The 288,358-nt window shown below is 38.3% G+C and overlaps 7 protein-coding genes and 2 long non-coding RNA genes across 15 annotated transcripts; 3 read left to right on the plus strand and 6 right to left on the minus strand.

Annotated features, from left to right (window-relative positions):
- The first annotated feature begins 35,328 nt into the window (after positions 1-35,328).
- Positions 35,329-98,564, plus strand: LOC127426269 (leucine-rich repeats and immunoglobulin-like domains protein 1). The gene is made up of 18 exons (XM_051672956.1): positions 35,329-36,469; positions 53,289-53,360; positions 56,204-56,278; positions 67,275-67,412; positions 67,546-67,689; positions 70,804-70,947; positions 71,255-71,398; positions 74,966-75,109; positions 80,196-80,276; positions 85,444-85,515; positions 85,909-85,980; positions 86,115-86,278; positions 86,548-86,868; positions 88,208-88,489; positions 90,295-90,726; positions 90,840-90,971; positions 91,381-91,656; positions 92,495-98,564. Exons 1-18 carry the CDS (start codon positions 36,225-36,227, stop codon positions 92,683-92,685), a joined length of 3,129 nt encoding a protein of 1,042 aa, XP_051528916.1. The 5' UTR covers positions 35,329-36,224; the 3' UTR covers positions 92,686-98,564.
- Positions 43,110-71,390, minus strand: LOC127426295 (uncharacterized). Its single transcript, XR_007894763.1, has 3 exons — positions 71,259-71,390; positions 70,846-70,945; positions 43,110-43,343 (listed from the first exon to the last, which is right to left on the minus strand). It is a non-coding gene; the product is annotated as an uncharacterized LOC127426295 (long non-coding RNA).
- A 3,357-nt stretch (positions 98,565-101,921) lies between the features above and the next one.
- slc25a26 (solute carrier family 25 member 26) lies at positions 101,922-166,268 on the minus strand. Its single transcript, XM_051672994.1, has 10 exons — positions 166,094-166,268; positions 164,816-164,972; positions 164,422-164,531; positions 155,305-155,409; positions 155,037-155,084; positions 129,124-129,168; positions 119,079-119,148; positions 115,062-115,126; positions 107,687-107,760; positions 101,922-102,409 (listed from the first exon to the last, which is right to left on the minus strand). The coding sequence occupies exons 1-10, from the start codon at positions 166,124-166,126 to the stop codon at positions 102,313-102,315; spliced, it is 804 nt and encodes a 267-aa protein (XP_051528954.1). The 5' UTR covers positions 166,127-166,268; the 3' UTR covers positions 101,922-102,312.
- Positions 166,269-169,253: 2,985 nt separating this feature from the next.
- On the plus strand, positions 169,254-187,985 carry LOC127426289 (ras-related protein rab7). Of its 2 annotated transcripts, none has more exons than XM_051673003.1 (7): positions 169,254-169,317; positions 169,442-169,537; positions 180,602-180,664; positions 182,747-182,873; positions 184,720-184,938; positions 186,424-186,552; positions 186,689-187,985. In XM_051673003.1, the coding sequence occupies exons 3-7, from the start codon at positions 180,612-180,614 to the stop codon at positions 186,782-186,784; spliced, it is 624 nt and encodes a 207-aa protein (XP_051528963.1). In that variant the 5' UTR covers positions 169,254-169,317; positions 169,442-169,537; positions 180,602-180,611; the 3' UTR covers positions 186,785-187,985. The 2 variants fall into 2 exon arrangements, with proteins under 2 accessions (XP_051528963.1, XP_051528964.1); XM_051673004.1 differs by having other exon boundaries at positions 169,301-169,344.
- On the minus strand, positions 187,872-193,408 carry hmces (5-hydroxymethylcytosine binding, ES cell specific). Of its 3 annotated transcripts, none has more exons than XM_051672990.1 (7): positions 193,308-193,408; positions 192,686-192,923; positions 192,450-192,593; positions 190,792-190,971; positions 190,526-190,680; positions 190,217-190,409; positions 187,872-188,626 (listed from the first exon to the last, which is right to left on the minus strand). In XM_051672990.1, the coding sequence occupies exons 2-7, from the start codon at positions 192,872-192,874 to the stop codon at positions 188,423-188,425; spliced, it is 1,065 nt and encodes a 354-aa protein (XP_051528950.1). In that variant the 5' UTR covers positions 192,875-192,923; positions 193,308-193,408; the 3' UTR covers positions 187,872-188,422. The 3 variants fall into 3 exon arrangements, with proteins under 3 accessions (XP_051528950.1, XP_051528951.1, XP_051528952.1); XM_051672991.1 differs by having other exon boundaries at positions 192,686-192,894; positions 193,308-193,395; XM_051672992.1 differs by having other exon boundaries at positions 192,686-192,890; positions 193,308-193,389.
- A 1,229-nt stretch (positions 193,409-194,637) lies between these two features.
- Positions 194,638-199,616, minus strand: LOC127426281 (transcriptional adapter 3-like). The gene is made up of 9 exons (XM_051672987.1): positions 199,336-199,616; positions 198,547-198,780; positions 198,204-198,454; positions 196,837-196,942; positions 196,537-196,669; positions 195,724-195,827; positions 195,498-195,598; positions 195,040-195,231; positions 194,638-194,833 (listed from the first exon to the last, which is right to left on the minus strand). The coding sequence occupies exons 2-9, from the start codon at positions 198,754-198,756 to the stop codon at positions 194,641-194,643; spliced, it is 1,290 nt and encodes a 429-aa protein (XP_051528947.1). The 5' UTR covers positions 198,757-198,780; positions 199,336-199,616; the 3' UTR covers positions 194,638-194,640.
- Positions 199,617-199,750: 134 nt separating this feature from the next.
- On the plus strand, positions 199,751-210,743 carry LOC127425857 (actin-related protein 2/3 complex subunit 4-like; the record flags this gene model as incomplete). Its single annotated transcript, XM_051672150.1, has 7 exons — positions 199,751-199,808; positions 200,025-200,125; positions 200,702-200,820; positions 200,933-201,044; positions 201,128-201,223; positions 209,036-209,206; positions 210,118-210,743. Coding segments are annotated over 7 exons (663 nt in total), but the record flags the coding sequence as incomplete, so codon positions are not given.
- Positions 210,744-217,202: 6,459 nt separating this feature from the next.
- On the minus strand, positions 217,203-229,782 carry LOC127426296 (uncharacterized). Its single transcript, XR_007894764.1, has 3 exons — positions 229,673-229,782; positions 226,984-227,148; positions 217,203-217,351 (listed from the first exon to the last, which is right to left on the minus strand). It is a non-coding gene; the product is annotated as an uncharacterized LOC127426296 (long non-coding RNA).
- A 1,670-nt stretch (positions 229,783-231,452) lies between these two features.
- Positions 231,453-284,756, minus strand: si:ch211-247n2.1 (calcium-activated potassium channel subunit beta-2). 4 transcript variants are annotated; one of them, XM_051672996.1, is made up of 6 exons: positions 284,599-284,756; positions 260,226-260,339; positions 258,835-259,005; positions 249,283-249,478; positions 233,393-233,673; positions 231,453-233,290 (listed from the first exon to the last, which is right to left on the minus strand). In XM_051672996.1, exons 2-6 carry the CDS (start codon positions 260,273-260,275, stop codon positions 233,206-233,208), a joined length of 783 nt encoding a protein of 260 aa, XP_051528956.1. In that variant the 5' UTR covers positions 260,276-260,339; positions 284,599-284,756; the 3' UTR covers positions 231,453-233,205. The 4 variants fall into 4 exon arrangements, with proteins under 4 accessions (XP_051528956.1, XP_051528957.1, XP_051528959.1 ...); XM_051672997.1 differs by lacking the exon at positions 284,599-284,756 and adding an exon at positions 277,076-277,090; XM_051672998.1 differs by lacking the exon at positions 231,453-233,290 and having other exon boundaries at positions 233,389-233,673.
- Positions 284,757-288,358: the final 3,602 nt, after the last annotated feature.

Consider the following 288,358-nt stretch of genomic DNA (forward strand, 5'->3'; position numbering starts at 1 on the left):
AATTACATTAAATTACATGGTATTAGGCTATGGAGTTATAAACAGTATATGACATTCATACACATTTTGTGCAGTCAAATCTCTGTCACCCCCTCCTGCCACCCACCACACACAACACACAACACTATACACACACACACTCCAACTCCCTATCCCCATACTGTATCGTATAATGTGCACTCAAATTCACACTCTCTTATTTTATCCCCTTTCTCATAGTACTTTAACCTCAGAATATTTCATCCTGAGGTAGCTAAGCTAAAGCTAACACTCCCAATTCACTCTCACTCACACTTTAACTCTTTATCTTTAACATTTTCTAGCAACCTAATATTTGAGGGCAAGATGGCCCATTTGTCCCATTCTGAGGAGGCCATCTTAACCCAAGGGTTAAATTTTTGTTTCCTCAAATCTAAGTTAATTATTCTGCCCTTAAGTCCCCCGTGAACAAATATGCATACAAACTTTTCATATTTTGTCATCTTACCCCATCTTACCCTAACTTTAATAAATTATATACAGTAAGGTTCTTATGCTAGCATGTCCAAAAAACAACAACTTATAGTAATACCATGGTTCTTTTTGTATAGTAAGCATTAGAGGGATTTGATCTTTCCATTCCTCCACTAGTCTTTTAACAATTGCTTCTTTGTATAGGTAAAATCTGCTTGCTTAAGGAAAAATAGCTCTAGATGTATTTGCTGGAAAAAATGGTTCTACACACTGTGAAAGCAAAAGAGGGGTCCCATAACTATGAAACATAAGGGACGGCAGAGTCCTGCCAAAAGCATACAAACATTTTGATTCATTCCCTTTTATTTGGACAGTGTCCTTTATCCCCGACAAATACTACAGCACTTTGGAGACAGCTATGTAACCTTAAAGTTTCCCTTCCCTGTTAAAGCAATTTTCTGAGTGAAACTTTGCAAGACTTGTGGCCTTCTACACTGGCTTTCTACTTAAAAGAAGAAGAAGAAGAAGAATGCAGAGGCCAAAACAAACAACCTCCCATGACAGTAGGAAAGATAGCTTAGCAAGCATAAAGGCTAATGGCCTCAAGCTGACTTTCCTCTGGGGGACGCATCTATGATCCCCCTCCAGCCCTGTCACATTCTTAACACTTAAACACAAGAGGGCTGTGAACAGTTTCTCTGATCTGGAAACAGAGTTAAAAATACAGACTTAATGCCAGCAAAGCTGTTTCATAGTGCAAAAAAACAAAAAACCTTTATGATAAATTTGGTTCCAAACAACTAGTAGAGCACCAACATGGGTCACATTTATTAAAGCCCATAGTATCTTCACTGAAACCTTGGCATATCTATCATCAAGCTTTGTGCCCATGACTGAATAAAGTGACTTGAGTGTATTCAGGACAAATCTAGAACAGGATTCATTACTTTCATACTGAATTTTCATGAGATGCAACTGTCTGTCAAACACATAGTGAGCTACACATAACACATAAGAAACACATAAGCTACACATACTGTAAGTATTTTCTCAGGCACTTATTGAGTCTAAATAGATGCACAACTTACATCATTTCAGTAGTACACCTAAATGACAGTAGTCATATCATACTGTTCATACTGTTGTGTTGTACTTGCTATAGTTTACTTCCTTGTTGTTTTTTCATCAAATAGCAATGTCAAAGTTCGGACCCGTCAAAGTTCCTGTTCTCCCTATGGCCAGTCCACATCTGAATATAGTACTCATTTCTCTTGCAATAAACAAATAAATATTTATCCTGTGATAATAAACTTGTATAGATATGAAATAATCACAAAAATATAATTTATGCAAGTGCAAAAAAAATAAAAAATCAACATTATTACATACAGTACCTCGGGTCTCTAATGACCCTATACACTTTTGGGACTTAAGCCATTATAAAAAATATATATATATTTTTATAATTTTTTCTACATTATTTATAAGAGAAAGTTTGAGGAACACTAAAGATGTGTGGGCACAACTCCAAAAATTGAATGAAGGTCCTTGGTCACAACAGACATGAGGTATGCTTTTAAGGGTTAATATGCAGAGACAAAAATAAGTAAGCTATTGGTACATAGTTTGATTACTCTGAGAGTGTAAACACTGGTGGAATCAAACATTGCAATGTTTGTTTGAGCATCTCGACCCTTCATAACAGAAATTCATTACAAATTTGGTGACACTAGTGATGTAAAAATTACACATTTAATTTTGTGCTATTTTCACAATAATGGTTTAGGTTTGATAGTCAAATAATTTACTAAAAATATATAGAGGCAAGTGTTAAATAGGCTACGCATGTTAGAATTCATATTACAAGCTATGTTGATAGTACAGAAGTATTTTTGCAACTTATTATGCTAATTTAGCAAAAACTTTATGTTTGATGTTACAGTAATAGTGCACAAAACTAACAATTTAACTGCCATGTCAGAACATAAAAGGGTTAGGGACCCCTAACCCTAAACCTAGATACCAAAATACAATACTATAAACAAAAAAATAAGTCCTACAAACTTTGCATCAAGGTTATAAATAATGTTTCCAGCTCGTTAACAAACTTTTGATGAAGACTGTCATTTTGTATGTTGATGAAAAGGAACAGCAACACAAATGGGGCTTTTCCACTGCACGGTACGGCTCGACTCGACTCAACTCTGCTCGCTTTTTGGGGGTTTTCCACTGTGGATAGTACCTGGTACCTGGTAATTTTTTTAGTACCACCTCGGTCAAGGTTCTAAGTGGCCAAGCCAATACTAAATGTGACGTCAAAACCCTGCAGATCACTGATTGGTCAGAGAGAATCGTCACTACCAGCGTCACTGGATTTGCCACACAGGACATCAACCCGCTAGTTTTAAAGTTAGCAACAGCGATAGCAATATCATTTGTTCACGTGACTTTCGAATTGTAAAAAGAAATGGCTGTGCGCAAAACCACGCCGTGGTCAATAAAGGAGGTGCAGACGTTCCTCGTTAGCGACGAGTGAAACGACGCGAAACGAAAAAGTCTTTCAGGAAGTGTCTCAGCTGTTGGCCGCACACGGCTACCACCAGACTTACCAACAGTGTAGGGAAAAGTTAAAAAAAACTTAAAAGTGACTACAGAACCATCAAGGACCACAACAGCCGGTGTGGTTCAAACAGAAGAAAGTGGCAGTGGTTTGACCAAATGGACGCTATCTATGGCAATAGACCAGCGAGCAATGGGAGGGAGAGTGCCCTGGACTCGGCGTTGTTGGAGTCCACGATGGAGGATGGCAAGTTTTGTTACGTTAACTCTATATTCTGCTTGAAAGCTTCACTTTATTTAGTTGACCAGCTACTGGAAAGCTTGCTTCTAAAACAACCAGGCAAAATCACCATGCAACAACTGCTTTATGCAGCACAGTGTGCTAGTAGCTAACAGCTAGCGGTCGTATTATTGTTTATTGTCAGTAATGTTTGTGTCGCGTTTAAGATGATGTCACGGCAGTAGAGGTGGTGCAACTATGACAATCAGCCTATAATTCCACCCACGTTGAGGCGGCTCTAAACTGCAGTGGAAAAGAAAGCTCAGAAAAGTAAAGCGAGCAGAGTCGAATCGAGTCAAACCGTAACGTGCAGTGGAAAAGTGCCAAAAGTGACTGGCGTCCTGGACAGATGACTGGCACTGAATACTCTGTTCTTGCTGTTGTAACAAAGGTAGAAGTTAGAGAGGGGGGAAGGGTCCCTCATTCATTAAAGGCAGAGAGAGAAAGATGCATAGAGAGAGACAGAAGGAGGGTATGAGGGAGAGAAAGAGCGATCAAATGATATTTGGCTTTGGGCATTAGGAAGTATCATATGTGACACCTCCATGTGAGAAGGTTACACCAGATCAGCGTAGGGCCTATGTATAATACTCTCACAGGACACATGAATAGCTGACTAGTGGACTTTACCGTAGTCCTCTCCTCCATCTCTCTTCTGACTCTCTCTTGTACACACAAGCACAGTCATTAAATCTATCAATACAGAGTCCTTTAAGTGTTTAGGATGCTAATCAAAGGGTCCACCCAAACAAAGCTTCCTAGACACCAATTCATTCAATATATGGGTCTGGGGCTTGGAAGATCTAGTCTTATTGTCCATTTATGCACTGAATATGACAGACAGACAGACAGACAGACAGACAGACAGATAGACAGGTGGATAGATAGATAGATAGATAGATAGATAGATAGATAGATAGATAGATAGATAGATAGAATGTTTTTAATAGTGGTTCAGTGGTGTACCTATTTTTTTATTATTCTTAAGTTTAGATCCTGTCACAAATACACACACTTAGTCTTATTCTGTATTACACATGCACTGGACAGCTTGATTGACAATTTTATTTTGAATAATTCATCTGAGCATGTGAAGGTCAGACTATGATCTGGCTTGTGCCACCCAAGACTTAGAGCAGAGGTGACACGGTCATCAAATATTTATTTACCCTGTGTACTCCCAATACACTCTCAAAATACACACACACACACACACACACACACACACACACACACACACATACACACACATAAACACACACACACACACACACACACACACACACACACTAACCCACCACCGTGCCCCGCAAACACTTTCTGACCACCCAAGATTTGCAGGAACTAGCCAATAAATTCTTTAAACCTTAGACCTAAATGACTTAAACTATGGTTCAAAGTTGCCCTATATTGTACTAATTTAGGACAGAAACCTAGCATGGATATTAGAATTAGGGAAACAGATAAGCTTTTCTTAGGTCTGTAGAGAATGTACCAAAACTTTTAACAGTTTCACATTTTTGTGTGCATACTAATGCTTGGTATGTGCAATATGAGCTTGTGTCATCTTGCTGCATCATGTCTTTTCTGGCTTTCAGTTGCACATTACTCATACACATAGGTGCAGAGGGTGTGGACACAGTGTGGGCGGCAAACGCCTCAGATAAGCTAGCTTAAGGAGAGAATATTTAGCAACTTTAGTGGAGCATATTTAGCAGCTTTAGCTTTAGTTAAGTATATCCCTTACAAAAATGTAACACGGTAATCATAGCTTTTGACAAATTATTATAGCTGCCTCAGTTATTGTTACTACAACAAAACTGGTCTGGTTAGTTGATATAAGGCAGTGATTCCCAACCAGGGAAGAATTGAATTTTGCTTTGTTGTACCTATTACAGTTTTTCTCAATTGTTTTGGCTCAATTCTCGAATGAGAATTATTATTTTTTTTTAAACAATAAGTTCAAATCTCTGAACAGTTAGTTTCTTGTTCACACCAGATTTGAATTTCTTATTCATTTAAGCAAATTGCACGTGTTTTGGCACATGTGTGAAAAAAAAGAGTAAGTACAATTGTCTACAATTTGCACTATAACTAAATGCACATGGCTTGCTGATCAAAACTGATGAGTTGAATCTCAATAAAATTGTCATACTCTTCACAACTTAAAATGCTAAATCTCTGGCCAGACCAACAAGAACAACAGGATGTCCACCAAGAAGATGGGATCTTGAAGTGTTACGTACTGTGAGGAGGTAACATTTTTTGTTTTTTACAGAACTACCGTGGGTTTTTCCATTGTTGCATTTTTTTGCATGTTTGTTATTTTGTGGCAATTTTCTGTTCACTATATATGACTTTACATGTAAGAAATGTGTAAAAATGGACATGCAAATTTGAATTGTCTGTTTACATGTAACACATTGCTACAAAAATAAATTTACTGTATACATACAAATGTGCATATTCTTTTTCTGTATACTACAGTATTGTACAGTATTGACCTTTCCCAGTAAACTTTTACCTGCTGTTGAAATCGGTATCTAAAATGCTCAGTGTGATACACAATAGCATTCAGCTAGACAAAACTGACATTCTTGTATAGTACATTAAGCAGTCAGTGTCAACAAAAAAGTAGAACAAAAATTAAATTTGTATATAACAAACATTTCCAGAGTTGACTGCCATGGTAAAAAAAATATCTAAACATTTTGACCAGTACGGCTCACACGATGACAAAAAAACTTTTCATTTTGGTGGCAGTGGCCAATTTACTGACACAATAACTAGGTTTTGAAGCATGAATTAAATGTTTTGGGTGAGTTACTACATTTTGCAGACATGCAATAGAGTTATGATGTCCCATAAAACAGTTGTGACAATTGCACTTACAGTATAGAGAATGTTAAGACTGTTTCAAAAAATGAGCCAAAGCGATTGTGAAAAACTGTAAACAAAATATATGACTTAAAATAAAAATAATAGGGATTATGGATGGATAAAAGATTGGTTTTCCAATGTATCCGATCTTCATTTAAATGATCCCGATATTGATTCGTAAAATCCTATGATCAATCTTTTAATCTATGCAAAATTCAGCACAGAGATCCTTTTTCTGCATATTGAGAGTTTCTCTTGTTTTGTTTAATGTGTGTTCAAAGACGAGATCCACACAGTCCATTCTGAAATACTCTTTTAGTACACTTTCTGTTCTTTACAGTCAGTTGTCGATCAAAAACTACAACAAAAAGAATCATTTATTTTAAAAAGAAACATGTCACTCCACTCTCATTAATAGGCGCCCAACCAAAACACTTTTTAGATGCTCACTAAACTGCTGGTATATACACTGTTGAGCAAAACATTTTGACCACTGACAGGTAAAGTGAATAACGTTGATCATCTCCTAACAAGGCCACATGTCAAGGTCTGGGTAGATAAGATGGTAAGCGAACAATCAGTTCTCATAGTCAACGTGTTGAATGCAGGAGAAATGGGCAGGAGTAAAGACCTGAGTGACTTTGACAAGGGCCAAATTGTTATGGCCAGATGACTGGCTCTGAGCATCTCTGAAACAGCAAGGCTTGTGGGGTGCTCCTGGTCAGCAGTAGTGAGTTCCTACCGACACTGGTCTGAGGAGGGACAAACCACAAACTGGGTTTTGGAAGCCCAAGGCTCATCAATGCGTGAGGGCAACGAAGGCTTTCCTGTCTGGTCCGAACCAACATAAGGTCTACTGTGGCACAAGTCACAGAAAACGTTATTGATGGTTACAAGAGGAATGTGTCACAAAAAACAGTGCATCGCACCCTGCTGTGTAACTGCAGACCGGTCAGAGTGCCCATGATGACCCCTGTCCACCGTCAAAAGTGCCTACAATGCAACTGGACCTTGGAGCAGTGGAAGAAGGTCACCTGTCCGATGAGTCCCGTTTTTTTTACATCACTTGGACAGCCATGTACGTGTACGTTGTTTACTTGGGGAAGTGATAACGCCAGGATGCACTGTGGGAAGATGACAAGCCGGTGGAGGGAGTGTGATGCTCTGGGTAATTTTCTGCTGGGAAACCCTAGGTCCGGCCATTCATGTGGATGTCACTTTGATACGTGCCACCTACCTAAACATTGTTGCAGTCCAGGTACACCCTTTCATGGCAATAGAATGAATCTTTCAGCAGGATAATGCACCCTGCCACACTGCACATGTTGTTCGGGAATGGTTTGAGGAACATGATGAAGAGTTCAAGGTGTTGCCCTGGCCTCCAAATTCCCAAGATCTCAATCCAATTGAGCATCTAAGGGATGTGCTGGACTAACAAGTCTGATCCGAGGCAGCTCCACCATGCAACTTACAGGACTTGAAGGATCTGCTGCTAATGTCTTTGTGCCATATTACACAGGACACCTTCAGGGGTCTTGTAGAGTCCATGCCTTGGCTGGTCGGCACTGAATTTGGCGGCACGTGGAGGACCAACAGCATATTAGGCAGATTGTTTTAGCTCATCGGTGTACAGTATTGTTTAATCTCTTGTTCTAAATATTAATGTAAATTCTTGTTAATAGGACAAATTATGCATGTACATGATAATTATGTTACGATATACAGTATATATGAAATTGAAATTGCACATAATATATATTTTAGAGTTGTCAAAATTAAAGTGTTTATATATATATATATATATATATATATATATATATATATATATATATATATATATATGATAGATAGATAGATAGATAGATAGATAGATAGATAGAAATGTACTGTATTTATATATACAGTATATTGTTGATTGATGGAATACATGGAATCTGTTGCATGGAATCTAAAATTATGAAAAACCAATAACAAAATACAATTTGTAAAATGTCTTTTCATAATGTACAAATTAGAAAAATTCTTTCTTATGTTCTTTTATATGAAATTGCCATTGGTACATATCTTTGGTTTAGTGTCGATGAAGGGGTTGAGCCTTACTGATGGTGTTGTGGGGTACTTACAGAAAAAATGTTGGGAAACACTTATATGAGGCACCGACTGAATGAATGAATAAATCTGAAAAGTTTCTTAAATTTCTTTGAATGAGATCTTATATTTATTATGTTTTTACAGTTGTAAAATCATGATGATTGTTTCGTAACATTTTATATAGCATTATTTCTTTTAGCAAGAAAAATCCAAACCTTTTTCTTTTTTATGACAATAAGTATACAAGAATACATTTGAAATTACTATTTGAAAATGTATTTTTTACATCTTTATTGTGGTAAACAGTTACTGTATATTGTCTTTTCCTTCACTGTAGATAATGTATAATAAGATAGCCCTGTATTTACCCCCATTTCAAATAACAGAGCACAGATTTTCTTTTTCTGCAGCATTTATCTAAGGAAAAATGCTTAACTGCATGTGTTTGGACCCTTATGTCAAAAAGTGGAGTTTTGATTACATTGACTTGTTTATAGTGTGTGTGTGTGTGTGTGTGTGTGTGTGTGTGTGTGTGTGTGAAGAGAGAGAGAGAGAGAGAGAGAGAGAGAGAGAGAGAGAATGGCTGTTAGAGGGAGTTCAAGTGTGTATTTTAGCGTCTTCGTTAAGGGGAACAGGGAGAGAGAAAAATGTACAATAAGCTTTTGATGTGTCTGCCATGTTTATTTGCTTAACACTGAGATTTGGGGCCTTACTAATCTATGTTTACAAACACAAACAAGCACTCATGGCCAGGAATAAACACAGAGGACACTGATCGTTATGGCTGTGCATGTGTGTTTGTGCGTGTGCGTGTGTGTGTAAGCTGCACTCTTCAGAGGGCAGTAAGTATGGGGCTCTCTGATGAGCAGCACATGTTTGATTGCGCCGTGCACCTTGAGTCCGGATGTGTTTACCCTTCCAGAGATCGTTGGATAGCAGTGAGGAAGTGGGGCCTGGGTCACAAAGAAAATAGAGAGAGAGATGAATCTGAGCCATATGTGCTCCCTAAAACACTTGAACCCATAAATGTTTCATGATATCATTCATGTATTCAAAATGTACAGGGTTTTATTACAGAAGCCAGACTAAACATTATGTTATGCATAAACATACTGTAAATTATATCATGAACTTTGGACTGCACTACACTTTCATTTTTTAGATTAAAAAAATTTAATCAAAACAGAGTGCATGTTTTCTGTGATAAAATATGAATTAAAAAATTTAAAAATGTTGGTTTTCAAGCTATACTTTGGGGACAAAATTGTGGGGGAGATCCCCCAAAGTCCTAGTGTTGGCTAAATCTCTCAAAACATCATTTTGGGGACATCATAACCTAATATTTATAAATAAAAAATATATATAAATGATTATAAAAGATAAAAATTATAATTCATAAATAAAATAAATAATACAAATCAATGATATAAAATAATGATAATAATAATTTACAATTTAAAGTTAAACATTTAAAATCTAAAAATTCAGAAGTTTTTTTAGCGACAGGGTTAGGATTTGGGATAGGGTTAGTTTGTAGTAATTATAATTATATTTAGGTTACAAAATATATAAATCAATGGTATGTCCCCATTTAGATAGATACGTAAGCATGTGAGTGTTTGTGTATGTGTTTGTGTCTGTCTATGTACTCATGTCCCTGCATGTGTGTGGGTGTGCCTGCTGAAGACTGTCACACAGGTGTGTGCTGGATATTTGCTCCTGACTGATGCGTTATTGAATTCAAGAGTCTTAAACCTCCATATCTCCAGGGAGCAACTGACAGCTGAGGTCAAAGGTCAACTGCAGCTTCAATGACGGGCGATAAGTTTAACAGGTGAAGGTGGAAAGGAGTGATACTTCTGAAAGCATATCAAACGCAAAAAAAGCACACACAAAAAACAAAGGGGCGAAAAACAAAGAATAGATGTATAGAGATGTTTGACATTCCATCGAAACAACGTGGTCAATCAACACACGCATTTCACAACAACTAAAGTTGATGTATCACTTTTGTCACAAAAAAACAAACAGGTACCCACATACATATGTGGCATTCAGTTGCGTTTGTCCATTCAGTGAGGCAAAGACTTAACATCTGTCATCCTTTCTTTTCTTTGTTTTTTGTTTTTCTGTCAAAGTATTCCTGTCAGGTGCATGGAACAGCACACCTGCAGTCAGTGAGAATTGTTTTGTAATAATTTATTTCTGCTCTCCAAGATCTCAGTACTTTCTGGAAACTTTCGAGTAATATTTAATTGTAACCTGGGCTGGCAACAAGGTAAACGAAGAGACGATGATGAAGTGCGATGATCCCAAGTGCAGTTTATTTACAGTGCTTTCAAATGTTAAACAAAACATAAACTTGACAACACTATAGGGCCAAATGTTTGTGGACACCCCCTTCTAATTAATGAATTTGGTTACTCCATTAAATCCAGTAAAGAAAAATCTTAATGTTTCTTTATGTAATGGCTTGGGCTTTGTGTGCTTCCATATCTGTGGCAACTGTTTGGGGATAGCCCTTTTCTGTTCCAGCATGACAATGCCCCTGTGAACAAAGTGAGGTCCATAAAGAAATGGTTTACTGTGTCTGGCGGGGAAGAAATTGACTAGCCTGCACAAAGCCTAGACCTGAACCCCACTGATCACTTTTGGGGTGAACTGGAACAGCAACTGTAAGTCAGGCCCCATCGACCAACATCAGTTCCTGACCTCACTGATAGCCTTGTGTCTGAATGAGAGCAAATCCCTGCAGCCATGTTACTACATACAGTATATTGGAAAGCCTTCCCAAAAGAGTGGAAGCTGTTATTACAGAAAAGGGGGAAATTGATGCCTAAGTATTTGAAATCAAATGTACATCAAGCACATATGGTGTCTACAAACTTTTGGCCATATAATGTAAATGAAACTTGACTTGACTACCAAACGAAGTCACATTAACAATACTCGACAATGGACAATGGCAAACATGAGGGTTAAATACTTGGACAAGGGAGAACACATGACAATGAAAACCAATGAACACTTAGAACTCTAAACAAGAAACAAGGCTGCTAACAACCTAATGAAACAATGAACCAATGAGGGCAAGACACAAGAACATGGGAAATACATGACAAGATCACATGATAAGGAAACAGGAACTAACATGACATGGAACAAAAACACATACAACCATGACATATCCACCCCCCCCCCGCCCCAAAGGGGCGGCTCCTGACCGTGGCGACTTGACGTGGATACGTGGGAGGACATGGAAACATGGTGAAACAAGGTGTGGGGCGTAGTTTGGTGAAAACATGCCGTGGAGCATGAGACCAGGGCGGAGCCCATGGGGGTGGAGCCATGAGAGCCTTGAGGGGCAGAGCCATGGAATGCAGAGCCGTGAGAGGCTCGAGGGTTGAAACCATGGAGAACTGGATACCCGGAGAGTAGCTGAAGACTCGAAGGGCCAGGGTGGAGCCGGAGGCAGGGAGGACCATGGCGGCGCCAGAGGCTCGGAGGAGCAAGGCGGAGCTGGGGGGATCGGAAGACTGAAGTGGAGCCGGTGGGGCTGATGACAAAGGTGGAGCCGTAGGGATGAAGGTTTTTTGTTTTGGATGTTGTCTGCCTTATTGTCTACTATGACAAACATGTTTGGACATTGGTTCTGCAATAGCACACTGAAAACCAGACTTTAAATACCTCAATGCCGACCCACTGTTTTCAAACATGCCAGCGGAGCCCTTTGTCTGGGCAGCCCGGCCGGAAAAGGGGTAGGAGAGCCGGCGTTCTCATCAGACTAAGACGTCATGCAAATCAACCTCCACTACCCAGTATTCTACTGGCAAATGTTTAGTCTCTGGACAACAAGCTCTGTGAACTGAGAGTGCGGATCTCTTTCCAACAACAGACGAGGGACTGCTGCATTATCTGCCTTACAGAAACTTGGATGTCTGCAGAGATTCCAGAGTCAGCCATCAAACCCGCTCTCTGTGCACCGAGCGGACAGAGTGAAAGACCTCTCAGGTAAAAGCAGAGGAGGTGGTGTATGTTTTATGATCAACAAATCCTGGTGTGATCAGAGGAACGTACATTCTATCAAGTCTTTCTGCTCTCCTGAGGTCACGTGACGCCATGCAGGGAGCAGACGTGTGAGCAACGAGCTCTGCGCACTTTGCTAATTTTTAATTATTTTTATGTGATAACCTGGTGAAATTCGATACAGTAGGTTACACATTTGCTCTTTGAGGTAAAATATGGCAAAGAAGTCAAAATCCTCAGGCTCTGGAGACATTAAAAGACACTTACATGCTCAGGATGAAATCACCGTCAGGCCTACAGACCGGGGACTCAATTTGGTTGGTGCGACGAGAGAGGAGATCCAGCGTCAACTGTCCAACATGTCGGTGATGCTGACGAGGATTCTTGCTGACTTGGAGGATCTCGCTGTTATACGTCGATCGATTATGGCGATGGAAACAAAATTCTCTGAGTTAGTCACAAGAGTGACGGATGTTGAGAGACGAATCGATTGTCTTGAGTCATCGGAGAGGGAATTACCTGCTAATCCACCCATGACCAACGTTGATTTGGAATGTGTTCTTGGAAAAATTGAAGATCTTGAGAATAGAAATCGCAGGAATAACGTCCGAATTGTTGGAATTCCTGAGCATGAGGAGGGCAGAGATATGGAGTGTAAGAAACTCTTGCATCAAAGAAATATCGTTTTTGCACTGATGTTTCCAGCCAGATTGAGAATAGAGACGAAGGATGGTCCCAAAGTATTCACGTGTCCGAAACAAGCACTGTCTTTTATACAATCTATGAGTGAGTAAACCATTGGGGTTTTTCTCATTTAAGTGGATTGACTCACTGTTCATTGACTCTACTGTTGGAGGAAGTTGGGCATCATTTTTGTTTCTTTTTGCATTGACTCCGCCTGGCGGCTGGAGTCTGTTTGGTGGAAAAACACTTTTCCTTAAAGAATCTTTTGCATTGACAGAAGATCGCTTCTGCACTGAAGTTCCAGGCCAGATTGAGATTAGACACTATGGATGACCGCAAAATGTTTACATGCCCACACAAATGTCTTTTTTACAGTTGGTGGTCTGAGTAAGTCATGGTGTATTCTTTTCATGTGTCTTCTGAGTGAACTTGACTCTTGATCACCCGAGGAACCGGGATTCCTGTTTTGCTGCTGTTTATGATGGTTCTGCCTAGCGGCTGGAGTTTGCTTTGTGGAGTAACACTGCTTTGGGACAGTTTTGTGGATGAATCTGCATGTTCTTTGTTCTTATGCCTCCTGTTGGCTGGGGTTTGATTTGCGGAGTTTTTAATAAATCGCCCTCAGAACGATCCAGTGCTGGTCGGACCAGTCAGATTCTATGCTACAAGACTGTTTCGAACATGCGGACTGGGAGATGTTCTGGTCTGCCTCTGATGACGACATCGAGGTCTACACTGATACCGTACCGGGTTTCATCAGGAAGTGCATAGGTGACGTAGTACCGACCAAAACTATACGGATTTACCCAAACCAAAAACCGTGGATTAATAGCGATGATCGTGCGGCACTTAATGCACGGACCTCCGCTTTTAATTCCGGGAATGCAGAGGAGCATAAACAAGCCAGTTATGCACTCCACAAAACTATCAGAGCAGCAAAACACCAGTACAGGGACAAGATTGAAGGACAGTTCAACACCACCGACTCTAGAAGCATGTGGCAGGGAATTACTATCATCACAGACTTCAAAGGGAATAAAAACTCCACGCGTGAACACCGCTGCCTCTCTCCCAGATGAGCTTAATACTTAATACTCTCTTAATACTTTACGCTCGTTTCGAGGGAAATAACACCGCTCTCGCAGAGAGAGCTCTCGCGGCCGAAGCTACAGAGGTTAGTTCACTCTCCATCTCTGTAGCGGATGTAAACCGATCCTTCCGACGGGTGAATATCCGTAAAGCCGCGGATCTAGATGGCATTCCAGGCCGCGTCATCAGAGTATGCACAAACCAACTGGCTGGTGTTTTTTGGACATTTTCAACCTTTCCCTCTCCTTGTCTGTGGACTCCACAGCTTTAAAACATCCACCATTGTGCCTGTACCAAAGCAATCCAAAATCACTTGCTTAAATGACTGACGTCCTGTTGCTCTGACCCCCCAACACATATGTGAGAATGCTATTTGTAGACAACAGCTCAGCATTCAACACCATAGTGCCCACCAAGCTTGATGTGAAACTCTGGGCTCTGGGCTTAAACAGCTCGCTGTACAGCTGGATCCTGGACTTCCTGTCAAGCAGATGCCAGGTGGTTAGAATGGGCAGCAACATCTCCTCATCACTGACCCTCAACACTGGAGCCCCACAGGGCTGTGTTCTGAGCCCACTCCTGTATTCCCTGTACACACATGACTGTGTGGCAACACACAGCTCCAATGCCATCATTAAGTTTGCTGATGATACGACGGTGGTAGGTCTGATCACTGACAATGATGAAACGCTGGTGTCAGGAGCATAACCTCTCCTTCAGTGTCAGTAAGACCAAGCAGCTTGTGGTGGACTTCAGGAGAAAAGACCACATCACAGTGTCCACATCACAGAGGAACTCACAAGGTCCGTCCACACTGAGGCCGTTGTGAAGAAGGCTCACCAGCGCCTCTTCTTCCCGAGACGGCTGAGGAAGTTTGGAATGAACCACCACATCCTCACACGGTTCTACAGCAGCACTGTAGAGAGCATTCTGACTGGCTGCGTCACTGCCCGATACGGCAACAGCACTGTCCTCAACCACAAAACCCTGCAAAGGGTGGTGCGAACGGCCAGACACATCATCGGAGGTGAGCTTCCCTCCCTTCAGGACATGTATACCAGGCGGTGTGTGAAAAAAGCTCGGAGGATCATCAGAGACTCCAGCCACCCGAGCCATGGGCTGCTTTCACTGCTACCATCAGGCAGGCGGTATCGCAGCATCAGGACCCGCACCAGCCGACTTCATGCTTCTTCCCCCAAGCAATCAGACTTTTGAACTCTTGATCTCTCATGATCAATATACATCAGCACTGCACTTTATTAATCTTATTATCTCACACTGGACTGTCATAAATTATATTCTCTCTTAACAACACACTGGCAACTGACTATCAAACAACAGCCTGAATGTCAATACTGCACAATACAACCTACTGTATATTTTATATATATTATTTTTACTGTATACTGTGTATTCTATATTGTGTGTATGTGTATTCTATATTGTGTTTATTGTATAATGTACATTGTATATTATTATTTGTATATTGTTTTGTGTGTAATAATGTGTATATTAGATATGTAAATTGTGTTGTGTTAATCTGATGTTTATTGTAAATTGGTGTATGTCTCATCACAGTCATGACTGCTATGTTGCTCAGAACTGCACCCAAGACTTTCACCCACTGTTGCACTTGTGTATATGGTTGAGTGACAATAAAGTGATTTGAGATTTGATTTGAGATTTGACCAGTCCCCCAGTCCCTGCAACTGAAAAACACCTCCACGTCATGATGCTACCACCACCATGCTTCACCATCGGGATGGTATTGCACAGGTGATGAGCAGTGCCTGGTTTCCTCTAGATATGACACTTGGAATTGAGGCCAAACAGTTAAATCTTCATTTCATCAGACCAGAGAATCTTGTTTCTCACAGTCTGAGAGTCCTTTTAGGGCTTTCGTTTGTCTTGCACTGAGGACAGGCTTCCATCTGGCCACTCTGCCATAAAGCTCAGATCGGTGGAGTGTTGCAGTGATGGTTGTCCTTCTGCAAGTTTCTCCCATCTCCACATATGATCTCTGGAGCTCAACCAGAGTGATCATCAGGTTCTTGTTCACCTCTCTTACCAAGGCCCTTCTCCCCAGATTGCTCAGTTTGGCCAGGTGGCCAGCTCTAAGAGGAGTCCTGGTTGTTCCAAACTTCTTCCATTTAAGAATTATGGAGACCACTGCGCTCTTGGGAACCTTCAATGCAGCCTCTGAGCTCTGCAGGCAGTTCCTTTGACCTCATGGCTTGATTTTTGCTCTGACGTGCAATTTCAGCTGAGACCTTATATAGACAGGTGTGTGCCTTTCCAAATCATGTCCAATTGATTGAAATTGCCACAAAGTGTAGAAACATCTCATCCAGAGAAATGGGATGCACTTGAGCTAAATTTCAAGTGTCAAGGGTCTGAATACTTATGTCAATGTGATATTTCAGTTTTCTTTTTAATAAATTTGCAAAGTTATAAAAAATCGGGTTTTTCCTTTGTCATTATGGGGTATGGAGTGTAGATTGATGTGAAAAAATAATAATTTAAAGCTACACTATATAACTTCTGGCCCTTAAGCGGTTGAAGCATAAGACTGCAGGTTACTTGCGGAGGAACATTGTTTTGGTAATTATGTGAGTTGTGCTTCAACTCTGCTCTTCTGCGCGGATGAATCTGAAGGTTTAAGGAGTAACCGTGGTTACAGGTGATCATCTTATCAGAGCGAATGTCACTAAGCACAACAAAACTCGCCCCCTCCCCTCAAACATTAATAATGAAAGGAAGAAAGAGGCGAATATCCGAAAATATGTCTTATGAGCAGGTAAGAAGCATATCTTCCGCTGTTGATTTAACTTTTTGAAAACAATTGTTTTAAAATAAATAGCATTACAATAGTTAGGCAACGATGACATAAGACATAACGATTACTAGTCATATCAGATAAAATCAAATGGCGAAAACTGTTTATAAATTATCAAGCAGGCAAATAGACCAAGGTAGTAACTGGTTTAGAGATTGGCATTGTTACCAGAATAAAAGTTAAATTTCCTCGAAAAACTTCCTCGAAAATAAAATTGCAAGCACTGCAGTATCACAATCCATAATAAAATGCCCCATTAGAGTGGCTAATGCTGTCTAACGAACTACCGCGCTAAGATATTGGCTATCGGCCCAATAAAATATCTTACCTGCTGTCCGGCAAGAAAAACTCCATCTCTGGGTTGGTTTTAAATCCTTTAAGATCTTGGAGTTGTCGCCACCTCTGAAAAGCCAATCCGATGTTGTTTTGTGTTTTATTATGTGCTCTGTCGCTTTCCCTTTTTGCTTGCAGACTCTTCTCGATTTGAGGTTTCGTTATTTTGAAAACGGTGATTCCCCAGAGGGTTTCCATTTTGAATGATCCATGGTCGTGTCGCTCATTTGTTGTGGCTACAAATTTTCAGTTTCAAACTACTACCACACATATCAGCGAACATACACACGCTGTAGTAGCTGGATCTAATTTTTCTTGTATTTACGGACATGCATGGACGAATGGCAGAAGTATACATTTTCCTGCCAAATTCATCCCGATAGCTCTAAAATATAAATAATTATTATAGGCTTACCGTAGTGAATCGGGGTATGGCAAAAACATGGTTTAGAAGATGGATTGTTGGTGTACTTGGTGTACATGGTGTACTTAATGTTGTTAATTTCTAACAAAAAAATCTTACATAGTGTAGCTTTAAAGCTTTAAGCATAAGGCTGCAACATAACAAAATATGAAAAAATAAATAAATAAAGGGGTCTGAATACTTTCTGAATGCACTGTACATCCAGAAACAACTTCCCAGTGTTATCATAGGAAAGGTAATTTGATCATAGAAGGTGAATGTCTGTGATTTGTATGAAACCGTTTTAAATGAGGACACATGGATGAAAGTTTTTCCGTCTTTGCTTGCAGGTGTCTGCTCTTTTCTTGCCTCGGTGAGCATTAGAGATAATTGCCTTTAAATGCTGCAGTTTGAAAATAAGTAAGCAGTAATGTATAATAATGGCTGATTTCCCATCTGTGTGAGTATTTGTGTTCATCTGCACAGCAGGTACAAGTAGTAAGTAAAACCACTTTTTCACAATGCCAATGCCCATATGGTAGTATTTATTTAAAGTATTTGTAAGTATTTAAAGGAGTAGTTCACACAAAAATTAAAATGCTGTCATTATTTACTCACCCTCATGTCATTCCAAACCTGTATGCTATTATTTTTTTAATTGAACACAAAAGGCGATTATTTACAGAATGTTAGAGTTGTTGTTTTCCATACAATGGAAGTTCATTAAGACCATGTGTTTCAAGCTTAAAAAAGGACACAAAAGTACCATTGAAGTAGTCCATGTGACTTGTGCACTATAACTTTTGAATTTGAAGCCATATAATAAATTTGTATAAAGAACAAACAGAATTTAAGTCATTATTCTGCTCCAACTCTCCTGCCACATTGATATATTTAGGTATACTGTGATTTTGATTTGATTAAGGGTAAGTTATCATTAAGAATTTGTATATATTATGTAGACATATCCTGATATCAATTCTGGTATTGGAATTGGGTCAGATACCGTGCTCATGTACTTAAAAATGCTCCGATACCAAAAACCAATACCATCTGATGTACGAATGTCATTGTGTAAAACATTCAGGGAACAAATTATCCTAGTCCTAGTGAGATTGTTTAGCTGCAAAAGCTGCAATTTAATGAGACAGTGTTGTGCCAATGCGCATTATTTTTTTCCCCAAACCACTTAAGCGCAAACCACACCCCACAGTCATGACTAAACCCTCAGGAAAGTTTTCAATGGTCATCTCAATCACGCAGTCACCTGTGAATTTTTCAGACTCCGAAAAGATGGTGAATGGATCCAATGCTGACCAATGGTAAGATAAGCTTGCTGGTAGTCATGACTGTGGGTCGTGGCTTTCTCTTAAGTGTTTTGGGGGGGAAAATCACGCTGCCGGTGCCGGCAGCAATTACCTTTTATAGCTCCTCCTTGGCTCATACACAGAAAACACCATCGTGAGCATTTTACGCTATGTTTGTAGCAGATGACAGAGCGAAATTCACTTTGTAGTGTGAGGCACATACAGTCTACATATTTATTTAATTAAATAGCAGCCTTTTGTTGTTTAATAATCACTTTGAGTCACGTAGCGACCAGCTTTTCCAGATTGACCATCATAACAACACAGAAACACTTCAAAATAAAATGCAATAAACCACGTTACTTTATCGGCGTAAAGGCCATAAACGGCTTATGAATAGCCCGATCGACATGGGTAGATTTTTGCCAATTACACCGATTCCGCGTACCATGTAAACACCTTACCCGGTGTTCTTGCCAGCTCATCCAATGTCCGCACATGTTGAGCGCATGCCTCTTCACGGTTTGATGTCAAAGTAGAGAATAACACGATTATTTAAAATCTCATGTAAACAAATAAGCTGATTTTAGAGAGTAATCGGCATATTGGTGTGCATGTAAACGGGCTCATTCACACAAGAGAACTGAAGTAAAAACCACTTATGGATAAAATGGATTGCACAGGTAAGGAGCTTGCAACATTCAAAAACTCCCTCGACACATATCTGGCATACTGTTTTACTGGCTTTGAGATAGACTTCGACAATAAGCAAGCATGCTCGAGTCAGCATGTCTCCAATTACAAAGTTATGGAGTACACAAGCATCTCTAGCCAACAGTGACCCTGGACATTTCACATGAAAATTCACCACATGAAATAAGTATGCAAAATACATTGAAACACTACTTAAATATTTAAAGATGAAGTTAGTTTATTAAAAGCTAATGTCCTGTAACTGGTCATGAAATGTTACAGGTTTGTATCGTGATTTACAATGCAAAGATCAGCAGTACTCTAGAAAGAAAAATAGTTCCATAAATGCTTTGTATTTGATCAGTTTTTGGAATTGAGACCTTTGAATGGAATGTACCAGTTCAATAAGCGTAGCAAGAGAACCTGGCTCTCACCTTCCTGTGCCATCCTCCTACAGCTGACAAAAGATCTACTAATCTTCTCCATTATAGAGGCATTTCCTGGGAAAAGAGAGAGGAAGGACTGCCGTTATGCAACACATACACAGTACCCTTGTACAAATTTTTATACTGAGTGTGCATGTTCAAAAACAAAGGCCAAATATTTCAGTTGTCACCTCTCATTTTTCAGTGTGTTTAATATTGGTATCTTTTGTTTGTGCTGGATTGGGCCACTGATTTGATTTATTGGTGGCATTGTAAAGATTGCTGTGGACAAAACGTCTGGGCAGTGAGGTTGATTATTTCGTAGTATGTGCCAAGTCCTCTCAAAATGCTGAATTTTGTGAAATTCGAAACTCTTTTCCATGTCAAATTTCATGCACAACAGTCTCTAGAGTTTTCTCAGAATGGTGCCAAAAACATCCAGTGAGCGGCAGTTCTGCGGACAAAAACACCTTGTTGATGAGAGAGGTCAACGGAGAATGGGCAGACTGGTTTGAGCTGACAGAAAGGCTATGGTAACTCAGATAATTACTCTGTACAATTGTAGTGAGCAGAATAGCACCTCAGAATGCACAACATGTCAAACCTTGAGGCGGATGGGCTACAATAGCAGAAGATCACATCCGGCACTTTATTAGGACCATAGTGTTCCTCATAAAGTTCTCAGTGAGTGTATGTATTCAGAGCCCAAGTCAAATATGGCTTGTAAATAATATCAAAACTTACTGGTTCTTGACCCATGATGTCATGGCATTTGGTCACTTATGTGTTTTGGGCTCTGTATACATGAGCTTATCAATAATTTGAGAGTGAATAACGACTGTTCATCATGCAAAGTAATCGGATGCCTTCAGAAGACTTGTAATATGACACACAAGTCGTTGATGACTACATCAAGCAGCAATGCTAAATCATATTGCAAAGCAAAGATGATATTGATGACTTCAACATTAGTAATGATGATGATGATGATTATGACAGTGATGAAGGTAGTGTCTTGACTGCTCCTCTGAGCAGCTGTTGGGAGTTAGACATGCAGAACTGTGATGCATCTCCACTGTCACGGTCCTGTAACTCTTAAACCACCTTCAAACACCCTGAACAAATCCACCACCCCACCCTGACAAAATCCAATGCAGTCTCCAGCTAACACATCACACTTGTGCTTCACACCCCTAGTTGAGTTATTGGTCTGTATGTTTCCGCTCTCTTGGAAGTAAGCACAAGGTCCATTATTCACCAAATTTCTTTTTTGACAGCATGCCATTGTAAATCTGCAGCTATAGCACAGGTTTGGCTTCAGTGAATACATAATGTTGGAATCATTTTCAGTAAAGATCCTGGCATTTACTTTAAAGTGCATGTAGGACAAGTCGTTATTTTTTGATTACTGTTTCCTGTGTGACAGAACTTTCCATTGCTCATATATAGTCTAACGTTTGTCTAAAACATTTGGCTAATTTGGGAAAAAGATTTATGTCCTTTGAAACAATTCCAGGATTTGTATATTATAACTTTCATGCTATTTTACATTTCCTATGCTCGAAATTCTAAGTGTTTATTTATTTTGTATTTATTTTTTTCAGTAAAATGGCTGCAGGCAAAGTAAACATTTTGTAGCAGACATCCCTGGCTTCTATCAGTTACTTTACTTTTTTCAGTATTTACAGTAGTAATATAAGCAATAATTATATATATTATATATATATATATATATATATATATATATATATATATATATATATAAATGCAATATTAGAATAGAGTATATATATATATATATATATATATATATATATATATATATATATATATAACTAGATTTTAAATTTTCTGGAGAAAATGTGAGCGGAGCTTGCCTGTGCCCATTTGCCTCCTCACAGCTAGGGTGTTTTGGGTAGTTGCCAGGGCATTGCTATGCAGTTGTCAAGGTGTTCTGAGTGTTTCTCCACATGTTGCTAGGGTGTTCTTGGTGGTTGCTAAGGCATTGTCAGGTGGTTACTTGCTTGTCCAAGTCAAAATAGCTCACCCCGACTCTGTGATATTCTGGTCCCTATTATTCAGGTCCCTCCTTCAATGTAAGTCAATAGAATTTTGTTGCCCATCCAATCGCAATCTATTAAAGGAATAGTTCACCCATAAATGAAAATGTTTCCATCATTTACTTATCATCATGCCATCCCAGATGTGACTTTCTTTCTTCTGCTGAACACAAATGAAAATGTTTAGAAGAATATTTCAGCGCTGTAAGTCCATACAATGCAAGTGAATGGTGACCAAATTTTTAAAGCTCCAAAACTCACATAAAGGCAGTGTAAAAGTAATCCATTAGACTCCAGTGATTTAATCCATATATTCAGAAGTGATATGATAAGTGTGGGTGAGAAACAGATCAATATTTGAAGTCCTTTTTTAACATATACTCTCCTCCCTGCCCAGTAGGTGGCTATATGCACGAAGATTGTGAATCGCCAAAAACAGAAGAAGAATGTGAAAGTGAACAGTAAAATGGAGACTGATAGTAAAAAAGGACTTAAATATTGATCTGTTTCTCCAACACACCTATCATATTGCTTCTGAAGATATGGATTCACTGGAGTCTTATGGATTACTTTTGTGCTGCCTTTATGTGCTTTTTAGAGCTTCAAAGTTCAGGCCACCATTCACTTGCAATGTAAGGACCTACAGAGCTGAGGTATTCTTCTTAAAATCTTCATTTGTGTTCAGCAGAAGAAAGAAAGTCCTACACATCTGGGATGGCATGAGGGTGAGTAAATGATTGGGAGAATTCTCATTTTAGGGTGAACTATTACTTTATGAAGAAAAGAAAAAAATGCATTTGAGGTATCATTCCTGTCCATAGTACAAAAGGTCCGTGACTAGTTACGCACTTAAGTTTAATACTTGGGTTAGATGTTTGTTTAGAACCCTAACACTAAGTATAAACAATTGTTAGTGATGCTTGCCTAAGCAAACGCCACTAATAGAGCTGTACAGCCATGACGTCAATTTGTAGGCGAACCCAAAAGGCTAATTCGCCATGGGTTCCTTCTGAAATTTCCTATGGGTTTTTATAATGAGGTTTTTCCATTTCTGAGTAAAATGTTGATTAAAAAACAATACTTAAAGATATACTTGGACATTTTGTTCTACAACATAAATTACATACAGTCATACCTCAATTGAGAATTTTGAAGTCGGCGTGTTTTAAAAAAATTTATGTTGCTAACAAGTCGCTATATGAAGACTACAGCTACCATAAGCAATGAGTGTACGTGCCGTTGTGGTCCTTCTCTAGCAACCTTGCAATATAAAACAAGGCAGCTTCAAAACTCACGTTTGAGGTATGACAGGGTGTAATGTGTGTTCTAGAACAAAACAAGTTCCTTCAAGTAATGTTTACTACAGACCTTATTTTACTCATAAATCCAAAACTGCCAACTGGGGATTTTAGTAAATTAGTAGCCTACATAATTTTTTTCTTTGACACTCTCTCCCTAATTCTCCTAATTCTCTCTATGTCTTTTTATCTGTTTTAGTCTGTCATGAATGAATGAACATGGCTCAGTTTTCCCCCTGACTAAACGAGGGGCAATTTGCCTTGTGGTTTTGTAGAGTTAACTTTAGCATATTTTGTCTGAGCTAAAATCCACAAGAGCTTTTATTTGGCTGAGTAAATCAGATGCTTCACATAAGCATACTTTGGCAGTCTGTTTATATACAGACACACCAGCTCATGTAACACTAAATTAGAAAATGTGAAAACCCAAAACTGACTCTCTTGACTCTCCTGGCAAGTGTGCAGGCCTATGGAGATATTCTGAGGAAAAAATAATTTTCTTCTTCCATGTTCTTTGTATTGCAGGCAAAACAAATTAAATTAAACCATGTAGCGGTCTTGTAAAGCATGCAGTTCCAAGTAACCTCAATTATTTGGAAAGATAAGTATTCCCCAGCCAAAATGGTTATTTCTATTTAGGTTATACAAAGGGATTCTGGATTGAACTGTTCGGCCTAATTGGGGGTTTGGAGATAATGGCTCTTTTCAGAGTGCTGTCAGCCAAAGGAATGGAGGTTTCTGGAAAGTCCTCTGGGCAGTTCCCTGCATTGAGTATTCAGTGTGAGGCCTTGGCCTGTCTCAAGTGCTCACAGCTGGACGCTCGAGAAGACTGGAGAACTGAAGCCATGTCAGAGGACTGAATAGGCCTCACTGTATAGGCCTCTGTCCTTATTTACTTGCCGAGTTAGAACCCTTTGTGTTTGAGCTCAAATTGAGATGCATATCTGGGAATGGCTGGATGAAGAAAAACTAAAGCCATTCATCCCATTCTTGGAAACTGATTATTCCTTGTTTTACATAATAATTAGCTTGATTGTTTTGCCATATTTCACATCCAGTCAATTTCTTTCATTAAAATTAAATAGGCAGCAGAGTAATTTCTTAAGAGATATTTGTCCAAAGTGAGAAACATTGGAACATATATACAACCTTATTTGGTCTTTGACCTAATTATAAATGTATATGAATTCTCACAACAAAGCTGCCTGACATACCCACATGTATTTCTCACCAATTTTCAGCAAATATTTTACCAGTCTGTGAAATATCACACACCGCTGTGGGCCACAAGTGTTCATAAGGTGGCAACCATTATCCTATTTTATATAACAGGGCCCTCAGGTTAGACGGCCATAAGCTGTGCAGCTGCAGCTATCGATGGCAAATTCACCTCTGTTGAGAGTGTTTTACCAGAGCGGCGATGTCATTGGGGTAACAGGTCTCAGATCAGAGTGGTGAAAAAAGGGAGGGTGAAACTCGTGTCTTGTCAGAGGTGGGTGATTATTAGGTGAAGGGGTCAAGCCAGGGGTGTAGCAGTCATTTTAAAAGTGCGTGTGTGTGTGTGTGTGTGTGTGTGTGTGTGTGTGTGTGTGTGTGTGTGTGTGTGTCATAAGAACACAGCAGATATATCTTATATCTTACAGTTTGTCAACTGCACACCAAAATAGAGATAAAAACAGGAGCTGATATTAAAAATAGCTTTACATATTTAACACAGATCTAGTGATCTGCTTAAATTGGCAAAACGAACTTATCAAACAATTACCTCACAAACATAATGTAAAAAGCATAACTTAATGAAGACTCAGGTGCTGATATAAACTCCACTTACAATGTGTGCTTAAAAGAAGGATTGTCCGTTTTTTTCTGCAGTGCATTTCACATAATGCTGCCAATCATGAACGATATGGTGATAAATAACTCTTGTTTGTTTGTCATTTAGATCAACATCAATGCCAATAAAAAAAAACATGGATAAATGAGCATTGTTGAAAGCAACTTTGTAGAAATGAATGGAGCTGCAATGATTAGACCGTCTGACAGACGGCCTATTACGTAAGTGTTGTTTCGGCTCATGAAACTCACCTGTGATTGGCTTGATGGTCGCTCTGTCAGCCCAAAGTAACAAAACGCAAAGAATACTGTAGACAAATCCACCATTTAGACTTGGTATGGGCTTAGTTGGAAAAGTGTGGGGGACCGAATCACCTATTTTAATGAGTACGGGGGGTCCCCTCTGGCTGCTATGCCCTTGGGTCAAGCAGTAAGTGGGGCAGTGTTCTTTGGGAAACATCTTTTTGAAGAGCGGTGGGGGGGGTTCACTAAGAATGAATTGCGCTTATTTTTAAGTGTTTACATTGTTTTAGCACGAGAATCACTAAAGGAATTATAGAAATCAGGAAACTGTGCAAACTCAAAATCTGCGCTGAATGCATTTTGCATGTTCTGTGTGCTAGGGTGCAGAGGATGCAGCAGACTACCACATTCTGGCATACTCTGCTGGGACTGTACAGCATCGATCTACCACTGTGATCAAGGCACCTGAATCAACTCTTTTAAAATGCAGAACATGCTCTTGACTACACCATGCATACTCAGTTATAACGCTCTTCTCCATCATTTAATTATCATTTGAGTTTAGGCTGCCATGATCAATAGAAAATGTACACAAACATCTCTTTTCAATGAAATTCTGATCACTGCCTATTTTCCACAGGTGGTAATTGTTAATTATGATGTTAATTGTACGGGTTAGCGCTTTAGAGTTTATAGTTTTGTAAATAAAAAAACTAATTAATTAAGCACAATCTAAGTGCTATAAATTATAGCACAATTATGTGCTTAATTGATATAGAAAGGAGGCAAGTTTGTGCTACAAAGAATGATAACAGGTGCATCCCAAATCACATACTTCTGCACTATTCTAAGCCATTTTGTAGTGTAAGTAGTGTGAGCACTATGTTCACACTGCAAATGCAACAAAAAGAAGAGTACTACGAGTACCCAGATGTACTTTTCCAACCAAAAAAACAAAATGTGGAATGTTGGACACTTCATGCACTCAGCGGTCCCAGCTTGGTCTATGTAGCGGAAGGGCTAAAGATACCTGGCCATGATGCTAGCCTGTCAAAACAGTTGTAAAAATGGTGAATGTGGCAGCTAGCGAAACGTCTGTAAAGACAGCACCTTTCAAATGTGAGTTGAATGCTATCACCCCATGGTGTGTGAAAATGTGCATTATTTGAGACATAAATGTTGGACAGAGATTAGCTAACACGCTAAAGCTAACGGTAACATATCGCATGCGATTAAAACATCACTTCCGTCAGTTGAAAAACAGCGAATGCTTCCGTGTAATAAAAAAAAAACTTTAGTGTTCCATTTGAGACAATAGTACGCTTTGAAAATGTATACACAATTTGGCTGACTGCATAGTGTATTCTAGTGTAGGCGCACAGTGCATAGTGTGTCATTTGGGGCACAGCTTGTGACTTAAAGGTGCACTCAGTAACTTTTGTCTTTGTGTCATCTTGTACTTACACTGACACCTAGCGGCTTGGATGCAGCATCATTTAAAATAAATAGTTTTCAGTTTCAGATGCCACTGTAAAAATTTTGTATTCACAGTCAGCCATGATTCATTTAATCAATTAGTGAAAGTGTCAAATAACAGGACGGTTACTGACATTAAGTGAGTAGTATTCAGCTGGTCATGTGATTCTAACATGACAGCCCCCATGTGCGAACCCTCTCCATGTAGAATAAAACAGCTTGGTTACAATAAAACAAGGTTATTGATATGGCTGGATTTTAATGTGAGTGGTCATGATTTCCTACATATATTGCAAAATTACAGTTCATGTGTTTAGGCGTTAAACCTTTATAACGAGGGAAAAATTACTGAGTGCATCTTTAACTTCATAGTATTCATACTTATAGTGCAGTGCTGTTTTAGTGCTGATTACATCTTTTTAAACTGGATTGCTGATGGTTTAGTGATTAAGTTGCAGGTTTTAGTGAATTTGCCCCTGAATTTCTTCATAGATTAAAGTTACAAGAAAAGGTTACAAGAACCACGTATAACAAATTTAATTTCTTCACATACATGTAGCATCTTGACAGTTCTGCTTGGATGAGGGACAAAAACTAAGTGCTCAGACTTGAACATATGCTTTGTGCGACTTGATTGATTGCTAAATAAATATGTAGAATCATGTTGGACTTACACGCCAGGGCTATGCGTTTTCTTTAGCAATGTTCTCCTTAGTGTAACTGGGGGACATTTAGCTTTATATTTAAAAAAAAAAAAAGAAAAAGTACATTTCTGTAAAACTGAACAAGATTTATGCACACTCCCTCTCCTTCAAAAAATGAAAGAGAAAACTCACTGTTTGCTTTCACAAAGTTGTACTAAGTTTTGACAAATGCTTTCCTATTGATATTTGGCTTGGGCTTGCAGATTTCAACTACAAAGTCACCCCTCTCTTTGAACTGCGCAAATAATGGACTTTTGAAACGGGTTCATTACACCATGCTAATTTCTATTATGAGCGATTAAACACAGCTCCCCCCTCCTCCCCATCATAGCCGTGGCCAGGAGCAGAGCACCCTGTAGGGGTTCTGGTTCATTTGGGCTCCACTCCCACCCCTCCCTCCGGTGCAACTATTTAGCCGACCTGGCCCAATCTATTCAGCGCAGCTCTATTCAGGTCTGGGAAAGAAAGGGAGCCAGAGAGAGATGGAAAGGAGAAAGAAAAGTTTCACAGCTGCAGCTGGCTAAACGCAGGGTTTGTGATTGCTAAGCATTTGGAGCTGCAGTCCTCTATAGGGCTTTGGCCCTTATGTCTCTTCTCTCCTTTTCTCTTCCTTCTTTCTCTCACCTTCCCTCTTTTATTGTACTTAATAAAGGAAGAAAAAGGAGGAGGAAGAGGAAGAAAACAAGAAACATGGTGTTCTAGGTCATTTGAATAGAGTTATGTTCCTGGTAGGGCTTTCTTAAGGCTAATTTGTGCTTAGTGGGTGAACTGGCTACTTTTAGTTCACCTAAAAATTCTGACAAAATGCACGTTTTTGTTCTGCTAAGGTGTTAAATTTCTCCTATTTGCGCACATCGCTGAAATTCTCAAAAAAAAAACTAGACAAAGAACATTGATGATTAGTTAAAATGTAGGGGTGGATTGTAGTAAGCTAGGTTACTTAGGTTATCTTAAAACCTAAGTATCTTAAAGGAACAGTTCACCCAAAAATGATAAGTCTTTCATCATTTATTCACCCTCTTGCCATCTCAAACTCGTATGACATCCTTTCTGCTGTGGAATACAAATAAAGGTTATATTTTAAAGAGTATCTCAGTTGTTTTTTGTCCATAGAATTTAGGTTAATGGGGTCCAAAATTTTCAAGCTCCAAAAAGGACATAAAGGCAGCTGCTTCATGTTCTGTCAGAATTATCCTACTTCCCTCTTCTGAAGTGGTAACTATGAGTACATCGCGTTCAAGTGCTTTGTTGTCAGAAAGAACAGAAAACATGAACGACGCAAGGTTCAGTCATACATATTTCTTGAGTAACTTTTTATTTTGACAGCAGAATACATATTACTGTGTTAGCTTTCTGCCAATAATGGCACTTTGGTCAAATACAAGCTGTTTTCATGGTGTAAAAATGTACAACATGCATCAAATGGTTGCTGATAGACATAAATGAATATGACCGAAATGGCAAGCACTAAAAATTAGCTGTATTTAGAAAAAAACCTGTCATTCTTTACAGAAACCGTACTCTCCTCCACCATGTTTAAAGTTTACGACTCACCCCATCTTGGAAACTCGGTTATCAAAACTATCTCCACGTTTCCCAGTCGTAATTACAACTTGAGGGGTCGTTCATGTGCCACTTGCAAGTGGGAAACTTGTATTTACTATAATTCCGATAGCATATGAAGGCAGTACTCAATGTACTCAATACAACGCAAGTTGTTTAATCCATGTCTTCTGAAGCGATACAGTCTCTTTCAATGAGAAACAAAGCAAAAGTTCTGTCCTTTTTAAAGGGATAGTTCAACCAAGAATGAAAATTCTCTCATCATTTACTCACTCTCATGCCATCCCAGATGTGTATGAGTTTCTTTCTTCAGCAGAACACAAACAAAGATTTTTAGAAGTATATCTCAGCTCTGTAGGTCCTTACAATGCAAGTGAACGGTGAGCAGACCATTGTAGCTCCAAAAATCACGTAAAGGAAACATAAAAGTAATCCATATGACTCCAGTGGTTAAATATCTTCATATCTCTGTATCTTCAGCAGCGATATGATAGGTGTGGGTGAGAAACAGATCAAAATTTAAGTCCTTTTTTTACTGTAAATCTCCACTTTTACTTTTACATCTGAATCAGTAAATGATGAGAGAATTTTCATTTTTGGGCGAACTAAACTTTTAACCAAAAATCCTCACTTCCTTCCAGCTCTGTGCACGTTCATGACAGAAGCTCGTTCACACGTCCTTGCACTTGATGTATACACGCCCGCATGTTCATGTAAGAACTTATCATGTGAACATGGGAGCGTGCATGCGTTAAGCACAAGGATGCATGAAAAAGCTTTTTAAAAAAGTCATACAAGTTTGAGATGACATGAGGGTGAATAAATGATGAGAGAATTATCATTTCTAGGTGAACTATTCCTTTAATGTTACTTAACTCTACTGGTCAGCCAGAGGGTTTACAGCCTTCCATGATGTCCCCCTAACAAACTAATTTTAAAATGACACCACGCATTATATAAACACAGGCTTTGTTCACCAATGGTTCAAGAGAAATAAGTTTGGCTTAAATTGGTTTGGAAAACATTAAGCTTTAATTAAACTTTTTTATTTAAACAGTATCTCAGGTAGCACCTCATGAAGTTGATTGAGAGAATGCCCAGTGTGCAAAGCTGTAAAATAGGCAAAGGGTAATTCCCATACTTCTATCTGTGTTTATCTTTTTTCATTGTTTTTATGACTTTACTCATATTCTAAAAGGTGGAAAATAGTAATAATGCCTTTTTGTTTTTTGATCAATATTCTTAGCCCAAAATATCCATCTTTCCATAGTACTAGTACCTAGGCAACATTTCTATCCCCAGTGGGCCACTTTATCTGTTTTATCTCTAAAGAGGCTCTCTTAGCCTAAGTAAATCAGACTGCCCATGTGCACCATAACCCCCCCCCCCAACCCGCAAAGATGTAATGACCACTTCCCCACAGCTCATCAGCCACTTAAGATAATGTAATGACATTGATAAATTACCAATAAATCTGTCTCCCAAGCATGTGCCATGTGCTCATTTGTGGTGGATGGGAATGAGGATCGGGTAACTTTATTAATAAATTGAATTTCCCTGGCCGGGCTTCCATGTTCAATGGCCTCCATTGAAGAAGTAATTTAATATACGTACTGGACTTTCTGTAGATTCAATGCCTTGATAACACTGTGTAAACACAGTGTAAAGTTTTGAAATTACAGTGAAAAGATTTGTAAAACTTTGGTCATCAATGCAGATGTGTCATGTTAGGACTGATCAACAATCTTTCTTCTCATATGCTGCATGCAATTTATTTCAGCCCTAGTTTCTCCCAAAATAGCTGAACTATTAACCAACTGTGCATTTAGGAGGAGGAAAATGTCATTAATGAATTAAATAAATGATTGAATTGTTCAAATATACATTGAACTATTCAATAATTTAATTAAATTAGAGAGAGAATTTTTTTTTTACTTTATTACATCATGTGTACAAATTACATAATTACACCTCTGATTTGAGATTACAGTTTTGTAATACTGAATATCCATCATCACTCTAGATTTCACCCATGTTGCACCCTGCCCATATTCAGAGAAAAAGCTGAACCTAAAAAAAACAACAAAAAAAAGAATGTTGCTAAACAAAAGGTGCATCACCTTAATACAGAAGTCACCTTTCACACGATGCATTCCTGACCTGCACCACACAAAAAACCTGTTCCAGACCTTTGCTTCTTTTATCACCTATTCTGTTGTCCCTATTAAAACACTTCTGCTCAAGTAAACATGAGATTAACTGCATTTGTGCAAGGTTTGTGTTCTCCACCCTGTCAGCAGATGGGAGGCAGTATCTACACATCACGTCTGAATTTGTGTGCTGACATATAAACACTAGGCAGATGTTACCCAGGTAAATACTTATAGAAGCAAGCTGTTAACACAAGTCTGTAGTAACAACGCATGCTTTCTACGAGAATGACTTCAAGCTATAGGCAACGTGCAACTCTCAAGAGCAGGTCGAGGAGGAGACATCTTTCAACACGTTCCGTTTTGGCTGGTACGCGTTGAGCACTGGGAAATAAAAGGAACTTGGCATAAGTGGGCGAGATTCACTCACTTGATTAAACAAACAACAGTGAGAAATGTAAATGTTAGTGTATACACACAATAAAAAAATCTCTGCCTTCTTGTTTGGACACCTGCAGAGTGGTTGTGCAAAGTTCTGCCCAATTCATGCCACTGGGCTTGAGTTAAAGACAGTTTTCCATAGCCAGAAATTCTAGAAAACAGCAGCCATTGTGAGGATGTTAATCAACCATAATTGTCTAGAAATGTACAGCTAAATAAAGCCTCAATTAAAGAAATCTACATTTGTCCCAATGCATATGAAACCTTTCTTCATGTCTAATCTGAAATTCAGACAGCGCTCCATGACTGCGTTTTCTCCTTGGGGTTCTTGCTTTTTTGAAGATTGCATGAGATGTGCAAATGTCTCTCCTTTCTTTTTAACCTAGGCATTTCCTCGCTAGTGCACACCCATTACCCATCCAGAGATAGCACAATGTGCTGGCCTCGTTTCACGCCTCTCCGTTTTATTGTTGAAGAATAGCTTGAGCAGATGGGCTCATTATCTTTGAAGATTCCTGCACGGCCTGCGTGATAAATTGGCATAGGACTGCAACACAGACACACAAAACACAACGCACGCAGATGGAACGGCATCCCTTCCAACTTTGAATTATCTACCATTTCAAAACTCAGGCCCACTTGCCTTCACTTTCTCTCTCTCTCTCTCTTTCTCTCTCTCTCTCTCTCTTAAGTTCTCTCTCTTTCTAAGAGGCACCAAATGTCTTTATGTCTTGCGCTGCCTGTCCAAAACCATGCATGAGTGTCTTTAATCGTTTTCCAGCTGTGGAAGAGCACTGGATGAAAAGTGAGTGAGAGAGAAAGAGAGAAAAAAGAAAGAGAGAGCAAGAAAGTAAAGTAAGGGTCTCTCATTTGATACGCACATTAGTTTATTGGCACACTTTCTTGTCACTACAGCTGATCTAAAAGTCAGTGTTCGCTAAATTGCGCAAGTGTTGAATTAAGTGGTATGTGTGAAAGGGTTTAGTTGTTTTTGCCATTTGATTCTAATCAAATTTAAATATCAAAGTTATTGCTGTAATTTTTTTATTAATATTGTAGCATTGCAGTATTGTTGTTTTTTAAGTGTACTTGTGCTGCTTATAGACCTTATTCATGGTAGTGCCATCTTTGATTTATAATGGGAATGATAACGAGGCTGTGAGGGATAGACTTAACATCTCTTCAGTAGTTTTTTGTTTACTGAATGTTCTTGGAAGGATGTTTTTTCAATGTTTTGTCCGCAGAATTATCCAAAAACACTTCAAACTGCAGCTCATTGAAGAAACTGTATGTCTATCCCACACAGCCCCGTTATCATTCCCATCAAAAATCAAAGATGGTGCTGCTGTGAATAAGGTCTATACCCTTCAAAGCACTAACCTGTGTCTCTTTATGGTCTCTTGACTCTTGGTGTGTCACAAGTTTTTTGTAAATCAAATGATTTACTAGTGGCACACTGACAAATAAATCATATGTGAAAACATGTTAATGTCTTTCTCAGACTAGAAGGCCAAAATACCTGAACCAAATGCCATTTTGGTTAAAGAGGACGAAAATACAGGATAACATATTGAAATGGATATTTTCAAGCAGTGTGGCTTAAAAATGTTTTTCACACATTGTTTTTGTTTGTTTCACAGTTATTGTTGTGCTATTCTTAAAGGGATAGTTCACCCAAAAATGAAAATTCTCTCATCATTTACTCACCCTCATGCCATTCAAGATGTGTATGTTTTTCTTTCATCTGTTAGACACAAATGAAGATTTTTAGAAGAATATCTCAGTTTTGTAGGTCCATACAATCCAAGTGAATGGTGGGCAGAACTTTGAAGGTCCAAAAAGTACATAAAGGCAGCATAAAAGTAATCCATACGATCCATATGTTCAAAAACGAGATGATAAGTGTGGGTGAGAAACAGATCAAAATTTAAATTTGACTATGAATCTCCACTTTCACTTTCACTTCCACATTCTTCTTTTGTTTTTGGAGATTTGCATTCTTCATGCATGTCGCACACCTACAGGGCAGGGAGGAGAATTTATAGTAAAAAAAGTTTCTCTCCCACACCTATCATATCACTTCTGAATATATGGTTTTAACTACTGGAGTCTTATGGATTACTTTTATGCTGCCATTATGTGCTTTTTGGACCTTTAAAATTCTGGCCGCCATTCACTTGTATTGTACCTACAGAGCTGAGATATTTTTCTAAAAATATTCATTTTTGTTCAGCAGTCAGGGACGTAGCAAAGATTTCTGTGCCCCCTGACTGTATATTGCTCTGGGCCCTTTACCTATTAAAAAATAAAGTTTTGAATTTGTTGTGAGCCCTCTGGACCTTTGGGCCCCTAGAATCATTACCACCTTTCTCCCCACTAGCTACGGCCCTGTCAGCAGTAGAAAGAAATTCATGTACATCTGGGATGGTATGAGGGTAAGTAAATGATGAGAGAATTTTCATTTTTGGGTAACTGTTTGATGACATAGCCTAAGCATCCTTTAATGAAATTCTACACAAAATTGTAGCTTTAAACCGTATGTAACGAATACTTTGTTTAATTACACAGTTTGAAAAATGGCATATTAAGGATTAATATAATTTTATATATTTTTTTAATTTTATATATATATATATATATATATATATATATATATATATATATATATATATATATATATATATATACATATACATACAGGGTTGGGAGGGTTACTTTTGAAATGTATTCCACTACAGATTACAGAATACATGCTGTAAAATGTAATTTGTAACATATTTCGTTAGTTTACTCAAGGTCAGTAACGTATTCTAAATACTTTGGATTACTTCTTCAGCACTGGTAGATTTTTTCACTTGTTTTGACTATAAAAACTCTACCAGTACAGTAAGACAAAATACATATGTTAAAAATATATTCTCTGAAAAACCTAAATATCTTTCACAGTGTTGTTTCTAAAACAAGATTTATCAAATTGATCTTGCTTTAAGGATTTTTAGATATTTTTACAGGAAAACAATACAAAAATTATTATCCAGAGTATGATTTTTGCCCTAATGTCAAAGGTCTTACTAGAAAAAAAGAAATTATGATCTAACGTGAATTTTCTTGATAAAAAAATTCTTGTTAAAAAAATTCACACATTTCTGTTTGATTTTTATCAAAGCTGGCCCGACAACATAAATAAATAAAACGCAAAAATGTCAATTGCTTATTTCCCTCTCCGTCCGCTTGACATTGTACAGTTTTCTCTCGTGATCGTATTCAAATATTCGGCACGGAACAGTATCCCTTTAAGATACGATGAGAGTGAAAGCAGGCGGTGCCGTTTCGCACTCTGGGTGGGAAAGATGGGCGGGGCCTACGCGAAGTGACTGACAGCCAAAATCGTGGCGCCCGAGCGCTCCGAAAGAGCCAGTTAGATCCAGAGTTGGGCTGTCCATCATTCTCAGAGAACCAATCAGGAAGCTCAATGTGAGAATCTTTATCACTTCTCGTGTATCCAACGTGGGGCAAAAGACCTTTAGCTTAAAAGAAAAGTAAAGGCTGGGAGGGGGAAAACAATCGTTGGAAACGATCAGGAGTGCGAGGTGAATTTGTGAATTATCGGATCGCGGGAGTTTTTATGGACCGTGCACGAGATCAGGATAAAAAGCTTCCCAGTTTCTTCAACCTCGCGCAGGACTGCAGGAGAGAGTGAACGAGAGCCGCAAAGTTCACAATACTCGGATGGGTCACTGGAACAGTTTCGCCTTCGTGTTGTTTCAAAAGTGTTTTTTGTTATTGACTTTAATGAGCTGAATGAAGTCTGAATTCACTGTTCGGAAACTTTATATCTTTACATCTGTAAAGAAGCGAGAGGATCAAAGCTTTTAAAGAGTGCGTTTTTTCCCCGAGGAAAAGTTTGTTGTAAGCGCCGATGGTCCCAGAGTTTATTTCAACGCGTTCATATGGAGTTAATGGACATGGTTTACTGTGTTTTTCCTTTTCATAGCAATGAAACACTCGGGAGAAAAACATTCCAAGAACTTGACGAGTTAAACAACTCAAACTATATGTGATCTAGTGGACCTCTCTTGCCAAAACAAAGCGCACATCTATCTCCCATGCAGACCCCTTTTTCAACCTTTTAAGGACAACTGCTCGCAACTTGCTTTTAGTTTTGGCTTCTGGACAAGTTTCTTGTATTGCCTTGTCGTGATTCACCTTTGATTTACTTACGTGGGACAGCAAGGGAGATACAATTTTACTGTGGACCGTTTTCAAGTCCAGGACTCATGTATTGCCTCCAAACAACGCAATATAATTTAATATTACCGTTGTGTAAACAAACAACTTATGAATGTGAATTACTCGTACTCTGAGAAACTTAATAACCCCATTCTGTCCGTTTGTGGATGAGAGATCAGTCGTTAAGCGCTGAGACAACTGGATACAAAATGGCGGCGTGGCCGGGACAGATGGGATCACTTTCATATTATGTGTTTTATTGGGTTTTGACGCTGGAACTGTTAATCAATTATGGCTTGAGCTCGGACGCACCGTGCCCTCACAACTGTACGTGTACGCTAGACACGACCGACTGCAGTCACTTGAACATGACTGATTTCCCTCAAGACTTGCCTAAGAGGACTGTGCATTTGTAAGTAAACTAAACAGCCCTGTCCAAACTGCTTATCTCGAGTAGAAAACAACTTAATCTTCGTTAACCTACTAACAGCGCTGTTTTGAGTTCATTTAACACCACCAACCTAAGTTGTCCTGGAAAGAAAGTGACTCGAAGTCACAGAATACCAAATGACATGTGTCAAGTTTCATGCCTCGTTACATACTCCATTCTCTCACTTATTTAAAATGAATTTTGAGTGCTGGCAGAGCTATTTCTTATAGAAAATGTGTTATCATATTAACGGTTAAATATTGGCTTAGTTTATGGCCTGCTTGGTTATAACATTTTTGATACTGTCATAAGTTTGGAAATTCTGACAGAGGTTTGGGAAGCCTGCTGGAAAAGAGTCAATGTAATCAAGCAACAATCATAAATGCACAATTTTATAAATACTCGAAGGTCATTTGGCTCTTAAGATGAGCTAATATATATTTTTGGAGTCTTTTCTGGTAACGCTTTACAGTAAGGTTCCATTCGTCAACATTAGTTAATGCATTAGGTTTCATGAACTAACAATAATAATAACTAATAATAAAAATGCAGTTGTTCATTGTTAGTTCATAGTGCATGAAATAATGTTAACATGTACAACTTTTGATTTTAAAAATGTATTACTAGATGTTGAAATTAACATTAACCAAGATTAATAAATGCTGTAAAAGTGTTGTTCATTGTTAGTTAATTGTTAGTTAATTGTTAGTTCATGTTAGTTAATGTTGTTAACTAATGGAACCCTTTTGTAAAATGTTAACTCTTTTCTTTCCAGTTTACTAAGACAGATAGGCCTTAGTATAACGTTTATAACTCTTCAAATAAGTACCTGTTCATAGTTGTGTTTAGAGAGTTCATATTATGTTACTGAGGTAACATAGACTTGAAACCGTTTTTGAGAAGTATTATTTTAGTGGCTTATATCTCTTGACGTGTCCCATTCGGATATACTGAAACATAAGAACATTTCCTAAACTCTCAAATGTTTGGAAGGATTAACATTAAGTAAAAAAAAAAAAAAAAAAAAAAACATTCCATGTGAATAATCAATTTTTTTAGGATGGTCTTTATAGACTAAAAATTAAAATGCTGGATTCACATGCATTTTTAAAAGATGTTATTTACATCATAGGGTGCCAATTGCTTTAACCAAAATGATAGATCCTGTTAGCCTTATAAAAAGGAGAACAGTGGCAGTTGTTATTTTATTCTTAGCTTAAATTGCGTGAACTTCCAGATATATTTCAACACCAACCCGCAATGAATATTCTGCGAAATATGAATCTTAAAAAATGAAAATATAATTATTTATTTTTTTAATCATTGTTAAAAAAAATTCTAAACTATTCAACACTTCTGAAAGTTTCTACTTAACCTTTGTTGCTCGTTCGGTTTTAGTGTAATGTATCTCTACAGTCTAGGCACAGTCACTAAGGTGCTATCTGCGTGTATGATCACAATAATATAATTTTCAAAGTAAACAATTTTACTGCCCAGTATTATCTATAACACCTTTACTGTGTTTCATCTCTGCTGAAGATACTGTCTTGTCTGTAGATTTCACAAAGGCAGCTCACTTGCTATTCTTGTTGTAGCGAGGTTAAAAGATGATTATCGTAAACAAGTTTCAACACGGAAGCATTAACTGAAGTCATGAGTTATCTATTTTGCGTTTTATATTATCCAATGTGTCAGATTCTAGTTTAAGATGTGGTGAGTTAGTTACTTCATTGGGCCCAACTTTAAAAATATGTTGGTGTATCAAACAAATGCAACCACATATAACTTTTTGAAGATGAGAACATTCTTGGTTGCAGCAGATGGGAGTTTTGTTTTGCTGGTAAATAATCATCCTTTGTCCGATAGGACTGTGCAACATTCATTAAACATGATATCAGGCTGTAGACGGGAAAGATTATGTAGGTAGCTTTGTTGATGTTCCACATTAAGGACTGTCTAACCTACTGCTAAGTAATTTGACCTGGTCTGGCTGAGTGCTTTAGTTTGTGGCCCATAGATATTTTTGTAGAATGCATGATGTGTGTTTAGATTTTGGATCTGACTGTACCTGGAGGTATATTCTGAAAGTCATGTTCCATGAAATGGAGGCGATTCATATACATTTTTACAGCTTTACTGTTGTTTTGGCACACCATGTACCATAGGACTACAGGGTACGGGGACATTTTTGTCAGATTAATCCATTTATTCTCACAATTTATTAATAAGTGCCAATGAATAATTAATTTACTCCCCTTGCTAAACAACTGATAAATTGGTAAAGCTATATTTGAAGTGTCTTTTCTTGTTTCAAACCAGTAGCACAGGTGGAAAATAGTTTTGACAAAACAACAGTATTTTGTTGGTAGGCCACAACCTAACAAGTGGTGGTATACATTTCCTCATGACTTGCCTTGTATCCGGTCATTAAAGGAATAGTTCACCCAAAAATGAAAATTCTCTCATCATTTACTCACCCTCATGCCATCCCAGATGTGTATGACTTTCTTCTGCTGAACACAAATGAAGATTTTTAGAAAAATATCTAGATCTAAATATCTGTAGGTCCATAATGGTGACCAAAATGATGAAGCTCAAAAAAGCACATAAAGGCAGCATAAAAGTAATCCATATCACTCCAGTGGTTTAATCTATGTCTTAAGAAGTGATCCAGTTGATTTTGGATGAGAACAGACCAAAATATATCTCCTATTTCACTATATATCTTGTCATCTGCAGTCTCCTTGGTGATCATGATTTCAAGCTCGATTACACTTCCTAGCACCATCTTCTGCTTTGTGCATGCTTCAAGCACTAGGAAGTGTAATCAAGCTTGAAATCATGATCGTGCCTAGAGACTGCAATGACTAGATGTACAGCGAAAACGGAGTTACATTTTGGTCTGTTCTTACCCAAAATCGATTGGATCGATTCAGAATACATGGATTAAACCTCTGGAGTCTTATGGATTACTTTTATCCTGCCTTTATGTGCTTTTTGTAGCTTCAGAGTTTTGGTTTACCATTCACTTGCATTATATGGACCAACAGAGCTGAGAAATTCTTCAAAAAATCTTCATTTGTGTTCTGCAGAAGAAAGAAAGTCATACACATGTGGGATGTCATGAGGGTGAGTAGGCCTAAATGATAAGAGAATTGTCATTTTTGCTGAATCATTCATTTAAAGTGTAACTTTTTTAATAATATTTATATCTAGATACAAATTGACAATAATTTGTGTGTTAAATATACTTGTTACATCCTTTTTCATCTCTGAAATCTTAAACTTACCCTATTCATGAGCCGTGCTTTTTGTATACCTCTTTGGTAATTTGTATGGACTCAAGGTGCTTATGCTTATGATATGCAGACTTAAGTTCTTCAGGAGTCACAAAAGAACTGCACTTCAGTGTTTTCATGAACTGAAAGGCATCAGTTCCGTGATCTTATTTTTCCTTTATTGTATGCTTTTGTCTTGACCGATCCTACAGAAGCTGAATTTTAAGGTTAAAGGACATAGATAGTTTTTGTGGTGCCTATCTGCAATATATCAATCAAAAGCAGAAAAAAGCTTTGTTAGGAAAAACCCTGTGGACACGGACTGGGTATAAAGTCTTAAAGTCTTAATACCTTCCAGTTGTCCAAATACTTTCTCTGCTGTGCCTGTATTTTTTTTCCTCTTTTTTTTTTTTTTTTTTTTTTTAATGAGTCCCCCGTGGCTCGCAGAGACCTTGATGGCGATGATAGGAAACAGCAAGGTGTTGGCAATGCCAGCTTGCATATGGCCGTGTGTGGATTTAGGTTTACTCCAAGATATGGGCCTTAAGACTCCATTAAGATAAAGAGAAATGGAGGGGGTTGTAGATTGTGGCTGATAGGGTTATACAAGGAGAGAATGTGTCAGGGTTAACCTGAGAGTGGAGGAGGCTGCTAAATTAATTGATGAACATTATGAATAATCTTGTTGGCTTTGCTGTTGCAGGACATAGTCATCTGAGTTCCCCACCTGCGAATTACACAAATTAAAGCTGGCTGAAAAGTCGTCTGAATTCCTTTTGAATTAAATCAATTATTTCCATAAAAAGATTTTTCCTGCACTTGATCTGTCTGGACTAATGAAAACAACCAAAAAAAATTGAGTAACTTTGGTTTTCATTATGGTAATTTATCAAACATCCATGCTTATCCTTGAGTCCTCACTGTCACCAGTAAATTAGATAAGTTTAATGTTAAATAGTTGTTTGATTTTGACTTTTCATTTAGTGTACTATGAAGTGTATTTTTGAGAGGGCACTTTTAATGAGGATGGAGGGAACAGTTTGGCTCACAAAAATTAGACATGTGATAGCCCTTTTCCACCGAAATTGCGATGGTTCTCGTGCCGAGCCTGTGCTCTGCTGGTTCACGTCCGGGGCAATCTGGAGCCTATCGTAAACTGGCCGTGCTTTTCCACTGACCTGAGAGCCGAACGGTGACATAACGGGTTACTGTCTACATGGTAGTTTCACGTGACTATCTCAAACATAAACAAACATGGCGCGTCACAGTGTGTTTGTATACAGGATATATTTAAACATACGGATTAATGCAATCCATCATTATTACATTGCTCAACAAGATTGTCAGAGACGACATCTACGCTAAAGATGACAGGTAACGTAATTACATTATATTGTATGAACTGTGGCTTAACTTAAGTTCTGTAAACTGTTACAGTGGAATCATTATTAACATTGGTGTAGCAGATGGTTGTATTTGCATTTTTGCCATAGCATATAATATTATTGTTTGAGAATCCCACCGTTTTACTTAACAGATAGTCGTGATCTTCCAAACTTATTGAGTAGCTGGTCAAGAATCCCCCCCCAGAATAAAACAATGCACAAAATAGATGACAACAGTGTAAGAAAAGCTAACAATTTGGAAAATTTAACAACTTGCTGAGATCAGCTGCAGAGGACACTGGCGATTCACTGTTTATCATGAACGTTACAGGCTGAAATCGATAACCTGGTTAGTTGGCAGGCTGGTTGGTGTCCGAGTTAGCTACTGTTGTTGTTTGGGAAAACTTTACCATGGTTACGAAACATTATCCCGCCCTCCGTCCCCTGACGTAATCGGTTCCTGCATAGAGACCAGCAAGCTTTTAGGACTGATGCAGAACCAGGTTTTCGGCCCCGGAACGGCCTTATCTGCGGTGGAAAATCGCGGAACAATTCAAGAATTCGCACCGGCCCAGGAACCCGCACCCGAACCATGTCGGTGGGAAAGGGCTATGAGTTGTCCTTCTCAAAAGTAAACTGTGGGTTCCCGACCCTTTGGTGGCCTTCTAGCTTGTTTGAAAGCTGAGAGGTTAGTGACTGGTATGTATGTGCACTGCAGCCTGGGTTGCCACATGTGTGAGTGTGGTTTTGGTCCCCTCTTAAGGGTTGGTAAACAGCCCACCAGATTTTTGTTGTTTTTTTATGTGAGCATCTGTGTTAAGACATAGGGGGTTTCTCTTTTTTACAGTCTCTGTCACCTGTTGTGGAGTTGCTGAGTAAACCTGAATGTTAAGAATGCAGTACGTCTTTGCATTAACTATAAGACCTAGTTTAATTTTTGTCAAGGTCCACAGCTTTTCAATCAGGAATCTTCTAGATCTTGATAATCTACCTCTCCAACTCATTGTTTTTTGTTTTTACATGTGGAAACAGTAGGACCTTTTGAAATCCATTTTTTTTTTTTTTCAAATTCCATTTTATTTTTGCCCAAATTTAATTTTTTCTGAATTCCATGTTTTAAAGTTTGATTAATACTTTGATGCTTTTTGATGATATAAAAAAAATAAAAAATATTCAGTACAACAGCACTCTTGCTTGTGAGATATTGCTTAAATATAATGTAATTATTATTGATATAATTATGTATTATTATTATTTGTTTTTATTATTAGCACAATGCAATTATTAAATTTTACTATACTGTAGTAATATATATGTGTTGCAATTTCTTCAATTTCACGCATCTAGTTAAAGGGATAGTTCACCTAAAAATGAAAATGCTATCCCAGATGTGTATGACTTTCTCTCTTCTGCTGAACTTAAATGAAGATTTTTAGATTTTCAGCTGTAATGCAAGTGAATGGGTACCTTTTTTTTTATGCTTTAAAGTAATCCATATGACTCAAGTGGTTAAATCCATGTCTTCAGAAGCAATATGATAGGTGTGTGTGAGAAACAGATAAATATTTAAGTCCTTTTATACTATAAATTCTACTCCATGCCCAGTGGTGATATGCATAAAGAATGTGAAAGTGGAGATTAATAGTGAAAAAGGACTTAAATATTGATCTGTTTTTCACTCACACTTATCAGAATCAGAATGAGCTTTATTGCCAAGTATGCTTACACATACAAGGAATTTGTCTTGGTGACAACAACAAGACAGATAATAAAAAATAGAATAAAAAGCAAATAGAAAATATAAGTATAGAAATGCATAATAAGACTATATATATATATATATATATATATATATATATATATGTACAAATACAAATCTGTGATATACTGATAGTGCAAGGGAATGTAATGGCAGAAGAGGTAGGATATGTTGGATAAATATAAATAAATTAAGCTGTGTATTGCACATAATTATTGCTCAATGGGGCAGTTCATGTGCCTGAAGGTTCTGGCGCTCTGTAGCGCCGGCCAGAAGGCAACAGTTCAAAAAGGTAGTGGGCTGGGTGAGTGGGGTCCAGCCCTTTTACTTGCTCTGGAAGTGTACAGTTCTTGAAGGGAGGGCAGGGGGGCAACCAATAATCCGCTCAGCAGTCTGAACTGTCCTTTGTAGTCTTCTGATGTCCGATTTCGTAGCTGAAACAAAGCAGACAGTTATAGAAGTGAAGAGGACAGACTCGATGACTGCTGAGTAGAACTGCATCAGCAGCGCCTGTGGCAGGATGAGCTTCCTCAACTGGCGAAGGAAGTACAAATATCTATTATTATATCGCTTCTGAAGATATGGATTAAACCACTGAAGTCGAATGGATTATTTTTATTCCACCTTTGTGCTTTTGGAGCTTCACAATGTTGGTACCCATTCACTTGCATTGTGAGGACCTACAGAGCTGAAATATTCTTCTAAAAATCTTTGTGTTCAACAGATGAAAAAGTCATACACATCTTGGATGGCATGAGGGTGAGTTAATGATAAGAGAATTTCCATTTTGGGGTGAACTGTCTCTTTAAAGAGCTTTTATTTTGGCAGAAAACCAAATGTTTCATTTTGTATATTTTTGACGTCAGCTTCTCACCTCCGGATATATTTTCATAATGTACCAATAGTTAGAAGCCCTGTACAATTAACAGGATTAGCTGGGAGAGAATTTCTTTCGTATGTAAGCAAAATGGACATTATAACTGAAATATACCCATTGAATCAACATCCATTTGAAATCTGAATCAAAATAAAATCGAGAGCTTGTGAATCAGAATCGAATTGGGAAATCTGTATCAATAACCAGCCCAACTGGATTGTTTTGGCCCTAAAACAGTCACCATCATGCCATAAGCAGTCAAACTTATTTGTTGGGTGGTTCTTTTCATTATCTGAGCAGTATCCTTTATTAATCCATTTGCTGTAGACCTGGAAGACCTTGCATTCAAAACAACGGCTACAAAAACAAAAATCACAATCTAGCTGTGAAACGTTTGACAGAAAACGCATGACATACGTAAAACCTCAACTGGTTTGCTCCAGGTGTGCACGGTAGCCTGGAGCAGAGTTTGCTTGCGTTATCGGGTTGTGAGGAAAAGGAGTGGCTCACCGTGTTTAGCTTGGCCTGCATGTTACAGAGGTTAACGGCTTCTTCCGTTAGCACTGCTCTGGAGTACAGGGACACTTTTTTGTGTGTTTTTTTTTTTTTTTTTTTTGTTTTATTTTTTTTTGGAGGAATTTGTTGATTTATCCTCTAGCTGATATTCAGGCTTGTTTTAGTATTTTTTTTTTAAACCATTAATACAGTCTTCCTTTAGCAAATGTGAGTGGGTTTGCATTAAGTGATAGGCCTTAATAGAATTTAAAATCAAGAAACTAGTGGTATAGGGTTTTTAACAAAGAGATGACAAAGGAAATGTCTTTAAAAATGCTGGTGTAATTATAATTTGGACTAGCTTAGATAAATATAAAAGTTGTTATTATGTCTCGGTTAGGGTAATGGCAGCCACAGCAGAACCAGAATTTAAATTCCAACAGGATCAAACAAATATTCCAGATTCTGTTTCTGTTGAGACACATTTGAGCACCTCCTTCTCTCCCTTCCTTTGTTTAAGTGTCTACAAAGTGATGGATGACTCATCTGTGAATTCTGTACATCTGGTAAGAGTTTGGAGATCTGGAAAAGACATAAAAAAACGAGTGAAAGAAAGGGGAGGGGTGAGAGAATTGGAGAGGAACAGGCCTTATAGAGCCCCCCCCCCCCCACACACACACTTGGTGTTGAATTGCGACCAAAATCGCAATTCAACATTCTTACAATTCTAACTCCACACTGCATATAGTTCCCGGTAATTTGATGATTTGATACCTCTATCTGCAGGTGTATAGGTAAACGCATGTAAATTATTGTGTTTATCAGGCTTATTGATGTATTAATATCTATTTGGCAAATAACAGAAAGGTTACCTCCCCATTGTGTCAGTTTCAAACTCTACAAGCAGTCTTGTCAATAGATAATTTCATCTGAGTTATATCAGCCATTGGTCACCCTTCTCTCTATAGGCATCAGCCATTGAAAAATCTATTTGGTCGACCACTCATATAGGATGAATTAAGGTGAATTGAGCCACTTTTTTTAGAATATAATGCTGCAGTCTTATAGCATTGAATCCCATAACCCCGTTTATTCACTCTACTGGAATTTATGCAGTGATGTTGGTGATGCATTCCCAAAAAAATTAAATTTCTGACATACTTTATGCTCCATGTGATGAATATAAGACTGAAGCTAACCACTGACATTTCCGGCTAAACTAGTGGTGCAATTATTCCAGAGTTTTTCTTTCTGCTAAGATAATAAACTGTATAAAGGGCCGGACTAATGATCACTTGCTCTGTTTGCTTTGAAGTTTTCTGGAACAGTCCATCAAGAGTTGGTCTGTAACTGTACAGGACGTATTTATACTCCTCTGTCTAAACTCTGCTCAGAGGCAGGGTTCTCATTAAACAATAAAAAATTATCATTTGGAACAAATGTGTATGTAATCAAGTCTACTCTGTGTGAGTGCGCTGGACTCTTGGCTGGCGTCTTCATGGCTTTGGTTCTGGTTCAGCCCATAGAGAAGAGACCTTTTGATGGTTGGTTCCTGAGCTTGTTTGGGCCCGATTTCAGTCTTTGACTTTAAAATGTCTCATTTGTCTTGGATTCGTTCTAGTTCTTCAATTTTCATTCGTCTGTTGGCTTTTTTGTATTATTTTTTTCCTCACCTTCCTGTTGATCTTTATCTCATTGTGATCTTAACTCTATATCCGCTCCCTCTTTCTGTGCTTTGTTTGGACTATCTGCAAAAAGCTCCTGGCTTTACTATCAATTGTGTTGCCAGGCTGTAAATGGTCTTTATGGCAGAAAACCGAAAGAGAGAGTGAACCACAAGCTTTGCGGCTTTTGCGAAGCAAGTATTTGTCCGTCTAGACTCTCGCTCTTTTCCTTGCTCAGAGCTGTGACAGGAGAGTTATTCTTTGACTAGTTTATGGCCCACTAAAACAGTGTACATTAAAGATGCTTTGTCTTCCAGCTGCATCATAAAGCTCTATCATTGACATCATTTCACACTTCCAAAGACCGAAGTTCACACTCCGTTTATCAGTGATAAAGATAGCTCGATAAAGGTCGTCTCTTCGCCACTCTATTCAGGCTGTTGATCTTGAGAGAAAAACGGACAATGAGCCTTTTGCTGTTATTTAAGAATACAATTCTAACATTGATATTATTTTGTACACCTACTGTTAGCCAGCATATTTGAGCACTGTTTGGTGTCAGCAAATCAAATTCTCCTGGCTATTTACACTCATAACTGGAATTAAATGAACAAAATTAAACCTAATATCTGGAAAAGGATTATCATTCTGGCGTGAAAACAAAAGCCTCCCAGTTCAGTATATTATTGGCTATTGTGTTTATATTACTAAATTTTTCCAGTTTCTCTCATTGGTCATTTCCTAAATGACTTTGACCCCTGTTAGGTGTGACTGTTCTCTCACCACTGTTTTCCTGACATAGGAAACTGTTAGCCGTTTGTCTTGAGGTTTAATTGAAAAGAGAAAAAAAAAAGAACATCAGTGCCTATTAGAGTGCGAGTTCAATTTACTAGCCTGTACTAGTGCTGTTAGGTTTGAAGTCATTATTGTCTACATGGCTATAAAATGGTTGAATAGAATGTAGACTGTGTTTATGTCTGTATGCTGGTAAGCATGTAAGTGACACAAGGTTTGGGTAAAAATTTTCAGAGCTGATCTGTGAACAGTTGTCTGATTGCACTAGATCAGTGTGGGTATTTAGTGGGTGATTGAATAATTAGCTACTGCAGATAGAATTGATTAAATTTAAGGTCAGAGGATGACTGGAAAAACATGTTGTGCTCATTTCTCCTTAAAAAGAATTTAAAGTGCACTGACTAGATGTCTCATAGCGATCCAAGTGTGTGTTTCTGGTTTGCTTTAAGGGTCCATTTGGCCACTAGGACTCTCTTAGGAGGGGGGATGTGTTTGTTTAGTTCAACAGACCATTGGGTTGATGGTTTGAACCATAGTGTGCCTTAAACCAAATAGATGAAGGCCAGGTAGAGGTGATGAGGAACTTTTGTCTCATTAAACATTGCCATTTTCTAGGTGGAAATTTATTTTCTTTATTTTTTTTTTATCCAGCACTCATTATGCAGCATATATTAGGGGTGGGTAAAAATATAGATTTTACGATGCGTCGCGATCTTCATTTGAACGATCTCAATCTCGATTCTTAAAACCCAAGATCGATCTTTATCTCTATACGTAACCCTCTACTACAATGAGAGAAAATCACTCCCATTTGCAACAAAATTTTGCGTTATGCGACTTAAATGTATATATTTGACAACTGGCTGTTAAATGTTAACATTTCAAAGTAAAAGTTGTTCTTGCTGTCCAAAGACGAGATCCACGTGACCCATTTGTCATTGAATAATGTCTCCTTTAATATCCTTTCTTGTTCTCTACAGTCAGTTGTTGATAAAAACAAAAACAAAAAACATTTAATTCTAATAATGCGCAGATGAAATAAAGCCAGCACATCTACAGGCGCTTTTACAAAGATGCTGGTTTTGTTAACAAACAGTACCGGTTTCAGCACGTGTTCAACAAATCAATGTAAATACTTGTAAAAAGAACAAATTATGTAATTAAACAAGTAACAAAAAATAATATATGAAATATAATGTCTTTTATATATTGATTGAATTCATGGATTTGTTCATTTTTAAAAAGCCAAAATGTGACCAAAATGATGAAATACCAATAAAATATAATTAGTCAAATTAATATTTTCATAATGAACCTTGTTAGAAGGTCCCTTGTATAATTAACATGATTAGCTGGGAGAGAATTTATTTCATATGTGAACAAAAGGGACATTATAACAGAAATATACCCATATGAATCGATATCGAATCAAATTAGAATCAAATTGAATCGAGAGCTTGTGAATCGGAATCTAATTGGGAAATCTGTATCAATACCAAGCCCTAGTCTAGTCTAGAAGCACACTAAGCTGATACAGGCTTCCCCTACATGAAACATTTAAACCTACTAAGAGCTACCATTAAACTTCCTCCAAATCCTTAACTTAAATCAACCTCACTGGAAAATAGGAGCGTTAGTTATGCCTGTTGTGCGGTTACAACGGCCATGTGATTTATGTCCCAAAGGTCAGCCTAGAGGCGTGAAAGTTAGTGTTATCTGATAAAATAAAGTGGCTGAAACAAAGTGGAGTGACTGAGGATAAAACTCTGTGATTGTTTGGAGTGACTGAGGATAAAACTTTGTGATTGTATAAATGCTATAATTTCCTTTCTGGCTGGTTAGGAAAAATTCAGTTCTGAATTCAAACATAAGTCTGGAGGCAATACTGTCTAATGATACTGGATGAACCATGTGTCTGATTGGTTGTATAGCAGTTTAACATTTAAGTTGTGCAAATAAACCCCTCTTTCCATTAGCCCCACCCACTAACGGCTGACAGAGCTTTTGGCAAACACATTACATCTTAGTCTAGTCAATTGTGGAATAGCTTATCAGTAAAGACTATAAACCCTCAGACTATATACCTAAAATGTCTTTACAATTAACTATACATTGATTGCATTGTATTTTAACAAACTCCTAAGTATTAAATGTCTATGAGTAACTCGTCCCACATCAATTGTGCTGCAGATATGAACGATACCTAAAATTGTGCTACTTGTTGAGGAGGGGTGTAGTTTTATTTTCTATTCAATTGAATTGAACCGAAAATTTCATTGAACTGAAAAAAAAAATGGTTTAAGATTAAGATTTTCACCTGTTGGGTGATCCCATAAATTTAAATTGAAGGAGGAACCAGAGCATCCTAGAGACTTGGCGATGGACTTTTATTTCAGTCTCTAATTTCCATGTAGAAGTGTATGAATTACAAAATAATCAAATCATTATATAGGTATGTTACGTCATTGATTTTGTGGCAGATTTTCACATAATCAATGAGTCTCACAAACCTTTATTCTGAATTTGTGACTTTCGATAAATTATCTCATTTGAAGCCCATACGTTTCTGCACTGGAAAATTAGTTTAACATCAATCAGTAATCAATGTATGACAAGACGTTCTTTTGTGTTGAGCAAGAAGAGAGAGTTTGGAGACGGCTAAAGCAGATTAGTGACTGGTGTCCTACACAGCAAAAATTATTTTTTAGGCTGTATTCATGCCCCCTGGCGAGGCTCGTTTAAAGAAAGCCTGCTATTTTTCACTTTGTTACAGTATAATTGGGTAATTGCCTTATGTTACAGGACTGCAATTTTGCAGTGTTCACCCCTGTCAGACAATTGCCTTCAGGGTAGCTCACCCTGTGTTATTATCTCCTCACACAAATACGCACACACGGGCAGAGCCATTGAAATGTTGCAAAATTGTTCCTGTTTAAACCAAATAAAGCGATATTGCTATGCTAATTTATGTAACTTAACCGCCGCCACTAAATAATGACAAAATGTGCTACATAGGTTATGCATATTTAAATGAAAATAAGAGTCATTAATGAGATTTTATTTAGGCTACATTTACAAGTATATACTTTATTGTATGTCACAGCTATGAACATGAATTGCTACTTGCTAATGCTAGTCAGAAGTAGGTGGTATGTATTCTAGAGAGCATTTTATTGGAAAATATTAGTGAGTGCAGTATGAGTCATTAATATTTTTGATTATTTCCGTAATAGAGAGATTGTCAATTTTAAAATCGCATATCTGCTATACGTGAACTTCAACTGTTAGGAGTACACTAGCATACAGCTAACAAAGCTAATAGGAATTTTGTCTCCAATTTTGTTTCAAGGGGTCTGTAAATGGTATACACGGTACATTGTTTCAAAGGTATAACTGAATGTTCACTATAGCCCAGGCCTGTTTTATCTCAGGTCTGCATACCTGTGGCTTCACTATATGAGGCTGACAGCTCTGGGTGAGAAATGGACAGATTATATACTGTAAGGCAATAGGGCTGAAACGATTAGTCAACTTAAAATTGTCTACAAAAATTTTCGTTGTCGAATAGTCGTTTGATCTCATTTAACGTAACATGAGATCACATTAAACTCTAATGATGATATGTGTCACTGTGCATTTCTTATTGTGAAGAAAATTGGCAATACGCAGCTTTATTAATACAAGAGAGTTTGTTTTTTGTGAGTTAAAGATGGATTGAAGTGAACAGAAAGGTGAGAGAGTGTAGTCTTCGCCCCATTATACACTGCAACAAAATACGTTTTTGAATTGTTTTTTGGCTTGTTTTCCAAGTAAATATCTAAAACTCCTTTAAAACAACGTACATTTTCTTTAGGAGCTATACTGCAGAAGAAAAAACTGTTATCTGAGAATGTTGAATATAAAATTAAAAATACAAATATTTACAAATATCTAAAAATACTTTAAAAAAGATTCATTCATCTGAAAAGCAGCATATAGATATTTAGACTTGCTTTTGGAGAATATATCTTGATTCTAAGTATATTTTGACTTTACTGCACTCACAGAAGTATAACCAAGTGAAAAAATACACTTATATACAAAATACACTTATATTTAAGATACATTCTCTTTAAGAATGTTATTTTAGTAGGCATGTTTAATACAACCTTTTATGTCGGGGCACAAGCTGAATAATCGGTTGAGAGCTAATGATTAATCATTGCAATAATCGCTGAATAGTCGAATAATCGGTTGATTAATCGATTATCAAAATAATCGTTAGTTGCAGCCTTATTTGGCAAGTCCGCCCCTTTACAACCACACACATCTGTCAAGATCAGCTCAGCAGACAAAAAGAGAACAATCCAATTTTATTGCCTCTATAAGCATGATGAGTGGCTTACACTACAACGTTGAACAAGATGGGTGTGTCTCTGTAAAAATTAATCAACGGTGCCAATGAAGCTGTTAGTCAGGTAGTTGAACATAATCCCACAGTCAATAGATGTTTGTGTTTGAGGGCAAAACAGCATTCTAAATGGATCTAACTAGTGAACCCTTTCTATTACACTTTTCATTGACCTGAAACTGGCAGTTATTCATTGAATGAGTATTCAAGATTGCCCCGTAGACAAGTATTCCCGGTTGCTTTATAGACAAATGCATAACTGTCAGTGCATTTGTTTGTTTTTAGGGATGAGTCGAAACTATTTTTTGTGTTAATTGATAGCATTCCACAATTGATGCTGTCAATAGGACTTACTGAAGCTTTTATATTTCACTGGTAATACTCCATTGAAAAAAATCACAAGGTGGGTTAACAAGGTGGCAACATTCACATTTGAACCGTTGCTGTCACAAAGAAAACCTAGAAAATGTAATCGCTGCTAAACATTAGGAGATGAAGGTAAAAACAACAACCGTGGACATGCAAGTCAAGAGCACTTGTGTGAGGAGGTCTGGAGATGCCTGTGTTTGTATAACTCAAATTTGAAGGAATATAAAGACATATTTATTGGTCTAAACTCCTGAAGAGAAATAGTCCGGTGACTCATAGCAGTTGTAGTAGGCAAACTGTGTATGCGCACAGTTATATGGAGTGTAATTTGACAGGCTCGCGTTCAACTGTACGCAGACGCTGAGCATGCACATCAAAATGGAAGTATTCCTAGGGCTTTAACCCCTGCTTGTACTCGACACGTTGAGCTCTGGTGCTTATGTGGGAAATGCAAGTTTGAATCTGACCTGCATCATGACCCCCATTCTGCATCTCTATCAATAAAATATGGAGCCCCCTCACAATAGTTTGCATTCCCTCACAATAAGTTTTGCAAGAAAACCCATGGTTAGTTTCACTATAGTAACACTGTGGGTAATTTGTGGTACATGTACCATGGTTTAAAAAAATATGGTCACTACGGTCATGGTTACTGCAGATTTACCATAGTGAAACAGAAAAGTTATGATTTTTATTACTATGGTTTTGGTTTTCTTGTATTAAAAATATGGTTTATTATAGCTATGGTTACTGTAGTAAATTTTGTGGTTGCTATGGTTTTACTGCAAATGCCATAGTTCAACTATAGTTACTGTAGTAAAACCATAGTTCATTTTCATATGGGATGGACTTATTGCGTGGACCTCAACTTTTCAGAAGTAACGCAAAACTTATTGCGAGGGAATGCAAAACTATTTCAGAAAATAACTTCCTACCATGTCCTCTAAGGACTCTGTAATAAAAAGCCAGAAAATACCAATTAAAAAAAGGTTTTAAAGTACTGCCACTGTCAGTAGTCCTCCAAAATATCAAATATTGATTCAGTTGAGGAGTCCCTTTGTAACCAAGTTAGTCAGACTATAAAGAGTGCAGAAAAGTTCGACCCATCCGAAAGGAAAATCTTTAGCATGCAGTAGCCTAGGAGTAGAGTAAGAAACTACAGAGCTGACAGGAGCTTATAGATCACAGTGCCATCAATCTTAGATATTTCATCAAGGAGAGCAGAAGGCCAACGCTTTGCCAAGCCCAATCTGAAGCCCTTGGATGAGTGTTTGCCTCAACCTTGCTGAAATGAAGATGACGTACTGCTTAAGGAGGCTGTTAATGTCACTGATTTATGGGTCATAAGTCGATACGACATGTTTCAGTGATGGACCAGACTGATAGTTAGTGCATTGCCTGGTGTGTTGATGAAAGCTGGTGCTGGCACAGTAGTTAGAGTGCGGAGAGAGGATTTAGGGTACTTGTTTGTCACTCGTTTTCACATCACCACTTTGTACCGAAAGAGTAGAGTCATGTTTACTGTTATTAGCGCTTAAGTATTTTAGTAGTTATTTTTTGTGTCGTTATTATATCAGATATAACAGTGCATTTTGCAGTTTGTATGTGATGTCTTACTGCGAATTAAACATAATAGTTTGCTTGAGAGAAATGTGAAGATTTTCACGTCACCACTTTTGACCTAAGGAACAGAGTCATGTAGACCCTGTTATGAGCGCCTGACTAAAGTGTTTTAATAAATTTCCCTCTCTCCCTCCCCCCATCCTCTTCCCTATCTCTGTTCATTCAGAAACCTGAGCCACAACAAGCTGGCGGCAGTCGATACGGACATCCTCTCCAATCTGCCCAACCTGAGAGAAGTGTGAGTAGAACAGTCCCATGTCCCCATCGCATCTCAAGCACTCAGACACTCATTTTCCAAACCTCCTGTAGATCTGTCCAACATCAGCTGTAAATCGGTTCCCATTTAATTAAATCAATTAGCAGGCTAGCAACTTTTCCATTACTGTAACCGAATGTTCTAGGATGTTGTCGGACTTCACAAACTTTATAACCAGCACTTTATTTCCCACCTAAAAAGAGTTAATATTAAGTTATAGATTCAGCTTTCCTCAATCTAAAACTTTAAGCGTATTCTATATAAGATGGATCTGAGTTCAGCATAATTTTATTTATTTTTTTGTAAAAAATTTGTGTAGGTCTGGTGAATGTTAAGGGCAAAACATAAACCACTAGTAATCCTTGCAAGAAAATATTCCCACATGGAAAGCCCTTGGCAATTGAGAGGCAATTGAATGAAGTACATTAAATGGTGTAATGATGTTAATTACAACCATTACCCACAATCGGGCATAAATCATTTTAAAGTGTGCTGTCAGTTATTAGATATTTAAGTACTTTTGTTGGTTGGTATTGTCCTGAAAGTGGCAGAGATTGGGAATAAAGAGGATTGCTATTATAAGCGCCTTCCATCATCACCCGACACCAGCAACTAACCTGCGCTGTAAATATTTAATACATCGAGGGACTTTGTCTGGCCCTCATCCAGACGGGCCTACTTTCTTTTTTCTCTCTCTATCAGTCTCTCTCACTCATTCTCCTTTAATTTGTGTTGCGGCCTCTGTCAGTAGGACCTTTACAACTGCTTTTATTTATTGTAATTTTTTTAAAGGCACCAAAATATCATTATATACATGTATTGTTATTAAATATTTATTTACTAATATATATATATATATATATATATATATATATATATATATATATATATATATATAAAAACTAAATATGCAGTATATTTTGCTATAAATATATATATTTATGTTTAATACTTAATATATTTCTTTTATTTATGAATACATTTGGAACAAAATATATGAAAGGAATATTCCAGGTTCAGTACAATCGACAGCATTTATGGCATAATGTTGATAAAAAAAAAAGAAAAAAAAAGTGATGTCCTTTTTTTTTTTTTTTTTTTTTTTTTTTTTATAAACAAAAGGCAAATATAGTAAGGCAATGGAAGTGAATGGGGCCAGTCCATAAACATTCAAATACACACTGTTTCAAAAGTATAGCCACAAGATATAAACATTATACATGTTATAGAGGTCTACACGGGCCTTAAAATGAAACCCCAACCCGACCCATACAAGAGACCATGTGGTACAGTCAGATTTAAGCCCGAACCCGAGATCGCTTACCCTCTTTATAATTTCTTCTCCTAGCAAGTACTGTTGCAGTAGGCTGTATTTGATGTAAGCATCATAGCCAACATATGTAACAGTAAACATACACAGCTTTAACAAGGCACGGCAGCCCCTCAGTACACTAGAGCAGAAGAGAAAAAACTTTGCATTACCATTTATCAAGCACTCAAACTTTACTGTGCAGAACAACCTGCAATCTGAATTCAGAACATTTAAACACCTACACTAAAAACAATCTAGATGCAACGAATTAAACCGAATGCGGATGTCTCGACATGTGTTTTTTTTTTTTTACTTGACACAGTGTCTAAAAATGTGCCGGTCCTGCACGAGATGCTGAAGAAACAGCGAGACGCGGTGCAACAGTCAAAGACGTTCGTCCAGCACGTGTTTACATGCTGTAGGAAAACAATGAAAAAAACAGAGCAGATGCACACAAAAACATATTTGAACGGCCCCTATCTCATCCGTTTGTGGGTGTCTGTGAGTGAGATTGCGTGCGTGAAACAAGTTTAGTAGGCCTGTTTACTTTATCATTCGTTACAAACCCGACCCAAACCCGAAGTCTTACTTGAAAAATCAGCCCAAAACCCGGCAGGTTTAAAACAAATAATGTTTCAATATTTTGGCTATAATTTTAAAACAGTGATTTTAACGTTTATGGATTGGCCCCATTCACTTGCATTGTAACCACCTTAATCCCTGAGTATACTTCCATTTTGACATGAACGCTCTGCGTACAGTCAAAAGCAAGCCTGTCAAAGTATACTCCATAGAACTGTGCGCGCATTCACAGGCGGTTGGCGCCTGCGCGTTACGACTGCTATGAGACACCGGACTTTCTCTTCATGAGTTTAGAGCCATAAATATGTCTTTATATTCCTTCAGACTCCAGTTAAACAAATGCAGGTATCTCCAGACCTCCTCAAACACACGCTCTTGACTTGCACATCCACTTTTATTGTTTTTACCTTCATCTCCTGATGTTTAGTGCCGATTACATCTTCTATTGCTTCTTCGTGACAGCAACGGCTTAAAATGTAAGTGTAGCCACCTCGTGGACCCACTAATTAGTGCAAGCAACTCCAGGCGCACGCGCATTATGCTCGTTCAAAGATGTGCTTAGAAAAATTGTGCTACGTGCGTTTAGTGCTCACGCACTCTGCTGATGATGAAATTTGCGTCTTGCATTACAGAGTTTTTTTGCTTTTTAAATGGAGGAATGAGACAAATAATTTTGTGTTAATCAACAACATGCCACAAATGCTGTCGATTGAGCTTAACTTGTTTTGAACCCAGAAGTAGTTTATTTATTCATGCCTTTTACTGTGTCCTGTTACCATGGTAAAAATCGGTGAATTAGTCAAGATTAGGAAGGCATTATCAGTATGTATTTTATATTTTCCTCCCTAAATTATATCTAATCAAAGACATTTTTTTGTAAATGTGATAAGCCATATGTAACCTGGACTTTGTCTTCTGTTTTAATTGTTAGGAGGCTTGACCACAATGAGATGACATCCATCCCTTCATTTGGAGACGCCGCGGCAACAATCGTTACACTCTTATTGTAAGTGTCTTCTGCTCAAGCAGCATTTTTTATGCACATGACATTCATGGCTTTTTGTTTGTAGTCAGTGTAGACAGTCATGCTGTCTTTCTAAGAAACAATTCAATTGTTAAAAAAAAAAAAAAAAAGACTTCTTTAAATAAACAAGTAGAGCCTTTCCATTTATTACGTCTATTTTGTACGCATTTATCAGATACCACAATGAATTTTGTGAATTGGAGGTCTTACTGCAAATAAAACATGATTAATAGCTTATATAGCAATACTTTGTATATCACAGTACTTAAAAATAACTTGATCAAGTATCATGATTCATTATAATGGGATCCCTGATAATTCCTACCACTAGAAGATGGTGTTCTATGGTGCTGGCTGTGGTTGGGAAATTCAGACTGGTGGGATTGCTTTTGTCAGCATTGCTCTGGAGAATTACTGCCTTATTTGGGGAAATCACATGTGTGTGTGTGTTTGTGTTTTGGCAGTAAGACTGAATCCTCCCTCTGCATCCAGGTACACATTTGTTATCCAGGGTCCTCTAGATGTCACCTAGAGTTTGAGTTAACAAGTATGTTCAGATTGAACATAAGTCATGTTCAATCTTAGCAGGTGTGTAGATCTATCAATACCCTGATAGAGAACACAGGTTTGCCTGTATCTTCTTTACACCCTCTGATATCCCCAGCAGTAATCTGCCTTCTGCATGGATCAGGTTTCCATCTGTAATATATCTCTCCACTTTCAAAAGTGTTGTTCATTTGAGCAGTAAAGCGATCAGTGTCTTTATTGTGGGCAGTGCCACTGTCATAGTGTGACCTCATTGATTTGCAGTTAATCATCACTATCTCCCAGAATCTGTAAAGAATATTCATGTGCTGATGACTGGTCAGTTGATTTAAAGGGATAGCTCACCCAAAAATGGAAAATCTGTCATCATTTACCAACTCCCATGTTGTGACCTCTGTGTGACTTTCTTCACCATTTACTTTCATTGCATCTTTTCTCCATTCAAATTGATCATACATGGAACATGACTGATGACTGAGTTTAACATTACACAACATAACATTCTGCTAAACACCTCCTTTTTCACCTCCACAAAAAAAGAAAGTCATAAAGGTTTGTAAAAACTTGAAGGTGAGAAAATTATGAGAAAATTTCAATTTTTGTCTGAACTATCTATCTATCTTGTTCCCTACTAGCATTTTATACTGACTGCTGTTACATTGCCGAACTGCGCTTGAGGACATTGGAGGATGTTGGGTAGGTTGGCATGGGGTTGTTCGAATGGGGAATGTAGGTCCGAAGAGAAGGGTGCTTCTTTTTTTGGCTTTGGTTTGAGGCCTGTTGCTATGAAGTGCCTTTGCATATCGGGAAGGGCTCATCTTTTTTTTGAGCTGCACAGCTGAATGCAGTAGAACGCCCAGCTGTAGCTGTCAATCAAGCAGTTAACTGTAGAAAAAAAAAAAAATGGGGGAGGGATCTGTCAGAAGGGGTTGAGGACGATATCGTTGGCTACATATTCAGGTGAAAAAGAGATGGAGAGGGGTAGGAAAGGGCAGGAACAGAAAGAGTGAGAGTTCTCGGTTTCCCCGCTCCTCCTCGTGGCTCTTGTTCCCAAAGCTGCTCCGCTCACTGAATTTCACCCCTCTGAGCTTACCAGCTGGAATTCTGTCGGACAGCAGCCCCCTGTGATAGAGCCACAGAGCCAGCACTAAAATACTGCAGCGTCTGTCACCAACACCAAACTCCTCAATGCCCCATTTCATCTGAGAGGGACAGGGTTAGCCACGAGAATTCAGTACAGCATTTAAACAGTAGCTCTCTCTTTCCCTCTCTATCTCTCTAAGTGTTTAAACAGTGTAGTAGCCATTCTACTGATTTTAATCTTCCTTTGACTGTTGGCAGAACTAACTTAGCTATACAATGTGCTGTGAGATAGGGCTGCTCGATTATGGCAAAATATTTATTTTGGTAAATATTGAGATCATGAATATTTAACATGATTACTCATTGACTTGGGAAACATCATGCATTGATTGAACTTAAAAAAAAAAAATAAAAATAAAAAATTGTCTTTTTAACAGTGGATTTCCTTGAACTTGAAATGTAAACTGCACTGGGTACGGGAGGAGGCTTTTGTCATATGATAATTATTTTATGTTACGTATGGTAGTAAATAAAGAAAAGCCTCCATCGCCATCATTTACAGCAAGGGTGCTCACCTTTCTATGGAATGAGATCTACTTTTTCATCATGTTATTGCAGCAAGATCTACCATGTACAATAAAGGCTATACATTATCACAATACCAAAATTTCAGTATTCTGTAGTGAAATTTGACGATTCTCAATAACATCTTCAAACCACAACAAATAATAACACTTACTAATATGTTAATTATGGAAGAATGGTTTCAAGTTCTTAAGTAATTATTCAAGATTAGTAAAGAGTCAGTTATAAAATAACAATAAAAAAAGCAATGAATAAAAATAGATTAAAAATAATAGAACAAAAAATACAAATTAATAAAATTCAGTGCTTTTTTTAACAGCTTTAAATGTTTATAACAGCAGTAGGATATCAATTATTCAAGTAAGCATTCAGAATGAAATGCAACATAAAACTACTACTGGCCTTCACTGTATGATTATAATACATTAATACTTTTTAAACTAAATTTACTCAGTCAAGAGCAGTGAGTGTTTTTCTCGTTTTCTTGTTATGGTGGTTTGATTATTATAATGACACACTAGACAGCAGCAGGTCTGTTAGCTTACATTTATACTTACAAGTCTGACATTTGAATACAAATCCACTTTTTTCTCTGCTGTTTACGTTCACTTTAGACATCACTCTCTGTGTTTACATGAATACCTCACCAAGACGGTCATTTTGGCATAATTTTGAAATGTATTTGACCATTCAGGTGCGTATTAGCATAAGCATTTTCGGAACACGCGCATGTTCAGCACACACACATTGCCACCTGTCGATCAAATAGGGCGCAGCTGTTAGTAGATCGCTAGCGAATTATAAAATTACATGTTCTGGATTACTTTCAACAGCAGAATAAGAATATGAACTTTCTAATAAGTGACACAGGCCTGAACCACACAGAGAAATGCCAGTTTCGGAGTTTATATTCATAACTCGCTTCCTTATTTGAACTTTAATAAAGGATGCTTTAAAGATATAATACCGGGGTGTTTCATTGCGAAACGGAATGCGGCACAATAATTGGTTTATCTCGATTATCTTGATTTCATAACCACTGGAAGCCAAAATCGTAATTGAAAATAACATTTGATTTATCGCTCAGCCCTATTATGAGACATGGTGTCACTTTAGCTGCTAAGGCAATTCAAATGTGCCATATAATACAAATGGACATGGAAATATGATATTTTGCTAGTAATTTGAGGTGTGTGGGAGGGCTAGGCAATTGTATCTTGACCCCTCCCCCATTTTTAACATTAAACTGCTGGATTGACAGTGGTAAAAAATAAAACATTAAGAGCATGCTATGGATTAACCTGTGTCAGCCCTCATCCCCAAATGAAAATGTATAACAAGGACCCCTACATTTGATCCAAGGTAAATTAAAGCTAATAGCATTCATTTATTTACGTATTGATTCAGGTCTTAATAAAGATGATAGTTAATAAAGAGTTCAATGCATCATAGTGAGTGAGTTATGAAACTTTATAAGTAGGGATGTGCTGAACGACTAATTTCACTGACGTTTACACAGAAATTTTGAAGTCGACTAGTCTAAAGAGAAATCAACCTTCAGAAAACAGTCATAAAAATTAGTTTATGTGACCCATTTAAGATACTTAATCTATTCTGAAACTAAATTCCAATGAAAAGGGGCATTTATCTGCGACATGCTCGCCTTGCATTATGATTATTGTAGTTTAAATATAGAACATGACACGCATTTACTGAATCAACGTTAGCGAATATTTAACAGGCATATTTATTGAAAACAATTGAATGAATAGTGCAGGACCAATAGAGCAACCCAGCCTGTTCTAAATGGAATTCACCAAGTAAAAGTTACTTAACATAATAAAACCGTATTATTGAACATTGATGAAAATAATTAAAAAGGTAGACTAAGCCAAATCTAAAAAGAAAAAATACGCTGAAAAGTTGTGTGTATTTCACGATGTACAGTCGTGCATTAGCCATTGATCTAATATGGCAGCTGTTAACCAATAACAGTTACGATGTAAAAAAAATATTATAAGCAGTTCTGTTCACTTACACTATTGTTATCAGGTGTGTAATCGCCACCAAATGATGTTTTTCTCTTCAAGTAACTGTCGTTAGTAATCGTTTGTCTTGATTCTGATTCACAGTCTCCACAGTTTTCATTTCTTTTACAAAAAACATCAGATAAATATGCTTTACAATGTCACTCTTCATTCCATCCCACGTAAGAATATTATCAATTTGTTTCTTAAAATATTTTCCCAAAAACCGTGCTGTTCATGGCAATCTCCTATTCATTCCTATGAGAAGTTCTGTAAAGCTTGTCAGAGTGAGCAACGGTAACCAAGGGGGCGGAGCTTAGCGAAGGGTCAGTTGCAGGCTAATATATCTTTTTTTACTTGATCTTAGCACAGCATATTTTGCACTGCCTATGATCTGTTACACTTCCTGTGAGTTCTTTTAAATGTACTAATTAGAGTTTCACATTATGAGTAGTATACAATTCTTCATTTGAACACAAGAACAGTTTATAGAAAGGAGTTGTGTTTGACTTGTGTTAAGACTCAAGTTGTTTAATCCTAGATGCTTTGCCTTACCTATTGCGCACTAAAAATTTATTTAAAGGCAGAATATTTTAAACTATAGTAATATAGTATAGTCACTGTCTTAAGGAAACTTAATAGCCAAATAAAAAGTGCATTAAATTATCACAGTATTCATAATGTATAAATATATCATGAATATAAAACATATTTCCCAGCTCTAGTGTGTGGTGACACTCAACGGTCTCTCTCTCTTCGCTCTCTGAATACCCCACCCAAACCTGCTCCCATTTCATCTCCTTACTTTTGGAGTTCATCAAGCAGATAAGACAATCAGTGCTGCCAAAGCAACTAATCTGCTAATCCTTTGAGCGGTGCTGTTTTAGTTGGATTAATTGTCAGAGACCTTCAACTTCCACACTTTCTCTCACCACAACAACAGACTCCAACGCTGATCCAGAAAATTTAGCAGACACAGGCCTAGAATGGCCAGCATATGCGAGTGGGCCGCTTCTCTCATTAACGTCAGCATGTTTTTTTTTTGCCTGGCGAAGGTCACCAGCTGCTGACCTGCTCCTCAGTGGAGTCTCAGTGCTCTGCTAGTCACAGGAACATCCTGTAGGGTGGTTAGCACAGCACTCATCCTTATCCATACCCTCTGTCTGTTTATTCAGGTTGGACAGTGGGGGTACTCCCTCCTTTTCTTGTTCTTGTTCCTTCCGTCTTGCTCACTCGCTCATCCTTTCTTCCGTCTTTCCATTCCACTTTCTTTCTCACAATTCCCACCCAGAATTCCAGTTAAACGGTCAAGCCAGGGAGCATCTGCATGTGGACTGGGTCTCATCTTCACTGGGAAAGGCCTCGTTGGTCTCTCAGGCTCCCACAGAGCACCTGCCAGCAGACAACCAGAGCAGAAATCCCCTCTCGGTCTCAGTGGACCATGTGTTTACTGTGAGATTTATGCAGAATTGGGGATAAGAATATGGAGGCTTTGTTGTTCCAGTGCTGACTCGTCTTTACTGTATGGGCCTGTCCATCTGTGCTTTGAAGGGGTTCCAGCTAGCATTGATCATAGCGCAGGTGCTGGGGAGTTTAGCATGACTAGCCAACCTAAATTTCAGATACAACTAAAGACATCCATGGAACTTTCTATGATTACCTTTTATAGAGAATATTGAAGTAACACTTACGATGTCTAAAGGCCAGGGTATACTTTGTTTTTCTGTTTGCCATTCCATCTAGTGCACAGTCGAGTGCTCTGCCTTTCAAAAGTGTACTACTTTGACCGCAAGCCCATACGGACATGTGACACATGAGCACTATGACTATTTTGTGGTACAGTTTTTGCACATTCAATGGCAAGCATATATGCAAAAACGCGCAAAGACGCGTTGCCTAGAATAAACTAGGCTGCGTGCGTACAGTCCACGGGTAACTTGCTAAAGTCGAAATTTGCGTGTCGCGCACTGTGCGAGAGACATACCAGCACATGGAAAACTGAAGTATACTTTGGCCTTAAGAGCACTGGTGCTTAAAGAATGTTCCATAATTACTTAATTTGGCCTCCATATAGATTGCACTTTATTAGGAACACCTGTACACCTACTTATTCATGGGATAATCTAATCATCCAGTCGTGTGGCAGCAGTGCATACAGTCATGCATATAAGTGTTAGGAGCTTCAGTTAATGTTCACATCAACCATCAGAATGGGGGAAAATGTGATCTTAGTGATTCGACCGTGGCATGATTGTTGTTGCCAGACAGACTGGTTTGAGTATTTCTGTAACTGCTGATCTCCTGGGATTTTCACGCACAACAGTCTCTAGAGTTTACTTAGAATGGTGCCAAAAACATACAGTGAGCGACAGTTCTGCAGATGGAAACGCCTCATTGATTAGAGAGGCCAACGGAGAATGGCCAGACTGGTTCGAGATGACAGAAAAGGTACGGTAACTCTGATAACCACTCTGTACAATTTTAGTGAGCAGAATAGCATCTCAGAATGCACAACATGTCAAATTGTAATTAGCAGCAAGATTTCATCATATGCAACCCCATTTCTCTATGGCCACTTACTAACTTTTTATTTAGTATCATGTTTTTGAGTGAGGGAGATTTTTTTTTTTTGTACTGTCCTGTTCTCCAGTGTGGAGATGGCTTTCTTTGAATCTACCCCAAAACAAATTCCAGATGTAGAGAGCCTTGACCTTGCCATTCCTTCTGTGGCCGGCAAAAACGAGTGAGTCAGCTGCTTTCTCATGCCTCTACTCTGAAGAGAAATAGAAGCAAAGAATAAAGGGGGAAAGACCGAAATCTAAAGCCCCCATGAGAGCAAAAATGTGAAATATCAGTTCTCAGTTCAGAACTGTCCACACCAAGTCCGATATTACACCGTACAGTATAACATGTTCACACATTTTCGCACCAAATCTATTGAAACCAAAAATATTGAAAGCAGAATTGACAAAAAGCAGGGAAACTGAAATTGTTTGGCATTTGAACTATTATAAAAAAATATATAAAAATATCTGTCCTCCATGAAAAACAAAACTTTGGATAATCTCCGTATGAAATTGCATTTTTCGTGCCGAAAAGTCAGTGCTTCAAATGTAGAATTTCGACAAATCTTAATTTAAAGCAGGACCAAACAATCCTATTGCCCCTGTCTGCAAAAAGTGTTCTAACATTGAAATATTACATACTTGTAATGCCAGGCTAGATGTAAATCCATTAATGTAGGTAGATTATCCACTGCATTTAAGGCATGGCCAGAAAGAATAATAGGTTTAGTCAGTAGTTAATCTCTTCTGTAGCACCCAGAGCTATATGTACAGCAACAGATATACACTGGTTTAGAAAAATATTTCATCTGACTGATATTTGTCACCATAGCTGAGTTTTTGGTTGGGATTCCATGCCATATTTGTGTGTGAGTCTGCATGCGTGTGTTGACAGATCAGTTTACTGTATGAAGTAGGGTTCATACAAGGTGCTTGAAGTACTTGAATTTGACTTTTTCAAATTTAAGACCTGGAAAACCCTTGAAAATAGCCATTTTTACCAAGAGGTGCTTAAAACGTTCTTGAATTACAGAAAATCGTAAAATACGTTGCTTAAATCATTTAATAAATGAAATGTTTTATTTTCAGAAAAACACAACGACAGACCACTAGACCACTGCTGAAGCAGGCAGCACATAGACGGCGCTGTCACATGGCACCTGTTACTTTTGGCAGCGCTGTTCAGAATGGGCCAATCACAATCAATTGTAACTGGAGGATTTAAATAAAATATTGGCAGATTTAACAAGTATGAATTCTTGCGACTATCAGTTTTAATTAAAAATTACTGTCCAGATTGAAAAATTATATGAGTTGTAAAACGTTCTGAGATTTGAATGCAGATCAATGGAGGATTCAGTTTTGTGAGCCGTCTAGCGGCCCCTTTGTGTCTCACTAAATAGGTTATTTCTGACAACATTTGGGTCAATATCAAAATATGTTGACAAACCTGTCCTTAGAATTTTTTTTTTATAAAATAAAAGGTATAATTCTATAACTAACCTTTAATGATATGAAATGGCGTGACTCTGTTTTGAAATTGTCAGTTGCCTGAAAAAAATCCTTATATTTATTTTGTACTTATTTTTAATAAAAACATTAGTGCAAGGCCGAACAAGTGTGCAAAAAAGCAAAACAAAATTATTATTAATAATTTAAATGAATGTTTGTCACTTAATTTCATGGCATTGGTGTTATCGATGATAAAACCTTTTTTAAAGTTTTAAAATGTTTTGTGGAAAATAATTTTTAAGGTCCAAGTTCAGAGGCTGCTTAAATATGCATATAGTGATTTTTCCCAGCATGTTAAAAAGTTAATTTACATTTTAACTAATATTTTCACACACAAATATTTGGTGTTGTACCCCATTGAACCCTCAAAATGTGTTGTAACCCATTTAACCCTGATTAGTGTTAACTTGCTTTGTTCGTGAAACTAAATAAAATAATAAAAGAAAGAACAACAGCTAAGTTGTCCTTTATGAACAAAAATTTATGTCAACATTTTACAAAATGTTTACCCTCAGCAAAAACTGAATGGAAAATTTCAATATTTTGTAAGTTGGAAAGTCAACATTTTTGGAGAATGACCCATTTGCAGTTTCGGTCAGTTCCTCACATAAATCTGTTGTGTGACTTTAGAAAACATGGAACATAGCACATGAGTAATATGGATTACTGTTTACGGACCCAGTTATTCACTTTTGTTGAAAAGCAAAGTACGTTTTAAGGGAGCACACTACAACTGCACATCAGTTTCATCTTGAATGAACCAAGAATTGTTACTGTGAGAATGTGTAGTTAAAGATGCACATTGAGATATGTTGTACTTGTAGTAGGTGGTTTTATAAGAAATAAATTAACTGAATGAATAAAATATTTGTATTTAAAATGAACAAATAAAAAAAACATTATGACATCTCGAGCACAGTCCTTGAAAACACATACAAATGTGCTTGAAAAGTCCTTGAAAGTCCTTGAATTTAACTTTGAAGCATCTGTACGAGCCCTGATGAAGCCGCCGTCACTTGGCACTTCTGAGGGTGTATGTGGAAGCAAGTCTCCATTGGGCTTCAAAGGCCTATTGACACATTCTCTCCGAAAGGGTCTCATGTGGTTAGAAAAGCCAGCCACCTATCAGCACGGATATCTGGGTCAGCATATGGTTTTGCATATTTACACTGTCTGTATGCTAATAAAAAGAATAAACACTTGGATAGTGCGACTTAAGAATTGTAAGTCTAGAGTAATCAAGGACAGATCTATGGTCTTAATCTTTGTCAGCATGTTGGATTTGTTTTACCTGATCTGTATAGACAATAGATCAGTACACTGCCTGGCCAAAAAAAAAAAAAAAGTTGCATACTCTAATATTTCGTTGGACCACCTTTAGCTTTGATTATGGCGCGCATTCATCATGGTATTGTTTCGACAACCTTATGCAACATCACAACATTTATTTGCACCCAGAGTTGCATTAATTTTTGGCCGAGATCTTGTATTGATGACGGGAGAGTCAAACCACTCCGTAAAGTCTTCTCCAGCACATCCCAAAGACTTTCAATGGGGTTAAGGTCAGGACTCTGTGGTGACCAATTCATGTGTGAAAATGATTCCTCATGCTCCCTGAACCACTCTTTCACTATTTGAGTCTGATGAATCTTGGCATTCTCGTCCTGAAATATGCCCGTGTTGTCAGGGAAGAAATAAATCCATTGATGGGATAACCTGGTCATTCAGTACATTCAGGAAGTCAGCTGACTTCATTTTATTGCTGCATAACATTGCTGAGCCTAGACCTGACCAATTGAAGCAACCCCAGATCATAACACTACCTCCTTGTACAGTGGGCACTATGCATGATGGGTACATCGCTTCATGCTCTTCCCTTCTTATCCTGATGTGCCTATCGCTTTGGATTAGGGTAAATCTGGACTCATCAGACCACATGACCTTTTTCCATTGCTCCACAGTCCAATCTTTATGCTCCCCAGCAAATTGAAGTAGTTTTTTTCCGATTAGCCTAACTAACAAGTGGCTTTCTTGTGGCCACACAGCTGTAGTCCCAATCCTGTAAGTTCTCGACGCATTGTGCGTATGGAAATGCTCTTACTTTCACTATTAAACATAGCTGTGGGTTCTGCTGTTGATTTTTTACAATGTGACTTTAAGCTTTTTAGTGATCTCCGATCACGATCATTCAAGATTTTTTTCCAACCACATTTCTTCCGCGAAGCTGACGGTACACCACTATCCTTCCAGGTTTTAATGATGCGTTGGACAGTTCTTAACCCAATTCCAGTGATATCAGCAATCTCCTTCAAAAGTTCTCTTTGCTTGATGCAGCAATAATTTGCCTCTTCTGAAACACAGTATCATCTTTTCCACGACCACAGGATACATCTCCCGACATGGTTGTTTAAGAAATGAGAAGCTACACACTGCATCAGTTAGAGTTAAAAGAATTGTTGCTAGCTGAAACATATTAATCACTGCAATAATGATCCAATCATAGGCTCTTAAGGATCTGCTTATTTAAATACAAACAGCAACTTTTTATTTTGGCCAGGTAGTGTATGTTCGGTATGTAATCTGTCTAGAGACAGTCATGGGAGGTTTTTACAGCTGTGTATAATGTTAGTTATAATAAATGTGGCTCTTTTTTCCATCTAGGCACCATAATAAAATCCGGAGGGTGGAGGGGAGCCTGTTGCAGAATTTTTCCGCTCTGAAGACTCTAGATCTGAGTAATAATGACATCACGGAGCTGAGAGAGCAATGCTTCCCTCTGGGGTTACCAATCAAAGACCTGTAAGAAACGCACTCATTCTCTCTCTCTCTCAGATAGATATATCTGTGAGCATATGTCACATCTGGTGTGTTTTAATTAAGCGTGTATTCTTTTATAATCTGAGGTTTGATCTGTGATATTTCTTTTCGGCAGGTACCTGAGCAGTAATAAGATTGTTCACCTGGAATTTGGGGCTTTTATGAACCTTGCCGGGAGCCTGCAGGTCCTCCGACTGAGCCGGAACAGACTAACCCACCTTCCTGTCAAAGGCCTAGAGTTGCCTAAGTTAACCCAACTGTAAGTGCACTGTATACCATACATATACCAGAGTTTCCGCTAAGAAATTTTGGTGCCGGCCAGCGTGTCCGGGAATGATAGTTTGCCTGACAAATTGTAAAAAATCCTGTCATCTCATTTTGCTGTTTATTTTGTGCTGTTTTTAACACAATGGACTATGCATAATAATGCAATATGATAATGACAATCAAGACAAATGAACGATAAACGTTTGTTCATTATAGCTGCTTTTCCATAAAAATAAATAAATAAAAAAAACTGACTGTCATGGAATTAGAGTCCATTTCAAAAACGCTTTCAAGAGGGTGCAAAGCAAAAAAAAAGAGAGCTTTTAGTTTACATAAAAATATTAAAATAACAAATAGTTAGGTTATATCATATAATTTCTCACCTTGGCTAATATACTTCTTTTTTTATTATGACTATTTCCTCCAATTTTTCAAAGCAGCACAAAAGCGTTATGCTTCCAAAGTTTAGTCAAACGTGTCCAGTGTTTCTCTACAATTTGAGATTCACATAATCCCATGATGTCCTTCTCCTGCAGAAGACAGCAACGCAAGGTTGTTTTAATGCGATTCTGAAGTGAGAGACGCGGGAATAACGCAGGCTGCTTTTGCCAATGTGTGGGATACAATGCGGTGCACTCGCAGATTAGGAATTCGCAAGCTTCGGGAAAGTTAAAACCTCTGTAATCACTTGGATGCCATCACACTGTACACTTGTGGCTTCCTGTAAATATTTTCAGTGGGCATTTGAGTCCAACAATGTTTGAATTTGTCGGACATTTGGATATTTTAATGGTCAAAAACCGGTAAATACTGGCTAACGGAAACCCTGACATATACATTGAGACAATGCTCATCTTCAGTCAAGATCTTTTGAAGTCTAAATCATTTGAGTGAATTGATTTGTTTGGGCGGTTCATGTAAATGAACCGGCTCAAATAAGCGATTAATTTTAATCATTTGAAATAACAGATTGACAATTCTTTTATGTTCCTGTGCAGAAGGGAAATGTTCATTTCTGCTCTTTTTGTATAAATTAGCACATTTTTTAGTTTTCCAGATAAATACTGCTCTGATTGCAGAGTTAAATAATGTCATATGATAGTTAGGCCTACATACTTAAAAGGATATTGCCCCTTTAAATAGACTGTATGGTAGATAACCACTATTTTAAAAGACTAGCTGCATCTGACTACATCAAAAGAGAGTGCTTTGTTCTTCAGCTGTACCGAATCTCTGTGTGCATGAGGCAATATAAGCTTATATTAAGCCTCACACACACACGTGCACACACACCTGGAGCATATTTCAACAGCCACAAAGCCACAGCTATGCTGCTGAGAAGAGAGTTAGTTATGACATTGAAGAGAGATCAGAGCAGTTCTCTGTGGTGTTGCTAAAGCATTATATTCAGCCATGTGTTTGACCTGATTGGTCAGTTGATGTTGATTGATTGACATGCAGTCTGTTCATAGTCTAGTATACAGTCTAAAGCCCCATTCACACATACAGCAATTTTATTGCTGGAGGTAGTGATACTGTTGGTCAGTAGTAGATGTTACCGCTGCTAGATGTTCTGATGTTATTGGTAGACTGCTTAACTTGCCATAGATTTTGAAAATCTGAATACAAATGAGATGTATTGCTGGTAAAAAATAAGATGTGATTCTAATTTATCAAGGGATCAGTTTCCTTCCTTGCTTCACATTCTGCATAAATGTTAGGGAATAAATTGCAGAAGTGCTCAATGCATCATATCATAAACAAGATGAATGATTATCAATGCATGATTCAAACACTGGTTCTCACACTTTTGTTTTAAACATTTTATATTATATTCTTGCATGTGGACCAAAACAAATCATATTTGACCTGCTCCATCATTTCGAGTCGAATTGACCCAGAATCTCATTTTGAGATTTATGCACTACAGTAAAATGGAAGGCCTAATGATATAATTTGGGATGGCTATCATAAAACCTTAGCTGTTTCTCAATGCAAAGAATGCAGAGAATGGACTTAAGTTCTAATGAAGACCAGTCTTGCCAAGTCACCTTGAAAGAACGAACTCGGAAGGACAGGAGGACATAGAATGCATTTTTTATTTTTTATTTATCAAGTTTTGAGATGTGCTGCCATCTTGCTGTTGCGCAGCTGACTGTCACAGCACATTTGAAGCCAGTGAGAGAACTACTGGCATTATCACACACCAGTGACCGCATTATTATTATCACACCAGTGAGGTTTTGCAGGACTAGTGATACATTAAAAGAAAATGTCTGTTAACATTAGTTTCCTCCATGTGATTATTATTGTTTAAAATGATGCCCAACAAAACCACAAATGTTGACAGAGTATGACGCCGTCGAATTTCACGAGCTTACAGCGGGAAACTCTTGAGGGAAACACAACAATAAATATCCTTCGCCTGCCACCGTAGTACTGGGTTCTTGTCCACAAGTCACCATCCGATGCATCCTCGATATTCGGCCTGATCAAGAACACATTCAAGTAATTTTATGCATTCTCATTACTTGCGTTCTTGAGTATTGGAATTGAACTTCGGCAGTGGATGATGACGTTGAGCGAGTCCACGAGAACGCAAGATCACAGAAGAATGCAAATTGAGAAACAGCTCTTGTTTTTGGGAAAACAGCCACTAAAGATTCCAAACCATTTTCAGGCATTATTTGTCAGAATTGGAAGAATTACTCAAGAAAACATTAAATTATTAATGTATGAGATCACATATAGAACATTGAAATTGTTCACATTAATGTTTACTTCATCTTGCCAACACTCATCTAGAATATCTTCGAGGAGATAAAACACATGAGCTCCATTGTCTTCACTACCATTAGTAGTCGCCACATCACTTTGCAGTTCATTTGCATAAATTTAAACTTCTCAACTTTGTCGAGTGGGTGGACATGCCCTCATTTCGCTGGATGTCTGCAACCGTCATTAATAAAATGACATCCAGTTGCTGTGAGTGTGAACAGGGCTTGAGACTACATCCCTTCATTACTATGAACCATGAAACCTTTGGTAATTTATACTTTTCACTCTTTTTTTGAACACATTTTAATTCCATTTATGTGTGTTAAAGGGAGCTGAGCAGGAACAGGTTGCGGTTGATCGAGGGACTCACCTTCCAGGGTTTGAGCAGTTTAGAGGTTCTCAAGCTCCAGAGAAACAACATTAGCAAGCTGACGGATGGAGCGTTCTGGGGTCTGGCACGAATGAGGGTCCTGTGAGTCCAAATTTTCACATATTACTATAATAAAGGGTTTACACTACTTCTATTAAAGGATATAGCATTTACAAAAGCCACATAATTATGTATTAATGACATGCATGTTTCGCAGTAGACTATTTATAGTACCGGTATGTATATGTTTTTAACTGACAGTTCTTACCATAGTGACTTGCAATAAAGTGTCCATGCAATATACATTGCATCATGCTCAACACATTTGTTTGACACTTAACATAAATGTATCATACAGTAATCATAATATAATGCTGTAAACACAATTAACTTTTTTTCTTATTTATAGTCACCTGGACTTTAACAGTCTGCGGGAGGTGAACAGCGGCTCTCTGTACGGTCTGGAGTCACTCCTGCAGCTCTACCTCTCGAACAACTCCATCTCCAACTTCAACCCTGAGGGCTGGGGCTTCTGTGAGAGACTCAGAGAACTGTAAGATTACATCTCCTCCTTTCTTTCCAGTTCTCTCTGTGTAACTTCTTGTAAAACTGTCAAATTAAGCAATAAGCCACTCAAGGTTGTGTTTTACAGTGATTTTACCACAGCTATGGGGGGTTCTTAAGCAAAGTTTTCTAAAGCAACATCAATATATGATAAAGACAGCAATGTTCAATAAATAAAGTTATTAAAAATGATAATCAGAAAAAACTATTCTTTCAACAAGTAATATAGTTCTTTAGTCTAACTGTATGCTGTTAAAACGATGTTGCATCTTGGCGGATTAATATAGTATTTAACTGATGTCCAGCCACATTTGCGCATATACCACTATTCTACAGTGGGTTTGAACACTGCTTATCCAATCAGAATTGAGAGTTGGAACTGACTGTTTTACAACACGATCTTTAATTACCTTCATTTTGGAAAGTGACTGCTTGGTACAGACAGAAAAAGATGAGTATGTTTATTTTTATATTTTGGTGGGAAACATTGCATACTGTGTGCAGAGGTCTCCATATATGTCACCAAGATGTCTATTCACTGTGTTTATTTTATCTGGCATTTACTCATCTGCAATATGTCTTTAAAACATTTCCTATCTGATGTTAGAACAATGTTCAGCAGATGTTTTTGCAACATTTATAATCTATCGTATTGGACATTTTAAGATGTTTATCAGATGTTTGTACACAAATAGAATGCATAAAATAGAATGCAATACTTTCCATATGACGCACTTTTTCACAGATGCCTCGTGATGTATGTGTGCTACCTGGGAATATACACTCATCGGCCACTTTATTAGGTACACCTGTACATCTGTAACTGCTGATCTCCTGGGATTTTCACACACAACAGTCTCTCGAGTGTGAAGAGTATGGTGGGAAAAACAAAAAGCATCCAGCGAGCGGCAGTTCTGTGGGCAAAAACGGCTTGTTAATGACAGAGGTCAGAGGAGAATGGCCAGACTGGTCCAAGCTGACAGGAAGGTGTCAGTAACCCAAATAACCACAAGTTACAGCAGTTCCATGCAGAAAAGCATTTCTGAACATGCAACACGTTGAACATTGAGGCAGATGGGCTACAGCAGCAGAAGACCCCTCTTGGTACCACTACTGTCAGCTAAGAACTGTAAACTGAGGCTGCAGTGGGCACAGGCTCACCAAAATTGGACAGTAGATGATTGGAAAAACATCACCTGGTCTGACCAATCTGGATTTCTGCTGAGGTACACAAATGGTAGGCCCACTGCAGCCTCAGTTGTTCTTGGGTGACAGAAGTGGAACCCAACGTGGTCCCATCCGCCAAGGTTTGACATGTTGTGCATTCTGAGATGCTATTCTGCTCACTACAATTGTACAGAGGGGTTATCTGAGTTACCGTAGCCTTTCTGTCAGCTCGAACCAGTCTGGCCATTCTCCGTTGACCTCTCTCATCAACAAGACATTTTCGTCCACAGAACTGCTGCTCACTGGTTGTTGTTTTTTTGCGCCATTTGCTATACACTCTAGAGACTGTTGCACGTGAAAATCCCAGGAGATCAGCAGTTATAGAAATACTCAAACCAGCCCGTCTGGCACCAACAGTCATGCCACGGTCTAAATCACTGAGATCAAATTTTTTCCCCATTCTGATGGTTGATGTGAAAATTAACTGAAGCTCCTGACCCATATCTGCATGGTTTATACATTACACTGCTGCCACACGATTGGCTGATTTGACACGTGGTAAAGAAACCATCGCACACAATTATTACATTGAGAACAAGTTTCATCTGCAGTATGTCCTGCTATCGCCCACCGTACTAAACACACAACACTCCTCGTCTTCTTGTAGATAAGCCCTGTTTATTCCTATTTATGCACTGGATTGCCAGCACTTATGAGCTCGATCCCATTTTTACTCGCCTCTTAGGATGCTAAATACAAAAATATGTTTCCACCAACATTATGCAGAGATCTCCACCTGAGTGAACTTATCTCTGTGAATGTGTATACACAGGTCAGTCCTATCAAGCGTGTCATATACTCCTTGTGCGATATCTTCCTGTAGCTAAAACTCTCGTCAGTCGTGGGGTAACAAGGCATTATCGGTAGGGGTTGTTGACCGTTTTATTTGCTAATGGTCAGCTGTGATTTTGCCCATATGTTTATGACATGGCTGTTACTGCATTGCGGATTAATTGATGGGGCATCAGCATGCTATTATGCAAACGGCTGATTATGGCAATCTTTCTGCATTTTTTTTTTTTTTTTTTTTTTGTCTCCCTCAATATTAGCACTGCGTTGTAAAGTTTGAATTATTTACATTTTCATTTAATTAAATGAATTAATAGAACTAAGGTTTTGTAACATGTTTTCTGGAACCAGATTCATAATCTATATTACTGCATCTATAATCTGCTGCATCTATACTTCTTAGCGCAAGGACACAATGGCCATATAGTTTTCAACCCTTCCCATCCTCATGTCATCTAGAGATTTATTTTTTTTCACAATCCATTCTATTCCCGATGGATAAAATCAAGTCCCACCCCAACATATGATATACAGTTGAAGTCAGAAGTTTACATACACCTTAACCTAATACATTTAAACTCAGTTTTTCACAGTTCCTGATATTTCATTCTTGTCTTAGGTCAGTAAGGATCACTACTTTATTTTAAGTATGTGAAAGGTCGTAGAGAGAATGATTTATTTCAGCTTTTATTTCTTTCATCACACTCCATGGGTCAGAAATTTACATACACTTTGTTAGTATTTGGTAGCATTGCCTTTAAATTGTTTAACTTGTGTCAAACATTTTGGGTAGCCTTCCACAAGCTTCTCACAATAAATTCTCCATCCTGAGCGGTATGATGGCTGCGTGGTCCCATGGTGTTTATACTTGCGTACTATTGTTTGTACAGATGAACGTAGTGCCTTCAGGCATTTGAAAATTGCTTCCAAGGATGAACTAGACTTGTGGAGGTCCACAATTTTTTTTCTGAGATCTTGGCTGATTTCTTTTGATTTTCCCATGATGTCAAGTAAAGAGGCACCGAGTTTGAAGGTAGGCCTTAAAGTACATCCACAGGTACACCTCCAATTGACTTCAATTAGCCTATCAGAAGTTAATTGGCTAATTGCCTAAAGGCTTGACATCATTTTCTGGAATTTTCTAAGCTGCTTAAAGGCACAGTTAACTTAGTGTATGTAAACTTCTGACTCACTGGAATTGTCATATAGTCAATTAAAAGTGAAACAATCTGTCTGTAAACAATTGTTGGAAAAATTACTTGTCATGCACAAAGAAGATGTCTTAAACGACTTGCCAAAACTATAGTTTGCTAATATGAAATCTGTGGAGTGGTTAAAAAATGAGTTTTAATTACTTCAACCTAAGTGTATGTAAACTTCTGACTTCAGCTGTACATCACAATACAAAAGATGGGTTATGAACACTGTTTCCTGTTAACTTTAAAGAGAGGACCAGTGTAAAAAGTTTACATTAAATTCAAAATGAAATATTAAAATAAAAAATTTGAATGCAATTCTTGTTTTTGTTTTTTCTCTTCAGGAACCTGTCTTACAATAACCTGACGAAGCTGACCGAGGGCAGTTTTACCAAGCTGGTGAATCTGATCTCTCTGCGATTGGGACACAATTCCATCAGTCACATCACAGATGGCGCCTTCAAAGGCCTTAATTCCCTACGCACGCTGTAAGTTGTGGTTCCCTATAACAAAGCTTCTAGGATCCAGATTAGGTCTTGTTATGCATGTTAAAAACATTTGATGATGTTGGAGTGGTGGCAACGTGGTGAGCACATGGACTTCTGACATGTGTTGCTGTGGTGCTCATGCAGGTGAAGCAGGTTTGAGTCTGGCCTGCCCTGATCCCATTCCCCCATTTTCTGCCCAAATAATTCCTGTCACTCTCTGCTATATCTGTCCAATAAAGAGGTATGTCCTGATACCATTTTTTGCTTTTTGGTACTCGCTGATACCGATTCTGCTACCTGTTTTTTGTTTTAGATTTTTGTAATGTTGCAGTTTTTAAATATATTACTGAGACTAATGATTTGTGGACAGCATGTTTATTGTTTCAGTAGCTGTTACTCAGAAGTCATCAAGAAAGTAATTTTTAGCTGTCTCAACAGGGTTCCTGCAGATCCTTAAGTCTTAAAATGTCTTAAAATCAGTTTTCTGAAATGTAAGGTCATAAAAAGTCTTAAATATCTTAAATGATACAACAAAAGTCTTAATTATCATTTAAACAGGTCTTAAATTTGGGAGCGGAAAGACAGGAATCGTGATATGACCTAATCTGATTATCAAACTTCAAAAGAATATGATTTAATTAAATAAATGCATGCACTGCGTTCTTCAAAGTGAAAACGTGGCACTGTTGTATTTTGTCCAAGCATGCGGGGGCTTGTCAGTGTTTCCAGCTGATCATAATAATCAACATTTGATGATATAGCGTTGATGAAATATGACAGTGTTTACTTTTAATTGTTTATATTGTAATACATTGTAAATTATTGTAGGAGTGCACATTTTATTTCCCTTATCTGTTTGAATGAGCAGCTGGAAGCAGTGAAGCGCATACATTTCAAAATAAGAGTCCCTGGTGTATTGCAGCCTTTAAAGTTAAAAGTTCTGTGCTGTGAATCTTTTTTTTTTTTTTTGTTAAAAACTGCATCAGGAATTTAATTCAATTTGGACTCTTGTGGCCTCTGTCTGGCCCTCCCCTTCACAGGAAGACTAAGGACATTTAACATGGGCTGCCAATTTTTAAAACTATTGGCAGATTAATTGCCTTTCAACACATTATCATATCAGCAAAATCCAATATTGGTCGACCTCTAATTTGTATTTATTTATATAATATTACATAAAGCAATTTTTATGTGATATACTGTATATGTGGAAAACATATCTTGCATACAGTAGATCCTATCCTGTTTTACTGATATGCAATGTTAAGGCCATGTTGAATGTGTGGCCCTGCCTGTTTGAGTCTGTGATACATGATTTATTTTTAGATTGTTTGGGTTTGTTTTGGTATGGGGATATGGTATTTTATTTGTTCGGGTCTTGGAAAATGTCTTAAGTCTTAGATTTGATTTTCAGAACTCTGCAGCAACCTTGCAACATTATCAAAAATCACAAACCAATTTCAAAAAAAGGATATAAAAATAATCACTATAAACAAAACCAAGAGAGCTGACCAGCTAACTTTATTGGTTACAGCAACTGTTACACAAAAGACATTATAAAAAAAAAAGCAAGTAATTTTAGCTCACATTTAAAAAAAAAATTGGTCAGCTGTCAGAAAAAAACAAAACAAAATAATAACCAATATGTAAAGGTTGTCTATCAATAAGGATTATTTTGCAAATGTAAGGGTAAAGTTCTTTATAAGAACAGAAGTAACTGCATGAAATGTTTTTTTTTTTTTTTTTTCACAAATTCTGTTCTCCATTTAATTCTTCTGAATTTCATAACTGTTTAATTCAATTTAATCATCAAAAGGGCATCTAATTAAATAAATTAATTGCAACTGTAATCAAATGAAAATAAAATAAATAATATTTTCAGCATTACAATGCATTATTTTTATCATATAAAGTAATTTTATACAGATCCTCACAGCACAGGCCAAAACACTACACTGGAATTATTTTAGTCAAATAAAGTGCTTCACAACAGAGCATCACAGAAGTGAGATGTTGCTTAAATATATATATTTATTTATTATTAGTATTAGTAGTAGTAGTATTACAGTGAATATTACATAACTATACAGTAGTAAAATATTTCAGTCGTATTTGTTGGAGCCTTTATTGTGGCAGACAACCGAAACTGAAACTCTTTCAGTTTGTATGTTTTTGATGACAGAAAAGCAGATCGCTAGTTAACCCAATGTGATAATTAAATTGCAAAAGGCTGTGATTTAATTACATAAATATGTAGTCTGTATGTGCTCCATGCTTCAAGGTGAATGCATGTTCTGCTCTCTGTCATCTACTACACAACGTGCACGCATGATGCTCATATTGAGGTGTTTTCTGTGAATGAGCAGCCGGCTTCATACATTCACTTTGAAGCACGCAGCACATGCAGACTAAATATTTATTTAATTAACAAGCAGCCTTTGCCGTTTTATAATCACTTTAGGACATATTTTCATTTGTGTGCAATGAAATTCGAATTTGCAATGACATTCATATGTCAAATGGTATCAGTGTTTGGAATCAGAGCTTTTTTATGAGTACGTCAGCACAGTATCCGACCTGATTCCGATACCGGTATCAGGACATCCCTATAAAGAGGCAAAAGTCCAAAAGAATTCATAAAGGAATACAGCTTGGAGTTGGAATTCAGAAAGCACAACTGGAGCTTCTCAATTAAAACTGTTGTGTGGAAGAAGCCAGGGATTGATTTAGTGGCATTGGTGAAGTCGCCATTAGGTCTAGTGAGAATGCATTTCTTTCCTTTTTGTTTTTGCCTCATTGTTTGCTTGTTGGTTCCCACCAAAGTTGGATGCACATGTGCTCCCTGCTCAAGGCTTCTTAGAAGAGGCAGCCTCTTCATTTTCTCCCAAAGCACACAGTGAAATGCATTATGGGAGACCAACTCTCCAATCTGACTTTTATAGACACACACACAAAGTCTGAACCGCTACTTCTTGCCCCCCTCCTTCAGTTTCTCAAAAAGAGAGAAGAATTCTGCCTTGACTTTCTTAGATGAAGGCTTTTACACAGTAGGGTGACAAGCCAAGGCACAACACGGCCCTCAGTGCTGCTGGCAGTGGGCAGAGTGTGGGGGGAAGGGTCCTGTGAAGTGAAATTGTGAAGGCCCCTGTTTTGTGCCCCCCCCCAATCCCATGATTTCCTTTATGCCTTCTTTCCCCCTCTCTCTCTACTTTCCTTGTTCTCTCGCTCTCCTCTGAGCCAGTTCTAATCTAATCATGGCCTTAGTGCCTTGCTGGGGCTCCTGTTGAAAAGAAGCAGGGAAGGTTTTAATTGGTGCATGCTTCTGGCCGGGTGAGGGGAGCCCTGGTCGGGTGTGAAAGACCAGAACCGGACCATCTTTGAGCCGAGGGAGTGGGGGTCATGCTTTGGGGCCTCTGGGCTACTGTCATTAACAAGCCAGGGCTCATTCACAAGCAGCCAGCCAGAAAGAATAGGAAATTGGCAGCTAGGGCCAGGCATAGAGGAAAAGTAACAGAAAGAGCCATGGTGGGGTGGTGGGCCGAAAGGGAACTGGCAAGCTCCCTCCACCCTCTCACCTCAAAAGACTCTTTTTCCACGGGAACAATCTTTCTAATGGTGTCATACAAAGTGACCCCTTACAAAAAAGCTCTTTGCTTGTACAGTGGTATAGTGATGTTATCAGATGGTAATACCACGGTACTTTGATATATAATTTTATTAAATTACCTTATTCATATATCTACCATGTTATTTACATTGGTACTCCAAGGTATACAGTGGTATATAGATGTTACAGTACATAATGAAAAAAAAAAACATAGTGACATGTCATAAAGATACGCCTGTTTGATTATTTAGGTAGTCAATGTGTTGTTGAAATATGTAAAAAAAAAAAAAATAAAAAAAAAATAAAAAAAAATGAAGATTCAAACGCGAGAGCAAGCCAGTTTTCTTTAGAGACTCAAAGTGTCACGCCGGGTTCACGCATCCTCCGTGAGCGAGGCATGAGCGGGGTGGTCACGTTGGACGTTCACATTGGCTGCGTCTCTTCTGCAAGAAACAGCAGTGCCCCTGCGCAGAAAATAAGTTATCTATGGGGTCCTATGCCACATTTTTTTCTTTAATAAGGTCATAATAAGCTGAGGTTATTGCTGCTTCAAGGACAACAGTGGGTAGTCATGTGCACTTCATCTTTATCAGCACACTTGGTTGTGATTGGTTACTGTTGTGTCTATACTGTACACCTATAAACACAGAATGGCAAAATGTCTGGCAGTTTATTAATTATTTCCTTTAAGTCATTTTATTCAGTTTACTTTCATGCAGACATATAAATTGTAGTGTACTATAGGTTCGGTTTGAATCATTTTGATATGCTTTTGTGTCTTTAATAAATAATCTCCTGATTATTTTAATGTTGTACTGCACCCAGAGCCATTGAGCTTAGCATGAGCCGCACGGCAAATATAGGCTCAACGCCGAAACTATCTGCTCACTGCTGCTTCTGGGATGCGTCACCTCGCAACTCGCGCTTGCAGTGTAAACAGTGTCATCTGTTAATATGGGCACCGAAACAGAAACACGCCACTCACGCCTCGCTCACGGAGGATGTGTGAACCTGGCGTCAGAAAGTAAAAAAGTTTGAACCGTGTAGGCAAGCCACAAGAACTGTTCGGGCTTGTCTGTGCTTTGTCTGCAGTTGCATTATGGGATGTGCCCATGTACCCTTACCTGCCAGCACATTTGGTTCGGTGATGGATTCAAACGGCTGTCAGAGTGAGTGCGTGTGCATCTGTATGAAGGGCTTTTGTTTGTGCAAGTCGCTTTCAGTTGTCATGCATTATTCATGCATTAGCCTGTGCGTTGCTACGCTCCTTCAAGTCACAATTCACAAAGGAAAGAATGTGCTTGACTGGCAAAGAGAGAGAGAGTGAGTGTGAAGGCAAGAAAGAAAAATTGTTGTCGAAATAATCAGGTGCTGAGGGCAGCTTCTACCACTGCCGAATGTCTGCCAACGGTTCATGGACAAGCAATTCTTCATGCTTTCTGTCTTTCTTTCTTAATCTCTTTCTTTTTCTCTCTGCAGGGAGCTGGACCATAATGACATCTCTGGCACTATAGAGGACACCAATGGGGCCTTGACTGGGCTTGAAAACCTTAACAAGCTGTGAGTATCAGCCCTCTTTCTTCTATCTCTAACACCAGCTCCAACTCTTTACCTCAATTTTGGGCCTTCTTACTCTTACATTGATGTGGGATTGGTCTGAGCCTTTGGTCTCTAAGGATGTGCTAAGCTCATGCATGTTTCGCCTGCCATGGACCTTGACATGAATGAAAACGTTCAGAGACAGTACAAGGTCAGAAACATACTTTACGCAAGTACGTGAATTTGGAAGCGAGTGTTTGGCCAGCACATTGCAAACGCATGGTCCGTTTGAACATGCTTAACATGCATTCTTGCATTTCTGTGGTGGGAACAATCCTCAGTACTTAAGGGGGTGATAGAGTTATGTTGAAAACATCTGCCCAGTTTTGTTACCAAGATGGCTGCAGAGTAAACTGGCTTGCAGAACTTTCATGATCAACACCAAGACACATGGTGCAACACGTTGAAAATGACCGTATGTCAGCTTCCTTTTCATTTTCATCAAATTAAATATTGCATCTAATCTGACTAAAGCCAGGTTCACACTGTACGATTTTGGCCAAACTTTTGAGGCCTGAGTCAAATTTTGGGAATCTTAAAAGATTCATCTCGTCATAAGGCAAAATCTGCAGTCTTTGATCGCTTAGTATAACATATTCACCAACGGCCAATGCGTTAAATCTTTGTCACCGCCAAAGTTCTGGCAGTGTCTCAAATTTTGTGTTGCAGTCGTGCAGTGTGCCTGCTCCTACGACAGCCCGATAAAACACCCAGTAAGCGCTGTAAATTGGAACGATTGGGACCAAAGTCTTGGCTACGACAGTCTGACAATGTTGCACAGTGTGCCATGGATTTTACCCAAGATCTCACTTGGATAATATCATACAGTCTGACAAGAAACATTCGTAAAGGATCGTAAAAATTGTACAGTGTGCACCAGGCTTAAGGTCCATTGTTCTTCTATCAGGTCACACTTATCCTCATAACATACAAATTTGAGTTCATATACCCCATTTTCATGTGTGGATTTGGGACAAAGCATGCCTTAGGTGGAGGCAAAGGTGAATTGAATATGAGCACTGGGGCAAACTTTATTGGCCGATATACAGGTGCATCTCAATAAATTAGAATGTCGTGGAAAAGTTCATTTATTTCAGTAATTCAACTCAAATTGTGAAACTCGTGTATTAAATAAATTCAGTGCACACAGACTGAAGTAGTTTAAGTCTTTGGTTCTTTTAATTGTGATGATTTTGGCTCACATTTAACAAAAACCCACCAATTCACTATCTCAACAAATTAGAATGTGGTGACATGCCAATCAGCTAATCAACTCAAAACACCTGCAAAGGTTTCCTGAGCCTTCAATATGGTCTCTCAGTTTGGTTCACTAGGCTACACAATCATGGGGAAGACTGTTGATGTCACAGTTGTCCAGAAGACAATAATTGACACCCTTCACAAGGAGGGTAAGCCTCAAACATTCATTGCCAAAGAAGCTGGCTGTTCACAGAGTGCTGTATCCAAGCATGTTAACAGAAAGTTGAGTGGAAGGAAAAAGTGTGGAAGAAAAAGACGCACAACCAACCGAGAGAACCGCAGCCTTATGAGGATTGTCAAGCAAAATCGATTCAAGAATTTGGGTGAACTTCACAAGGAATGGACTGAGGCTGGAGTCAAGGCATCAAGAGCCTCCACACACACACGTGTCAAGGAATTTGGCTACAGTTGTCGTATTCCTCTTGTTAAGCCACTCCTGAACCACAGACAACGTCAGAGGCATCTTACCTGGGCTAAGGAGAAGAAGAACTGGACTGTTGCCCAGTGGTCCAAAGTCCTCTTTTCAAATGAGAGCAAGTTTTGTATTTCATTTAGAAACCAAGGTCCTAGAGTCTGGAGGAAGGGTGGAGAAGCTCAAAGCCCAAGTTGCTTGAAGTCCAGTGTTAAGTTTCCACAGTCTGTGATGATTTGGGGTGCAATGTCATCTGCTGGTGTTGGTCCATTGTGTTTTTTGAAAACCAAAGTCACTGCACCCATTTACCAAGAAGTTTTGGAGCACTTCATGCTTCCTTCTGCTGACCAGCTTTTTAAAGATGCTGATTTCATTTTCCAGCAGGATTTGGCACCTGCCCACACTGCCAAAAGCACCAAAAGTTGGTTAAATGACCATGGTGTTGGTGTGCTTGACTGGCCAGCAAACTCACCAGACCTGAACCCCATAGAGAATCTATGGGGTATTGTCAAGAGGAAAATGAGAAACAAGAGACCAAAAAATGCAGATGAGCTGAAGGCCACTGTCAAAGAAACCTGGGCTTCCATACCACCTCAGCAGTGCCACAAACTGATCACCTCCATGCCACGCCGAATTGAGGCAGTAATTAAAGCAAAAGGAGCCCCTACCAAGTATTGAGTACATATACAGTAAATGAACATACTTTCCAGAAGGCCAACAATTCACTAAAAAAAATTTTTTATTGGTCTTATGATGAATTCTAATTTGTTGAGATAGTGAATTGGTGGGTTTTTGTTAAATGTGAGCCAAAATCATCACAATTAAAAGAACCAAAGACTTAAACTACTTCAGTCTGTGTGCACTGAATTTATTTAATACGAGTTTCACAATTTTAGTTGAATTACTGAAATAAATGAACTTTTCCACGACATTCTAATTTATTGAGATGCACCTGTATATGAGCTCTATTCTTTGGCTTTAGTGATAGAATCATTGAAAGCGTAAAATGGGAGGGGGGCAGAGGAGGGGGTGCGTTCACACACATCAAACGCCTCGCCCTGTGCCTTTTGTTACGGGAGCAGAGGTTCGTAAATCTGCGGAAGCCGCCTGTTGATGCACAACCCTGGCCAAATCCTACCAGCCACCCTGCCAAAAAACATATTCACCCATCATGGGAATATGTGAGAGAGAATGAGAGACTGATGCACTCAACCTCAAAGTGTTTTCTGCCGTTTTGTTACCACAGGACATGGATTGTGGTCATTCCGATAGTTATGAACAGAAGAGTGTCCATGTCTCTTTTTGATTGATAATGATTTGCTTGCATTTTAAAGGGGTAGCTCGCCCATTATGATGACAGAATTTTCATTTTTTGGGTGAACTATTCCTTTAAGCCCATATTCCGTGGATGCATGTCCACAGATTTAGTTATTTTAATGGAACTGCAGTTTTGTCGGCATCGTCCGCCAGAGACTGGGCATTTTGAATTATGAGGTTGGCATGATAGCACAGGGCCCTAGACTGCTTGGAGGGTCCAGAAATGGTGGGGGACCAGAGGAGATGAGTGGAGGTGATGTCTTAGTCTTGCAGGAGATGACAGATGCTGTCGCACACACACAGACTATAAGACTGCTGACAGACACAGTAGTGGTTGGGCTTTGTGCGTTGGAGACTGACTAGGGTGATTCACACAGTGTGGATTCCTATAAGCACATATTGAATAAACTCACCGCTAGGCGCCATGATCAATATGATTATTTATACTTACATTCTGTATAATTTAACACAGCCTCCATCCAGTTAGTCCTGACAAGCACCACATCTTCCATGCATATGTAAGGAGTTTCATAAAAATATGCCTGAGATTCAACAAGGACATAGTTAATGTGCAAAAGAACGTAAGACACAAATGTTCCAAATTTTTATTCTTCTAATGCATTGCATACAGCCCATTTACACAACCAAATATTTATGATTGGGTTGTCTTCATTTGTATTGACGTTGCTTGACAGGGAATGGAAAATATAATAGGATGCTGGCAGCGCAATAACCGGAGAAGACTCAGAATAAACTGCACTTGACCAAACCCATTCACACTTTGCACGTGCAATTTCGCCAACACACTAATGCCTTAGCGCACATACTTGCATGAAAATACCAAGACTTCATGGCCATGCCCACTGACTTCATGCTTATATCGCATAGCACTGCACTTAAGACATAGCAGTCTTAGAATAGTTCCCAGGGTGTTTGTCAGTCAGCTCCCTAGTTCAGTAGTCAGGGCACTTGCCAGGAAGTTGGCCATTCTAGGGCTGTCCTATTTGCAAAATCATTTCAATGTTGACATCTTTTGACATCTTTACTATAGACAGGAAGTGCATTATCTTGAGCTTGTTTTGGTCCAACATGATTAAGGGTGGAAGTTGTGTCATCTGGGAGGGGGTTTTATCCCCATAGGAGCCTGTTACCTTTTTGCCTTTGCCATAGCGTGCGTGCGTGTGGCTGCTTTTGAAGAACGAGCAGGATTAGCTCCTGCAAGGGGGCAAACAGCTCATTCTGATTTGAATCACTACCTTGACAAGGCCACTTTTATTACTTTACAAGCTGTGTTGTCCACCAACCACTGAAGCTCCTTTTCATGTGACCTCAGGCTTGGGCTCCACCCTGTCATCGCTATTAAATTTAAAAAAAGATAAAAGTAAACTTTGAAGAGCTGCGCTGGGCCCTGATTCCTCACCGCCTCCTAATCTCTACACAGTTCGGATTTCCAATTCCACAATCCCTCCTTATCAGATTCAACTGAACTAATTATAATAATTATAAACTTTTATTTTGTATTGCGTCTTTAAAAGTGGCTTCTCAAAGCGCTTTACATAAGTAAGAACAACCCAAAAACAACAACAATACACATAACCATAGAATAAAAATACACACATATACAATAAAAGTGAATCAAACACTACGTAAACATAAACTGAAAGCCAACTTAAAAAAATGGGTTTTTAGGCAAGATTTGAAAATACCAAGAGACTTTGACACACAAATGTCAACTGGAAATAAATTCCACAGCCTAGAAGCGTAATTTGAGAATGCCCTATCACCCATTGAGCGCATGCGTGTTTGAGGGACTACTAAAAGGTCATGCTCAGTCGAACGAAGGTTATGCTTTGGAGTATAATTAATTAGAAGGTCTGAAAGATAATTGGGAGCTAGACCATGAAGTGCATTATATGTAAGCGTGAGAACTTTAAAGTCGACCCGATACTTAACAGGGAGCCAGTGCAAGGACTCCAAGACTGGGGTAATATGTTCACCTGTTTTAGTCCGAGTTAAAATCCTGGCTGCCGAGTAATTGTGTGCTCTCTCTCTCTCTCTCATTCTCATCCCTTTTCCTTTTCCTCACCCTCTCTCTCTTTTTCCCTTATTTATCGCACCCTGGACATCTGGCAATGGCAGTTCTCTGTTTGGAAACAAGATCAAGTCGGTGTCCAAGAAAGCCTTCTCGGGCCTGGAGGCTCTCGAGCACCTGTGAGTATCCCACAATGCCATTTGGCCCCTACAGTGGCTGCCAAAAGTAAATGCTTAAGAGGGCTGCTAGCAATTTAATAGCGTCTTTGTAAAAGGAGAGGACGGGTAGTTTGCAAGGCCAGCTGCTCTTGTCTCGTTAGAGCCAGCTTTAACTTGCACAGGAACACTGTTATGAAGCATATGGTCAGTTTCATAGAATAAATTGAATTTTTAAGCACTTCTGCAGACTCTGTAACTCCATGTCCGATACATTTGGGTGTTTCCACCTTGTTCAAAGTTATCTCGTATAAAAATAGGCAAAGGCCCAGTATTGCATGCAACTGCAACAGCTGTGTGAACATTCCCATGTCCTCTTTCGGTCATGCCTGAGGGTCCTGTTTAATCTCTCAACAGGAACTTGGGGGAAAATGCCATCCGCTCCATCCAACCTGAGGCATTCAACAAGATGAAGAACCTGCGCTACCTGTGAGTCACTTTAAATACTTTCATTCTCACCACTCATCCAGTTATATTGTTTCTCAATAACAATATTCTACACTTTAAGTGCCTTCTATAACTCTAATTTGGTTTACTGATCTTTTTCTCTCAATCTTTTCCAGTCATATTCAGAGTGATAGTTTTCTGTGCGACTGTCAGCTGCACTGGTTTCCAGAGTGGCTGGTGATCCGAGGGCTGAAGCTGGGCGTTCAGGCCACATGTGCACACCCAGAGAGCTTAAAGGGCACCAGCATCTACCAGGCTCCACCGCAGAGCTTTGTTTGTGGTAAGCATTGTTCTGTGCTACTTTCATAGACTACGGCAGTTTGCCTATGGTCAAATGTTCTTTAAATTAATAAAGAATACCAATTTTAATAATAGGTTTTACAACTTTTTATTGCTACATTTATTAGTTCAGGTATTTTATACAAGTGGATAGAGAACAAGACACTTAAGAACTGTTAGTGTCTATATGCGTATGTGCACAATTTGTTATTTTGCAGTAATGACCAGCTGACTACATTAAAATGCATGGATGTGTCTGCTTCTATTCAGATGACCTTCCAAAACCTCAGATCACTGTCAACCCTGTGACCACAGCGGCAGTATTAGGAAAAGATGTCCGTCTCACCTGCACGGCCGCCAGCAGCAGTAGCTCGCCCATGACCTTCACCTGGCGTAAGGACCAGGAGACCCTGCGCCAAGCTGAGGTGGAAAACTTCACCCATGTTCGGGCCAGTGATGGAGGGGTGATGGAGTACACCACCATCCTCCACCTCCGGCATGTCACTTTTAACCACGAGGGCCGCTACCAGTGCATCATCAGTAATCACTTTGGCTCCTCCTACTCTAATAAGGCCCGCGTCACTGTGAATGGTACGTTTTACTCTTGCATCTTAAAGGTAGGGTTTAATAAAAAAAATTCTCATTTCAAAACATTCTCACTCAAAATTATAGAAATTTCTTTCCTCCATGGTACACAGGAGGAGATAGCTTCATCACACAAGTACAATGACCGAAAACAGAGTGTTAGCCTCAGTCACCATTCACCATTTAAAAGATGCAATGAAAGTGAACGAATGGTGAAAGTGAGGAAGGCTTTGAACATTCTGCTTAACTTCTCCTTGTTCAGACAGTGGGGTTGGGATGTTCGGGTTTCCCCTCAAATCCCAATTTAACCCGTTTTTAACTATACAGTATGTTATACTTTTAAGCCATCTTTACAATACAAAGGTGGCACAGAAGCTGCATCTTAAGTAGCATTTAGATGTATTTACACAAACTGTTTAATGCTGCTCATAGGTGGCATAAATGCATTTACAATGTTATCAGATTAATGTTTTAAATATAAAATTATGAATACACAGAATTTTGAGCAGACACAGAGCAGCCTTATCTCTGCTGTGTAAAGACACCTTAAGAATTCTTTAAATTAGTGTTATGATAAATGATGTTTCAGTCTTAATTTCCATTTTTTTTTAATGTTGGGTAGAAGATATGTGTTCCTTTGCAGTTGAAAATGCAAAATCACACCAGTAAAAAATGGCCATCATCCAATATTTAAAAATTCTCTAGAGCAGGATTAGAATGACTTAAGTTACATGATAAATACAGGTTTAAACACATTAGATTATGTTTTAGAACTAAATGTATGTGCTGAAATGTACATAATTCCAGTTGAACCATTGTGTAACTCTACCTCTCATTAACATCACATTTAAAGATATAGCAGATGATTTTATCCATTTAAGATGTATATTTCATTAGCCTGTGCATTACCCTGGAAACCAAACCCATACCATTTGTGTTGCTAGTGTTATGCTCTACCAGTTGAGGTCAACTGGTACCACCAGTTTTATCGACCAGCTTTGAAACAGAATGAAATTAACATTGATTTTTTGTTTTGCTTGCTTCTGCTTTGCATTGCCCACCAAAGTGTTTTTTGCTACTGCAATTATGAAAAAATGTTTTAGCTCCATATCTGTGTTACAGTACACTCTAATTACATGCCTTGTCAGTTTGAGCAACAGATGCGAATTGATTGTCCTCTGGCATTTTTGGTTTCATGGCTTGATTTGGAGAGGCATTTCCTATCGCCAATTGAGTTAGTCACAGCTATGAATGCTAGGCTTGTTTGGTGCTGATGTAGCAACATGATGGGAATAAACCTTGCTACGACTAATTTCCCTTTCTTGCTCTCTGTTTATGGTCACAGTGCTGCCTTCATTCGTGAAGACCCCACGTGACATCACGATCCGTACCGGCACAAAGGCTCGGTTGGAGTGTGCTGCAGAAGGACATCCGACCCCCCAGGTGGCGTGGCAGAAAGATGGCGGTACGGATTTTCCTGCTGCTCGAGAGCGCCGCATGCGTGTGATGCCTGATGATGATGTCTTCTTCATCATGGACGTGAAGCCCGAGGATATGGGCGTGTACAGCTGCACGGCAAAAAACACGGCAGGCATGATCTCGGCTAACGTCACTCTCACGGTGCTAGGTAAGGGAGTGTCTCTCAAGATGCACCAAATAGGATTTTCATAATGTCTTCTTTCCAAACATTTTTCATATATGCTTTCAATTGTATGTGGGAATTGATGCATAACATATATCAATGTTTTTTTAAAACAACATCACGATATTAGGTTCAACTTTATATAATTGTTTAAGGGAAAGTGCATATTTTAGGTGCTATGACTGGTCATTATTTCGTTTATGTTTCCCCACCATTTTAACTGTACTACTTTGTTTTAAATGGACCTACAGTGTGACAAATTAATTTTCAAAGGACAAATATACTCCATTTAGTTTCTCAATTAACAGGAGGTTATGAAAACCACATGCATACTAATTAAGAAAGAATAAGCCAAATGCTGTTTAAAATAGTTTTAGAGTCACTCAGTCACTCTGCAGGACATGCCAGCTTTCCAAAAGTAATTCATGTCAACTGCCTATTTACATCCATGAAAGGTATGAATGCAATATAATTTAAGTAGGCTTCCCTGATATTGAGTTCATATTTGGTCTTGTTTATAAAGCTGTAGGAATTTTGCTAACCCCTTCTGCGTAAGAATGTTTTTTTTTTTCTTCCCCTCATCTAAAGCAGCTGGCTTTATATACTGGGTTAAAGGTGAAAGGCCATGAAGGAGGTCACAAGGGTTAGGAGGAGGGCAGGGGGCTCACACAGTGGTATTTTTTGAATATTTCTTAGCTCTGCTCTCAACCTAGTAATTGCATGGCAAAAATAGAGCCATTAGACTATGTGTAATTATTTTAATGCATACATTGTGTGGAATAGTAGGTCTAAGCCAGACTGACGAGGGTTTTTTGAGTAATCTTCCATGACTTGTAAAATCTAGTATTGTGTGGCTGTGTATGCTGTATCTTCTTTCTGATTGCTGCATTTTGCGGTCAGTTGTGTAAGGGAAAATATACAGTCAGCCGGTTGTTATTGCAAAATAAACCCCGACTTAAGACACCGACGCGAAGCACCTTGAAGGGGTTTATTTTGCGATAACAACTGGCTGACTGTACATTATCCCACTTATTACACGGCTACTAGCCAAATAAAGAAATAAATGGACATGAACTATTAATTTGCATTGGAATCATGTTGTTTAAATTATCTGTTTAAATTACATGTGAGAAGAAAGAAATCACTGAACAGCTAAATTCCAGCTATTCCGTTGGTGTTTATTTTGCAAATGTCAAATTAAATGTTATTTAAATAAAAATTTAAATAAATGGACATGGAACATTGATAAGAGTTTAAATTGATTAGCTTACTTGTAGATGTTGCAGTGTGATACGAGAAGTAGGAAAGATGACTCACAAACCTGGAAGACCTGTCTGACATGTCTTAATCCCTGGATGTAATTTTGTAACTCAGAAACATCAGACCGTTAGATGGTGATATTGACCAATCAGAATCAAGTATTCCACAGACCTGTGTAATAATTTTGTATAATGATCACTAAATTGTATATTTGACTTTTGTCCCTGGCAACCAGTTTTCTACATAGCTGTAGTAGTTTCATCACTCTCGTATTACTTTGTGGTATCTATTTTCTCACGTAAATGCAACTTAAATCATGTCCATGTCCATCCCTTGCCTATTATAGGATGTGAACCTGCAACCTTGTGGTAATAAGCTCAGATCTTTAACTACTAGACTACAATAATCATTGCATTAAGCAATAGGGTTAATCCTTCTGAAGCTTGGTTTGTGTCTTGTTAAATGGTGCAAACGGTGTAACCTTGTGGTAACAAGCTCAGATATTTAACTACTAGACTATCTTCTTGCAGAGACCCCTCACTTGGCACAGGAAATGGAGGATCGGAGTGCGGTGGTGGGCGAAACTGTTGCGCTGCAGTGCAAGGCTTTAGGCAGCCCGCCTCCTCGCATCACCTGGCTAAAGGGGGAGGAGCCTCTTCAACCCAGTGACCGTCACTACTTCACCCCTGGAAACCAGCTCTTGGTGATCAGTAGCACCATCTTAGAAGATGCCGGACACTACACCTGTGTCATGTCCAACACACTCGGCACGGAACGCGCTCAATGCCAACTGAATGTTTATCAACGCTTTGAAGAGTGCGCACCATTTTCAAGTCCCAGCACCGTTACTGTGGGAATCATTGTTATCGCCGTGGTGACCAGCATTGTGGTGACATCGCTGGTGTGGGTGTGTATTATCTACCAGACTAGGAAGAAGAGTGAGGATTGCAGTGTAAACACAGGTGCGTAGTTTCACTCATTATATTTGTTTAGGGCTTGGCATGTTTTGCAGGACTATGTATTTTATTTTTTTACATGGCAAGGCTTTATAACCTTTAGGTCTTGCCTCTTACAGATGAGACCATTGTCCCTCCTGATGTCCCAAGTTACCTGTCCTCTCAGGGCACTTTATCAGAGAGACAGGATGTGTGTATACGAGTGGAGTCCAATGGTGGATCTCAACCCAACGGACGCATAGATAACAATGGTGCATAAACACTACATTCGCTTAAAACCAGGCCCAGAAAGAATTTTAAGATTTTCTGTGCATTTTTTTTTTTTAAGGAAGTCTGTAGAATAAATTTAAACATGGTAAAAGATGTAAAGATAAGAGCACTACACTTTAACTGATATTTGAAATCTGATTAATCAGATTAGCCAAACTAACAAACATGCAGCATTAGAAATGATTCACATTGCAATTCTGTGGCCACAGATTTTGTGGGCCTGCTTATAGCTAAAAACAGAAAATACATTTTTAATTGTCACTTTAAGGTTGCACTTTAAATACATTGCAAATATTATTTGCCACAAAGTTCAACAAATTCAAATCAACATAATTATTTTATATGATCTTTGCAAAAGACATCATAGATTAACATTTGCCTTTAACTTAGGTTACGATGGTCCAGTCCTGTGCACGGACTGTTTGGAAAATGGCACCAGCTACTTCACACACTGTAACTACCTCCCTCAGGGGATAGCGCCCCCTTTAGGTCTAGAATACCAGAAGACACACCAACTGTCAACCTTCACTAGCCAAACCATTGGCGAACCACACTGCAATGGCACACCCAACGGGGTCAGTAAAGACAGCCAAACTCCCATCTTTCCAACCAACCATGACAGGGTGACGATATCACCCTCATCACACAAGTACAATGACCGAAAAGGTGAGAACGAGGAAGGAAACAGATAATTAATCCTTCACTGACACTTTTTGAATTTCTTGGCTGTGCCATAGCTATAGTCCTAGAAGAGTCGGCCTTGTCTCATAAATCAAGAGAACTCCTCTATTTCCACCGTCACTTGGTGAAAACATGCACGTTAATCTGTCCTACTAGTGCTGTGGATTGATTTACATTGGGTTAGTGATTTTCACTTTAACATTTTAAGTAATATAGTGATAAGGTTCCTCAGATTTAGGTAGGGATTTGCAAAAAAGCTGAAGTATATAACTTTTTCTGTGTTAAAATACTTTCTCCTATCCAGCTTAATATGCAGAGACAACTGTAAGTACATTAGGGTTAGGTTAAAGTTAGGGTTAGATTAGGGTTAGAATTCATAGGTTAATTTTCTCGAAAACTAAGCACTTTGTCTTTGAAAATTCCTTTGTTTGTTTTGAGCAACCCACTTAGACCCTCCCCGACAACATTACTTAACCAATGGCATTGGGTGCGGGACTATCTCTTTGTTTGACCAGTGGCAGATGGGGGGGGGGGTCGTATTCAGAAAGCTGTTTTGAAAATTCCGTTTGGTGGTGCTACTGGTGCAGAAATTACATACTTCAGCTTTAAGGATTATAACTAGGCTGGTTTCGGGTTCACCTGACTCCAATTGGATGTGTTTCGTAGGGGGGTGTTTACATAAGATGCGTTCTTGTGTCAACCTCTTTAATCATTAGTTGGTTATTGGACAACTAGTCAAGCATTGTGACCCATTCTTCATTTCAGGACGGCAGTGACCCCACTTCCTTGACATTTCTAATCTCTCTCACTTCCTCTCACTCAGAATTGTTGGTGAACAGGACATGCACACTTCCCTCTCTTGAAGAGGACTACCATCGTCCAGTAAAGCTCCCGTCTGGTGTGGACTGTGACATTGGGTCCGAGCTTACACAGACTCTATTAGCCAATGGACACAAGTATATGCTCGATCCCATCCTGAGCGATAATGCATCCTTTAGGCGGCTCAGTGACTAACACCGCACCAACCCTCTTTTTATAATCCTTTTTGCACTGAGAACTGCTACCTCACACTGAGGGGCACAGACAAAGCTGGCCCCATCTATCTGACTGCAGAATAGGGGTGTCCGGAGTTTGAAGGGCGAAGCTTGAGTGGGATGATGGCGTCTCATCTGAGCGTTAAAAGCTGTATATAGATATAAATCCTCCTGAGGGAGGCTTCATTCACACTTCAGAAATGTGACTTGCATTTGGCGCATGCAAACGTATGACAGTGCTATAACGTTGGACTTTGAGCTGTACATAAGAGTTTTCATATATAAATATATATATAAATGTATGTATTCTATAACTTCTACAAAAGAGTGTTTAAATCTATTCGGTGCATGGTCAGATCAGAGTGGTTATATTTTATTTTACTTTCTCGCATTGTTTTTTTTACAGATCTCTCCTGCTTTTCACAGTTCTAATAAGCAGTGCCTTATTACAAGATCAAAGAATCCACAAGTCTGTTTTTTGCAGGGCAGAAGTTGAGAGATGCCTGTATATTTTCCCTTTTCACAAATGAAATGTTTGTCATGCACTTGAAGTTTCGATAAACTTGATGATTATAACTGGCAGCGTTAAAGGAATGTTCCAGGTTAAATGTCTGTGACATGCTGTCATGTACGTGTACAAAAATACATTTACAGTGTAAGTTTATGGGGCCACTGTTGTATGCTTTCCATTGACTTTCATTGTAAGTGACTAACTGTCAATGCATTTTTTTGTTTTTGTATCAAATTATTTTTTTATTTGTCAACACTCACTTGTATTTAACCTAGAATATTCCTTTAAATCAGAATTAATTTTTTTTTTCTTGTCTGTGAAGGAAGAGCTTTGCATTGAATTTTTCTGGTCTCTTACTGTACAAATAGACATATATAGGCGTAAGTCAAAATATAAGATCTTTGATACGAATCCTACAAGACACAAACAAGTTATTTGAACTGGTCTAAATGTTTACCAGTATGTAAACTAGGGATGTGCAGCGAAGCCATTATCTGTATCAGTATTTGTTCATATTACAGAATTATCTGTCTCTGTATTCGGATGGAACTGGGTGTGGGTGGGACTTAAACCGGAAGTGCATTAAAACTAAATCAAGCGCCCATTTTTAAATGTTACTCTTACGTTTATAGTTTCTATTAATAAAATATGCTTTGTGTATGCCTTTTCATAATAACAGCCTAATTATTATTATTACTATTATTATTATACAGTTATTATTTAATTAAATTATAATTTTTTTTCTTACCAGATGAAGCTGAATTTGTTGGCCACATCAATATAGCCTACAAACAGGTGAAAGTCCCGTAAGTCTAGGAATTTTTACGATAGGACTCCATTATTCATTTAAATAATAATAATAATAATGTTAAATTTATACAGTGCCTTTTCAAAACTCCAGAACACTTAACCTTCTCAAATTTAGCACAGTTTAAAAAAGAACAAGAAGAAAATATAGCTGCAAGCAGCGATGACAGACCCAAGCACCATGGGTCCATTTTCAATCGGGGCTTTCGGAAAACAATGCAAGGTGGGCACATGCATTAGGCATTTGACATTATTCTAAACAATTTTGAAGCAATTTGGATAAATATAAGAGGACTATTTTAAAGTCTGTTTATAACTATTTTAAACACTTCCTGCTACCAGGTGGTGGTGCTATGACCATGAACCAAATTAGTCACGTCCATGTGATTAGCCCCCAAGAGTAAACATGCATATCAATTTTGATCTAAATCCCACATTGCACACAGAAGATATGAGACACTTCCTGTTTCCCATTTTTAGCCATTAATTTAATGTCTCGCCATGGTAACAACATCCGATATATCAAACATCTGTTCGCAATTTAGCATTTTCAATGTCTTGGCATAATGTTGTCAAAAAGTGGTGACAGTCTCATGAATCCTCTAGGAGGAGTATTTAAAGTTCAGAGACCGCAATATTCAGAAAATCCAAAATGGTCGACTTCCTGCTGGGCAGAGCTAATGACTGTGAGTATGAAAGTTGTTCGGCTTAATGATAACTATATATGTACCAATTTTGGTGACTGTAGGTGAAAATGGGGGTGCTACAGAGAGTTTTCATGCATGTTAAGTACCCCAAAAGTACCGAAAACCTTGAAAGAATAATTATAGCTGCAAGCAGCGATGACGGGCCCAAGCACCATGGGTCTGTTTCCACCCAGTGACTTTTGGGAAAACAATGCAAGGTGAACACATGCATTTGTCTCTTAACAGTATTTTAAACCATTTTGAAATGATTTGGGTAAATGTAAGATGACTATTTCAAAATCTGTTTTAAATGCAACACTCCCTGCTGCCAGTTGGTGGTGCTATCACTGTGACCCACAATAGACACATCCCTGTGATCAGCTCCCATTTATCAAACATGCAGCCCAGTTTTGTTCTAAATCACACAATGCATGCAGAAGATATGAGAAACTTCCTGTTTCCCTATTTTTGCCATTAATTTAATGCCTCACCATGGCAACACCATTCAGTATATCAAAAATCCATTTACAACTTAGCATCTTCAATGTCTTGGCATAATGTTGCCAACATTTGGTGCCAGTCACATTAATCCCCTAGGAGGAGTATTTAAAAGTTCAGGGACTGCATTTAAAAAAAAAATCCAAATTCAATCCAAAATGGCCAACTTCCTGTTGGGCGGAGCTATTGACTCATTTTGAAAGTTGTCCGGCTTGATGAGAACAATATATGTACCAAGTTTGGTGACTGTAGGTGAAACTGACCCCACCATTTTAGTCAAAAGGTGGCACTACAGAGCCCCCCAGGCACACCCATGTGTTAACTTTTGCCCAGGCCTAATGGCCAACAACTCCGATGTATGTGCCGAATGTCATGAAAAGTTAAGCATGCTAAGTGCCTCAAAACACCCAAATATATGAAGAAAGGAATAATAATATTGAATGTGTTGCCATGGTAACACTATTTGAGATATCAAAAATCGCTTAACAATTTTACATCTGCAGTGTCATGACATTATTCAGGTAAAAACAAGAGGGCTATTTCAAAGCCTGTTATAAGTGATATACTTACTGCCACCAGTTGGTGGTGCTACGACTGTGACAAACAATAGCCACATCCATGTGATCAGCCCCCAAGACCAAACATACAGGTCAATTTTGATCTAAATCACACGCATAAGATATGAGACATTTCCTGTTTCCCAATTTTAGACATTAATTTATTGCGTCGCCATGGCAACAACATTCGATACATCAAACATCTGTTCAAATCATCTTCAATGTCTTGGCATAATGTTGCCTAAGTTTGGTGCCAGTCACATAAATACCCTAGGAGGAGTATTCAAAACTTCAGGGCCTGCAAAAAAAAAAATAAATAAATAAATGCACATTCAATCCAAAATGGCGGACTTCCTGTTGGGCGGAGTTAATGACGGAAATTTTGGAAGTTGTCCAGCCTGATGAGAACAATATATGTAGCAAGTTTGGTGACTGTAGAAGAAACTGACCCCACCACTTTTGTCAAAAGGTGGCGCTACAGAGCTCCCCAGCCCACGCCCATGTGTTAACATTTGCCCAAGCCTAATGGCTGACAACTCTTATGTGTGTGCAAAATATCCTGAAAATTCAAGCATGCCAAGTACCTCTAAAAGATTTGAATATACATAAAAAGGAATAATGACATTTAATGCATTGTCATGGCAACGCTATTTTAGATATCAAGAATCCCTTGAGAATTTTCCATCAGCAGTGTCTTGACATTATTCTAAAAACAAATTGAAGCAATTCAGGTAAACATTTCAAAGTCTGTTAAAAGTGCCACACTTCCTTCTGCTAGTTGGTGGCGCTACGCCCATGACCCACAATAGCCACATCAATGTGATCAGCCCGCGTGGCCAAACATACGGCTCAATTTTTATGTAAATCACACAATGCACACAGAAGATATCAGACACTTCCTGTTTTCCATTTTTTTTTTTATTTTACATTTTATCGCATCGCCATGGCAACACTGTTCATATATCAAAAATCTGTTTGCAATTTAGCATCGGAGAAGTTTTTCAAATTCCAGAGCATGCATTTTTTAAACAATCCAAAATAGCCGACTTCCCGTTGGGCGGAGCTTATGACTGTCAGCATTAAAGTTGTCCGGTTTGATGAGATCTATATGTGTACAAAGTTTGGTGACTGTAGCTCAAAAGGGATGTGCTACAAAGCCCCCCGAACATGCCCATTTTCTAGGTGGCACTACAGAGCCCCCTCTACATGCCCATGACGGGTGCCCAAAAGTACCGAAAACCTTGAAAAGAAGAAGAATCCTTAGATGAACAATAGGGTCTCCACACTTTCAGTGCTTGGGCCCTAAAAAGACAGCAAGTTTCAGTTTGTTTGTTTTACATAAGCAGGAATATTCCAAATAGATGAATACTATATGGAGCATTTAAACCTTTTATGGAGCATTTTAACTTTTTTCAGAAAAAAGTCTTAACCAGATAATAACCTTAATCGCTGATGTGATTATAAATGTGGTCAACTTTAAAAGACAGACAGATGAGCTCCGACGTGAAATCATCACTTCAGGTAAGGAATTTAATGCTGCGCTCAGGTTTAGGCTATAAATAAATACATGGGAATCGTGTGAAACATTAACATAGACATTTCAAGAAGTGGAAAGTGGACATGATGTCGTATCTTAGTTAATATTACACTTGACAAGCTCTAGACGCGCTCAATTTACAGAGACCACAAATGGAGTCAAGACCGCGGCCGTCTGATCTGAAACACCGTGTGCATTTTCCTTCATAAGGTTTACACTGTAGAAATATTGGCTGCACAGATTCATAAATTCATTGTAATTTAGAATATGTTCATTTTTCAATGTTGCTTTATGCTTGTTTCTTGGATTATCAGTCAAACTAATATTTTTTATATTATTCGGATGAATCCGTTATTCGTGCCTTTCCGAATAGGGTATTCGGCTTCGGGCACATCCCTAATGTAAACCCAGAAATTCTGATATTAAGTCTGCAAAGTCAAGGCTCTTCCATCAACAAAGGTACACACCATCAAAAGCTGCTTCACTCACCTATGATATCTGTGGTATGTTTAACTTTTATAATGTATTTGTTGACCATCTTTTGTAATACATTTGGGGAAATAAATCAATATGGATCTCATCCAAAAGGAACATATAGAGAGATTTGTTCCAACAATGACTTTATGCTAACGGCAAAGCTGAATTTTGCCAAACCAAGAAAGGGAAAGAGCAACTCTCTAGAAAACTTCCAGTCAAGTGTACTGGATTTCAGGGGCCTTCCTTCAACAGCACAGAATGTCTACATGATGTCTTCAAAGGGAATAAGTGGAATCTCTTCTTCATTGAACACCTCACCAGCTAATCTTTCATTGAATTTGGTACAGACCTTATTAGTTAGCCTGAACCAAATAACGTCAACAGCCAAGGCTTTTTTTTATTTGAGGCCAAATAGTGAAACTCTAGTACTAAACTATGGGTATGTTTTGTGAAGTTGGATTACTGTGAATGCCAGTATGACCCCAAAACATGGCTACTAAAAACTTTGTTCTAAGCTACTAAATCCTACAACAGTAATCTGAATTGATGTCGACCATAGCTGTAGCTTTAAATATTTGTGGTTGGCTGGTTAATTGTGTAATCCAGCTCTGTGAAGAACTCCACTAACTCAAAATAGGTTATCTTTACAGATGTGTGGGTCACCCTCTTTCAAACCAGATTAATTTATTGAAATGAACTCTAATCACAGCTGTACACCTACATTGCTAAAACTATTGAAGTGTAAAAAATGAAAAGTGTTTATTAAAGTCACATTTTGCTCCTTTACACCCTCTGGTCTGTGCTTATTTTATGACCCACAATCGTTGAAATGTCTTTGGAATTTTCTGTATGAATAGTGTATAATTTGGTGTCTTGGTATTTTTTTATGAGGCACAAATCACATGTTTTTTTGGAGTGAGAACTATTAGATAAACTAACAAAATTAACAACGTAAAAATAGTGGTTTTTGGCCTGTTCCACCTCACTGATCACAATTTAATAATTTTGACAATGTTGTATACTTATCTAACCATACTAACCCTAATTTACAGAAAATATAAGTGTCAATACATAAAAAAAAACAAAAAAAAAACTATTTGGTCCTACTGTAGAAAGCCTCTACTGAATGTTAGCTTAAAATTTAAAGGAATATTCCGGTTTTAATACAAGTTAAGCTGAATCCACAGCATTTGTTGCATAACATTGATTACCACAAAAAATCTGGGTTACATTGAGGCACTTACAATGGAAGTGAATGGGGCATAATGATGTATTATCAACAAACCCTAAAATGACTATAAAAATGATTTAAACCAATTTAAAGCTCAAATAATATATGAGTTTTAACAGAAGAGTTAATGTAAGTGCTTTTATAAAATTCTAAGCTTCACATTTCTGCCTTTAAACCCTCCAACAATTGGCCCAATTCACTTCCATTGTAAGTGCCTCACTGTAACTATGATTTTTGCATACATATTTTTTTTTTCTTAAAGGAGGGACGAGTCAAAATTATTTTTTTGTGGTAATCAACATTATGCCACAAATGCTTTTGATTGAGCTTAACTTGTATTGAACCCGGAATATTCCTTTAAGCTAAATTTGAAACCCTTATACTTGCAATGCTGTAATCATTGTTTATTTAATATCTATTGCTAGAAAATAAAATCACACAATTCGCTCAGTGTTTTAGAAGTGTGATCCGTTGAGCTTTACCCATTCTTCCATTTTTAAGTTTGTGTTTGGAAAGAAAGCACATACAAGTGAAAGGTAGTTGTTGACAGCCCACTGTTGCTCCAGTCAAATACAGAATATTGTTCTTGTGCCCCGAGCTTCATGACAGGTCTGGAAAACATTCACACCTGTGGACTAATCTGTCTTTCTTCATTCCGCTTGACTGTCTGTCTCTCTCTGTGTGTGTGTGTGTGTGTGTGTTTTTTTTTTTTTTTACCTCACAATAGTGAAGCAGGTAGGGCAACTAGTTTAAGCCTGGGTATTGCTTTAAGTCTAGACAAAACATATAATGAAAATCCACTGGAATAATATTTATCTAACTCTAGCTAGTTACTGATTAGAGCTATTGTGGGTTCAGCAGACAAATTCTTTTTTTTATTTATTTTTTTTACATATGTCAGATTTCTGTAAAGCAATACGGGACAAGACATTTGGTATCATTCACTTAGAATTGTGTACACATTGCATACTTAATTGCACAGAAAAACTTCCAAAGTTCCAAATTTTCACTAAATTCATGCACATAAATTTGTTCTTTAAGTGAGGGAGTGTGTGGCCACACCAAATATAATATATACACACATATATATATATATATATATATATACAGGTGCATCTCAATAAATTAGAATGTTGTGGAAAAGTTCATTTATTTCAGTAATTCAACTCAAATTGTGAAACTCGTGTATTAAATAAATTCAATGCACACAGACTGAAGTAGTTTAAGTCTTTGGTTCTTTTAATTGTGATGATTTTGGCTCACATTTAACAAAAACCCACCAATTCACTATCTCAAAAAATTAGAATATGGTGACATGCCAATCAGCTAATCAACTCAAAACACCTGCAAAGGTTTCCTGAGCCTTCAAAATGGTCTCTCAGTTTGGTTCACTAGGCTACACAATCATGGGGAAGACTGCTGATCTGACAGTTGTCCAGAAGACAATAATTGACACCCTTCACAAGGAGGGTAAGCCACAAACATTCATTGCCAAAGAAGCTGGCTGTTCACAGAGTGCTGTATCCAAGCATGTTAACAGAAAGTTGAGTGGAAGGAAAAAGTGTGGAAGAAAAAGATGCACAACCAACCAAGAGAACCGCAGCCTTATGAGGATTGTCAAGCAAAATCGATTCAAGAATTTGGGTGAACTTCACAAGGAATGGACTGAGGCTGGAGTCAAAGCATCAAGAGCCACCACACACTACAGTTGTCGTATTCCTCTTGTTAAGCCACTCCTGAACCACAGACAACGTCAGAGGCGTCTTACCTGGGCTAAGGAGAAGAAGAACTGGACTGTTGCCCAGTGGTCCAAAGTCCTCTTTTCAGATGAGAGCAAGTTTTGTATTTCATTTGGAAACCAAGGTCCTAGAGTCTGGAGGAAGGGTGGAGAAGCTCATAGCCCAAGTTGCTTGAAGTCCAGTGTTAAGTTTCCACAGTCTGTGATGATTTGAGGTGCAATGTCATGTGCTGGTGTTGGTCCATTGTGTTTTTTGAAAACCAAAGTCACTGCACCCGTTTACCAAGAAATTTTGGAGCACTTCATGCTTCCTTCTGCTGACCAGCTTTTTAAAGATGCTGATTTCATTTTCCAGCAGGATTTGGCACCTGCCCACACTGCCAAAAGCACCAAAAGTTGGTTAAATGACCATGGTGTTGGTGTGCTTGACTGGCCAGCAAACTCACCAGACCTGAACCCCATAGAGAATCTATGGGGTATTGTCAAGAGGAAAATGAGAAACAAGAGACCAAAAAATGCAGATGAGCTGAAGGCCACTGTCAAAGAAACCTGGGCTTCCATACCACCTCAGCAGTGCCACAAACTGATCACCTCCATGCCACGCCGAATTGAGGCAGTAATTAAAGCAAAAGGAGCCCCTACCAAGTATTGAGTACATATACAGTAAATTAACATACTTTCCAGAAGGCCAACAATTCACTAAAAATGTTTTTTTTTATTGGTCTTATGATGTATTCTAATTTTTTGAGATAGTGAATTGGTGGGTTTTTGTTAAATGTGAGCCAAAATCATCACAATTAAAAGAACCAAAGACTTAAACTACTTCAGTCTGTGTGCATTGAATTTATTTAATACACGAGTTTCACAAATTGAGTTGAATTACTGAAATAAATGAACTTTTCCACGACATTCTAGTTTATTGAGATGCACCTGTATATATATATATATATATTATTTATTTATTTATTTATTTTTTTTAAAGAAAAGGAGGGACAAGTAAAATTTTTTGTAGTATTCAACATTTTACCACAAATGCTGTCAGTTGAGCTTAACTTGTAATAAACCCGGAATATTCCTTTAAGAGCAAACTTGATGAATCATGATTTTATTTGTAAAATGTTCGTAACTTAAATATTTAATAACCAGTGCTATGAATGTTGCAATTCAAAATACCACATGCACGCATTATTATAAAAACACTTTTTAATAGTATGTTTAGGGATTCATGTAGACTTCCATACATTAATTGCAAAAATCACATTAGAGTTTTAACATGATCTGTTGTGCAAAGGAATTGCAATTCAAGCAGTTAAATTCTATATGTTGAGTACTGATGACCAGGGATGCAAACTTTTTATTCAGGCACCAGGTGTCTTAGTTGTGGCCCTCAAGACCACCGGTTCAATCTGGGACAGAGGGTGCTTTTCTCAGGCAGGCTTGACCAGCCTCCCTCCCATCTGCAGTGTTGGTTTGCTGCTGGTCTCAGACAATATATTTGCAGATTCTCATGGCTTGGGTTGAGAAAAGCTTACGGCACAAATAGACCTGTTCCATGGAGATGGTGTTTATAAAAGTGTACGACGCACTTTCTCATATGCTCCGAGGAAAATGAAGCCTCCCATGCTGATGAATGTCACTCGAGGAATGCTGCCCGCGAACAGTCTTCAAACATAATGAAACAGGGCAAAATCAGTTTAGAGTTGATTTTGGTAAATGAAATTTACAGAGCCAACATAAAATAAAGCATTAAGCATGCTCGATAAAACAAGTATTCAGTATTTCTCAGCTGACAGTGTGTTGTTTGACAGATTATGGCACATTTGAGGAGGAATGTGCAGTAGGGTTGTTGATGTTGGAGAGGTTAGAGGATGCGACAGGCCATGAAAGTACTGTAGTATCCTAAGGCTCTTTTCCACGCAGCTGCTTTTGGTATAAGCACTGTCCTCTGGGGGACTCTCTGTATGACTGATGGCCAGATGACATCCACACAAGTCCCTAAAGCTTCCAGACCCCCCCCCCCCCAATTCTCATTACTTCCATTAGATCCATGGAAGGCACTACACATTTTGGATGTTACCCTTATCTGAGACAGGGTCTTAAGAGTCTTTACTAATGAGCTAATCAGTAGAATTAGTTGTGTAAGTGATGGAGTCCACCAAGAACAAGATTGAGAAACACGGTTTTAAATAAAAATGTGATAAAAAAATAAAAAAATAAAAAAATAAATAAAAAGCTAAATAAATGCATTAACATTTAATTGGAATAAGAAAAATAACAGAAATATTTTACAAGTGTGCATGCAAAGATGTTGTTGGTGTTGTTATTTTATTTCTATTTTTTTTTAAGTTAACATTACTTGAAATTTCAGGGGGTTATTGAAGTAAATATTTTTGATCATAGGGGTTCAGCTGATAAAATGTTTGGGAACCCATAAACCAACTGACTTGGGATCAGCCAGCTCAAGTCTCTGTAGTGTGTAACACCTGTGGGGGATAATGGTGGTTGGTGGGGTGGTTCTTAAATTAGAAATAAGGTCACAAGTGGTGTATCCACTAATACATCCGTTTTGTCAACTGCAAAGCTGTACAAGGTGCCAAGCATGTCAGGGATCTCTTGACTATTCCAGTGATTCGCAGAACTCGATGTTTCAACATGCTTCTACAGCGATCATCTGTTTTACAGAGAGTTGCTATGTCAGAGTGAGCATGTGTGTGTGGATCTATGAGTAAAAACACTCATCATGGAACGAATTAGCAAGGACGCATTCTGACAGTTTGCCTGTGCAGCGTGGGGCTGGTATTTCAGACTAGAAGAGAAATGTGAAACCTTGCATTCAAGCTTTAAATCAGATCTGACCTTTTCTTCTGCAATGGAAACCAGAAATATAGTATGCATGATGTCATCATAGCTTTCATTTCTAATGCAACTTTGTGACATTATCCTGAACTGGATATTCAGAGTGCTAATATTTCAGTTTAAAAGGTTGATATAATACATTAGTATAGATTGTATAATACATTAGTAATAAGACAAATAGATTTTTACATTGCAAAAGTCGACAACACGTTATGGTCTTGTGGGTGGTTGTCAGCACGCTTCTATGTGGTTGCTAAGGGGTTCAGAGTGCTTTTAAGCATGGTGTTCTAGGTGGTTGGCCCAAGTCAACAAGAGCCCACTCCAAACTCTTTACAGAAGCTGCATCTGAAGTGGCGTTTAGGTGTATTTACACAGACTGTTTGAAGGGATAGTTCACCCAAAAATGAAAATTCTCTCATCATTTGCTTACTAACAATGTTATCCCAGTTGTGTATGACTTTCTTTCTTCTGCAGAACACAAATAAATATTTTTAGAAGAATATCTGAACACAGATGTAGGTCCATACAATGCAAGTGAATGGTGACCAGACCTTTGAAGCTCCAAAAATCACATAAAGGCAGCATAAAAGTAATTCAAACGACTCCAGTGGATAAATCTATATCTTCAGAAGTGATATAATAGGTGTGGGTGAGAAACAGATCAATAAAAGCCCTTTTTTACTATAAATCTCCACTTCCACTTTCACATTCTGAAAGTGAAAGTGGAGATTTATAGTAATTAAGGATTGAAATATTGATCTGTTTCTTACCCAAAGTGATTGCATCACTTCAGAAGGTATATATTAAACCACTGGAGTCATATGGATTACTTTTATGCTGCCTTTATGTGATTTTTGGAGCTTCAAAGGTCTGGTCACCATTCACTTGCATTGTATGGACCTACTGAGTGGAGATTTTCTACTAAAAAACTTCATCTGTGTTCAACAGAAGAAAGAAAGTCATATACATCTGGGATGGCATGAAAGTGAATAAATGATGAGAGAATTTTCATTTTAAGGTGAACTATCCCTTTACTGCTGCTCAAAGGTGGCATAAAGGCATTTACACAGCAAATGATTAAATATATGCATATTTACACAGAACCAAAGCAGCATCAAAACTGCCTTTGATACTAGGGGCTGAGGTGGGTGAGAGCAGGTATACAGTAGTTTAGTCTGGCTTTTATGCAGCATTGCGTCTTTACAAAGTATTCTGAGCAGGCACAGAGCAGCCTTAACTCTGTGTAGCTGTGTAAAGACGCCTTATAGTGCTCTGGCTCTAGATAAGACTTGGGTCACTCCTTCATTCTAAGTTTATGGGATTTTAAGCCCGATTCATCTTTTACAGTATTTTAAAAAATGAGAAAATACTAAGTCTAATCGCTTAGAAAAGTAACAGCACCCCTTTCCTCAACAAGCCATGTGATTTGAGGTATCATTCATGTTCGTAGCACAAATGGTGCGATACCACTCTACAATAAGGTTCCATTCGTTAACATTAGTTAATGCATTAGGTATCATGAACTTACAATGAACGATATATGTAATGTAAGTTCATAGTGCATTAACTAATGTTAACATATACAACTTTTAATTTAAAAAATTTATTCAACTATATGTTGAAATTAACATTTACCAAGATTAATAAATGCTGTAAACGTATTTTTCATTGTTAATTAATGTTAACAAACAGAACCTTATTGTAAAGTGTCACCAACAGTGCTTTTAATTTAATACAAAGTTTAGCACTTTTTAACAAACCCCTTACCCTAAGTATGAGCAATAGCAAACACCACTTATAATTTAACTATACTTGCTAATTTCATTGTTATGCATTTTATTTTCTACTACCTTGCCTGCAAACCACAAACCAGCCTCACCTGCTACAGTTAAATCTCAGTGATTGCTACAGAGATTACTGACTCATTGTGACATCATCACCCTGACCAGTCATGACAGCCAGTAAGTTAGTCAGTGGCTGGGTCTAATAATGCCCCTGTTAATGGCTCTATACATATTGCACACTTCCCCGATGTTTACAAAAGTAGATTTTATATCAGAGTCTTGGAACTGAACAGAAGTGGGTTATACAGAAATGCAAAACTCCAAAGGGATTTACTGGTCCACTTTAATCTACTAAAGCTATCATTTATTTCAGTGCAATTGGAGTTCTAAGATTACGTGGCACATTATGGCATCATAATCCTTTCCTACATTCTGTTCTACCAATCTTGCTCATTGTAAAAACTGCTAACATTAATCTTGGCAGGCGACTACTTACCAAGCCTTCTTGTTTGTGGTGGAAATTGTAATGATGTAGCAGCACTTCAAAGCATGGAGTTGGGTTAGCACACAGGCGCATTGCTGCCTTGATTGCAATTGTTTTGGTTTGTATGGTTAGAGGCCATGCACAGAGGTCTGACACACATGGAAGCACTTTCTGGCTTCACTAGTCTGCAAATGGAGCCATTACAGTAATTACAGCTTTAGAGCCTGGCAATTTGTACAAGGCATGCAGCAGTGAAACTGCCAGAGTTGTTGCCCCTTGTGCAAGCATGGCCGAGCCCCCTTTTCCTGCTGAGTGCTTTCGTTGAGTTTCATATATTGCAATCAGGGCACAGATTTTAGGGATTCCTTTAGGTTGCACAGTGTACTGCCAATTATCAAGTGAAGAGGGAACAGATATTAGAACTAGATTTGCATTTCCTGAAAAATGCAAGTGCTTTTAATGCAACCTGAAAATAGTGTTAAAGTTTTAAATAATCTTAGGCTTTGGTTCTGTGTAAATAAAAATGCTGCATCAGAGCCAACATTGCTGTTGTCATGACATGCAAGCATGCATCTTGTTTTCTGTTGGCTGTGCATGAGAATCATTATACAATGACACTGTCTTTGCAGTGTGATGATAATTCTCTCATCATTTTCTCACTCTCATGCTGGACTCTTATGAAGCTTTTTGGTTAGTAAGGAAAGTATTTTTGCTTTTTTTCTCACCCAAAGTGATTGTGTCACTTCAGAAGACATGGATTAAACCACTAGAGTCATATGGATTACTTTCATGCTGCCTTCATTTCTTTTTGGAGTTAAAATTTTTGGAACTCACTGACTTGCATTGTATGGACAAAAACAGCTGAGACATCTTTCAAAACAACCTTATGAAATATGCACAGCTGTCAGTTAGTGTACACAAACAAGTGTTTGTCAAGTGCCTTGCAAACACTATAAAAAGTCCACTTTTGAGCTTTTTTTCCAAGTTATGGGGCAGCTAAGAAGAAAAGCTGTGGTGATTATGGAGACACATTCTCAAATGGTCAATCATGGGATAGGACTTTAAAGAGCATCTATTATGGTTTTTAAACGTGCCTAATTTTGTTTTAAAGGTCTCATACAATAGATTTACATGCATCCAAGGTCAAAAAACACTTTAATTTGCTCATAATTTAAACTGCAGCATTAACTTTTTTCCCAGTGTCAAAAACGACTCGTTCAATGATCCGTTCTAAAGGATTCATTCTAAATGCCTCCTTTCAGAGAGCCTACTCTGCTCTGATTGGTCAGATGTCCCAGTCTGTTGTGATTGGTCTACCACTTAGTGTAGTGTTTGAGGGCGGGTCAAAGATGTTCGCGAGCAGCCAATGAAGACCAGAGGCGGGTTTTTTGTTACCAAATTATGTAGGTTAGTACAGGAAGTAAGTCTGGAATTACTAACGACTCGTTTCAGGTGTTCAGAATCGGTTCTTTCTTTTGGGAGTCAATAACTCCATTTGTGGTGCACTTTGGTTTTTGAAACTTTGCAGATTTTTTACATTCACAAACAGCTATATAACACACTACATGAAAGGTAATATTTGAAAAACCATAATAGGTGCTCTTTCAAAAGTAAATGGAATGAATGGAGGAATGCATTGTTTCACTTCAGCAATTGACTCCTAAGCTCTGCCCCCTTGGTTACCGTTGCTTGCTCTGACAAGCTTGAAATGGAGGACGGCAACAGTTGCTAAGACAGGATTGGTCAGAAAATCTGTTAAGGCGTGGCTTAGCGAAGTGTCAATTTCAGGCCCAATGCACTGTGATTTATACTCACCCATGTATTCCTCGACTCTTCCACACCTCATACAAAACCAGAGAGATATTTCCATTGGCTGTGCTCGTCCCGGCCTGACAAAGAGAGACAAAACACAGTTATGATGGATGACCTGTCTTGCGCTTCCTGTTAACCATGTACACACACATTGTGTTTTGTCTTCATGATTCTGCTGTATCTGTGGTTTACTCTACCACCTCCACCTGTTCGACAGCTCCACTTTCTGCTCAATCTATATTTACAGGACCTCTTGTAAAGGCCACAGAACCATATTCAAAACAACTATCTATATCAGGGAAATGTGAAAGATAGTTAACAAAACAATGGCTTAAAAGTAAATCACACAGCTGTTTGTAGGAAGTAATTTTCCTACTCTAGGAAACTACACTTCATGGCTAAAAGTATGTGGACAAGTTTTAGGCAGTTGTGAAAAATGTTGCATTTTGAATATGTTTTCAAATATAATGCCATATATAAATTTTATTTTATTTTTATTAATCAATTAACTTCATACGTGAAGTAAACATAAAAAATATATATATATATATATATTTTTTTGGGTGCGACCACCCTATGCCTTTAAAACAGAACCAATTCTCTTAGGTACACTTGCGCACAGTTTTTCAAGGTTGTTGGCGGACAGGTTGTTCCAAGCATCTTGGAGAACTTGCCACAGTTGGATGTATTTAGGCTGTCTCAATTGCTTCTATCTCTTTATGTAATCCCAGACTAACTCAATGATGTTGAGATCTGGGCTTTGTGGGGCCATGCCATCTGTTCTACTTCTATTCTATTCTATTTGCAAAAGGAATGTTTGGAATTCTAAAATTGATATTTCCTATTGACACACTAAAGCAAAAGATATAAAATAACCTTATTAAGATTAATGTTTTTTTTTAAACATCTTATATGCCTAAGAGTTTTGCACCATACTGTATATGCAAATTTCAGCAGATATCCACATTCGAAATGAACTTTATTTTCTCTGAATTCAGGGTTTTAAAGTTTAATTACATTTTATCATCAAAAAACTCTCTAATCATGTTAATTTATAGGATTTTACTCAAATTAATTAACAATTATTAATATACCATTGCATTGTTTTTTATTAAATGAAGTGCATCTATACTGATCCTCATACAATCCAAAAAAAAAATATTTTTTTATTTTTACATATATATTATTATTATTTCTATTATTATTTTTATTAATTTTTTTGGTCAAATACAGTGCTGCACAGTAGAGCATCACAGTATTAATGAAAGCAGTGATGAAACTCTTGCTTGAGATATTGCTAAAATATAATGTTATTAATAACATATTATCATCATTACTATTACATAAATATTACATTTTATTATACAGACGTAATATATTTCTGTCACATTTTTACAAATTCACACATCTAGTTAAATGGAGCTTTGGTGGAAAACCGGATGTTTTTGACGGCTTCACTTCTCACCTCCGGAAAAGCAGTTATTAAACCCCAAAAGGCTATGGTGTAATTAAATAAATATACAGTGCATCCGGAAAGTATTCACAGCGCTTCACTTTTTCCACATTTTGTTATGTTACAGCCTTATTCCAAAATGGATTAAATTCATTATTTTTCTCAAAATTCTACAAACAATACCCCATAATGACGTGAAAGTTTGTTTGAAATCTTTGCAATTTATTCAAAATAAAAAATGAAAAAAAAAAAAAAAAAAATCACATGTACATAAGTATTCACAGCCTTTGCTCAATATTTTGTTGAAGCACCTTTGGCACCAATTACAGCCTCAAGTCTTTTTGAGTATGATGCTACAAGCTTGGCACACCTATTTTTGGGCAGTTTCTCCCATTCTTCTTTGCAGGACCTCTCAAGCTCCATCAGGTTGGATGGGGAGCGTTGGTGCACAACCATTTTCAGATCTCTCCAGAGATGTTCAATCGGGTTCAAGTCTGGGCTCTGGCTGGGCCACTCAAGGACATTCACAGAGTTGTTCCGGAGCCACTCCTATGTTATCTTGGCTGTGTGCTTAGGGTCGTTGTCCTGTTGGAAGATGAACCTTCGCCCCAGTCTGAGGTCCAGAGCATTCTGGAGCAGGTTTTCATCAAGGATGTCTCTGTATATTGCTGCATTCATCTTTCCCTCGATCCTGACTAGTCTCCCAGTTCCTGCCGCTGAAAAACATCCCCACAGCATGATGCTGCCACCACTATGCTTCACTGTAGGGATGGTATTGGCCAGGTGATGAGCGGTGCCTGGTTTCCTCCAGACATGACGCTTGCCATTCAGGCCAAAGAGTTCAATTTTGTTTCTCATGGTCTGAGAGTCCTTCAGGTGCCTTTTGGCAAACTCCAGGTGGGCTGTCATGTACCTTTTACTGAGGAGTGGCTTCTGTCTGGCCACTCTACCATACAGCCCTGATTGGTGGAGTGCTGCAGAGAAGGTTGTTCTTCTGGAAGGTTCTCCTCTCTCCACAGAGAAATGCTGGAGCTCTGTCAGAGTGACCATCGGGTTCTTGGTCACCTCCCTGACTAAGGCCCTTCTCCCCCGATCACTCAGTTTGGCCAGGCGGCCAGCTCTAGGAAGAGTCCTGGTGGTTCCAAACTTCTTCCATTTATGGATGATGGAGGCCACTGTGCTCATTGGGACCTTCAGTGCTACAGAAATTTTTCTGTACCCTTCCCCAGATCTATGCCTCGATACAATCCTGTCTTGGAGGTCTACAGACAATTCCTTGGACTTCATGGCTTGGTTTGTGCTCTGACATGCACAGGTGGACTCCAATCAAGTTGTAGAATCATCTCAAGGATGATCAGTGGAAACAGGATGCGCCTGAGCTCCATTTTGAGTGTCATGGCAAAGGCTTTGAATACTTATGTACATGTGATTTTTTTCGTTTTTTTATTTTTAATAAATTTGCAAAGATTTCAAACAAACTTCTTTCACGTTGTCATTATGGGGTATTGTTTGTAGAATTTTGAGGAAAATAATGAATTTAATCCATTTTGGAATAAGGCTGTAACATAACAAAATGTGGAAAAAGTGAAGCGCTGTGAATACTTTCCGGATGCAAATCAAATCAAAATCAAATCACTTTTATTGTCACACAGCCATATACACAAGTGCAATGGTGTGTGAAATTCTTGGGTGCATTTCCGATCAATATAGCAGTCGTGACAGTGATGAGACATATACTAATTTACAATAACATCAGATTAACCCAACACAATTTAAAGTCTAATATACACATAATTACACACAACACAATATACAAATAATAACATACACTGTACAGTATACAATACACACAATATAGATACACATTATTCAATAAAAAAAAAGTATATATAGTATATATAGAATGTACAGTAGGTTGTATTGTACTGTATTGACATTCAGGCTGTCGGTTGATAGTAAGTTGTTAAGAGAGAATATAATATAATAATAATATAATTTATGACAGTCCGGTGTGAGATATAAGAGTAAGAGTAATAAAGTGCAGTGCTGATGTATTTTGATCGTGGGAGATCAAGAGTTCAAAAGTCTGATTGCTTGGGGGAAGAAGCTATCATGAAGTCGGCTGGTGCGGGTCCTGATGCTGCGATACCGCCTGCCTGATGGTAGCAGTGAGAACAGCCCATGGCTCGGGTGGTTGGAGTCTCTGATGATCCTCCGAGCTTTTTTCACACACCGCCTGGTATACATGTCCTGGAGGGAGAGAAGCTCACCTCCGATGATGTGTCTGGCAGTTTGCACCACCCTCTGCAGTGCTTTGCGGTTGTGGGCTGTGCTATTGCCATACCAGGTGGAGATGCAGCCAGTCAGGATGCTCTATACAGTGCAGGTGTAGAACCGTGTGAGGATGTGGCGGTTCATTCCAAACTTCCTCAGCCATCTCAGGAAGAAGAGGCGCTGATGAGCCTTCTTCACAATGACTTCAGTGTGGATGGACCATGTGAGTTCCTCAGTGATGTGGACACCCAGGAACTTGAAGCTGCTGACTCTCTCCACTGGTGCTCCATTGATGGTGATGGGACTGTGTTCTCTGTCTTTTCTTCTGAAGTCCACCACAAGCTCCTTTGTCTTACTGACATTGAGGGAAAGGTTGTGCTCCTGACACCAGTGTGTCAGAGTGTGCACCTCCTCTCTGTAGGCTGTTTCATCATTGTCAGTGATCAGACCTACCACCGTCGTGTCATCAGCAAACTTAATGATGACATTGGAGCTATGTGTTGCCACATAGTCATGTGTGTACAAGGAATACAAGAGTGGGCTGAGAACACAGCCCTGTGGGGTTCCAGTGTTGAGGGTCAGTGGTGAGGAGATGTTGCTGCCTATTCTAACCACCTGGCGTCTGCTTGACAGGAAGTCCAGGATCCAGCTGCACAGCGAGCTGTTTAAGCCCTGAGCCCGGAGTTTCTCATCAAGCTTGGAGGGCACTATGGTGTTGAATGCAGAGCTGTTCTCTACAAACAACATTCTCTCATAAGTGTTCTTTTTTTCCAGGTGGGAGAGAGCAGTGTGTATCGTAGATGCAATGGCATCATCAGTGGAGCGGTTGTTGAGGTAAGCAAACTGCAATGGGTCTAGAGAGAGAGGCAGCACAGAGCAGATGTAATCTCTGATTAGTCTCTCAAAGCATTTGCTGATGATGGGGGTCAGAGCAACAGGATGCCAGTCATTTAAGCAAGTGATTTTTGATTGCTTTGGAACAGGCACAATGGTGGACGTTTTAAAGCATGTGGGGACTACAGACAAAGAGAGAGAAAGGTTGAAAATGTCCATAAAAACACCAGCCAGCTGGTTCACACACGCTCTGATGACGTGGCCCAGAATGCCGTCTGGACCCGCGGCTTTGCGGATATTCACCCATCGGAAGGATCGGGTTACATCCGCTACAGAGATGGAGAGTGAACTAACCTCTGTAACTTCGGCCGCAAGAGCTCTCTCCGCGAGGGCAGTGTTATTTCCCTCAAAACGAGCATAAAAAGTATTTAGCTCATCCGGGAGAGATGCAGCAGTGTTCATGGCGGAGTTTTTATTCCCTCTAAAGTCCGTGATGATGTTAATTCCCTGCCACATGCTTCTAGAGTTGGTGGTGTTAAACTGTCCTTCAATCTTGTTCCTGTACTGGTGTTTTGCTGTTCTGGTATAACTGGCTTGTTTATGCTCCTCCGCGTTCCCAGAATTAAAAGCGGAGGTCCGCACATTAAGTGCCGCGCGAACATCGCTATTAATCCATGGCTTCTGGTTCGGATAGATCCGTATTGTTCTGGTCAGAACGACGTCCTCTAAGCACTTTCTGATGAAACACATTACGCTATCAGCGTAAAGCTCGATGTTGTCATCAGAGGCGGACCGGAACATCTCCCAGTCCGTGTGATCAAAACAGTCTTGTAGCGTAGAGTCTGATTGGTCCAACCAGCACTGATCGTTCTGAGGGTGGGTGCTTCCTGTTTCAGTTTCTGCCTGTAAGCGGGCAAAAGCAGAATGGAAGAGTGGTCCGATTTGCCAAATGGTGGGTGGGGGAGGGATTTGTAGCCATCCCGGAAGGGAGAGTAGCAATGGTCCTCGTGTGTTGAAACTAATGTGTTAGTGGTATTTTGGTGCGACTGATTTGAAACTGGCTTTATTAAAGTCCCCAGTCACAATGAACGTGGCCTCAGGGTGCGCGGTTTCCTGTTTGCTTATAATCCCATACAGATCCTTGAGTGCCCGGTCTGTGTCGGCTTGTGGCGGGATGTACACAGTAGTGATAATGACCGCTGTGAATTCCCTCGGTAGCCAGAATGGTCGACACAGAAGCATGAGAAATTCCAGATCAGGAGAGCAGAAAGACTTGACAGAATGTACGTTCCTCTGAACACACCAGGATTTGTTGATCATAAAACATACACCACCACCTCTCCTTTTACCTGAGAGGTCTTTCGCTCTGTCCGCTCGGTGCACGGAGAACTCTGCGGGTTCGATGGCTGAGTCTGGAATCTCCGCAGACATCCAAGTTTCCATAAGGCAGATAATGCAGCAGTCCCTCATCTCTCGTTGGAAAGAGATCCGCACTTTCAGCTCGCAGAGCTTGTTATCCAGAGACTGAACATTTGCCAGTAGAATACTGGGTAGCGGGGGTCGATTTGCGCGGCGTCTTACTCTGATGAGAACGGCGGCTCTGTTTCCCCTTTTCCTCCTGCGTTTCCGCGGCCGGGCAGCACAGACAAAGGGCTCCGCTTGCGTGTTTGTAAACAGCGGGTCGGCATTGAGGAATTTGAAGTCCGGTTTATGGTGTGTGATTGCGGAACCAATGTCCAAAAGTGTTTGTCTGTTGTAGACAATAAGGCAGACAACATCCAAGACAAAAAACATAAGAATTGTAAACAAAACACTATCGTGTTGTGTCGGAGCTCGCAACGCAGCAGCCATACTCGGCGCCATCTTGAGTCCACTGTATAGTCTGCATGCGCTACGTGCTTCACAGTGAATAAACCACTCTGCTCGGTCATTAATACATACACAGAGCACACATGATGTAAATGATGCGGTTAGTGTGTAAGCACGCAACTCACGCAGACCGTAAATCTCAACCTTTTGTGGTTTAACCACATACATTTGATTTTAATTTGATTAATTGATAAATTATAAATGTCTGTGAGGTAGCTACTATTATTTGCTCTGCCAAAACTTCAGTTTCACACAAATTTATGTCTACAATAACAAAAGAATAAATAAAAAGCAAGTTCTGCATCTTTTAAACATGTGGTTTTCCCACACTTTACACCATACAAAACATCACAGCATGTTGATGCGCTTACGTTTCTTGCAAAAACCTGCTGCATATCTAGAAATTAGATGCCTGGTTCAGGGGTCTCATAGTGTTTCGCAAGAATTTATGCTTCAAACTTACTCAGACCATTGCTTTAAACATGCATTATGATGACCATTCTTGGGCCACAATTGTTTTAATCTTGTGTTACCCTGTTAAGGATTTTAATGCTAAAAATGGCTCTAAATTTCGGCCCATGCCTATGTCTACAACAGATAACAAGTCTGTAACCTGGAACTCTAAAGCGCAGTTCCGTTCCAGACCATAGACAAATGGAAATTACTCTTGAATATACAAATGTCTTCTGACATCTAACACGCACATCCACAGGACTGTCTGTTTTGAGTCTCGAATGGACAGCAAAGAGAGTAAGGGAGTGCATTTGTGCATCAGTAGCGTCCCTGTCTGACCCTACAACTGGATCAAGCTGTGTCTACCAAGGGTTTTTCTCTCTCTCTCTCTTCAGTTGGTTTTGTCTACATTAGGGCCTTTTGTTTGTTCACCTTACACTCCATCTGGGAGGCATCAGAAGACAGCAGATTTAAACAAAAGTCTCAAAGTCTCACCTTAGCCAACATTATCCAAGTCTTTGCCACATCCAGCGGAGTCGTAACGAACGCTGCTATTCCACCTGGAAAAAGACGCATTGTGTGTTTGTATTAACACACATACACAAACAAGCACTAGTTACAGTATTAATCGTATTATAATTACTACAGAGTATAAAATGTAAACATGTGGCATGACACAATACACATGACGCACTGATCAACCCCATGGAAACATACCGGAGAAAAAGAGATAATGCCGATCAATTTTTCAAACTAGCCTGGCACTGTCACGCACACGTAAACACACATGTACATTTATAAACTTGCTTTGCGTAAATGAAAACAGAAAGAGGTTATCTCCTTTCTCTAAAAATGATCAGACAAACAACAGTATCAAGCGTTGATACTCTTTGATACTTTGTATGCCCTTCCCAATGCTGGAATAAACAGCTGGATCCCCCATCAAGTCTGATTTTACTTGACTAATTAAAACAAACCCCCAAACACAGTTGATGTGTCTGGAAAAGAATGTTCCAGGTTTAAAACAAGCTCTACTGACAGCACATGAGACATGGCACGAAAACTTTTGATTTGTGCCCAAGTTTTTAAAAACAAAAAAGATGTGTTTGGGCCAAGGCATTTCAGAAGGAATAAAAGCAGAAATGTGCAGCTCATATTTTTGTTGAGGCACTTATATTAACTCTTCCACACACAAAAAAAGGATGTTATTTGAACTGTAAAGTTGTCTAAATTGTCCTATTAGTGGTGGGATTACTCTTCGGGGGGTTTTCACACATTTTGGGAGGTTGTTTGAGTATGGTTCGCATGCAGCCTACAGTTGGGTTCGCTAATAACATGCATTGTGAACACAAAGCACTCCGGGCTCACTTGATTTTCCCATTGTGACAGCTTCTGTACACCAGTAATAACGCACAGAGAGACCAGACAAGCCCCTTATTCTGTTTATATGGAGATGGCAGAGTAAGTAGCATATAAAAACTATGTCAACTCATCCAAACAAAACAAACTCAAAAAGGTTTCTTTGTTCTGTACAAGAAAAGGAAGATCAGCACTCTGGAAATGTCTTACTAAAAATATTGTTGGTTTACGGTTTAAAACCAGCAGCAGGGGAATCAAATCAGACATTTCGTTGTTCTGTACAAATAAAGACTCGAGAGTTTAACCGGACTGCCTTGGAATAGCATGTGACAGTTAAGAGATTACGATAGGAATATATTACTATTGTTTTTTGTGAATGGATGTTGTCCAAGGCTATCAATAGATACAATCGTAAACAATCAATTGTTTTGCAACTGATCTACCATGATCCATGATTTAGTTTTTTTTTTATTCAAAAGATCAATTTAAGATGTTATTTTTTTTAAAACACAGACAACTGTTCTCATCCAGATTATTCTTTTTAAGGGCATTAAACATGTTTAATTATTTCCTTAAGTTAATATGTGAATGCAAAATGGACTGAGAACCCATAAGGGGTGAAGTGGATCAAAAAGAGATCTGAGCCCACTTTCAAGGCCATGGACAGTGTGAATGGAAAGAAAACTGGGTTCATTTTCACTCGGTTCACTTTTTGGTCCACTCAAAGGGATCTGAGTTTGGTTCTTTTAAAGAGGACACAAGTGTGAACAAATCTGGTTATACATTAACGATATAATTCCTGTGGAAATGCTCTTGCGTTCAATCTACCCTATTTTTTAATCGTTGGTCTAAGTACATATGCGCTAGATGGACGTTTTTGGACGTTGTGCCATGTCTTACCATTTTTTTGAGTGTCTTGTGTCATTAACACTGTGTTTTGCAGTGTTAAAAAAGTTAAAACTTAGAAACAGTTAAACTTAAACAGTTAAACAGTGGATCAATATCAGTTTTGAAACAGTGGACCAATCGAATTAATTTGGTGGGGGGATAAACAACTCGAGAGTATTGAGTGTGTATGTTAGCAACGCTGCATGGGAGTTATTGTGCCTATAAACTTGCCTTCTGTTCAATTCTAATTCACTCTGTCTAGCTGTTAGTGAAAGCCTCAAAGGCCGAAACATACTCTACGCAAGTACATGAATGCAGTCACTTCTAGCTACGCAAGCTGTCATAGTTGCGTTCCAAAAGGTGTCAGATCACAATTCATAATAACACAAGCATTTCATTCTCAATGTTGCCACAAGGTGTGAGATTAGTGTACACTGTCCGCTGCTACTGGGAGTCAATATATTTATAGCAACTTACCAGAATAATAACAAATCCAGTTAAATAAAACAGACTTTTGAGCATAACTCTATCACCCCCTTGAGTACTGAGGTTTGTTCCCGCCACGGTAACGCGAGAATGCACGTTATGCATATTCAACCGGACCACAAGTTGGCTATGCGGTGGCCAAGCGCTCAAATCTGTGTTCACCTACTTGCATAAAGTATGTTTCGGCCTTTAGTCTGCCATAGAAGTTTAATGTATTTGACTTTTGTCAGCAAATATTGATGTGTGTGATTTTTTGCGATTAAATTGATTAAATAATAAGCATATTAAGTAAATGATTTAATTAAATGTTTTAATCGATTAACACCCTAGTTATTGTATATTAGAGTGTGTTTTTGTAAGACTCCCATTGTAAGTGCATTACTGTAAATGTTTTTTAATGGCTTTAAACTGAGGGAAGAATTAAATAAAAAATATTTTATTGGTAATCAACAGCATGTCAGATGCTGTTGATAGAGCTACTGTAAATTTGTATTGAACCCAAAACATTCGTAAAAAAATTAAAAAGGACACAATAGTGACATTGAGGAAGAGTTAGAAAATAAATTGTTCTCTTGAGGTTTATAACTGTGCCAGTGATGGTAAGCAAACAGTGCCATCAGAGATACAATGTATCACAATTCAAATTTGTTTTCGTGATGTTTCACAATGACTCTAACAACTGCAATTGTAACACAGTATATCTGTGCCAAAGGAGCACATGTGCACACACATTTCAATCTCACGATCAGTATCCAGATGGTGTGGCCAGCAGCCATGTTCTTTCCCCTCTTGGTGAAGTGTCCTTGTTCCTCCATATTGTCCATCCAGTCGCAATACCATGTAAGGACCATGATGAGTTATGACTCAGGGCTGAGATGCTTTCCAGAATGTGAGGTGACTTGGGAGTCAGACAGCTGCAAAGGCCCCTGGGCCACATTTGCAGTCCCTTAGGATAAGCCTGGATACAGTTTGACTGAATCTACTTTAGACCCAGTAAACTCAATAACTGCTGACAACAGCTATGAAAGTTACAGAAGTCAAAGTACCTTTCAAGGCAAGTCAGTCCACTCAGCGGCCATCTTTGGAATGCTCCTGGGCAGCTATTTTCTATAGATACAAGTGGCATAAAAGTACAGCTACTAGCTAATTAAATGGGGAAAGATCGAAATTTCCGTCCACAGAACTGCCGCTCACTGGATGTTTTTAGTTTTTGGCACCATTCTGAATAAACTCTAGAGACTGCTGCACATGAAAATCCCAGGAGATCAGCAGTTACAGAAATACTCAAATTAGCCCATCTGACACCAACAATCAGGCCACAGTCAAAATCACTGAGATCACAATTTTTCATTCTATGAAAACCCATTCTATGGTTGATGTGAACATTAACTGAAGCTCCTGACCTGTATCTGCAAGATTTTATGCACTGCACTGCTGCCACACGATTGGCTGATTAGATAATTGCATGAATAAGTAGATATACAGGTGTTCCTATTAAAATATATTAATATCAAGATTTATCTCAAATATCGTAAAAAGGCTAAAAAATATAACTTGTTTAGCTATATCACCCAGTCCCACTTTCCACCTCTAATTGGTTGTTTCTGTCCCTCTCTTTCGGTTTATACCAGCTAGAGAACAACCTGATGTGACCATCTTGACCTGTGTGGAATTAAACAGGAATGGACTGGGTAACGTTTGGATATTCCTGGTGTTGGACCCCATCCTAATTCCCTATCTCTTTTTCCCGACCTCTTTGCTGAAGCTAATCCCACACACCTGCAACAGCTCCACACACTGCAGCCTGCCAAGAGTCCAGCCGTCCCCCCTGCCTCCTCCACCACACGGCCTAAAAAGAGAGAAAGAGTGAGAGACAACTGGGGATTATTACATTTATTAGACACATTTTAAAAACAACCCAAAGCCCTTGGGTTTGCATGTATGGGAACTAAACAAAAAAGCCATGTTAATGTTCACATTTCCAGTATGATGTCATGGTTTCATTTTCCCCTCAAGGAACAGTGACAAATTCTGAAAAAAAAAAAAAAAGAAAAGAAAAAAGCCAAGAACATCCAAGAACTCCACAGCTCAGCAGAACTCTGTCCTAGATATTGTGTGCACATGCAACACTAGCCCTGGAAAACACATTGTCTTACATGCGTGTTTCAAGAAGTGATGGTAAACTGATATTAAGCTTTGATGAGAGTTGCAGATGGAAGATTAGGAGTCCAGCTTTTCTACACCGTGCAAAGGGGAGATACTGCTGCTACATAAGATATTGTTCTAAAACCTAGAAAGCCTAGAAATCAATGGTATATGCCTCTGTTGAAGCTGTCAGTTCCCATTAATTCAACTTCATTGTTTAAAAATCATGTTTCATAGTGGAATTACTGGTAGGAAACTACACTAACCATGATCCCGATGGAAAACAATCCACCAATCAGAGAATCGCTGCTAACAAAGCAGCGACCGCCCACTTCCATGACACAATTGAGTCATCTCCATTCACCCTTAAACTAATGATATATTTGTATATATCTAAACATGTTGCAAAAAGCTTAAAATATGTTGTTTATATACTTATAATCAACAACCTAAAATCAATAGTTTAATAGTATTTCCATCATTTTCAGTCCCATTACATCATGGACAATGCTTCATGGGATCGTAGTTTGTGCCCTCATGAAAGACTGCAAGTATACAGGATTTTATAAAAACTCTATGGAAAAAATGAACAGGAAAAATTCTACTGGAACCAAGATGGAGGAAAAAGTGGGCAGGCACTGTTGTGCTCTATTGATTCAAATGAAGTTTGATGTTAACATGTTGCTAGGCTAACAACGTGAAACTAAAAAGTTTATAGCCAATAGTAAATTTTTTATTAGATTTAAGTCTTTTTATGGGTTCTTTTTGGTGCTGAAGGAAATACAAGTATATTTAGCATCAAGAATTTCTCTCAGTTCATCAGCCACCTTGAATGAAACCTTTTGAGAAAGCAATGCATTACGAGATTTCTTTATATACAAAGGATATATACAATACTGCCTTTCTATTTGGCCAAAACTGGGTACCTTGGACGCCAGCCTTAAAATGACTATGATGACAAAGTAGGCAGTTCACTAGGTATTGTAACTGAGCTTTTGTGTAGATGATTCTGTATGCTGCTACAGGTGTGATCTGTAGCCTCAGGTAGGACAGGTTTGACAGGATCTCAATTACACAATTAGTGTTAAGTTTAGGACGGCTAATTGTTGTTTGAGTTGAGAGTGTTTAAAGAGGTGGCATTTTTCGATGTTAAAATTCTTTCACGTGTCCCACCTTAAGAATATACAGAGTCGACTATATGTAAGCCATTCGTAGGTTGATTTAATCTAAAAGTCTAACACATGTTTGTTTGAGCAGCTTGACCAGCGTGACACAGCAACATGGGTTCAACCAGTGGTGTGAGTTTTGGGCAGGACTATCTGTTTGTACAACCAATAGAAGATGGGGGAAGTATTCTGGAATCTGTTTGAAATTAGCAATATTTTTGAAATTCCATTTGGTGACTTTAGTAATGCAGAAATTACACACTTCAGCTTTAAAGAGAATTGGATGTGTGTATAATTTCAGTGTGCACAGACACTGATTTTATGTTTGTTGGTTTTGTGTTACACTTGTGTTGTGTTTTGGTTGGTATTATTATACAGTCAGGCCACAGATAATTGCTGGAGATCTCCTACAGCTCCAGATCAGGAGAATCGTATGGCTAAGAATGGAAAACAATTGAAGAACAGCATGAAATAATTATGAGTTATCCCCTCCAACTCTGTGCACAAAAACACACACACACAAATTTTCTCCTCATCAGAACATCATGTGTCTTTCATTAGCTGTCAGATTAAGAGACAGTCTTTGTTTTGAAGATCTAAGAGCTCTGTGAAGGAGAACATACATTCATCCCAGTCACACTCACTGAAAATAAACTGGACGCAAGTTTACCTCAAAACAAACTGCCTGACCACAATGCCATTTGCTAGGATGTACCTGACATGAACTACATCCAACAATACAGGTGTTACATTCAACTTTAATTATTTTTGCAATCATGGCAATTGCTTTATTAAAATTACATATAGGAAATTGCATAAACTGGAACTAAAAGTCAACCTTAAAGGTGCATTCAGTAATGTTTTCCTCAGTTAACAAGTGTTACTTCTAAAGAGAAATGAATTGTAATTTTGAAACCAATGTCTAAAATCATGACCACTAACATGAGATGAAGACTTCAGTCATATCAGTAACTTTATAAAAGCTGTTTTATTCTACATGGAGAGGGTCCCCACATGGGGGCTGCCATGTTAGGATCATGTGACCAGCCAATTACTACTCATTTGATCTCTGTAACCGTCCTGTTATTGGATGCTTTCACTCAGGGATTTAATTAATCCTGGCTGGCTGTGAATAGTGAATTTCTACAATGGCATCTGTAACTGAAAACTATTGAGTTTACATTATGCTGCATCCACGCCCATAGGTGACAGTGTAAGTCCCAGACAATGTGAACAAAAACTTACTGAGTGCACCTTTAAGTGCAACTAAAAATGTTAATACAGTACAAATCACAAACATAGTGCTGATACTCTTAGGGCCAAAACAAACTGTACACAGGTTTCTAAATGCAAATGCTTCTAATTATGCAAACTAGATGTCATGCAGAGTTGCATTTCAAAATGTGTCAAAATGCAATTCATAAGGTGATGCATGTATGCACTGCATTCTCAGCATTGCCACAAGGACCACTATAGTGGCTGAAATTAAACGTTAAAAAAAAGTGGGAGTGAAAGCGAAAGTGAAATTTTACAGTTTAAACAGAAGAATTAAAACAACTGCTTTTATAAAATTCTGCCTTTAAACCCTACAAATATTGGCCCCATTCACTTTCATTATAAGCACCTCACTGTAAGGAGGGATGAATCAAAATAAATTTTTGTGCTAATCAAAATTATGCCACAAATTCTGTTGATTGAGCTTAACTTATATTGAACCCGGTATGTACAAGGGGACTACATAGGGTTACTGGTTTTAAAGTGCGAGACAGAAGCACTAAGTCAGGTCAACAAGTTTACTTTTTTTTTTGTCTGCTGTTCAAATAGTGACTGGGAGTTTGTTTCACCATTGAGAAGCACGTATGGAGCATTTCTAGACCTGAACAGGTGGGCTCCTTTCATGTGGAAAGATAGAGGACCTAGATAAACTGACATAGCTGATCTCAGCAGCCAGACTGGGTTGTATGGTTTAATAAAGGTCTGTGAGAACCAGGGAGCCAGGCCATAGGCAGCCTTGTGTGACGGGAACAGCGTGTTTAATATGATTCTGGCAGGTCCTGGAAGCCACTGAAGATATTCAAGCAAAGTTGTAGTGTGAGAGAATTTCTGGGAGGTAAAAAGAATTGTTTAGCCAAAAAATTTATAACTGGTCATTATTAACCTTAAAGGGAAAGTTCACTCAAAAATGAAAATTATTTAATCATTTACTCACTCTAATGCCATCCCAGATGTGTACGAAATTCTTTCTTCTGCTGAACACAAACAAAGATTTCTGTAGGTTCATACAATGCAAGTGAATGGGTACAGTGGTTAAATCCATATCTTCAGCAGCGATGTGATTACTTTTACGCTGCCTTTATTGCTTTTTGAGGCTTCAAAATTTTTGTACCCATTCACTTGTATTGTGAGGACCAACACAGCTTAAATATTCTAAAAATCTTAGTTTGGGGGGCCTGGGTAGCTCAGTGGTAAAATACACTGGCTACCAACCCTGGAGTTCGCTAGCTCGCTAGTTCAAATCCCAGGGCGTGCTGAGTGACTCCAGCCTAAGCAACCAAATTGGCCCGGATGCTAGGGAGGGTAGAGTCACATGGAGTAAACTCCTCGTGGTCGATATAATGTGGTTCGTTCTTGGTGGGGCACGTGGTGAGTTGAGCGTGGTCGCCGTGGTGGATGGCGTGACGCCTCCACACATGCTATGTCTCTGTGGCAACACACTCAACAAGCCATGTGATAAGATGCACAGGTTGATGGTCTCAGACACGGAGGCAACTGGGATTCGTCCTCCACCACCCTGACTGAGGCAAATCACTACGTGACCACGAGGACTTAAAAGCACATTGGGAATTGGGCATTCCAAAAGGGGGAAAATCCACCCACCCCACACACACACAAAAAAAAAATCTTAGTTTGTGTTCAGCAGAAGAAAGAAATTCATTTACATCTGGGATGGCATGAGGGTAAATGATGAGAGAAATTTCATTTTTGGGTGAACTATCCCTTTAATTTCACTCCAAACCTGTCTTTTTTTCTGTAGAACACAAAATTAAAAATGTAAAAAAGTCTTTATAGGGTTTATTTGCCATATAATGAAAGTGAATAGCGACTCTGTCAACTTGTTGTGTGGTCTGTCAAGCTCAAAAAAGGACAAAAACAAACAAAACAAAACAAAAAAATCTCATTAAAACCACAATAAAATCAATAGGACACATGCACTATATTCCAAGTCTTCTAAAGCTATACGATCACTTTATGTGATGGACAGAAAGTAAAGAACTATTTCAAACCATTAATAAAGAAGAACTTTAAGTCAGAGAAACATATTAAAACAATCTAGGTCAATAAAAGGAAAATAAAGGTCAATTATACAGTAATGGGGTCTCTAGGACCCCAAACATAAAGAATGTACATGAACAGAACATGAGGGATAAATTCATGTTACCTGAGTCCACCTTTGCATAAAAAAATCCTTTGATCAGATTGATCTGATAAAAAAAAGATAAATTTAAAAGCATTAAAAGCATGGACCTCATTCTAACCATAAACAAACTCAATATCTAAGATTTATTCACCATACATTTCCTGACCACACCACCCAGGCTTGGCGAAACTCTGTACATTTCAGTCTCAATTACTTAAACAAACTTGCTTATGACACATTTGCACTTAATCAGGGGAATAAGTTTGATCCGCTGATATTTACAGTAAATGTCGAGTTGAGTGGGCATGGTGGAAAATGAATGGCTGGGTGATGTAATGACACAGCTGTTTGGTGGTTTTGTAACAGAGCAAGACAGATTTAGGGGATTGCTTGTAGATAAACTTTGGGAATTGTGGGATCCGCTGGAGAGAACAGATGGTTTGGTGTGGCCTGCCGTTCAGATGCTGGGGCTTAAGTTGTTTTTGGTGTGAATGACTTGAGAGGTGGTTTGGCGATACTTGGGGTTTGGTTTCTTGACATGAAATGCTTGCCAGGTTTGTAGATCGGGTTATTTTGTAGATTCTGTGTGGCCTGCTGTTGCAATGCAGCAGCCATTGTGCTTGACATGTGATCAAAAATCCATACACACAGCTGTAAAGAGGCCACACTCTTCATTTTTGCAGCATTTTGTTTTTTCCCTGAACTTTCATTTTAATGTTAAATTTAAATTTCTTGTGCCATAATTCATCATAATTTAGTTTTACATGACCATTTTCCACCCTCTCTCTGACCCTGCAACTAAAAAACAGTTTACCCAAAAATGGAAATTGTGTCTTCATTCACTCAGCTTAATGTCATTCCGACCCCACATTATTACACTGCTTCAAAATGCACAAAAAACACCCTAAATCACCATAAAAGTAGTCGATATGACTCATGTACGTCTTGGTATACTAAGTCGTTTTTTAGTGTAAATCACCATTAACTTTCATTGTACGTAGGGCTGCTAAAACCACTGTGACGATGTGTAGCTAAAGGCATCAACTTACGAAAACCTAACCTTGCGAAAACCTGAAATTCATGAAATAATAGCATATAATGAGTAAAGTTAAGTATTAGGCCGATTCGTAATGCTAGAGATGTTTTAATTTTCCTTTTTTTTTTTTTTTTTTTTTTTGAATTTAGGATTTTAATCACATTGTTATGGCACTGGCCTATTCACAACGAGATACACATAGCGTGCAACTTGTTCAAGTTCAGCTGTGCATTTTGCTTCATTGTCTGTGCAGATGTAAGTGGTAATATTATATTTATGTCGTTGATGTTGCTGATTAATGTCATACAGAAGAAAAAAAAAGTGCTTCAGTTTATCAGTGTTCAGCTCTTTTAGCTCCCGCAGCTCAGATGGAGCAATCCTTAAAATACTATGACTGGATCATTTGTTTTATTCAAACAAGATTTTTTTTCTTCTAAAATACTGTTAGTGCATTGGTAATATCTTGCAGTGTTATTTATTTCTAGGCATGTCATAAAATATCGAAATATCGATTATTGATCGGCACGTTATTTTATCAATATATTTTTGAGGCATTGATATATTAATATTAGCCGACATTTAAATTAGAAGCCTAATTTGCGTGCTTTTCAATTCACTTGTCTGCCGTAATAGCGTTGGGAGACAACAAGGGGGTGATATAACATTTACTGAAGCAGGTCGATAGGCACAGGTATCACAACATAGGAAGTGTATTTTAGAGCTCCTCGCACAGGATGCATACACAAAAGTTCCGAAGGTTCTACTTCTTCAAGAATGAAAGTGCTGTTCGTGAGTTTGCAGGTTAGTGTATGAAACTGGTTTAACTGCGCAAACTGAACGATTAGAAATGATTATGCAGTTTCTCTGTATGTATCTTTGAAGAGGTTTCATTCAAGCTGTCAAACCACAAAAAGACATACTTGTAACTGAAAATACAGTGTAAGCTATATGAAAGATGCATATTCACAATATATCATCCCCTGATGGCTAGAGGAAATCTTTATCCTTTGATAATGCTTTGGGTCAAATTTAATGGAAAACTGTGCGAGTTACACTCCATGGCACTGCAGATTTTTGAGCAGCCTAGAGAGACGGCTAGACCGCACTGTGTATGTACCTTCATGGAAAATAATTATTTCAAATTTCACACTGTTTCATTTACCCTGCTGCTCACACTTTACCAAAGTTGTGTTGAGAAATATGTTTGAAATCACAAAGACTATTGTGCAAAGGGTAGCCCCATTTATATCTAAAAAAAATCCCGATGTGTATCGATAACCATTGTAAAAATCTTCCGATTGTTAATGCATGAAACAGGCATCAATCCCAAGCCTATTTATTTCTCATCATATTTTCATCAACAATACATTTTAAGTACAATTGTTTAATTTTCCTCATGATGAGTATTTTTCTATCTCATCTTTGTTAACAGAATCAAAAAACACCTCATTAAGTTTTGTAAATAATTTCATTAACAAGATCAATACTGCTTTTGAACATGTATTCAGTGCAAACATGGAAACATCATAAGCCCAGAGAGATCCTCTCAAAACACGGACAATTTCTTTTTTCTTTTCTTCTTCTGTCGAAAAAATTCAAAACATCTGACAATTGAAAAGCTTTCAGCCAAGGTAGAACTGAACCACCATTTAATTATTGTCCATCTGTTAACTGATATTTAGTTGTGCTGAATATTGGAGTTTAGCTATATTAACAGATTTAGACATATTTTTAGCTGTTGATGTTTACATGTTACCGTCATATAAGATAGGCTATTGGTGCAATAACAGACAGAAATTCTAAAACCAATGCAAACTATTTTTTTTAGTTTTGTATTGTGGTATTTTGGGTTTTTTGTGATATTTTACAAAGGGTTTCATTTCTACTGCATGTTTAATTACGCACTTACGCACTTTTAAAAGTTTGATCCACAATAGACGCATAATTTATGTGCACGCCCTCCCCCGCCCTCCAACCACCATTCTACACCGTTCACCGGCAGTGGTTGGCCCTTAAACACTGCAGTCGTAAAAATGTGCCACCACAACAGCCCTAGTTGTATGGCAAAAAAAAAAAAGAAAGAAACAGCTCGGACATTGCATTTTGTGTTTCATGGAAGAAAGAAATTAATATGCGGTAGAACTTACATGGGGGTAAGCAAATTACGGCAAAAGTTTCATTTTTGAGTGACCTAGTATTTCAGAAGTCTTTAAGACGTCAACCAAAGATTATTTTCCAGGGTTCATACACATTTTGACAGGTAAATATCCATGACTTTTCCATGAGCAAAAATCGACTCGATTTTCACAAAGCAGACATGGGCATTGACAGCTTTTTTTTTTAATCTGTTCTTCAAAATATATTCAAATGTGTTTCTTTTGCTTAGTCCATGTCTAAGCAAAGGCATTTCTTGTTAAGTGTCACTCCAAGATGAATAGGTCACCCGGACGCCACAGTGGTGGGCAGATTAGCAAAATTACCCACCACTGCACAAAAAGGACACGCATTTGGCAGGTGATAATTTCATACCCTGATGTTCATCAGTTCATAAACTTAGCTTCACCTTGCTACGTATAACCTGGCAGAATGGAAAAGAACATTATATAAACAGCAATAATATGAACTGGCTTATTATTTGATTCACCGGATTGTGGCTGGGTACGATTTATATTCGAATGCACTCGTATTATAGAAAATAATTTATTAGAAAGTTCCATGACTTTTCCAAAACATTGTGTAAACTTGTTTTTTATGACACAAAAAAACACAATTTCTAAATTCCACAATTTTTCCAGGATTTCCATAACCATACAAAACCTGATTTTGTGATTGGATGAACTCAGCATACCAGAGTGGGAAGTCATATGTTAATGTGCTCATAGTTGTGATGTCATAACCATGCTGATTTCTGAATGACCCATGTGTGCACCTTAGATACTGTGCTGTGAATGTTAGAGTATGTCTACATTTATTTCCAAAGAGCATGAAAAATATGTATAATTTTTCCAAACTTGTGCTTGGGGCCAAAGGGACATTATGTGTTGGAATTAAGCATGTATCACACTTAATGCTGTATCTCTACCATGCTGCTATCACTGATTTACACTCTACTAATACAATGCTGGCAGATCGATTCAGCTGCTCGAAGAATCTTCCAAAGTGACATGCAGACTCAAAGTTGTCAGTCTAAAGCACAATTCAGTCCTGAAGCAAAAGATCTGCAGTAATTCTTCATTATGTGAAATGTGGGAAGACACAGTACTGCTTTTATGCCACTTGACAAAACTTGTTTACATGGTAATTAAAAACTGAATGCACATTTGAACGAAAAAGGAATTCTTGGAAAGGATCAATGAAGCGTAAGCAGCTGTATAAAACTAACACTGGCATTCCATGCCATTGTCTCATCTACGATTTCTTGCTTTTCAAAGCCATGTAATTTTGAAAGAGAGAGTTTACCAAAGACTCTCACGTTCCAACGACTCAGCACAGATGGCCGGAGAGGGTGAAAAAATGAAAGCATGAAGGAGTGAGAGAATGCCTTTGAACATGTCACAAAGAGCAGGCCATGAATGACACTCCTTATTAAGGGCGAGAATCGCGGTTAACGCTCGCCCACAGCTGCACGTGCTATTGTCCTCCAAAGCCTCTCTTTTTTTGCTCCCCTCTGGTCGCTAGGCCAAGAGTGCTAATGGAATTTTCTGCTCTCGCCCTGGAGACATGATGTCATCCTCACAAACTAGGCTTTTTTGAAGAAAAATGACTTTTATGTGGCTCAGACCAGACAATGAAAAGGGGAATAGACAGTGGGCCAAGACTTAAGGCTCGTGAGAAATTACGATTCCATTTAAGCACCACCCGTGAGGGCAACCAATTAAATTTTGAGAGTAACTAAAAAGAGAGTTAGTAAGTGATATCAAGCGAAGAGGTAGTTTGAGTTGTAAATGTGTCAGACCATTAACAGGTCATTATTCCTTTATTAGCGTAACATTATGGGGCCAAATTAGAGAGGAATGAGAGGAAGTTACAAATTAAAGAGTAAAGAAAGTGGATTAATACCTTCAGGTACTCCCAGAGAGGAAACTGCACCAGCGAGAACGGGATCTGAAATGTAAAACAAAGGTGAATTTATTAAGTATACTTGAATTGCATATTGGCAAGGATAAAAACAGCAGAGTCTTTTGCCACATGTGGAGGCAGAAAATGTAAAAATCGTGGGTTAGATGTGAGCTTTGGGGGAGAGCAAGATTATCAGTGAAAAATTACTTCAATTTCCATCTGTTCCTCACACAAACCTTTTGTGTGGTTTTCAGAAGGCTTGTAATCTTGAGCACTTCAGAGTACTTTTATGGTGTAAAAGTCCCCAATTTGGAAAGCCCAATTCCCAATACGCTCTAACTCCTCGTGGTGGCGTAGTGACTCACCTCAATCCGGGTGAATCCGCGCATCTTATCACCTGGCTTGTTGAGCGTGTTACCATGGAGACATAGCGCATGTGGAGGCTTCACGCTATTCTCCACGGCATCCACGCACAACTCACCACGCGCCCCACCGAGAGCGAGAACCAATTTATAACGACCACGAGGAGGTTACCCCATGTGACTCTACCCTCCCTAGCAACCGGGCCAATTTGGTTGCTTAGGAGACCTGGCTGGAGTCACTCAACAAGCCCTGGATTCGCTTTTATGGTGTTTTTGGTCCTTTTAGGAGCTTGGCAGCTGTGGACACTGGTTTTGGTGTGTGGCAAGAGCTGCGTAGCGATTCTTCAAAAATGTATCCTTTTTTTGTTCCATTGAAAAAATAACAGCATACGGGTCTGAAACGACATGAGGGTAACAGATGACACAATTTCCATATTTGGGTGAATTATTCTTTCAAGATTCATTCTAGATACAAAGTCAGTCCTTAGTGAAAGATATAGACAATTGTTGTTGCTAAACTGATTTGACAATTATATAAAAAAAAAAGCCTTTAGTATTCAACAAATATAATGCAATAATGATGTTCACTAGGGACAAAGGACTAAATAACACTGAGCATTCTGTAAAATAAAATGGATGACTTGTGGCAACATGTTAAACCACAAGCATTGGCCATTTATCTCATGTGTCAGACTGTTTTAATACTGATGTCTGTATGTCTGGAAGTGTGAGTTATAAGAAGGAGAGAGAGAGAGATAATAAATAAATGAAAAGTCTGTGGTCAGAGAGAGAGAGAGAGATAGAGTGAGATAGAGCAAAAGAGAGAGAGGTGGCAGAAACAGCCCTCTGGAAACACCCAATCAGGCTTAACCGAGCTAAAAGCGAGGAAATCAATGACATGGCTGACAAAATTCAAAAATACTCTGGCTGGCTGTTATATATGAGAAAGCGAGAAAGAGATCAAGGGCAATAATGAAGGTCATGCAATGCAACTTGATTTTTACATTTTCTTTTTTTTTTTAAATGAGGTGAAGTGGTGCGAAATTTGCCACCACGATGTTGGAGTCTGACAAGATTCCCAGTATTTACTAAGTCATTTCTAAGGTGCTCAAAGTGGTTTCTAGGCATAGGCGTAATTAACAGGAGGGACAGGTAGGATATGTCCCTACCACTTTTTACCTTTGCTAATTTTATCCCCACCACTTTTTGAAGTAGCTTTCGTCAGGTATGTGTCTAATGCAGAAGAAATATCTCCAGTTCTTGAGCAGGACTTTCCATTTAGTTCGTGTGTGTTATAATAAGTGGCGATCCAGCGCTGGAATGTGTTATTTTTAATGTTATAATGAGTGCTCGTTGTGGCTGTTATCAGTGGCATTGAGTGACAGTGGCCGACGATGTTCTCATGTGCACAGACACGCACTCTACGCAGCTCGTGCTCCTTTCCAGTTAAATCGCAAAGCATAATGCAAACAGATGTGTCCCCGCTTATGATATACATCCACTGATTTATAGATGCAATCTTTGTTTATTAACATAAAAATTTTATTAGGGTACTAGTCCTAGAGGTGAAAACCACGAGACCAATCAGTCACCATGTGTAATAAATGATTGATCCGGTGGCAGACAAAGGGATAATACATTTGATATAAGAAATATTTATTGGAGCGCTTGAATTGGTCGTCAAGAATTACTATTCATTTTAAAACAGTAAAAGATTATTTGAAATAATTTGCCCCCCAAACTGTCCATCACTTTTTAAAACAAAGTGATGGCCATGTTCAATTCTTTCTAGTAGTGTTGTCAAAGTACTGGTACTTCGGTACTAAAATAAAAAAGATGCAATGATGCCAGTGTTTCTGCAGTACTGGTAGTACCGAGCACCGACTAAATCCGATACCCGCATGCTGTCTGACTGACATGACTGCTTTCAAATGCTCACACGCTATTCGAGCGTGTGCTCGAATAGGGAAGCCAGCAAGGGGTGCTCACCCTGCGGTCTTTGTGGGTCATAATGCCTCAGTATAGTGATGGGGACACTGTAGTGTAAAAAAGGGCACCGTCCTTCGGATGAGACATTAAACCGAAGTCCTGACTCTCTGTGGTCATTAAACTCCAAGGACACCTCTCAAAAAGAGTAGGGGTATAACCCCGGTGTCCTGGTCAAATTCCTCCCATTGGCCCTTATCAATCATGGCCTCCTAATAATCCCCTTTCATGAATTGGCTCTATAACTCTACTCTTTCCTCTCCACCAATAGCTGGTGTGTGGTGAGCATACTGGCGCACTATGGCTGCCGTCGCATCATCCAGGTGGATGCTGCTCACTGGTGGTGTAAAGCGCTTTGAGTGTAGTGTCAGAAAAGCGCTATATAAATGTAAAGTTCATTCATTCATTCATTCATGCTCTGTTACTCCTTTTACCATGAAATGGACAATTAATCAAATTAAAATTGTGATATGTATTAGTGTGATTACTAAACCACGAAATGCTGCAATTTCAGTCTGCGTGAGCTGTGTGCTTTAAATGAATGTGTAAAGCTGACCACTCATACACTGGAATCTCCATAGACATTAGGAATCAATCGCATTGTATGAGATGACAAAGCAGAGCACTAATCTACTGTGAAGTGTGCAGCACATGTAGACTACATACTGTATTTATATATTAAATCACAGCATACTGTATGTGCTTTAACAATCACATTGGGCCATGTAACTAACTGTTAATCCATCAGAAGTAGTAGTGAAGCTTCTGTCAATACCACATGTCAAAATAAAAGCTAGACACCTGAAATTGAAGAAATTGCAACATAAATTCTTTACAACTCTATAGTAAAATGTAAGTAGGTCCCTCCTTAAAAAACACTTAAGCAATATATACTTAATTGAGAAACACTTGGACACATGTATTTATTTTAATGTATTATTTATATAAAATTTAACTTTAATTAGGCTAAAGGAGTGTTCAATAGCACATTACCATATTTTTTGCTGTGGTATCGAAATTAGTATCAAGAACTGTGAAATTTCACTGGTAACGATACTGACTAATGAAAGTTTGGTATCGTTTCTAGAGATTTTTCTTTCTTAAAAAAATTATTAAAATATTGCACTGGAAGTATAATTTTTTTTCTCGTCATATTTTCGTCAACCATATGTTTAAATTAAAACCATTTGATTATCATCATGATGAATCTTTTTCATCTCATCTTCATTACTGTTGACTAAATAAAAAAAAAAGTAAATCCCTTTATCAATGAACATTTTCTTCATAATTTCTTTGACGAGATTAACACTGAAAGCAGGAAATACTCCAAATCCGATAACTTAATTTCATGTAAATGCCTTCCTTGGATATTTGATTTTTGTTGTTGTTGATTTTTGGTAGTTATCAATGTATTGGTGTGCATGTAAATGAGCTCATACTTGATTGGAAACAACTCACTGGACAAACTGAAAATAATTGAATATGGTAGTATGAAAACAAAGCACTCATCTCCTAAATTTTTTACAACAATTAAAGTAACCAACACAACAAAGCAGCCCTGTAAATGATGTGTGAACATCATGTGCACTAACAAAAATTTCCAAACAAAGAACAGACTAGTGCAATGTGACCCATCACTGGGGAGCGTGTGTATGTGTGTCTTTGTGAATTTTTTCCCAAAAACTTCTGTAACTCAGCCACTGGTATTTTATTACTGACATGATAAATTCAGCGAGTAAGTGGAATGCTTCAAGGAATATGCAAATAGAAATGAGGCATGGCTGATTTATGTTTCAGTTTTACACTTCTGGCAGAGACAGGACGCTTGAACAATGCAGATGGTCAGATTTATATTGATAAGGCCTTAATGGATGATGAGAGAGATGGTGATGGAGATGGAAAGACAGAGGGATGGGAAAACAGGTTTTTGACAGAACGCCAATTAGAACCTAAATGATGAGGAGTCGGCCCAATGAATTATGGTCTTTTTATCATATGTGGTCTGATTATTGACCATCTGTACCGATAAAACCACATTAGCAACACACTTTGTAGCATTTTGTTTTTAAGTCCACTTAGAATGTTAGCCAGGGTTTCTTGCACCAAAAACAGTCATTATTTAGCTTTCCTGACCATTTTCACCCTCTCATTGACTCTTAGAATTTAACTTTTTTTTTGCTACTGGTCATTTAAAGACTTTACAGTATATGTATATGACCTGTGTTATAATTGGTTAACCTCCAAGCACTGACAAAATATTCTGACAGATTCTAGTTGTCAAAAGTTAGTGGAATATGTTCATAGTTAATGTGAGGAACTACAACTGTGGTTACTCTGATAGGGCACCTGGTGACCCTAAGAGTAACTGAAATCATGCATCCACTAAAAATCAACTTGATTTGATATTTTGTTATCTAATAAAATAACATTCATACATTTCTATGTGTGGATCAGGTGTGCAATACATTTGGGGGCCACTGTACAGTGTACAGTATGTAAATGTTGTGAAATCAAATTTTAAATGACATTTTTGCAGATTTGTTTTACATAGTACATGTTTTTTTTTTTTTATTCAGAACAGACTGACAAACACCACCATACTGATATCTATTAAACACTCTTTCCTACAGCATTCTCTCTGCTGTCAATGACGCCACACCACGTGGCAGGTGGTGTGTTTGCGTGTGTTTTAACATTAGTATTCTGCACTACACTACACTGTCAGACTCCTGGCTGCCCGTGTGGCATCTGGAAAAACAGATGTCAAAATGCATTTAAATGAAGGTTGATTGGATGGGTGGTGGTTTGCATGCTATTTGACAAATGGCTTTAATAGGTCAGACAGCATTAGAGGAATATTAATGAGAGGAGAGCAAGAGAGAGGAGATCAATCTGAAATTTGATTCAGTTCGATTAGGTTAATTTAAATCACATTCATTTTCAGTTAGCCTTGATTAAATTCAAATGTTGTGTTTCACTTCATTTATACTTCAATTCTGTTTATACTAATTGAATATAGGATCCTTATCTCGCAGTTGCATGAACACCCATGTAGGTTTTTGGTGAAACATTTCACCAAAATAAGTTTGTTAGGTTTAAAAAAAAAAAAAACATTAAATTAAGACAAACAGTATTTGGTCAATTTCTGGTTGTCAAACTGTTCATAATTAAAGGAATATACAGCATTTGTGGCATAATTTTGATTACCACAAAAATGTATTTTGACTTAATAAAAAAAATCATCTGGGTTACAGTGAGGCACTTACAAATGGAAGAGAATGGGGCATATCTGTAATTGTTAAAATAATCCCTTTTTTTAAAGTATAGCCAGAAGTTGCAGACACTATGTGGGTAACATGATTTTAGTGTGATAAAATCGCTTGCTAGCCTTTTCTGTGTAAAGTTATATTAAATTTTACAATTTTGTTGCCATGATGATGTGACGATGTAATACTGTAAACCCAAAAACACCTTAAACAACCATAAAAACTATGCTTTTTTAAAAAAAAATTATTATAAGCTTCGCATTCCTCCCTTTAAACCCTCCATTCACTTCCCTTGTATGTGCCTCACTGTAACCTTGACTTTTTTTTTTTTTTCTTAAGCAGAAATTAATAAAAATAATTTTTTGTGGTAATCAGCAGTATTCCACAAATGCTGTCGATTGAGCTCAATTTACATTAAACCCGGAATATTCCTTTAATGTGATGAACTACACTTGTGTTACTGGTATTCTCGGATTACAAACCTATGAGTTGATATTTTTTTATTGAATGCATTAAAGCTCACCCATTTCTTAGGTTTTGGGTTGTCAAAATACCTTTTGTGGTCACTATAATGCATTTATACTAGGGATGTCATAAAATGTCGATATATCGATTATTGATCTGCACGTTTTTTTTATAGGTATATTTTTAAGGCATCGATATATTAAAATTAGCCGACATTTAAATAAGAAGCCCAATTTGTGTGCTTTCCAATACACTCAGTTGGCTTCTGTTTAACAGTCTGGCGCAATAGCATTGGGAGACCACAAGAGGGTGATATACCATTTACTGAAGCCAGTCACGGTCACAATCACACACACACACACACACACACAGGATGAGCTAAAGTGGCACAGGAGATGGTAGTCCAAAGTTACGAATGTTTTGGTACTTCTTCAATGAGTTTACAGGTTAATGAAACAGTTGTAACTGTGCAAACTGAATGATTAGAAATGGCGATGTTTATTATGCAATTTCTCTGTATGTAGCCTTGAATAGGTCTTTCATTCAAGCTGTCAAACCACAAAAGACATACTCGTAACTGAAAATGCATCCAGTGATGGCTAGAGTAAATTATCTTTGTCCTTTGATAATGATTTGGGTCGAATTTAATGAAAACTATGCGAGTTGCACTCCGTGGCAATGCAGAATGTTGAAGCTGAGCGTTGGCGGTCTGTTCATTCCTTTATAGAAAATAAAAAATTGTTTCTAATTTAAGAACACACGATGTTGTCCATCAGATGCGTCTGGTGTGCAACCCCCTTTAATTTACCCTGCCATGCACACTTTATTAAAGTTGTGTTGAGAAATTTGTCTGAAGAGACAAAGACTATTGTGCAATGAGCAGTCCTACTTATATCTGAGAAAATCCCAATATATATCGATAATCATCGGGAAAATCTTCCGATTATCGATGCGGAAAAAAGCCATCAATACCAAGCCTAGTTAAAAATATATATATATTTTTGTATTTATACATAATGCCTTATAAAACTCTCATAATCAGTTGTATGTTTTTGTAAATAGCTGACAACTATACATTAAAACTAAAATACAATATAATGTATTATAATACATAATCGGGTGAATACATGTAAAGTGGAACACTTAAGCTTAACTATTTCCTCATTACTAAAAACAACATTAACTAGTACATACTAGTACTGGATGACATTTATGTAGCCATTTTGATTATATTTATAAAAAAATAAAATAAAAAAACACCAATGAAGAATTATCAAAAAGCACTTTGCATTTACCTGTATTAACCCCACATTATACGTACATATATAATGTACTTATTCAAAGAGTTACTCAACAACTACAAATTCAACTAAATAAATTATGATGAAAATTCTTCAAATGTTATTTTTCTAGGGCAAGTTATGAAGACAGAGTGGTCTGACAGCTTACTTGCAGAAAGAAAAGAATAAACATTAAATTGAAAAAAAAAAGACAAAGATTAAGATACAGATATAGATAGAGAAAAAGAAAGCGTAATGGAGAAAAAGTCATTTTATGGCTGAGAGACGTAAAATATAAAAAAAGGTAAATTGTGAATAAAACAGAAGGGAAAAATACACCTGTACAAGTCTCAGATCAAAGAAAATGAAAACTGAATTTAAAATACTGGCCATTGGAAAAAAGAGAATCCATAGTGAATAGTGGTCCCATTTCTGCAGTTCTGATTAAAATGTGTTTCAAAGTGAAGGAAGAGTGAGGTCAGACAGATATTTGTATAGTGCTGAAATAAAAAGAAGAATTATTAAAGCGGAGTGGAAAGAGGATATTTTTCAACCCTAGGGAGGACATACAGGCTATTCCAGACACTCAGAGACAGAAGAAATGTAGGGAAAGAGAGTCAGGCTGAGTGACAGGAAATAGATGAGGGCCAGATGGATAGGTCATCAGCTGAGTCGTGATTCAGCAATGCTGGGTATAAAAACAGCAGATGGTCCAGAGGTGCACTGACTAACACACACACACAGGTTTGGTTTCAATATATTAGCGAGAGCATCTCACAAACATATTGTTTTTGTACAAAGGAGATGGTATTCAAAATCCCAACTCTAACCCTCTCCCTAAACCTGTTATTAGCAATAGATTTTGAAGATTCAAACTGCTGATTTATAGGACTACTAACTAGACATTTTCAAAAATGTGTCTCTCACAAGTATAGCAAAGCTTGTCTACACAAACACACACACACCTAAGCCATAGCAAGGCATGCTGATGGTATGTGCAAACAAAAACCTGCGTTTTCCTGTGAGTGTGCACATTGCCATGGTTACACAAAGCAAGAGCAAATTTATCAGCCAAAGCCTTTAATTGACAGGTTGTTTAAGTGTGATGAGGAACAAACAGGAACAAATTGGAGGAGGAGAGGAGGAGGGGGCAACAACTTGAGACAGAAGGAAAGAAAGTTTTATCTGCCAAAGACAAAAACATGTTGTTAAACCTGTTTGTGTCCTGAGTGATTTATGAGCCTCTTCACAGGTGCATGTGCGCACGTGTGGGTTTCACATTTGTGTTTGTACAGGCATGTTTGCTCACTACTGTCACAGTACTCTGTGTGTGTGTGTGTGTGTGTGTGTGTGTGTGTGTGTGTGTGTGTGTGTGTGTGTGTGTGTGTGTGTGTGTGTGTGTATGGGTTCAACACCCGACAGAGTGCAGAGCTCCCTGAAAAGAGATATTAACTTTACTTTTCTTATTATGGAATTGATACTTATAGAAAGTTTATCTGTAAAACATTCACAAATTTCAAATTACACCACTCATTCATTCATTCATTCATTCATTCATTCATTCAGCAAGAGAGCATATATAAATAATTAAAAGCTGGTGCAGTTTTACTTTTAACCATGGCAATATCTTCTAAATGTCTTCTATTATAACTATTTACTAATGTTACGACCTCGGTTTAGGGTAAAGGTGTAACAAATGATGCAGGTCAAAAAATTAAATAAACAAATTTTCAAGTTTTATTTTATCATCACTTTGCAATAGGAAGCAAAAGACTTCAAGGACAGGCCAAAGTAATAAAAAATAAAATAAAATAAAAAAATGTAAAAAAAAACTGATTTCCCAAAACTAACATAGCCTAACAAAATTAACGAAATACAAACACAAACAAATTACCTCCCTATCTGACCAAATCAATTCCTTTGCTATTACTGTGTTTCTTTAATGTCAGGCAGATGTCCCAGAAGTTAATTTTATTCAAACTAACTTATTTCATCTTTTTTTCATTTTGTTACATGAGAGTCACATTAAAACTGACTTAGAAGCATTTTACTAAGAGTTCATCATTTTGGTTTTGTTTTTTTGGTACTTTTCAAATGCATTTTATGTATTTTATTGTTTTAGCCTTATCCCAGACCCAGACTTTCAAAATTAAACTATAAAAATCCATTATAAAAATACCATTACTTGCTTAAAATAGCATAATTTTAACAATAATCTAATAAAGGGTAAAAAACAAAAATCTTTTCAATATTTATTGTGTGAAAATTATTTTTATATTTTTAAAAAAATATTACGACCGTCTCACTGTTGTGGCCTCATTTTCACCCACACCTAAAAAACTTGTCAAAAGTTAGATGTTAACCCAGTCAAAATAATAGTCAGTGAAGAGCATGCTTGAGATAAAATGTGGGCTGATTACTTGTGAACTGTAATCAGGTACTGATGCAAAATGCAATTAGTAACGTAATCTCATTTTTGTGGCAATCTAACCCTATTACTTTTGGATTAATTTTGGATTACTTTCAACCTAATTCTATTTATTTTATATTCTAAAAGAGCAGAATATTTTAAAACAGCAGAGTTACACAGAGTTACACAAGGAACAATTGTGTCAAGTTATATGTCAAATTTCATGCAGTTTCAACAGCAATGACCTTGCTAGGTCAAAGCTAACAGCTCAAAACTCTGACACACTTACTTTTAACTCTTACTACTTAGTAATAGTCCATCACCTATTCCTTAGCTGAGGTACATATCTTACTGTTGTAACGTAAAAAGAGCACATGCTCAAAATGTTCATATGTGAGACTATTGCGCTTCGGGGTAAGAATATGATGATACTGATGTGAAAATGATCAATAATTTATTAATAATTTACTGCCATTGCCTTGTTAATATGTAACCATGTCATCTATAAAAAAAAGTAACTGTAGTCCAATTATGAGTATTTTAAAATGTAATTTAATCCTATTACAAGTACTTGGTTTTTGTAATATGATTACGTAATCCAGATTACATGCAATCCATTACTACCCAGCACTGTTTATGGTTAGGAATTTGAGCAAACAGTTCACCAAGTATTAAACTTCGGTGTGTAATTTAATCCCACAGATTTGGGATTGTAGAAGGGACCGGAGCTTTATATAGGGACAAGAATCAAATAGACTCGTTGGCGGGCTCTTTTGATTTGGGCCAGTAAGCAGCCACCTATTTTAAGAACCATTTAGAACACCTGCGCAGAAACAAGCTAAAAGCTGCAAAGCAACACCCTGGCACAGTGGTGGCAACTTTTGCACAGGCAAGCACCTCTCAAATTTTTACGTATAATGTCACAATCTAGTTTATTGCAGTGTTATACCAACAATTCAGTTGAAGGGTATTCTTTAGACTTTAACACTGATTTAATGTTAGGGGTTAATATTAATGGAACATCTGAATCACTGATCTTTTGTGAGCCTACAAAAAATTGATTTAAACCCCAGTGCTATAAAAACTCATCTGGGAGCCTGTTTCGAAAATAAATAAACACATAAATAATAGAAAATCAATGAGCTGAAAGCAAGCCAGCGGGATGCACCAAACACTTCATTAGAGTTGGTAGGGAGAGGGAGAGAGAGGGGAACTGGCTGTGTTGTGTTTCATGCATCCCAATGGCCATATAATCTTGAATAAGGAAAGAAGAGAGGCCTACTCTCTCATACAGAAAACACCCACATATACTCCTTGCTGAACAAAAATACTTGAGCACCCATGACTGAAACACACACATAGTGGTGTAAATTAAAAAGTAAAATCTGTTGAGAGAGGTGGATTTGAGGTTTTGAATAGAAACTTTTCTGGCTTAAAAGCATGGAGCAAACATGAATCAGCAAAGTTCAATACTCCTGTGTTTGGATACATGAATTCACTTGCTGAAGAATTCTAACTGACAGGCTGAATGCCACACGAACACATGGACACTTTCACTAACTGTGCTTGAACAAGCCAAACCAGACTGAAGCTCCAGAATCCTTCAATCAGCCAATCAGGAGTTGCGGTATGTGGCCAGGCAATCACATTTTTCAATTTCCATCAGCGCTTCTGACAAGCAAGTAAAAGTTCTAGGCAATAATATTCGAAACAAATTAAGACTTGTTTGAGGCTGGAGGGGGGAAGAAATAAAGAAGAAATGAAGGGGGAGGGAGGGGTAATGTGGTTAAGGACTGTTTGGAATCAGTGAACTGGCAAATATTCAAGAGTGCAATTCCATCGACATGACTGAAAACGCTTCCCAGAACCATCACATAATATTTACATAGAGGGGGGATTTTCTGGCCGCGGTTGCATTGTCCCATCGCAGAAAGTGTGCCAGGCTGATGCAACAAGTGAACAAAAGAAAAGACAGACCACCGCACCCCTATCAACAAGCTACCGGGTCTACGGCCGACACACAACAGCTATAAGTGAACCATTCGTTCCCTTTGTTAACATTTGAACAGGTGAATACCGGGCCTTTGCATGGCAATCAAAATAGGAAATTCAAGTACGACAGTGACCATTGAAAGCTACAGGTGCATACGTGCACACAAACAAACACAGAAACCTGTCATTCCACCATGGAGGCCCTTTCATGCAAGACAAAAGCACAGAGCGGGGCCTCAAACACGGGACATGATGTCAGAAAAAATCTTTTAGTGAGTCAATTTATAATCTGCGTGTATGTGACATCGGCTGCCCCTTGGCCTGTCCAATTAGGTGTTGACAGCGACAGGCAGATGGATGGTGGTCCTTAGGGGGAGACGGAAAGACAGAGCAAGGCAGAGAGAGTATGAAAGACAAGATAGAAGATGGCAGGGGCAAAAGGAGAGTATACAAGTGATAGAGAAAGGTTTTTAAGCAAAAAAAAAAAAAAAAAAAAAAAAGCAATATAAAAACTACCAATACGAGCATTCTAGATGGAGAACAACAACCATTTTAAGTGTTGGAGTAAAAATTATTTCAGGCTCAAATTTTGCAGATAACTCAAAGAAGTTAATGATATCAACGTAAGCTGGGTCCATAGCTTCACATCATCCACCCACTCCTTAAACTTCCACGGGTAAGGCACTGTCGAAAGACACAAATTTACTATGCTAAACATGACATTATCCACTAAGAACATATGCCGATGTGAGTGAAAACAATGGCGCCTTGAAAGCAAAAACAGGCTCCCGTTAAGAAATGTGGATCACATTCACGTTCAGGAAAAAGGCGGATTTGCTGCACTGTCAGGGTGGTGCATCATATCGAAAATCTTCAGTAACAGAATTCGGCACACGATCCAGTGCTCTAGGGGTAGAGAAGTGGATTAACAAAAGCTAAACAGCACTAACATTAACCAACAAGTATAAATATTGTGCATTTAACTTTAGTGACCTCAGTCTGATAAAGATGTTTGGAATTTTGTTATCTGGAAGACACTGTGCAGAAGGTGTGTATACAGAGCTGAATCAAACACTTCTCCAGTTTTGGTAATAGTGAACATGTGAATGTGTTTTGTTTTACATAGCCCTTCTTTGTATCAGGAGACAGGAGACAGACCAAGGCTGACAGCATATTTGATATTGGGCTAATATTAATTACAGCAAGATAAGAAACAGATGAACTCATGCCATGATGCAGAATGATAACGGTACTTGTATATGTGCAGAAGTGTAAGTGTGTGTATGTATATTCCAATTTAAATAAAACTTTGGTGGCTTTTCTTGCCTGTAAAGACTGACTATAGCGCGAGTTAATAGCACTCAAATGCAGGTTGTGCACAAGTGTAAATGAGCATATCACTGGTTTGACCCAATTAATGAATGCACCCCTTCACTTAACGAGCAAGGATCAGGATCTGTTGACCGACTGAAGGAGAGGATGTATGTCGTTTATTTCAGTAATCTCATTCAACAAGAAGAGAAAGTGGCTGGATGAATTATGATTAAAAGTGTCTGATGACATTACAATGGCATTAGGATGTAATTGAATCACTTATAATTATTTTTAGGATAATACTGTTGTCTTTTTGGGTGAACTATCCCTTTAACTCTACCCCCTAACCCAAACCCCAACCCTAAACCTAACCATTTGGGAGTGAAAAAACAACCTCTGAATCACACTCACCATTGTTGCACATGCACAGCAGCTCAAAAAATGATAGTTACACTTAGTTGCCATTTGTGGGAAAAAACGCTTATGATGCTCTGCTGAATTCTCTTAGTAGATACGCACATTTTAATAAAGTATAATTAGACTTGTTTCGGTTGTGAACAACTTGGTGCTTTATTAATAGTTTAATGACTCAAAACACATAAAATATGTTTATTTGTTGCCACCTACTGGTTAAGGTGTGATTCACTAATATAAAAAAATTCACTAAACGAATCAGTGAACAAATCTAAATGACAGACAGAGAAACATCATCTAGCTAATTCACTCCACTAAATAAATGTGACATTTATTGTAGTAACAGGTTTTTGTGATGTTTGATATAATTTTAAACTATGGACGTTGTGAAATGACTGATTCATGTTCTATAATTTTTGGTAATAAATGGAGTACAAAAAGGAATGACTAATACGGATGAATCATGCTGCCAATAAATAGACAGTTACAGTAATATATTTCTTGTCTGTATTCTTTAAGCAAATTCATTTATTTTTTATAACTTTATAAAATGTTCATTATAAAAAATGGCAATGTTCTGAAGGACTAGTAGTTTGGCTAGCATAAGTTATGTAAAAACAGTAAAAAAAAAACAAACAAAAAAACACCATATATGCAACAGAGTGGATTGCATTAAATGCACACATCTTATAGTTTCATTGAGTTCTGAGTCCCTCTAAAATTGAAATCCTAGAATCACCCCTGGTTTATACAGGGATGCTGCACAGATTTTAAAATCAAATTTAAGACTTTTTTTTAACACTTAAACAAATAAAATTAGTATGGTATGTCCATACCAGATCATATTAGTATTGTTTTATGTACCAATATATCAACACAAATTAGAGGTCAATTGATATTGGATTTTGCTGATACAATAATGTGTTGGAAGAAAGGAGATAACTGATAAATAGGCCGATAGTTTTTAAAACTGATATATTGAAAGTGTTAAAAATGTTCTTAGCATTTCTTAACTGTGATTGGCACAGACACGGAGGCAACAAGAAACCAAATGTCCAATAATAACCAGAAACAAAATATGAAGATTTGATGCATAACGCAGGGCTTTTAACTATAACTATAAACAAGCAGAAAATATACCAGGGACTCTTATTTTGGAATGTTTGTACTTCCAGTTGCTCACACAAACAGATAAGGGACATAAAATATGCATTCTTACTATCATCTACAACTTAATACTACATACACGCTGTAAAATAAATATTGTCATAAAACAAAAATAAGCAGTAATTAACTGATTTTGAACCGCTCTGAAACCACTGGAAACACTGTATCATGAGCTCCCTGCATGCTTGGAGAATGTGCAACAGTTCTGCGTCTTCACTTTAAAGTGTGAAGTGCATACAGACTATAGATTTATTTAATTAAATCACATCCTTTTGCAGTTTAATAATTGCCTTCGGCCATAACGCGATTCCTGTTTTTCTGTCCCTAAATTTAAGACTTCTTTAAATGATAATTAAGATTTTTTTTTATACCATTTAAGATATCTATTTATGAACTTAAATTTTGATAGCTGAATTTAGGACATTTTAAGAACCTGCGGGAACCCTGTTATATTATCTATTTGTATTATGTTTAATAAAAATATTGCAAGTCATTTTCTGCATTGAGGCATTTCATTGTTTTACAGTAATTACTACAGCTATGTGGGCTTCCAGAGCCCTTCAAGTGTCAAAAGATAAAGAAACACAATTTATGATATGACTGTTGTCACATTTTATTGCTGATTTGAAATATGTTATTTGAAATATGTTATTTCCAACCGATTTGGAAATTTCTGTCTTTCCACATTCAAGATGGGGACGGGAGCTGTACTGGTATCCCAAGAAAATAGCATCCTGCAGGCTGCGCAGAAGCATTACAAACATAGCCGCTGAGTGACCTGACTTTTCATTCGGAAAAAAAAAAAAAAAAAAAAAACATTAAATATACCATCTACCCTGACTAAGGTCTATAGCGATGTGGTGCCTGCTAAGGCAAATAATCAAATGCATGACACTGGTAACAGAACAATCAGGGAGTTCCAGCAAGATTTTTTCCTCCGCTCTGAGAGCTGAAGAAGTGCAGCATTTTTTTTTACACAAAGCAGTGACATCATCATCTCACCCCCAAACCTGACAGCTCCCTACAGATGTTTCCAGCTGTGGGTTGCTGTTATGTGAGCTAAACTAAACATTACAGTCAGTCTTCAGCTCTCACCAGTCAGTGCTTCAGCAGGTGCGTCCTCCCAAACCACCAATCATCTACACAGCCCTTAAAATTGAGCAGATAGCACTTCATGCTATTTCACTGATATTAGTTATTGTAACCATTAGAAATTGGGTGGAAACTTACCCTTATATAAGCCAAACACAACAACGTCTACCTGGCACACTAATCACAGCCCCATTTATGGCCTTCCCAGCATGTGTAGTTTCAAATTACATCACCATGATTTCATTCGATTTAGTTCAATTCTATCCCTCAGGAGAGCAATCCTGTAGCTGAATTGGCTATGATTACTTGTTCATTAATAGATGCAATAGCAAATGGCATTCTGAGTTCTGTGATTTATATTATGAGCTTAGAACAATGGGAGTTCATTTTTTAGGTCCTGCCAGATAAATCTGGCCATAGACATGTGTTACTTTAACATCTGCTGACCTTACATTTTGACACAGGAAATGCTGAAATGTTGTCAATGCTGGTAGTTGGGTCAAACATGTGAAAGAAACTTATCAAGCCATTTCATTTTTCACGTCTAAAAAAAATAATAATGGTTAAAACCTCAAATTCAGTGTTTTATCCAAATTTGGTCAGAGCCACACTAAAGCTGAAATAATAATAGTAACTGTCCTGTAAGGCCGTTCACCTTCAACCTCCCATTATCATGCAACTCGGTGATCAGACTCCATTATTCTCCAGAGACAACTGGGGTTAAGTACACAACTCCAGGGCACATAACCATCACTGCTCCTGAGATAAACTACCAAAAGAAAGACTGAAAGAGGGAGAGAAAGATGCCTTCAAATTCGCTTAGTGATATTTTTAGCAAATTGCTAAACTTTTAAACAGAAATACATGGTAATAGTAGAATGGTATTTTGAAAAAATATGTTTCAATTATGTACATTCACATGAGATGATGGCTGTAGTCATATCAGTCTTAGAGAAAAAGCTGCTGTATTCTACATCACATGTTGAGATCACAGGACCTACTGAATATTACTTGCAGAATAAAATAATCATGGCTGACTGCAAATAGCGCATTTTTACAATGACATCAGTAACTGGAAACTTCTATTTTTAGGTGATGCTGCATCTGCACCAATAGATGTGGGCGCAACAAACTCAAATGTTACTCAGTGCACCTTTAAAAAGAATATTGAGAGAATATTAAGAGTGGGAGGGGGATTTACTTAGAATGAATTACGCCCACTGATAGTGTTGTTTGCTTTCACATGCTGTCTGCATTGTTTTAATACAAGACAAATTAGGTAACAGCATAAACATGCCTAAAGATTTTGTGCTGAACACAATTTGCATGCCGCAACTGCCAATTTTGTGGGTCGTTCTGAATGCTACATTGCATAAGCAATCTCAGAGACATGGGCTCTGGTCCCGTGGGAATCAGGAAGTATACACATTCACATAAACAATGGTGAGTGTGATTAGGAGGTTGCTTTTTCACTCCCAAATGGTTAGGTTTAGGGTTGGGGGGTAGAGTTAAAGGAACAGTTCACCCAAAAATGAAAATTCTCTCATTATTTACTCACCCTCATGCCATCCCAGATGTGTATGACTTTCTTTCTTCTGCTGAACACAAACTAATAATTTTAGGATAATATTTTAGCTCTGTAGGTCTTCACAATGCAAGTGAATGGGTACCAACATTTTTCAACTTCAAAAGCACATAAAACAGAATAAAAGTAATCCATACAACTCTAGTGCTTAAATCCATTTCTTCAGAAGTGATATAAGTGTGGGTGAGAAACAGATCAATATTTAAGTCATTTTTTACTATCAATCTACACTTTCACTTTGACATTCTTCATTTGTTTTTGGCGATTCACATTCTTCATGCATATTGGCACCTACTGGGCAGGGAGGAGAATTTACAGTAAAAAAAGGACTTAAATATTGATCTGTTTGTCACCCACACTTTTTATTTTGCTTCTAAGGATATGGATTTAACCACTGGAGTATGGATTACTTTTATGCTTTTGGAGCTTCAAAATGTTGGTACCCATTCACTTTCATTGTGAGGACCTACAGAGCTGAAATATTCTTCTAAAAATCATCATTTGTGTTCAGCAGAAGACAGTCATGCACATCTGGGATAGCATAAGGGTAGATTAAATGATGAGAGAATAAAAAAATTTGGGTGAACTATTCCTTTAATAAAATAAGCTTTCCGTTTGTCTGTACTACATCATTTACACCTAAAAATACAACTTCGTTTTGGTACCACTCTGACAATTCACCCAGAAACTGGAGCTCACGTGTACCCATACGTTTAACAACACTTCCAGCTTTGGCTACTGGGGGCAGTGCTTCAAATTTCGGTGAGCACAGACCGATTACTGCAGCAGAACTTTCAACGTACATTTGCCGAATTCACAGTGTGACCAGCCTGGTAATAATGCACACAAAATTTTTTCCAGAGTGTTTATAGAAGGACGAAGAGAAAAAGAGAAAGAGAGCGATGGCACGAGGGAAATAAATCACAACGTGAGACAGCAAAGCTCACCCTACAATTAGAGGTTAACCTCACACTTGTTTTACAAGGGTGCTGCTCTTTCATGAGAAGGGCAATGCATATCACCCTTTAGGAGGGATGACTGTCTCTCTTTCCCAATTGCCTTCTAATGCGAGCATCACTATACTCCAAGTCTTTACAGTCGGTGGGTAATTTTACTTATGTCTGGGTGTGTGTGTTTATGCGTGTTAGACCCAGTGATACTATTGTTGCTCTGAGGCATATTCTAGCACAGGTCACAGGTCTGTGGGGCAACAGAGGCAAGAACCCCTACCCCCTTGCCCCAGTCACCATTAACTCTCTCTCTCAGTCTCTCTAGGTCCCCAACCAGACCGGCAGCCCTTATTGAAACCATATGAGAGGGGCCGAGATGGTTTTCTGCCCGGATTGAGACAAACATGCAGAAAATTGTGGGAAGCAAACATAACCCCAAGACCTAGCGAGATATGCTAATTAAAACAACTTAACCAACAAATAGGTTGTGCACACAAACCCACAGCGACAAACCCTGACTGAGTGACTGTAAAAATACACCAATACACTTAAATTTAGAACAGGGAAAAGTTGGTATCTTGTTTCTTTGAACATCAAAAAGGAATAAAAGACAAAAAGACTTGAATATTTCTTCAAACTAGGGATGTGCTAATACAATCATACTGTATATTGATATAGCCTATCACAATTATTTTTTTCTCACGATATGGCATCAATACTTTAGATCCAACGATCAATATTTTTATTTTTATTATTTTTATTAAACATCAACATTTCAGGCCGTCCTAAGGGTCCCAGTCCAGAAACCTTGGCGAGAGTGGCTAGTCTTGTGATTGTTACGCTATCATTAAGAGGAACAAATGCTGCAGTGGATTGTGAGTAAAAGGATAATTTAACAGCTGTGACTGATTTGAGACTAGTGCTAGAATTACAGAATCGAGTCAAACAGGAATGGGAGTGCAGACCAACAACATGAACTATACATCAATCTCTGTATATTATGCTGGCTACCTCAACTGTGAGTGTGTATTATAGGAAAGGGTCTTGGGGAGACTGCAAGTGTTCATCTGCAAGAGTGTGCATGTAAACCAGGTCTTTTCTACACATGGAAAGGTCTATATCCAATTCGACTCTTATTAATCATCAGACAAACGCAGACAAATGGAGTGTCTTGTTCAGCTCTATCATATAAGCGGATTCTCCTAATTCTGGTCAGCAGCCCTATGAAAAGACCTGCCAAAACCAGTCCCTCAGAGAGTGTAAAGAGTGGACGGTTGGAGCAACCAACAGTCAGAGACAAACTTTTGGCTCATTCAGAGTGTTTTCTTGACATACACACTCAACTAAACATAACTTCAACTTGTCCAAAACATCCCTATATACACTACATCAGCGGATTACCATCTACATACAAGACTGCATAATTCTCCTTGTTCAAGTTCTCCCGTAACCAGACTTATGACTTTTGGCACAAAATCTGGACCACACTGCAACTTATTCTGACCAAGGACTGCACACTTAGTGACCAACAAAGAAACAAAGCTGTTTCTTTTTTACATGAAAAATATCAGGGCTGTGAATCGATTCAAATTTTGTAACTAAATAATCGCACATTGTTTTCTGTGATTAATCGCGATTAATCATGGCACATTAAAACAAACATTAAAATATAATTAATTCTAAATGTATCTGTTTTATTCTTTGTCTCAAATAACTTGCAAGAAATTGGTAAGTCATCATTTATTTAAATGATATAAATATGTACATGTTATATGCCATAAAATCAGTAGACAGGCAATAAAAGTTGAGCAAAATATTTTGCCATTTTCCAGTGGACTTTTTAAAAATAATAAAATCAAATGGGCAGATTCAATTTATACCAAGCTTTATGAGCAAGATAAACTTAAATGTACATTGCCAATGCATAATAAGACACTATACATACAGATATAAAAACAAATTGAATGTTGTTTAAAATCAGAACTCAAATCTATTATTTTCTCTGGCTACCGTTCAGTCTGTACCACGCACAGTTTAGATGACAGCAAGTGATCGTTTTCGGATGATGGGAAGAGATATGGTAGCTTGCCTATATCTCTCCCAAACCTGGCTCACCACTTGCGGGTGAAGTCTCCATTTGTTTATTATGCCGAGGACATGTGTCAAGCGTATAATCAATAAGCATGCACTGGTCCACACAATCAGTTTCTTTACTAGAATGTGCAGTCGAGTCAATCGTGTACCACCTGGAAATTTATATATGCCAATTTTAGCCACAGAAAGTGGGAAAAAACATTAGTGAAGTTTCAGGAAGTAAAAGAACGCATTACATTTCCCAGCCCTAAAAAATAAATAATCAAATATAACTCAAATGGAATATACAGGTATATATCTTGTTTACTTGCTGCTAGGTGTCTCAAACTAAATTTTTTAACATCTTTCAAAGATTTAATGCCACAAACCCCAACACAAAATTTGCCAAATCAAGCGACTAGCTCTTCCTTGGAAGCACTTATTGGAACAGCTTGAGAAATGTATGAAATGATCAAATCTATGCACCTTAATACCAGGAATGTGTCATCCAGTCAGATTGGAGCTTGGTCTTTTGAGAAAGCTCTTGCAATTTTTGTGTGCAATATATATTAGATGGAGCGCTAATGGTCTGTGGCTGGGCAATCTGAAGCTGACACTAAGCTAAAACGTAAAGGTCTGTGCTCAGCGAAATTCGAATCACTGCCCTCCAGTGGCCAAAGCTGGAAGTGCTGTTGAATGTATGGGCAAGTGAGCTTTGTTTCCGGGTCAAATGTCCACAAAGTGACGCCAAAAGCAAGTTGTATTTTTAGTTGTAAATTACGTAAAACAGTCAACGGAAAGGCATATTTTATTAACTGTACCCCCAACCCCCAACACTAAACCTGACAGTTAGTGGAGTAAAAATTTTAATTTTAGAGTGAAAATGCAACCTTCAAATCACCACTGTTAATGTGAACTTGATAACTTCCTGGTTCCAGACAACAAGTTGTGTCTTGGGGGTTGCAGTAGTGCTATAGGGAAATGTGTTTGTGCTTGAATTGCTGAAAAAATATCTGATGGGGGATGGTGCTTGTCAGTAATTCAGCCGAATGGGTTTGATTTCAGGCTACATGAACCTTCGAAAACGAAATGTCGATTTCCTGTGTGATAATGTTGGCGAAAACCAGCCCTCTTTAATACACAGCCAGTATGGGAACAGCATCTTTATTTTGACACCACACCATATTCTTCAAGATTCCCTCTCATATTTCAGCTGGAGGCATGATGTGCTCAGGTGGAGGACAGAAAGGAAGCCTCCGTGCCTCCACATGTGCACCGTAAATCCTTCACTCATATATGGAACAGTTAAAATAAACAGAAACTAAGCCCACCAGACGAGAAAGAATAAACACAAACTGGTATGGACCAATGATAACACACATACACATTTATATACAGTATACAATCACCCACACATCCACAAAATGTACTCACACATGCACATATGCGCACACACAACATTGTGAAATATGATCAGGAATGTGTATGGCTTGCATGTTTAATGTCAGGCTAATCAGATAAAATAAAGACAAAACATAAGAAGACACTGAGTGATGAGGCAGGGCTGACGAACAAGGGCTGGATGGCTTAGCTTTGACAACATCCGACTAAAGTTCTATTAAATCCAGCACTGACAAAATAGTTTAACTCTCAGAGACGTCCCATAAAAATATAAGCTAGTGTAAATATGGGATATTTTTCTGATGCACAGAACAACGGGCCTTAGCTGTCAATTTTTTATGTAATCATCACAATTCAGTAAATCATAGATAAAAATTGCAAATGATTTTTCGAAACAGTTTATAAAACCTTAAAGGGTGTAAGAGGCCTCCTAGCTCACTGGGAAGGCTTTCCAAGAAAGTAAAAGCATGTGTTTGTCTACTTAATTAAAATAATGGTACATTCTGAAACTTAATTATAATAATGGTGAAATTTTGTTTCTTGAGAACACATTGTAATTATGAAACATTTCCCCAAAATTCACCTAAAAATATTAAAAGAATATGCTGAAACATTTGAACCAGTAACTTCCTAAAAACACAAGAAAAAAATCTATATCATTAATACTAATGCTTGAGTTTCCCCAGAGTTAAATAATTTGCAGCCCAGGTTTAAATGGGCTTTATTGAAAAAGACAAAAATATATTAACTTCCTAGAGCTTGACGCATGCGCAGAGCTCTAGATGGTGCAAGGAAGTGTAACCAAGCTTGAAACCAAGGAGACTGCTGATGTCAAAATTTATAGTGAAAAAAAGAGTAACATTTTGGTCTATTCTCACCTAAAACTGATTAGATCACTTCAGAAGACATGGATTAAACCACTGGAGTTGTACGGATTTCTTTTATGCTGTCTTTATGTGCTTTTTAGAGCTTCAAAGTTTTAGTCACCATTCTCTTGCATAGTATGGACCTACACAGCTGAGATATGGGATGGCATGAGGGTGAGTAAATGATGATAGAATTTTCATTTTTGGTTGAACCAAAATGCTCTCTTTAAGTCATAATGGGAGACTATAAGATTCAACTGCAGATCTGTTGTGAAACTGGGGAGAATCTTTAAAGGAATAGTTCACCCAAAAATGAAAGTTCTTTCATCATTTACTTTGTTTTTCACACAAACCTATTTTGGCTTCAGAAAACCTGGAATACAGTGCACTAATTACATTTAGCTTTTTCCCCCATCATTTTTGGAGTTCGAAAGCCACAGTCCCCTTATTTTTTAATGTATGGAAAAGAGTAGATTGGACATTCTGCAAAATATGTTCATTTGTATTCCTAAGAAAAAATATAAACAATGTTTGAAATAACATGAGGGTGAGTAAATGATTGACAGAACAAATTAATGAAATGAAGGATAGAATTTTCATTCTTAGGTGAACTGTTCCTTTAAGTGCAAGATCATCACCTGAATCTGAGCGAATGCTGAGGAAAAAACATTTTAATAGATCTCAGCAACAACTAACGCAGAACTTGAAAGGAATGCCGCTCAAGGCATATCTACATTCTTACAGGGTTACCAGTGCTCTTCTCCTCCCCTCCTCCTCTTTAACATCTGCTCTGCCATACAATGCAGTTTGTCAGATGAGAGAACTATGAGCTACACTTCCTCTGTCTGTCTCTCATGCTCTCTCTCAGGCGAGTGTCATGGACCATGAGAAAGTGCTATGATTGGATTCCTCTGTCAACATGACAGAGAAACTTTTCTAATTCCATACTACTCATATTCAAAATGCCATTCAGCAAAAAGATCAAGATATACAGGAGCAAAAAGATTACAAAAGGGGAAACAAGGGGAAAATACTTCTATTGATCATTTAACTTCAATAAAGTTGAAAAGTTCTATTGTTTGATGCTGATAGTAATCTGAAGCGCTCTAATCCTTTCAGCTCCCATGCAGATGGTTCTTGGATTTGCTCTGACCCTATTGTGCCCTCTAGTGTTTGAAACTAGGATACACCCCATGAGGTAGAGACTTTGAATATTTATTTCAGACACATAAACTTACTTTTGGCCAATTTCCCTAAACACTTATTTAATGTAATAAAAAAATAAAAATAAAAAAATAAATTTACTTAGAGATATTTAACCAAAACAGAAAGAAAAAAAAAAAAGGGAAAAAAATAAATAAATAATTTTGTCTTCATTTACTCACCCTCATACAGTTCCAAACCTGTATGACTGGCTTCCTTCCGCAGAACACGAAAGGCTGCTCTGTCCCTGGCCATCATTAACTTTGTAATTGTTTCATAAAACAAAAGAAAGTCATGCAGGTTTGGAACGACATGAGTGTGAGTAAATAATGACAGAATATACATTTTTGGGTGAACTATCCCTTTAAACCAGAACTAATATGTTCTTGAGCAACCTAACTTTGACAAGAGAATGATTTGATAGTGGCTTTCTCTGTGAGTTGTATCTCATCACAACCTCTTGTCCAGGGCTCTTTAATGAATCTACATAATGGAGAAGACCCCAATTAAATCTCTGCGTGATGGGGACTCGGCATCCAGGGTAAACAAACTTAACCTGACAGGGTTGCGGCGTTGGATAAGATAGTGGGCTGAGAAAATGAATTAGTTTCCTGACACACGTCAAAGCCAATCCCAAGGAAGATGCGGGGCACCTCTCAGCACCTCTATTTTATCTGGCCCTTAGTATTCAGTCTGAGCTGCTCACTCGCATCCAAAATGTATTCATTTATTCAAAAGCCCTTTGAGAAATCAGTAAAGGCTTGTTCTTTTTTCTTTATGTCCAGATGGAATTTCTGTGAATAACGTGTGTTAAGTGAGGTGGAAAATAAGTACAGGATCGCCCAGCAGTGAGAGACAATATCACCTCACAAAAAAAGACGAGTGTCACCTTCATATAGACTTTGATTTCAAATATTTCACTGCCTTTACCTTCTTCTGTCGGTTCATGACATGAAAGTGGAGAAAATAAAATTTGCAAAAAAAATGAAAAAATATGAGCTTTGCAGGAACTCAATAAGCATTATCATGTGATGCAGTTGCATAGGGAACCAGACGATAAATCAAAGAGTGAGAACAAGAGATCCATTAAAAAAACGTGTCTTCTATTGCCAGGGGAGGGGGTGGGGGGTGTCCACCTTCACCTTGTGGTTGTTTTGCCTGGTTCTTGTTCCATCGCTTATTAGCTTAATTAACTAGATAAATAGCTTATACAAAAAAGACTGGCTTGAATGAGCAAACTGAAATTCAGAAAAGAACCTTAAAAAGAAAGGGGTCAACTAACCCAGACTATACAAGATTGTATAGGAGTAAAATACAATAACGACAATCTGAATATGGAAATTTCTGTTAAAATGATATTCAAAGCTAATGCCAATATCATAACATTTATATAATTATGTGGAATAATAAGACAAAGGTATTGTAAGGGGTTGTTTTAAAGACCCCACAAAATGGTTTAACACGTGCTGTTTTCGACCCTGTGTTGAAGTAATACCTATTGAAGCAGGAAGTTGGGGCAGGACATGACGAAGGCAAGTTTTTTAAAAACCTTTTGTTCACATCACAGCTTTGCAAACCCAAATTTGACATCTGATGCCATGGACGAAAGCAATGAAGACACTTTCCAAATGAAAAATTCCAACCAATTGATGGCTTGTTTATTCCAGGTTCAGTACAAGTTAAGCTCAATCGACAGCATTTGTGGCATAATGTTGATTACCACAAAAATGTATTTGACTCGTCCCTCCTTTTCTTTAAAAAACGTACAAATCTGGGTTCCAGTGAGGTACTTGCTTGCACAAGCTTCAGATTTCTGCATTTAAACCCTTCAAAAATTGGCTCCATTCACTTCCATTGAAGTGCCACACTGTAAGCTCGATTTTTGCTTTTTGCTTTTTTTAAGAAAAGAACAGATGAGTCGAAATAATTTTTTGTGGTATGCCACAAATGCAGTTGACTGAGCTTAACTTGTATTGAACCCTTAATATTCCCTTAGGATGAGTCATAAAATATTTTTGGCCCTTTTGCCGGAAGAGAAAGAGGGCTCTTGTATGGTGCAGAATTTGTATACAGCAGAGCCAGCCTACCTCCCTGAGGACTGTACTGCCGTAACCTCTGTATAACCCTCTGAAACCCTGCAATGACAGGCCAGAAAAAAAGAATTAGAAACATTGTTCATGAATCTCTTGATCCACAACCTCTGTACAAACCAAATGACATGGCATTTTCATCATTGGCTACTTTACAGTAAACTACCAATTTATCTACCAATCTGCCTGTCCATCTGCTTGTAATGAGACAGCATGCACTCAAGTGCATCCTTCACTATAAATCAACCTGACAGTATGTGCTCACCTCTTCTTGTAGCGTATTCAGCAGCACCCGATAGGTACTGAGGGAGGGATTGGCCTGTGTTCTCTGTTTTACCACTTCAGTCGGTACACGGATCAGACAGGCGACCTTTGTAAAATGGGAGAGAACGCTCATCAACTCTCTAACTGTGCTGTGCAGCACACACGCAAACAAATCAAAATACACAAGTACACTGCAAGTACCCAAGTACAAAAAATGGCTGTTAGAAAATAAGAAATAGAATAAATTTACTGACATTCATAACTATAAACTTAATTATAAAAGTTTATATAAATGTAAAGAAATCTGGCAATGGAACAACAAGACAAAATACATTTGTTAAGATGGTAACATTTTACAGCAACGTTTTATTAGTTAAAATTAGTAAATGCATTAAGTGTCATGAAATATATTTTTACAGCATTTATTAAATACAATTTATGAAAATACAATTGTTCATTGTAAGTTCATAATGCATTTACTAATGTTAACATATACAACTTTTAATTTTAAAAATGTTGTTAACTAATGTTAAAGGGATCATGACATTTTTTTAAATTATTTTAATATGTTCCTTGTGGGTTTACTTATAATATTAGTAAAGATTTTTGCAAAAACATATTACATATTTTTGTAAAACATGACCATTTTCCACCCTCATTCACTGTCAGAAAAGCTCAGTTTTGGTGCTGCTTCTCCTTTAAGACTTGACAGTACTTTTATGATTGGCTCTCTGCTCTTGACTGACCTGATCTCTCTTTGCCATCTCACTGCACACTGCTACTGGAGGGGGGCCTTAGGAAGTGATAAGGTAAAGTAGGCATTGATGTGTTGTTGTGGAGGCGGTCAGATACAAATGTCTACCACAGTGTGACATCAAAATGTGAAGGAGTTGAGAATGAGTCATTTTGGCAACTTAGTTGTTTTTACACATTTTAAAATTAAAGACATCTTGAAAAATAAGCACACGCAAATACACACACACACACACACTCATGTTGGTGAGGCTATCCTTATGAGGACTCTCCATAGACATAATTTTTTTACTGTACAAACTATAGATTCTATCCCCTACCCCTAAACCTAACCCTCACAAAAAACGTTCTGCATTTTTCCATTTTCAAAAAAAACATCGGTTAGTATGTTTTTAAGCGATTTGAATTATGGGGACACTAGAAATGTCCTCATAAACCACATTTATAGTATAATACCCTTGTGATTACCAGTTTGTAACCTAAAAAAAATGTCCTCGTAAACCACCCAAACCCACCCACACACACACTTGTAGAGAAATTTCTCCTGTACAATCCACCAAGCATAGTTTGTTGGTAGCTCAACTGTGGTATTATTCAAGCTACATTCTTCACGGCCACATTCCCCCTTAAACTACACTTGTGCTGCATTACTTCTTATCATCTCCATGCTGGGGGCGGAAATACCAGGGCGAACAAAGGATGGAAAGCAATCTCCACAACCACAGGACTCCCCATCTGACCCCCCGACTCACACACTGGATCCGTGGTGCTAGAAGTAATCTCTTCTGAATGAGAGAATGGGTGTGGGGTGCTGCTATGTTCGCTGTTGGGTCTGCTGTGAGCCCAGCTGACAGCCTAGGCATGGCTTGTGTGAACAAGCTACGGTAGTTTGCGCTCTGTATGAGTCTGGCAGGCGGCAGAGTGGATCTGTGGGCCTTTCTACACCTCCTTGCACATTGCAGTTGCTGAATGAATGGCCACTTGGCCTACAAAACAGCGTGTGTGGAGACTTTGCAGTACTGCGATACAGTGTGACACAAATGTGCACGTTTGGCTGGAAGCTGAGCCAACTGGAATTCTCACCAGACCTTTCAAGCACTTTAAAAAAAAAATTATCTGAGGTACAGTCTATGACTGAGATTAAAATAAAGTATTCCAGCTGAGGGGGACTCTAATTGTTATTTCCACTGAGAAAAAGTAAGCTCAGTAGTGAAAGTGTCTGACAATCATGTTTATAAAAGCGACACCACAAGCGTGTGACAAGAGTGCCATCTAGCGGGCCAACATGGAACCTATCCACTATCAGTTCGTTACACATTGCCTGAGTCCATTTTACAAAGCTCATTACATTCTTTTTTTGCTGTGTTAACATTTACAAAACACTGAACATCACGTCTCCTCGTGTAATTCTCAAAAGGATAAAAATTATGTCACTAAATAGAGAGGGAAGTGGATATGACAAGTAATTCTTGCCATAATTGAATTGGTGGGCGCGAGTGCGCGTCACAGCAATTTTATATCATCTCGCAGGGGAGTTGATGGAGGACTAGTGAGAAATTATATCAGATCAATTACCAACATTATTTACACAGAGCAGTGAGGGGAGAAACTTTTTAAATACTTAAATGTTTGCCCTTTTGAGGTGTTTTTGAATGTAGTCAAGCATGATTAAAGCAGTTGAAGCAATAACATAGAGGCTGTTTAATTAGTTAACGTTTAAGAGCTGTAATGATTATCTTGTTGGAAAGAGTTAAGGTTAGACTCTTCTGATCGAGGCTTTAATTGCTTGATAAATGTGCTGCCTGTGTTTTTTGCATTCCCTACACCATTCATCTTTATTTGCGAGCAATTTGGAAGCGATGGCATTCCCACAGTGCGCTGTGGCGCGAAAACCCTGAAGACGAAAATCTAATTTCCAACAGCAGAGACAGGCCAGGCCAGCACTCAATCACGACATGAAGGCCAATGAAGGACTGGCGGCATTTAAAGGAAGGCACGAAGCTTATAACAGCATGAAGGCGAATCAATTCTGAGCGCTTTGTCTTTTCCACATGTTGGGGCAGTTCTCTGAATTGAAGGAATGGATTGAATGATGATGAATACCACATAAATGCATGTCAAATTGGCCAAGGTCAATTCACACATTTGAGTTATTTTGATTTGCCTCAAACATCTGAAACAGACTGAACATATTCAGTCAACATAATTTAATGATTTATTTTCTTTGTTGTTTCATAAAATCACTAAGAAAGATGCTTTATTTCTGTTGTAGACTAATGAACGGTTAATAACACTAGACATGTACAGTAGGCTACATACACTCACTTAGCACTTTATTAGGAATAATACACTAATAATGGGTAGGGCCTCCCTTTGTTCTCAACAGCTTTAATTCTTCGTGGCATGGTTTCCACAAGATGTTGGAAACATTCCTTTGAGATTCTGGTCCATGCTGACATGACTACATCACGCAATTTCTGCAGATTTGTCAGCTGCACATTCATGCTGCGAATCTCCTGTTCTACCACATCCCAAAGGTGTTCTATTGGATTCAGATCCAGTGACGGGGAAGGCCACTGAAGAGCAATGAACTCATTGTCATGTTCATGAAACCAGATTTGAGACAAATTTTGCTTTGGGACATGGTGTATTATCATGCTGGATGTCGCCATTATAAGATGTGTAAATTGTGGCCATGAAGGGATGCACATGTTAAGCAATAACATTCAAATAGGCTGTGGCATTCAAGCGATGACTGATTGGTATTAATGGGCCCAATGTGTGCCAAGAAAACATTCCACACACCATTACACCACCACCACCAGCCTGGACTGTTGACACATGGCAGGTTGGGTCCATGTATTCATGATGTTGGCGCCAAATTCTAACCCTACCATCTGTGTGCATCAGCAGCAATCGAAATTCATCAGACCAGGCTACGTTTTTCCAGTCTTCAACAGTCCAGTTTTGGTGAGCCTGTGCCCGCTGCAGCCTCAGCTTTCGGTTCTTGGCTGACAGAAGTGGAACCCAACGTGGTCTTCTGCTGTTGTAGCCAATCGCTTCAAGGTTTCATGTGTTGTGCATTCTGAGATGCTATTCTGCTCACTACAATTGTATAGAGTGTTATCCGAGTCACTGTAGCCTTCCTGTCTGCTCAAACCAGTCTGGCCATTCTTCGTTGAACTTTCTCATCAACAGACATTTCCATCCACAGAACTGCCACTCACTGGATGTTTTTTTGTTTTTTGTACCATTTTGAGTAAACTCTAGAGACTGTTGTGCATGAAAATCCCATTAGATCAGCAGTTACAGAAATACTCAAACCAGCTCGTATGGCACCAACAATCGTGCCACGGTCGAAATCTCTGAGATCAAATTTTTTACCCATTCTGATGTGAACATTAACTGAAGCTCCTGACCCATATCTGCCTGATTTTATGCATTGCACTGTTGCCACACGATTGGCTGATTAGATAAATCGCATGAATATGTAGCTGTACAGTTGTTCCTTATGAAGTGCTCAGTGAGCGTATAATGCATTATAAAACTTTTTTATGCATATATGATCCATAATATATACTATAATAACTTACAGTATAAAATAGCTCAAGTTTATTTTATGCACAGCCTTCATAAAGAATATGGCATGAAACTGACCCACACAAAATAAGTATTTTAATGTAAATTCTATTAATCGAAATTAACAATCGCAATTACAATATCAAAGGAAATAATCAGCAATTATTATTTTTGTCATAATCGTGCAGCCCTAATTAAACTCTTTAAAAGTGTTAACATGAATGGGTAATTTTCTGTAGTTACAATATGTTTTATGAAAAGATAATGCATTACAATGTATACTGTAAGCATTTTAAGCACTATAAATCACCATCTACTATCCAGTAGAAAGAAAGTGTTTTTAGTATTTTTGCCATTTTACCCGCAATCCCGAAGCCACATTTTCAAGTTCCAAAACACCATGTGAACATAGTACAGTCCCTTACATTGCTGTGATGCCAAACATCAATAGACACAGCTGGAACATTCCAAACTGTCCCTGAACCCTGACACACGCAACCCAGCAGAGGTTCAGGAAGCTAAAATGAAAACAGGCATCTAGAGAAATCTTCCACAGATCATTCTACAGGTTCTTTAAACACCAGCAATAGCGACCCCTCTTGGGTCCTTATGGAGCAATGCCTCCTAAATCTCATCTGCAAGTAAACTGCAGGCAAATATCTGGATGACACGTCCACCATCTTGTCTCTTAGTAATAAAATTGCATATGCCATTTTTAACCAAACACTTAAAATTTGGGACAAAGTTTATAAATGCAGGAAAGCCCCTTGACAAATGAGCTTTCGAAGAGTGTGTTGGGCAAATGTGAATAAAGATCATTCTGATATAGTGGCTAGATACCAGCCTGCTCTGGCCCTGACACACACCATCAGCCTGTGCATTCTTTATAGTGTGTCCTACGCATATACACATCTACATGGACACCACCAAGCTGAACTGAGAAGAGAGAGAAAGATTGCAGCTGTTATTACAGAATAACATAGCAGCATAAAACCTATCATATGATTGTGTGAAGAGGCAAGTTTGATGTAGGGGAGAGTGGTAAGGGTGAAAAAGTTAGGATCAGGCTGTGTATTTAGACATTTCAAATAATGAAGTTTGCTGCTGAGAGGCTTTTAGTTCGAAGTGGAACTGATGCTACAAAGGCATAGTCTGAATCCCTGAGCTTAAGGTCCTGGATCCACATTGCTTTTGATTAGTCTGCTAGAGTTAACTTCTATAGGGTCAACTGCATAACTATGACAGTACAGCAGTGGCTCACTTTTTTTTTTCTGATGGAAATGTACTGGGGAAAGAGTAACAGGGAAAACTTTGTATTTATTTCAAGCAAATATAAAAGGAAACAAGAAATAAAAAATGGACTGATGCAATCCAAAATTCTAAATCTAAAACATAAAATTTTAAAACTAACAGCTGAATTCATTAATCACCTCTAGTCGAGAAACCTATTAATGAGCTTTGGTTATAAGTAAAAAAATTAAAAAGAACTTGTAAAATGGCAGAAATGACTTAAGTAAGATGACTTTGTCTTCAGCTCCAGACAGCCTGAGGGGAAGACTTTTATGGGTAAGCTCCAGGATTACAGGCTTTGAACAGGGCAACGTGCACCCACAACACACAGGGATTCAGTCAAGGTTCTGCTATTAAAAATCCCTCTTTTGAAGTGTGCAAATCCTGAGGCAGCAGGCAAAGGGTTATCAACAGACCTGACGTCATCTTCACCTTATATTAAAATATCTTGGGTATTGGTAGAGGCTGACCTTTTTTATTTGAGATTTATTTACTGAGCTATGTTTATACTGGATTAAAACCCAGTGAACTAAAAAAAAAAAAAAGAATAAAGTTTTGCTGCTTTTAGTCCATATCTATTAGTTTTAAGATCAGGTAACACTTTACAATAAGGTTCCATTTGTTAACATTAGTTAACAACAACAGTTAACATGAACTAACAATGAACAGTATTATTAAGCATTTATTAATCTTAGTTAATGTTAATTACAACATATAGTACTACATTTTTAAAACTTACGAGTTGTATTTATTAACATTAGTTAATGAACTATGAACTAACATGAACTAACTATAAACAATTGTGTTTTTATTAACTAACATTAACAAAGATTAATAAATGATGTAAAAAATATACTGTTAATTGCTTGGTTAATTGTAATACCTAATGCATTAACTAATGTAAAAGAGCAGATCCTTATTGTAAAGTGTTACCGGTCATCTATATACTAGTGTACTTATAAACGTTGACAAAATTAGTTTTGAGAAGATATAAGCATTTAAAATCTGCAGTATCTCTCTTCCGGCTAAAAAGACTCAGGAACGTCCATGACGTCATACCTTGTCCCTTGTCCAAATGCTTTCTAGAACTAAAATGCACCCTCCACCTACCTCTGTTCAGCGCGTCTGGCTGTGTTCTAACTGGTGCTTCTCGTGCCTTTGCAGGGCACTTCAAAGGAAGCACAGTCCATGCTGCAGGGTCGTTCCAAGCAGAATTTCAAATAAGAATCGCTTAAAAAGTGAGTTCTGACCAGTGTTGTGTGTAATTCAATTATTACTGTAATATAATGTATTACTGTTATTACTGTAATCTAATTACTTTTTAGTCAAAAAGTACTGTTATGCATTCTATTTTAAACTATTGTAATCAGATTACAGTTACTGACTTTCAATTAATTTAATTACTTTTAAGTATAATATAGGGTTATTTCTAATGTACAGTATTATTTATGAAGAATACATGAATTATGGGCCAGTAACGAGTCATTGTGAAGGAGAAACGTGAGGTGCTGAGTGTATGACTTGTGTGTAACAGTGAACTATGAATATAGACATTACTTTTAAATTTGTTGAGCAGAAAAGTGTTTTAGAAAGTAACTTCAAAGTAAAGTAATTCATATTCAATGAAGTAATTAATAAAGTTATTACAATTACAGAGAAATAATCAGTTATTTGTAGTGGATTACTACTTTTTTAAAGTAACATACCCAACACTGGTTCTGACTGACCATGATCACCTTTCAGCCATCTGATGCTCTCACAGTGGAGGGTAAATGTCTTTGAAGAGAACAGGGCATAAGGATGTTGCTGGAAGTTTATTTATATTTTTGGTGCAGCCAGGGGTTTCTTGGGATGTACAGCTCAAGTATTGTTCTTTATTCTTTATGCTTAGAGTATTGTGATTCAGAACATGGATATATTATCTTTTACTCGCTTGTTTCTCATTCATCTGCATTGGACACGCACAACGGCTCCAGCCTTGTCGCAAGCGAAGGCCGCGATGTGTTGTGTGTGTTTTTGGGTTGGTTATGGATTAATGTTGTCAGTGAGATCATCGTTCAGATCGTAAGTCTTTGGAAAAGCTGTCCGTTATTGAGATTGCTTCTGAACTTTCCCCGGTAAGCGGCTCTGACATGAGCAGCATGGTGGAAAGAGGTCTGTGTTTGTGTGGCTGTAAACTAAAGCCTATTGGCAATTTTTAAAAATGGGACGAGGCGTTCGTCATGTCCCGCCCCCACTTCCTGTTTCAGAAGGAAATACGTTAAAACACCAAATCGAACTGCGCTCGTCAAGGCACTTCACGGGGACTTTAATGATTGGGATTTGCAGATGGTGGTAGCTGGTCCAGTTGCAGGTAAAAATGCCATTTTCACCCAGAATGTCTTCTTCGGCATAGAAAAATAGATCGCAAAAAAAGTCAGCCAGTTAATTTAACCCTCCTATTGCCCTAAGAAAATTGTCCCTCCTATGATCCTTCATGTCAAATCTGACTTGAATTTAAATTCACGATTTTATTATCGTCCAAGAAACATGTTTCAACACATTTACCAGATAGTTACCTGTTCACAAAAGTAATGCATGTGACCATACACTGAAAGCAACCACTGGTTTGATCAATTCACAACAGAATTACAACATTTATACAATTATATACCGTGACTCGAAATAGGTGCAAAATTTCATTTAGCTGAATTGTAAGGTTACATGGTCCACACAGGATATGCGTACTTTTTCACATTTCCGTTACTGATTTTAAGGGTAAATCCTGTGGAATTTTGATAAATGGATTTTAATATGGTAAAATGCCTAAACATAGCTGAGACTACACTCTTATAGGTAGCTGAAAGCAATATTAAATTAGCCAAAATATTTAATAAATTAATATGCAAGCAAGATGTGGGGGATGTATAGAATGTTATGACTAATGGTTGTTTCTGCATAACAAATTCTGTGCAAATCTACAGAGACTTCTATAGCAATTTGCAGTTGCAGATTCACTGCATGCCTATGTTTGAGATTGCATTTAATATTTGATACAAAATATGAAAGGTCATACATTTTAGAAGGAAAAATGGATAAACAAAGGTTTTGCTTTTGTGTTAGATACTGTTTGATATGAGCTGAACTGAATGGCTCGGAGCAATCAGAATTTCACTAGCAGAGGAAATGAAGGTGCTCTTTACAGCTCAAAAACCTAAATCTCCCTTGACTCAAAGTGCTCTCTATAAAAACAGCTATGTCAATATGCAATAATAAGATCCTATCTGGCCAGCTGGAGGGAAAATGCATGGTCGTCGGCTCGGTTGTAACCCAGATGGTCCACATTCGTCCAACCAAAACCTCAATCTAACCTCTCTGCATATTTGTCTATCAAATTCCTCAGGGAATTATGTAAAGAGGCATATTGTTCATATGCACTGCGATGTGCAAAGGATACTAAATAAAATGACTGAAAATGGAAATGGAAACTGAGGAAGAAGGAAAACAGGAAACCTACAATTTCTCCTAGTGAAGCAGCCAGCATGTGAGTGATGGGGGCCAATTTTGAAGCAGCATAGCCAGCAAGGTGGGACTTGGTGCTTTCATAGGTGACGAAGAATGCAGCAGCTAGAACCAAGCAGAACCACTTTGTTTGAGGCAAATTAGTTTCCGTATGCAGCTATTGTTAACACTTTTATGTGTGTATGTCTTTAAATCTGTATAAATCCCATCAACTGGTTTAAATCCCATGATCAAACTTTAAGAGAGATCATTTACATAGGCTAAATAAGCTCTTTATCATAAACATAAGGCAAGAGTGATACTGCTACTGATCTATAAAGTTTAAAGTAAGTTTTAAAGTGAATGCAGCCATTTTTCATGTTTATTTTTGCAAAGTATATTAACTTTACCGTTGGGAAAGGAGCCTATAGCGGTGGACGGGACCCCTGCGTAGATGCCCCGGAAGCCTCCCGCCTTGTAGAAGCCCTGCTGGCTCTGTAACCTTGTCTTTATGGTGTCCAGAGGGAAGAGAGTAAGATCTACACACATTCCTGCACAACCGCCTGCCTAGGAGATGGAGAACAAGGAAAAGTATTGAATGCATCATTATAAAAGCAAACACACATATGTGCTTACACATGCATGTTGTAAACATATTATGGAATTAATTATGTGCCATTGGGATTTGGACTTGAATTTGAACGTTTACTTGAAATTTGCAGTTTTGAACTTGTGCCATTGGGACTTGAACTTGAATTTTAGGACTTGAATTTGAACATAACTGAAATTCAAATGCACGTGGCACAAATTCAGATCGTTAAATTCAGATTACATTTTTGAATACACTGATTCAGGTTTTATATTCAGATTCTGGTCAATTTGACGAAGACATCCAGGGTATTCAGGAAGCGCAATCGAGCCTGTATGTAATCGAACTCCTACTTGACCAATCACAACGTAGCTCACAGTTCACATTTAGAAAAGGAAGGTTCCGCTGCAAAATACTAATAGTGCCAACGTGGGAGAGCCACCAACTCTTTCTAGCGTAAGTTACTTGTTCTGCCCTGATGCAAACTCTAAAAGTAATCAGTGTGATTGGTAAACAGGCTGTAATTATAATAATAATTATAATTATAGGACTGCATTTCAAAGTGTAGTAGTCCAACTAATTCATGGTTAGGCAGTAAGTTTTTCTTATTTCTCTAAAGATTATAAAGACTTAAAGGCCAAAAAGTACAACAACAGAACTGCAAGAAAGTCAGAATACACAAAAATATACTGTTACAGCTATTACATTAGATAAGGCCATGGCTTCACTCCTGATCTTGTTACAGAAACAGATAGTGGTAATTCATTTTAGAATTATTTCCAATTTCTTAAGGGTCACTCTGACTTCTTAACCATAATAAATAATAATAATAATTAAAATAAATAAATAAATAAATAAATAAAAACATTCAAACTTTTGTGGGTACCAAAACACATCTGAGATGACAAAATCAACCCCTCTAGGAAAAGTGTAAAGGAAGACACGTGCAAAAAAAAGACTCTCATCTCACAACATTACCCTCAATGTATGTGACATTTACAGATAATGTCAGGAAGTTGCTTATTTACGAAGAACTCAAACAGATCTCTAAATAACATTAACTGATTTAAACGCGTTATAGATATAACATGTACAATACCACAAGGGAGGCCGTGAATTCTCGTTTGTCCATACTGTACGCAACGGTTTCGCTCTCGTTAGCTCTTAAACCAGCAATTATCGGGTGACTTTGTGCTGTGGTTCATCTTTGACACAGAGCACCAACTACTGCACGACGTTCATCATGGGCGCTGCCATGTTTAAGGCGGCCGTTTTCTGGTGACGTCACGTGACGACGTCAACAACACTCTTTTGGAACACATGTCGCCAAAAAAAAAAAAAAAGGAATATAGTGACTACTATTTCATTATAAGAATTACATTTTAAACATGAGCAAAAATGTTCATACATCCGCCCTTCTCTTCCATATTTTCTGAATGAAGAACTGAAATACTGTATCTTTATTTTACTCAAATAAAAAGTGACAGATTATTGATACTTCTATTGATCATATATGTTTTACTGATACATCTAAATGTGTATAATTTGCTTTTCTATATGTCTGTAAGTTGATATACAATTTAATAATGTAATACTTTGTCTGACGTGTTCTAATTAAATCCTTATTTAGTTATTATTCCTTATTCCAGTTAATGACATGATCCACTGTATGATTATTACTAGCTACTAAATGTTAATAACAGACCCGTAATAAAGAAATTCACTGAAGGCCTGCATAAGTTATTTTTATAAGTCGTTTTAAATGTACTTCAAGAACTGATGGGTGAAGTGAGGGATTACATTTTAAAGTAAGTTAATATCTAATTAAATGATCAGCAGAAGTTATCAAAAGTTGTTTAAATGAATATTACGAACTCATATGAAACGTAAAGCCAAGTCCTACAGAGGGTACCATTAACTACTATATCTGGGTCAAATAAAAAAATAAAATAAATATATATATATATATATATATATATATATATATATATATATATATATATATATATATATATATATATATACACACACACACACACACACACACACACTGGTGGCATCTAGGCAGGCCCCATTTCCAGCAGCCATCACTCCAACACCTTATCCTTGAGTAATCATGCTCAGTTGCTAATTTGGTACTAGAAAATCACTTGCCATTATATCAGACACAGCTGAAAGCTATTTGGTTCGTTAAATGAAGCTTAACATTGTCTTTGTGTTTGTTTTTGAGTTGCCACAGTATGCAATAGACTGGCATGTTTTAAGGTCAATATTAGGTCAAAAATGGCAACAAAAAATAAATAAACAGCTTTCTCTAGAAACTCATCAGTCATTCATTGTTTTGAGGACTGAAGGCTATACAATGCTTGAAATTGCCAAAAAACTGAAAATTTCATCCAAAGGTGTACACTACAGTCTTCAAAGTCAAAGGACAACTGGCTCTAACAAGGACAGAAAGAGCTGTGGAAGGCCAGATGTACAACTAAACAAGATGATAAGTACATCAGAGTCTCTAGTTTGAGAAATAGATGCCTCACATGTCCTCAGCTGACAGCTTCATTGAATTCTACCTGCTCAACACCAGTTTCATGTACAACAGTAAAGAGTCAGGGGTGCAGGCCTTATGGGAAGAATTGCAAAGAAAAAGCCACTTTTGAAACAGAAAAACAAAAAGAAAAGGTTAGAGTGAGCAAAGAAACACAGACATTGGAAAACAGATAATTGGAAAAGAGTGTTATGGATCTTAACCCCATTGAGCTTTTGTGGGATCAGCTAGACTGTACAAGACCGACAAGACAGCTACATCTATGGCAAGTGCTACAGGAAGCATTGGGTGAAATGCCACCTGAGTATCTGGACAAACTGACTGCTAGAATTCCAAGGATCTGCAAAGCTGTCATTGTTGCACATGGAGGATTTTTTTATGATAACTCTTTGAAGTAGTAGTTACTATTTCTATTTGAAAAATTCAAATTGTAATAGTAATTTTTCACGTTAATGTCCTTACTATACATTGTGATCAGTTGAATGACACTTTGGTGAATAAAAGTACTCCAAGAGGCCCTTGGGGACCCAAGTGATTTCTCTGCAAAAGAATATCACACAGACATGGGGGTCCCAACCCAACCCTATCACTAAACTTAACCCTTCCCCTAAACCTTAGCCTAACCCTAACCTTAGTAACAGCAAATGCGACTCTTACAAGACTTTCCAAGCCCGACGGGTACAGAAGAGTCCTCTAAATTAGCGGTTTTCAAATTGGGGTCCAAGGACTCAGGGCCGTTTCTGAGGGCCGAAGTCCTACTTGGAGGCCCCCGGAGGATCCAGACCTACCTGTGAATTGCAGTTACATTCTCGCTTCCCTCTAGGGCCACAAGAGGGCCCCCATAACTGTCTAAATGACTCATAACAGCTGCCTGAGGGTTACTCACATCTTTTAGTACATTTAAAAATAATAATAAAAAAGTAAACAAAAACAAAAAACACTTTGCTTTGCAGGGCCCCCTGGTGGCCACTTGTAGCTAGAAACAGCCCTGCAGGGACCCCAGGGGGTCGCAAGGGTGTGCCAAGGGGTCCATATAAAATTTCAGGGAAAATTTATAATGTGTCAATATATACAGTATATATAAAAATAGTAAAATAGTCATATTTACAGAATTTGTCATTATTATTGTTTCATTCTGCTTTCTAAAAAACAGGTCGGAAATCATAGAATTGGTCATGAATATTTTATTCTATTGACCACCATAGTTTTGCCTCATAATTGTCGTCTTTAGCTAGCTCACTGGTGGTTGTATGGCAATATTCTCTGTACAGCTGCTTTGGAACAACATTTATCATGAAAAGGGTTATACAAATATATCTGAATTGAATTGAAAATGTTTCTTTCCAGATTTAAACATTTAACATGACAGTGGTTAGAAAAAAGACACACAATCTACTAACTTAATACAAAGTAAATATTTTCTGCTATGATCATGATGATATTTTTATCATTTATTTGGCTTTATGACATTATATATCTTGATAATATCGGGCTTACTATTTTTCTCACACAGATCTTTAATAGATCTTTAATGCATGAAAAATATATAGCTGTCTATATATTTTAGGAAGGGGGTCCCTCGCAAGGGGGTCATGTTTGGGGGCCCTTGGCATCAAAACGTTTGAAAACCCCTGCTCTAAATAAGGCGTGTGCTTTTGAGGCCTGCGTGATGACGTCATCTGCGTGATGACTTCGCCGGCTGTCACAGGGTTGTTTTGGAGGAAGTAAAAGCAGATCCCGAAACAGAAAGAGAAAAAGGACCGTCGGTTAACAGAGGGGTAATAGCTGTTACAACAAACGTATCGGTATCACATAGATATTCATTATTACTTTACCCATACATTAGAATAAGCGACCCCGACAGGGGCTGAAGTTATTTTTTGTTTTTGTCATAAACTTCAGGCTTGTATAAAGGCACGGTATCATTGTAGCTCCCAGGCTACATTACTAGCACAACTCCAGACTGATATTCGCCAGAACTCCTGCTTTATAAAACAGGTGAGTTATAAAGTCAACATGTATGTTCATACACTTGATATCTAGTGACTGGTCGTGGATTTGTGAAGCTAGATGGTGTAATTGTCTTTGGTGTTGCTCTATATAAGCTAACTGACGTGAGCAAACGAGCTTGTCGACAGCACATTTATTATGTCAAAGAAGGATGTGATAGGCTAATATGACCTTAATTTATATATCTTTTTTTATTTTATTTATTTATTTATTTTTTTGTGATATTTATATTGTTACGATCTGGTTAAAAGCACTAATCGATACTATCTAACATGGTGATCTGTCTGCATTCAGGCCCTGAATGATCAGTTTTGAGTTAGCCTGACAGTCGTGCTGGATTGTGCCAAGTTACATTCACATTTTAGAATATCTTTATCTAAGTTTCATTAGATCAATGTCTTGAGCTAATAGACTATATAAGATTATATTAAAAAATGTCACTTTAGTCAGATATAAATTTCAGGGCACCATTTGGCTTTTATATCAAATCAGCAGATTGCACAATCAGCAGCCGCATAAAACACTCAGTTACTGCCTGAATGTTTACAGCACATTAAAACAGGTGTGGAGTGTTGCGAAAGAAGCGAATTACTATGAGAGTATAAAAAGGCTCCATAACAATATAACACGAGCACCCTTATAGTTTAGAAGTAAATTCAGCGTGCACGACTTTTGTGATAGGTATTTTAAAATGCGTGTATGTGTGCAGTTATTATTCGCTAAGGGAAAGTGTTTTGTACCATGTGATCCGAATTTACGGAGAGTCATGGGTTTTAGATTAAATATGGAGTCGTAAAAATGTTGGCAGTTGCAGTCGTGGGCTGTGTCTCGAACTAGTGAGCTGCCTACCTAGACAGCGGCTGTGTGTCATACTACTGTACTGCTCTTGTACCACACAGTGTCTGGTATATTTTTATATATGTAAATATATAGGTGAGACCTGGGCTAGTTGTCACTTTACTCCAGTGAATATTTCTCAGGGTAGGTTTATTTTTAAAAATCAGTTTTTTTTAAAGCATCATACCTTAAAGTCTTGGTCATTAAAACTAATTTTTTTAACCACTCCACAGATTTCATATTAGCAAACTATAGTTTTTGCAAGTCGTTTAGGACATCTACTTTGTGCATGACACGAGTAATTTTTCAAACAATTGTTTACAGACAGATTGATTCACTTTTAATTGACAATACCACAGTTTCAGTGGGTCAGACGTTTACATACACTAAGTTAACTGTGCCTTTAAGCAGCTTGGAAAATTCCAGAAAATGATGTCAAGCCTTTAGACAATTAGCCAATTAACTTCTGATAGGAGGTGTACTGAATTGGAGGTGTACCTGTGGATGTATATTAAGGCCTACCTTCAAACTCGGTGTCTCTTTGCTTGACATCATGGGAAAATCCAAATAAATCAGCCAAGACCTCAGAAAAAAAAATGTGGACCTCCACAAGTCTGGTTCATCCTAGGGAGCAATTTCCAAATGCCTGAAGGCACCACGTTCATCTGAACAAATATATAGTACACAAGTAAAAACATCATGGGACCACGCAGCCACCATACTGCTCAGGAAGGAGACACATTCTGTCTCCTAGAGATGAACATAGTTTGGTGCGAAAAGCGCAAATCATTCCCAGAACAAGAGCAAAGGACCTTGTGAAGATGCTGGAGGAAACAGGTAGACAAGTATATATATCCACAGTAAAACGAGTCCTATATCGACATAACCTGAAAGGCTGCTCAGCAAGGAAGAAGCCAATGCTCCAAAACTGCCATAAAAAAGCCAGACTACAGTTTGCAAGTGCACATGGGGACAAAGATCTTACATTTTGGAGAAATGTCCTTTGGTCTGATGAAACAAAAATTTAACTGTTTGGCCCTAATAACCATCTTTATGTTTGGAGGAAAAAGGGTGAGGCTTTCAAGCCAAAGAACACCATCCCAACTGTGAAGCATGGGGGTGGCAGCATCATGTTGTGGGTGTGCTTTGCTGCAGGAGGGACTGGTGCACTTCACAAAATAGATGACATCCTGAAGAAGGAAAATTATGTGGATATATTGAAGCAAGACATCAAGACATCGGCCAGGAAGTTAAAGCTCGTCACAGATTGGTCTTCCAAATGAACAATGACCCCAGTCATACCCATAAAGTTGTGGCAAAATGGCTTAAGGACAACAAAGTCAAGGTATTGGAGTGGCCATCACAAAGCCCTGACCTCAATCCGATAGAAAATTTGTGGGCAGAACTGAATAAGTGTATGCGAGCAAGGAGGCCTACAAACCTTACTCAGTTACACCAGCTCTGTCTGGAGGAATGGGCCAAAATTCCAGCAACTTATTCTGAGAAGCTTGTGGAAGGCTACCCAAAATGTTTGACCCAAGTTAAACAATTTAAAGGCAATGCTACCAAATACTAACTAAGTCTATGTACACTTCTGACCCACTGGGTATGTGATGAAAGAAATAAAAGCTGAAATAAATCATTCTCTCTACTATTATTCTGACATTTCAAATTCTTAAAATAAAGTAGTGATCCTAACTGACCTAAGACAGGGAAGTTTTTCCTTGATTAAATGTCATGAATTGTGAAAAACTGAGTTTAAATGTATTTGGCTAAGGTGTATGTAAACTTCTGACTTTAACTGTTCTTTTGTCACATTTAAACCCTTTCAATTAAAATCTGGCTTCATAACATAGTTAACCCATGCCATAATGTATGCCAGTATGGTTTGATTATATTTGCTTGTTTATTCAAGAGCTATAGCAAAAAATTAATAGTGAAAATTTACAATGGAGGGTAGAATTCGCAAAAATGATACTACTTTAATGGGGTTTTGAAATAGATGTTTGAAACCATCATACAAAACACGCAACATAAAATACAAACTTCTTGGATCACATGGTTAATTTGCCAAAATGTGAAATATACAATATCACACTGCATGTTTCCCATAACACAATGTGCTTGACATTAACCATAAGAAATATAAATGTTTTAACGTCTCTCTCTTTTCTTTTTCTTTTTGACTCATTTGATTGGACTGCCAAAAGTTCAGACATTTTTATACAAAATTGTATTAAAATAATAAAAAAAAAAGCCTTTTTTAGTTCCAAAATATCTGAATCAAATAAACAACATGAGTTCATGTGACAGCAATGTAGCATTCTATTGTTTGTAATCTATTTATTGGTGCAAAATACATTTTGTTTTACATAGCCTACTATTTTTGAAAATAGTAGGTAGAATACAGTGTATACTACACAATATTTTAGGGTTAAGTTGAAAGCTAGTATACTATTCCATACTGAATATTTGGGCTTCATTCAGAGTCAGAGAAAAATAACAGTATCTTGGTAGGCAGCTCACTAGGTTTTAAGACTAGTCTGTAATTCATAAAGACGCCATCATATTGATTGTATGTGTGCCTGCCTGCTTTTAAGATTGAAGTTAGGGAGGATGTGCTATATGGAACCAGGATACATGTTTGATTGATTTGTTATTATTTCATCTGAATATGGTCCAATCCAGACTTCGTCCACATTAGTCCAGATAAATTAGAAAACTGTGTTTTAGTTTTTTAAAAGCTCCCCATCCACATTGCCATTTTCAAACGTTTTCCAAAAGTTTCTCGTCCACATTGAAACGTGAAAATGCTTAAATCCTCTTCCTGCACATGCGGAAAAAAATTTAAGAACCGTGTACAGTATGAAATGCAATTGTCCGCGTATCCCGCTATTTCAAGTAAACTTCCTGTCACCTTTGGTGGAATGCAAGGTTGTACAAAGAAACAGTTATCTTTAACAACAATATCAAAGTGGACAGCAGGCACAATAATGCTGCTAGAACATGAGCTGCCATTTTGATTGTTTTGGGTTGATGAAAACGAATATGTCATCCTTTTCGGATATCTCTGCTTTCCCTGTCCACACTACAGCGTGAAGATGGCAATGTCTCAATGTATCCACTTGGGAGAGAGCGTTTTCAAAAAGCTCCTTTTTCGCTGGACAAAAACGCTGTCTCAGTGTGGACGGAAGGCCAAATCTAGGGTTGGGTATTGATACAGATTTCCCGATTTGATTCCGATTCACAAGCTCTTGATTCAATTTGATTCCGATCTCGATTCATATGGGTACATTTCTGTTACAATATTATGTTGCATATATATTTTGTAAAATGTTTTGTTTACTTGCTTAATTTGTTTTTTGTGAAAAAACAGAAGTGGTATTAAAAGAGACATTATTCATTGACATATGGATCCGTAGATCTCGTCTTTGGACACATAGAATGAGTTAAATCAAACGTTTACTTTCAGCATGCAGTGAAAGGACCTTTGTGCTAATACCTTCTCCACTATACTACTCAATCACTGATGAGTGAAATTGGAACATTTACTAGCCAGTGGGGTAATCATAGACATTTTTAGTTGCATAACGTGAGATTTGCTAGCACAAGCGAGTGATTTAAATGCATTATAGAGGGTTACCACAGAGTAAAAGATTGATCTTAGGATTTAAGACTCAATGTCGGGATCGTTCAAATGAAAATCGTGACGCATCGGTAAAACTATATTTTTACCCAGCCCTAGCCAAAACGTAGCAAAATTAATCCGTTTTCAAACAAAATCATATTAGTGTGGATGTGGCCCCAGTCTCATAACTCACAACTGTTTGCTAGTATCCTTATTGTCTTTACAAAACAGCAGTTAAACAAGCTGGGATGTGACCAACCCGATCTCATGAAAAGTTGTACATAATTTACGAGGTGGCTATTTCGTGTGATGTTGCACGATTTTGTTCGCATAAACTCATACGTGATTTCATCACGTGCAAATTCCCGGATGTCTAATGTGGAAGTAAGTGGGAGTTTCGCGCAAAAGGCAGTAAAGACATGCTTATTAATATTATGCCCTTACCCAAACCCCTTATCTAAACTTAACCAATCAGTAGAGTGTGTAAACATGATAGGAAGCTGTTGTGTGTGACAGAAGCAAGTAATTATCGCGTATCGATGTCCAGTGACATCACTGGCTGTAGTGAAAGTCATGAGAATTAAAACGAGTGCAGTCGCACGATATCATACGAATTAACCAAATTTAGAAAAGTCTTAGGAATCCTGATGATTTCGCTGTGAGAGTGTGTTGGATGTGACCTTAGCTTTTTGTGGTCTGGATTTTAAAAAATGTTTTATACTTCTGTCATTTTCTTGTAGTAGTGATGTAATGTGGGGTAATCATAAGAAAAACAACAGCATTTTTCTGCACCCTGGTCTTTTAAATTTTTTTTCCTCTCTTGCCATGGACTGCTTCAGTTTATTAGTGATTGCCGCCATTCTTGATGGTTGAATAATATTTGTATAAACAATGTGAGGTACTGCTTTTGTCGAAAAAGTATTTAAGTTATGATGTTCATCCGGTCTAAGCATCGTGTGGAGGGGCTCTTCAGTTCACTTGTGGAGCTCTCTGCAGGTGTGGATCTTACTGAAGCGTTTTAAGGGTCTGTCACTGTGTCCAAAGACAAATCATATCTGCTTAAAGGAATGTTCTGTTCTGCAAATACAATGCTAGATTAATTCTTCACCGCTCTATTATCTTTGGTATTTTTTGTGATCCTGATTTTAGAATAAACCACTTTAAATGAAAATCCAGCAGTGTATCAATTAGTTTCTGAGAATTGCCATCTGGCACCAACAATCATCCATGCGATTATATAATCAGCCAATCGTTTGGCAGCAGTGCAGTGCATAAAATCATGCAGATACAAGTCAGGAGCTTCAGTTAATGCACATCAACCATTAGAACGGGTAAAAAATTTGATTTCAGTGATTTGGACCATGGCATGATTGTTGGTGCCAGATGCGCTGGTTTGAGTATTTCTGTAACTGCTGATCTCCTGGGATTTTCATGCACAACAGTCTCTAGAGTTTACTCAGAATGGTGCCAAAAACAAAAAACATCCAGAGAGCGGCAGGTCTGTGGACAGAAATGCCTTGTTGATGAGAGAGGTAAACAGAGATTGGCCAGACTGGTTTGAACTGACAAAGTCTACGGTAACTCAGATAACTGCTCTGTACAATTGAGGTGAGAAGAATAGCATCTCAGAATGCTAATCTGAAATGTGGATTGGCGCTGTTTTGGCGGCATTAGGGAGACCTACACAATATTAGGCAAATGGTTTTAATGTTATGGCTGATCGTGTATACACTCACTGAGTACTTTATTAGGAACACCTGTACACCTACTTATTCATGCAAATATCTAATCAGCCAATCATGTGGCAGCAGTGCATTGCATAAAATAATGCAGATTTGGGTCAGGATCTTCAGTTATTGTTCACATCAACCATCAGAATGGGGAAAAAAATGTGATCTCAGTGATTTTAGACCATGGCATTATTGTTGGTGCCAGACGGGCCTGTTTGAGTATTTCTATAACTGCTGAACTCCTGGGAGGTTCACACAACAGTCTCAAGAGTTTACTCCGAATGGTGTCAAAAACAAAAACAAAGTGAGCAGCAGTTCTGTGGACGGAAACGCCTTGTTGATGAGAGAGGTCAATGGAGAATGGCCAGACTGGTTCGAGCTGACAGAAAGGCTATGGTAACTCTGATAACTGCTCTGTACAACTGTAGTGAGCAGAATAGTGTTTCACAATGCATAACACGTCGAACCTTGAGGCAGATGGCTACAACAGCAGAAGACCACGTCTTGCATTTTAGGACCATAGTGTTCCTAACAAAGTTCTCAGTGAGTGTATTTATATAATTAAATTACAACATTTTGCACTTTAGTAATCACGTTAATTTAATTACATAATGTCTTAACCAGAGGTGTGAAACTACTGTCAAAAACACAGAACGGAATAGCCTCCACGTCAAAAGAAAAGTTTGATTCAAAATAAAAGCTCCACAAGAGAATTGAAGAAATTGTGACAGAAATATATAACTACTGTATTGTACAATGTAGTATTTACTGTAGTAATAATAATAATATTTAAGCAAACTCTCACAAGCAAGAATGCTGTTGTACTGAATAAAAGTTTTCATCAACGTTTCCATAATGTAATGTTCTGTCGTGCAGCACTTTGACAAAAAATAAGAACAATTTTGTGCTTTGGATTATGCTGTGAGGAACTTCACTGAGTTAAAAAAAACAAAAAAACTGTTGATTAAAAAAAATGCAATGGTATGTTGAAAAGTAGGGTAATTGTTCTGTTTACATTTAATTACATTTTAGACACTTAGATGATGAAATTAATTAAACTTTAAAACATGGAACCGAAAAACCAAATCTGGGGTACCGACTACTGAAATTTTGTTATCGTGACAACACTTTTATATAAATTATATATAAAAGTACCATGATCATTACCATCTGATTCTATCCCTGTACCATGGTACAACTAGTACTTTTTTGTGGAGGAAGCTAGACTAGATTGAAATTAAAGCCTAATCCAAATGTGCTTCCAACATTCTCAGTTGTCCAGCAGAAAAAGCATTTTTCTAAAGTAAACATTTGTATACACAGCCCAAGCTTACAGACAGAGGTTTCACACTGCTAAATGAAAGGCTAACTGCATACTCCACCCTACATTTGATGTTATCTGCCTGATTTTAGTCCAGTAGCTGGAGCATACTGTTACATGTTTATATCCGGATTCTGTTGCTAGCCTGAAACTATTGTCTTGTACAAGTCTTCAAACGGATAGATTGCATACAATGTAAAGTGAACTTTCTTTCTGCATTGTCTGACAATTGTTTAGAAGTAAATCTGTAACTTCAGTCAGTGTGTATATAGCTATGTTTGTCTTTCAGCCGTTGCATTAATAAAGCCTAGGTGCCCAAAATCAGGCTTCAAAGTTTTGAGAAATTCAGGTAAAAACACTTTGATTTATTCACCCTCTGTCATGTAAAGAGTCTTATCGACTTCAAAGCCATTTTTGAGATAATCACTGAAAAAAAACAAAAAAACATCCAGCCCTATTAAACTATGCCGTGATTCAATTATTTAATTAATTGTCATAATGTTTTGCAAGGTACATGTCAATAATGAGCCCTTGTTGTATACTCTTTTAGCCGTGACTGTGTCTACATGAAGAAATTGCCATTGATTCTCCATTTCATATTTTTGGCATTACCAGTATTAATCACCACACCATGCTCTACTGTTTAAATGTTGTGTCATGGCCCAAAAATATACTCAATAAAGTGTATCTTGGGACCTCCCATTCCAAGTTACACTTTATGTAATTTGCAGTTTCCATAGTTTGCAACCCATTTTACTTTTATGATGTAATATATTTCTGAGTTAAAAAATATATGGGTTAAAAAATATATGAGGTCTTTCAGAGGTGGAGCAATTATTCAGTTTTGATGAAAGAGTATACAGACAAATGTTACTTTTCTTTGAAATAATGTGCACAAAGGAAATGTTGCCAGTAAGACTTGTTTATTAAGAATAGGGTTGCCAGCTGTCCTGTATTAGCCGGGATGTCTTGTATTTTATAATAATAATAATAATTTTTTTTATAATTTTCTTTATTTATCACACATTATACATTTGCACATATACAGTGAAATTCTTCTTTTTCACATATCCCAGCTAGGCTGGGGTCAGAGTGCAGGGTCAGCCATGATACAGCGCCCCTGGAGCAGATAGGGTCAAGGGCCTTGCTCAAGGGCCAACAGTGGCATCTTGGCGATGCTGGGGCTTGAACCCCCGACCTTCTGATCAGTAACCCAGAGCCTTAACCGCTGAGCTACCACTGCCCCCGATAATGAATATTTTGGCCGAAATGAAGACGTTCAGAATATATTGAACTGCTCGAAATGCTCAAACTTCCCATATTTGCATGGTGAAAAGTTGCCAGTCCTAATTAAGAATATTAATGGTGTCTGCGCTGTCAGTATAATTTACCTACATTTACTTTTACATTTCATCATTTACCAGACACTTTTATCCAAACCGACTTATAAAATGAGGAACATAAGCAAATCGTCATACAAAGCCAACAATATCCGCATTATCACTCTGCTAAGTTCTAATCGTAGCTGTAGTAGTACAGAAGTTAAAGCAGAAAAAAGAAACAGACACAAAGGTTTTTTTATTTATAAATCTAGAATGCAAGTGCCTTATGTTTGTGGACTGATTAAGTGCTCATTGAAGAGATGTGTCTTCAGTTGTTTTATGATTGTTGAGAAGCTCTCAACAGATCGGTTGGGGATTAGAAGTGCATTCCACCACTGAGGAACCAAGAATGTGAATGATCTGGAGGGGGACTTTGTGCCTCATTGTAATAGAACCACCAGGTGTCGCTCATTCTTTGATCTCAGGGAGTGAGAGGGGACATAGACCTGGAGGAGTTAGTTAAAGAGGGTGCTGTTCCAAGTCAAAGCCTTGAATTTGATGCTGTCAGATACAGGTAGCCAGTGAGATCAAGAGGGGAGTGACGTGAGCCCTCTTACGTTGTTTTAAGACCAGCTGCGCCACCACATTCTTGACCAACTGCAGTGGCTAAATTGTGCCAGTGGGGAGGCCAGCCAACAGAGCATTGCAGTAGTCAAGTCTTGATATGAAAAGAGGTTGAACCAGGAGATGCACAGCATATTTAGATAGGGATGCACCGAAATTTCGGCCGGCGAACATTTTCGGCCAAAAATGCTATTTTCTGTTTTTGGCCGAAAGAGAAAAAAGGCTAAAACCTTGGCCAAAAATATGAAAAGAAATGTACTTTAAAATCCGGTAACAGAAACACTTGCATGGAGAAAAAGCTTTGCTTATGTTGAACATTAAAGTCCACATCCCATTAATAAAGAGCGTTTTCCAGTGCTCTGATATGTGTGTTATTGTGTGTCATAGCCGTTACTGTCAAGCTCCAATATGACATTAAAAAAGCATAAAAGCACCATTAAAGTAGCCCTTATGACTTGTGTATTATGTTTAAAGTCTGGAAGCCATACAACAGTTTTGTGAATCACAAAGGATTCATTTAATATGATTAAATTAGTAAGTAAATATATCGTCTGCTTGCGCAGTGCGCTTACGTGAATGGGTGCTGCTCTGTTGTTGACACAAACTCATAGCAGCTGCACACGCACAAACGGCTGGTGAAGCTCCTGGTTTTAGCGCAGCTCAAAGTTATTTTTTATTTAAAATAAAAGCCAGAATATGTATTATTATATAATACAAATATATTATTATTATCAGTATTGTTATTATTAAATTACAGTAATAAATGTGATTATTTGATAATCCTAACACAACTGAAATATACACAAAAGAGATCCACTAAAGAATCCAGTCCACACATGAGTGGAAATCCAATGTGCCAATAGAACTGTCTTCATGTTCACTGAATATTTTTACAGGAATTACTGTTACATTTTCTACTGCATATATTTGGTGCATCTCTAATAAGAACATGTAGAATTAATTTTCGGTTTTCGACCCAGTGTGTCCAGAATTTTTGGTTTTGGCCAAGAATATATATATTTGTCTATATTTAGACAGGAAAGGTCCGATTTTGTATTCAGGTCCAGATAGTGTACTTCCAGAGTACTGTATTTAGTAATAATTCATGCCCTATGTTATCTCTCTTTCGATTTACGGGCCTGGATATACCCCTGTATTTCAGCAGATGGGTCTGTATTTATTTAAAAGCTTGAAACGTTCTTAGTGAACGACATGTTCCAGCCACACTATTAAAAAAGGAAGTCTGTGTGTTTAACAGTAGGCGTGCACATGCCGTCTGTGGGAGTATGTTCCTCGTGACTTTGGTAGTAAGAGTGCACATGACCAATTTGAAGGTGCAAGCAGAATCATGGGTTTTTTCATTCAAACAAAAAGAGCTTTTATAACACCCTTCAGAGTGTGCAAGTTAAATGAAATGTGAGATTGTGTTATTTGCATGTAGTAATTGCAGATGAAGTTTATGACCTGTGTCCATATCCTTAAATTAGGCCTATCTGAGTACAAAAGATTTTGCTTTCACTTCCTTTTTTGTACTTATGAGTGGTGCTGTTAAAATCCTTGCTTCATGATTTGTGCTTCCTTTTCCCTCAGCTGTGACACTATGACATCAAGGAAGAAAGTTTTACTCAAGGTGATCATCCTCGGAGATTCCGGGTGAGTTTACACATTTCAACATTTGATATAGTTATAGAGCAGTCTGTTTAATAGATCAATACCCCCTCCTTCTATTTGACCTCAACGGTTGACATTAAAGCCTTAAACATTTTTCTTTGGAAATGTGTTAAACCTAAGTGACAACACATATTGACCCACAGGAAGTGATTTTCAAAGCATTGCATGTCCAAAGTGCCACAAACTGATGTTACAATTAAAGTGGCAGACTACCACTGGTCTACTCGAAGCTGTTCACAATGTCTGACTAAGAAATTATTAATTTCTATGACAATGTTCATAATGCCAAAATTAAGTCATGTCTGACTTTGCTGTTGATGTATATTTTAGGGCTGAACAATTAATCGATCAATTAATTGACAATAATATCGAATGTTTGTTTATCATATCGTAGTTCAAATTGCAATCGCAATATTTTTTTAAATAATTGCTATTAGATTATTTTATTTTTTTATCATTCAGCCTTAATATTTTATTTTCTTATTTTCCGATTCAATTTTTACTTGTCGGGAACTCATAATTATGATAATTTTGACCTGATGTGAACCCAGCAAGTCTACACTAATCAAAATAAACACCCTTATTGATTAAATTTCATTGAAAACATAGTCAATAAAGTCACTTTTTAACTAAATCCAATGTTTTCAGTGTTATTAATCAATTTTATTGATGATACACTACTAATTTAAATAAACACATAATTGTACAAATTGATTAGGTAAGATAAATTAAACCACAATCATTAGAGTTTAGCTTTGAGGCAAGAGCATGAACCCATTGGCTCTGAGTGAAAAAAGGAAAACATGTCCCGGGGAGTGATGCCACACAAGCATTTAGATGTGGATTGTGGTCGGAGATCACTAAAACGCTTGAAGTCACATTGTAAAAAATCAACAGTAGAACTCAAGGCTATGTTTAATAGTGAAAGTAAGAGCATTTCCATACGCACAATGCGTCGAGAACTTACAGGATTGGGACTACAGCTGTATGGCCACAAGAAAGCCACTTGTTAGTTAGGCTAATCGGAAAAAACTACTTCAATTTGCTGGGGAGCATAAAGATTGGACTGTGGAGCAATGGAAAAAGGTCATGTGGTCTGATGAGTCCAGATTTACCGTATACCAAAGCGATGGGCTCGTCAGGATTAGAAGGGAAGAGCATGAAGCGATATACCCATCATGCATAGTGCCCACTGTACAAGGAGGTAGTGTTATGATCTGGGGTTGCTGCAACTGGTCAGGTCTAGGCTCAGCAATGTTATGCAGCAATAAAATGAAGTCAGCTGACTACCTGAATGTACTGAATGACCAGATTATCCCGTCAATGGATTTATTTCTTCCCTGATGGCACGGGCATATTCCAGGACGACAATGCCAAGATTCATCGGGCTCAAATTGTGAAAGAGTGGTTCAGGGAGCATGAGGAATCATTTTCACACATGAATTGGCCACCACAGAGTCCTGACCTTAACCCCATTGAAAGTCTTTGGGATGTGCTCGAGAAGATTTTACGGAGTGGTTTGACTCTACCGTCATCAATACAAGATCTCGGCCAAAAATGTGTGCAACTCTGGATGGAAATAAATGTTGTGATGTTGCATAAGGTTGTTGAAACAATGCTAAAGGCGGTCCAACAAAATATTAAGAGTATGCAATTTTTTTTTTTTTTTGGCCAGGCAGTGTTTACTATTGTTATATGACACACTGGTCATTTAAAAGACATGTCATGTCAACCACCAAATACAAACCTACAAAATATTCAGTTTATAGTCATTTATTTCCACGCATTGTTTTATGAGCTTTCCAGATTGAAACTCAGCAGGGTGAAGATGGGAGAGTTTGTGGGTGGGAGAGAAATGCTTAAGAAAATAGTGTAATTTTTGCTGTTTCTTTCACTATATACACATCACAGCCACTGCCTCCTTGGGTTCTACCTGAAGTGTGGGTTCACATCAGTGAATACCATTTTTGTTGATCTATAGTATTTATGATTGTTCATGTAATGGTTCTTTTTCATGACACAGTTGTGCACATTCACAAGCGTGTACTATGTTTGTCTCAACAGGGTTGGGAAAACATCTCTGATGAACCAGTATGTGAATAAAAAGTTCAGTAATCAGTACAAAGCTACTATAGGAGCAGATTTCCTGACAAAAGAGGTGATGGTTGACGACAGACTTGTCACAATGCAGGTACAGACTATTTTAGCATCTAAAACATTTCATTGCCTGCATGCCAGTGTGTTTTGAAAGATATGCACCTTACCTGACATTTCATTTAATTTTTATTTTTCTAAACTAAATTGATCCTTGATCTTTTGAGACAAAAGAGTTCATTGTGCTAAGAAAACATGCATAGCTTTCCAAACTCAAAACTTCTACCCCATTCCAAAAAAAAAAATTGAAACTAGACATTTATTAAACTGTGTATAGCACCTGCCACTCTGCATTTCCTTCTGAAGGATCTGAACATTTAAAATGAGCAGCTAAATTTTATTTTTGAAATAAGAATTTTTATAATTTCAGATCTGATAATAGCTGTTTGTGCAGCACATTGTGTGTGTATGTGTGTGTGTGTGTGTATGTATATATATATATATATATATATATATATATATATATATATATATATATATATATATATATATAATATAATATAATATAATCAGGGTGTAAATAAGGTAGCTCCAAAAAACTGCTTTTGTTTTGTTCCCAATCATGTCATCTGTAAATGAGTAAAAACTTTTTGTTGATACAACAAAGCAATCGAAAGTTTTATCATTACAAAAATTATTTATCCTAGTGTCCAAAAGCCTCTCCAAACAAATAAAACATAATAATTGTACATAAGAACTAATTAAACATGCAAGCACAACAATAACTAAAGGTACAGTACGAATAGCTTGCAGACATGATTTTAGTAATGAGATTTCACAGAATGAGTTTTACTCTGTGATATTTGAGTCATTATTGAGTCTGTGTCATGTACTTGAAGCTATCTCCTGGTGGCTATATTTATTAGAGTGATTGATCACATGACTCTTTGCCCAAATATGGAGGACTATCACCACTGATTGGAGCAATCTGAACTCAGTCCGATTGGTTTAGTGTTCCATGACACTACAGCATTTCCGATGACATCATCTGATCCAGGAAAGCTAACGTATTTGTAGCCAGATAGCAAGATGCTGTGTGCTTATTGTGCTTCATGTGGGTTATCTAATGATCTATGCATCTAATTACTTTGTGTTTGGGTTCGTTTTAAAGATAATCACCTCCTCTAAGTAATGGTATATGATATTTTATGTTCTGTTTATTTGTTGTGAAGTAATAAGGTAAGACACGGCATACAAGCAACCAGGGCCAGGTTAAGCCTCCCAGGGGCTCTGGGCTAGCTCATGAATATTAATTAGGTCACGTCATCTACAGCTCTACACAGGTTAACCAGCATCATATTAAACTAATTAATCTTCATGAGCCACACCCCTAAACATTCGCTCATGACCCAGAAAGTCAAGTCTCTGCAAACAATAGCAGACTTAAGAGTGGCAAGAGTGTTCAGGAAAACTGTTAAGAAATAATAAATATATATATATATTTTTTTTTATATATATATATATATATTCACACAATTCATATTAAAATTCATATTTGATCTTGTGTAGTGGTGGGCCCTGGGCTGCAGCCCATGTTGCCCATTGGGTTAACACGGCAGTGCAAGCAACACCTGTTTACATGAAACATGTACGTATGTCAAAGACATACACTTAGCTATTACTCACTATATTTTTGTCTGCGAGTAAAACAAATAGTTTGTATTCTACACTTTGAGAGCTTTTCGACATATGACAAATGACTATTTCAAGCAAAGCCCTGTTGCTAATTTGACGTGTGAAGGGGGCATTTCATTTATGATATGCCCCTTTAAAAAATACATATTTTTGTACAATTCAGCCTGACAAATTCATAAATGACTGCTGAATTGCTGTTAATGTAAAACCGAATTCATTTGCCAACACAATTTTGTTGTCATATACAGATATGGGACACAGCAGGTCAAGAGAGATTCCAGTCTTTGGGCGTGGCATTTTACCGTGGTGCAGACTGTTGTGTGCTGGTGTTCGATGTCACTGCCCCCAACACTTTCAAGACACTGGACAGCTGGAGGGATGAGTTCTTGATCCAGGCCAGCCCGCGCGACCCAGAGAACTTCCCCTTTGTGGTGCTGGGCAACAAAATTGACCTAGAGAATAGGCAGGTGGGTGATGTGGCATTCCTGTAGGTGAATGAGTTTGTAGAGTGTATTTATATCTGTGAAGTTTTATAGTCATTCAGGTCATTACAGAGTGTCAGTCAAGAGAAATGCTACTTTATCCATTGTAGTCATGTGTAGTAACTGAATTTTACTAGACAAGTGTGTTTTGTACATATAGAAGTGAGAATAATATATTTTAAGATTATTTTAGATTCTTAGAGGCCATTCATTGCGGAGCGGGCTAATTTAAGATCACTGATGCTCTATCTATGTACATGTAAATGTGTTCTTAGATCATTGATATCAGGAGATGTTTGGTTTGGATTATTTAAATAGCATGTCCTTTCCATCCACAATGTATTTCGCCTCCTAAAATCAGGGGCTGTTCACACTGAATGCATTTGAGTTAAGGAATTGTTCACCCAAAAATAAAAATTCTCATCTTTCATTTACCCTCATGCCATCCCAGATATGTATAACTTTCTTTCTTCTGCAGAACACAAAGAAAGATTTTTAGAAGAATATATCAGCTCTATAGGTCCATATAATGCAAGTGAATGGTTACTAAAATTTTTAAGCTCCAAAAAGCACATAAAGGCAGCATAAAAGTAACCCATGTCTTCTGAAGCAATCTGATTGATTTTGGGTGAGAACAGTTCAAAATGTAACTCATTTTTCACTGTACACCTTGCCATTGCAGTCTTTAGGCACGATCATGATTTCAAGCTCGATTACACTTCTTAGTGCTTGATGTATGCGCAGAGTGCTAGATGGTGCTAGGAAGTGCAATCGAGCTTGAAATCATGATCGCCAAGGAGACTGATGTCAAGTTGTATAGTGAAAAAGGAGTTACAGTTTGGTCTGTTCTCACCCAATACCGATCGGATCGCTTCAGAAGGCATTGATTAAAACACTGAAGTCTTTTGGATTACTTTAATGCTTCCTTTGCTTTTTGCAGCTTCAAAGTTTTGGTCATCATTCACTTGCATTGTATGGACCTACAAAGCTGAGATTTTTCTAAAAATATTAATTTGCGTTCTGCAGAAGAAAAAAGTGATACACATCTGGGATGGCATGAGGGTGAGTAAACGATGGGAGAATTTCAATTTTGGGTGAACTTCCTTTACAAAGCTAGAGGCAGCACAACGACTGGAACAGAATGCAAGTGTTTTCAAGTTCTTTTAACTTATGGCGTCATGGCACAAGAAGCAGTGAGACATGTTGTAGCGGTCAAAGATGTCCATGTACTGCAAGTTTACATAGAAAAGCAATTCCATAACATTGCAGATGGACAAAAAAAAGGTCCTGTGTGAACAGCCCCCTAAGGGCGTTTGCTAAAATCATCATACCACAAAAATACAACTGGTTAATTTTAAAATACATTAATGTACTAACAGTGGCTGCAACCCTATTTACTGCTTTAATAGCTCTGTAACTTCAACACATTTTCATTACAGATTGTTTTTGTCCACATATTCTCACCTTCAGGTAACAACCAAGCGAGCACAGGCTTGGTGTCAGAGTAAGAACAATATCCCATACTTTGAGACCAGTGCAAAGGAGGCCATCAACGTAGAGCAGGCTTTCCAGACCATTGCACGCAATGCACTCAAACAGGTACATGCACTGTATACAAAAATATATTAAGTATTATAGAAATATATTAAAGGGATATTTATTTTAAAGTAGGTTTTATACATTGAGTCATGATGAAGTGGATGCCAACTGTGCTCGTTCTTTTTTATTTTTGTAGGAAACTGAAGTGGAGTTATACAATGAGTTTCCTGAGCCAATTAAACTAGACCGGAATGATAGAGCCAAGCCATCTGCAGAGACTTGTAGCTGCTGAGGAGCTCCAAGGGGCGCTACTGTTCACCTTCACCCTCTTTGGCCTTGTCACTCTGCCTCACTCCCTCTCTCTCTTTTGCGTTCGTTCTCTCACCCCGTCTCTCTTTCTTGATTTCTTTCCCCGCCCTTTACTCTATAATCACTGGCCTTTGTAGACAAGCAGACTTCCTCACATTCAGTATCCTACACAATTTGCATTCACATCCAAAACACAACACACACACATATGCTCAAGAGGCTAAATCTGATGCCCAAAGTAATCAAGAAAACATTTTCATACACAATCCCGATACCACTGACTGGTTCTGCAGTCACCTCAGACATGTAAATGTTCTACTGAAACTCTACACAATACTTGAATGACTTTTTATATGATCCAGTCCCATAGTGTAATTGGAATATGTGTAATGTGAATGCTGAAAGATGGGGGTGTGTATCAGAGCATTAAAGCTGTACGTTGGTACCCAAACTGCCCACCATTTTCAACTGCTTCATCATTCTGCTTGAAATAAAGTAGCAGCCTGACAAAAAGCATGCTACATGCTTTATTTGCATCTCTATGTTGTTAACACAAAATACTCTTCCTTTTGCAACAATGAACTATCATTCTAGCTTTGTCCCAAAGCACTGGTCTAACACTGCCCTCACTCTAACATCTGAGAACTGCAGCCAGTTAATCCAGTGTACACCCAGTTGTGGTCCTCCTTTTAATCAAAAAAAAAAAAAAAGAATTGTCAGTCGTGTGATGAGGAATTAAGATATTCTTTGAATATGACTATCTCACTACAATTCGCACTATGACATTTAGTATTGTCTTTGTCTGTATTGTCTTTTTTTTATTTTTTATATATATATATCATGTCAGCATGACCGTATCATCGCAAGTCTGCCATGGACAAGTAGTGACGTAGGCCATCTCTTGTCTATTCTCCCCAGATATCTTGCCCAGGCTACCAGTAGCTCAGGATGGTAGAGAATTTAAGTGCTTGGTATCACTCAGATCTTTTCCTGTCTGTTTGTTGATTATTATTATTGTAATTAATATTATCATCTGAATTGCATATACAAATAAACACAACTAGACAACAATGGGGGAAAACTGAATTTTGACATTTAATGAAACAAAATGCAACGCATATACATTGTTCAAGATAAATGTATTTCAAAGTAATAATGGAAATAAAATAAAATTGTTGAATAAATCTGTTGTATGGTACATGTTTGCTTTAGATCTGGTGAGACTAACATTTATATTGAATTTATAATGCAAAAGTAAAGTTGTAATGTTCCTCTCTTTTACATGTTATCAACTGGAACAATTTGAAACAAAACATCCATAAATCAAGTAAATGTGCATTTATTTGCATCAAATCATGAAAAGGACAAGTACCAAATGCACACTAATATCTACACACTAAATACTTGGAAAATGAGTGCTGAACTGTTTTAACCAACATTGAGGCATGTTAAGAATAGTCAAATCTTGACTGGACTTTACGCTGTTCTTAAGAGAAGTCTCTTTATCCATTGGGTGGGTCGTCTTATACTAGTAACTGGTCATTACACCTCTCTTTGGTTGAAGAGAATGCTCATTCCAATCTGTGTGGAAGGACACTGACAGTCCTGTAATGTTTCTCTATTATGAGGTTTTTGGTTTTTTACTTGAACCTGTTCCCAGCAGCCATTGCTGGAGAGGCCCAGTTGGTTTTGTCTGCTTCTCAGATTCAGTCTTTCCATCAGGTCCTTTGGATGCAGAATCTTCATCAGTATCCTTCCTCTTAGTGGGTGAAGCAGTCTTAAGCCAGCTCATCATCATTTTACTGCTGGCTGAAGGCTTAGGGGTCTGGACAAAGGCAAAAGGTAGTAGGTAAGTATTAGCATAAATCAAGAGTGTGATATCTATTAAGGTCTGATCCACATGAAAGCTTACTTTTATAAGGAGGTGCAACTATGATAAAGATTTTGGGAACCTTATACGGGATCTATATAAACTAGTAATATTCATTAAGGCTGTACATGTAGAAATCTAGCACAGCCATATTGTTAAGAGCTGCTAAGCAAAAATGTGATAAATCCAAACTTGGAGTAAGACATAAGAAATCCCAGTACTTAAAGGAGTAATAGTTCACTGAAAAAGTTAAATACTGTCATAATTTACTCACCCCCACGTCGTTCCAAGTGATATGAAAAAGGAAAATAGTTCACCAAAAAATGAAAATTGTCTCATTTACTTACCCTCATGCCATCCCAGATGTGTATGACTTATAAAAAATATCTCAGCTCTGTTGGTCCATATAATGCAAGTGAATAGTGACCAAATCTTTGAAGCTCCAAAAACCACAAAAGAAGCATAAAAGTAATCCATACGACTCCAGTGGTTTAATCCATGTGTTCAAAAGTGATATGGAAGGCATGGGTAAGCAAGTCTTTTTTTTTTCTTTTTTTTACTGTAAAACTACACTTTGACCAGCCCTCCTATGCGCATTCACGAGGTCTTTTGTTTTTTGGCTATTCACATTCTAGTAAATATGCCCCATTTATTCCTTTCCTTTATTCGTCCATTTTTTTCTTTCTCCTCCCTGCCCAGTAGGTGGCGAAATGCATGAAGAATGCGAAATGCCAAAAAACAGAAGAACTCGGTCCTCTCGTGAACGCAATTAAGAAGGCTGGTCAAAAAGTGGACATTTATAGTAAAAAAAAGGACTTAAATATTGATCTGTTTCTCACCCACACCATCATATTGATTCTGAAGACATGGATTAAACCACTGGAGTTGTATGGATTACTTTTATGCTGCCTTTATTTGATTTTTGGAGCTTGAAAGTGTTGAAACCTATTTACTTGCATTGTATGGCCCTACAGAGCTGAGATATTCTTCCAAAAATCTTTGTTTTTGTTCTGCAGAACAAAGTCATACATATCTGTGATGGCATAAGGGTTTGTAAATAATGAGAGAATTTTCATTTTTGGGTAAACTATTCCATTAAAGCTTACAAAAGTATCATAAAAATAGTCCATGCGAGTCCCAAACCATATTCCAAGACTTCTGAAGACATAGGAAAGGTTTTGGCGAGAAACAATTTACAATATAAGTAATTTTATTGTTGTGTGTTCATGAGCTATGAGAGAAGCTTGCTTAAAGTGGCTTGTGTCGTTTAGTGCTAAAAGTTATCACATGAACACACAAGCCTTATGGGTAACACACAACTTATGGGTAATTTTCAAGTTTTAAAGCAACACACTATCTACCCACTGCAATTGTATTGTAAAGACTCGCAATACTCATTAAACACATTCCGCATAAGACAGAAAATCATACTGGTTTTGGAACAACTTGAGGGTGACTAAATTATGACAGAATTTTTATTTTTGGGTGAAATATTACTTTAAGGTCCAGCACCTACACTTCTGATCCAAACCAAGGTTTCTTCACCTTTTTAATTGTGGGGTCTACAGGCTGTAGACACTCTGGGGAATTATTGCGGGAATTGTTGACCAGTGACGAGACGGGGTGAAAGGTCAGGGAGGACTTTGGCTGAAGTAACTTCATAGCTTCCAGTGATTTCACTTCTCCAAAGTCCAACCACCGTCTTACCTCATCCTCTCCATCCAGCACGGCAGGCATCCTGTTACAAAACAACACACTGACTCAAGCAGCCAAGCACTACAGAATTTGACTAACTGTTTGAAACTGACGTTGCAACATGAACATTTGATGATTCATCATATTAATGCACTGAACCTGTCGTGGATGCTTTGAATGTTCGGTGAGGCATCTACAGTAATAACTGTATATGTGTACAGTGCCTCTCCACCACTAGGAGGAGTCCAGCAGTCAAATAGCCCTGCCATTGTCAGCAGACGCCACCCTGTCCAATCACTGTCTTCTTGATCACTCTAAAGGGAAATATTGAGGAATAAATAAAAGAAAGTTAGATAAGTAAGACTGGCATGGGTGAACAAATGCATTTCTATATAAGGAAAACAAAAAATCATCAGTTGGTCAACCTCTCCTTGGTCCAGACTATGCTCACTCTTCTCCTCCTGTGTGCTTTGTTGACTGGGCACTTTTCCCCCTTGGCTTTGTGGGAAGTAAATGAAGAAAGGCTGTTTCTCCTTCTCCAGTCGCCGCCATTCGTAAAAGCCGTCAGCTAGAACAACACAGCGCTGGCCTTTTAGAAGAGGATCCTGTAAGACAAATACCTTTATATGTGCTATATGTAAGATTGACAACAAAGGTTTGAAATGGGTACTGCAGTCCAATTTCAAAATATTGGAGAGCTGTATGCCAGACTCTAAGCTCATGCGGGTTGCCAGAATGTTGACACACAAATTAGCCAACTAGTATCCGTTTTAAAGGATTTCTGGGCTTTAAGCTGTCTCCATCTTCCAAAGGCATCTCCAATATTTATCCTTGTTTTACTACGCCTCTGGTAATGGTGGTTTTTAGACGGATGGCAAGGCTTTTTAGGACGGGTGGAATCTGTTACCTATGATCCAGTTCGTTTGCTGGCTTCCATGGCTGCAGCACGCAGTGTTGTTTGCCTGCAAATGTGTTCAAATCTGGCAACCCGGCAGTGTCGAAATACTATTGGTGAGTGGGCAGTGGGCGGTATCACACAGGCCAAAACAGAAACAGAAATTCCGGCCCGGAATGGAAACTTCATAGTAGAATATACTGGCTGTAGCATTGTTATCAGAGAAGCCAGCATTTCAACTTAGCATGTTTCCTAATTCTCTAATGACATATTATGGTCATTTTATGATTTAGAACAGTAGAAATATTACATATAGCACCTTTAAACATACTAGTCAGTGTTTAGGATTAACAACCATATGTTGGTATGGACAGGTAACCAAAGTCAAAAATTATGACAGTAAATGTCTTTAAGAATTTAATATTTATTCTACACTATTTGACATTTTGGCTCCTGCAGCTTTCATCCTCTCAGATATGTAGTTGAAAACTCAGGTTCTCATTTTATCCTTGTATGCCTTCCTATTAAAAGAATATTCTGGATTCAATACAAGTTAAGCTCAATCGACAGCATTTGTGGTATAATGTTGATTAACACAAAAATGTATTTGGAAAAATCTGGGAAGCACTTACAATGGAAGTGAATGGGGCCCATCTGTAAACGCTAAAATACTCACGGTTTCAAAAGTAAAGCCACAAGACATAAACAAAATGTGTGTTAATATGATTTTACTGTGACAAAATCGCATACCTTTTCTGTGTAAAGTTATAGCCAATTTTACAACTTCATTGCCATGACAGTGTGAGGTCACCAAACCATAAAACGACTGTAAAAATTACAATTAAAACAAATTTACAGCTCAAATAATACATTTATTTTAACAGAGGAATTAATGCAAGTGCTTTTATAAAATTATAAGCTTTACATTTCTGTACTTAAACCCTAAAAAAATTGGCCCCATTCACTTCCATCATAAGTGCCTCCCTGTAACTTCGATTTTTGCTTCTTTTTTTTTTTTTTTTAAAGGATGGACAAGGAGTTTTGTCAGTGTCACCGGTTATGGAATGCTGTTGCCATTCTCTTTCATAACCAATCTGTGTATGAACAACCTAACTTGGCACTCAAAACAGGACTGACAACAGTTAGTGTGAACATAGCCTGTGCAAACCCGGAAACCAGTAAGTGTACCTTGTAAGACTTCTTTTCAAGGAGGCTTTCACTACGGCAATTAGAGGTGCTGTACTGCATCTTGTTGGGGTCATTTTCCTTGAACCAGGCAGGGACGAGACCCCAGCGCATCGCAGTCAATACACACTCATCTACAGGAGAATCCTAAGGGGAAACATAAAGTTTAATTAAATAACTGTTTTTCAATGGAAAAGGTTGAGCATGCATGTTTTTACAAAAATGAAGCATTTTCGTGCCTTGTTGAAGTGTCTGTTGGACAGCAGGACGGGGCTGAAGGATTGAGGACTTTTGTTGTATGAAGGTCTGTATTTATCCGTGTCTCCATCCTTCCATCGAGGTCGGTGACGTTGTCCTCTCCGGTCTCTGTACCGACACGCGCGACTGAGCTCTTCCGGCGCGAGAGTGCACGCCGTTCTCCCGCACATGCTGTTCGCGCCAAATCTGCCTGACGTCACCACACATTAGCTATCAAAACTGATGAACAATTTGTTAATACGGTAATGAAGACAAGACACTTGACTAACATTAAAGACAAACAAAAGCTGTCTGTTCTTTCAAAGGGTAGTATACATGACGGTTTCCTCACTTTACATTTAGTTATCGAAAATACGTGTTTTGTGGTGCAGTAACTTGGTAAAAGGCTGCACACAGGCTAAGTTTACCTATGCACGTATTAGAAAACTTAACTATATACTGTACAAGTTTTACCACAAACGTAAAGTGGCTAGACGGCTAGTTTCACGCAACGGTTTCTGGATTTAGTCACCCCGTTTGTCGTGTTAATAGACTGGCAAAACTTATAAATTCAGATGCACTGAGAAATGGATCCTGCAAGCATAAGGTTGAAGATATTCTCACCTCTTATCGGCAAAGTTCTTGTTTTGAGGTAGTGCAGAGCTATGAGGTTCACTAAACAAGATGTGTGTGTAAATCCGGTGTAAACATGTAATAGCGCCCTCTATCGGATTTGGGGGCGGGGCAACCTTTTATCACATTACAAATCGTCGCTTTTGACTTGACTTGTTGGCGCTAGTATTTAATCAAATGTTCATTTTTATTTGAACACATACATGCAACAGCAATGTCATGGTTTAGAACAGCATAAAAATGTCAGATATGGAGTACTTGACTCACTATGGACTAAACAACAACATACACTTCATTTCCAATAACAAACTCTGATATTTTCTCTTAAAATACCTTTGTCTAGCTCCATTTCCTTACAATCACATAAAACTAAACAATAACATGACCTTGCCCTATCACATGTAGTAACCAAAATACTACTAACACTATGACAACTGTTTACACAATATCAATCTACTATGGTAATGGTTTGCATTTGGGAACTGTACAGAAAGGCAAAAAATATGGTAAACTGGAGGTGCCACAGTTCTGGCAACATCAATGGTCAATGGCACTGCAAACCCTTAGTGTCAAATTGCTTTATTTATAACTAAGTCTTATTTTGGAAAGAAGGCAGTAAAAATGTATGAAGGTAAGTACAATATGATTACATTAAAGGGATAGTTCGACCCAAAATTTAAATTCTCTCATCATTTACGCCATCCCATATGTGTTTGACTTCCTTTCTTCTGCTGAACACAAATTAAGATTTTTTAGAAGAATATCGCAGCTCTGTAGGTCCATACAATGCAAGTGATTTTGACGGTCCAAAAAGCATATAAAGGTAGCGTAAAAGTAATCCATAAGACTCTAGTGGTTCAATCCATATCTTCAGAAGCGATATTATAGATTTGGGTGAGAAACAGTTCAATATTTAAATCCTTTTTGGATATGGATTTGACCACTGGAGTCTTATGGATTATGTTTACACTGCCTTTATATGCTTTTTGGAGCTTCAAAATGTTAGTACCCATTCAACTGCATTGTATGGACCTACAGAGCTGAAATATTCTTCTAAAAATCTTAGTTTGTGTCAGCAGAAGAAAGTCATACACATCTGGGATGGCATGAGGGTGAGTAAATGATGAGAGAATTTTTATTTTTGGGTGAACTATTCCTTTAAATATTCACTGACATGTTCTTTGCCTACTGTAATAAAAGTCTTGAACCATTTCTGATTTTAGCCTGGGTGCCAGACTGTTAGTGTTGAAATTGTCTGTATGAACAGTCCCTATCCAACAATCATACAAATTAACATACAACACAAGACAGCTGCCAGTCATATTTATCCATCTAAGAGTTTGAGAATACTTTCTCTCTCTTTCAGTGCTTTCCAAGCCTGATCTCTCTCTTTTTTTGTTGGAGTGCGTTTCTTTTGCCTGGCTGCCATAATGCGACGGAAGGCCTCCATAACCTCGTTATCAGCCACTCGAACCCGATGACGAAGCTCCTGTTTCCTCATCTCTTCCCGTGCCAACCTACATGAACAGGGGTTAAAAGTGACCTTCCCAAACACACATTAAGCCTTGTATTTGACCATGCATATGAAAAACACATTTCTACTTAAGAGCTCACTTAAAATTCACATCTACTCAAAGTTATTTGACTAAACCATGGAAAAGTCATACTCCATCTAACTTCATCTTATGTTGAAAAATGTCTAGATCTGTTGGCTGTGACTCACTTGAGAAGCTCTTGCTTGCGTGAGCGATTGTGGACAGTAAGTGCTTTGAGTTCAGACTGTCTTTTCTGCAGTTCAGCCAGCACCTCATCTTCAGACTCACCCCCAACACCTTGCCTCTCATCAAAGTCCAGCAACCCCTGAGACACCAGCTCCTCTCTTATACGAGACTCTAGAGAGCGTGTGTGAGGCACACTGTAAAAGAGGGTGAAAGATGAGACAATTTACATTCGTAGCACGTTCCTGTTTTATTTTGCACAATTCATCCATGTACACTACAAAACTAAAATCAGTTATGAGAGCCGCATGTTGACTTTGAAGAGATAAAAATGGCAATTTCACAGCCTAATTCCTTATGACAAAAAAATGAAAATTTTGGAAATTCAATAATGTACACAAGAAGGCTAAACTCATCACACTGCACTCATACTGATGCACCTCCAAACTCAAAAAGGTATTACCTGAAGGCTTTACCCTGGCTACGAGGAGATGTACCAGCCCCATCATCCTTTCCTGGAATGTCTGGAATGGGTGAATCCTCCATAGGGGATATAATATTTTCCTACATGCATGAAAAAGGACAAAATATCTAACATATTACAGAAACATTCATACACTGATATAAACCAAGCTGCTATATGCAATATAATTACTTAAGGGTCATTTTGGCAGAGATGACTCACTGACCTCAACAAGTGCTTGTAGAAGCCGCTGAGTAAGAGGGCCAAAAGGACAGCCGTCTTCTGGAGGCTCATGCTGTGACTCTGACTTCTTAAGCAGGGCATCTACATCTACATAAACAAATAAAAAAAATTACATGACATATGATATACAGGATGAACGCAATAAAGAGGTTTCAGGTTAGACACAAGACATTACTTTGACCATTCTAATGTTATGAAAGAAATCAAGACATACACTCACTGAGCACTTTATTAGGAACACTATGGTCCTAATAAATTGCCACACGTGGTCTTCTGTTGTTGTAGCCCATCTGCCTCAAGTTTGACGTGTTGTGCATTCTGAGATGCTATTCTTCTCACTACAATTACACAGAGTGGTTATCTGAGTTACCATAGCCTATCTGTCAGCTCAAACCAGACTGGCCATTCTCCGTTGACCTCTCATCAACAAGACGTTTCTGTCTTCAGAACTGCCGCTCTCTGGAAGTTTTTTTGTTTTTGACACCATTCTGAGTAAACTCTAGAGACTGTTGTGCGTGAAAATTCAAGGAGATCAGCATTTACAGAAATACTCAAACCAGCCCGTCTTGCACCAACAATCATGCCACAGTCGAAATCACTGAGATCACATTTTTCCCCATTCTGATAGTTGATGTAAACATTAACTGAAGCTCCTGACCCGTATCTGTATGATTTTATGCATTGCACTGCTGCCACACGATTGGCTGATTAGATACTTGCATGAATAAATGGGTGTACAAATGTTCCTAATAAAGTGCTAAATGAGTGCCTCTTCTGTCTTTGACTAAAGAATTACCTTTGGCATCCAGTTCAGAAAGAGGACCCATCATGCTTTTCTTCTTGTCATTGGCCCTTGCTCCCTCTCTTTGCTCCTCTAGCAGGTCCTCTTGAGCCCAGCGCTGGGAATAATGCTTTCCCAGGGCTGGGATCTGCAAGGCAACAACATGTAAAGCAAGCTCAAAGTCAGAAATGAACAACAAACACAAAAGCCACTAAACATGCATTCTTCTGTATATACAATTTGGCGATAGAAGTAGGCAATAAAGAGAAACATGCAATAAAGTAGAGCAAGAATCTGGGTCTAAAATATATTGACCTTGTAGTACTCTGCTTCATCATTAGGTGGTTTGAGCAGTTCTTCAAGAACTCGCACCTCTTCATTTGTGATGTCCGCACAGTAAGGCTCCACAGAGGCCCAGAATCTGTTTTACACACACACCGTTATGAAAACAACCCTTACATTACAGTAGCACATTAATACTGAATACTGATAACTAAATATTTCCCCTCTAGGATCAACAAAGTATTTCTGGCTTTTAACATCTAAGGTGCGTCCCAAACTGCACACTTCTGCACTATTCTACGTCATTTTGAAGCGGAAGTACTCGGATGATTCCCTTCTTCAACTATCAAAATGGAGTGTGGAATGTTGAACAGTGCATGCACTCAGTGCTCGCGGCTTGCCATACGTAGCAGAAGGGGCGGAGTTACCTGGCTGGTCTGAAAAAACAAATGTAAATCATGGAGAATGTAGCAACTAGCGAAACTTCAGTGAAGGCAGCACCTTACAAATGTGAGTTGAATGCTTTACCATCACCCCACGCTGTGTGAATATATACTTTGTTTGAGATACAAGTGTTAAACTGAGGTTGGCTAACATGCTAAAGCTAGTGGCAACAGTGCTGTGTTCCATTTGGGACAATACTACACTTTATGCACTCAGCATATGAATGTTTAGTGTAAAGCTCACCATTTACACATACTGTGGACTAATTGACAAAAATTGGTCTTGTTTTTCCCCCCGAAATAAAAAAAAAAAAAAAAAAAGATTATAATTACTAAATTGTAAAAAAAAAAATTTTGGTTGTTCTAATTGTGTAAGAATGTAATTCTTTTTACTCCATCTCCAGACAAAAAGTCTTATTTTATTCCACTAGGTGGCAGCAAGTACTAGAAAAAATAATTTTTCCTCTATAACCTTCCATTACAAAATGCCGATCTGAAATGTAGGTGGCGCTCTAAAGCATTTTAGCCATCACAAATGTGCTCGTCCATAGACATTCAGTCTAATTTTCAGTTCATGCACCACCTCCATTGTTTCATCAACTATCCCGGCCTCTGAGTGGACTAGAAGCTCAATATAGGTGTCATTAGCAAGCATCAATAGTCAATAACATATTGTCGATTATTTGTTTAGCATAATTTTTTGCTGGACTGCATATTTTATTCTGGACATCTAAGATATAACATTGGATTATTCACACAAGCAAACTCAGACAAGTAAAAAATTGCTACAAATTTCTGAGAAAACTGCCTAAGGTAAAAGCAGATATAAAGTTTTTGTGGCTTACAGCAGCAGTGATCGGTGCCTAAAAGAGACATTTGTATTTGATGTCTTTAAAATATCGGGTCCCTAGACCCGATATATTATCCATCACAAAAGAAAGATCAAATTCAAATAACCTGTTGGGAGCATCATTTTTGGGATTGCGGGGTATATCTTGCGGGTCCACTTCAAACTCAAATTCCTGGACCTTGGTCTGTATGTTCTTAGACTTTGGTCTGCCTGGTCCAGGCCCAGGAGCATGACTGCCTTTACCATCAAGCTTCTGTTTTTTGGGCTTGGAATGGCGAGAAGAAGCTGAAAGATCTGTATCTTTCCCCAATTTCAGCAACCTTTTGTCCCCTTTTTTGTCCTGCCAGTCTGTTAGAATCTGTTTCAGAGATTCAAAATAAATCGTTAAAGTCAAATAAAGTAGGTGGGACAAAGACAGAGAGAGATAGTCCAAAAACACTGCTTTTTCACCTGTCTCTGTTCTTCCAGTGCTCTGAGACGGCGACTCGCAGAAGAGAGAAGCGTTTCCAGCTCCAGCTGAAGTGTGTCCAGCTCTTCAATGCCAATGCCATCATCCTCCGAGCGGCTGAGCACAGCAGTGTATCGTGGACACACTTTCACATGGTCCACAGGTTTGAAGTCATAGTACTTCAGAGGGGGACAGTCCTTCAGCTCACTCATCTTCTCAGTAACAGGAACCTAAATCTTATGAGGAACACATAAAGCCAAGGCTGAGTGAAGCTGAAAATGTCCAACAATATATCATGAGTTAAACATGGTTAGTTCTCCTTAGAAATGCTCAACTCGAAATAATCAGAAAAGACTACGTTATTTTAGTAAAGCGGTAAAGGTGTGATCTGGATGCTGTGTGAACTGTGTGCTGGTCGCTAATGCTGCCAGTAAACAGCTACACACCGTGATAAGGCAAGCAAGCTGTACTGCAATGTTATTCATTACGGTTATTGGGTGACAGCTGATTTCTTGAATGTGTTGCATCCCTGCTTTCTCTCTCACTCACTAACATAATACTGATATCTATATATAAGACCAGAGTGAGATACTGAGGATACACTGTAAGCTAGAGCTACATGCTAGTTCGCTGCATTCTATCCAAACCACAGAGAACCGGTTGTATCAATAATTATGTGTGGTGTTTAAAACGTAAAGGTTTGTCTCGACAATTAAATAATATGCTTATAAACAAAACAGAAGAATAAACTAAATGCACAAGTAATTTATTAATAAAATGTCATTATTTACCTCGCTTGAAAGGGCATCCATTACTGACTAAACCATTATGTGAATGGGGGAGGAGGGAGAAGACAGCTCACCGAATAAAGGATTAACTAGAGTGCTTATTACCGTGATTTTTTTGCATCATCAGATACGTATGTATTAATAACACAAATTGTGACAAACATTTATAAAGCTTTTGCAGTATCATTATTCAATTTCAGATAAACACCCCATCTGAATGTTACTTCCTACAAAATAACATAGATGTTCCGTGAATGGTATATCCCTGACAGAACAGCGTCCATGTTTTATTCAAAGAGTATAATTTAAAGAAATTTTTTTTTTTTTTTTTTTTTTTTTTTTTTTTTTTTTTGCTTGTGCGATTTAATATCACAAGAGCATTTGTTTGTATTTTTAGATTAGCACAACCTCTTACTAAACCAATGCGTTGGACCTGTCGTGCTATTTGCCATATAAGGAAGAAAAAACGAATCAAGGTAAGTTTGCCACAGCGCTTGACCGTAAACATCAGAATAGATGTTAAAGCATTTCTTTGTCATTTTTGTATCTTTAGTTTTCACGACTTTTCTTATCCTTAAAAAATATGTGAGCTCAAAATATATAATATTATCTATGGCTGAATCCAGAATGCAATTTTATCTCAACAAAAACAATAAATAGATAATGCCAATAAAATAGTGCGATTTTACTAGGTATATTACAGCAGTATGTGAGCGCAGTGAAGGCGTGTTTCACATCTCTACAGGCGTGGCGTGCGGACTTCCGTCTTCCTCCACGGACCTCTTATAAAATGGTAAGAGATTTACATTTATTTTAAGTTGCTCTTGTTGTTGTTTTTATCATAGCATACACAACCAAATGACCCGATGAATAGTCTTTTCGTATTCCCATTTGCATGAAATCGCAGATCCCGCGGAGAGCAGTGATTTTTGGCTTATTTGATCGTGTGATGTCTTGATTTGTGCGAGCTGGCTAACGTCACTTACTTGGAGGCAAAAAGACTGATTTAATAAAAGAAGTGTACATGTTTAAATGCAGCTGATACCACATATGTTTAGCGACGTCAACAATTTAATGAATGCCACTCGTTTAATTAATTCACCCACAAGTAAATACGTAACAGGACATTGATAAAGTGATGTTCAAACAGTGTCGTTGAATCATACTTTTATAGTCACACCTACTTAAGTATCTACATGATTGACACATGCACAACATAAATATAGGCTCAATCCAATGGTCAAAAACAAACCTGCTGTCAGTCATGTTGTGTGCATGCACCTGATTTACCACACGTTAAGGTTGTCGATGCAATGAAATGCATGTTATTTAATGTCTGATATAAAATATTTGCTTTTTTAATATTTAGACGGCGACATTGCGACCCTACCTGAACGCAGTGCGCGCCACTCTTCAAGCAGCTCTGTGTCTGGAGAACTTCTCCTCTCAGGTGGTGGAGAGACACAATAAGCCAGAGGTGGAGGTCAGGTGAGGAACTCACGGATAAAGCCCACATCCTACTTCTGTGTATTGTTTGTTTTTTGGTTGATATGCAATTATCAGATATTAACGGATATTGCAATTCACCGTTTCAATACAGGAGCAGCAAAGAGCTTCTGCTGCAGCCGGTGGTCATAAGCCGCAATGACAAAGAGAAGGTTCTGATTGAGGGCTCCATAAACTCTGTGAGAGTCAGCATTGCTGTCAAACAGGTAAGAAATCAATGATACACTGCAGAAGGTCGATGCAGTGATGATTTTCAGAGGTTGTCATCATCTTCTAATGATTCTTTTAGGCTGATGAGATTGAGAAGATCCTGTGCCATAAATTTATGAGGTTCATGATGATGCGAGCAGAGAACTTCTTTATCCTGCGGAGGAAACCTGTTGAGGTGAGACAAAGCTTTGTTTGTAAAGAACAAAGAAGGGATGAGCAATGTGGAATCAACAAACCAACATACACACCACAGATATCTTTATGCTGGAGTTATGCATAAAGTTGTTTGGGCTATGAGGGGGGAAACCTGTTGTATATAGTGTTTTTATTAGATCATTTATTTAAATTTTGTATACCAAAGGTCAGGGTTTCCCGACATTTTTTGCCGTAAGTACCTACACAGCACAATCAGTAAAGGCTCAAGTACCCCTTCATTGACACAAAACCAAAGATATAAACCAAAGGCTAAATATTATTTAACGGTATCATTAATATTGTAATATCCCTTAATATGTACAAAATAAAATGAGGATGTTGTCAGTTATTATCTTTATTCATAACCAACAAAAACTAAACCAGGCCTTATTAGCCGTGAAACTCGCAGTTAAAACAGACTAATGCTGTTAATTATACAGCATTGATATATACACTGATCAGCCACAACATTAAAACCACTGACAGGTGAAGTGAATACCATTTTTTATCTTGTTACAGTGGCACCTGTCAAGGGGTGGGATATATTAGGCAGCAAGTGAACAGTCAGTTCTTAAATTTCATGTATTGGAAGCAGGAAAAATGGGCAAGCGTAAGGATCTGGGCGACTTTGACAAGGGCCAAATTGTGATGGCTAGACGACTGGGTCAGATCATCTTCAAAACGGTCTTGTGGGGTGTTCTCTGTATGCCATGGTTAGTACCTACCAACAGTGGTCCAAGGAAGGACAACCGGTGAACCGGCGACAGGGTCATGGGCGCCCAAGGCTCACTGATGCGCGTGGGGAGCGAAGGCTAGCACAGCCTGTCTGGTCCAATCCCACAGAAGAGCTACTGTAGCACAGATTGCTGAAAAACTTAATGCTGGCCATGATAGAAAGGTGTCAGAACACACAGTGCATTGCAGCTTTCTGTGTATGGGGCTGCGTAGCCGCAGACCGCTCAGAGTGCCCATGTTGACCCCTGTCCACTGCTGAAAGTGCCTACAATGGGCACGTGAGCATCAGAACTGGACCATGGAGCAATGGAAGAAGGTGGCCTGGTCTGATGAATCACATTTTCTTTTAGATCATGTGGACGGCCGGGTGCGTGCACATCGTTTATCTGGGGAAGAGATAGCAGCAGGATGCACCATGGGAAGAAGGCATGCCGGCGGAAGCAGTGTGATGCTCTGGGCAATGTTCTGCTGGGAAACTTTTTGTCCTGGCATTCATGTCGATGTTACTTTGACACATACCACCTACCTAAAGACTGTTGCAGACCACATACACCATTTCGTGGCAACAGATGGAGTGGAGTGGCCTCTTTCAGCAGGATAATGCACACAGCCACACTGCAAAAATTGTTCAGGAATGGTTTGAGGAATATGACAAAGAGTTCAAGTTGTTGACTTGGCCTCCAAATTCCCCAGATCTCAATCCGATTGAGCATCTATTGGATGTGCTGAACCAACAAGTCCAATTCATGGAGACCCCACCTCACAACCTACATGACTTAAAGGATCTGCTGCTAACGTCTTGGTTCCAGGCACCACAGGACACCTTGAGAGGTCTTGTGGAGTCCATGTCTTGACGGGTCCCCGATATTAGGCAGGTGGTTTTAATTAGAGCCCGACCGATATGGGATTTTTGAGACCGATACCGATTACCGATATGATGGCTGATATATTTAATTTTTGAGCTGGAATGAAAACAGACCTTTTCTATGTGGATTGTTCACCAATTTTGCACTGATATGACTATGCAAAGGTACTCGGGAGGCTGCTTTCTTAAATATTTTTATCAAAGAATATTTGATATTATTGTTATACATTGTCAACAAATTCTAGAAATGAACACAGAGAAAATAAAGAATAAATAAAAATACAATAAATAGCTTAAAAATCATCAGTACTGTTCAGTATCTGTCAGTTGCTGACCATTAAAGAATAAATTCATACAAAATAAATAGCTAAATAAACATCAGTACTGTATGTTTAGTACCAGTCAAATGCTGACCATTAAAATAAAGAATAAATAAAAATAAAATAAATAGCTAAATAAACATCAGTAGTACTGTTTAGTATCAGTCAAATGCTGACTATTTTAATTACGCCAATCAATTACTGGCAGGTTGTAAAACAAGAAGCATTTACACCTGCCGAGACGAGAAAAACAGCGGCAGCGGTGTTACACCGTATTCTGCTATCCAAGTTCAGGGGAAACTTTCAACGGTGGAAAACCAGACTTTGAAATATTACATTTTATAAATGCAACGACTGGAATTGCTAGGTTGAAAGGGGTACCAAACTGTGAATCCTGAACAAAACAGTTTGGTGAATACATGTTTACACATTAGCTTCCACTCAGCTGACAAGCAATGAAAGTGGCTACGTGGTTAGCTAGTTAGCTATAAGCTCATTGTCATGGAGAGTAAAAGATGGACTTCATTTACTTTCCAGCATTGCGTCTCACCAACTTGGTAACATTGTAGCATGAAATCAACAGACACAATCCACCACCGCATCGTTGTCTGCTGAGCTGCAAAAAGACGCTCTGATGTTTACCTTTCAATCTGCTGCATTACTTACTGCACTGACAAAATATAGCTGGCTAACAGCAATCAGACATTAGTGACATGGTTGTCCTGGACAGGGTTAACATTATATTAGTTATATTGAAAAGGGAAAATGATGGGGTCATTGTTTATTAACTTTCCAGGATGTATTTCACAAACTAGTTAACAACTTACCGCGAAGACACCGCTCAACTCCGCCCTGTCTGCAGAGCCACCATCAGCTCAGCTCTGTAAACAATGGAGTCGGAGCGCGCTCTGCTGGACAAACTACGTAATTACACCAATTCTAAAGCATTGTTTTCTGCATTATATGTTCTGAAAAAAAGTTTTCATATCTGCGCATATCGTTAAACATATATGCCGATACCGATATATCGGCGAAAGGCTAATATCGGCTGATAATATGGGTGGACCGATATATCGTTCGGGCACTAGTTTTAATGTTGTGGCTGATCGGGGTGTGTGTGTGTGTGTGTGTGTGTGTGTGTGTGTGTGTGTGTGTATGTATGTATATATATATATATATATATATAATATATATATATATACAGTGCATCCGGAAAGTATTCACAGCGCTTCACTTTTTCCACATTTTGTTATGTTACAGCCTTATTCCAAAATGGATTAAATTCATTATTTCCCTCAAAATTCTACAAACAATACCCCATAAAGGCAACGTGAAAGAAGTTTGTTTGAAATCCTTGCAAATGTATTAAAAATAAAAAATGAAAAGAATCACATGTACATAAGTATTCACAGCCTTTGCCATGACACTCAAAATTGAGCTCACGTGCATCCTGTTTCCACTGATCATTCTTGAGATGTTTCTACAACTTGATTGGAGTCCACCTGTGGTAAATTCAGTTGATTGGACATGATTTGGAAAGGCACACACCTGTCTATATAAGGTCCCACAGTTAACAGTGCATATCAGAGCACAAACCAAGCCATGAAGTCCAAGGAATTGTCTGTAGACCTCCGAGACAGGATTGTATCGAGGCACAGATCTGGGGAAGGGTACAGAAAAATTTCTGCAGCATTGAAAGTCCCAATGAGCACAGTGGCCTCCATCATCCGTAAATGGAAGAAGTTTGGAACCACAAGGACTCTTCCTAGAGCTGGCTGCCTGGCCAAACTGAACAATCGGGGGAGAAGGGCCTTAGTCAGGGGGGTTACCAAGAACCCGATGGTCACTCTGACAGAGCTCCAGCGTTTCTCTGTGGAAAGAGGAGAACCTTCCAGAAGAACAACCATCTCTGCAGCACTCCACCAATCAGGCCTGTATGGTAGAGTGGCCAGACGGAAGCCACTCCTCAGTAAAAGGCACATGACAGCCTGCCTGGAGTTTGCCAAAAGGCACCTGAAGGACTCTTGGACCATGAGAAACAAAATTCTCTGGTCTGATGAAACAAAGATTGAACTCTTTGGCCTGAATGGCAAGCGTCATGTCTGGAGGAAACCAGGCACCGCTCATCACCTGGCCGATACCATCCCTACAGTGAAGCATGGTGGTGGCAGCATCATGCTGTGGGGATGTTTTTCAGCGGCAGGAACTGGGAGACTAGTCAGGATCGAGGGAAAGATGAATGCAGCAATGTACAGAGACCTTGATGAAAACCTGCTCCACAGCGCTCTGGACCTCAGACTGGGGCAAAGGTTTATCTTCCAACAGGACAACGACCCTAAGTACACAGCCAAGATAACAAAGGAGTGGCTACAGGACAACTCTGTGAATGTCCTTGAGTGGCCCAGCCAGTGTCCAGACTTGAACCCGATTGAACATCTCTGGAGAGATCTGAAAATGGCTGTGTACCGACGCTCCCCATTCAACCTGATGGAGCTTGAGAGGTCCTGCAAAGAAGAATGGGAGAAACTGCCCAAAAATAGGTGTGCCAAGCTTGTAGCATCATACTCCAAAAGACTTGAGGCTGTAATTGGTGCCAAAGGTGCTTCAACAGAGCAGTGAGCAAAGGCTGTGAATACTTATGTACATGTGATTTTATTTATTTATTTATTTTATTTTTATAAATTTGCAAAGATTTCAAACAAACTTCTTTCACGTTGTCATTATGGGGTATTGTTTGTAGAGTTGAGGAAAATAATGAATTTAATCCATTTTGGAATAAGGCTGTAACATAACAAAATGTGGAAAAAGTGAAGCGCTGTGAATACTTTCCGGATGCACTGTGTATATATATATTAGGCCTACATTTTTATTGTTTACATACATAATTTGTACTATTTACAAGTATTTACACTGATATGTAGATCAAGTGCTAAAACTGTACTGTCTCTTTAAGACTGTGGACTGAGCGCATATTAATGAGAGTGAAGTTACACAGCTTCTTTATTAGAATTAAATATTTCTTTTTCTTTCTTTTTTTGATCAACAACTGACCATAAAGAAAAGAGGATATTAAAGAGACATTATCAAGACAAATGGACTGCATGGATCTCACCTTTGAACATGCATTAAACAGAACGTGTCAAAATAAACTTTCTCAGTGCTTAACTTCACATATTAAAAGATCAAACAAAAGATTTTAAGTTCGTTCAAATGAAGATCGTGATTAATCGGGAAATCTATATTTTTACCCAGCCTTGTAGTGATGGGAAGATCGGATCATTTTACTGACTTGAATCTTTGAGTCTCGTTCAACAAAATGAACAAATCATTTTTCAAGTCATTTAGTTCATTTCATTCATTTTAGCAGAATTAAATTAAAATGTTACATTTTCAATAGCCAAATCCCCCCAACACGTCTACTTACAGTTGTTCTCAAAAGTTTGCATACCCTTGGAGAATTGGTAATATATGTACCTTTTTTAAAGTAAACATGAGTGAGCAGGCAAAACACATTTCTTTTATTTCTTATGGGATTCATATTCAACTGTAGGTTATAACAGAATGGCACAATCATAAAACAAAACATGGCAACAAAGAAAAAAATGAAATGACCCCTGTTATGCATACCCTTAGTTCTTAATACTGTGTATTGCCCCCTTTAGCATCAATGACAGCATGCAGTCTTTTGTAATAGTTGTCTATGAGGCCCCAAATTCTTGCAGGTGGTATAGCTGCCCGTTCGTCTTGGCAAAATGCCTCCAGGTCATGCAAAGTCTTTGGTCATCTTGCATGAACCGCATGTTTGAGATCTCCCCAGAGTGGCTCGATGATATTAAGGTCAGGAGACTGTGATGGCCACTCCAGAACCTTCACCTTTTTCTGCTGTAACCACTGGATGGTCAACTTGGCCTTGTGCTTAGGGTCATTGTCATGCTGGAAAGTCCAAGAGCATCCCATGCGTAGCTTTCGTGCAGAAGAATGCAAATTGTCTGCCAGTATTTTCTGATAACATGCTGCATTCATCTTGCCATCAATTTTCACAAGATTCCCCGTGCTTTTAGGGCTCACACACCCCCAAAACATCAGTGAGTCACCACCATGCTTCACAGTGGGGATGGTATTCTTTTCACTATAGGCCTTGTTGACCCCTCTCCAAACATAGCGCTTATGGTTGTTACCATAAAGCTCTATTTTGGTCTCGTCACTCCAAATTAGTGTGCCAGAAGCTGTGAGGCGTGTCAAGGTGTTTTCGGGCATATTGTAACCGGGCGTTTTTTTGGCATTGGCGCAGTAAAGGCTTCTTTCTGGCAACTCTACCATGCAGCTCATTTTTGTTCAAGTATCGTCGTATTGTGCTCCTTGAAACAACCACGCCGTCTTTTTCCAGAGCCGCCTGTATTTCTCCTGAGGTTACCTGTGGGTTTTTCTTTGTAGCCCGAACAATTCTTCTGGCAGTTGTGGCTGAAATCTTTCTTGGTCTACCTGACCTTGGCTTGGTATCGTGATCCCTGAATTTTCCACTTCTTGATAAGGGATTGAACAGTACTGACTGACATTTTCAAGGCTTTGGATATCTTTTTATATCCTTTTCCATCTTTATAAAGTTCCATTACCTTGTTACGCAGGTCTTTTGACAGTTCTTTTCTGCTCCCCATGGCTCAGTATCTAGCCTGCTCTGTGCATCCACATGAGAGCTAACAAACTCATTGACTATTTATACACAGACACTAATTGCAATTTAAAAAGCCACAGGTGTGGGAAATTAACCTTTAATTGCCATTAAAACCTGTGTGTGTCACCTTGTGTGTCTGTAACAAGGCCAAACATTCAAGGGTATGTAAACTTTTGATCAGGGCCATTTGGGTGATTTCTGTTATCATTATTATTTAAAAAGGAGCCAAACAACTATGTGATAATAAATGGCTTCATATGATCACTATCCTTCAATAAAAGACAGGTTTTTGTTTTTTTTGCATGATCAGTCATATTTTCAAAATCAATGCCAAAATGTCACAATTTCTGCCAGGGTATGCAGACTTTTGAGCACAACTGTATGCAAACTTTGATTATAGTCCCAATAAGGAAAAATGTATAATGCAGCCAAGGACAAATTATGAGAAACAAATGATTAGTTCACCTCTGGATTGAATCTTCTTGTCTGAGTCGTTCGTTCTTTTGTCACGTGACAGCCGTATGTGCATAGTGTATACCGCTGTCACGTGACAAAAGAACGAACGACTCGGACCAGAAGACTCGAGAGGTGAACTAATCCTATGCGGTTTTCACGTAACAAACGAGGTTGCGCAATGCACGTGCGCGGTCAACACAAAATGAACAAATCACTCTGAGACTACTCGTTCTTCTGAGTCACATAAAAGATTTGTCACTACAGCCTTGATCCCTATTATTTTTATTTTAAGTGATACATTTTGTTTTATAGGTTAAACAAAGGAAAATCTAGTTCTTTTCACATAACCCTGGTTGGGAATCACTGCCATAGGTTGTATGTCACATAAGGTGATCAACCATAAAGGTATTGTAAGTGATTTCAGCCATTTTGCTGGCTTTCACTAGACTTGGCCACTACATTAGCCAACTCCAAACCTTCAACCTTACACCCTCTTTCAGAAACACTCTCTAAAGACCAATTGTCAGCAAATCTAAACACTTAAAATGCAGAGAGCATTTGATTGACTAAATAAGTGCAGGCCCTGACCCTTTTTGCTGTTTTCAGAGCGTAGTGTAATATGTCTGGTACTAAGGGTTAAATGCATTGCTGAACAAAGCTGTACATGTGAAGCACCATTTTGAGTGTTTTATATGAACTATACATGATGTGGAAGTGCTTAATTTCCTCTTTTGTGCTTTTCAGGGCTATGACATCAGCTTCCTCATCACCAACTTCCACACAGAACAGATGTATAAACACAAGCTGGTGGACTTTGTTATCCATTTCATGGAGGAGATCGATAAGGAGATCAGCGAGATGAAGCTGTCCGTCAACGCTCGGGCCCGAATTGTCGCAGAGGAATTCCTCAAGAATGTATGTTTTCTGCTAAATTGAGATTTGGCACGTATATCTTATTACATCTAGGGGTGTAACGGTTCTCGGTTACAAACCAAACCGTACTGTTCGTCACCCACAGTTCGGTAAGCATTTGCACCGTGGTTCATCTCGAGTCTAATGACTCATCTGGAGGTTTGGTAAAGAAAACACAGCATCACATAGACAGGCACTGTTACAACCTCCGTTAGTGCACCTGTTTGGCTCTGTAGATGGATACACTCTGCCTGTGTCTCACGTCGGTCAACTTTCTATAGAGAGTAGCTGTCCAATTAACTGTTAATATGTTAAATCAGTTAATGAAATCACAGTTCGGCACGCATTGGTGTGTAGTTGAAAATGGCAATCGGAGAAGATAAGAGAAGCCCTGTTTGGAAATCTGCAGTCATTTACAACAGCGGTGGTCAAAAAATATTGACAAAAAAAGTCACTGTTTGCAGACATTGCTTAATGCGAGTGCCGTAAACGTATGGTAATACATCAAATATGATAGCCATTTATGACGACATCACTCTTATATAAATAGTTTGCAGAGCAAAAACTGTAGTATCCATATAGTAACCATGGTTTTACTATAGTAATATTTTAGTTACCATGACTGTATAAACCATGGTTCATTTTGTGGTTACTATGGTTTTACTAAAAATACCATGGTGAAACTAGGGTTACTGTAGTAAAACTGTGGTGTTTTGGATGTTGTTAACAAATTGAGTATTCTTACTTTGGATTTGGCAGTAGTGTTTTTTTTTCCTGAACATAGCAAGTACCAAACCCGTGATTCTGAAACCGTGAAACAAACCGAACCTAATGAAATTTGAACCGTTACACACCTTATTTCAACCATGTTTAAATCAATTGAAAATAACATTTTTAATTTGACTTTTTTTCAGTTCTGAGGATCCTTTCTACATTCCTAATAACCATCAGAGGTGTTGTGTCGGTTCTTGTGGACAAAAACATTCAACGTTTTTAAAATTGCAACAGAGCAAATGGGGAAGAATGCATCAGTTTGCAACCAATCAGCTAGGAGATCCACAGGAACAACTGACCAGTCCTGCAGCACCATATGCAGCCCCCTTTGCCTTTTCTTCAAGGTGCTCCCTGTGCCCATGGATATTAACAATTTTACATTTAGTCAAGAATTCATTACTCTAGTTTTCTGTTTAGGGAGTAAATAAATGAAGAAAAAAAAAAAGGTCAAGGCAGGTCCTTAAAAGTACTACCTGTAATTAATATTGATGGGCACAGGAAACTTGTTGATTGACTGTAGTCTACAGTTTTTTTTTTTTTCTTCTCTTTTTGTCTTTTATATATTCATGTACTCGTGTTCATTTTTGTTACAATGAAAAAATTTTTTAAACCATTGTTAAAGACATCATGAGAGAAAAATAATAAGAAAAAAAATAGGTGTTTATATTTTGGCACAGCTAAACTCTAATATGATATTAACTATACAGGAAAAAAAAAAAATAGATAATACCAATAAATCCAATAAAAATATATTAAGCTTTCTGTATCTCTTGGGATTTATTTCCTAATCTGATTTATGCATGTTGTTTCAATAACACATTTTTAGGTGTAGAATCTTCCTTACATTTATCCTCACTTTATCCTCTAGTTACTACTCTTGTGATTTTGTCCTCTTCTAATGTATTTATTGAGTGTTCCACAAACACCCCTTTCTGTTTTATATGTCTCTTATATATTAGCTTTGTGTTTAGCAGAATAGCATTTATTAAAATATTTGCAGTCCAGCTGTTATTCAAGCACTCTGTGCAAAATATTTCTTGAGGATCTTAAAACTACAGACAAAAGTGAATATTATTCCTCAAATGCTTTTGTCACTACTATTGTAGAAATTCACTGTGCACAGTAAACCAGGATTAATTTAATCCATGAATGAAAGTGTCCAATAACAGGGCAGTTAAGCGAGTAGTATTACGCTGGTCATGTGATGCTAACATGGCTGCCCCCATGAGGCGCCCCTGCTCCATGTAGAATAAAAGTGCTTTTATAAGATTACTGATATGACTGAAATCTTCCTCACGTGAGTGGTCATGATTTTATACATATGTTTCAAAATTTCTATTCATTTTTTTTTTTTTTTTTAGAAGTAAAACTTTTTAAATGAGGAAAAAGTGTGATTGCCAAACAATTGACCAAATGTGTGTTTTTCATAGGTTGTCTGAAAAGCCATGGCTTTGATTGTTTTGATTGTGTGATGTCACCTTGCCAGCCTTCAGTCAGTATGTCCAATGTGATGGTTATGTCATGTGTTTGCACTTGGATGCACAAGTGTTTGCATACCTGAAATTAGTCTGCTCTGTAAAGGTCTGCTCTCATTGTCCTGTCTACAGCCTTTCTCCATGGGGCAAGTAGTGTAATACAAGTAAAAAAAAAAAAAATACTGAAAGTTGTGTGACACTTCTTTCAGTTCTCCTGCTATGGAACAGGTCCACTGGTAGAATAAAAGACTGTGAATCTGCGACTGGCATTAGCTGCATGCAATATCTTTGTGAGTCTGTCATACCCAGAAACACAAATACAGAATAGCAATCAATGTGGGTTGGCAATGCATTATAATGTTTAAATATAATTTCTGTGGTTGTAAAGGTCAAGGAGTGGGTACTGGTCTCAGTTCAAGATTCTATCTGACCCCACAGCAATTCACACTACGTATTAATTTAGAGCTAGTGAGAGGTTTTGCATACAGGTTTTTTTTTAACTGATGAGTGGATGAAGATCTGTGTCCATGACAACAAACCATAAAAAGAAGAAGAAAAGACAGACTACTACAGTACATCCTCCAGAAACTCACACATCTCATTGTATCTGTTCAAAAGGTGTATGATTGTTTCAGCCAGGTCTGAACAAAATTATAATTATTAACATAATTAATTCTAATGCTAAAAATGGGGTCCTGGGTACTGATAAAATATAGATACAAAACTTAACACTAAAGTTGATGCATTTTCACCAAAAATGGAATAAACTCTGATTAGAGCCCCATATCATGTATAGGGTCCAAAAGTCTAAGCCTAGTGAAAATGCTTTTATTTTGCATCCTTTTCAAATGTAATATTTTATCCCATTCCCATATGATAATCATTTAAGTAAAAATGTTTTTATTTTTTTATTTTATTTTTTCCAGAATTTCTTATTTGTTATTCCAGCATGATTTTAGAATGTTCCAAAGAGCACCTTGTGCTTCAATCAAAGCAAGAAAATCGACAGTAACTATAGTTTAACCATGGTATTTAATTAAAACATTTACAACAATATTACTGTATTTAAAAAAATAAATAAATAAATAAAAACATGGTTACTACAATATTACTTTAGTAAAACCATGGTTAACTATTTTTTTAAAATTACTTATTAACAACAATTACACACAATAATAAGAAATGTCACCTTTAAATATTTTGTTATTTTATAAGCAGTGGTGTAGTAGTGTCTGAAGAGGTGGGTATACTGTGACTTTATGAAATTAATAATAATAAAAAATAAAAAAAAACACATGCACCCGATCTCTAAAATTAGAGTACATTATATACAGTACATATGTAAAATGTGTAAGAATTTTTTTTCCCATTAAAATAAAAATAAATGACTGTTGTAATTATAATCCCATATGAATTTACAAAATATATATCAGGGTAAGTTTCTTGCTGGCATGGTGTGGAGTACACTGCTAAGAACCATGATGCTAAATATGTATCTAGCAGGGAAATAAATTTACAGTGCAGATTATGGTTACTCCAAGGAAACTTGTGTATTAGATGCTGGAAATGCCCCGCCCCTTACTGAAACGGAAAATATGATTGGTTAGCAAATATCCAATTATGTTTGAAATTAACATTCTAATTGGTGGATTAGCTTAGTAGGACTTTCTGTCTTGCCAGTGCCGTCAGTTGCCCTCCCGCAGCTCCGTGCGCGTTTAGAGAGAACCTCTGTACACTTAAAAATATATATAAAAATATTCATATTTGAATATGATTCAAAAGAAATCAGCCAAGATCTCAGAAAGAAATTGTGGACCTCCACAAGCCTGGTTCATCTTTGGGAGCAATTTCCAAATGCCTGAAGGCACCACGTTCATCTGTACAAACAATAGTATGCAAGTATAAACACCATGGGACCACGCAGCCATCATACCGCTCAGGAAGGAGACGCATTCTGTCCCCTAGAGGTGAACGTAGTTTGGTGCAAAAAGTGCAAATCAATCCCATAACAAAGACAAAGGACCTTGTGAAGATGCTGGAGGAAACAGGTAGACAAGTATCTATATCCACAGTAAAATGAGTCCTATATCAACATAACCTGAAAGGCTGCTCAGCAAGGAAGTAGCCACTGCTCCAAAACTGCCATAAAAAAGCCAGACTACAGTTTGCAAGTGCACATGGGGAAAAAGATCTTACTTTTTGGAGAAATGTCCTCTGGTCAGATGAAACAAAAATGTAACTGTTTGGCCATAATGACCATCATTATGTTTGGAGGAAAAAGGGTGAGGCTTGCAAGCCGAAGAACACCATCCCAACTGTGAAGCATGGGGGTGGCAGCATCATGTTGTGGGGGTGCTTTGCTGCTGTAGGGACTGGTGCACTACACAAAATAGATGGCATCATGAGGAAGGAAAATTATGTGGATATATTGAAGCAAAATTTCAAGACATCAGCCAGGAAGTTAAAGCTCAAACGCAATTGGGACTTCCAAATGAACAATGACCCCAGGCATACCCCTAAAGTTGTTGCAAAATGGCTTAAGGACAACAAAGTCAAGGAGTGGCCATCACAAAGCCCTGACCTCAATCCGATAGAAAATGTTTGTGCAGAACTGAAAAAGTGTGTGCAAGCAAGGAGCCCTACAAACTTGACTCAGTTACACCAGTTCTGTCTGGAGGAATGCGACAAAATTCCAGCAACTTATTCTGAGAAGCTTGTGGAAGGCTACCCAAAATGTTTGACCCAAGTTAAACAATTTAAAGGCAATGCTACCAAATACTAACTAAGTGTATGTGAACGTATACTGGGATGAAAGAAATAAAAGCTGAAATAAATCATTCTCTCTACTATTATTCTGACATTTCAAATTCTTAAAATAAAGTAGTGATCCTAACTGACCTAAGACAGAGAATGTTTTCTACAATTAAATGTCAGGAATTGTGAAAAACTGAGTTTAAATATATTTGGCTAAGGTGTATTTAAACTTGTGACTTCAACTGTAGGTAAAAAACAGGAGCTGATATTAAAAATAGCTTTACGTATTTAACACAGATCTAGTAATCTGCTTAAATTGGCAAAAACAACCTATAAAACTTTTACCTCACAAACATAATGTAAAAAGCATAACTTAATGAAGACTCATGTGCTCATATAAACTCCACTTACAATGTGTGCTTAAAAGGAGGATTGTCCTTTGTTTTTTTTCTGCAGTGGATTTTACATAATGCTACCAATCAAAAACAATATGCCGATAAATAACTTTCATTTGTATGTTCCTCATCTCTAGATTTTTAATTTAGATCAACATCAATGCCAATAAAAAACATGGATAAATAAGCATTGTTGAAAGCAACTTTGTAGAAATGAACGGAGTTGATTAGACTGTCTGACTGATGGCCTATTATGTAAGGGTTGTTTTGGCTCATGAAACTCACTTGTGATTGGCTGGATGGTCGCTCAATCAGCCCAAAGTAACAAAATGCAAAGAATGCTGTATACAAATCCACCATTTGGACTCATTATGGGTTTAGCTTGGAAAAGTGCAGGGGACAAAAATCACCTTTTTAAAGAGTGCAGGGGACGGGTCCCCCACAGCTGCTACGCCTTTGCCTAACATCACTTATTTCAGGTGGGCATACGCAAAATCCTAAGAAAGAAAGGTGGGCATACACTGTATGCCTGCGTATGCCCTTTACTATAATACTGTCCAGAAGCTGTTTCTCTGATTTTCTATTACCTCTACAAGGCACTGATCGCTCTTGTTTGACTAAGCCTTGTGACGGCGCAAGTGCTTGTCTGCTTGTGTCTTTCAGCATGCATGTTAAGATGAGCAGAAGTAGACATAGTTCCCATCCAGCACAAGTATTTGCTAATATAGCCTAATGCTTTTAATTCACTTTGAAGCTTATGATTAATGTTCATGGTAACCAAATAATAATATCCCCAGAAAAAACAAAAAACAAAATAAAAACATTTAGAATCGATATTTTTGTGTGTGGATCGATATTTTTGATACAACATCAGTATAGGAAGTATCGATACTTTAGGATCGATCCACCCATCCCTAGCTGTAGTCTGTTAGTAAGCTTTCTGAAGATACTGTAATGTCATTTTGGTGAAATTCATCCTATTTCTCAGTGGAAAAATAGCCGTTCAAGCCGGGGTATTCCTCCCTATTTGGCGGTAGCTGGTGCACAAGAGTCTTTCACTATAGAAACCGCAATCTCCTCCGCTATTTTGAACAGTATTTTCTTTCCAATGTGGAAATTCCGGTAAGAGGTAAATGCCTTGAGTTTGTGTAATTAATTAGTCTGTTGTGTCTCTCAGCTGTGATGAGCCTTAATGCTGAAGTTATTAGTTTAAAGCTATTTCCTAGCTTTGTAGTGTAGTAGTAATATAAGCGACTCACCAACTGGCTCATATTACACACAAAAATTGTATTTTGCCGCCACCTGCTGGCTAAAAGATGTAATGTCACAAAATTAAATGTAAAGAGACAGATAGCTCTTGAAGGGGTGGATTTTCGAAACCTTTTATAACTTGTACAAATAAACTTATCTTTTATCGTCCTCATTTATTGTTATTATATTAATCAATTTTCTATTTTTCTTTTACTATAAGGTGCAAGTAACATGTATGTGATCTGAGGGGTGACTAAGGGTCATATATATATATATATATATATATATATATATATATATATATACAAAAATTCACCATGATCAGACAGCAGAGGGTGCCAAAGAACCACAGAGAGCTATGGAGCAGTTTTGCCATATGCCCGTGTTCAATTTACATGCAATCAGAGTGGTATGTGATTTAATTTAATTTTGCAATTTAAGAATGTTTAGTCCAGCTGGAAATTCTGCCTTTAAAAAAATACATTTTATAATTCTGTTATTTTTATATCTGAACACATGATCTGTAAGATTTGACACCTAGGTCATCTGTGAAGATTGTAGAATGATGAGCTCATATTACTGGCAGTGACATCCTGAACCATGTGTGCTGTCATCACCATTCTGAACACTGTTGTCATCTGCTCTGACTCTTGTGCTGCCTCTTAACAGCCAGAATGACCCAGTCACTGAGGAGCGGAAACCATGGGTTAAGTGGCCCCTTTAAATAAACCAACATATTAAAGACCAGAGCACACTTTGCATATCTATCTTAGGAAGTTGAGAGTGGGTATTTATAAGGATGTGTAATGTTGTGGATTAGAAATGTTGGCTATAATGCAATCATTAACAGGTGCGTTTTTTTAAACAGTGCTTTTAAAAATGTGGTATTAACCCAAAAGTTGGTTTATCACCAAACATAATGCCCAGTTCTCATGACCTTGCTTGACTTAAAAAACTTAATTTCACTTTGTCTAAAATCACAAAATCACAACCTAAACTGCACAAACTTGATTTTTACATTTTGTAAAGAAAAGGATCTATCTATCTATCTATCTATCTATCTATTTTTTATGTTTTAAGTTGTGTAATTTAGTGCTTTTCAGAAAACTTGTGCTGCAATTAGTGAGCTATATAATATATTATATAATATATATAATATATATATATATTTGGTTATGTTGAGCCTTATGCTAAAATGCTTTAAATTACTATTATTTTTCTCACATCAATCTACACTCCATACCCCATAATGACAAAGCAAAAAACAGATTTTTGATAAGTTTATTACAAATTTATTAAAAAGAAAAAACTGAAATATCACATTGACAAAAGTATTCAGACCCTTAACTAAGTACTTAGTTGAAGCACCCTTGGCAGCGATTACAGCCTCAAGTCTTTTTGGGTATGATGTGACAAGTTTTGCACACCTGGATTTGGGGATTTTCTGCCATTCTTCTCTGCAGATCCTCTCAAGCTCTGTCAGGTTGGTGTGGGGTTTCCTGTTCCCAGAGAACAGAGAGAGAGAGAGAGAGAGAGAGAGAGAGAGAGAGAGAGAGCGCGAGCGAGAGAGAGAGAGTTTTGTGTATTAATGCTTTGGCAAAATTGTATGCAAACACAATCATGCCAATAAAGTATTTTAAAATTGAATAATTGAGAGAGAGATCTATTTGTTGTGTGCTGAGGTGAATGAGGGCAACTGGAACATTAAGAACAGGACGATTTGCTCTTATATGTTTGAATGGCCTCTACATCGCACATTACATTAGCTGACCCATCATACCTGTGTTGATGTGAGGCCTTTTATACCATTATAGTTCAAATCAATAGACCAGTCCCATTGTTTACAAACATTGTAACGCATGCGCAGTAAGTGGTGGAAGTGTTGGATTTGACAGACTAGACAGCTAGCGCTAGCAAGCTCCTCCAAATATCGCTAAAAGATAATACAGAATAAAATTAGCCTTTAGGGTCAAAGCTAGCTAGGATTAGGTACACTATTGCTAGCAACACAGCTAGTTATAAATATTGATTAAACAAAAGTATGACACATAGCCATTATAAATACAAAATTATTCTTAGCTATAATATTATTATAATGATATGATTGTAATAAAATGTTCACTGAAAAGCCTTGAGTTGGAAATGATCTCCTCAGTCAAGTCAGCTCTTTTGATGAGATCGATAAAAGTGCCCTTGGTTTTTGCCATTGCGATTTTGACAGCCAACAGCGCAGCACTACATTTCATTTAGCTTAACCAGACAATTTAAATGTAACAGCTTTTGGGTCACCTGACTACAGCTTTGGTTTACTGTTCACACAGGGCTTTTTGCCACCACTTTCATCTGTGACATAGGCAGTGGTGACCAAAGTATTGGTGAAATACATTGGTGAAAATATATTTTTACATTTTCTCAAGAGAATGTGAGTGGTGCCCATGCAAAATTCACTAAATTTCTAGATTGTTATGGGTGGTTGCTAAGGTGCTCTGGGTGGTCCTCTTTTAGCAACTTGTTAGCAACATGATTTTTTTTAAACATGGCGGCATCAAAATTCACATTTGAGGTATCATTGTGTGTAATTTATGTAACAGGAAAAAAAAGTATCTTCAAGTAATATTTACCACAGATCTTAGATTGAAAAACCTCATAAATAAATAAATAAATAAATAAATAAATAAAAACCAATAGAAAATTCCAGAGGGAACCCATGGTGAATTAGACTTCCGGTTCACCTACAAATTGTTTTTCTGAGCAACCACTGGCCAGTGCAATGATGATTAGAATTGCCTGTTTTCTGTTTCTGATCTTGAGACCCAATGTAAAGCTGTTAAAGGCACTGTTAAAAAAAAAAAGAACGGTTATCTCGACTCTGTGACGTATCGGCATATAGAGCCACATGATTTTTTGACAATTTCTACAAATGTAATACTTTACCCACTAAGACCAAACGCTGATGCAGATGAAAACACTGAAGACCGGAAATTGAAAAAGGGTGGAACACTTCCGTGCAGGAAAAGGTGGATAGAGCATAACAGTGCCTGGCCTTTTTTTCAGCCATCTGGGTTCCGTAAGTATTTTCCCCATTCATTTCTTTCATAGACTTTTAATAAAATCCTTCATAAAAGAGTTATGAGCCATGAACCAAACCAACCAGCTCTGAGGTGAATCACACATCACAAACTTTGTTTTGAGGCAAAAAAGTATTTGAAAATCAGACATAAAGACAAAGGAACAAGGCTGTGTAATTCCTGTCTTTCATGAGGGCACAAACTACAATCCCATGAAGCATTGTGAATTATGTCATTGAATAAAAAACAATGGGAATATATAAAACTATTGATTTTAGGTTGTTGATTATAAGTATAGAAACAATTATTTAAAGTTTATTGCAAAGTATTCCGATATGTACAAATATAATAGTAGTTTAAGGGTGAAGGGAGACCGACTAGATTACGCCATTCACAGTGCTTCATGGGAATGGGTGGTCGCTCCGAGGCACGTTTCGCTGGTTTTGTTGGCTGGGGTTCTCTGATGGGTGGATCTTTCTCTGCTGTCCCATGGGTAATGTAGTTGTTTACCATGAATTCCGCTATGAAACGTGATTTTTATACAATGAAGTTGAAATTACGCAGATAGATGGCTTCAATGGAAGCATATACCATCAATGAATAACCTCGTAGCTCACCGTAGGTCTGTGTTTAAAGGTTTATATGTTTTAGCTGAAAACCAATTAGTCTATGCGATCAGTGAATGAGATTTTTACTTCCGGAACCAGACTGTTGCGCCCTATTGCTGTGAAAGTAATCTGTTTCAACATGACATCAACACGTAAATGACAAAGACATGCCTATCTCTGAATCTGCTACAGGCATTGCTTATCCCATGCAAACTGACAACAAACAGACAAAATTACTTTACAGACATAGGCTATGTCCGGATAACTAATCCCGTTTGAATAGGGCTTTAGAGGACCAAATCAAATGAGCCCACCACTAGTCTTAGTCTTTATTAGACTTAGAATTAGACTCTAATTGAACTTTTCACCCTTATTTTGTCCACCAGTGAAAAATTGTATATCTGATTCCTTAAAGCTACACTATGTAACTTTTTTTTGTTAAAAAATAACAAAATGGTTTTAATGAGAGAGTGCAACAAAAATCCATCTTCCAAACCATGTCTTTACCCAAATACACTTTGATAAACCTATAATAATGATATTATATTATAAATATTTTAGAGCTGTCGGGACGGATTTCGCAGGAAATTGCATGTACTGTATACATCATTCGCCCGTGCGTGTTGATGTCATATCCATACACAGAGAAAATAAGATCAGTTCTGTAGCATGCGTGTGGGAGTAGCTAAAGCTGAAAGTTTGTTGTCACAACGAACAAGAAAAATTGACCATGGATCATTTAAAACGGCAAACCTCCAGGGAATCACTTTGTAAAAACAAAGGAACCCCGAACAGAGCAGAGTCTATAAGCAAAAAGGGAAAGCGACAGAGTCCGTACAACATCGGCTTGGCTTTTCAGAGGTGGCAACAACTCAGAGATCTGAAAGGATTTAAAAGCGACCCAGAGATGGCTTTTTCTTGCTCAACTGGTAAGATATTTTATCGATATGGTTTATATATAATTATGTAAAAATACAGTGGGGTAAAAAGGTCTGAGATTATGAGATTATGTACATCTGTGTGTGTAGTGAAATACAATAATTATACTGTAATCGGTGCAGAAATTTTCACTTGCTAGCACACGTGTGTATTTTTCTTTATAACGGCAATAATCTATATAAAGAAATCCTTTAGTCATAGGCTTGAAAGGACATGCAAATCTTTTTTTTTTTTTTTTTTTTTTTGTCATTAACAATTTTTATTGATTCCACACTCAAATCAACATAAACACATGAAAACACGGAATACATTTTCAACAAAATATACCCCGTTCCCTCCCTCTTTCCCCCCACCCACCCACCTACCCAACACACAACCCAGTGGTCAGACACAGAATAATAACAGACACACATACAAGCAAACAGTCCAAATAAATAAATAAATAAATAAATAAATAAATACTCAGATATAAAAAAACAAAAAATTGCCCAACAAAAAAGAAAAAGGGTTCCACACATCAATTAATTACATACACACCATTTAAACTGTCCCTCTCCACTGACCCTCCAAGAAGGCCAAATAAGTGCCCCACTTCTTCTCAAAGGCACCCAAGCTGCCCAGCCGCCTATGTGACATCTTTTCAAAGGCTGCCACTGTGCCCAATTCGGTGCACCACTCATGAAATGAGGGTGCACCAGCCGACTTCCATCCCCCAAGGATCACTTTCCTGCCGATCATCACACTGGTAAGGACCCAATTTTCAATGTGTATGTTCCCTAAGTTAACCCCTGCCCCATCCCCCAAAATACAAAGTCTGGGGCAGAATGAAATCTGAGTGCTCAGGATCTCACAGACATAACTCTGAACCCTTGACCAAAACTCTTGAATCTTAGTACAATACCAAAAAACATGGGCTATGTCCCCATCCTCTGATTGGCATCACCAACAGGTGGGTGTATCTTTAAGACCAAGCCTATGCAATCTAGAGGGAGTCCAATAAAAACGATGCAGAATCTTAAATTGAATGAGGCGCATCCTTGCATCCATAGACATAGACTTGGCATTTTTTAAAATCCTACCCCATTCTTCATCCTCCAGTACTAAATTCAAGTCATTCTCTCATAACTTCTTGAGAAATGTCAAAACCCCATCCCCTAGACTCTGAATTAGCCAGGAATAGTACACTGAAGCCTCGTGGCCCTTCCCAAAAGCCGCTAGTACATCTCAAGAGTGTCTGCAGCTTTAGGGGGCTGTGTACTATACCCAAAGATGGTACAAAATAGATGGCACAGCTGTAAGTACCTGAAGAATTGAGATCTGGGAATCCCAAACCGGTGTGTAATATTTTCAAAGGATCTCAATGCTCCATTTTCATACAGGTAACCCAGCGTAGCAACTCCCTTCTCAATCCATTCTGCCCAGCAAAAAGGGGACTTATTAATACACAGTTTAGGGTTTAACCAAATACTTGTGGCAACTTTCGGGTAAATGTCCGAATTGAGCACGCGGGAAACCCTTGTCCACACTAACTGCATGTGTGAGATAACAGGATGTGTCTTTAGTTCTCTGGGCAGCCTGGTAGAAAGACATTGCAATGGCAATATAGGGGCAAGAAGTTCTTGTTCAATGCAGAACCAGGGAGGGGCTCTTTCAGGTGGAAGCGACCAATGAGCCAAATGTCTGAGACCGAATGCATAATAATAAAACGAAATCTTGGGTAAGCCTAGCCCACCTTTGTCAATCGGTCTATGTAACTTATTGAATTGTAATCTGGGACATTTACCATTCCAAATGAAAGACTTCGCTATGCTTTCAAATTGATTGAAATAAGAGAGGGGGACATCTACCGGGAGAGACTGTAGCAGGTAGTTAAATTTTGGAATACAGTTCATTTTAATAACATTAACCTTCCCAATCATCGATAAATGTAATGAAGCCCACATCGCTCGAAAACCGTTTTATTAAGGGGTCAAAATTAACTCTAACTAAATCAGACAAATTTTTGGGGAATAAAATGGCCAAATACTTAATGCCCTGTTTGGGCCACTGGAAGGTGCCTGGCTGAAAGGCCGTTACTGGACAGTACGCTGTCAGAGCCAATGCTTCGGATTTAGACAAGTTGACTAAGTATCCTGAGAATTTGGAAAAGGAATTAATAATTCTGTGGAGGCAAGGCATAGATTTATTAGGGTCAGAGATAAATAATAAAATATCATCTGCATAAAGCAGAAGCTTATGCACCACGCCTCCCGCCACCACCCCTGGAAAATCATCCTCCTTTCTTATCGCGGCTGCTAATGGTTCCAGGGCAAGACAGAACAATAATGGGGAAAGAGGGCAACCTTGCCGAGTGCCCCTATCCAGAGTAAAATAATCTGAAATTAATCCATTTGTTTGTACCGCTGCTACAGGGTGTCTATAAAGTAACTTGATCCAACCAATAAAGGTACTCCCGAACCCATACATTTCCAAAATCTTAAAAAGATAATCCCATTCTACCATATCAAACGCCTTTTCGGCGTCAAGTGAGATGGCATCGACCAGAGACTGATCTTTCGCTACTGACCACATGATGTTGATGAAACACCTAATATTATCAGAAGAGTTATGACCCCGAATAAACCCCACCTGATCCGTATGTATAAGAGATGTCATAACTTTACTTAATCGGTTAGCCAAAATTTTTGCCAAAATTTTTACATCTAGCTGGATAAGGGAAACTGGATGGTAACTTTTACACTCACTTGGATCTTTGTCCTTTTTAAGAATCAGACTGATCCGGGCCTGTGTCATGGTTGGAGGAAGCTTTCCATTCTTTAATGATTCAGTATAAACTTCTAACAAAAGTGGAGCCAGTTCTATAGCATAAGATCTAAAAAATTCAGCGGCAAAACCATCTGGCCCCGGAGCCTTGCCTGTAGGTAAGGCCTTAATTACCTTGTCAAGCTCCTCCAAGTTTATCTCAGAATCAAGAGAGTTTTTTTGCTCAGTCGTCAGTTTAGGAAGATCTAATGGTTCCACAAAATTTTTAATATCTTCATCAGTAGACGAAGACGTGGAACTATAGAGATCAAGATAGAATTCTTTAAAAGCATTATTAATATCAATGGCTGAGGTAAAAATTTAACCACGGGAATGGTAGAAAAAGACTCTCTCTGCTTTATATATCTAGCCAAAAGCTTCCCTGCTTTGTCACCCAACTCAAAGTATGACTGTCTTGCCCTGAACAACCAAAACTCCACTTTCTGCGACAAAATAGTATTATATCTGTATTTCAATCGGGTCAATTCTCTTAGACCATCAGACGACATTCGGCGCTTCAGCTCTGCCTCTGCACTTTTAATATTTCCTTCCAACTCCACGAGTTCTTGTACTTTGGATTTTTTAATGAATGAGGCATACTGTATGATCCGACCCCTAAGAACCGCCTTAAATGCCTCCCAAGCCACGCCCACAGTGGATACCAAGGACCAGTTGGTCTCCATATAAACATTGATTTCAGTCTTTAACATTTGTTGGAAATCAGGATTTTGCAAAAGGGACACATTAAGGTGCCAACTATATGACTTCTTTTTCTCTATATGTGGCATCACCTCTAAACTCACCAGGGCGTGATCTGAGACTAAAATATTTCCAATTGAGCAATCAACAACAGATGAAATGAGGGATTTGGATATCAAAAAGAAAAATCTATTCTAGAATAAATCTTATGGACTGATGAAAAAAATGTATAGTCCCTACCAGATGGGTTCAAAAGTCTCCAAATATCCGTAAGACCAAGATTTTTACACATCCTGTGAAGCGTCAGTGTTGCTCTAGGGGGTTTACACACTTTTGCTTCACTGTGATCAAGGACTGAGTCCATCAAGAGATTAAAGTCTCCTCCCAATATTATATCATGAGGGGAGCCAGTGGCTTGCAGCATCCCTTCAAGATCTATAAAAAAGCCCTGATCATCAGCGTTAGGTGCGTAAATATTAGCCAAAATAAACCTTTGCCCTTGAATTTCAACTAACACAATAATGACTCTCCCTAATTTATGTTTAATCTGTTTGAGACATTTGAATTGTAGATGTTTATTTACCAATATAATGACTCCCTTGCTTACTTGAGCCAGCACTAAAAAAAGCATGTCCACCCCATATCTTCCCAAATTTTTCAGCTTCCTGCGGGGAGAGATGTATTTCTTGAAGAAACACTATATCATATTTCTTACATTTAATAAAAGTAATAACCTTCCTTCTTTTTATAGGGTGCCCCAACCCATTCACATTCCATGTGGAGAGAGATAGTACACTCATATTAACAACTGACATATTGATATAATAAAAAAAAAAAATTGTGGGTGAAAAACAAAATTATACAGACCACATTCCCCATTAGTGAAACAATCAAACCCCCGAACGAATCAAACCCCCCCCCCCGAACAAAAAAACGTACACATTAACCCCACGCACGACAGCGCCAACCGGCGTCAATCCCTTAAAACTCAAAAGGTCCATGAACGCCCACGAGTCCCCACGACAACTTTGCCATCAGATTGCTCAATTTTGCCTCACAAATTTGTGAAGCAAAATTACATAACAGAAAATACTTTGTGAAATAAACCCAGTCAATAGGAAGAATGAACACAAAGAATGTGTAGATTCATTCACAGAACTGTCTCAAAGGTGTGATCTTCCACAAAACAAATTCCAGCTGATATAAAACCGTTCAGATTCCTCGGACAGACAACGAATGTTCAGTGAGCCAGCTGTTATGAGTTCAGCGGATGACGTAATCATTCAATGTCCCGTAAAAAAACTCAAAACAAACTACAGCCAGCAGGAGGAATAAGCACGAAGAACGAACAGATTAATCCACAGCTGTTCCAAAAGAGTGTTATTCAACAGAACACACTCCAGCCGCTAGGCAGAACCAATACAAAAAGAAACAAAACCGGCATCCCGGTTCCCCGGATGGTCGAGTCAATTCACTCGGAGGCTGCATAAAAGTATATACCATGACGTACACAATCCATCAACTCTATAAAAGACATCTTTTGTGTGAGCATGTAGATATTTTGCGGTCATCCGTAGTGTCCACTCTCAATCTGTCCGGGAACCTCAATGCAAAAGTAATCTTTCATCAATGCAAAAGTTTCTCCAAGGAAAGTGTTATTCACAAAACAAGCTCCAGCCGCTAGGCGGAGCCAACGCAAAAAACCAAAATGTCGCCCAGCTTCCTCAAGAGTTAGGTACAGCGAGTCAGGCCCACTCACATGAGAAACATCCAATGGTTTACTCAGACATTGATTCTATGAAAGACATTGCCAGATTTGGACATGTAAATACTTTGCGACCGTTTTTCGTTACTATTCTCAGTTTTGCTGGAAACATTAGAGCGAACGAGATCTTTTTCTGATGTAAGAGTTTCTTACATTCCTTGAACCGATCGCGTTTCTCTCTTGTCGAACTCGCAAAGTCCGGGAACAAGAAAATATTTTGGTTCTTCCAAGAAAGCTTCCCTTTGCTCCTCGCCTGGTGCAACACAAGATCTTTATCGGATGATCTCAGAAATCTGGCCAGAATTGATCTGGGCCTGTCTCCCTCAGCAGATCTGTGAGCTGGCACTCTGTGAGATCGCTCGATTTCCAGCTTGTGGCCTGTTATGTCGAGCAGACTCGGGAAAAAATCGTCTAGGAATTTCACCATATCTCTGCCCTCCTCATGCTCAAGAATTCCAACAATTCTGACATTATTCCTGCGGCTTCTATTCTCAAGATCTTCAAGCTTTACAAGGAGATGTTCCAAATCAACTTTGGTCGCGGGTGGATTAGCGGTTAATTCCCTCTCCGAAGATTCCAGAAAATTGATTCGTTTTTCAACATCAGTCACTCTTGTAGCTAACTCTGAGAATTTTATTTCCATCGCTGTGATCGATCGATGTATTACAGCGAGATCCTCCAAGTCAGCAAGAATCATCGTCAACATCACCAACACGGACAACTGACGCTGGATCTCCTCTCCTGTCGCGCCATCCATATCGAGTCCCCGGTCTGTAGGCCTGTTGGGGCTTTCATCCTGAACACGTAAGTGTCTTTTAATGTCTCCAGAGCCCGAGGATTTTGACTTCTTTGCCATTTTTTGCAACAAAGGGCAAATGTGTAACTGGGTGTATCAAAATTCACCAGATTATAATATGAAAATAATCGAAAATTCAGCAAAGTGCGCAGAGCTCGTCGCTCACACGTCTGCTCCTTGCATGGCGTCACGTGACTCCCTCGGACATGCAAATCTTTAAATGTTGTTGACCACTGGTTGGTAACAATGACAATCTATAAACTGGTTACTACCGTGGTCTATTTGGCCAGAATATCCTGCAGTTATAAAAAAACTTTACAATGTTTGACCTTATCAGACTAGCAATCGTTATGTCTAATGTTAACAAACATTGCCTAACTTTTGTAACATCATTTATTTCAAAACTTCAATGTTTCCAATATGTCAAAACAGTAGCATAAGATATGGCACTTACCTGCTTAGATGACATGTTTTCAGATATCCGTCTTTTCCTTTCTTTCATTATTTATTTGTCCATTCGCTCTGATAAGATTTCCTGTATCCAGTGTACACCGGTGCCCCAAACCACATTCATCCACGCTGGGGAGCAGAGCTGAAGCACAACCAAAACAATGTTCTTCTGCAAGACACATGCAGTTTTATTTTTTAACCGCTAGAGGACCAAAATTTACAGAGTGTAGCTTTAAGGAAGGGGTAGTCAAAAAATCTAGAGTTCTGACAAATTTGATGCAAACTTGCTGAAAATCTGCCACAAATATCCCACTCATTATTTTCACATGCAAGTGAGCTTGCAATTCGCAAGGTTTGTTCAAATCTCTAACCTTAAATATAAGCATCAGTAATAATGATTAACTTGGAATGGAAAACACCACTAATTAATTGGTTGACAAGAGGTAACTGAAATGGAAATATGTATGACCATTATTCAGGTATCATTCAGGCCAAATCTATCTCCAAAGGACAGACAAATCAGCTCCTGCTGAGAACGGTGCTCCTTGTGCCTCTTTTGCATAGGGGTCTTGTGTAAGTTTTAGTCTGGTTTCCTTTATCTTAACATGCTTCGAAACGTATTGGACTTTGGAATAAAAATTGCATCGTGCAATTTGAGATTATCTTTATAAAGAAAAAGGGAACAAAAAAGGGACTATAAACCATAGATTTGTGTACTAATCAAAATGGATTAATATGTTAGACAACAATTGTGAGCATAACACAAACAGCAAATCTCAAGTACAAACAGCCCAAACTGGTCTCATAGAATCACGTTAATATACAGTCACAGTCTGTCACCCTCATTCTTCTTCAAGGACTCTTATTTGGAAGTTTTCCCCCCGGACTCCATTTCCCAGGATTCACTGCCCTAATCACTTCTATCAGTTCTTCATCATCTGCACCTGACATCTATTCACTCATTAGTTTCTCAGTGTATAAATACCCTCTAGTTTTGTTAAGTTTTGTCCATCCTTGAAGTGTTTTGTTATGAGGTGTTATGGTGAGCTCAGCTTGAATGTTAAAGAGTTCGTGTTTGTTCCACTCCAGTGTTTACTTTTGTTGAGCCTTTCTTCTGTTTCCACTCCAGCGATTGTCCTACTCCAACGTTTATAATTAGAAGGAATCTACTCCTGTGTCTCCTCTCTTCCTCTCCAAGACACCCATGTTACATATACCTTAATTTTAGCAAATTAATTTTACGTCACTCATGAAGAGCACGCAAGTCGATGGGTCAGCCGAAAGTGTCATAAGAGCACAACAAAATGATGTGGTTGCTTCAGCAATTGTGTTTTTCATCTCACGTTTGCTTTTGACACTATTGTTTAGGTTTAAGCCTGAAACATTGGTTTTGTTTATTTAAAACTCGATAAAGCATTAATCTTCAAAACCTTTGTTCTGTCATACAAAACATACTCCTTACTCTTCACATCATCTTTTCAGACTCTACTCTATGGTTTGGTTTAAATGGTCAGGACACCCACCTAGTTGAGTCCCAATTTGCACACCTCAGACTTAGAAACGACTCTATAAATGGGCAGGAAAATATGTGAATATGTGGGCTGGTTTTGTGGGTGGGAAGAGGAAAAACGGGAGGGGGTCAAGACCTGCTTCCAAAAAAAAACACACCCACACAATAGAGTTAGCTGCTGAACCATGATATTATGAGTGAAGATTAAAACAAAAACTTGCACAACTGCAGCCAAGAAATGCTTGCGGTGGTCTGGTTATGGACTGTGGAGCGTTTTGTGGAGTGATTTCGATCTGACCATGGTATTTAGTGTAAAAGTCCGCTCTCATTTCTGTTCACTGAGTGCTGTTGAAGTCTCGAGCTTGTGGAACAGCAGCATCCATGTCATGAGTTTGAATTCTCTGCTGTGACCACTGATATATATATATATATATATATATATATATATATATATATATATATATATATATATATAGAACAGGACTGCTCATGACATCAAATCAGTGAAGCCACTGTGTCGCCATATTTCTCTGCCCAAACATTCCAGTGTCCCTATTGACTTAATAGGAAATCATCTCATTTCAGCGAGTAAACATTAGTCATTCAATCACCGATTTTATATCTGAAATCTGCATGTAAATGTCCCACACATGTATTTCTTTATTTAAAGTAAGGAATTTTTTCCTGTTTCTTGAAAGCCCGCGTGAGTTATGTGTTTCTTCTATATCAAACAGTATCCACCACTAACAAACTTCATCGGCAAACAGATCAGCTGAATGTAAACAAGTTCACTGAAACTGAGGTAAGATACAAACAGACGTTTTCAGACTAACTTATTGTGATCATCGAAGTGTTTGTTCAGAGTTACTTGTTTTATGTGTTTATCAGTAAGTGCCTTGTTCTCGCAGTCACTTGAATAAGAGCACGTGCTCTCTCTCTCCCTCTATCACGTGCAGCGGGCGCTGAGATTGAGGGAGACACGCAAAGTTGGTTAAAATTAAACGGTTACGCTGGATTTAAATGGCAAACGAACACTACAGAGAGCACTTCAGTATGAAAACAAGAAAATCCTATGCATTTAAGGCAATTTAGAAATCCCGGTCTGACTTTTTTAAAGTCCCTTTTGGGGGTAAGGATGTATTGTCACCCTAAACAAGCAGATATTACAGCTTTTCCTACTTACATTACAACTTGTTGACAGTTTTGCCACTTCTTTTCGTGATCGTTGTGCAGCACTGATAGACTGAACACCAGGGCAGGTGAATGCTCTGACATTGCTATCCCCATAAATCTTCTCCCTCGTAATGAATATGATCCATGACAAGCTAATTAAACATTAAACATGATTGTAACTAGTGGGCGAAATACAACTGTCGTATCCGCAGGTCGGAGATGGTGAAATGGGGGTGTTTTTGCCTGTCAGCCATTGATGCTCTATGGCAGTTTGGGCATACTAATATGGCCGCTCGAACACTTCCGATGGCTTCACCTCCTGCTGGCAGTTTACCGTTGCGTCAGTGATCCAGTTCTATATCTATATATATATATATATATATATATATATATATATATATATATATATATATATATATATATATATATATATATCAGTGGCTGTGACTGTAATGTAAGCTCATGAATAAAGCAGCGCTGTGATTGGATGGAAGCGCTTCTTCTCATGAACAATGTGGAGAGACTTTTAGAATATAGTGACGTAAATGCGTGCTGTCTTACCAGTAATAACTCGGAAGAATGAAATGGCTCAATAAAATGATTTATTTATTTTTTATTATTATTATTTTTATTTTTTTATTTTTTTTACAATAAACATAATGAGTGCTATCATTGTTTTCAGTGATGTGCATTTTGTACATGTCTGTTCACATAAAATGACCCTTTAAATATGGGGTTTGGGTTTGGCATAAAATCAATAAGCATTTACACAACATCTGACACGCGGAGCTTTTGTCATTACACATGCAGGTATCTGCATGTCTAGAATTCGCATCAACAAACGATTTAGCCAACTCATAAAAATGTATACGACTTTGTGAGATCGGGTTGTTTTGATCTCACATTTGCTTTTAACACTGTTGGTTAGGTTTAGTATTTTTTATTGTTTTAAAACTCAACAGAGCATTCCTTTAAAAAAAAAAAAAAACGAATCCGTTTGGGAGAACATTTAACTCACTTTTAGCGCCACACTGTGGACACTTTACCACCTGCTGCAAATATGTAATGTAGCCCATAATGTCATTTTGCAAAAACGTTGCCACAGTCACATCACTCATGATATCAGGCTGATACAGCCAGTATATAGAGTTTTTAGTTTGTAGTCCAAAAACCAAGAAGATAATTAGCAGTTTGGCACTATGGGTTTCCTCAGGAATTTCCAATGGCCTAGTGTTTATTTTATTTTATTTTATTTCTAATGAAAATAAGCTCTGTGGTTAACATTAATTAAAGAGACTTGTTGTTTTACAAGATAAATTACACACAGTCATACCTCAAATGTAAAAAAGTTATGCGCTTTACAAACGCAAGGTGCTAACAAGTTGCTATAAAAAAAGATTTCAATGGCTGTCCCATTAATTATACATCATTTATGATGACATTACAAATATACATTTAGGCTTGAAACATACAAAGTACAACTCAATAAAGCAGGTACACAATGTTTGAGAATGTGAACACTGCTAGTGAACTGAATAATGTTACGGATGTTCTTGACACACAGTAGCTTCACAGTTCAAGCATGTCAGTTATGTTTTCAGGTAGGCCTATGGCTGTGTGTAATTTACGTCAAAGTCTATTCAAGGAATGTTAACCACAGGCCATATGTTATGCATAATTTAAGCATTAATCGAAAAACTTTATTCCAAAAATATCAGAAATTTCAGAGGGAAGCCATGGGAAATTAGCCTTCCACTATTTTGAACAATAACCAGAGGACCACACAAACTGAAATGCTTTATTTCTAGAAAAATCTTGATGTAACAGGACAATCAGAAATGTTTATGACATACACAGGTGCACCTGAATGTTATTGTGTTTTGAATGTATTCAAAGAATAATGTCAGAAGATAAATTATGTAGGTGGGCTGTCTTTATCCATCCACTATATCTTACATGTAAAAAATTAGGCACTATTGTATCTTTCTGTGCAAAATTCTAATAATCATTCCATCCACCCGCTGTGTTTGCTTTGGGAATGAGAAATAACATCTGTACATCTATACAGCTGACAATGAATAATGTTTTTGGTCAAAACAAGATGAATTCACTCTCTAGTGGAAATAACCACGTAACCACAAATACAGAATTCAGAGTTGTGATTAGCTAAAGCAATCGTTCACATGTGAAAATGCCATATATATATAATGCCCATAGATCTGTTCAGCGCTAATTCAGATAAACATATAAGCTCTGTTCAAAAACCTAGTGAGCTGCCTTGCTGTCTTCTAAGATAGCATCCTAACTGAACTGGAACCGAATGAGTGACTGAATTGGAACACTCTACATAAGTAGCAACTTTAAGTGTCACACAAATAGTCACAATCACAATTGATTGCAACAGAGTTTGACATTAGTGTTACCGGTCCTACTCGACCTGTCCCCAGCATGGGAGTCGGATGCCTTAGCAGGGAGGCTATAAAAGCCATGGCCTCTAGCCTCAGTCGCTGGTGCATCTTTTAAGGCCAGGAGAGTGAGGTTTACACACTGCACAGCTATCATGTACCAGCTAGCTACTGTTACATTAGCATGTTGCTAAGCTAACAACATGATACTGACAATATGTACATATCATACACAAATATTGGGTATTGAACTATTTTTATTGATACTTTTCGGTAATGAATGTAATATATTTACAACTTCCATTTCTCTCAACTTGTCTGCCATTTTGGATTATTATTATTTTTTTATGAGCTCATTGCACAATTGCCTTCTCTGCAGAGGACACATGCAATGCTGCCTTAGATTATGGCCAAAATTAAGTATTTTAGAAGGCAGCAAAGCTCTGCTGTGATATCTGGAGTGTGCCAGTGCTGCCTTAAAATGCTAGACAGCTAACTAGGTTTTGGAACACAGCAATATTGTCCTTCACACTTTCAAATTTTAACTGAGTTTGCTAAAATGGTGTTCTACTAGTTTCATTTAAAACTCAGCAGTTAGGAGACACTGTATAGTAACTCAACAAATGACCTTTGGTATTGAAGAGATCTACAGGTGTTTGTCAAAAAGCCATGAATCACTGAGTTGATGGAAGTAGTGTGTGCAAACTACTTTAGTTCTGTGATTAGACCACATTCGTATCAGTTGGTCAAGACATATCACATAGCGGTGGTGTCTTCTTGGAATGGAGTCACCACAAACCAGAGGTCATCAAGCGTTTTTAACACCCCACAACATGACCATGTATTTTGACCCTTGAGTTTCAGGGGATTGGACTAAAGCCATTCTCATGTTACGGAATTCCAACTGTGACCACTAGGGACTCTGTTGAGCCTGACTTCTGTGGGGGTGTATTACAGGAAGTTCTCATTTACGACATTACTTCAGCCTTGTCAACACAACCTTGACAGGTTAACAGGGCTGATGGGGGCTCCGAAGAAGACCACATGAGAGCGAACACACTTTGAGTCTCATGTGTTAATGCTGTATATGAAGGGGTAGAATGTAGTCTGTCGATGAATCTGCATGTGGCTATCACATTCAAACCCCATCCTGGATTCCACCATTATACTTCTGAGTGCAGACCCTGGCATGTGAGTCTCCAGTTTGGGGGTACAGCTCCATCCTGCAAGGAACACAGCAATTATAGAACCCCTCTCTTGTTCTCACCAGCACATCTGAGCTAAGTGCAAATCTTGGTGATCCATCATCACACCATCAGTCTCACCTTTTGATGCGGCTGATCCGCTCGCACAGGAAGGAAAGGTATTGAGTGAGTTTCACCATAGCGATGATGAGCGTTCCCCCCACTAGCATGCATGTGGGCCAGAGGAGGGAGCTAATGATGGCCCCACGGCCATAGAGACGTGTCAGGAGAACACTGTCTTGCTGATCTGAGGGATCGTAGTAACATGAAACTTGCTGATGTGTCTTCAGTCTCTCTGAGATGTTCATCACAATGGTGTGCATCAGTGTAGAGTCTTTGTGGCATTTTGGGATGTAAAAACACTGCAGGAAAAAAAAGAACGAACTGCATTTACTGGAAAATATTCAATTCATATAATTAAAAACCCATAGAAATATCAATAAGGTATGAGATCAACTGGATACTTTTTCTTAAAAGTGAAGTTTGTTATTTCTGCGCCATTAGTGTCATCAAATGGAATTGCAAAACTTGTTTACAAACCGGTTTCCTGAGCCCTCGTCTGTCATTGGTTGTACAAAAACATAGTCCCATCCAAAACTTACGCCATTGGTTGAGCCAATGTTGTTATGTTGGGCTGGTCAGGATGCTCAAACAAACAGAGCGATGTTTTGCATCACAGAGCCAAAATGTTTACACTTTTCGGGGGAATCAACCTACGAATGGTTTACTTATAATTTTCACTGCAAATTAAATAATTATTTCTAAACCAATGTATCTGGGCTATGAATTCATTTTATAGCTCTATACACTTACTGTTTGACAATTATTATGTTATATATGTACATTTTTATTAATACTTCCATGACCACAACTGAGAACTCTTTTTATTAAGATGTTAGGGTTACAGTAGCAAGTATATAGTAGGCTTTATTTGATCCACCCTTAAGAAGGATCGATATTTAAACATGTCTGTCAGTAAATGTACTCCTCTATGACATAACCCACACTCCACATAACTACTCATTATCCAGGAAAACAGCATAATTGTAGCATGATAGCCTGATTTAAGTCGGAAAGTCTGGATTTCATTTTCAACACCACTTCTCAGTGTAGGAAGCCACACGGACTGGTGATCATTCAGAAATGACGTTGAAGTGAGTTTTGTGGCCATTGACGATAATAAAACATGAATCTGACATATACAGGCACTTACAGCTAAGACTATCTTTGTGAAGTTAGTCCTATAAGACCATTTTCTGGTCTTTGTTGCAAAATTGCAAAAAATTGTTGCAAAAGAAAAGACAAATTTTTTTTTGCTTCATCTATGTAATATCTTGCTGTCCTTTATATATAATGGCTGTACTTTCTATATCTAATAGAGTAGAGTAGTGTAATGAAAGTTTGCAATAGAGCGCAACAGTGCCTGCCCACTTTTTCTGCTGTCTTGGTTTGAAAAGTATTTTCCCCATTCATTTCTTCCATAGGGTTTTCAATAAATCCATCATAAAAGTGTTATAAGCCATGAACCAAACCAACAAGCTCCGAGGTGAATCACAACATTACAAATTTTGATTTAAAGTAAAAAAATAAATAAAATTTAAATTAGAATTGAAAATTGGAAATCAGACTAGACTGTGTAGACTACTTGCCGTCTTTCAGAAGGGAATCAAATACATTCCCATGAAGCTTTACGAATGATGAAATCACATTAAAAATTCAGGAAAATATAAAACTATTAATTTAAAGTTGATTATTTTAAGTACAGAACAATTCATTTAAAATTTTCAGCAAAATATTCAATTTACACAAATATTAGGGCTGTCAATCGATAAAAAATGTGAATCGAATTAATTACATGATGTGCAGATTAATGAATTGAAATAATCGTAATGAATCGCATATATTGATTATGATATAATTATTAATATAATATACTGTATGATAAATATTATAATTCAGATAATTCAAATACATCATATACATATACTGTGGCAGCAGACAAGTTAAGCATTTCTACAATACAAAAAGTGGCTTGAGTCAAAATATTGTTTGTTTTATTTCCATATCATGAGACATACCCCTATTATTGGTTTTAAGGTTAGGTTGACAAGTTAGGTTGATTGGTTCACAAGTTTTCAGCTTCTCTAGTCATAAGCGCTATATTTTTAGAACACTGTTTCAAGTTAAATGTACTGTAGTTAGAAACGCGTAAGAATGCATCTCAAGTTCACTGCATTTCTGTTGTGCTCGGTCCAGCTGTCATTGAGCTCAAAAGCGCGTCTGTGGAAGGCTGAGCTGTTTGCGGCTCGTTGTTTTAACTAGGTGTGTTGCCTGTACAGCTGGAACACTGGCTGCTCCCTACTGCCACATCAACGTGGTACATTAAGCTTGAAGGGCTCCGATGGTAGAAACATTCTTTATTACGGAATTTATGTACGCATCGGCATGAATAATTGTGTATTTTTTTATGCATTATTTTTCATATAATTGATCGCACTAAATTATGTGTTAAATCGACAGCCCTATCATATATATAAGTATTTTGAGAGTACAGGGGAGACCGACTTAATTGCGTAATTTGTAATTTGTGTGGTGTGTAATGGGAGTGGGCTGTCAATGCTGGGCTCCTTTAGCATGCTTTGTTGGACACAATTCTCTGATTGGTGGATCTTTCTCAGCAGGAATATGGGTAGTGTAGTTCTCCGCAAGAAATTCCGCTAGTAAAATGTATTTATTTTTTTAAATGAAGTTGAAATAACGTAGACTGATGGCTTCAACAGAAGAATATACCATTAATTTAAAACCTCGGAGCACAGTAAGTCTGTCTAAGGTTTTTGGTTATCGTTAAAAATAAATTCACGTGTGGAGAAAATAAATAGGGTGCACTCGATAAGTTTTTAGCTGTCTCCTACTCGCCCCATTGGTCCAAGTAGTACTTGTGAACTTTTGGAATCTATACTGACACCTATCGTCCTGGATACTGGAAGTTTGTTTACTAAGTCCTGCCGCTTCACACCACAGATGTTTGTTTATATACTGTTTTGTTGCTTTTAGTCTGTGTTTTGTTAAATCTGTTATACTACACACATTCCTATTATGGACATGCTTGAATTCAATCCAAACGAATTTCCTGTATTGTTGCGCACTGGACTGTGACCAGGCATCCGCGACTCGCAAGCTTTCTGGTGGCTGAACACCACTGTGTGCTCATGCTTGGCATTTGATGATGTAGCGATTTGTTCCATCACTCCAGTAGGGACCTCTTGTTTGGACATTTTATATACTTGCACTCATTCTGTTTGGACTGTCTGGTGAATCACACTCCTGCTGATCTTGAGCTCCATTGTTGTCAGTAGTAAGTATATTGTGTTTTTTTTTATATTGTTTGGTTTGCTTGTGTTATGGCGTTCTATTGTCTTCTCTTTGCCATTCTATCTGTCAAGCATGCGAGTTATAACAAGGGGATGGCCTACTTAGAGTGTCGTCGATTCTGTTGATTCTTCGTGTTGACTGAAGTTGTCGATGAAAGTGATGATATGAGATTGTGTGCTATTTGTATCCTTAACTTGAGAGTTTGTCTGAGAAAGGCATTAAATGATAAATGGAGTTAAAATAAGGAACAAAGGATATACCATGTGAAATAAATGAAAATCAAAAGTGACACTTTAACCAAACTTTCCCTGTTGAAAAACTGTATCGGCTTGGTGTCCTCAGGTAGCTTGCACCTGTGTCTAATACCGGCAAGGCTAGTTACACCATCAAAAGGTGTCGCTAATGTCCATTTCCTCTCATGCCCATTAAAGGGCTATACTCTCAATTTGGCTCCTACACACCAGCCCCTGTTGCTTTATACAATAAACAATAATCAACAAAAATTTATGGAACCAAATCTATTAACAAAAAAAGGACCTTTTTAAAAATGTTAAGGGAAATTATACGTAATCTTTCTACAAAAAATAAAATTAAAATAAAATATTCTTGTTTTAATTACTAATTCTATGTAACTTTGGGTTCTTGGAGAGGAAGAGAGGAGATGCAGGAGTAGATACTTTCAGTAATTTAATTATAAACGCTGGAGTGGAACAAACACTGGAGTGGAACAAACGATTAAGCTAAACATCACAAAATGACAAAACAATGAAACACTTCATTAACACAACGTAACACTTCAAGGACTGATATAGGAATGGGCAAAACTAGAGGATATTTATACAAAAGGAGCTAAATGAGGGAATGGAAGACAGGTGAGGATAAGGAACTGATGGAAGTGATGAGGGCTGTGAAACATGGGAGATGTAGTCCAGAGGAAAACTTCAAAATAAGAGTCCTAGAAGAACGTGAGGGAGACAGACTGTGACATTACTCCCCCCCCCCCCCTTTAAAGGGAGACTCCTGGTGCCCAAAGATGGATCAGGAGGATAGGGTGACGCAGAAGGTGAAGAAGGATCCAAGGAGGACGATCCGGGGGCCTGGGGGGCAGCTTCAGGGCTGGGAATGGATCCGGAGGCCTGGGAGGTGGCCACAGGGCAGGGACTGGGTCAGGAGGCCTGGGAGGTGGCCACAGGGCAGGGACTGGGTCAGGAGGAATGGGAGGCGGCCACAGGACAAGGACTGGGTCAGGAGGTGGAACCGCTGGAGGAGGAGACTCTGGGGAAGCGGGCGGAGCCGTGGAAGGCGGAGACGTGAGAGGTCCGAGGGGCAGAGCCAGGGAACTTGGTTCCTGGAGAGTAGCCGATGGCTTGAAGGGCAGGGGGAAGCCGAAGTTTCGGAGGACCGAGGTAGCGCCGAAGGATCGGAGGACCGAGGCAGAGCTGGGGGATCTGAGGACAGAGGCAGAGCCGGTGGGACTGAGGTGGAGCCATAGGGAAGGAGGTCCCCAGTGAAGCTGGAGGCTCGGAGTGACAAAGCATAGCTGGAGGATCAGAGAGCCGAGAGTCTGTTGCTTTGTGATTGACAGAAGGATTCTTTTGATTAAACAAATCAGTCTTTCCCATACCCCTCCATGGTGTGAACCAGCAGGTGAGTTGAAAATCCATTTGACTCCTTTCTGTGATAGAGCATTCTCAATCTTATTTAGATTCCAGTCTTTGAGTGCCTGTTTAAGTTATTTTTCTCTAGCAACAAAATTTGTACCATTATCAGATCTAATTTCCTTAACTTGGCCTCTCCTACAAATGAATCTTCTGAGTGCATTGTGAGCCACTTACAAGTGCACTGCTCGACTTACAAGACATGTGAATATGACTCCATATCGCTTAACTATTTGCATCCTGTTTGTACTTTGATTGGCCCAAAATAGTCATCCCCAACATCCTTGAAAGGTGGTAGATCAGGTGTTACACGATCTTTGGGCAAATTTGCCATCTTCTGTTCTCCCATGGCTGCATGAAGTTGTCTGCATATTACATATTCAGAAATGATCTTTCTTGATAAGTTTACACAGGGAATCCAGTACTTTTGCCTTAGTAATGACAGCATATAATTTCTTCCACTGTGCAATGTTTGCTGATGGATATGTTTAAGCAACAACTTAGAGATATGGTGATCCTTTGGTAAGATGCTGTTTTTTTTATCTCCACTGGCATTGCAGATTCTCTTAATCATCCACCCACTCTAAGCAAGCCATCCTGTATCCTGGGATCTAACCTAAAGTTGGAGCTGTCCTTTCTGAAATGAAGGCCTTCCTTGAGACTTTACAGTTCTTCTGTAATGCCTTGATCCTGACAATAACAAATGGTTGTAGATTCAGCTTCTTTTAGGTCATCAACTGAAACATTGCATGTTTTGAATGATGTTTTGTACTTGTTAATTTCTTTGATTGTTAGACTCTGTTTAACATGTTCAGGTACTTGAGCTTGGATTGTGTTAAGAACTTCCTTTTCAATCAAATATTTTGCAGTAGCTGTTTGAATTTGAGTAGCCATGCAACAGCTCTTATGACATGGTTCCAAGATGAGAAGTCGTAAATAAGGGAGTTAACACCAAATTGATGTACTTTTGAAGGACGACTGGTCAATTTCTCCACAGGCTACTTCTTAAAAGTTAATCAGCAGTTAAACCACTTGAGGCTGAATCAGCTGGGTTTTCCTTGGTGTTGATGTACCTTCACTGCTTGACATCTGATGCTTCTTTGATGGCATTGACTCGATTGGCTACAAATGTCTGGAACCGTTTCATTTAATTTTTGATGTACTTTAAGACTGAAGTGCTATCAGTCCAGAACATTGAACTGTCCAACTCTAATTGCAACTCTATAGCTAACAACTTCTCCATCCATACTGCAAGTACAGCTGCAATCAATTCCATTCTTAGTATGGTCATTGATTTCAAGGGTGCAACTCTTGAATTTTCCATCATGAATGTTACATGAACCTTTCTCTGAGCATTGGTAAAGCATAGGTAGGACACAGTGCCATATCCATTCTCACTTGCATCACTGAAATGATGCAACTGGGCATGAGTGACATCTCCAAAGTTCTTTGGTTTTATGCATCTAGTAATGCTGAGTCCTGAGAGCCATCTTTGCCAGGGCTGTTTGGAGGAGTCAGGAAGTTTGTCATCCCATCCATGATTAAGCTTGCAAAGCTGCTGCATGATGTGTTTTGCAGTAAAGATGAAAGGAGCTACAAATTCAGGTGGATCAAACACAGAACTGACAATGTATAGGATGCCTCCTCTAGTGCATGCCTGGTTCTGTAGTGAAACCTTGAACCTGAACGTGTCTTTTTCGACAGACCAATGAACTCCAAGGGCTCTTTCAGTGGGAAGGTTTTCCTTATCTAAGTTGAGATTTTTTACATCCTTTGCTCTGTCCCCTTCTGGTATGGATGCCAGGACCAGTCTACTGTCTACTTGTACTGAGTGTACAAAGTTCTTTGTAAAGCACCATGGCATGCCTTTCTGTGGGAATGACACAAGTCATAAACATAGAAATTGTTCTTTACCACATGAATGGCCTCTGTAGAAAAGTGGCTCCTGTTTTCATCCATTGTTTGTTTTAGAGCATAACTTGCACAACTTGAAGATGTAGCACCAAACAGATGCACTGTCATTCTATACTCTATGAGCTTTTTACTGACATCACCTTTTGGCCACCACAGAAAGTGGAGAAAGTTTTTGTCAGGTTTAGTGACTTTGACTTGATGGAACATGCCTTCTATATCAGCCATGAGGCCCAATGGTTTCTTACGGAAATGGAGCAAGACACCTATAATTGTGCTAGTGAGATTGGGACCTTAAATTAGTTACCTGCTGAGTGACATTCCACAGTAAGAAGCTGAGCAGTTAAACACAACATGAATTGTGGCTTTTTTTGGATGATACACACCATGGTGTGGTATATACCACACTTTGCCATTGCCTTTTCTAAGCTCTGCCTGGGGCATGACTTCAGCATGTCACTTTTCTATGACATTGTCTAGGAAGGCAGTGTACTCATCTTTAAAAGTTTTGTCCCTTTCAAACTTTTTGAGCAGACAAGACATGCGCTGAAGAGCTATTTGCCGATTGTCTGACATTTTAACATTGACATTCCTAAATGGTAGCGGTAGTTGTTAATGTCCATCCTTGATTTCAGCATTTTCCATCATGCTCATGAATCCTTTGTCCTCCTGTGACATCTCTGACTTTTCTTTGTGTGCTTTTTCTGGAAAGTCATGTAAGATAAAGGGTAGTTCTTGCGGGAGACTCGCAGCTGTACATCATCATGACATTATCTAGTTAGCTCCTGGCCAATCATACATCAGCCATTGCTTTAAAAGCCTGCTTTCAATTTACCTCTTTGCATTTCAGTGTGCCAACACGGCAATTCATTCAACAGCCTATGTCAGACGTTGAGTCAACTTCGCTCCCCGATGAGCTAATACCCAGCTCTGGACATGGATTTAGTCACTCGCTCCTTACCTTATATCCATGATCAACAGCTCCTCGCCGCAGCATTCGTCTGCAATTTACGGAGTCTCAGTGGGATCACAGTCCTCTTGGAATGATAATAGAAATGTTAACCAAGCATCTTCATCAACCTCGATCTTTCCAGGCCACAGTGGTGAATTCTCAGTTCCAGCAAAGTCTTCTCTGCTGGCCTAACATGTCTAATAAATAAATACTTTTTCATCCTTTCATTCTCATTCACCTTTTTGCCTATTTATTTTCAATCGCTTTCCACTCCTAATTCATCTAAAAACAAATAGCAAACAACGAATCATTTATCCAATCAGAATTTATTCCTTGATCCTTACAAGCGAAACCCAAAGCCGAGCACTTCCGAAGCAGCATGTGAGTCTGAGCTCCATACCGTTAAGCCTTCAGAATTTCTACAGAATCCCTTAACAGTTCAAGTGAATATTCATCTAAAGTCAGATTGTCTGATTCATCAGCCAATCAGATTGATTTATTTGTTCTTGGTGGGTGTGGTCTTTAGGATATGTCCCAATCGAGGCCTTCTATCTGGCCTTGAGTGACGCAATCACACTTTAAGAGATGTACGTAATTTGAAAGCGAAGAGTGCAAGATCTAGCTGACGAGTTGGCTGTCACTGCCACTTCTCAATTACCATTGAGAAAGAGATCCTTATGGATTTAAAAACCTGAGATGTAAACAGGAAAGGAGGGCTGATTTTCATTTCAGGTAAATTGGTAAGTGCTTTTTGCATTGTTATAGCAACATCAAGAGTTTTCTAAGTGTAAATTAGACTGGCTGGAGCATTCAGTATCAGTTTAAGTTTTGAAAAGTAACCGTGTACACTTACAAAACAAAAATTATAGCAAGCAACATTTAGATCACAAACATTATTAGATAGCTTTTTCCTGGTATTAGACCTTCTTGGTTTTGGCTTTCGCGCTTGGACGTGTTTTAAAAATGTCAATTGCTATTATTATTTGGCTGCAGTGTAATGTATGATGTCCATAGGCATAGGGTGTCTGATTAATTGTGAAAGTGTTTTCTTAATGGCATGAATCGCACTGAAGGCCACGACTTAAAATGCACGGGCCGCCACTGCCAGGCCACAGGTGAACCAGCTCATACATGACATCTTGGGAAGCCCGCCTTCCCTCCCCGACGACGCCGCCACTCCATCTCAACTTTCTGCCCCGCATTAAACCTACGGGGCGTAAACAATCAGCAAATCTGATTCTTCCTCTAAATCTCAGTCACGTAGGAGACCTCTCTCAAGCCACCGCATCTACCGCAACCGGAATGCACGACCCATTGTTGGAAGTTGCATGCTCCTCGTCAAGTCTGTCAAAATCATCGCCTCAAGGCAGCAGCTGGTCCCCATCAGAAATACGCCAAGTTCTCAATCATCTTCATCAAATGCATTTAGAGGATGGTTTATGGGTCTTAGGCTTTCTGCTGCCAGTTCTGTCTGTTCATCACATCCCTCATCTGCATCAATATCAAATTCAAGCAGCAATATTTCTTTCCAACAGAGCGTTTCACAGTGTGACGGTCGCACCATGCAGGTAACTGAGTTTAAGGTTCACAATGCTGATTCATTCACCGTGTTGCATGCCCAAGTGTACCCCTTTCAGGCAATCAAGATCTATTATTCATGCATGTTATGATGCAGAAAAACTTATCGTACAGGTCTTATTACTTCATTCAGTTAAGATAATGACTTGTTTTGGCGGTCGCTCCTATCACACGTTAAATCACGAAGTGTTTCTTACTTCATACATCCACTTCCACGTTTTCCAATTAAGGAAGCACCACTTGTTGTTGCACGCCTCTGACACCTAGAGGTAGTCTCTGCCTATTGCATTAACATACTAGTTCAACAGCAAATTCCATTAACAGTGCAATACATTTTGCTGCCTTATATGATCAAGTCAAACAGGGGTCTAATTCCTATTCCACAATTATGATTATGATTTATTACTCATTTAGGCATCATTACAGTGCATACATTTTTATTTTATGGCTCTCCGTAAATCTTTTTTTTTTTTTATCACTGTTCGGACCATGTTCAATCAATGGGGACTTTCTAAGCATTGAGACTTAATCAATTTTCCAAATTTCAAAGCTCATTACGAGTTTAACAACTACATTAGACTAAATACATTACATTTTATTTGAAGTATCAATGCATTTCAGTCTTTGTTCCATTCACTTTTAATGTGCTCATGGTTGGGGCAGTTACATTTAGTAGCAGGTAAGTAAGGTTTCGTTTACTCATTGGATAAAACCTGTGCTGGATTAGCTTTTTCACAGTGTTTAAAATTCAGTTCATTTTCTGTATCTGCTGGTAAGCAGTAAGCTTCCTCATAATGCTTTCTATGTTAGTTCTACAAATACGTTTGTCTAAACGCACTACAATTTTAGTTACCAATGCATTTTGTCCTCTGCTCTGTCCACTGTAAATACATCTGTGGTCAGGGCAGTTACATTCAGGAGCAGGTAAGTAAGGTGTTTTCACTTTTGGATAAAACTTGTTCTGGAAGCAGAAGCAGATGCCGAATATTCAGTTGACTGAAGCTTTACATGTCATGGACCATGCGTCGTGTTGCTGGTTTTACGGGCTTTGTCAGGAGCTTCGGCTTCAAACATCACACCTTTTGCATCTACGTACTTCAACCCCATCCAAGACTGGGCACAGCGTCCTCCTCACCAAAGCAGACATCAAGATGCTTCCAAAAGTCATGTCCATTCACCCCTTTGACTTGCCCATTTCGGCATCATGTGGCAAATTTTACTCACTGTCTGGCACACAATTGGGTGTAGAATTAGTTCGCACATTTAATTTTCTGTCGGAAGGCTTATGCTGGATCCTTCAAATATTTTAAGCTCATGTCCATGTGCACCCACTCCGATTCTCTGCTCCTCTGTTCCCGTGCCACTCACAGCTCCACTCTGGACATTTAAACAAGTTCCCTGTCTGTCACTCACTCAACGTTGTGTCGATGTAGTGACACTAGGGGTTCGCTCGAGAGCCCCAATCACCTTTGCTTTATTCAGAAAAGGCCAGTGAAAATTGGCGAGTGGAATTGCATGCCAATCTCCGCCCTGGACATATGGGTATAAAAGGAGATGGCATGCACCACTCATTCAGACTTGTTCTTCGGAGCCGAACGCATGTGTGTGTGTGTTCGTCCCGTCACCTTATTCCTTGCTTCTGGAATTTACGGCGCATATCAGTGGTCGCCCACGCACGGTCGAGTGTTGTGCAACCCAAGGGCGCTTCGATGGCTGAGTCCACAGGTGTTAAAAGAGTATATTCCAAAAGAGTATATTTTCACTAAAAGAGCTCGCACAAACAATTGGCGTCTTTTTAAAGATGTCCTTTCTCCTTTGTGCTACTGGGTGCAGCCGTTATCTCTCCCCACCGGATGGCCATGAGATCTGTCTCGAGTGCTTGGGTCACCAGCACGCCAAGGCAGCTTTCATGGAGGGGTCATGTTCTCACTGTGAGAACATGCCCATGAGAACGTTGCGGTCACGGCTCTCTTCCCTCTTTGTGAAGTAGAGAGCCACCGAGGTTGCTTCCTGACCTGGTCTGTCCTGCGTTGAAACTCAGACAGCTGCAACAGGGAGTGTCGTGGGCGCTCTGGATGTGGATATGGGAGCGTTTCTGCTGGCTCAATCCCAGCGGACCTCCCGGCCCCCAGCATGCTTGTTCTGCCCGGGAGAGTTCACGAGCGAGGTAAGCAGTCCGAGATTTAATATCTCGTTCTGGGCTCATGACGAGGATGAGTTATCGGTTGCAGCATCGGAGGGTGGGCTTCTGCTTTCAGAAGCAGACAAATCTTCTCTGGCGTTAGAGCTCAGGTTGTGGCAGCCGTGCTTGCCCGGGCGCCCTCGAACATCGGGCTGGAGTGGAACCCTCTGCCCTGCCCTGAGTGTTCGCCGCTAGATGATTGGTTTCTGGGCTCAGAGCGCAACTCATGGCCACACCCCGCCCCAGTGCCTTTCTTCGCGGAAGTGCACGAGGAGCTCGCGAAGTTGTGGAAGGCACCTTTCTCTGCCCGTACACACTTCATCGGCTCGTCCACCCTAACTACCCTCGACGGCAGAGCGGTAAAGGGATATGTCAAGCTTCCCCAGGTGAAGTGCACATTGTGGTACATTCATGCCTGTGGGGCGCAGCCACCTGGAGGAACCGACCAATGCTCCCTTCCAAGGCGTGTAAGTTTTCTTCGTCACTCGTGGCGAAGGCTTACAACGCTGCGGGTCAGGCTGCTTCTGCCCTGCACACCATGGCCATCCCGCAGGTCCACAAGGCCAAGGCGCTTAAAGATCTGCATGAGGGTAGGACCAACCCAGGGCTTATGCAGGAACTGCGTACCGCAACCAACCTCACTCTACGGGTGACAAAAGTCATGGCGCGTGCCCTGGGCTGGATGATGTCCACCTTGGTGGTCCAAGAGCAGCACCTGTGGCTCAACCTTGTGGAGATGCGTGACGCTGAGAAAGTCCGCTTTCTCAATGCGCCCATCTCCCAAGGGGTGCTCTTTGGTGACACTGTCGAGGATTTCACCCACCAGTTCTCGACGGTGAAGAAGCAGACGGAGGCCATCAAACACATCCTGCCGTGGTGCGACTCGGCCACCTATAGGCCTCCGAAGTCCCGCGCCCTGTCTGCCTCTCGCTAGGGCCATCCTCCTGCTGTGCCGGTCCCGGCTTCCCCACCATCAGAGCCCATACACTAGTCTTTGAGAAGAAGATCCTCCCGTGGGAAGGTGGCACCGCCTGCCCACCAGCCAGCCACCAAGAATCCCGGACGGGCTTCAAGGTGGTCCTGAGACAGGTGACCCTGGGATGAGGCAGCTCTCATTGATGACTCTGACCCAGGTGCCTGCCCTTGGGTCAGCACGAGGTGGGTATCCCAACATCGCCAGATGCCTTCTGGGCTCTGGCACCCAAATTGTCAATAAAAGAGCAGTTTCCTCATTCCCTGAGTCATTCTCCAATGCTCAGCCCCTCCGGCCCTCGCAGACATATGCAGAGCAGCGGGTTGGGCTACACCCAATACCTTTGCGAGATTCTACAACCTACGCATAGAACCAATTTCGACTCGAGTGTTACAGGGTAACAACAGGTAGGCCGGGCGGCAGGTCGGGTGTATCGCTTGCATTGCGCCTTTCCCCTTTTGAGGTGATAATGTGTGCTATCTTGTCCACAACAGTTCCCCATAACTGGTGAACACTGGACACCTCTTTATTTTTCTTAAGCACCATTCGGTGGCGAACTCGGTGGAGGAGTGACGCCGCCAGGCCCAGTACTCATGGTATGCCCCTTTTCAGGTGAGCACGTGTACTTGGGCCCAGTGCTCCATATGTGGTGATTCCCCCCTCGGTAATCCCGTATCATGCGTTTCCACGGTTCGGTTTCCCCTTAGGTGAACACTATGTTTCCCCTCATCAGAGCTCTGCTCTGCCTCGGCCACTGTTGCTGTGTACTCTCTCCGTAGATAGGGTCCTCACCAGTGGTATCATTCCATATGTGAACTTCCCCGTCAGTAAGTCCATGTGAGGTATTCTCCACCCCGCTCTCGGTGGGGCGTGTGGTGAGTTGTGCGTGGATGCCGCAGAGAATAGCGTGAAGCCTCCACACGTGCTACATCTCCGCGGTAACGCGCTCAACAAGCCACGTGATAAGATGCGCGGATTGACGGTCTCAGACGCGGAGGCAACTGAGATTCGTCCTCCACCACCGGGATTGAGATGAGTCACTACACCACCTCCGAGGATGAGAAAAGGGGAGAAAAAAAAAAAAATCACACACACACACACACAAAAAAGTTCTGATAAAAGTCTGGTAATCTAGTGGGTCCCCTCTGAATACAGGAATTTCCTTTGAAGGCAAGTTTCTGTTACTTTACTAACATTTCAGTTGTCATGTTTTGGCTCTGCATAACATTAAGCAGATCCTTCTCAATGCCTGCAGAATGCAACAACATTCTGTGATATCTAGCCTTTGTGGCTTCTTGTTTAGGTTGTAGCATTTTTCTCTCAACAAAAAACAAAAACAAAACATGCTTTTGTGCCAACATTCACAACTTTAGCCTTTATTTGAGACACATAAGCTTTAATTTCTTGACCTTTCATGTCAGAACATTCCTCTGCTTCCTCATCTTCTTCATCATCAACACTCTCCTCTTCTTCCTCTTGCCAATTTTTCTTTTCTTGCTTTTAATTCAAGTTCTTCTCTTTCTAATTGCAATTTCTTTTTTAATGCGGCTGCACGTGTAAGTGACTTCTTAGCTTCAGCTTTTCTTCTAATGGAAGAACCAGTGGATGATCCACTACTGCTCTTAGAAGTAACAGAAACATTATAATTTTAGTTTCTGGACTGTTTAGGGATTTCTTTAGCAGGAGCATTTTCTAGCCATGCATTAATTTTTTTGATCAGTATTCCTCAGTAAATACAAATATTTGTGATCACTTTCTTTATCTTTAACAGATAATGCCTCCTGCACTGTTTGATGCAACGCAGCAAAAGCAGTCATCAGATTTTCAAACACACTCATGTGTCATTTTACATCATCCACTTTATCATATGATTTAAGAAGTGGCTCTATTGCTTTCCATTTAGTAGTTAACATTGCAAACGTTGCCTTTCTTGCATTCTTATGCCTTATCAGAGCTGTGTGAGTGTCTTTTTGAGTGAGCTTTTTATCATGCTCTTCGCACTCAGTTCGTTTATCTTACTCTGCAAGCGCTCCGTGCTGAGCATCTTCATCAGCCATCATTCAACAACAGTCACTTTTACTCCTTTATTCCTTCTATTTGGCAACGCCGGTAACTCGTTCAAAAGTTTTTCAACTAATGTTATGGCATTCTATTATTTTCTCTTTCCCATTCTTTAAGCCAAGCATGCGAGTTATAACAAGGGGGTGGCCTAATTAGAGTGTCATTGATTCTGTTGATTCTTCGTGTTGACTGAAGTTGTCGATGAATGTGATCATATGAGATTGTGTGCTGTTTGTATCCTTAACTTGAGAGTTTGTTGGAGAAAGGCGTTAAATGATAAACAGAGATAAAATAAGGGATAAAGGATATACCATGGTATTTCACATGAAATAAATGAAAATAAAAAGAGACGCTTTAACCAAACGTTCCCTGCTGAAAAACTGTATCGGCTTGGCGTCCTCAGGTAGCGCGCACCTGTGTCTAATACTGGCAAGGCGAGTGACGCCATCAAATGGTGTCCCTAATATCCGTTTCCTCTCATGGCCATTAAAAGGCTATACTCTCAATTTGGCTCCTACAGATTGTTTTGTTCACATGTACTTTTATGTTTGAGCATTGGCTGAAAGCGCTATATGTGTAGTCAATATAGCAGGGTGACCCACTCAATGTAAAATTAAAAAGCTTTTATTAGGTTACTGGCATGACTGGAGTCTTCATCTAGTCTAAGTGTACATCATTTTAATAATATTTATATAAAATGCTAGTCATGTCTTTATGTGTAAAACATTTTTAATTTGCAAAAACATACTGAGTGCACCTTCAAAAACAACCAGAGAGTTAGCGCTCTTTAGCACCAGTAACATGAAATATTATTGCAATAGATTAGCCCTTTACTGCAGCATTGTGGCTGATGTGCTGCCATCTCTGTTTTCCATTTTTTGAGATAAAACCAAATACTTCCATTTTGATTGACAAATAAAAAATGTCTCCATTGGCTCATAATACAGTACGTGAATATGATGACATTGCCGGTTAACATAGGACTTTCCAACTTGGGAACATCCCACCACTCTAGAGTGGTTATTTACAGGACTGTAGCAACAAGGTGATTGATGGATGGGAATGAATATACTGTAGGTAGTACTGATAGTACTATAATTTATGAACACTCATGAATTTGATATATCTGTGCATTCAGTTTTTTTTTGCAACCAACAATCTCATTGCAGTAACATGCAGTCTGATACAGTATTTTACAAGACTTCATAGCAAGTAGTATCACAAAAAGGTGTCCATGCATCACCATTCACATGTAATGTGATATAGCATAGGAAGTTCATGTACCTCAGGGTTGGCCTCGTGGGCCTCCTCATTGTGGGAGAGCCGCAGAACTCTACCGGAGGAGTTCAGGCTGACATATACTTGAAGACAGGGATACCTGGAGCTCTTCCTGCACTCTGACCCACAGTTATAGCTACAATTAATATCAGCAATTATACTAGAGTTTAGCACTGTGCAGTTCGACTCCTCTGTCCAAACACTACGAGGAAAGAGATAGAGAAACAGATCAAGGTTTTGGATAAACATTCTTTGGTTACCTACTGTAATGAACTGGCCATGGAGATGGTGTTAGAATCTATGTGCAGGAAGTTATATATATATATATATATATATATATAAAAAACACACCAGCAAACAATCCAAAACAGCAGGCAGCGAGACATAGTCGTAAAGCAGGTAGATAAATCCAATAAACCAAACAGACAGTCCAACCAGGCAAACAAAACACAGGGTAATCCAAAAAGCAGTAAATCCAGAAAAACAGCAATGGTCATAACATAAATCAATAAGCAATGGCAATGGAAAAACGCTCGGTAAGGCAGAGTAAACTGGCAATATTTTGCAATGAACAATGGAACTGCATGGCTATATATACACATGTGGTAAACAGGAAATGAGCAGTTAAGAAATGTGTGAAGATTAGTATTTGCCAGAGGGCTCCATCTGGTGGTTGGTAGGATGGGTAACAACTTCAGATGTTACAGAACCCCCACCCCCCTTATGAACAACTCCTGGTGTTCTTCTGCTGGGACGTCCCCTTGATCGTGGTGCTGGATGATTAGGATGAGCTTGGTGGAACTCTTGGATCAGGGACGTGTCCAGTATGTCCTTGGCGGTTACCCACGATCTCTCCTCCGGTCCGTAGCTTTCCCAGTCCACCAAATATTGCATCTGGCTCCCTCGTCGCCTTGAGTCCATGATCTCTTTGACCGTATATGCTTGTGCTCCATCAACCTCCAATGGAGGTGGAGGCTCGGGATCTGTGATTCCAGGGCCAGACGCCGGGTGGACCGGTTTCAGCAAGGACACATGGAAGGAAGGAGAGATGCAGTAGTTAGCAGGAAGCTCTAATCGGTAAGTAACTGGGTTTATTTGATGGATAATTCTGAATGGACCCACATACCTTGGACTGAGCTTCCTGCAGGGTAGCCGCAGCTTGAGATCCCTTGTGGACAACCAGACCCTCTGTCCAGGCTGATAGTTGGGGTGAGGGCGCCTCCGCCGGTCAGCCTGAAAGCGTTGTGCTCGGACCGCTCACCGTAGCCGGACATGTGCACTGTCCCACACCTTCTCGCTCCGCCTAATCCAATCGTCCACCGCTGACACTGTAGATGGTTCTCCTGACCAAGGGAACATTGGGGGTTGGTAGCCCAGCATGCATTGGAAGGGGGTTAGCCCTGTAGAGGTATGAGTGAGGGTATTCTTGCCCTGGGCCGAATATGCGCAGAAGTCGCCCCAATTCTCCTGTTCACGGCTACAGTAGCTCCGAAGATATCTGCCAATCTCCTGGTTTAAACGTTCCACCTGTCCGTTGCTTGGGGGTGATAGCCTGAGGTGAGACTCACACTGATGTCCAGTTGCTTACAGAATGCCTGCCAAACTTGGGACATGAACTGTGAACCTCGATTGGACACGATGTCTTCTTGTAATCCCTAGACTCTGAATACTTGGTTTAATATAATGCATTAGCCATTTCTATAGCCGTGGGTAAACTCTTGAGAGGAACAAGTCTACTCGATTTTGAAAATCGATTGATAATTACCCGAATGGTTGTGTATCCATTGGAGTTTGGCATGTCGGTGACGAAATCGATGGACAGGTGGATACCATGGTCTTTGGGGTATTGGTAGTGGTTGGAGTAATCCCATTGGCAGTTCCCTGGGGGTCTTAGATTGTGCACACACTTGACAAGACTTCACATAGTTAGTAACATCACGAATCACAGATGGCCACCAGAAGGAATTACATACCAGAGTAATCGTTCTTTGGATGCCAGGGTGTCCTGTGTCAATGAAGTGTGGACCCATTGGATAGTTCTCTGACATAGAGCTTGTGGTACAAAGTGCTTGGCTGGGGGGGGCAGTCAGGTGGTGACAGTTCGTGCTGTTGTGTTCGTTGTATTTCTTCCATGATATCCCAACTAACAGGTGCAATGATGACAGATGGTGTTAGAATTGATCCAGGATAAGGTTGGATGTGGGGTGGATCATACCTGCGTGAAAGTGCATCTGCTTTGCTATTCTTGCTGCCAGGGTGGTAAGTGATGGTAAAGTTGAACCTGGTGAAGAACAATGACCATCGGGCTTGATGTGGATTCAGTCTCTTAGCTGCCTTGATATATTCAAGGTTCTTGTGATCAGTGATAACTTGGAATGGGTGATCTGCCCCCTCTAACCAGTAACACCACTCTTCAAGTGCTGCCTTCATGGAAAGTAATTCCTTGTTCCCCACATCATAGTTTCATTCTGCTGAATTTAACTTTCTGGAGAAAAATGCACATGGGTAAAGCTTGCCTGGGGTACCGTGACATTGTGACAGGACCACTCCAATCCCACAATCAGAAGTGTCTACTACATCGACAAAAGGAAGATTGGGGTCAGGGTGTTTCAGTATAGGAGCAGTTGTGAAGCTTGACTGAGGGAGATGAAGGCTTGGTATACGGTGTCATCCCATGGCAAATTGTTGGGCTTTCCCTTGAGCAATGACGTGAGTGGTGCTGCAATGATACTGTAGTTTATGAAGCAGCGGTATTGGCAAAGCCCAGAAATCACTGTAGTTCTTTGACTGTGGAAGGGCGAGGCCATTCGGTAACTGCTGTTACTTTAGAGACATCCATCTCTACACCTTGGTGGCTGATATTGTAACCTAGGAACGTGTTTTGGGAGATATGAAACTCACATTTCTCTGCCTTGACAAATAGCTGGTGTTCCTGGAGACGTGATAGGACTGTCTTGACATGCTGGATATGTTGTTCTTTGTTTTTTTGAGAGTAGATAAGGATGTTGTCAATGTAGGCCACCACACAATGATTCAGTAGGTCTCTGAAAATCTCACTGACAAAAGACTGAAAAACAGAGGGGGTATTAGCAAGTCAATACGGCATGACCAGATATTCATAGTGCCCCCTGGTGGTGATGAATGCAGTTTTCCACTCATCTCCTTCTCTGATTCTGATGAGGTTATAAGCACTTCTTAGATCAAGCTTGGTATAAATCTTAGCCTCACAGAGTTGTTCAAGGGCTGAGGGGATAAGTGGCAGTGGGTAACAGTATTTAAAGGTGACAGAGTTCAGGCCTCGATAGTCGATACATGGACGAAGACATCCATCCTTTTTCTCCATGAAGAAAAAACCTGCAGCTGCTGGGGAGGTGGAGGGACAGATGTAACCAGAGGCAAGGGCTTCCTCGATGTAGGTTTCCATAGCGAGGGTCTCGGGGCGTGACAATGGATACGCCTTGCTTCTCGGTGGAGCTGTATTAGGCAGAAGTTCAATGGCGCAGTCCCATGGACGATGAGGAGGAAGTTGAGTAGCTTTGACTTTACTAAAATCTTCATTGAATTCTGCATACTCCTCGGGAATCATGGTTTCTGTTTGGAATTCAGGGCTTTCAATACTGGTGGTAAGACAAGGCATGGAGACAGCAACATGGAGACAATGTTCATGACAGAAACTTGACCATTGCGTAAGCTCACCCTGGTTCCAGGATATAGAAGGGTTGTGGATGGCCAGCCAAGGATGACCCAGGATAAGAGCGTGATTGGGTGAGTTTGACATACAGTGAAATGTTCTCCACATGAAATAGTCCAATCTTGAGTACCAGTACCAATGGGAGCATTGTCAACTGTGGTGATATTAATCGTTGGAATGTATTTTATGGTGGGTATAAATCTCTTGATTTATGAGATTCACAGCAGCCCCAGAATCCACTAATGCTGTAAAATATTTTACATGATCACCAATGGAGATCTCTACAGGCAACAAAAAACTGTGAAGGATAAGTGATACAAAGTTCGTGGTACTCACTTTCAGCCTTGATTCAAGGGAACTTGATTTATTGTGTGGGCATGCAGCACTGAGATGACCTTGTTCACCACAGTAATAGCAAAGTTTTTTGTTACGTTGACGTTGGCGTTCCTCCATAGAAACACAGGTGTAAACAACTTGCATAGGTTCGGGTGATTCAGTGGATGCCTGGGCCTGTACTGAGACTGTAGACTTAGAAGCGGAGTGAGACTGGGACCGTGGAGCATTACAAAGCAGGTTATCCATCTTGATAGCCATGGTTATGAATTCTGAAAGAGTAGAACCCTCACCCTTGCATATCAGTTCCACCTTGAGTTCTTGGTTAAGCCCTTCGTGGAAAACAGTTTTCAGTGCAACATTGTTCCACCCACTTTGAGCCGCTAGTGTCATGAAAAGAGTTGCATAATCTGCTGCTGATTGATGGCCCTGGCGTAAATGAAGCAGCTGAACAGAGATACCTTGACCACCCGCTGGATACTCGAAGACTTCATGGATCTGTTGAATGAAGTAGTCAAACGAGGCCTGGATTTGAGGATCTTTTTCCCAAACAGCGGTGGCCCAATCGAGTGCTTTACCAGTAAGCAGAGACATCATAAAGGCACATTTCTTGGTGTCTTGATTAAATGATTCAGGTTGGTTAGTGAAATAGACTTTACACTGTCGTAAAAAACCCGGCATTTCTCAGCAGAACCATCAAACTTGTCAGGGAGAGTAAAGCTTACCGGTTTAGCATGGGGAGCTGGCAGTGAGTGAATGTAGTGAGTCAAACATTTGTTGGCGGCTCGTAGGTTATTCAGCTGGTCTTGATAACCCTTTAAAACCTTACAGTGGTGTGCGAATGTGGCCTGGAGCTGTGAGATTTCTGCTGGATACATGGTAGGTGAAGTATTCTGTAATGAACTGGCCATGGAGACGGTGTTAGGATCCATGTGCAGGAAGTTTATAAAAAAACACAATCAAACAATCCAAAACAGCAGACAGAGAGACGTAGTCGTAAAGCAGGCAGATAAATCCAATAAACCAAACAGGCAAACAAAACAAAGGGTAATCCAAAAAGCAGTAAATCCAGAAAAACAGGCAATGGTCATAACATGAATCAATAAGCAATGGCAATGGAGAAAGGCTCGGTAAGGCAGGGTAAACTGGCAATACTTCACAATGAACAATGGAACTGCATAGCTATATATACACATGTGGTAAACAGGAAATGAGCAGTGAAGAAATGTGTGAAGATTAGTATTTGTGAGAGGGCTTCCTCTGGTGGTTGGTAGGATGGGTAACAACCTCAGATGTTACAGCTACCCTCAGACCACTTCCTCACACAATAGAGTGCCTTTAGAATGACATTTGTGGGTCAGTTCAGTGCAGGGACCCTAAATCCTACTAAAACAACCTTCCTACAGAGTTTAGTTCCAAAGTTCTTTAATTTCAAGACTTTGTTTTACTGGATCAGGTGTGTGTGATTGAAGTTGGAACTAAACTCTGCAGAGAGGTAGATTTTTCAGAAGCAGGACTTTGCAAACCTGACTTAAAGCTGTTTTGAATGCTACTTTTTCCTAGCTTAATACACAGAAACATCTAAACCACTAATAGGTTAATTTCCCTGGATTTGCCTTTTGTTTTCCCTTCTAATGCTAAATCGAATGTGTTAGTGCAAAACTGGAACAGTAAAAAGACATCACGGCAGGACCTCTCATTATTTGATTGCACTTTTCACAGCAGTTTGTGGCAATACTCAGGGATAAGAGGCATGGCCTTCAGCAGTGATGCCCTTGGCTTCATTTTCCATCCTGCTTAAGGACATTTGTATGTTTGGAATGCAGTGACATCAAACTCAGTTATGTGTGGAAGTCCTACTTTGGCACTTACGTCATTATTGGCTTAGCCCGTTTCCGACCAAAGACTTACAGTGGCATGTGAAAGTTTGGGCACCCCTGATCAAAATTTCTGTTGCTGTGAATAGCTAAGCGAGCAGAAGATGGCCTGATTTCCGAAAGGCTTAATGTTAAAGATGACACATTTCTTTAATATTTTAAGAAATTTTACTTTTTTATATTCAATCTTTTACAGTTTCAAAATAACAAAAAAGGAAAAGAGCCCAAAGCAAAAGTTTGGGCACCCTGCATGGTCAGTACTTAGTAACACCCCCGGCAAGTATCACAGCTTGTAAAAGCTTTTTGTAGCCAGCTAAGTCTCTTTCAATTTTTCTTTGGGGGATTTTCGCCCATTCTTCCTTGCAAAAGGCTTCTAGTTCTGTGAGATTCTTGGGCCGTCTTGCATGCACTGCTCTTTTGAGGCCTATCCACAGATTTTCGATGATGTTTAGGTCGGGGGACTGTGAGGGCCACGGCAAAACCTTCAGCTTGCCCCTCTTGAGGTAGTCCATTGTGGATTTTGAAGTGTGTTTAGGATCATTATCCTGTTGTAGAAGCAATCCTCTTTTCATCTTCAGCTTTTTTACAGATGGTGTGATGTTTGCTTCCAGAATTTGCTGGTATTTAATTTAATCCATTCTTTCCTCTACCAGTGAAAAGTTCCCCTGTGCCACTGGCATAAACACAAGCCCAAAGCATGATCGATCCACCCCCGTGCTTAACAGTTGGAGAGGTGTTCTTTTCATGAAATTCTGCACCCTTTTTTCTCCAAACATACCTTTGCTCATTGCGGCCAAAAAGTTATATTTTAATTTCATCAGTCTGCAGGACTTGTTTCCAAAATGCATCAGGCTTGTTTAGATGTTTATTTGCAGACTTCTGATGCTGAAATTTGTGGTGAGGATGCAGGAAAGGTTTTCTTCTCACGACTCTTCCATGAAGGTGATATTTGTGCAGGTGTCGCTGCACAGTAGAACAGTGCACCACTGCTCCAGAGTCTGCTATATCTTCCTTAAGGTCTTTTGAGGTCAAACAGGGGTTTTGATTTGCCTTTCTAGCAATCCTACGAGGAGTTCTCTCTGAAAGTTTTCTTGGTCTTCCAGACCTCAACTTGAACTCCACCATTCCTGTTAACTGCCATTTCTTAATTACATTACGAACTGAGGAAACGGCTACCTGGAAACACTTTGCTATCTTCTTATAGCCTTCTCCTGCTTTGTGGGCATCAATTATTCTAGGCAGCTGCTTAGAGGAGCCCATGGCTGCTGATTGTTGGGACAAGATTTGAGGAGTCACAGTATGTATAAAGCTTTGAAATTTGCATCACCTGGCCTTTCCAAATGATGATTGTGAACAAGCCATAGCCCTAACAAGCTAATTAAGGTCTGAGACCTTGGTAAAATTTATCTGAGGGCTCAAATCTCTTGGGGTGCCCAAACATTTGCATGGTGCTCCTTTCCTTTTTTTCACTCTAAAACTGTACAAAATATAAATAATACACTAATATTGCTTAAAATGTTGAAAAGAATGATTCATCTTTAACTTTATGCCTTTTGGAGATCAGTTCATCTTCTACTCACTTAACTATTCACAGCAACAGAAATTTTGACCAGGGGTGCCCAAAATTTTGCATGCCACTGTATTTTCCCCTTGACTGCAGATTAACTTTTACAAGTGGTTAAATTTAATTTCACAAACTTCTTTGATAATTGTCAAATAATATACAAATTCAGCAGCTAATTGAAGGCACTTATAAAAGAAAAGTAAAAGAACACATAGATTCAATCTCAGAATTGTTGCTTTCATTATTTGGGTCTTCTAAATGATTTTTTATAAATGTTTTATTCCTTTGTGCATTCGGATCTTGGTCCAGATTTGGTTAAACACCAAAAACATGCAAGCAAGCAAACAAACAAACAAACAAACAAACAAACAAACACAGCTGTCAATTTCATGACTTGCCATGACAATAAAACAACTAAGATTATGAGTTTGCTATTGTACTGTGTCCATATAAAAAACTCATTAAAGTGATCCTATTAAAAGCATTTCTGTAATTAAAGCTGTTTTTATTTATAGCCATCAACACATTATTTGTGTATTAGGGTCACTGTCATGCAATTGCATGTTAGCTGTTGTTCACTCTATGAATAACAGGCCTCGTGCTCTCCCAGTATTCCAAAGCGTCAGCTGCCTTTTTATCTGTCTTTGACTGCAGTGTATGCCAACTCTTAACTATGCACAATCTGACCTGGTTCAGTGGCATTTGAAAGGGCCCTACCGCACCAGAATTTTAGCTCCTAGTAATGTTGACCAATCTCTCTGTAATGGTCAAATAGGGATGAAATCGGTGAACATGTAGTATGACGTGGACAACATAATTACGCTGTCTGATCACTGATGATGGACAACATTTCATAACTAGGGGAGAAGAATGATATGAATTACACTGAAAAGTGCAGTTCTCCATGAAAGGCACTGTGAAAAACACCTGTAATCAAGAGCTTTGAAGAATTGAATAAAATTGAATAAAATAGAACATCAGAAACACCTATAATCTAAAGCTTTCAAGAATAGAATTAAATAGAATAAAATGTGAGAAACACATATAATCTAAAGCTTTCAAGAATAGAATAGAATGTAAGAAACACCTACAGTATAATCTAAAGATTTGAAGAATAGAAGAGAATAGAACGTGAGAAAACATATTATCTAAAGCTTGCAAGAATAGAATAGAATGTGAAAAATACATATAATCTTAAACTTTCAAGAATAGAAAAGAACAGAATGTGAGAAACACCTATAATCTAAAGCTTTCAAGAATAAAACAGAATAGAATGTGAGAAACACCTATAATCTAATGCTTTTAAGAATAGAAAAGAATAGAATAGAATGTAAGAAACACCTATAATATAAAGCTTTCAAGAATAGAATAGAATAGAATAGAATAGAATGTGATAAACACCTAATAATCTAAAGCCTTCAAGGATAAAATTGAATGTGAGAAACACATATTATATAAAGCTTTCAAGAACAGAAAAGAATGTGAAGAACACCTATAATCAAAAGATTTCCAGAATAGAATAGAACAGAATAAAATAGAATGTGAGAAACACCTATAATCTGAAGCTTTCAAGAATAGAAAAGAATGTGAAAAACACCTATAATCTAAAGCGTTCAAGAATAGAATAGAATTTGAGAAACACCTATAATCTAAAGCTTTCAAGAATAGAATAGAATTTGAGAAACACCTATAATCTAAAGCTTTCAAGAATAGAATGAGAGAAACATGAAATCTTAAGCTTTCAAGAAACGAATCGAATAGATACTATATTCTAAAGCATTTGGGAATAGAATAGGTTTCACTGGACAGAATAGAAAAGGACAGAATAGAATAAAATAGAAATGGATAGAATAGAACAAAAAGGAGACATTACATAAAACATCTGTAACCACAAGTTTTCAACAACATAATAGAATAAAACAGCACAAAGCCAAATTAAACACAATAAAAGGCATTATGAGCAACACCTGTAATTAAAGGCTTTCAAGAATACTTTAGCATTTGTATTTGCTTGGATATGCTTTAGTTAAGTTTTGTGATTTAAGCATATTTTGTGCAGTGCTGTTTCTGAGAGGGTAACTGAGCATCTTTACCTGTCTGAGTAAGAGCGCACCATTGTGATTCCCAACACAAAGTACATCATGGCTGAGAAAAGGATCATACTAAGGCCTAAGAGAATAGCTCTGTCCTCTCCAGCCTTCAGAGCAGTCACTGTCCTCCTCTTCTCCAAAATATCATACTCACGAATCTTCTGATAAATGGTCCTGGAAAGTCACAAGACACACAAAGAGATCAGCATAAGTATGGATTAAAGAATGCAAAGTGACTGCATAAAAATAAACAAATATGACCCCAACAACTTACATTCCAAGATTTGATTTTTTATTCTATTTTGAAACAAGATATTTCAACACTGCTGGAGGCCAAGGAAGAATTCTAACACTATAAGCCAATTAATGACACCCAGACATGGGCTATACTGTCCTATTACATATGCATAGTTAGTTCCCCTCCAAATATTTAACTCATTATTATTTAATCATGTTTTGACAGCAGGCCATATTGCTTTTGAAGATTATGCATGGGGGCGATGGCAAGCTGTCTAACCTGCCTATCTTTATCAATGACCTTTTCATAATTACTGTGAGTACAGTAGTCAAACACTCACACCTGACTTCCTGTGTTTACATCAGAATTCAAGATTAGTTTGCTCATTAAAATCTACGTTCTCTGAGAGTGAATGAAACTCAGAATGAAACTATTATATACTGATAGAACTCCAAATAATAGTGAGTGAATTTCCCTTAAAAAATGAAATATGAAGTAACATTAATAGTGAGTGAATTTTCTTGCATTAAATAAACTACAATGTGACAATGAATGTGAATGAAGTTCCCTTTGTTAAATGAATTATGGTTTAACAGTAATATTGAGCGAATTTCCCAGCATTAATTGAGGTACAAAGTTACAATAATACTTAGTTAATTTCTTGCATTAAATGAACTATGATGTAACATGAAATGTACTTTATTGATGTACTGTAAATTAATTATAATGCAGCAATAATACAGTGCAAACTTTCTTGCAAATAGTGAGTGAATTTCCTGGCATTGCTGTAAATTAACTATAATGTAACATAACAGTGAGTGGATTACCTTGCATTACAGTAAATTAACTATATTGTAACAATAATAGTGAGTAATGTTTTTTTTAAATTCAATTAACTATGATGTTACAATAACGGTGAATTTCCCAGCTATAAATATCAATTGCGATGTAACAATTCTAGAACTGTGAGAGTACATCTCACTCAGAAGATGTTTATTTTTAGTTGTCACACTTTTGTTATTCCGTTATGCCCTATTTTCTTGTTCTGGACTTGAAATCAACATGAAACCAAACAATCCTTATACCAAGACAATAAAAAGTTAACATGATGCTGTCAGGTGGTTTAGTTAGAGTTAATCGATTCATTGTACTTTACCTTCTCTCACTTCCTGATCCTTGAGCTTTGCTGCCAACCCACAGAAACATTCTCCCAGCTAATCCACTGTGTGCAGCTCTCTCTGAAGCACTCACAAAAGACTACTTGGAAAACCTGAGAGAAAAACACACTTGTAATCAACCATGTGCTTCCCTCCACACCTGTTTATATGCACACTGTCCCTAATATCAAAAGATAAATGTGTCTTTTTTATAACACCCGAAACTATCAGCCTTCAGGTGTCCAAGAACATTCTAATTTCTCCACAGAGTCATAGCTCTTCACAGGTCCATTGTGACAAATGCCTCCATCACTGTTGAAAAACATGACAGCTCCAAAGAGAAAGTCTATTAGTCCTCAAATAGAGTGGAGATAAGTTAAAAAGTAAAATTATAATCCTTGCTGGTGAGAAGCTCTGTCCCACATGGTTGGAAACTGCTCTCCATAAATACAAGCATTGAACTAAGCATCTGGTCCCTCATTTCCTGGTTTGTTATTGACTATTCATGGGCTGGTGAGTGGCAGGATGGAAAATAATAATGAGAGCAGTGAGCAGGGAGAGGAAGACCATTCACAGCATTGATTTTTCCTCCAGCCCTGGCACAGAGAGAGAGAGAGGAAAGGGAGAGATAGAGAGGGAGTGCTGTTCAAAGCCTCCTCCTCCCAGTACCCTGTTGCTGATTGGTGTTGATGGAGAGCCCTGTAGCATCGAGGTGTCACAGGTGTTTTGGGTCACTTGCATCTGACTGACTGCACACTTCTTCTATCCAGTCTAGGCTCATGTGTGTCGGAGTGTCTGAGAATGAGGCGAGATCACACAACATGTTTACCCAGTTCTTTTGATAGAGTCTACCAAGCGTTTAAGTGGATATGCACAGGTAATTGTGAGATGGAGAAATGTTATTGTACTGGATCATTCATTATTCATTAATCACCCCCTGTAGTTCCAAACCGGTATGCTGTTATTTTGTTTGTGGAACACAAACGGAGACTTTTTAATGAATCTTACTACGACAGTTCATAGCGACCATGGCTATCAAGCTCCAAAAACACAATAAAGAAGAATGATCAGAATTTATATGACTCGTGGGCTATATTCCAAGTCTTCTGAAACCATACAATCACAGAAAATCTTTCCCCCGTCTCTGCAGCTCTCAAATCTAATTCCAATTCCGACACATTCAAAGGTGGCGCATCACGTAACGACATAAGAGAGAATGGATGGCACTTTGATGTCAAACCTGGGATGATGAACTTGTGCCCTTTTCAGAGCTTGAGAGCAATGGTCACTACTTGCCAGTCACTTTTAATCTCTTATTTTACAGTATTTTAACTGTATATTTTATTCTGTATTTGTAACATTTATATGTTTTAAAAGGTGCTTTATAAATAAAGCTGGTTAATATTAGTTAAAGGTGCACTAAGTAATTTTTTCCTTATTAAAAAAGCTGTACTCCTTAAGAAATTAATTGTAATTTTGAAACTTATATAGGAAATCATGACCACTCATATTAAAATGAAGACTCCAGTCATATCAGTAAACTTATAAAAGCTGTTTTATTCTACATGGAGAGGATCTGCATATGGGCCAGCCAAATACTACTCGCTTAATCTCAGTAACCATTCTGTTATTTGACACTTTCACTCATCGATTAAAGTAATCATGGCTGACTGTCAATTTTGAATATTTACATTGGCATCAGCAACTGAAAACTATTGCATTTGAATGATGCAGCATCCAGGCCACTAGGTGTCAGTGTAAGTCTAAGATGACATGAACAAGCACTTAGTGCACATTTAATGTTAATAGTGCACATTTAACATTATTAGTGCACATTTAATGCCCAAATATGGGAATTTTCATGTATGGGGCAGCATATTGGGTCTTTGCCATGTGAGAGACACCAATCATTGAACACATTCCATTTTAGCATGCCACTCAGTTTCAGAGGGGCGAGAACTGCATCGATGCAGTCTGTGAACGTGCGAGGAGCCAGAGACAGTCTGAAGGGCAGGATTTTAATTGATATGCTGTTCCCTCAAACGCGAATCTCAAAAACATCCTATGATGTCATACAATTTGGATATGAAAGTACGTATCCTTTAGATCTATCGACACAAACCAATTGTATGGGCGTACATGTGATAAGATCTGTTTCTGAGTAATCATTTTGAACGAGCGCTTTGTGAGTGCGCGATTCAAATGTCCCAGGTCCAGGATTGGCCGAAGCACACTGTCTTTCTTTGGGACAAGAAAATAACGGCTGTAAAACCCTTTTTGGGCTTGACAATTTGGAACAACCTCAATCACGCTTTTCACTAGGAGATTGTATATTTCGGCTTGTAACACTGGAGTGTCTTCGGACGAAACCGTGGAAGACAGAATGCCGTTGAAATGGGGTGGTTGGCATGCAAACTGGATTGTATAACCATGTTAGATTGTTTTTTGCACCAATTCTGAAATACCCGTTATGGCTCACCACATGTCCGCGTAACGGAACAGAGGGCAATTTGGTTTGCTCACCGTATGATATAATGCGTAGCTCACCATAGTTGAAGCGGTTGTGCATAATGTGTAGGCTTTGAAGAGGAAAAGTGCTCTTTATTGAGAATGTGTGAGCATCTCGTGCATTTGTAACGAGTGCTGTATTCTTCTTTGCACTTATTGCATTTTTTATTGCATTTATTTGAGTATAAGACACAGAAACAACATTTTGAACAATATTGTGAACAGCAATATTCCTTTCCCGACAAACAGTAGTGGGGAGATGGGGAACAGTGTTTTGTGTCTCCAGTCAAGCCTTCTTCAGAGCAGACCCGGAGGGAACAGCGAGCTCTGCATTCCACTTCAAAGGGTTGTTCACCGGTGGCTCGGCGACGGCAGGTGGCGGCACTGAGGCAGCAGGTATGGGGCTTTTAGTTGGGTTCTGGCTCGAAACAGAGCGAGGGCGAACCGGCTGTGATGTGCTTTGTTTTGGCATAAAGTGTTTCATAGCCTGTGATTGCTGTTGAACCGCAACGTTACGCTCAGCAAATTTATTCACAGAGCTGCCAAAGAGGCCGGCTGGAGACACTGGAGCATCCAACAGAGTGGCTTTTTCCTTATCAATCATTTCTGTGAGGGTCAGCCATACATGTCTATCCAGAACTACCAGGTTACCCATGGACTTGCCATTGGCCTGCACGGTGGCTTTCATGGCATGCAGCGCTAAGTCTGTAGCGGTGCGGAGCTCTTTGAATGTCTCTGGATCGAAGACTTGCTCATCCATTTGCTTGAGGAGCTTGGCTTGAAATACCTGGAACACTCATATATAATATATATACACTATATTGCCAAAAGTATTCGCTCACCCATCCAAATAATTGAATTCAGGTGTTCCAATCACTTCCATGGCCACAGGTGTATAAAATGAAGCACCTAGGCATGCAGACTGCTTGTACAAACATTTGTGAAAGAACGGGCCGCTCTCAGGAGCTCAGTGAATTCCAGCGTGGTACTGTGATAGGATGCCACCTGTGCAACAAGTCCAGTCGTGAAATTTCCTCGCTACTAAATATTCCACAGTCAACTGTCAGTGGTATTATAACAAAGTGGAAGTGATTGGGAATGACAGCAACTCAGCCACGAAGTGGTAGGCCACGTAAAATGACAGAGCGGGGTCAGCAGATGCTGAGGCGCATAGTGCGCAGAGGTCGCCAACTTTCTGCAGAGTCAATCGCTACAGACCTCCAAAGTTCATGTGGCCTTCAGATTAGCTCAAGAACAGTGCGTAGAGAGCTTCATGGAATGGGTTTCCATGCCGAGCAGCTGCATCCAAGCCATACATCACCAAGTGCAATGCAAAGCGTCAGATGCAGTGGTGTAAAGCACGCCGCCACTGGACTCTAGAGCAGTGGAGACGCGTTCTCTGGAGTGACGAATCATGCTTCTCCATCTGGCAATCTGATGGACGAGTCTGGGTTTGGCGGTTGCCAGGAGAATGGTACTTGTCTGACTGCATTGTGCCAACTGTGAAGTTTGGTGGAGGGGGGATTATGGTGTGGGGTTGTTTTTCAGGAGCTGGGCTTGGCCCCTTAGTTCCAGTGAAAGGAACACTGAATGCTTCAGCATACCAAGAGATTTTGGACAATTCCATGCTCCCAACTTTGTGGGAACAGTTTGGGGATGGCCCCTTCCTGTTCCGACATGACTGCGCACCAGTGCACAAAGCAAGGTCCATAAAGACATGGATGAGCGAGTTTGGTGTGGAAGAACTTGACTGGCCTGCACAGAGTCCTGACCTCAACCCGATAGAGCACCTTTGGATGAATTAGAGTGAAGACTGCGAGCCAGGCCTTCTCGTCCAACATCAGTGTCTGACCTCACAAATGCGCTTCTGGAAGAATGGTCAAAAATTCCCATAAACACACTAAACCTTGTGGAAAGCCTTCCCAGAAGAGTTGAAGCTGTTATAGCTGCAAAGGGTGGGCCGACGTCATATTAAACCCTATGGATTAAGAATGGGATGTCACTTAAGTTCATATGCGTCTAAAGGCAGGTGAGCGAATACTTTTGGCAATATAGTGTATATATATATATATATATATATATATATATTTAACACACAATATACAATTGCTTGTAAGGATACGCAGCTCCTGCTGAAGCACTGCGGGGAATCAGGATGTTGAGGCCTGTTCACCAGTGAAGTGTCAAGCGGCGAGGCGGAGTGATGTTCAACGGAGTACTGCAGGGGAGTGGAGAGTCTTCTCGTTGCCATGAAGATTCCGCCTGCTGACTCACGTAGTTGACGGTGAAGGGTAGAGGGCTTCTAGATGAGAGATGAATTGCTGTCTTGAAGGAAGATATTCTGAGGAAATGGTGTTTGCGCACCTGCTTTTATAGTGGACAGCTCCGCATCAAAAGAGGTGGATCTCAAACACCATAGCCAATATTAGAATATTGGCGTTATTGTAGAGAGGTTTCAGCTATGTCATGTAAGAAGGCACTCCCCATATGTGTTAATAAATGCAATGTCAAGTGTACTGAGTCATAAGGGAACCAGTTGTTCATTGTTAGTTCATGTTAGTTCATAGTACATTAACTTTTGTTAACAAACACAACTTTTGATTTTAAAAAATGTATTACTATATGTTGAAATTGACATTAACTAAGATTAATAAATGCTGTAAAAGTATTGTTCATTGTTAGTTTATGTTAACTAATGTTGTTAATTAATGTTTACAAATGGAACCTTATTGCAAAATATTACCATAAAGCTTTGCTTACTTACACTGTAAAAAATGTTTTGTGAGGTAACCTACAAATATGGTAACTTCTAAATTTACTGGTTTTAGTCAAGTCAAAAATAGTATTACTTATTATTATCACTGAATCAACCTGAGCACATTGGATTGCATGAACAAAACAAATTTTATTGGTAAGATCAGGAAGAAATAGCTCCTTAAATTAACAACTGCAGGTTATCAAAAAAGGTGCATAAGGGGAGTAAATAATGACAGAATTGTTATTTTTGAGTGAGCTTTTCCTCTAAACAATCACCTGTTGAAAAGTGGGTTAAACCAAGACCCACAACAATATTCTTCCTGTCTGACCTGGAAAAGCATTGTGTTTTACATTAATTATATACAGTAATTCTTATTGCAATTGAAATTGATAACCATATTCATACCATGGTATTTACATGATACTCCAAGGTACTTCAAATCCTACCATGGTACCATGTCCAAAAAAAAAAACAAAAACAAAAACATGGTAGTACCATACTTTATTTTTTTTATTAGTGTCAGCTTGTATCTCTGATCTGTTTGATTCTGCTCGACCAGCCCACAAAGTACGCAACTGTGTTTGTATACAATATTTAATCTAAAATGAAGGTCTGATAAGTCACAGTGACCAGGTATCTACCATGCAGGACAGAGCGGTAAATGTAAATATTCCAAATACCATATTTGTGTTACATGTCTATAATATATTATATGTTTAACCTCTTTCCTATGCTGAGTGGTACAGCTCACAGGGAGATGAACTAGATATTAGCCTGAGCCAGACAGGATGCACTGACCCAAGGAAACCTACTGTCCCCATTGCACCCAAAAAAACACCTGCTCTCTGCTCCCCCCTGGCACCAGATGAACAGCTTCCAGTATTTCTAATATAAAATGGCTCTAATATTAAATGTCTTTAAAAAGCTTAGTATGTCCCGGACAGTTGTTGGTGTTTACCCTTCAAATCCCCTTTCTGGTTAAATAACGCCTAACAGGGGCCTTTTGTGTTGCAAAAAAAAAAAAAAAAACACAGACATCTGGCATTCACCCAAATCATCTGGAATGTTCATTCAACGTGGCTGTGCATCATGGGATTTACTAAACCCATATTGTCGTTGCAGTGATTTATGTGGCTTTTTATACAAAAGCGTTGCTATTGGCAAAAACAAAAGAAGGAGAATGTGAAAGTGGAGACTGATAGTAAAAAAGGATTTAAATATTGATCTGTTTCTCACCCATACCTATCATATCGCTTCTGAAGATATAGATTTAACCACTGGAGTCTTATGGATTACTTTTATGCTGCTTTTATGTCACTTGCATTGTATAGACATGAAATATTCTGCTAAAAAAAAAAATTTGTATTCAGAAGAAAGTAATACACATCTGGGATGGCATGAGGGTGAGTAAATGATGAGAGAACTTTCATTTTTGGGTGAACTATCCCTTAAAGGCAAGCACTATTCCTCTGAGCCCTCCTAGAACTCCTATAATCACCCTTGGTTGTAGGTACTCCACATTATAATTGATGGCAATAAAATTGTGGTGAACAGACTGGAACCTCAGAAATACTGAGCAGCAGGCAGTCCAGTATGTCAGTAGATGATGATATATTCAAGACTGGTAATGAATATGAACTTTGAAGAGATTCTGATTTAGTCATGCTTTTTTAAGCCATTTAGCATGTAAATAGAGATAGGAATGTGTTGTTCCTGGGAGGGCTGCTCCAATGTCTTTTCTTCTTTAGTGAAATGACATGCTAATACTGCCTTCTGGAGGCCTGACACATGAAAATGATAAATAATTATTGCCCTTTTCCAGTCACAGAAAATTGATTTTTCTCTTTGCAAAATCACCTGAGAACTAAATCCAGAGTTTAAAGCACTTTATGTAATGTTTTCTTTATTTATAGTAAACATTTTTCTCAAGCTAACAACTGGCTAACAAAGCTGTTTTTTTCTGGTCTTGTCTGGTTTAAGATGGCATAGTTGATAGTTGAAGTCTAGCTATGCTGGTTTTCAGCTGGTCTTCCAGGCTGACCAGCTAACAAATACCCCAAACCCCTTTTAAACCAGCCAACAGACCCATCTGACCAGGCTTAGAGACCAGCTAAAACCAGATTACAAGCTTAGACTGGTTTAAATGGTTGCCCAAAAATGAAAATTCTCTCATCATTTACTCACCCTCATGCCATCCCAGATGTGTATGACTTTCTTTCTTCTGATGAACACAAACAAAGATTTTTAGAAGAATATCAAGCTCTGTAGGTCCATACAATGCAAGTGAATGTTCACCTGAACCCCAAAAGCTCCAAAAAGCAGATAAAGTCAGCATAAACATAATCCATCAGACTGCAGTGGTTTAATCCATGTCTTCTGAAGTGATCCAGTTGGTTTTGGGTGAGAACAGACCAAAATGTATCTCCTTTTTCACAGTACATCTTGACAGCATTCTCCTTGGCGATCATGATTTCAAGCTCAATTACACTTCCTATAGCAAGATGTACAGTGATATTTTGTCTGTTCTCACCCAAAACCAACTGGATCGCTTCAGAAGACATTGATTAAACCACTGGACTCATATTAATTACATATATTTCAACTTTTGGAGCTTCAAAGGCCTGATCACCATTCACCAGACCTATATGGAGCTGAGATATACTTCTAAAAATCTTCGTTTGTGTTCTGCAGAAGAAATAAAATCATACACATCTTAGATGGCATGAGGGTGAGTAAATGATGAGAGAATTTTCATTTTTGGGTGAACTATCCCATTAAGCTGTTTTTTCTTTTCTTTCAGTAGAGTAGTCTTGGAGCAAAGCAACCAGACTCTTCAAGTATTTTTGTATTTTTTTGTATTTTTTTTTGGATGTTTATAGACTTTCACAGTTGTAGGACAATATTTCCTTCATTAGCATGACAACAATCAACATTATTGTCTGAATTAGCTGCATGTAACTATGCTTTTGTGTCCATTGAGTGTCATTAACAATGTTGCATTCATTAGCAAAGTGATCCTTGCTCACCTTCGTTATTTAACACACAATTACACACCTAATGTTGCATGAAATTATGGCTCTAATGACAAAAACAGAGGTAAACTCCAAAGGACAACATCACTGAAAAAATTAAAGACGGGCTAAATGAAATGTTCAAAATTGATTGAAACAATGTCAGTCACCGAGACCACAACTTTTAACTATTAAAGTCTCCATGAAATGAAAATCAGAGATTTGTGTCTTTTAGCTAATGTCTGTTGACCGTAAGGCCATCTTTGTCCTAGCGTACTCCTAAATGTCCAGTAAAATGCACTCTAAAATAAGAATGTCCTCTCCCCCTAAATTATAAATACCACTTGCCTCCAACTAACAATGACAACCAAGTTAACCCCTACAAGTAGATGCCATAACTACACCAATCTTTCTTCATTCATTGGCATTCAAAAGTTGCTGTGTACTCTGATTAAATCTTTTTTCTTTCAAGTCACATAAAGCGCCTATATTTCATTATATTATATTAGGTGTTTTACAAGTGCCCAAAATTGGAGGGCTCTTCTTTAAAGTCTTGAAAACTTTAGATCTGTAAGACAGGAATGATAACCAACAGATACCATGTGTGATGTTATATAAAGAAATATTAAGACAAAGCGTGTATTTGTACACATTTTACAGGACATAGCCCTATATGGTGTGACAGGATGATTAATATTCCGAATCATATGTTTGAATATTGTATTCTGGTAGGGATCAGAAGCACTGAAAATTTGGAAAATCAATCAAGTTCACATCTGTATTGATGATTAGAAAATGAATTAGGTACAAGCACTGTCATCAAAAGATGTCAAAACTTACTGTTAGTTAATCACTGACTGCTTATCAGGGTCAGATGGATCACAAAATAAAAAAATTTCATGTTGAAAACTCTATTCAATTATTGTTTCAAATCTTGACAACCATTCCTTTTTGTGCTGATTTACTGCTCTCATCAAGCAAACATAATTACATCTTAATGGAGCATTTTCAGGCCTATTACACTAATGAGATTTTTACTTTGGAATCTTTCACCAGTGTTGGCCAGAATGCTAAGATTATCTAAACACATGCATAAGAAAGTGTGCGGAATATAAAATTCCTTATTTTGCACAGCAGATGCAAATGCATGCAGACAAACCACAGAGTAAGTCGAACAAAGTGGCAAGTATGAGTGATGAAGCAATAAACACATTACTCTGTTTCTCAAACTCTTATCGTTTATGACACAAATATGTGACTGGACTTAGAAAATAATGAAGTACTAGAAGTAATAGAAGAATGCGTCCATCACTGGTATTTATCTCAATAATTGTTTGTTAAAAGTTTTATTTTGTGACTGTACAAGCACCCAAGTCTTTTTATAAAGCTGAATGGATAATTTATTACATATAAATGGGTCCCAAGTACATTCCTTCAACATTTTTGGGTGAAGAACTACCAGCGATATAAAGATGTTTTATGAGGGCTCTATAAAACTGTTCAGGGGTAAATTAAGTTTGTTTGGAGAGAGGCTTTCTCTGAAATTAGTATTGGATGTGCTGGCATAACACATCACCTCACCATGTTTGACAGAGTTCTTTTAGTTTTAAATGTATGTTCAGAACTCATAGTGGTTTATTATAGAGAAAAAAACGAGTTATAGTAATTGCATTGCAGAATTTAAAATGATTGTTCTGTGGACAGCTGACATTATTTGTTTGTCTCACTGTTAACTGATCAGCAAAATATGTAATCAATTCACTACATTAATTAATTAATTCACTTCTATATGTTCCAGTAAAATGTTTAAGAACAAACAAAGCGCTCCAGATAATTCTGGCTATAATAAAATTACGTCATGACTGTCAAGTTGGAGCTTTCATAGAATTTTTTGTTCTTTTGTTTACAATTAATTATGAGTTCTACAAAAACGTGAATGTTTTTTGCAAGTCGGAATCTTGTAATTCCAATAATTCTGACATGATGTGAATGCACCATCAAGGTCTTGTGGGTGCTTGTTTACATTTGTATCTTTTGAAATTTTGAATAGTCTTGTTCCATCCATGTAAGTCCATAAGATCTTTCCAATATTTGATCGTTGGTTGTGTGAAAACCATAATTCCGAAGTTTTTGGGATGAAGCTTGAAAGCTTTAGGAGGAGTTACAATAGGAAATTTTGGTCTTGGTTTAGGGATTTTGGAAAAACAATCAGCCTAAATACTTTATCAAGCCAACATTCTAACTTTACTAGTGAAAATACAATCCACAGTCTAAATAGCAAAGCAGGTGCCACAGAGGCAATAAACAGCCCAAATTACAAACTGTGCAACATTACATCATATGCAAATTGATCATATATTAAAACCCACATATTGCACAGTTGATAGGATACAAATGTGTGTCCAATCAATGCACAGCAGAGTGAGAAATTAATTATTATTATTTTTTTAATTAACAGATAATATTTGGGGCATGTGTTATTTGACAAAAATATCTTTCTTACCATTCACACATTTGGTGTCCATTTTTGTCAAATACTTCAATAGAATTACTAAATAGAAATATATTTTCAATCTGAACACTGTTATCTTTAAAATCAAATTAACATCAAATACAAATGTAGCTGTAAATAATGCACAATTTACTGTAACACAGATGATATCTGAAAGCTACAGGTCACTATGGTGTCTGCAGAGGGACTAAACCTATGCTAAACCCATAACTAAATAGGCTTATAACAGAATGTAATGAAATATAACAAATGTAGGACAACAGATAAAAAGCAGAGGAGTTTACTATTGGAGTGCTTTGCCCCCACATTTTAAATATATAGGACATTTTTGCCTGAGCCCTGTTTAACTTCTGACCCTGATGCACAAAATTACATTTTAGTGTTCAAATCCAAATACGATAAGCTGATTATCAATTAATCGTTTCGCTTATGTTTTATCCAAAGCGACTTACATATACATAATACAGGGACAGTCCTGCTGGATCATATTAGGTTTAAGTACCTTGCTCAAGACGACAGGTGATAGCTCATGGATTGGGTCTTTGCAGAGATCGAAAAGATGCAAAAATATTTTTTTTGTTTGTTATTGCACAATAAGCTGGCAGAGGCTGACAGCATAAAGGCTCATCTGATTAGTAAACTGGCCAATCAGAATGGATATGCAAATTTCATAACATAATTCGCTTCCATCCAAAATGCGGCCGAAAAAAGAAAATGTGCCTCCATCCACATAAACAACCAATCATCATCAAAGGTGCCCTTTCAAGTCAATTAGTAGTGATGGGAGAAAACAAAGCTTTCCGAAATGATTCAGTGTTTCGAAACGCTCGAAACACGGCATGTTTAAGACGTGTAGTCCATAACTACAGACTGCTCTCTCCTACCTTTCCTAGCTAAAACTCTTGAGAGGATTGTATTCCACCAGTTTTCTTTCACTGAACAACCTACTCGACAGACATCAGTCTGGCTTCAAAAAAGGACACTCGATAGAGACTGTCAAGAAATAACTCCAAATCCTCTGTCCCTATCCTCCTTGACTTGTCTGCTGCTTTTGACACTGTGAACCACCAGATTCTCCTGTCCACTCTATCTGACCTGGGCATCACAGGAACTGCGCTTGGATGGTTTGAGTCATACCTCACAGGCAGATCCTTCAAAGTCATCTGAAGAGGATAGGTGTCACCAAACCAAGTTACACCACCTCAACACTGGTGTTCCTCAGGGAACTACACTACATCACTTGGATTTATAATTATGGCGCATGGCTTTTCCTACCAATGCTACGCAGTTCATACACAGCTCTACCTGTCGTTCCAGCCTGATAACCCCACCATCTCAGCTCGTATATCTACCTGCCTCTTGGAAATCTTCAGCTAAACAGAACTACTCCTGATCCCAGCCAACAACCTCACCATTCATTGGTGCAATTACACTAACACCAACCAGGACAGCTCGGAACCTGGGAGTGGTGGTAGAAGACCAGCTTAACTTCACTGCCCACGTCTTATAAACGGCATGGTCTTGCAGGTTCGCGCTTTACAACAATATAAAAATCAGTTATGCTGCACAGTTCCTGGTCCAAGCTCTGGTCATTTCAAGACTGGAATACTGTAATGCTCTGTTGGTCGGCCTCCCAGCTAGCATGATTAAGCCACTACAGATGGTTCAGAATGCAACAGCACGCCAAAAAAACTCACGTCACCCCACTCTTGATTTCACTCCACGGGCCACTTTTAGCTGCCCGCAATAAATGTAAAGCTTTGACTCTGGCCTTCAGGACAGCCTGTGCAACAGCACCCTCTTATTTCAGTTCACTCCTCCAGGTCTAATGAACAAGTGGCGTCTGGTTGTCCCATCGCATAGAGGCACAAAGTCTATTTCACAATCATTCACTTTCTCTGTTCCTCTGTGGTGGAATGAGCTTCCTACCTCCACACAATCTGCTGAAACCAAACCAATCCACACTAAATGCACTTACTTAATATTATATATATATATATATATATATATAAATGCTAGCTTCTACTACTCCAGGCACTTCTACAATATCCTGGAATACAAAATATGTAGACCTTCATATTTAAGTTGGCCTTTATATGGTTATTTTTTTAAACTGATTTTTAATCAAGTTTGTTTTCACAGTAAAACAATATTTATATGAACATATTAAACATTTATTAATGCCCATACAGTTCGTGCAATAAACATTTGTAACAAAAAGCTGAGGCTCTTTTGATAATTCGCATATAGTAAGCTTTGGACTCGAGCTCAAGTGTATGAAACATAAGTTACATGTTCGATACATTGTCCACTTATCATTGACGGTAGTTTATTCCAAATTCCACATTCACTTTCTGTAGACCAAACAATTCTCTTTAAATATCACAAAATATTTAGGTCTGTTTCTCATAAACACAACCTTTTGACTTTTGTCATTGTGTGTTTCTGTGGGAACATAAATCAAGGTGATCAACTGGGAATTTAAAATGGCTGAATTCAAAACAGCAAATTTTGTTTGAATCAGTTAGATTTTATGAACCTAAAAGGTATTGCTAAACTGATTCTAGATCAGTTACAGCCTACATTGACTCTGATTCAGGAGTTCACTGTGGGATCAACACCCCCTAGCATCAAACCTTGAAACATTTAGAAAAGTTTCAAAACAGTATGATGTAATGAAGCCTCGTTTGCATAAATCATGTGACATAGTCAGTTTGATACGCGTTGTGAAGCGTTGGTTTAAAACGGTTTCGAAGCTTCGTGAAACAGTTTTTCGAATGAGCACATCACTGCCAATTAGCTTACAGTATCAGTTTAGTGCGTCATCAAGACTGCTTTAACTACAGGTGAAGAGAGGCTTTCAAATCAAGCCAAAATATCAATGAAATTATTGAAGGACCTCAAAACAAGTGTGATGGATGAAATGAGTTCCTCTACACAAAGATGAGTAGATGTTATGTTATGGGGGTCTCCATTCATTTAAAAAAAAAGCCTGTATTGGCCATAGTCTGTAGGTGATTTGCTCTGTTTTGCCAGTGGCTCACTAAAGCTGGTGCAATCGGCCTCCTCGACCCCTCCAGACATCCCATTATGTTGTCAGTGGACAATTCATTCTTAGTGAATTCCCCCCAGGTATATTCTGGTGCTAAGAAGTGTCTCTCTTGAAGCAGATGGTGCAAGTCTATGGGCACTTGTGTGTAACTGGGGTGTGTATCATGAAGACTTTGGTGTTGGAAGGTCAGTGTCTCTTTTAAGGCTCCACAACAACTGGAGTCTGACATCACAACAGAAATACATGCTTCACATTTTACAGTGCAAAATTTACAACCAGTGCCTGCCACGATTAGCTTCAAAAGTATGAGTAGGAAGAAGAAAGGGGGGCAGGAATCTTTCACTGATGGGATATTTGACAAGCTAGTGCTGCTAAACTATCTGTAGGTTGTAAATATTGGTGGAGGAGTGTAACTGAGGTTGAAAGAACAAACCAGAAATTGTCTGCACTCAGGTTCATTGTTATTGTGAGCATGGCAGGGCAAATGGGTCAATTTCAGAGCTGCGTGTTGAAAAGATGGTGTCAACATGATAACATTTATTACCCTGGTAAACACATCCAAGTAACTGCCTTACTCTCTTTTGGAATGTGGTATTTCAAGTGTGACACCAGCTGAATGCTAATTTTGGATCCTGATTCAAGAAGAGCAGAATTCAGATGAACACTGTGATAAGTGTAATTATCACTTTTTTTTTTTTTTTTTTTTGTAAAGTCCTCTACAATTATTTAATTAAGTATCAACCCCAGTGACGTGTATTTATTAGTGAACAACTGAATTCTGAATTATAGATTTTTTTTTCAGAGCAAATACCGCTTAAAGGGGTCATATTCTGAGGATAAAAAAATTCCTTGATCTTTTGATATTAAATAGATTTGTGTACAATGAAAACATACTGTAACCTTTAGAACTCGAAACTTCCCTGTCCAAATATAGCTTTTATTTAAACTAAGATTCCAAAATAGCCAATTGTGTACTTTTGCAACTTTGGAATGTCACAGAGATAAATGCACACATGACATGCTCACATTTACATCTATGATGCCTACTGTGTGTAAAGTTGTAAAATTGGATATAGCTTGAATCTGGGTTGAACTTACAATGGAAGTGAATGGGGCCAATGAGTAAACATTAAAATACTCATTGTTTTAAAAGTGTTGCCACAAGGCTTAAACAACATGTTAAACATGTTATTTTAGTGTGATAAAATCACTTACTAACCTTTTTTGTCTCAAGCTATATAATTTATGATTTTTGTATTGGGATGTATGGCAGAGCTTATTTCATGACCACCGGTGGGAAAAGCAATGGTAAAGAAAATAGAAATTTGTGGTGAAATGTTTGTAAATGTTACATAATGATTTATGATGTAAAAGTGTATGTAAAAGTGTTACAATATAAAAAAAAATATACTTTGTAGATATTTTTCTAGAGAATCATTTGTCCTCTGGGATTTGGTCAAAAGAGGGTCTTCAAAGGTTCTACTTCTCAGTATTAAGAATTTCTTCATTTTTGCTTTTGTCTGAGGTAGACGAAATCCTAAGCTTTCTTCAAAGGTATAATGTCAGGTTATATGTGTTTGGATCATAATTAAAAATGCCAAGATATGTAAAATTTCCAAAAGTGTCCTACTTTGCCCAAAACTAAAACTAAACTAAAACTGAATTGAATCCGAGGTTAGTTTTGGAGTTAAGAAAGTGTATTTTAGTTTAGTTTTAGTTTTTTCAAATAATTTCCGTTTTTATTTTGATTTTAGTTAACGAAAATGGTTTTAGTGAGTTTTTTATTTTAGGTTTCGTTAACTATATTAACACTATACTAAACTATAATATTTTCCTGTCCCTTGAAAACATCATTGACAGAACTGTCTCTCCTCAGTTCAGACGATTATATCACAGGCTCAGCATTCTTCAGATATTATCGAGTGTTTAACCGCAACATGGTTTATTTTGTTTAGAAATACATTATTTTAGATTTATTATACTATCATATCGATATTTTCGATCCCCTAACTCAACCCCTAATTAACCTAATCAATTATCAACAATATAAAACATGTAACAGGCAAGTAAATTTAGTCACAATAATTTTATTCACATTACACATTTATATACATATTTTTAAGAATCTAACCTGACTCCTATGACTAAACCTAACCAATTGAAAATAACCAAAAACTATAAACCCAAAAACTAAAATTGCACTTAGAATTAGCGCTCTCAAGAAAATTAGATAAGATGTTGCGCACGGTTGTATAGCGTGGTCATGAAAATAGAGAACCATCTCTCCACAGATTTTTTTGGCCTCTGTTTTCATGACAGCGCTAGGTGCGGTGCAATGACTGTGCTCAACCAAAAAATTTGTGAGAGCGCTAATTATAAGCACAATTTTCACCCAGCCCAGTAGCACTTTGCATGCACAGTTTCGCCAAACCCACTTGCGCCTACTATTAGCGCATGCTTGCATGAAAATACCAAAACATCATGGCCATGCCCACTGATGTACTGCATAGCACACTTAGCGCCCTTAAAATAGGGCCCAGTATTTTTGTAATTTTTTTGGGAAGGCTTTGCCATTTCTTGAAATGCACTGAAGCCATTATTATGTCAAGTCGAGAAATACCATATATATTTTCCCAAGTTGTTAAATACACACCATTCTCACATCATCTCTCACACCTTAGATAAGGTGTTCGATTAACGTTCCTCCTGACCTGCATTTTCTTATGTTATAAATGGTACAAATTGCTATATCATGATGGAAATAAAGACTGCTTTATCTCCCATCTTGCTAATAAAATAAAGTTCACCAACATTACCAAAGGTGTATTACATCACACTCTACCTACCACCAAAGACAGCAGCTTGGGTAGCCGAGATTCAATTCGGTTACAAATATTTGCTCAGCATTGAGAGAATGGCTGGCACACTAGGGCACTTACCACATCAAAACTATAATTCCTTAGCCTTTATCACAAGCATTTTGTCTGTGGTGCTGCATTTTTAAATACCTCAAATCACAAAGGTCTCCCCAGCAGACAAAACAACAGTCGCAGTCAGCATCAGCCATAATATGAGGGTTCTAACGTGGTCAGTCAGGCGTCTGCCAGAAAAGTATTTAACAAACCAGACTGGCCATGAGAGATTGACATGCCACTCTCAGGGAGAGCTAGTGCAGCCCGTCCATTTGTCAATACCATTTCGAGTGAGAAAGCAGAGTTTTCTAGACAGCAACCATCAATTGGTGAATGTAAAATTTGCTGTTTTCATCCAGCACTACCACTGGTCAGAGATCCAGTCAGCAGACAGTTAATCACACTCATTCAGGCCCATTGACACAGCCGCAGGGTAATGACACTTAAACAACAGGGATAAATCACAGAGCAGGGACAACAATATGAGACAAGCCCAGGAAACGAGTCATGCTGCTAAATTTGAACAAAACCAGAACATTGGTTTAGCTGTTTTACATTCAGTTAACTCTATAGCATTATGATAAGTTGTTGTGACATATGTAGCCTAATATTTTACGTATACAGATTAAGTGGATAGTAAAGTATTATCTATCTATCGATCGATCAATCGATCGATCGATCGATAATAAATTATAATTATATTTCAATTAAAATATTTAATTATATCGTTTATATTATTATTTTGTAATCTCTAAAGTTTTGAAATCCAAATATTTCAATTTATGGACTCTTGTGCTATATTTATCAATATAGTAAACAAAATAAATTCTACATTTACATTGTAAACAGAGAAAATGTATCTTTTTTAATCCTCTCTCCACAGCATTTTTGAATGCACTATAAGTTGACGAGTTTCAGAGATTTTCGGTGATTACTGTAATGCAATAAAAGTTTGCCCACAGTCAATAAACATATTCCATGCATTAGTTGCTCTTTGACTGAACAATTAAGTTAAAGTCTAAAATAGAATAATCACACTGCTTTTTAAAATCTAAAGTTATAGCTTGCATTAGTTATAGCACTACTGTGTAATGCAGCTGCCAAATTCCTAATGCTAACTTCAAATTGGCTCCTAAATTTCCCCAGCTGTACTGGATGCTCTGTTTGTCCTCTGGCCCTGTTTGGACCTTAGAGAGTTATTATAGTATACATTTCAGTTTACACTTTAATAACTTAAAGTTATTAAAGCTTAAATGTCCTTTAGATCAGCCATGAAACTAGAGTGACAACGAAGGTTTTGTGTAGTACATAATAATCAAAGAATGAAGAAAAATGAGAATGGAAATAATCCCAATAACATTTCAACATTGCAATAAGCATATCTTTATTACTAGGTATGTTGACATTTATTAAGAATATGCTAAAGTGTGGTTTGACAGACTGACATCAACACTTTGTGTGATGTTATAAACTCTTCATGTTTGTATATTGTTTATTCACTACATTGTGTAAATTAAAAGAATATTCCAGGCTCCGTTAAGATCAATCAACAGCATTTGTGGCATAATGTTGATTACCTCAAAAAATTATTTTCTTTTAAAAAAGCAAACATTTGGGTTACAGTGAGGCACTTACAATGGAACTGAATGAGGCCAATCCATAGATAAAATCACTTACTAACCTTTTCTGTGTAAAGTTATATCCAATTTTACTAATTCACTGCCATGACGATGTAACTCTATAAACAATAAAACCATAATACGACCATAAAAACAATGATTTAAACAACTTTACATCTCAAATAATACACAAGTTTTAACAGAAACAGATTTTATACAATTCTAAACTTCTTTTTGCCTTTAAACCTTCCAAAAATTGGCCCCATTCACTTCCATTGTAAGAGCCTCACTGTAACCTCAGTTTGCAAAAGTATATTTGAGGTCATCAAAATTATGCCACAAATGCTTTCAACTGATCATAACTTGTTGAACCCAGAATATTGAAACCTGATCACATGAGAAGTTGCCATGTTGTTTCCGAGAATTCCAGTAGCCTACTCTATGATTTGCCACGATAAAACTAATTTTTTCAAGAACATTTCAGTTTTTAAGAGATCTTATTTGTAATTATTTTCCATACCTAAGATGTTTGACAAGTAAAAATTAATCAGAGAAACGAATAAAGTAACGTGATATTTTTTTATTTTAGACTATATTATCTGAATTACTTTTTAAACAAGTAACGTGTTGCTTTTGTACGCTTCTTCTTTCTTACAATAAATTGCTACAATAAATACTGTAAATAGGTCTGCATAACAGGTGTAAGAGAGATGCCAAAGTGTAAAAAACTTTCTGTAAACATTGCCATGACTTTACAGCTGACAAGTCTAACATACAAGAGGCCATTTACCCCATCTAATTTATGGTCACAGACAGGCAGCTACAATATAACACACTCATAAAAAAAAACAAAATCCGCACATCATAACATCCATAACAGCCACCCAGCTACTGTGTTTCACAGAAGCCAACCAGACTGTAATGATCCTGTTTATTTTTGCAGTCAACCTTCATTCACAGCCATTCTGACCCCAGTTAAGGTCACCTAAGCAAACATTGTTGCTATATACTATGGGGTAAAGGGGAACCCTGTGGCCATCTGTATGTTCTCCTTGTGGTTGGATAAACAACATCAGGCAAGAAGTGCCAGACAGCTCAGTGTGAATGTTCATGTGATTTCAGCAGGGTGTTTCTCTGGGAGCCCGAAACACCCGACCCCCACACTCCTATCTACCCTTAAATCATGTAACTTAAGATGAATAAATGAGCCTTTGCACTTGCTGCTTCACTTGCTGATTTCTGAGAAGTCATGTTACGTCAGGTGTAACATAAAGCTTTCTGGTGCTGTCAGAATCTGGAAACTTCCATAACTCGCTATATACATGCTTTCTCCAAGGCAGGTCAGGTGGAAATTTCTGACTGAGTTCACACTTAGCTTTTTATGTTTCAACATTTTGGCCCAAGGACAAAATAATTATAGCGTTCTCTTGATCAATGGGTCTCTGTCTGAACAAGTTCACAAATACACTGGGGTACAGAAAATTACAGGGCTTTAAACTCAATAACAGTTCTAGCTTTAACACAAATCAGTTTAGTTTTGTGTTGTCAAAGGTCCCTGTAGAGGGGTTCGAGTAGGAAGGACACGGGAGCCAGTTTCACAGTCCACGTGAGTCAACTTTTAATGCAGTTGTCTTCAGCTTCACAACAACGAATTGGCTTTTCAGCTTCACAACAATGTATTTAGAACACACATAGTGTCTCTGGTCTCTCTCCCAGTATGTCGCTCAGGTGGCCTTTTAAAGCCCATCTCCATCGTCCCTGAAACGAGACACAGGTGTTTAATATCAGTAATCACCAGGTGATGGCCCTTACTGCTTCCTCTCTCCCCAGTGACAGACACGACCTCCCGCTCCACAGTCCCATTTTGACCCCTCAAACAAGGTCATTTGTCAAATAAAATTCTTTGTAAATTCTATATTCTGGGGCATCACTAGACTTCAAGGAATATTTCGCAGTACAAGTTAAGCTCAATTGATAGCATTTGTGGAATAAATTGATTAGCACAAAAAATTATTTTCGACTCATCCCTCCTTTTCTTTAAAAAAGCAAAAATCCAGGTTACAGTGAGACACTTACAATGGAAGTGAAGGGGTCCAATTTTTGGAGGGTTTAAAGGCAGAAATGTGAAGCTTTTAATTTGATAAAAACACTTGCATTACTGTAATTCTTCTGTTTTATTTGAACTCTACAGTTGTTTAAATCACCCTTTTTGCTGTCGTTTTAGGGTTTACGGCATTAGGTCATTGATGGCAATGAGGTGTTGGATATAATATAATATAATATAATATATTTATCACACTAAAATCATGTTAACATGCATATTGTTTACATCTTGTGGGTATCCTTTTGAAACAAGTGAGTATTTTAAAATTTTCGGATTGACCCCATTCACTTCCACTGTACGAAGAAATGAGGGACAAGTCAAAATAAGGCTTAACTTGTATTGAACCCGGAATATTCCTTTAAATAGCATATTATTCATTTTAAGTCATTAGTCAGCATATTAGTGCCATACATACTATATACGTCTTTGGTAAGCTACCTACAAATGTAAATACATTCATTTAAAACAGTGTTCCATTGGGGCCTGGGTAGCTCAGCAAGTAAAGTCACTGACTACCACACCTGGAGTCGCAAGTTCGAATCCAGGGCATGCTGAGTGATTCCAGTCAGGCTTCCTAAGCAACCAATTGTCCCGGTTGCTAGGGTGGGTAGGGTCATGTTGGGTTAACCTCCTTGTGGTTGCTATAATGTGGTTCTTGCTCTCAATGGGGCACATGGTGAGTTGTGTGGGGATGCCGCGGAGAATCGCGTGAGCCTCCACAAGCGCTACGTCTCTGCATCTCTGTGGTAGCCACATGATAAGATGCATGGATTGACAGTCTCAGACATGGAGGCAACTGAGATTTGTCCTCCGCCACCTGGATTGAGGCGAGTCACTATGCCACCACAAGGACTTAGAGTGCATTAGGAACTGGGCATTCCAAATTGAAAAAAAAAAAAAAACGTGCTCCATTTTGTCCAGATTTTTTATTTGGCTATTAATTCTGCCATCAAGGTTTGCTAGAAAAAATAATAAATTATCAACTAAATTTAAATAAATTACTGTAAGTCACAAAGATACAGAGAAAACATATATTTGAATTAAACTATAAAACAAATGACATCAAATTGTATGTTGGTTCAGTGGTGACAAATATCTCAAGTTCAAATCTCTGAGACATAAATTTTTTTATAGACCAAGTAAATTTGCCTCTGAATATCAGTGGAAAGGCTGTATATTCGGAGCCGGCATGCAGTGTATTATGTGAACTGATTAACTTTACCTGAATTGTACAGCGATAACATGGCTTCATTTAAGGCTGTAATAGATTAACCTTGCCAAAAACTTTTGTATAGTTTGTCTATTAATGACCCAATAATAGAGTCAAATTTAATTGACTGTATTTTCTTTACCATTTTCTGTACCATTTTTATTTATATTTTAAATCTAGTGACACCCTTGGCTGTCCCAGGAATTGTGGGAATGAGCTGACATGCTCTGTGAGCATGGCTGTTTGGCATCAGCTGGCACTTGTCTGTGCCCATCCAGACAAAGGAATGGTTGTAATAAAAGGCTCTGCTAATTTAAATCTGCCCAGCCAAACACAACGTGACTTTTATTATGAGGACGATAAGGTCACAATATTGTGGGTTGGAACCATTTGAAGATGCAGCACACTGTGTTGTGGTCATAAAATACAAGATCCTGTCCTTCGAGGGTGTAGGTTTGGCTTTAATTTTGGTAAGGAAATTTTAAGAATAAACAAACTATACAGATGCACCATGTTTTCACCTACAGTGAAGTTGCCTGTTACAGCTGATCAGTTGTTTTTGTTTAGAGTTCTCATCATTTACTCACCATCATGCCATCCCAGATGTGTATGACTTTATTACTTTGGCAGAAAACAAAGGTTTTTAGAAGAACATCTCAGCTCTGTAGGTCCATACAATTCAAGTGAAAGTGAATAAAGGCAGCATAAAAGTAATTAATAAGACTGTAGTGGTTAAATCAGTATATTCTGAAGTGATCCATTCGATTTTGGATGAGAACATACCAAAATGTAACTCATTTTTTACTGAAAATCTTGCCATTGCAGCCTCTAGGAATGCTCATGATTTCAAGCTCGGTTACACTTCACTAGATGGCGCTAGGAAGTTTTAATCAAGCTTGAAATCATGATCGTCAAGGACATTGCATATGTCAAGATTTATAGTTAAAATTGAGTTACATTTTAGTCTGTTCTCATTGGATCGCTTCAGAAGACATGAATTAAACCACTGGAGTCATATGGGTTACTTTTATACTGCCTTTATGTGCTTCTTGGAGCTTCAAAGTTTTGGACCCCATTGCATTGTATGGATCAACAGAGCTGAGAGATTCTCCTAATACTCTTTAATACAATACGTCATACACATCTGGGGTGGCATTAGAATATAAATTAGATATAGATTCATATTCATATAAATTTAAACAGAAAATCTTGATGTTGGTTTAAAATAAAAATGTCTAATGAGTATAATGATTTTATTAAAACATCCAGGTTTTGTATAGTAATAATTTTTGACATATTTAAATGCAATTAAATTCATAAAATGATTTTAATTGTTAAAGTCAACATCTCGAGGCTCTAACATAAACTATACACTGTAAACTATAAAAATTGTAATAAATAAAAAACTTAAGTCCATGAGTTCAGTTTAGAGCCAGTGACCCACAGCCTCTCTAGATACTGCTGTCAGCCTTTTTTCTTTTTTTTTTTGTCAACCTCATGCATATGGCCAATTACAAGTTAACAATTAATAGTTTACCTGTGTAAAGTAAATGTAAAGTTCAGCAATAAACCTTTTTTAAGCTTTAAAGTGAGTCACTATCAACTGCCATTGTTTTTACAAGACTATTAATTCGAAATATTCATTAAAAATTCTCCTTTTGTGTTCGGCATAAGAAAGAAAGTCATGCAGGTTTGGAACAACATTGTAGGTTGAGTAAATTAAGGCATATTTTTTTTAATTATTATTTTAGGTTAACTATTTAACCAGTTAACTGGTTATCCAGTTAGAAAGCATGATGGATTCGTGACACGCCCCTTGGCGAGCATCTTACACTGCGTTCCAAATGGGATAAATCACCCTCCGAAGGGCATTTTGAAGGGAGAACAATCATGATTAAAAAGAGATTGTCCAACAAAAATGAATTAAAATGTGGGTTCCGAATGACCCTTATTTTTCAGCCCCGCACCTTTTAGCCTTCCAAGGCTCTCACAGTGGATGGTAATGTCTTCAAAGGGAAAAGGGCTTAGGGATGATCACTTCTGAATGGAATGCACCCTTAGTCTCCCCTGGGTGCTAAGTGCTAATGGGAGGCGGCAATGCTGCCTGCTGCCTCATTATCAGGTTGAGAAGCTGAAAACAATGGCACTGGAGGAACTGCAGGCTATTATTCCAAACACTGAAGGTCAGTGTCGGACCATCACCAAATAAAGTTCAAGAATCATCTATTTATTTGATAAACTTGGATTTCTTTTGATGACAGTTTTATTTAAATAAAGAAGAAAGAAAAGCCAAAAGTCGCACAAGTTCTGGATTGCTCGAAGGGTATGTTGTAATAGTGATACGATTGCAATGGTTTACAAAGACTCAACAAAGTTTGATGAACAAACAAGACGAGACTTAGTGCTTTCTTTTTCTCTTGTTCATTTCTGTGTAACCAGTAAACACACTTACTACCCCCCCCCCCCCCCCCCGCCACACACACACACACACACACACACACACACGCACACACACATGCCTAATAAAGGTAAAGCAAATCCGCTTATTGAAATGAAGAAAAATTCTAACTCACAATGAATCCCAGATAACACATTGGTTCTCTATGGGTGAGTCTAATCTCTCATAACAACTCTTTAGTTGTTTGGCTGAGAATGGCAGATTTTTTTGAGCATAAATTGTGCCTACCTTCAGGTGTCTTTGTTCCTTCTGGATTATCAAGTCGATAACCTCATTCCCAGTGGGCAATTGTGACTGTCAGTGGCAGTTTAAACTCTTCTACAGATGTTCTATTGGATAAGCCTGTTCGTGAGGAGCACTATTAGTCAGAGAGGTGTGCTAACTCTGAGAGTAAGCCTGTGTGCTCAAAATGTTTCAGATAGCTGCTGGTACAACTAGAGTGACAGGCACAATAGACTCACTTGCTCTCTCATGTTTAAAATTAGTCGACTAGTGTGCACACACATACACATGTACACACACTCCTGGCAGTGATGACCAAGCAACAGGTAGTTCTAGTGAGCAGTTCTATAAAATAGTAAAAACATCCCTTAGAAAAAAAAAAGTACTGTGGTAATACCATGGTACAGTGGTGGTATCAGACAGTAATACTATGTTACAATACCTGTCAAAAGTTTAGACAGACTTATTTCATGTTTCTCATGATTTAAAAATCCTTTATCTTAGAGAAATATAAATTGTGCTTATGTATGAATTTCTTTAGATTTCTAAGATTTTTTTCTACTTTGGACAGAAAAATGAAGGAAAAACAGCCAATATATGCCCAGCATTCAAGAGAATTCCTTCAATAAAGCTTAAAAAGCAATTTAGGTGGCACTTCATGAATTTGATTGAGTGAATGCCCAGAATTCACAGAAGAGTAATCTAAGCAAAGGGTGTCTGTCTACTTTGAAGAAACAAAAATATAAGATATTTTGATTTGTTTAAAATTATTTGGTCAGTACTACATAATTCCCATATGTTGATTTGTGTTATTACAGTTTTGATGACTTTATAAAGTATAAAACACTATACTATTATTATAAAATGTGGAAAATATTAATTATAAAGTATGAGTGGGTGTATCAAAACCTTTGACATAGTATATATACCATGCATCATATTCATATTCATATTCACAAGTACATCATAGAATACCATGGAATTTCCATGGTACCAACCTGGAAACCAGGAAGTATTGCGTTCACACAATCAATGGTGAGCGTAATTCTGAGGTTGCATTTTCCCTCTAAGATAACATTTTACTCCAGTGACTGATAGGTTTAGGGTTGGGGTTTGGGTTAGGGCATATGGCTTTTAACATATGCAATTAAATATAAATAAACATATACTGTAGATAAATGTGTTGACTTATTACATCATTTACAACTAAAATCGCTTTACAACTTGCTTTTGGTGCCACTCTGGACATTTCACCCTGAAACTGGAGCCTACACTTGCCAATTCTTTCAACAACACTTCCAGCTTCGGCCACTGGGGGCAGTAGTTTGAATTTCGGCCGATTTTTGCAGCAGAACTTTAAAACCTCCTGTCGCCGAATTCACAGTGAGATCAGTCTTGCATGGTGCCATGTCCAAAAAAACATGTTAATACCATGGTATTTTTTTAGCATGTTTTTTTAGTGGGTATGTCTATAGGTTAGATGCTTGTGATTTTCACAACAGAATTTGTATTTTAATAGGCTCTCTCCTTGCTCTATCTCACTAAAATGTCACTCACAAATTTGCAGTCTAGCTCTTCTCCCTTAAAGGGAAAGTTCATCCAAAAATGAAAATTCAGTCATTGTTTACTCACCCCTGTGTTGTTATAACCCTAAATTACTTTTTGAAATTGCGCAAAAATTGTGGAAAAAAAATTGTCCTCAGTGATATCATACAATGGCAGTTTATGGTGACTACCTCTTCAAGCTTCAAAAGAACTCAAAAGTATAATTCCGAAGTCTTATAAATTTTTCCATGAGATTCACGATTGTTATGAAAGCATACAATAAGGCTTCGTGAGAGACAAACCGAAATCTAATGTATTATTTTGTAAAAATGTTCACTGACCGTTGATCTCCTGTGCGCATTCATGATAGGGCACGAGAGCAACTGTTAACGCAGCCCCCTCGCGGCATTGGGACGTTCAAGCGAAAACTAATTTGTTTATCTAAAAACAGGTCCGCCACAGTGATAGTGACAAAAGAACACAACACAGATGCACAAAAACCAGAGAACAGAGCTTACTAAACATGTTTGTAGTCAAGAAATGTATGCATTACTATGCCCAGCCTTATTTTTATTTTCTTTTTTTGGACCGGTGCCAGTTCACTGCGGATGGAGTTACCCGCGCAATGCCGGAAATAAAAAAACAAGCGATCGATAGAATGCACCGTAGTTCATCACTGCTGGTTAGGACAAAAACTCTGAATACCATAGAAAAGATACCTTTTATCGCATGTCATTTGCCATCAGGTTAGGATGACATCAGTGTGACTGTGGCTGCCTGTAATCTCCTCTATGTTTCTGTTTGATTTCCGAGTACTCCATTCAAAAAATAAGGCTGGGCATAGAAATGCATAAATTATTCAACTACAAACTCTTCAGACATATTTAGTAAGTTCTGTTATCTGATTTGTGTGCAGCTGTTTTGTGTTCTGTTTTTGCTATTGCTGTGGAGGGCCTGTTTTTAGATAAACAAAAAAATTTTTTGCCTGAACGCCCCAATGTCACGAGGGGGCTGCCTGAAATGTTGCTCTCGTGCCCTATCATGAAAGCGAACAAGAGATCAACCGTCAGTGAATATTTTTACTAAATAATACATTCGATTTCTGTTTATTTCACACCAAACCTTATTGTATGCTTTCATAACAATCATGAGTCTCATGGAATAATTTATTAGACCTCTGAATTACACTTTTGTGTCCTTTTGAAGCTTGAAGATGTGGTCACCATAAACTTCCATTGTATGGCATCTCTGAGCACAATGTTTTTTTCACAATTTCTCCATTTGTGTTAAGAAAAAGAAAGAAAGTCATATATGGTTATAACAACACAGGTGTGAGTTAACATTGACTGCATTTTTCTAATTTAGGGTTAACCATTAATAAAACCAAACCAAAAGCTTTTATCTTGGTGTGAAACATATAACAATACTTTGGCCTTTTGTTTCTTGTCTAAGGATAGAAAAAATAATAAAACAGTTGTGTAAGTGTGTTATTGGTTTTAAATATCTGATCCCATGGAGGGAGAATTTACTGTAAATAGAAAAAGATGAGGGTAACTAAACACTTAGAGGTTATAGAGGGCATACGTGACATCAAAAACCACAGAAGCCACAGACAGAAAACTAAAGGGAGATAAAAAAGAAAAAAGAAAAAAAAAGAAAAAAAGAGATTTATTCTCATTTCAAATATTTGTAGTAATACTTTTCTATCATCTAAAATAATAAAAATGTTCACTTGTGCAGGTTAAAACCCTTTTTGATTCTAATTGGAACAATTATTTTTAAGATTGTACAGATAATGCTGATGTTTTCTGTAGTATATGTTTTGTTAAAATATTATGTCTTAAGTGTTATAATGAGCTTGTTCTCATTTAGGCAGAATGAAACAAAATTCACCCAGCTACACTAAGGATTGGTTGCAAAGAGGTAAAGACTCTGCATTTGAATTATTCTGCCATCTAGTGCTGTAGGCTGCAAGTTGCACATCATTTAACCTCAGTGTTGTCAGGAGACACTTGTTTTAAGTGAATAGATATCCCAACAATGAAACTTCTGTCATCGGTCACTAACCTTCATGTTATTCCAAACCATTTACTTTCACTGTGGAAAAAAGATGCAGTTGAAGTAAATGGTGACTAAGACTAACATAGTGACTACTGTATCATCCTTTGTGTTGCATGAAAGATAGGAAGTCATATGGGTTTGGAACAACATAAGGGTCAGT

The sequence above is a fragment of the Myxocyprinus asiaticus genome, chromosome 35 (genome assembly GCF_019703515.2).
Source record: "Myxocyprinus asiaticus isolate MX2 ecotype Aquarium Trade chromosome 35, UBuf_Myxa_2, whole genome shotgun sequence".
Taxonomy (NCBI): domain Eukaryota; kingdom Metazoa; phylum Chordata; class Actinopteri; order Cypriniformes; family Catostomidae; genus Myxocyprinus; species Myxocyprinus asiaticus.

What these genes read in the sequence shown, in the direction of transcription:
- hmces (XM_051672990.1), bottom strand. Translation starts at nt 192,874, where the DNA reads ATGTGCGGGAGAACGGCGTGCACTCTCGCGCCGGAAGAGCTCAGTCGC. An exon ending in CCAACAGACACTTCAACAAG is followed by an intron (nt 192,594 to 192,685) that starts GCACGAAAATGC and finishes GTTTCCCCTTAG; the next exon opens with GATTCTCCTGTAGATGAGTG. An exon ending in TAGACCCCACAATTAAAAAG is followed by an intron (nt 188,627 to 190,216) that starts GTGAAGAAACCT and finishes GCCTTTGTCCAG; the next exon opens with ACCCCTAAGCCTTCAGCCAG.
- si:ch211-247n2.1 (XM_051672996.1), bottom strand. Translation starts at nt 260,275, where the DNA reads ATGTTTCTGTGGGTTGGCAGCAAAGCTCAAGGATCAGGAAGTGAGAGA. An exon ending in GTGCGCTCTTACTCAGACAG is followed by an intron (nt 249,479 to 258,834) that starts GTAAAGATGCTC and finishes CTTTCCTCGTAG; the next exon opens with TGTTTGGACAGAGGAGTCGA. An exon ending in CGGATCAGCCGCATCAAAAG is followed by an intron (nt 233,291 to 233,392) that starts GTGAGACTGATG and finishes TGTTCCTTGCAG; the next exon opens with GATGGAGCTGTACCCCCAAA.
- LOC127426289 (XM_051673003.1), top strand. Translation starts at nt 180,612, where the DNA reads ATGACATCAAGGAAGAAAGTTTTACTCAAGGTGATCATCCTCGGAGAT. An exon ending in TTGACCTAGAGAATAGGCAG is followed by an intron (nt 184,939 to 186,423) that starts GTGGGTGATGTG and finishes TCTCACCTTCAG; the next exon opens with GTAACAACCAAGCGAGCACA. An exon ending in CACGCAATGCACTCAAACAG is followed by an intron (nt 186,553 to 186,688) that starts GTACATGCACTG and finishes TTATTTTTGTAG; the next exon opens with GAAACTGAAGTGGAGTTATA.
- LOC127426281 (XM_051672987.1), bottom strand. Translation starts at nt 198,756, where the DNA reads ATGAGTGAGCTGAAGGACTGTCCCCCTCTGAAGTACTATGACTTCAAA. An exon ending in TTCTACAAGCACTTGTTGAG is followed by an intron (nt 195,599 to 195,723) that starts GTCAGTGAGTCA and finishes TCATGCATGTAG; the next exon opens with GAAAATATTATATCCCCTAT. An exon ending in CGCAAGCAAGAGCTTCTCAA is followed by an intron (nt 194,834 to 195,039) that starts GTGAGTCACAGC and finishes CTGTTCATGTAG; the next exon opens with GTTGGCACGGGAAGAGATGA.
- slc25a26 (XM_051672994.1), bottom strand. Translation starts at nt 166,126, where the DNA reads ATGGACAAACGAGAATTCACGGCCTCCCTTGTG. An exon ending in TATAGGCTCCTTTCCCAACG is followed by an intron (nt 164,532 to 164,815) that starts GTAAAGTTAATA and finishes GCTTGGTTCTAG; the next exon opens with CTGCTGCATTCTTCGTCACC. An exon ending in CTTGGATAATGTTGGCTAAG is followed by an intron (nt 107,761 to 115,061) that starts GTGAGACTTTGA and finishes TCTCTTTGTCAG; the next exon opens with GCCGGGACGAGCACAGCCAA.
- LOC127426269 (XM_051672956.1), top strand. Translation starts at nt 36,225, where the DNA reads ATGAGAGATCAGTCGTTAAGCGCTGAGACAACTGGATACAAAATGGCG. An exon ending in CTTAATTCCCTACGCACGCT is followed by an intron (nt 75,110 to 80,195) that starts GTAAGTTGTGGT and finishes TTCTCTCTGCAG; the next exon opens with GGAGCTGGACCATAATGACA. An exon ending in CTGGAGGCTCTCGAGCACCT is followed by an intron (nt 85,516 to 85,908) that starts GTGAGTATCCCA and finishes ATCTCTCAACAG; the next exon opens with GAACTTGGGGGAAAATGCCA.